Source organism: Ovis aries, chromosome 12, assembly GCF_016772045.2.
Source record: "Ovis aries strain OAR_USU_Benz2616 breed Rambouillet chromosome 12, ARS-UI_Ramb_v3.0, whole genome shotgun sequence".
NCBI lineage: Eukaryota > Metazoa > Chordata > Mammalia > Artiodactyla > Bovidae > Ovis > Ovis aries.
In genome coordinates, this window is record NC_056065.1 from 78244433 (window position 1) to 78532790 (window position 288358).

Below are 288358 nucleotides of genomic sequence, written 5' to 3' on the forward strand. Positions count from 1 at the left end.
CAAACTGTCATCAACCCAAGCCTGCAGTGTTTCCACCGTAAGAAAATGGATTTCCCACGCGGCGCTAGTGGTAAAGAACCCGCCTGCCAATGCAAGAAGATGTAAGAGACGCGGGTTCGATCCCTGGGTTGGGAAGATCCCCTGGAGAAGGGAATGGCGACCCATTGTCAGAAAGTCAAGAGGAACTAGAGAGCTTCTTGATGAGGGTGAAAAAGGAGAGTGGAAAAGCTGGCTTAGAACTCTACATTTTAAAAACCAAGATCATGGCTTCCAGTCCCATCATTTCATGGCAAATAGAAGGGGAAATTTATTTATTATTTTCCTGGGCTCCAAAATCACTGCAGATGGTGACTGCGGCCATGAAATTAAAAGACGCTTGCTCCTCGGAAGGAAAGCTATGACAAACATAGACAGCATATTAAACTAGGGACATCACTTTGCTGACAAAGGTCGGCAGAGCCAAAGCTATGGTTTTTCCAGTAGTCATGTATGGATGTGAGAGTTGGACCATAAAGAAGGCTGAGCAGCAAAGAACGGATGCTTTCCAATTGTGGTGCTGGTGAAGCCTCTTGAGAGTCCCTTGGACAGCAGGGAGATCCAACCAGTCCATCCTAAAGGAGACCAGCCCTGAGTATTCATCGCGGAAGGACTGAGGCTGAAGCTGAAGCTCCAACACTTTGGCACCTGATGCAAACAGTCGACTCATTTGAAAAGACCCTGATGCTGGCAAAGATTGAAGGCAGGAGGAGAAAAGGGCGGCAGAGGATGAGATGGTTAGACAGCATCACCGACTCAAAGAACATAAATTAGCAAACTCCGGGAGACAGTGCAGGACGGGGAAGTCTGGAGTGCTGCAGTCCATGGGGCCTCAAAGAGTCAGACACGACTTACCCACTGAACAACGACAACAGTAGAGATTCCCAAACAAGAACCAAGCAGTGATTCCACCTTCGCTGGATATTAACAAACCTACACCTAACCAAACTGATCTTCCCCCAAACTCCACACCCAACTGGCTCTCCATGTTCCTTAGGGGTAAATGGAATTATACGTGGCAGATAAATTGTTAGCCCTGGGGTATATTCCCTCTAAACCAACTTGCCCTGACATACCAGTTCCTGGTCCTTCCAGAAAATAAGGCACATAAAAATGTTTTTGTACAAGTGAATGCCTTTTGGGTCTAATCTCTCCCGGAGTTCTATAGCATGGAGACAATTACAGCAGAAAAGGACAGGACTGAGAAAGGTGTGTCTATGTAATGAGGATAAACCTCTTTGGTTGACACAAGGCGATTTTTTGCTTAAAAGCTGTTTTAGTGCTGCTGTAAGACACCAGTCCTCTTTTTCTTTTTCAAGCCCATCCCTTCGAAGAAAAGAAAATGCGGTCGGTGATCATTAGCCAGTTTTATTTTATTTACTAAGATAAGATTTACAGCTTTCAAGCACGGCTAAGCGCTTGTGTACAGCCCACAGTTACCTTTGTGACACAGAATATGGTGGCCAAGTTGCTCTGTAAATGCTGGACTCTCCCAGGACAGTGAAAATTCCTGCATACCACTTGCTCCAGTGACCTCAAAGCAATAGTCAAATCACAGCTCATTACTGATTAGAACAGCCATATAACAGAAGGTAATGTGTGGAAAATCAGTTATCACAAGACAACAGAAAAGCAAAGATTATTTTTAAATGGTATTAGGATAACTCGATAACTTTGTGGACAGGAAAAAGGATGCAAGACCATGCTTTACATTGATGCACAAAATCAGAGTCCAAACTAGAGCACATTAAATAGTTTTTAAAACCATTACAATTTAGCAGAAAACCAAGTAGGTCTTTGGAAGAACAATCACATGTTCCTCAGATTTGACACAACTGAAGAAAATCTGAAAGAAAACAGAACTCTATCAAATAAAATAAAATACTTAAAAAATAAAATACTTAAATTTCTATACCGAAAAAAAAGATCAAGATTAGAGGAAAATTAGTATAAACGTCAGATAAGGAGTATCATAAATATCTCATCTTAAAGTTTAAAAATAACAACTCAAAAAGCCAAAAGACAAAAGATGGAAACAGCTAAGTCAACAAAAGAAAATGAAAAGTATAAAATAGCGGCTGTTGGTAGTTAAGGAAATAAAAATAAATACTCACAATGACAGTAAAAATAATGAGCATTTGCTATGTGCTGAGCACTAGACAATTCGGCTATCAAGCCCGAGCCCCTGGCAGTGGAAGCTTGTATTCTTAGCCCTGAACTGTCCGGGAAGCCCAAAAAACACTCTCAGAGTAGGAACACAGAACAACACAGGAAAGTGTTAAAATATAAGGCACCACTCAAAAATAAGTGTTACCTTTAGTCATCATGATTACAATGATCTAAAATGCAAAAACAGAGATGGAAAGGAAAAACAAAAAAGAAGGGACATCTACAGTATTTGAGTGTTCCTAACCGTTCTGAAGGAGATCAGCCCTGGGTGTTCTTTGGAAGGACTGATGCTGAAGCTGAAACTCCAGTACTTTGGCCACCTCATGCGAACAGTTGACTCATTGGAAAAATCTCTGATACTGGGAGGGATTGGGGGCAGGGGGAGAAGGGGAAGACAGAGGATGAGATGGCTGGATGGCATCTCTGACTCGATGGACGTGAGTTTGAGTGAACTCCGGGAGTTGGTGATGGACAGGGAGGCCTGGCATGCTGCGATTGATGGGGTCGCAAAGAGTTGGACACGACTGAGCGACTGAACTGAACTGAACTGAACTGAAGCATCTTAGCTCGGAGAAGGCGACGGCACCCCACTCCAGTATTCTTGCCTGTAAAATCCCATGGACGGAGGAGCCTGGTGGGCTGCAGTCCATGGGGTCGCTAGAGTCGGACACAACTGAGCGACGTCACTTTCACTTTTCACTTTCATGCACTGGAGAAGGAAATGGCAACCCACTCCAGTATTCTTGCCTGGAGAATCCCAGGGATGGGGGAGCCTGGTGGGCTGCCGTCTATGGAGTCACACGTATAGGGACACGACCGAAGCAACTTAGCAGCAGCAGCAGCAAGCATCTTAGGTCAGTTGGTAAAGAAGCCGTCTGCAAAGTAGGAGACCCTGGTTCGATTCCTGGATCAGGAAGATCCCCTGGAGAAGGAATAGGCTACTCACCCAGTATTCTGGCCTGGAGACTGTATAGTCCATGGGGTCGCAAAGAGTCGGACACGACTGAGCAACTTTCACTTTCAAGCGTGTCAAAGTGACTTTTAACAATCTACACTTAGAATCTTTATCCAAATTTTATAAAATAAAAAAATTCTAAAAGTCTTCATAGAAATACAGATAAGTATGAACTTATATCCTAGTCATCCATCTTGTTTCGTTTGAGCCAATGAACTTTAAAACTAATGGGGATGGAGTTGAAAGATCCTTTAAAATGCCTTAGGGTTAGTAACCACTGCGCTGACGCAGGTGCCTGGGGTGACACTGTCACCCATTCTTGCAAGCACAACGGGGCTGCAAAGAACTGGAATATTTTTCTTCCTCTGCTCATTGTGGGGAAGTTTTTTTATTAATTAAGTTGGCATTTATTTTGGGTGTGAAGGCGCTTCATTTCTGCTAAGGGCTTCCTCTCATTGTGGCGGGGGGGCGGGGCTCCTCCTCAGTGTGGTGTGTGGGGCTGTCACAGTGGCTTCTCTTGTTGCGAAGCAAGGACTTGGGCTTCAGAAGTTGTGGCCCCAGGCTCCAGAGCACAGGCTCAGTAGTTGTGGCCCCGGGGCTACAGGCTTAGCTACCTCATGGCACGTGGGATCTTCCTGGACCAGGGATCGAACCTGTGTCCTCTGCACTGACAGATGGATTTTCATCGACTGTACCACCAGGGAAGTCCATGGGGAAATCCTTTTAATTTGCTACAAGGGAAGACAGGCTGTGTCTGAGATCACACACTAGAGAGCCGGCCTCTGAAATCCACTGAGAACAAAAACGGTAGCAACGATACGTGTGTGGGGATGTGCGTTCAGCCGCCCGGCTGTGTCCGACCCAGCAGCAGTATAAGCACCAATATTTTCACTCTCCCAGATGCCGCTGATGAATTTCTAGGACAGAAGCACTCAGCAGTCCAACCAAGACCAGCATGCGTTAGCTCTCCTGGCACTGGAAGAACCGCTCTCATCAGACCTGAGTCCGGTTTTGGATCCTTAATGTGAGCATAATACGCACGTGATCCAATATATTGACCCCTGACACGTGCCAGCGTCCACAGCGCGCTGTCTCGATTCTGAGCCCTTCTTCTGGAATCTTCTTCCATCTTTGTGGTCAGAATTCAGCCATTCCTCTAATGCACGATGTTGGCTATCACAGTGAGTGTGAAAGTGAAAGCAGCCCATCGTTTGACACCTCAGCTCGGCTCCCCCTTGGGGAGGGGGGCGGGCGGGAAGCAGCACAGTCCCCCTGAGCTCCCTGGGAGGCTGAAATCTCTACGCACACTGTCTGTTACTGCAGCCACCAGCCAATAGCAAGAAACTACACCCCGAGGCCTCCGTGGGACAGCCGGTCAACCCAGGAGTTCATCGTGGAGCTGGCGGGCTCTGACCTGCGGAGGTGACCGTCTCGGGCTTTGCAGCCAAAGTCGCTACATCTCCAGGACACTGAGGCCACCTCCACGGATGCGCGTGATCACAGCACTGGGTTTCACTGGACGTGCTGTGTATTTACTGAGCTTAGACTAAAGCAGGAGGAAGAGAGAAATGGAGAGAACTCACCGGCAGGTAAGTCGGAAACGGCCACGTAAGGAATCAACCGGACAGGAGACGTGATCAATTAAGATTAACACCAGTGTGTACTCAGTTGCTTCAGGCGTGTCTGACTCCTTGCGACCCCATGGACGGTAGCCCGCCAGGCTCCTCTGTGCATAGGATTCTCCAGGCAAGCACTGTGGAGTGGGTTGCCGTGCCCTCCTCCAGGGGACCTTCCTGACCCAGGGATTCCCCACATCCCCTGTGGCTCTTGCACAGGCAGGCGGATTCTTTACCACTGAGCCATCAGTAAAGTGAAATATTCATTTCCCATAGGGGCTACAAACTCCTAGATCTCATTCCCTTTCTTCAAAGTCACCAAAGGGATGGGGAAAGGTGGCGCTAGCGGTAAAGACCCTGCCTGCCAGTGCAGGGGACGTAAGAGACTCGGGCTCGATCCCTGGGGCAGGAAGATCCCCTGGAGCAGGGCATGGCAACCGTCTCTAGGGGTGCTTGCCTGCAGCATCCCATGGACAGAGGAGCCTGGCAGGATACCCAGGGGTGCAAAGAGTCGGAGGTGACTGAGGCAACTTAGCACATAAGAAAAGAGGGTTAGCATGTCACGTCCTCTCCTCTGACAACTCTCCAGGATGAGCAAATTCTCAGATCACATCTCAGCCAGAAAAGCCTTCCAGAAACTATAAGCTCCGTTATTAATGACAGCAACAACCACCGCTAGCGAGAGTTCTGATCAGAGTCCCTGTGCTGGGCTCTAAACACACCCATCTTCAGCCGTCTTCAACTCTGCGTGGCATCCCCGTCCTACAGATGAGGAAACAGAAGCTCAAGCATGTTAGGAAATCTGCCCAAAAGCAGGCAGCAGGGAACAGAGTTAGGATTTAAACCCAGATCAGTATGATTCAAAAGCCCATGCTCTTCAGACGGAACTCGGCTCAATGCTGCGTGGCAGCTTGGATGGGAGAGGAGTCTGGGAGAGAATGGACACGCGTGTATGTATGGCGGGGTCCCTGTGCTGCTCACTTGAAACTGTCACATTGTTAACTAGCTTTGAAAGTGAGAGTCGCTCAGTCGTGTCTGACTCTTTGCAACCCCATGGACTATACAGTCCCATGGGATTCTCCAGGCCAGAATACTGGAGTGGGGAGCCTTTCCCGTCTCCATTGGATCTTCCCAACTCAGGGATCGAACCCAGGTCTCCCACACTGCAGGCGGATGCTTTACCAGCTGGGCCACAAAGGAAGCCCTACAAAACAAAAAGTTTTTTTAAATAAAACTCAGATGAGACAAATAAACAGAAAGCTGATAGGTTTAAATCTAACCATATCAATAACAATAATAAATGTGAAGAGTCTAAACACCCCAATTAAAGGGTAGAAAAACAAAACAGAAATCCCTTTCTCGTCCCTCGGTTTAACTCCATAAAGTGAAACATCATAGACATACAGGAATAGCGACTCACATCCATGCAGCTGCTGGAGGGGGTTTGCAAACACAGGAAGGACCACGTCCCCCATTCTCACCACGTGGCTCTGCTTCAGGGAACCTGTGTTCTCCTCCTAAACCCAGACTCCAGCCCTGTGTCCCTCCTCCCCTCTTCTCTCTCCATCACACATATGGGTCTCCCGGGAGCCCCCCCCCCCCCCCCGCCAATAAACCCAAGCTCTTCGATGCAAAAATGGTCACGTCCAGTTCATCTGGCACCCCGACAGCACTAAGCCCCGAGATAGACCCAGTGCACTCACAGAGGCTGCTCAGTCCTCGGCGTGTCCCAGGAAAAGAATCAGACATGAACGGAACCCTTCAAACTCACGACTGTGATCACATATGTCCTTACTTCCCATGCTGGCTTTTATGCCAATGCCTACTGTTTCCAGGGCCTGAGGACAGCGAACATTCATTGAGCACCCACTGTATAACTTGAGAAGCCTGGCACATCATATAATGAATTGCTAAATGAGAGCATATACATCTACTTGTCAAAGCATTGAGGAAGCAGATTAAGCACTTTCATCAAAAGCAGCCTGTATGTTTGTGGATCACAGAACTGACTCTAAAGGAGTTACTCGGGAACTGCTTTGTGACTCTGATGGTGAACTCGGGCTGGAACCAGCGGCGGCTCTTGCTGACTCCTGCACTGTGCTCAGCCCATCACCTGCTCTCGCTGTGCTTCTATCCGAAAATTGGGGCCAGTAGGTTAAAGCAGCCCCGAGATAGACTCTGGAAAATAATTAATCTACTTGAAGGACATAAAAAAAAGGGCTTTTCTAATGTTATAGGGGAACAAAATCCTACACGATGGAGTAAGTCCAATGGATCCTAAGGAGCATGTGCAAATTACATCCCACTGAAAAAGCAAAAACAGAGAAACTCTGGAAGATCCCAAGAGGGGCTCCTGATTCTGATAGCATTTCATGAGCCATCCGTATAAGGTCGGTTTCCCCACCTCAGTGGGATGGTCCTTTTCTCTCACCTGAAACATCAGTCACTAATGGGTTGTATAGTTTTCTGAAATACACCCTTTATTTGGATTGCTGCTCAATTAAAAATAGATGAGAAAATTTATAGAGATAATTATGAATAGGAGAAGGCAAGATTTCAGTGTTTATTTCCATCATTTGAGAAAACAATGTATCCTTTGTAGTGGAACCTGCCGGAGTCTCACCAGGAAAGGCCCTAAAAATAGATGCCTGACATCAAATTGTGCCTTAATGGACACTAAGTATTCACGTGGATTGCCAGGTTTAGCTCAATGAACCTAGACACTGCCACAATTTGTTTTATTCTCAGACAGACCAATTTTAGAATACCTTATGATCTTCAGGGATGCGGGAGTGTCAGCTAAACAGTGTTATCTGATATGGTCAGGTCCAGGCAGGTTACCTGTCCAGTCTAGGGGCATCCTTGCCATCAACTCCCAAGTCCTTAACAACCTAGTTCAACCTGAATCCTTTTCTTTTTTCCTCTGAGCAATCAGTGGAAGCCCATATAATTCTCATCTTATAAAAGAATTCATTTAGAGGTGGTCTGAAAGTTAATGGTTAAACCCATTGTTTGTGGTCCCATGAATATAGGTCACGATAGTAACAAGCCTTTAGACAGAAGGTACATAGAGAGAGAGGAGCAGTTCAGGACCTTATTACAACATGTCTATCAAACCCAGGGGAACAAACAATGTGTCTGATTGATTTTTAAAAAGTCTGGCAGACAGCTCTCATTGTGCCTGTAGCCCCAAACCTTGCCCCAAATTAAAACTGGAAGCTGAAAAAAACACCCAGCCTCACTGACTCAACCACCAGGACTCACTCTCTCGGGGCAAAACCCCTCAGTTCCACTCAAGAGCCTCATCTTTCCTCTCGCAGGTTCAGGTGTGGGTGACCCAGAGATGTCTCCCCATCAGCGACTGTGCCAAGGATGGAGAGATTTCTCGAGAACAAGTCCCACCCACCCTGCTGCTGACCGCAAACAGAGAAGCTCCTTTTCACTTTGCTTATGTCTCTTCCCATCAGTCTCTCCTTATGGTAAACGCCAAATACTAACAGGACGAATGAGTAAATGCAAGAAAGGCCCCTGGAGAATAATTCAGGGACAGGAAGATGACATCTGAGCAGTAGGTCACATCTCGAGTCTCCCAATGCCAGCTAAGCAGAGCTTCTCAAGTCCACAGGTAACATGACGGTGGCTCTGATCACAGTACATTTTTGTCTCCATGTGACCGTGAACTGTCTCCTTGCCCTTCTCATCACGGCCAGCGAGTGTCATTCAAAAGGTGCCCAGTCCTGTGCGTTCAGTGAACAGCTCTGCAGGCTACACTGGCATAAACAGCTGGTTGGGGATTTCAGATTAAAAGTGCAAGGCATGTAGCAGATTGTAAAACAATACTTAGATTCAAACAGATAAAGGAAATGCAGCTGGAAACTGTGGAGGAAATTAAAAGACACAAGGAGGGGCGGCTTTTCCCTGGGTGCAGCAGTTAAGCCTCCAAGGTCCCAACGCAGGGGGCCGGGGCTCCATCCCTGGGTCACAAAGATAGATCTCTCATGCCACAACTAGGATCTCTCATGTTGCAACTAAAGATATCTGAGTGCAGCAACCAAGACCCCACGCAGCCAAATCAATACATAAGGAAACATTGTTCTTAAAAAAGACTACATTTGGGTCCATTCTAACAATCACATTTCAGATTTATAAAACACAGGCAAGTGAAGGATAACAATTGGATGTGGGCATTGTATAAGCTTTCATCAACATTTCCAGTGTCCATACGGTACGAAAGAGGTACCGCATTCACGGTTACTTAACAGGAAGAGTCATCTTTCTGGACTTTCAGAGCCAAGAGAACCAGAAAGCAGATATCTCAGAGTACAGAAGTAGTATATTTGGATATAGCGCTCACATTTTCTTTTTCTCACTGCCTTCCTGACTACATGAAGACAGGAATTAACTAGCTTAGCAAAATACCAAACCAAATTCCACTCCCCTAAGAAACAAAAATGAACAAACAAAACAGGTTGCTTGTTTTATGACAGGAGGTAGGAGAGGACCGACATTCACTGGTGTGAAACAAGGGAGGAGCGTTTACGTGACCGGGCTTTTAAGGTGACACTGCGGCCGACATCACGGCCGGGTTCTCAGGGAGGCGGTCCCCCTGGGAGTCGTGTCTCCCAGGACAGAGGGGGTGCTGGGCAGGGGCCCCCACTGTGGGTCCCCACTTACAGTCCCCGCCCCGCCACTGGCGTGCGTTCTGGCGTGCGCTCTGGTGTTCACTCTGGAGGAAACACTGTTCACGCGTCCCTCCCGGTGCAGAGGGGAGCGAATGGAGCCGAAGGGTAAAACCCTTGGCAGTCTAAAGACACCCTCCAGGCTTCCCAGAACACACCTCAGAAAGAAGCATGATACACACACACACACCCCAAATGGAAAGTCATCCCAAGCAACATCGAGTGAGGTTTACATTCCCTCATCTAAAATAGAAAAGCAATGGTAATAAAGACGCTGTCATGTGTTATCACCTCATCAGTGGAATCTGAAAAATGATACAAACAGACTCACAGACAAATTTATGTTAACAAAACAAATTTATGTTACCCAAGGGGAAAGGGGCAAAGGAGTTTGGAATTAACATATATAGTCCTGGACATATACAGAGGACTATATATAAAAGAGATAACCAACAAGGACCTTCTGTATAGCACAGGGAACTCTACCCGATATCTTGTAATAATCTATAATGGAAAAGAATCTGAAAAAGAAGAGCTATACCTATATATGTATATATAACCCAATCACTTTGCTATATGCTTGAAACTAACACAACACTATAAATTAACTGTATTTCAATTTAAAAGTTAAATAAAATCAAACACTAGCTAGCTGAACATCGAAGAATTGATGCTTTCGAACTGTGGTGCTGGAGAAGACTCTTAAGAGTCCCTTGGACAGCAAGGAGATCAAACCAGTCCTAAAGGAAATCAACCCTGGATATTCATTGGAAGGACTGATGCTGAAGCTGAAGCTCCAATATTTTGGCCACCTGACTTGAAGAACCGACTCACTGGAAAAGACCCTGATGCTGGGAAAGACTGAAGGCAAAAGGAGAAGGGAGCAGCAGAGGATGAGGTGGTTGGATGGCATCACCGACTCAATGGACATGAATCTGCGCAAACTCTGGGAGATAGTGGAAGACAGGCAAGTCTGGAGTGCTGCAGTCTATAGGGTCACAAAGAAAGAGTGGGACCCGACTTAGCAACTGAACAACAAGCTTTCAAAGTGGTAAGATTTTAAACTTCCAAGATAGTGTTTTGGGTTTTTATTTTTTTCTTTTTTTATTTTTTATTTTTTTTAAATTTTAAAATCTTTAATTCTTACATGCATTCCCAAACATGAACCCCCCTCCCACCTCCCTCCCCATAACATCTTTCTGGGTCATCCCCATGCACCAGCCCCAAGCATGCTGCATCCTGCATCAGACATAGACTGGCGATTCAATTCACATGATAGTATACATGTTAGAATGGCATTCTCCCAAATCATCCCACCCTCTCCCTCTCCCTCTGAGTCCAATGTTTTGGGTTTTTAATACACACACATGCACACACATGTCTCTAGCTAAGGAATTATATTTTAAACTAAGCCAAGGAGAATAAAATATTTAATGTAGATTGTAGGCTACAAAATCTGTAAAGAAAATTCCCTAAAGTGATAAAGTGTAACTTCTGTGCTGAATACAGAAAAGTAACTAAACACTGCCCAAAGGCTCTGGAATCATCTCTCTCCCCCCTTTCAGGGTCTGAGACAGATTTGTAACTGTAACCAGTGTGTACAGATGAGGTAACTTAGAACTGAATTAAACAAAAACAAAAACATTATCACAAAAAAATACAAATTGAAGCTCTTGAAATCCAGTTCCCCAGTGTTTGGGTATAACAAAAAATTCTGTTTTCAGATTCACAGGTTTCTTGTGAATTTAATTAAGGTCTTTAGATATTTAAATCAGCATTCAGCAATGGTTTTGAACTCTATCTCTTTTAAGAAACTGCACATTTGAAATGACATGATAAAACATTTAGGAGTTAATGCAGCTCACAGAAAACTTCAAAAGTTATCAACACCATCAGTCTTTGGTATCCCTTAGGACTGAGGCAGATCCTGGCAGTCAGTCAGAACTGTCCAAACTCCTTCTAGAACAATGGCAGTAATCCGGCTGAGGCTTAACAAAGAGCACAAAGTGTTACAGGTTCCTAAGTTGGGCCAGCTTTAGATAATGCTTTCACTGATGTCAAATAAGACAAAACCAGAAATACCTAATTTGCTATCAAACTGTTTGGAAATCTATTCTTTAAAAAATTAATAATAATTACCTAACTTGTTTCACGCACGCAAGGGTTTCTCAATTTTCTGCTTTTTGTTGTCTTTTTCCGGCTGTGTCGAGTCTTAACTGCATCTCGGCACGTGAGAGCTTAGTTCCCTGACTAGGGATGGAACCCCGGTCTCCCGCATTGGAAGGTGGATTCTTAACACACTGGACCACCAGCAAAGGCCCTCCATTTTCCGTGCTTTGCCTTTTGTTTTGAAACTTGAGCAAACCTCCCATGCCTTCATTTGTCAAATAATGAACAGATGGTGCTCTCTATAGAAAATATCACACACATGCATCTGTGTTTTGCAGCTTCACCAAGTTTCCCACAAGCTGAGGCCAGGTGAGCAAAATCAGTGACATACCCTTCCCTTCCCCGGCAATGGAAAAAAAAATCTGCGTGTACACTGCCCCACTTCACCAGACTGATTTCCATATTCCCTTTATGCCATCTTGACTTTGAGATCAGAAGGTCTAGAAAGCAGCTTTCACCAATCACAGTGACAATTCCCAGTATTTGTCCCAAGGAGATATTAAGGGTTTTTCTTGTAATTAATTTACATGTAGGTTTAAGATGAATAAGTGACTGTTAGAATCAATTTCAATCAATAGTCAATAATTTTCTAACTTTAGCCAAAAACACCCACCTTGGAAGATCGGAGTGGTTTGCAAACAATGGGGAGAAAGTAATAGCTGATATCCATTGTTACTACGTGCCGTTTTTTTAAATGTAATTAGCTCATTCAACCCTCACAACAACCTTAGGACATAGGTACAACCCTTCTTTTACAGATGAAGAAATTGAGGCGTCAAGGTGCAGAGGCGCTTGCCCAAGGTCATCCAGCACAGCACACCAATGCCACTGGTCTCGGGCAGCAACTCCGGCACTTCCCTGCCTCCGGGCACACACGCACGCGCACCCTCCGCTCACTCCAAAGGAGCACCCCCTTTCCCATCTGGTACTAGGAATGCAGTCTCCCAGCAGACATGCAGGGGACATCGTGATCTAATAACACGCCAGACACGAGTAAGGAAGGAAACTGAGACGACCCTCAGGTCCGCAGCCCGCTGCTCTGTTGGTCTGCCTTTGTGTGTCCCCCACGAAGCCCAGGACAGCTCTGGGAGGACCTCGCCAGCTCTGGGAGGACCTCACCAGCTCTCAGGACTGCCTACTGACTTGATTTTGATAATCCTGAAGAATGGATGATGGAACTTAGAAACAAAGTCAGCCCAATTGCTGGCACTTTCTGTAGCGGCTGGGCGTCCAGCCAGCCAGTCTAGATAAAGTCCACAGCGTGGACAGAACAACCAGGGGGAGGGGACTGAGACATGAGCACAGGTCAGCTTTCACTATTGTTCTAGTTTCTAGAAATGCTGTCCAGTGATCAGAGCTATGGCTGTCACACTGAAGTAAGTCACTGAGAGAGTTTCTTTCTGTGACTGAGTGAGTGAGCAAGCAAAGAAGAAAAGGGAGAGAGATGGAACATGGGAGAAGAGGAGGAGGAGAGTGTCCACACAGACCTGATACCGCAGAGACCCGACACCCAGCACTGTGAACGTCCACGCAGGTCAACTGGAGGCAAACCCCAACTCTGCAGAAGGTTTCCAGTTTGAGAAAGGAATACAAATTAGCATCCAACAGTAAGGATGCTGTGTTTTTAGGCTGCTTAATTTGATTTACAACTAATTAAAAAAAAAAAAAAAACAGCAGACTGAGCTAGCAAGGTAATGCTCAAAATCCTTCAAGCTAGGCTTCAGCAGTACATGAACCGAGAACTTCCAGAGTTCAAGTTGGATTAAGAAAAGCAGAGGAACCAGATATCAAATTGCCAACATCTGACTAGATCATCGGAGAAGGAAATGGCAACCCACTCCAGGATTCTTGCCTGGAGAATCCCAGGGACAGAGGAGCCTGGTGGGCTACCGTCTATGGGGTCACAAAGGTTCGGACACAGCTGAAGCAACTTAGCAGCAGCAGACTGGATCATAGAAAATTTCCAAAAAAAGAGAATTCCAAAAAAATATCTACTTCTGCCTCATTGACTATGCTAAAGCCTTTGACTGTGTGGATCACACCAACGTATGGAAAATTCTTAAAGAGATGGGAATACCAGACCACCTGACTTGCCTCCTGTGAAACCTGTACGCAGGTGAAGAACCAGCCGTGGAACAATGGACTGATTCCAAACTGGGAAAGGAGTCCATCAGGACTGTATATTGTTACCCTGCTTGTTTTACTTCTATGCAGAGGACATCATGAGAAATGCCAGGCTAGATGAATCACAAGCTGGAATCAAGACTGCCAGGAGAAATATCAGCAAACTCAGATATGGAGATGACACCGCTCTAATGGCAAAAAGTGAAGAGGAGCTGAAGAGCTTCTTAATGAGGGTGAAAGAGGAGAGTAAAAAGGCTGGCTTAAATCTCAGCACTCAAAAAACTAAGATCATGGAATCCGGTCCCATCACTTCACGGCAAACAGATGGGGGGAAAGTGGAAATAGTGACAGATTTAATTTTCTTGGGCTCCAAAATCACTTCAGGCAGTGACTGCAGCCACAAAATTAAAAGATGTTTGCTCCTCGGAAGGAAAGCTATGATGAACTTAGCATATTAAAAAGCAAAGACATCACTTTACTGACAAAGGCTTGCATAGTCAAAGCTATGGTTTCTCCAGTAGTCATGGACGGATGTGAGAGTTGGACCATAAAGAAGGCTGAGCGCTGAAAATTGATGCTTTCAAATTGTGGTGCTGGAGAAGAATCTTGCGAGTCCCTTGGACAGCAAAGAGATCAAACCAATCCATCCTAGAGGAAACCAACCCTGAATATTCATTGGAAGGACTGATGCTGAAGTCAAAGCTCCAGCACTTCCGCCACCTGCTGCACTGCCCCATCAAAACGGACTGACCTGCAGGAGAAACTGGGCGCCCTCAGCTCTAGTCTTGTTTTTTTAAGTTACCTTTTCATTTCTGGCATCTCAACTATGTCTTTCTTGAGGCTCACATGTTTAAAAATATATTCTCAAGTGTTTTGGCCTTTAGTTTTTCAACTGGTTCCTGGGTTCACATTCCTGTTTAAAAATAAAATAGGTTTTGGTTTTGCTATTAATGTCTCCCTTCCAATTGAACCAACATTGTGCTACCCTTCCAGCACTGAGTACAGGAAAATGCCATCTCCTGCCCTGTGTCTGCTCGTTGTCCTCAATTTCCTTGACTTTTCACTGATGACTCATGAGCCATGAGATGACAGCTGTGCCCGTGCAGGCAGGCCAAGCTGCACGGCTGTGGATGGCAAGGGGCACGCCCACAGTGTACCTTCCGCTCGGCCCACATGGAGCAGGCTCTCTCTGGCATTTCTCGGGGGACATGCTGACCTTCCTCATTTGGCTTCTACTAGAGGCCTCTGTCTCCTCTCGGGTCACCGGGGAGCACCATGAGAATGTCAATGACCGTATGCCCAACTATCAGCAGAGTGGGGTATTGAGAGCTGGGCGGGCTGTGTAACTCACCACGGCAACTGACAGGACACACTTGACCTTCCTGGACAAGCACAGAAGCCAGGTCTGGTCCGAGCTCCTTAAAGGATGGGGGAAGGCAGAGTGGCAAGTGTCCAGACTCCAGGACCAGACAAACGGGCCAGTCACAGCCCCATTCCCGAGCTGCCTGACTCCAGGAAAACAATTCAGCTTCAGGAATCTGCACTTCCCCCATTTTCCTTAAGCACAGGGGATTTACAGTGCTCTGTTAGCTTCAGGTGTACAGCATAGGGACTCAGAATATATAGTCTTTTTTTCAGATTCCTTTTCCTTATAGACTATTACAGAATATTTAGTAGACTTCCCTGTGCTAGGCAGTAGGTCCTCGATGATTATCTATTTTATATATAGTTGTGTGTATATGTAAATCCCAAACTTCTAATTTGTCTTTCCCCCACCCTTTCCCACAGACTTAATCATAAATCTGTTTTCTATGTCTGTGGGTTTATGTCTGAATGGCCAACAATAGGAGAATGGTAAGTTACAGAGGAGCCGTCTAAAGGAACAGCAACCAGAAATTCAAAATTATGTTTTAGAAAGAAACATATCGGATGGAAAAATACTGATCATATAATGTAAAGGTCTAAAAGGGCAACTATAAAACAATATATATGACACCAATTTTGTCTGTATTTCAGAACTTAAATACACTGGAAAAAAGACTAGAAGAAAATATTTCAAACCGTAAGATCAGATCCTTGGAAGGAAAGCTATGACAAGCCTAGACAGTGTATTAAAAAGCAGAGATATCACTTTGCTGACAAAGGTCTGTGTAGCCAAAGCTATGGTTTTTCCAGTAGTCATGTATATATGTAAGAGCTGGACCATAAAGAAGGCTGAGTGCTCAAGAACTGAGGCTTTCAAATTGTGGTGCTGGAGAAGATTCTTGAGAGGCCCTTGGACTACAAGGAGATCAAACCAGTCAATCCTAAAGGAGATCAACTCTGAATATTCACTGGGAGGACTGATGCTGAAGCTGAAGCTCCAATACTCTGGCCACCTGATACAAAGAGCCGACTCGTAGGAAAAGACCCTGATGCTGGGAAAGATTGAGGGCAGGAGGAGAAGGGGACTACAGAGGACAAGATGGCATCGCCAACTCAGTGGTCACGAGTTTAAGCAAAACGCCAGGAGATGGTGAAGGACAGGGAAGCCTGGTGTGCTGCAGACCGGGGGGTTGCAAAGAGTGGGACCCGACTGAACAGCGATAACAACGAAAGATCTCAGGATGCCAGGGCTACAGGCGACTCCCTCCATACTTGGCTGCAGTTTCTAAGTTGTCTTAATCTCTTTCTGTACACATATCTACATGTACCTAGATTTTTTTACTTGAATGCATAAGTGTGATCATACGCCCCTACTTTTTCTTCTCTTTGGCTTGGTTCTCCCACTCACGCAATGACCTGGCTTTGCTCGCCTACTATAAATCTTCACGAGACCCCCTCCAAGCTTCCCTGAGAAGGCTCTGTGCAGCTTTTCTTTAATGGCCGCATTATACCCAACGAAGTGGAGATTCTATAATTTATTCAGTTATCCCCCAATCGGTGGTTGGTCTTTCTGCTTGTATATTTCCATGCTCCCAGGACAGACGCTAAACACAGGCCAGGCTCTGCTCGGGTGGAATGGAGTTAGGACCCTGAGCCCTCCACAGCCCCTCAGGAACCCCCCGTTACTCGGCCCACTCTGCAGTGCTCTCAAGGATGCTCCAGCCCCACTTCCAGAATGCTGCCTCTCATCCCTCCCAAGATGCATTAGGGATGCCTGGTACCCCCAGCATCCTAAACTCTGATGACAGCTTTCCTCCTTTCTCTCTTCCACCAGACCGAACTTCACAAGGCCTGCTCTTCATCCCCAGCAACAGTTACAGCCCCCTGCACATTTTAGCGGATGAAGCAGATGGATGGATGGATAAACAAACAGATGAAGATGCGAGTGAACAGACAGAGGCATGAATGTTAGGATGTTTTGAGGAACTACAAGTAGTTCTTTACAGCCAGAGTATAGAATGAACGAGAAGGTGGGGGAGAAGACAGATCAGAGAAGTTAAAAGAGAAAAAGTCAGGGGACGTATATACACCCATGGCTGATTCAGGCTGATGTATGGCAGAACCCAGCACAATATCGTAAAGCAATTTGGTCAGATCCTAAAGGGTCTTGTGTGATAAACAGTATGAATATTTTATTCTAAAGAGTAGGGCAAACCACTGAAGAATTTAAAGCAGCAGAATAATTAATCACTTTAAAAAAAGAAATGTGTTAAGCAGGAGTGTGGGGAAAGGCCTGGAGGAAGCCAGCACAAAGGCTGAGGACCGTCGGGAGAGGACAGAGGAACCGGAGGCGGAGAGGGCGCGCCGGCCACGGGGCTAGACCTGCTGCGCTCCCACTCAGCCGTCCCGCGTCCGCGGAGCCGCGGTCCACGCTGCACCCACGCTGAGGAACCAGTGGGAGAGGGGACACGGAGCCCACCAAGGGTCACACTGGTGGCCAGTGAGGCGCCGGCGCAGACCTCAAGCCCCTCTGGCCCCAGGCCAGTGAGCTGTCTGGGCTGGACGGCGGGAACCAACGCCAAGAGCAGGACCAGAAGACGGGATGCCACTCAGGGATGTCAGGGAACAGAAGGGGCTGAGCTGGGCAACTGAATGGACACAGCGAGTTAATCAGGGGGAGGTTTTTAGAGGGATACTCACATTTCTGATTTAGCAGTTTGGCGGTGTCCTTCATTCAAAAAATTTGGCATTTGAAATGAAAGACGATGAGTTCCATTTGGGACATGCTGAATTGGATCTGCACTTGGGATTTATTGATATTTATGTATATATTTATATTATGTAAGGACACCGTACATTACCAAGTCTATGTTTAAATTTCTGTGCATTTCCCCAGCTTAAATCTTCTAGCCATCAATATTAATAGTGTTAGTGGATATTTATGGAATGACTGTTGTGTGCCAGGCATATAAACCATTTAATTCATAATAATTAGTTTTAGGGTTAAATGATAGCACGTATGTAAAGCACTTCGAGGAGTGCCTGGCTTATTGTATGCGTTCAGCAAACGGACCACTCACACACGAGGACATAAAAGGAAAGAGAAGTTGAGAAAAGTGGCAAAGAATCACATGCTTAGTTACAACTATTCTAAATCACACATACATTCTAATATTAATACAGTTGACTGGAATAAGACTTCAAGATCACAATAATGGCCCAAAAAAGACACTGAATTTAAGCACAGCACAATTAAGTCTGGTGGCATTCTATTGGGTGGTAACAGAAGTTAGTGACAAAGAGAATGAATAATTGAAATCTCACAATTCCAAATTTTTTATTTACCTGAAAAATGAACTCTCTTTTCTCTTGATTATCAGCTAAAGATGGTTTGTGGCTATCTGGGAAATACAAAAGAACCGGAAAGATCTAAAAATACATTCGTATTATTAATGTAATATTAATCAAATAAATAATGGTTGAGGATATAACTTGTTAGATTCATGGAAGTAAAAATAGCAGGTAGGAACTACGCCTCACTCTTTGAAACTCATCTTTGTTGCTCTCTATTTCACACAGTATAAGAAAACCTTTCTAAGTACTGGGTTGACCAAAAAGTTCATTTGGGTTTTTCCATAAACCTTACAGAAAAAACAGAACAAACCTTTTGGCTAACCCAATATCTTCAAATAATCCTTTCTTTTTTGGTTTTATCTTTTCTTTCCCAAAACGTAATGTGCATTTATGCCCTTATTTTATGACTCTCAGTAGATCGATGCTTGATGTTTTGACTAATCACAGATTGCTGTGTGTTCAGAAACCCTCTAAGGATTGCTTACATGGGGGTGTGTGTGCATGCGTGTTCAGTTGCTAAATCATGTCTGACTCTTTGCAACCCCAGGGACTGTAGTCCGCCAGGCTTCTCTGTCGGCGGGATTTTTTTCAAGCAAAAATATTGGAGTGGATTGCCATTGATATTTTAAAATCCTTCCTCATTTACCATTTTTTATTAAATGTTCTCTTATTTCACAAAGGATTGAGAGGGCAAAAAAATAACAGTACAACAGTGTGTATTAGAATAACTTCAACACAATCAAGATGGAGTCGTCTGGCCCTATGGAAGATTTAGCCATGAGAGCATTTCATCCTAGAGGGACACTGACTACCTGAAAGGCCATTTCAAACTCATGCAGTCTGCCACACGATGCCGGGCAACATACAACCTTCAGGCCCATGAATTTAAAATGTCTGAGATCTATCTGCGGCTCCATATCTTTTAGAAAATAATTACTATGTAATTTCTCGAGAAATCACTTTGGACATTCCACATATCCCTCTTTTAAAAATAGTTTAGATAATTTCGTTATTTGCCTGAATGTTTTAAAAGGCCTTGAATGGAAACAAAATGGCACTGAATTTATTTCATTTACTCTAAATAAAGATATGAACCAAAAGTCATCAGAGCCAGATCACAGATTGTGATAAACGTGGGGAACTCAACACAAGCCTACAGAAGAATCAAGTCTGAAAGATTTCAATTGCTGGAAGACTGACTAAGGCTCTGTTTAATTATTAGTGCTATAAAAAGTGAGTAATATTTACCTGGCCATAATAGTACTGTGTAAAAGTAACTTATCTGTCCTGCCAGGTGCCCCATTTCTCACAGTTATTAAAAAGAATGAAAGGAAATCTTTACACAGTCATTACTTCTCCAGATTCGCCACCCCATCATCTTATATGATTGGGGGCTTGCAGGCTGTTAAGGAAGCTGATTTTTTTTTTAAGTGCCAGTGCTAGCCAGGGGCTTAAACGAAATTAGTGACAAGTGGCTTTGTTAGTGAAGGGTACCAGCAAAAGTGCCCCAGTGAGCAATGGGGCGTGTGTGTGTGTGTGTGTGTGTGTGTCTGTGTGTGTGTGTGGTATGTATGACAGTCGTGAAATATCTGCCTGCCAACGCAGGAGATGCAAGAGCTGTGGGCTCGATCCCTGGGTCAGGAAGATCCCCTGGAGAAGGAAATGGCAACCCGCTCCAGGAGTCTTGCCTGGAGAATCCCATGGACGGAGGAGCCTGGCGGGCTACAGTCCATGGGGTTGCAAAGAGTTGGACAGGACAGAGTGTCTGAGCACACACACTCCCCAATAACTGGTACAATCAGTCCCACTGAGTGATGAGTCATTTAGGGTGCTTGATCTTGGTAAATCCAAATATAAACAGACCCACGGGGCTTTCTGCTATGTGCTCACGCTCAGTGCTGACCAGAAACCTGATTTTACAAGACTCTCAGTTCCTCATGGATCTGTCATAATGTCTTGGAAGAGTATATTCAGGAAGTTTACAGCGACTGTGATTCATTAACCCAGCTTCAGCATCGTCATGCAATATGGGTTCAGACGACTTTACTGAATGCCTTCTGGATTTTGGCAAAGATGTCCCGGAGTCATTAGTTATCTGTCAATCATTTACAAATCCTTCCTGAAATCAGTTAGCAAATAATGTTTTATCAGTATAAACAGGGATCCCTGTACATGTGAGTCCCTGCAGGCCTGCTCTCTGCTGGTATCTGATGAGCTTGGTGGGATAGCGAAGGTGATTAAATGCCCACATATGCCCCAAGGAAATGGTTAGACTGTGCCTTGATTGGGAAGAATAATTACTAAAAGCTGAGGTTGTAATTCCTCTTTTGCTTTTCCCCCAGCCTGGTTGGAACCTAAATTGTTCATTAACCATCTCTCAGACTGAGTTCCGTGCACCTGTTATTTGTAGCACATGCGAATGTTATTCCAGCCTTCTTTCACAAAAATATGTTCATTTCTCACAAAGTTCTGAGTGTCTATTTCTAGTCAATTAGCCTCCTAGATAAGCTTCAACAGACCAAGGTAACTCATTAATGCGACATTTCCTCAGCATGCCAGTAAGCTCTACAGGACGTGAATAAGACAGGCAAATGGCAAACTGTATTTTTTAAAGGTTCTAGTGGGAGTTAAGGGAACCCAGTAATACTATCATCTTTCAATATTTTTTTGTATATTTTGTAAATAAGCCTGTCTAATCAGACATATATAACAAACCATGGAATCCAATCTTTTTTATCGTGTTTTTTCCATGTTTTATTAGCTATACACACAAAAGAAGAGGACCAGAGCAAAGAACGTTGCCACGCTATTGAATTACAAACCATGGGAGGTCTTCCATAGGGTGTCAGGTCGAGCCTGTGACTAAGAACGGGAGTCAAGAACAAAACGCAGAAAAGAAACTTGCATATATCTCCCAAAATTCCATTTATGGAAGATGAGTCTCTCACCCAAGACCCCAAGTCACACAGTCCATCGCGGTTTTTAATGACATCAAAATGTGTATTGGAGGGCTTCCCCCTGGTGGTCTAGTGGTTAAGAATTCACCTTGCTATGCAAGGGACATTGTTTCCATCCCTGGTCTGGGAAGATCCCACGTACCGCAAGCAACTGAGCGTACATCACAACTGTGGAACCCAAGCTCCAGACCCACAGCTACGTGCCCACGCGTCAAAACTGCTGAAGCCCACTCGCCTCGAACCCAGACTCTGCCACAAGAGACGCCCCTGCAACGAGAAGCCCGCACACTGTGACTGGCGAAAGCCCAGGCAGCAACGAAGACCCAGCACAGCCAGAAGTTTAACAGGTAAATAATTTTAAAACATGAAGACTTCTGGGCCTTCCCTGGAGGTCCGGTGATTAAGAATCCACCTGCCAAGGCAGGGGACACAGGTTCAATCCCTGACCACCCTACATGCCGCAGGGCAACTAAACCCACCCGCCACAAGCACTCACGTCTGCACACCTAGAGCCCGTGCTCCCCAGCAAGAGAAGCCCTTACGCCGCAAAGAAGTGTGGCCCCTACTCGGTGCAGCTAGAGAAAGGGGGCACAAAAACAAGACCCGGCGCAGCTAGAGACACAAGTAAGCAAAAAATCGTTTTAACTGGTGAAGATTGAAATTTTAAAAAACACAGTATATTACCACAGACTGGATGCAGACGTGCATGTGAGAAGGAAGCTTTCTATTAAGCTAGCCGTTAAAAAGACTTCTGAAAACGCTGCTTTTTAAAGATTCTTTTCCTTTGGAAAATAGCTCTTTTCAGTTCTCAATGTGTTATCATAATACACCTCGATAACAATAAATTAATATACTTATAACTAATAATTTTTACTTTCTCAATTTTAATTCCAAATGCAATAAACACTAATTGATATAACTTACATGAGCAAAAACCTTTTGGAGTCCTAATAATTTTTAAGAGAACAGCTGCTTCTCAGGGTCATACGTCACATCCCTTAATATCTACACAGGTACATTTCTGGCATTGCACCACATTATTGTCTGATTGCTTAAAGAAATAACAACAAAGAACTGACATGGATAATTATAATCACCCAATCCTTTGTAGCTTGAAATATATATTTACTTGTCCAGCTAAAGACTTCACTTCTAGCCTCCCTTGCAGCTAAGTGTGAAAGTGAAAGCCGCTCAGTTGTGTCCGAATTTTTTGTAACCCCATGGACTATACACTCCATGGAATTCTCCAGGCCAGAATGCTGGAGTGGGTAGCCTTTCCCTTCTCCAGGGGATCTTCCCAACCAGGGATAGAAACCAGGTCTCCCACATTGAGGGCAGATTCTTTACCAGCTGAGCCAAAAGGGAAGCCCAAGAATACCGGAGTGGGTAGCCTATCCCTTTTCCAGCAGATCTTCCCAACCTAGGAATCGAACCAGGGTCTCCTGCATTGCAGGCAGATTCTTTACCAACAGAGCTATCAGGGAAGGGGCTAAGTGTGCATATGTGTCAAATTTCTGCCTAGTGAAATATAAGCAAATTGTTTAAGCAGTACTTTCAGGAAATGTACTGAAAAAGGAATCCATGTTTTCTCCCTTCATCCATACTGCTTCCTGGTAGTGATGGCTGGCCTCTAGCAGCTGTTTTGCAACACGAGGACAAGAGCCAGAGGACAGAGAAAGGGAAGGAGTGAGGTCCTGTGTAACTTCACAGGGGCACGGTACCATCCTACCTCTGAAATGCTTTCATAGGAGAAAGATAAATGTCTTATTTAAACCACTGTCTTTCTGGTTTTCTATTATATACAGTCAAATTTAATCCAAAAAAATATAATTTTGATGGGGAAAACGCTGTACATAAACATTCTGGGTTTTCCAATGGAATCTTAGGCAAAAAAAAAAAAAAATTTAAAAAACTGCTCCATTAGCAAAATCAAAACATACAAGAAAATGACTAACTGTTTCACAACATAGGAAAAGACACGCATTGTTCTAAGAACCCAGATTTTATTACTTTGGAAAACAAGAGAGATATTCTACAAGAGCCTAAAACTAACCTTGGTCATTTGAATAATGAGGAGTAACCCTTTTTTTCCCATGGATTCAAGGAAAGAATGATAATTTTTAAATTATGGGAAATGTATTTGCCAGCATTAACCTCAAAGTGTAAAGTGTTACTTTTGGGGGGGCAAAGAAATAGTATGCCCTTTTAATCAGCTGACCAATCTACAAACAAGCTAAGGGTAACTCCTCAGCTAATGAACAGGCAGGATTTAAAAAAAAAAAAAAAAGCTGGTTGACAAAACAAGAAGAGACGAACGGGCGCAGGCTCAGCAAGCCTGCCTGAAGGGCTCCAAAGTGCCAATCATGTCCCCGGTCATCACTGGGAGAATGAATGCCTGCCCACGTTATCATCTAAAATATATTTACAGAGGTCAGAAGAGCTATGTCTGTCCTCCTCTATGCAAAGAAGTGATGACATCCAGGGAGTATGTCACAAGCCTAAGTTTAGTTAGTGGATTTAAGCTGGTTTGCAGTTTTCCCCACTAAGTGTGATCTTCTGACCCCTCAGTTTTACAACCTTCTTCTCTGTGCTGCACACCAACTCTCCGCTTCTGAGTTAATCATTTCTGTGCCATTATCTGCCAAGAGTTCTTATCTCTTTCGCTGTCACTTTATAACAGGGTCCTCTTATCAACCTGCTTGGAGTCACATGATTCGTCCAAGCCTATCAAAAGTTTCCATGCCTCTGATTAGAAACCATCACGAAACTGGATACAAGGTTTACAGCAGATCACTAATGCTGGAAAAAGTACAGAGTCCAGGGAAAGACCTGCTTGTAACTTTCTGGATTCTTGGAGGTTTTGGTTTTTTTTTTTTCCTCTCTTTTTCTTAACTTTCACTCAGGGTTATTGTAGTCTGATGTGTCCTGCCCAAGGCTACAAAATTTGACAAGCGGCACTTCCTTCTTACACTCAATGATATCTGCTCTAAACCAAAGGACTGCCTATAATTTCATTAAGAATGTCTTCTAATTCGGATACTGGGGATTTACAAGAATCTCTAAAGCACGGACTTACACCTATTGGTAAGTAGGAGTTGCTCTATTTATCATCTATTTATTATCCTGCTATGGCACTAATACATGTAATTCAATGCCATTGATGTATTTACTATTATAAGTCACTGCTTTCCCAGTTGTGTTTATTAAAAGCATGTAAGTCCACGTATATATCACACATTGATCTTTCTTGACGTTAAAGAGGTAAATGAATATTTCAAATATTCTTATAGCCTTTGTTTTTGGACGTCATTCTACCAGCCTAAAATAGCCAGAAAACAAAAAGTACCATATATTCCTTTCATCCCTAATATTTTCTGATACTTTTAAATGAGAAATGATAAACTAAAAGTGGAACCCCTTGAAACAGGTTACCCATATGGAGTCATCATCGATCCCACCTTAGCGAACGCTTTCAACTGTCTGTGGAGTTTGCAGCCACACCACAGCGTGTCTCATTCATTGCAGATACTACAGAAAACTTTTGTTTTTCGATCCAAAAGACAAAATCAAAACCCACAATCATACCGTCATTAGTTAAGAAGCTAAGGGTTACAGATTTTCAAAATAACGAGTCTATCTTCTTTTTATAAACAGAATAAGCACACAAAGCTAATTTTCATTTTTTAAAAGTACAAGCAATGCCGAGTCACAGGCGCTAATGTTTCAGCAAGAACACTTTCAATTAACCCTAAACGTAAAGGGTGAAAAAGACAAGACTCCCAGACATCTGTCATTATCGCTCTGTGGGAAACCGTGCCTTTATTCCTCCGCACTGGTTTTTGAAGGCCCTAAGCCCTTTCTGGCAGCACTTTTCTTAGGCTTTGGAATGAACTGGAATGTCCCTGTAATTCGCAAAGGCCTGAGTTCCAGCCCTGCTGAGAAGGAAAACCAAAGTCTGGGATTTTCCTCGTTCTCCCTTCATAACCAGCTGACTCCACTGAACGCAGTGATTGCTTTTTTATGGGTCAACTACACCCTAAAGTATATCAATTGAGGAAACAGCAAAAAAAGAAAAAGGTTCTGTACTTACGAAAAGGAAAACACTGGGAAGGCAGGCAGAGTGCAACAGAATTCAATTGCTCTGCAGATAAAAAGAAAACAGGGGCACAGAAATGAGCTGGTAGAGAACACAGGGGCGATTTCACGGCTTTGCCCGGAGATCAGCCGCCGGGCGCCTGGGCAAAGGGTCCCTGACGGCGGAGGCCTCTGGGGCGAGGGCGCGCCCGAGCGGGGGCGCGGGGACGCGCGGCGAGGCCCCGGAGACGCGGGGGCGCGCGGCGAGGGCGCGCTCGGAGACGCACCCACCTGTGGATGCGAATTCAGGGCGAGGAAATCCGGGGCCGCGCTCGGGGACCCGCACTTGGCGGCGCCAGCCCGGGGTGCATGGACTGGGTGAGGCGGTGGAAGGGACCGCCTTCGCGTTGCCTCGGCTCCCGTCCGGCGCTCAGGTCCGGGAGCGAGGCTGGACCCCCTTCACCTCTGGGGGCCGCAGGGGCCGGAGCGCCGGCGGCCGAGGGGTCGGGGTGGGGGTGGCCGTCTAACCCTGGAGGGACCGCTGGAGGCTGAGCCTCAAGAAGGTCCTGAAGGAAGAACCCAGGAGCCCACCCCGGCCCCCGAAACCTGTGCGGGCACTTTAGGGCGCCAGATCACAGGCCGATCGGAGAACAGTTTTCAGCAAGGAGCCCTCTCCTCGGACCTCACTCGCGGGCACCGCCCGCTCCGGGCCCAGGAATGCTCCCCCCACCCCCCCTTAGCCCCCAGGTGCCCCGGTATGGCAGCCCCGCTGGTGGCTGTGAGACGCCCTCTTTGGAACCCTCTGGTCACATCGGGGAGGCTGCTGGCTCTGAGCATCGTCTGCTCCACAGCGTAGCCTCCCGGGTGCTGGGGTAGGGGGTGTCATTCCCGCGGTGCTGGGGCCCCTTTCTGGGATACTTGGCCAGACGTTTGCTCAGAGGGACAGCACTGCATCAGCCCCTTCAGTGCGTCCCTGAAGGCCACTCGCCTCTAGAATTGGGGGTGGGGGGGGGGGGGCTCTGACCGCCCAGGGCAGGCCCACCGAGAAGAACCCCCCAGCACAGCTCAGAGTGTCTGCAGTCCCCTGGGCTTTGATGGCAAATGGCACTTTGGGACCAGGGCGAGAGGCCCCCCAAACCCAGCCCATTGTATGTACAGAGCAGTCAGGGAATGAATTCTGCCTCAGTTTCTCTGTTCTGCTGGGAATGTGCCTGTTTCTCTAAAAAGCAACCTCTGTGGGTCCAAGCTGGCGTGACAGTGTTATGTATTGGTGGTTCCATGACAACTGCGTGTAGTCTGTGCTCGTATAAAGTGAAAATAAGACGCCGGCGTGGCTTCTGCCCGCCGGCAGGGCTGTCCAAGAGCATGAGGGCAGCAGACCTGGGCTATAACTGGATTGTTCCTTCCAGGGAACTGGTCTCAGGTGCCCTCCAGACTCTCGGTATCTGGCTTAGGTTTTTTACCTTCTCATAAATAGGGTGACATTACAGAGTGCTCTGCAGTAATAGTTTGAGAGAGAGAGAAGAAAGTATTTGTCTATGTCAGCCAAAGAGCCAAATCTGTGTCATAGGAAACGTGTCATCTAAGGGGTTGCAATCCTCCAGCTATGTGCTCAACGTTATGGTTGATTTGTGTTAACTTTATGTAATGCTTCTAATTGAGTGCATTTTCAAAGAATATTTTACAGTCTATATAACGTTGCATATGAGCCACAGTAAGTTCTGTGTAGCTGCTGCTGCTGCTGCTGCTGAGTCGCTTCCGTCGTGTCCAACTCTGCAACCCCATGGGCAGAAGCCCACCAGGCTCCCCTGTCCCTGGGATTCTCCAGGCCAGAACACTGGAGTGGGCTGCCATTTCCTTCTCCAATGCATGAACGTGAAAAGTGAAAGGGAAGTCGCTCCGTCGTGTCCGACTCTTCGCCACCGCATGGACCGCACCACCAGGCTCCCCCGTCCCTGGGGTTCTCCAGGCGAGAGCGCTGAGGGGGCTCCGTCGCCTTCTCCGTCCTTCCCTCTGCCTTCTGTCTTGCAGAGTCCATGTTCAGTTTGATATGTGCCTTTGAAATATTTTACAGACACTTACGTGTGTATTTACACGTGCATTCTGTGTAGTTAGGGTCTATAATAAGGGTTCCCTGGTGGCTCAGATGGTAAAGAATCCACCTGCAATGCAGGAAAGCAAGGTTTGATCCTTGGGTCAGGAAGATTCCCCTGGAGAAAGGAATGGCAGCCCACTCCAATACTCTTGCCTAGAGAATCCCATGAACCAAGGGTCTGGCGAGCTACAGTCCTTGGGGCTGCGAAGAGTCAGACAGGGCTGTGTGGCTGAGCACACAGGGTGCATGAGGCACAGCGAAAGTGCTGCCTGGAGGTTGTGATGTCAGCGCCACTCTCTGGGCCCCTCGGTGCTCTCGGAGACTGACTGTATTCGGGTGATAAGCTTCAGAGCGCTCTGTGCCCTCAAGGGTCTCTGAAGCAGTGTCACACAGTGGGCAGTGAGACAGCCGCTGTGTCGCCCTAACCTCTAGCCGGCTCCATTCGCAGTGCCGCTGAGAACACCATCACCCATGCCCATGCTCTGGTGCTCGAGCTGGGCTCAGGCAGCCAGTTCCGTCTGGGAAGCTGAGCCCCGGAGCCTCCTCTCCTCCCTGGCTCCTGCCCGCCTCCCAAACACTGCTTCTGAGATTCTCTGTACTGGCCTGGATCCACAACTGTGATGGGGCTTAAAGGACCTCTTTAATGAACCAAGAGAGATGTGCAGAGAAAGCGAGAACAGAGGTTTGGTGGTGCTTTTTTCCTTTACTTGACTCTTCCACCCAGACGCCATGTCTAGGGTCATCTTGGCTTTAGCCTTGAACTTGAACTGAGCTAGAGAAGGGCTCTGGGACTGTCTCCCTCCATGGTCCAACCTCCCCAGACAGCTCCTGGCATGCTCTATGCAGGGCAAGAAGCACACATCTCGGCCCCCAGTCCAGAACCTCCCTTTGAGGGTTCATCCTTACTCCTCACCTTGTTGGAACCTCTCTGAGAAATCCACTTGGCTTCAGGGAGCTTCAGGAATTTGGGGGGGGGCACTGTATCCGGGGAGGGCCTAGCAGATAACTGAATATGGATGGTGTGAGTATGAGAGATGGAGCCTGGAAACCCACGAGGACGGAAACTGACCAGACCACTCAGTCAAGGCTGCCTCCTTCTCAGTCTTTTAGAAAGCTCATGTGTGTTTACATGATTCATACGAAAAGATATATTTAACTTTTAAATCTCAAATAAGCAGAATATCTGCAGATAATGCGAGTGAGTCCTGAGGACAGTGTCAAACCCTGCAAGACAGTGCAGTTGGCAAGAACTTTCCACTAGAAGGATCCATTTTTCCTGGTCCTTAGAATGACTGGGCTTCCCAGGTGGCGCTAGAGGTAAAGAGCCAGCCTGCCAAAACAAGAGATTTAAGAGCTGTGGGTTCCATTCCTGGGGCAGGAAGATCCCCTGGAGGAGGGCATGGCAACCCACTCCAGTATTCTTGCCTGGAAGATCTTATGGACAGAGGAGCCTGGCAGACTACTGTCCATAGGGTCCCAAAGAGTCAGACACGACTGAGCGACTTAGCATGCAGAATGGCTAGTGACTCCCTTCCTAGTTGTTTTCCTTACAGAGGATGCTTTGGGAGAAGTTAGGGGGAAAGAGAAAAAGATAAAAAACATATTAATAACAGTGTGGTGGGCTGCTCTCCTGACACAATCGCCTGCATGTAAAATTTATTTTGTTTAAAAAAAGGTTTTCTTTGTGAACCTTACTTTGTTGTTTAGTCACTGACTTGTGGCCGACTCTATGCGACCCCACAGACTGTAGCCCATCAGGCTCCTCTGTCCATGGGATTCTCCAGGCAAGAATACTGGAGTAGGTTGCCATTTCCTCCTCCAGGGGATCTTCCCAACCCAGAGATCAAACCTGGGTCTCCTGCATTGGCAGGCAGATTCTTTACCACTGAGCCAGCAGCGAAGTCCAAGTCTTATTTTACTGATGAAAAAAAAAAAAGGACTTAGAAAGGTCAAGTGATTCACCCAAGGTCACTGGGTTTGCCAGAAGAGTGAGCTGTAAGTGGAGCCCATGGATGGGACTCTGAAAACCATGCATCTTCCTCAAGGTTATACCTTTTCGCCCCTGTTGATATAAAGAAGTAATGATCACAAGCAGTGTTGATCTATTCAGACTTTCTTCCGAAAGGCATTTTGGACTTAAAGACCCTGGTCAATGGCTCTTTGTCTTCCTCCTCCGACTACAGTGCAAATCAGGTTTAGAACCCCCAAGAGTTTGAAAGGGTGGGCTCCGCCAGCGTCTGGAGCCCTGAGGGCAAGGCAGCCGCGGGGAGTGGGAGGTGGTTGGGGGGCGGGGGCAGGGGGGAGGGGCGGTATGGGGCGTGGGGGGCGGGAGGCCCTGCTTGTCTCAGACTCTGGAATTTCCTGAAAGGATCTTTGACGTTGAGCTTGCAGTTCTGTGGCCTCTGGTGACAACTCGTGGGGTTACTGAGCAGATGACCAGGAAATAGAAACTTCACAGCATCCACTAGTTATCACCAGAGGTATGAGGAAGGCAGGGAAATCCCTCCAAATGAGGGCGTTTACAGAGGACTTTTTATTCCTATATGTAATACAGAAAGTCGTTCAGTCGTGTCCGACTCTTTGCGACCCCACAGACTATACAGTCCATGGAATTCTCCAGGCCAGAATACCAGATTGGGTAGCCTTTCCCTTCTCCAGGGGGTCTTCCCAACCCAGGGATCGAACCCAGGTCTCCTGCATTGCAGGTGGATTCTTTATCAGCTGGGCCACAAGGGAAGCCCAACAGATCAACATTTTACTCCTAACAAACAAGCAAATGTCTCCTGGGGAGAGGGGACAGGGAAAGAGTTTAAACACTGCCTCCCCCGCCCTTTTTAAGCACTTTTGACAAAGCCGGGTGTGTCCCCCAGGCCAGGCGCTAACGTGTTTTCACAGTAAATGCTGCTTCTGGCTGTGGGTCTGGGTGTCTGCAGCCTCAGGGTTCCAACGCTCCATCGCCTCCAGTGGTCTCTGGGGGCCTGGAAAGAAAACTGCTTGGAACCCGCCCCCCACCCATCCTGTCCCCGAAGCGACACCCCACAGTGTCCAGACTAGAAACCCAGGGGAAAGTGAAAGGATTCGCCCCAAGGCTCCGTGCAAACTGGCCACCACCTCTTAACTACGAAAGTTGTTTTCCAGTTGGAGGCAGGTTGGAAAAGGACCCTCCGAATCGCGCGATCCGCGACCCCTCGGGGGACCCTAAATTGCCCACGTGGCAAGTCCCAGGGGGACGGTCCCCTGTGAGCCCCGCTTTTCCAAACCCACACTTTCTTTGCTGGGTAAGAGGCACCCACATTGCTTGACAGCCGCAGCTCAGCGGGTCTGGCACACTTAGATCTTAAGAACCCCCGGGGGGCTTCCCTAAGACACAGCCTCTCGGCGGTCCATCCCCGAATGGCCCCAGCCCGGGAAGGGGAAGGGGGGCGGCACATCACCCCTTCTCTCGTGAAGCTTCCAGTCTGGCCAGAGTCAGTGGGACGCCAGTCTAGAGTCATCTAATGCTAGAATCCGAGTTCCTCCTCTGGGGAGCTCTGGGGAGTGGGATCGCCTGGGGAGCAGCTCTCACCCAGGGCTTGGTGGTCTGCTCTGGGCCAGCAACGCCCTCGTGGCTGCCACTCACCATTCTGGTTTGTCCCCAACAACGTGGACCGGGTGGTTCCCAGAGTTGAGTTGCAGCTCACTCATGCTTCCATTTCAATCACAGAGAGGAACAGCGAGATTACACTGGCGGATTCCCAGGTGGCGCTAGTGGTAAAGGGCCACTGCAGGAGACGCTAAGAGAAGCAGGTTCGATCCCTGGGTCGGGAAGATCCCCTGGAGGAGGGCATGGCAACCCACTCCAGTACTCTTGCCAGGAGAATCCCATGGACAGAGGAGACTGGTAGACCCCAGTTCTTAGGGTCGCAAAAAGTCAGGCAGGACTGAAGCTACTGAGCGCACAGATCAGGTTGGACCAGCACCCACCCAAGGTCAGGTCCCAGCCAGCTCCTTTCACAAGACCGGATGTCCCCATTCACCTCGAGGGCCACCAGCTCTACCAAGGTGGGACATGCCTGGATCCCTGGGCTAAGGCAGTTCTCTGCAAAGCAGAAGTTCTGCAAGGAAGCCTTCATGCCAAGGCCAGCAGGTTCTGATACTCCAGGCCAAAGTCTCCCCAACCTCACCTTACCTTTGGGACAAAGATGCGAGTCTGTCTGGGGAGGGCTTGAGAGGCCTTGCTTACCCAGGAATTGTGTCACCTTGCGTTTGCCTCGCTGGGCAAGAGGGGCCGGAGATATACTCAGATGCTCCCACAGTGAGCTGCTCGCATCGCTGTTGGCGGCCACCCCGCCAGGCAGTCTTTCCGGGGTGGACGGTCTAAACTGGCTGCCCTTCTCCCTCCTGGACTGGAGGTTGTTGTCGAGGATGTCGGAAGTAGTTACTTACGCAGGCGTCAGAAAAAGATTAAAAAAAAAAAAAGACACGACTTTTCACCTATTCCAGTTTATTTTCTGAATGCTTCAGCCAATTCCACGCTCTTCGGTAACTTACATGTCCGCAGGAAAACTTCTCTTAAAAAAAAGTGCTTCCAGCGCGGGGGTGGGACGCCTCCAACCCAGCCACCCCACCCTCCAGCTCGGGAGCGCGACTCCAGAGTTATTGCTAAGTTTAATTTTCAGAGGAAAGCAAAAGTGATTTCTGATGGGCTTTTCGAGTGGCAGGGGCCGAGAAATGAAGCAGAGCTCGCGCTTCAGCGGTGTGTTCTGTCTCCCCCCAAAGCTGGCCTAGCCTGGCCGCGGAGACGTTCTGGGGAAAGGGTGGAGGGGTGGGGTGGGAATCTAGATTTCTTCTGAAGAGTAGACACGTGCTCTGAGAAAAGTATTCCGGTTTCTCGAAAGCACCAAAAAGTAGGAATGGAGGAGGCGCTAGACATAGTTTTCAAGGATGCGGATTTGCAAGTTTTTGAGAGGTTGGGATGGGCCGTGGAGTGGGGGGCTTCCCCCACCCAGGCGCGCGAGGACAAGGATCTTCCATGCTGTTCCTCCGGGGACCCGTGTTGTCGAGTCCAAGAAACCAGTCCTGAAAATCTTGACATTTTACGCCTTTGCAGACTGCACGCGGGAAGTGCGCGCGGCGGGCAGGCACGCCTCAGGTCAGGTCAAGGGCAGGCGGTGCCCGGCGCGCCCGGGAACGCGACGCCGAGCTGTGGGCAGGCGGAGGCGGGAGGGCCGGGCAGTAGCCTCCTCGTGGGCCGGGGGCGCGAGACCCCCTCCGCTGCTGCCCGCGGGCGCAGGGGGCGCACGGCCCCATGACGCTGAGCCTGGATAAAATATGCCGGGACTGCGCTTCTCAGGCTCGTCAAGGCTGCGGGAGCTTCCCCGAGCCATCATCTTTCGTAATTGCAACCGTCAATCAAGGCTATAAGACAAAGTCAGAACCGGGAAGGGCGAGCCTGGAGACCGGCCCCGTAGGACGGGAGATAGAGCGTGGGGGACGCGGCGCGAAAGGGGAGCGAAGTTTGCAGGGGAGAGGAGAGCAAGTTGAGTATGTTGGGGGTGGCTGGAGCCGGAGCCGTCTCACTGGGCCTCCGGTCCCCACCAGTTAACTGCCCCGCAGCCGGGGTGGCTTCCTCGGGGCTCTCTACCCGGAGGCCGCAGAGGCGAGACATCCCGCGCCGAGGGTGGGAGGCATCCGCCCGCGGGCCCGGGCTTTGTGATTCCAAGGCGGTGGGTGTATACTTCCGAGAGCGCAGACCACCCCCCTTCCCCGGGCCTGGACAGGTAGACCACCCCGGCCCTGCCCCTCAGCCCCACCTCCCCGCCCTTCCTGGCGTCCGCGCGCCACCCCCAGCCGCCCCCGCCTCAAGCTGCGGCTTCTGCCACCTGGAACCATCTCCAGGTAACCTTCCCGGCACCACGGGCGGGCTGGGCGCCTCCTCCCGGCGCTCTGCCTTCTCCAGGGTGTTCGGGGAGACGCCCAGGCCCATCCCAGGTCACAGGGCGAGCGGGTCCCCGGCTCCGGCGGGGGCCCCTGCCCCGCGGAATTGAAGGGACAAGGACCGGAGGGAGTGTGGGAAGGGGGAGGGGTGCGCCCGGAGCCGGCCTGCCGCCCCTCCCTCGGCGCCTGCTGCCCAGACCCCACGCGGAGCGCCCGGGGGGAAAGATGATCGGCCCTCGGGTCTCTCCCGCGGGAGGTTTCCCGCCTCGTCCACCAAAGGCGGGGTTTCCACGTCCCCGGAGGGATCGGCATAGCTCTGGCCCTCGGGACAGCCTTCTCCCGCCCCGTTCCTGGAACAAGCCCTCGGGCCGGGGGTTCTCGGGAAGGGAAGTTTTCTCCAGGTCTGAGGCCTCCTTCGCATTCGGTGCCCGTTGGGCTCGCAGCCGACCCGGCAGAGCCATGGCCCGGACTCGAGCTTCCAAGCAAGGCGAAACCTTTCCGCTCTTACACGCCTGCGCATTCTTTGAAGAGCAGGTTTTAAAAAACCCTGACCCGGGCCCCTTTTCTCACACGGTCGCCGCTCCTATTTGTGAGACAAATGGGTGGCAGGTGGCTCTCTGTCAACCTCATGCCAGGCCTTTGGGGAGCGATGAGAGGGGAGAGAGTGGCCTCCACACCTGCGTGGCCTCAACAGGCCCTCTCTGGGCTGAAGCTGGGCTCTGACCCTGACCACGACCTCTGCCTGCGGCCAGGTCGGGCACTCCTCAAGTGCGAGCAGAGACGGGCCACACTGCAACCCCCGTCCTGTTAGAGGCTCTGCACCCTTCTCTCAGCCCTCCCAATCTCTTCCTCCCGCTCCAGCAACCGGCGGGCCTCCCCTCCCGCACTGCGGGGAGCACTAGCCACCACCCCCCCCAGCTGCCAGTTTGGTGTTGGTAAGGAGGGTCAAAGTGCCCCCAGACGCTCTCTGCAGTGGGAGGGCTTCGTAATAAACTTATTCTGAAAGTTCATCTGAATCCACACGCAAGGTGCTAGCATTGATTTGAGCCCTTTCCGAGCTTCCTTCACAACGATGCTGAAAACCAGGCAGTACTGAAAATGGACTGACTGACTGTGGCATCGTCACCGAAGTCTGAGCATCAGAAGGGTCACTGCGACCCACTCCCCTTTACCACCTAAGGGGCGGCCTTCTCACCGGATTTAAAGGTTTTCATGAAACCTGCAGATGCTACTAAAACTGAGGTCTGAATAACTTCGGTTCTGAGTACTGTCAGTTCTGAGAGGCAGCAGTGCGTGAATGGCCAGGCCTGGGGATGTGGCGAGCAACCCATTTCATTCAAATGTGTAGACTCTGCGTGGCAGTGACTGGAGTACTTTTCAATTCATCAAATACTGGACTGGCCAGTTTGAATGTGTGATCTCTATGCCATTAACATAGAACAAATTCAGAGCCTTTGAGATTCAAATTCACCCCCTTGTGGGTGGACTCTCAGCAGATACTGAATATGAGGCGTTTCACGTGCAGTCAGGAGGCCGGGGATAGAGTGTTTTCATCTTGTTAAGATGAGATCTGAAAACTTTGAAGATGGGGCTGGGCTGGTGTGGAAGAGCTTGCATAACAGATGGTTCTTTAAAACTTTTTTTCAAGTGCTGGGCCTCTGGGCCTCAAGTGGCCCGTCCCACCCCAGAGACCTGGGGATGGAAGAGGAAGCCGGCGCTGCTCTTTGCGTTCAGTATGGAAACACGGCTCACTAACATTTTAGGAAGTCTGTCGCCAGCCTGATCTGGGGGCTCGAGGAGGCGGGTGGTGTTTATAAGTGAGCGAAGGAGCTGGAGGAGAATGGGGGGCTGGGGAGGGCCGTTCGGATTGCCGGCAATTACGCCAACTCTCGGCGACGCGGCTGTCCCCTCCTGAGCAGGTGGACCGCGCCGCTGGGCCCCTCTGGGGGTGGGGGGCGGGGGGCTGTGGACTAGTTGCCGAGGGCAATGGGGCCCGGAGACCCTGGAGCGCAGACCAGCTCTTTTCTCTCCTGGTTTGTTGAAACGCGTTCAACTCCCCCTCACCTAGCACGCACGGTGGGCGCACCCCCGCGGGCTTCCCCCCTTCGCGCCGACACCTCCAACCAGCTTCTCCTCGGCCGCCGCGCTCAGGCAGAGGTCGCCTCTCAGCCGCTCTAAGACCCGCCGCGCGCGCATCCCCCGCCCGGGGCCGGGCGGTGTGGGAGGGGGCGAGGCGGGGTGAAGAGGTTGGGGCGGCGAGGGGCCGGGAAGCCTGGGCCTCGTCCTCATTGGCTGGCGCCTGGGGTCCGACCCGAGTCCGGAACCCGCGTCCCCATCCCCGGCCCTCACCCTCATCCCGGCCTCCCCCGACCCGGTCCTGCTCCCCTCCCTCTCCCCCACCCCCAGCCTCGCCGCCCCGGGGCTGCAGAGGACCGCTCCCGGACGGGAGTGGACGAGGCGGCGGAGGGAGGCTGGAACTTCCAGCTGCACGCCTGAGAGTGAGCGGGAGGGAGGCACACACGGGCGAGGGGCGGAGGAGAGGAGACGGAGGCCAGAGACCGCGCGAGCCGGAGACCCTGCGGATCCCGAGCGGAGGACAGCGGAGGGCGGGGCGCGGGTCGCCGAGCCGAGCCGTCCGGGAGCCGCGGCGGCAGCAGCAGCAGCAGCTCGGCCGCCGCCTCCGCTGCGCGCCCGGAGCTCGGCCGGACGCGCCCCCGCGCCCCCGGCAGCTGCGCCCTCGCCGAGCCGGGCCCCGGCGCCCGGACTCAGCCTTCGCTCGGTGCCCGCCGCTTCCTTCTCGCGGTTCAGGGGCGGCTGAGGAGCAGCGAGCCTGGACGGGGCTCCGGGGTCCTGACGGCAGCCCCGGAGGCGACGGGGACGCGCTCCAGCGCGCCAGCGAGAGAGCAGCCGGCCGGCCGCCCCCTCCTTCTTCCCGGCGGAGGTGAAGCCGTGCCGCCCGCGTTCAGGTGCAGGGCTTCCGGACGGACACGGACCCCCTGCCCCCGCCCGCGGCCGCCTTGTCATGCTGCCCAAAGTGGAGACGGAAGCCCTGGGACTGGCTCGGTCGCATGGGGACCAGGGGCAGATGCCGGAAAACATGCAAGGTAAGGAGGCGCTCGCGGCGCGCGGCTCCCGCGGCTCCCCCGCCCCCGGCTCGCCCCGCGGGCTGCAGCCGCCGGCCCCGCGCGGGCCCTGGACTGGCCGCCCGGCGCCCGCCGCCGCGGGGCTGCTGGGCTGCGGGGCGGCGCGCGGGCGTCGGGCCCCCTCCCCAGGGGAAGGCATAAAAGTTTATGGTTCTTGAACAATGCGGGGCGGGGATTTTCCGAGCAATGCCTAATTGGCCGCTTCTAATTAAGAAGAGAGGCTTCGAGCTCCGGCGACCGGAGCCGGGGCAGCCTCTGTCTAGAGATCTAATTATTCCGACGATCTTTCTAAGAAATGGAACTTCTCTCGGGAAGCCCGAGCAGGTTCCCGGTCACTCGAGTCGGGGGAACTTGAGCCAGTTCTCTTGAGTGCAGAAGAACCCTCTGCCTGGGAAAGTCAGCTGCAGAAAGCGCAGAACCTCGGCAAGAGCAGGCTTACCGGTGTCAGGACGCCTGGGCACCCTGCAGCCCCGGTGCACCCGGGGAGTCGGCTGGCACTGGAACTTCTTAAAACGGCAGGCAGAACTGGAAAGAACCAGTTGTCTCCAGCCCACTCTCCAGCCGGGCACTGCGGAGTGAGTGCAGGGCTGGGGCGGCGGCTTAGCTTCCAGCCTCTTCGGTCGGATACCTGGGAATCTGGAAGTCCCGTTTGTTTCCCCAGCTTTTGATTGCTGACAACAAGCGCGAGGCGGAATGGCAAATCCTGTAGGCTGTATTTTCGCTTCCAAAGAAGCGATTCTAGACCTTGGCGGTGTTAAGCCCTTCAGAAGTTTATCGCAGTTGCTCGGGGCCAGGGAGGGAACAATGCTAGGAAAAGTCTCCGCTGCCCTTCCATCCTCGCCCCCGCCAGCGCGCAGGATGTGCGGGCCGGCGGGCCTGTGATCCCGAGCGCTTCCTGCCATCCCCTCGAGCGAACTTGAAAGGGCCGAGGACGCGCCGAGAGCAGAGTTCAGGGCTGGCGCCCGCGGCGGTGCAGGAGAGGGGGCGCTGGGCCCGGGGCCTGAGGTCGCCCCGCTGTTTGGAGACGAGGGGGCGGCGGGTGGGCGTGCGTTCCCGCCGGTGGGGTCGGTCAAGGCTAGAGGATTCTGGGGTCTCGCCCAGCCTCCAGGGAGGGCCGTGGAAGTCCCCGGGGACCGAGCCCCCTAGAGTCTAACCTGTAGGCTGGCTGCCCCAGGGAGGACCCGCTTGGCCCAAAGAGGCTTTCCTGCCGGGCACCTGGGATTCCGCGAAGCGGAATTTTTCAGGGGAAGCGGCCCCGGGGCGCCGCATCGGGCCCCTCGGCCGCCACTGCCCAGGACTGTTCCTTGGGCGCCCTCGGAGCCGGCGAGATGCTGGCGTCCAAGGGAAAGTTTCGGCTTCTCCTATCCAGGCGCGATTCTGAGCGCCTCGGGAAAAGAAGCGCTGGGAGAAGTTGGAGCAGGAAGTCGGGTGGGGGCAGACGGGAGGAAGATAGCACTGCGGTATTTTCTTTGTAAAATTCGAGAGGGCCGTTCCTGACCGGACCCAGCCTTCCTGACCGGCCTTCCCTGGTGCCTGGGCCTCTGGGACGTCGCCGGCTCCTTGCTCAGCCCCGGGGTGGAAAGCTGGTGGGAAGCGCCCGGCGTGGCTTCCTCCAGGCGACGCGGCCTGCGGCCCGAGGGGAGCCCCTGGGGACGCGGACCCCACGCCCTGGCCTGGGCTTCGCCGCGGCCCGAACCGTGGCGGGTGTGGGAGAGGTGCAGAAAAGGTTCGGGGAACTCGTCCCCGTGCCTGCGCGGCCTCTGCCATCCCAGGCGCCGGCGTCCCCCTCTGCTTTCTCGGGACCGGGACTTCTTCGGTCGGATGCGTTGGATTCTCCGAAGACTCACTCATTCGAGCTACAGCACGTGGGCGCCTCTGAAAGACGCCCGGGTCTCACACCACGGCGTCGGTCTCCCCACGCGGCCTCGGTCTTGGGATTTTCCAAGAGGGTCCCCAGCCCCGGTCTTTAGGATGTCGGATCCCGAGGTTCGCAGGAGTCCCTTACCTCTCCGCACCTCTCGAGGGCTAAGTGAAGAGTTTACTTTGCTGGGGAAAGGGGGAAGGAGAAAGGCACACACTTGGTCAAGCACACTTTTTCCCTGTCCGAAAACACGCCTGGAGACAACAGTCACGACCTTTCCGGAGGGTAGGAACAAACTTCTGGATTCCTCAGCCTGAGGCAAACCCCCAGGCTCCCCAAACGCGAGCGGGGACCTCCCTTGGCCCCGCCGAGAGGACTGCGCTCTGCGTGTCTATTTCTATTTTTTGGCGCTCAGACGCCTGCCTCGGCTTTTCCCATCTTTTCCTGGGATTCCCCCTTCCCCAAACTCGGGTAACTCATCCCGATCTACGCCCCAGCCCAGGACTCCATGTCTCGAGAGAGGCTGCCGGTAGGGGGGCGTCAGTCGAGAAGCGCGGCTAGGGACCCCCCCCCCGCAAAGGCCCTTTCCAGAGGCCCCCAGAATCCGTAAAGAAAACAGGACTGTATTAAACAAAAAAAAAAATCAGAACTCTTTGGCCAGGAGGCCACAGTGGTGCTGGAGTGTCCTGGCACTTTGGGGATGGGTGGGGGGCCTGTTTCTCCTTTTCCTTTTCGGTAAACAAATCAGAGGAAACTCCTGCCGGCTCTCAATACACCCCCGCCCCCGCCCAGCCCCGCCCCCTGAAAATGCCACTGATTAACTTAAAACAAACTTGACTCGGGCGTTTGTGCGCCTGTGGGTAGCCCAAAGTTGAGCAAGGGGCGAGAGGCAAGTGCGCCCCGGGGTTCGCGGGAGGTGCTCGGAGGCTTCGGGCGGCGGCCGGGCCGCGCGGACCTGCCCTCGGCGTCCACCCCCCGCTCCCCCGCCCCGCGGCCCGAGCTGCGAGGCTCCCCGGGCGTGGACCGAGTCTCCGGGAGGGGCCGGATCAGGTATTACCTGGGTCTCCCGGCCTCCGCCCCTCCTGCACAGTTTCTCTTGGTCTTGGAGCTGCGAAGACGCCTTCCCGGGACTGCGTCCGGAGCTGGACGGTTACCCGATCCCTGCAGGGAGCCGCGCGAAGCTGCCGCCTGATTTCTGTTTAACAGGGGAGCTCGAGGTGTTTATATTTTGCAGTGATGATCGGAAACATGTGAAGTTCATTAAAGGACTTCAATACTTCGCGACGAAACCAAACTCTCGTGTGTGTCTTTTGCTTTCCTTCTCTTTTTCTTTCCCTTTCCGTCCGTGCTCCCTCCCCTTCTTTCTAGTAATTTTTACAGTAGATTTTCAAAAGTGCAGAGATCAAAGCGCAACCAGTCCGTAACTGGGTGTTTGGATTAATCTAACAGCTCTGCACGCTGGGAGCCTCGGGCTGTGGCTGGAACAGTGCTGCTGGCAAAGTGTCCGGGGCTCCCAGTTCCTGGTGGAGGTTCGGCGTTGCTTTCACCCAGACATTCTTAAGGCTCAGTGAACTTTGGGCGAACCCGGTTCCAGTGCGAGGATGACGCTGTGTGCTTCTTTCTCTTCCTTAGGAAAAGGTGACGTTTTGGAACTTATCAGCAAGGCGATTTAAAAGGAATTCTAAGTTCTTCCTTTATGCAGTTCGTGTTTCTTTTCTGGATCTCTTTCTTTGCAGTTAGGAGACTTGTGTTCAACAGGGGTCAACTTAAGAATGTTTAACAAAAGAATTTAGAATTATTTTTAAATTAAAATAATGTAAAGTGCTTACTCATTGATGCCAAAAGAGGTTTTGCTTTGACTGTAAAAATAACTCTCTGCAGTCCACCTGTGAGACATTTTTATTTTCTGTTCTACCTGGTGATGTTTGCCCTCCAGTCACCAAAATGCTTCCTATTGCAGGAAATGGCAGCCCACTCCAGTGTTCTTGCCTAGAGAATCCCAGGGACGGGGGAGGCTGGTGGGCTGCCGTCTATGGGGTCGCAGGGAGTTGGGCGCGACTGAAGTGACTTAGCTTAACTTATTGCAGGATTGAAACCTACCTAGTAAGTTAACTGGGTGTGTGCATCCCTCTTGTTTCAGTGTCCCCGTTTAAAATGGTGAATTACTCCTATGATGAAGACCTGGAAGAGCTCTGTCCCGTGTGCGGAGATAAAGTGTCTGGGTACCACTATGGGCTCCTCACCTGTGAAAGCTGCAAGGTTTGCTCCCACGTTGCTACCTGAGAAATATAATGTTCAAACCCAAAATAAACCACTGGACTGCTTCTTCAAGCTAAATGTAGGCTGTCTTTTTTGGACTCAAAAATGAGAGAGGGAAGGAGTGAGTCTTAGCAAGATGATTCTTAGAAATATGTGTCTGATTTAATCCACAAAGCAAAGAAATTTATGCTGTTTAGAAAACTTTGCCAGTATCATGACTTTAAAATAGTTTATTGTAGGAAAGTGATGTAGCTGTAGAAAGGCTTCTATTTCTAACAGTCCAGAATATTGATTTTGCTTGACTTATATATATTTAAAGCAGCGTTGTTCTTGAGAGCCAACATGACAAAGTATTTCCCAAATACATTTTAACTTCAGTGCTACACAGCCAAACATTTTTTATCCACAGATATAAAAGTCTAAATTCCCAACTGCATGATTTCATCCTGATTTATTCCAAAAATAATTTTTAAGGCTTTCGGAATTTATATCAGAAAGAATAAGAAACCAGATCTTAAGTTTATAATACGAGTAGTTTTAAGTATATGGTGACTTATTTAAATGTGAGAGTTTTTAATATGTGAGATATACTGTATTATTACTAGCAACATCAACTATACAGTAAGGACTTATCTCAGACTTTTTTCATATACTGTCAGTAAATTTAATACTCCTTATTTTTCAACATTTTTAAAAGTAGAAAACTCAGTACGATTACTAAACCACTGCCAAGAAAATCTCCTCTTTTTTTATAACAAAGTAAGATGGTTTCACTTTGTGGTCAGTAGGGCAAACAAAGAATATACCATCCAAGCAGTAACTGTGTTATAAAGCTACGGATTTTATTTCTGATTAATTCTTTTGGGTGAAATGTAAGGAAGGCATACACTCTGCTAAAACCCAGTTCTCTGCTCTACATGCTTCTTTCACCTTTTTCTTTGCAGTTCCCCAACTTGAATGTATTCCAATGGAATTATGAACATTTTCCACATTTTTCCATTTTATTCTTTAAATGCTTTGCTTTTAACTCTTTAGTGCTGACATTTATAAAACATCTGAAGTGTTTTGTTATTTCATTTTTTCTATTGATATTTTATTGTAGTTTGCCACCAAAATTATATCAGACTACTTAAAAATAATTCAGCTCTCTAAAAGTGCCTTGTCTGGAACATGAAGGTTAATAAGAAAAAAAAAATTACTGGTCAGTATAGCATGTATTTTCCTCTGAATGTTGAGATAAGACGGTGTGTAGACAAAGCTCTCCAAGATTTGATGTGATTCTTGTGAAATATAACTCTGATGTCAGAAAAATCTCTACCCTGGTTTTGAAGGGTTGATCTTGTTAAAACGTGGAACAAGCCACAGAACCACATAAGGACTCAAACGGTGCAATGAAAAGATTTACTAGTGATTTCCTTAAAATGAAACAATAGAAGAGACGGGTATTAGCTTTATAAGATATCTTACTGTTTTCTCTTATAGGGCTTTTTTAAGCGAACAGTCCAAAATAATAAAAGGTACACGTGTATAGAAAACCAGAACTGCCAAATTGACAAAACACAGAGAAAGCGTTGTCCTTACTGTCGATTTCAAAAATGTCTCAGTGTTGGAATGAAGCTAGAAGGTAAGTTTTTTCTGAAGACTGCTGCCTGTTTGAATTCTCGAAGGACATGGGATTTAAAACAACATTGTACTTATAACATGGTAACAGTATTTTCCTAGTCTTTTAACACTATTGACAATAATGTCCTTTTATGTTTTGTCAGCAGTATAGTCTGAGTCTCATTTAAAGGCTGGTGAAATCTACTAGGAAAAAAATTTTTAACGGCGATTCGCCTCCCCACCTCATTTTTTAGTTTGAGAAGCAGATGCATTTCATAGGGTAGATGAAAGCAAGACCAATGTGATTCAGCTGAGAACAAGTAACAATAATCTGCCAAAATATTTTTTAAAGTCCTTTAAAGGTTTCAAATCAGGATGCCCTAGTAAAAAAGTTTGATTTTAATCTTTTTAAACAGGTTAACTTGTCTTAATTGTTACTGTTAGTTTCATGATTCCTGAATAAGAGTTAAAACCTTTACTTGTAAAGAGATTTTTCTCATGGAGAGTGTCATTTTTGATTGTGTAGGAAAGCACATTTTTTTAAGAAGATGACTGAGCGTGCAAAATTTAAAAAAAAAAATTTGAGAATCAGGAAACATGAAAACTAATGAAGTGTCATGTCGGTAGCAGTGGTTTGCCGAGAACGAGAGTGTTCCCCCAAAGCCACATTAAGCTTTATGTTGGAAAAGCAGGATCTGTGCTTATGCTGTGCGGACTGGAGGAAGTGAAGTTAATATGTGACGGCTGTAAATAACCTGTAGTTCATGGATGTCACGGTGTCTGGCTGGTTTTCGGTCTCGGACCTATTGGCTTTCCACAGATCACATATACTGTAAATAAAGTAATACGAAGGGATACAGAGCCCGGAGATGTGCCGCACGCTGGGCCCATTCCATTTGATCAGTGAGACACAGACTAGCTGTCTGTGGGGCTTTTCTGTTGCATGGCACTCGGACTTGATGGAAATACTCAACAAATTTCAAATACTCTGCAGAAATTGCTGATAGATTCCTTCCCAATAGAAGTAGCCTCATGGGTTATCCGGGGACTGTGTGTGATGAGATTGAGAAAAGATGTAACTGCTTTTTTCAATACCAGTCACTTTATTATTTTCCAAACAGCAAAACATTGTGGTAGATGCTTACAACAGTATGAGGCTCAGAAGATAAAATGTTAAAAATTAAACATGTGATCGCATATGATGTCGTTGATTAAAAAAAGGGAAAGGCTGCCTTTCTTTACCTTAAAAAGTGTGCTTTCTTAATAGGAAGTCACTTGCGGTGCATGCTCATACTTCGTTCACAGTGAGATGAAACAATCAAATATTCAATAAATGATCGTCCGGATGAAAAACTCTTTATTATCTTGTGTGGTATTCTGGGTGCCTAGCATTCACAATAAATTTTTAATGCTGTACTAATCCTGAGATAAAAAGCTCCAGAACTTAACCTCCAGCAATTTCTCCATGTCACAAGCTGTCAGAGGTCGCTGTGTCTGGTCTAATTGCCATTGGTCACTATGAGCCAGCAGAGACCCACTACGGACACTGCTAGACGGGGCCCCGGACACCACCCAGTATCGTGATGGTGGGCCGTTTTGACAGCTTCGGAAATGCATCTGCTTTAGTTAGGTCCAGTTCTGCTTAATTGAAAACAATAACCGGTGGCTACCTGGTGCGTACCCATCAAGTCTGGGTGAGGATGGTTTCCCAAGAAGAGCGTGTACCTAGCAATTTTTCAGCAAATTAGCCAAAAAGACTTTGAGAGAGGAAGCTGTCCTCAGGAGAAATAGTCACAATTTGATCCAGTAATGGCCCCTTTGATTTGGGGTGGGGGGGTGCACCCTCTGAGCAGTTTGCGTTTCCATAAAGAGAAGCCCAGCCTCACTGGCAGGACAGAATCTGATCCTCGTCCTTAGCAGCACAGAGCATCCCCCATGGGTAGCAAAGACTAAGAGTCTCTCAGCCCACCAAAGGGTTAATGTGTCCCCACATAGCCGAAATATTTTTTTGATGACAAACACACTTGGAGGAAAGAATTCATAAATAAAGAGGACATGGCTTTTTTGGGACTCTTTGAGAGCTATTGTGGTGAAAATAAGCACACACAGACCACTTCTGGTCCATTTTGAGCCTAACTATCCAGAGATCTGGACAGTGCTCAGGATTTACATCTTATTTATACCCTTACTTCCTGTTTTTTTTTTGTTGTTGTTGTTTTTTCGTGCCCACACCAACAGCGGTAAGGGCAGACCGAATGCGCGGAGGAAGGAATAAGTTCGGGCCCATGTACAAGAGGGACAGGGCCCTGAAACAGCAGAAAAAAGCCCTCATCCGGGCCAACGGACTGAAGCTGGAAGCCATGTCTCAGGTGATCCAAGCCATGCCCCCCGAGCTGAGCATCTCCTCTGCGATTCAGAACATCCACTCTGCCTCCAAAGGCCTACCTCTGAACCACGCTGCCTTGCCTCCCACCGACTACGACCGAAGCCCCTTCGTGACCTCCCCCATCAGCATGACCATGCCCCCTCACGGCAGCCTGCCCGGCTACCAGACCTATAGCCACTTTCCCGGCCGCGCCATCAAGTCCGAGTACCCCGACCCCTACACCAGCTCCCCGGAGTCCATCATGGGCTACTCCTACGTGGATAGTTACCAGACCAGCTCCCCGGCCAGCATTCCCCACCTCATCCTGGAACTGCTCAAGTGTGAGCCCGACGAGCCCCAGGTGCAGGCCAAGATCATGGCCTACTTGCAGCAGGAGCAGGCCAACCGCAGCAAGCACGAGCGGCTCAGCACGTTCGGGCTCATGTGCAAGATGGCAGACCAGACGCTCTTCTCCATCGTGGAGTGGGCACGCAGCAGCGTCTTCTTCAGGGAGCTCAAGGTACGTGCTGGCCGCCGGGCGGCCCCGCTTCCCTCCGCGCCGCCGGCCCTGTGCCCGCTGCGCAGGGCCTGGGTGCCGCGCGCGCGTTGTCCCTCCTTGTAAAGCGGTGTTTTAGACCTTGACTTCTGGACTGCCGAGGCTCCCCTCTATGGGCCTGTATTTCCTGCAGCTCTTCGTTTAGGGGCGTGGCATTTAATGTCACACACGGTCAACTTAGTTGGGTTTTTTTTTTCCTGAACAGGAAAAATGCTGTTCCCTTCCCCTTATTATTACCTTATTCTCTCTACCGTGGTTTATGGCTGAAACATTGACGCCGACGTGAAACAGTGAGACAGAACACAGTAGACTTTTGAAGAATTACCAAGTAAGCAGCTCCATTATAATGGTGCCAATTTAGAGGGAAAAAAATGCCAACGTTTGGTTGTGTTTAGACACTAAAGAATCCAAATGGTACCGCTGGTTAAGAGTATCAAGTAGGTATTTACTGCCTGTTTACCTTGACATTAGGTTGGTAAACCTGTTGTTTTCGGAGCAGATTCCAATAGGATGTTTACTGCCTTTGGCTGGGGAATGGGCCCCGTGTGAGTGCTAGCCTGCTGGGCTGGGCCTTGGTTCTCATAATCTGTGTCTGTCGTTGATTTTAATGGATTGGTACATTGTAAACACAGTCCTTGTTTGTACAAGGATCTCTGTTTAACTACATAATTATTTTATTTCCTGAAACTGAAGACTGAATTAATATGGGAAAGTTGTAGCGAAGTTTGGGATCGTGGAGTTACTGCAGGACTACCAGTAGAAGCATTTGGTGGTCAGTGGTTTCATTCTCTGTGTTACAGACAGAACTGAATTCTGGGCTTGGTTTCTAGTCTATCTGTTACAAAATCAATTTCTTCCTGTTGCCGTGGTGGCTTCAGCCTTTGGGAGGAGATTTTAAAATCTCTGCAAGGAGGACAGTACAAAGCAGACTTTTCATTTAAAGGTTCTGTCTAAAGCTGTGTTCGTGTGGATGGGCTGGAGTGTGGAAACCATGTGCAAATGGAAAGCTCGGCTTTCCATGGCCGCCTTCTCTCGGCACCGTGATCTGAAACAGAAGAGTTGTCTGAGTGGGCCCAGGGGAGTCACTGGGCCGCCATCGGGTCCAGCCCTGCTCCTGGAGCGCCTGTCCTGTGTGTGCAGAGGGCCAGTGGTGGGGTTCACACCAGGAGTGAGCAAGGTGCCCTGTTGGCTGCCAGACCAGACCCTCTGTCGTGGAACCACCCTGGGGTCATCAGGTGCTTACCATCAACAACAAGCAGCGCTTTCCTGATGGTGATCTGGGGTTCGCAGCTTTGTCCCTTAAGAGAACAGGTAAGGCATGTTTGGGAATGCATGTAAGAATTAAAGATTTTAAAATTAAAAAAAAAAAAAAGAACAGGTAAGGGATTGGAAAATGAAAACGAAAATGATTGTTCCCGACGCAGCTGACAGGTTAGGAAGCGCAGGAGGACGGAAGCCTCGCCTTCGCAGGGGACCCAGTTGGCGTTAGATCCTTGCTGCTCAGTAACTGTCTGTGTTGGGCAGGTTGTCAGTCTCTGAGCCTCAGTTTTCTAGTCTGTGAAATTACAGGTGTCGTGGTGTGGGGAGGTGGAGGTATGTAGGGAATAACAACACGTCTATTGAGAAATTTCAGGGACTAAACGAGACTGTGTGGGCAAAGCATCTAGTCCTGGGAACCCAGCATACGTTATATACTTAGTAAAGCAGTGCTATTTTAAAATTGTTCTTACTGTTTTATGACAAAATGTGGAGGCTTTACTTAATACTCTTACGTTCAGGAAAAAAAAATGCACTTGTACTCTTTTTAGTTTGACATTGGAAAGCAGAATTACCGTGTGCATGATAGAGAAGTAAAATTCCATAATAGTAATCACTCACTTCCAGTTGAGGACCTCAGACTTGCCAGGTAGTACGTTGGGTGTAAGATGGATACAAGGTTGAATGAGACAAAATATTTGCTGTCAAAGACAATTTCATAAATATCATGACTTAAAAAACAACGCTGAAGTTCGCTTCACAAAATCATGAGGAAAGAAATCATGTGTATTATTTATATGAAAAGAGAGAAAGTTGTGGAGTGAGTATAGAGAACCCCAGGTGGGACTTTAAGAGTGCTGGGAAAACATGCTCTCCAGATTTCTCCTTTCCCTTCCCTGTAGTTAAATTGCGTGAGATTCTTTTCTAGGGCATGAGATTTCATATTTGGTTAAAATATGAACATTTTGGGGAATGGGACATATTAAAGCATTCTGAGTCCTTTCAGTTCAGTTCAGTTCAGTCGCTCAGTCGTGTCCGACTCTTTGCGACCCTATGAATCGCAGCACGCCAGGCCTCCCTGTCCATCACCAACTCCTGGAGTTTACCCAAACTCATGTCCATCTGAGTCCTTTATACTGTTGTTTAAGGCATTTATCAGTCTCCTGTGAGAAAATGCTTTAAAGAAGAGAAGGGAACAGATGTAAATGCTGGCCTGGCTCCTGTAAAAGGTGGGGGTGACCCCAGGAGAGAGAAACAACTAGACCCTCTTCGCTGTTGGCCTTGGACTTATATTTTTGAAAGAGGTATTACCCTTGAAGTATTTTTCAGAGGACTAAAAGTAGAATTCCAGAATAACTTAGGGATTGTTTAAATACAGAATTGAGAGGTGACCATTTGTTTCGGAAGAATTCCTTTTCCTTTGTTTATAAAGTCGCTTTGTGGAAACCAGACCAAGGCGTTTGAAGCCAGCGTGGAGACAATGTGCACTGCCCGCTGTTTCTCCAGGGCAGAGGCTTGCAAACTTTTGAACTAAGGCCCGCAGTGAGAAACATATTCTACATTGGAACCTGGTGTACCAAACACACACACACACACACACACACACGCACACACACCTGCACGCACGCTCAGCTGAGCCAGAGTTCCACGAGACAGGGAACTGCCATGAATGCTGATATTTTCTATTCTGTTTTGCTTTAGTTGAATTTATTTCATGCTTTTAAAATAAAAAAAATTCCTGGTCACAACCCCCTGAGCTGATTTCCTGACCCGCTAAGGAGGCAGGCCCAGCAGTCCAGGAGGGGTTACTCCTGGGCCAGGGGCGTGGTCCACCAGCCCAGGCCGGGAACACCTCCTGCACGAGGCCTCCCCCCACCACCCTCCTCACCCCGGCCTGGCCTCCAGGGCCCCCTGGAAACCTGTAGCCAGATCCCCCGCCTACCTTCCTGCAAACCTTGTGATTTTAAAATAGCGTTTGGGATGATTTAGATGCACGGCCCCTTTTTCGCATTTGTCTTTCTCTTGTTAACTTCACCGTAAGTTACCCATCAGGCGGTGTGCTTATAGAGCAGATTGCTTATAGCACCACACCCCTCGGAAGTTACCCATCAGGCGGTGTGCTTATAGAGCAGATTGCTTATAGCTCCACAACCCCGGAAAAGCGCACACGTTTGCTGCAGGAGAAGTAATAAGATAACCGGGCAAGTTTGCAAACGACCCCTTGCTCACTCTCACAGGACACGTCACACTCTCTGCATGGAGAAGAGGGGAATGCAGGTTTCACTGGTTTACTGTCTAAGGGATCAAAAGGGCCAGAGGAAAGCTGGTGGGTTTTTTAGTTACACGATGCAAAAAAAGAAAAAGAAATGATATTCTGGTTCCCATTCAAAATATTGGAATGGGAAAGAGGAAATTTTAACTCCCATACGTGCATCTTGAAAAACAGTCCATAAACTGCAAAAATAAAAAAATACAATATAGATACCATGCAATTTCAGAGCTAGGTGATGACCGGGGAAAAGAGAGTACACGTAAGTGAGCTGGTTTGTTTCCTATATGAGGGGCAGTTCTGATTTCCGTCCAAAGTCGTGGCATGGGAAAGGTGAACTAGCTGGGGTAGCTGTCCAGCCAGCACTGGTGTGTCCAGCGATCCTCGCGGCCTGAACACCACAGGCTTTCCAGAACGGGAGGAGATGGTGGGGGTCCTTGGATTGTAGCCCCCCCATTTACATGTGGAGAAGCTGAGGCAGGGGGCCTGTGGCCTGTCTGAGATTATACAGCTGTCTACCGCAGGGAAGAACCGGGGGCCTGGCCATTCAGGTTACAAGAAGCTGTGCTGCCCCACAGCCCCGCCCGCCCGCCTGGACACACACACACACTCGCACACACAGACACGTGCACAGGCATGCACGCACACACACACACATGCACACACACGCAAGCCCTGTAACCTTTGACTTCAGAAATCCACACTTTTCCCAAGGAAGCTACGGCAGACCTCCTGGTTATCTGAAGTCCATCACTACTGCCCAATTACTACATCACTGATAATCAGCGAGATGGATTTTCTCTGAGCCCAGACCCGTCCCCGGGAGGGAGGGCGTGACTTTAGAAAGCGGCTACAATTCTCGCAGGCTACGGGGGCCTCAGTGAGTGAAGTGAGTCTTCCCACCAGCACTCCTGAGCCCTGTAGGAGGGTCCAGACCCCTCTGAGTGCCTCCCCTCTGCCCACCGCCCTCGGGAGGACAGGCGGCCACGTGGGGCTCTGCCCTGCTGTAAAGTGGATAAAGGAAGTTACATCCTGGGTCCGGCTGAGTGCCGGGTGCCTCAGCCTGGGCTCCTTTCTGTGTGCTTGTGGAAACAGTCAGGAAGGGAGCTTAGGGTTGTAACCAGGTGGTAGATGGCCCTGAATTACCCCAGCCTGGCAGCATTTCTGGGGTCAAGGCATGCCTTTAGTGTACCTTTGAATCTTTAAGCTACACCTGTCTTACGGTGGCCTCTGTTCTTGACTTTAACTTGTATTTTTGGAAATCAAGAATGAATTCCAGACCCCCCTCTCCCAACGTCCCAGAAAGGGCTGTCGTCGCGAGTCAAGACGATGGTGCTCTTATTTCTTCGCTCGTTTTTCTCTCATCTGTGTCTTGAGTATCTCACAAACAAGAGCAGCGGGCAAGCGATTCCCACTTTGTTGAGCAGCTAATGAGTCTGCAGGTTTGTTTGACCGTCTGATGAGACCAGATGTCTTCCGAGGATTCTGGGACTAGAAGGAGAGGAACTTCCCCTCCGTGAATGATTCTTGTACATGGAGGAATAAAAAAAAGTCTAAATTAATCCTGACTGAAACGCATAACTAGTGTTTCTGTGGAAAATAGGGCTCAGAGGCTCAGGGAGTTTGTGCCAAAGGAATTCAGCCACGCAGAAGCCAGTTTTCTCGAAAGCCAGCCGCCCTTTTTTCTCTGCTCTGGTGCGGATGCTTTTTGAGCAGAGTTTTAATTTATTTATCATTAACACCCTAGATCCCTTTTCCCAAGCCTCAGTTGACTTCTCCCAACCAACACAGGTCTGCAGTTTGCGGTTTGCTGGATCTGCCCCAGTTTGAAGCCGTGTGCTTTAGCGGACTTGCTTAGCCCTTCTTTTCTGTGTGTGTGTGTTTACCTGCCGTATCTGCCATCCTGCTCTCTTTAAGGATCCACCTGCCAATACAGAGACGCAACACAGAAGATTCGAGTTCAGTCCCTGGGTCGGGAAGATTACCTGGAGAAAGAAATGGCAACCCACTCCAGTATTCTAGCCTCGAGATGCCCATGGGCAGAGGAGCCTGGTGGGCTGCAGTCCATGGGGTCACAAAGAGTCAGACACAGCTGAGTGTACACACACCTGCTGCTCCCTGTCGTCGCCTCTGCCTGAGCTTTCAGGATCATCGTCTAGAATTATCGTCTGTCACTTTACTTGCCTGTGTTTTCATTTCTTTGGATGCAAAGTAGTTCCTCCTGGAAGCAGTTGATCAGCATTTAATGTGATTTCCCATAAAGAGGAGAGAAGTATTGCTATTCGAAGGCAAATAAAAACATCTCTGACCATGAAACCTATTTCTCAAAAAGGGATCAGAAGGAAACAAATGGACCTTCGTAGGTTTACAAGGAAACCGGAAAACTGGCTTTTCTTCCACCAGGGGTGGGCATGGAAGTTTTCTGCTGCCTGTGAATTTGGAGGGAAGGCTGGAAGCTGCAGGTCTGACTCTGTGACTCCGGGCTCTTCGGCATCAGACGTCTGCTTCTGTGGCCCCTCCGGGCAGAGCTGGCACAGAGCCTCTGGGCTGGTTGCTGGTGCTGAGATGTGGGTCTTTCTGGCTCTCCACGCTTGTCCAGGCTTGTGTGCTCCTGCACCTGTGTCGCTTACTGACTGAGGGATCTTCCCGTAGCCGTTGAAGTCTTCTTGGTCGCTGCGGGGTGAATCGGCTCTCCCCCATCAATCAATACCTGTTTAAGGTGGAGGTGTTGTTCTTTGGCAGAAATGACCCCCTGACTGAGGAGTACTAGGTCCTCCACTCTCTCGGTTCCTTTTAAAGTATCGTTGTTGTTAAGTCGCTAAGTCAGGTTGGACGCTATTTCAACCCTGTGGACTATAGCCTACCAGGCTCCTTGGTCCGTGGGATTCTCCAGGCAAGAATGTTGGAGTGGGTTGCCATTTCCCCTCCAGCGAATCTTCCCGACCCAGGGATCGAACTTGCGTCTCCTGCACTGCAGTGGATTCTTTACCGTGGAACCACCAGGGAAGCCCTTAGAAGTATCCCGTTTGCTTTACTCAGTGAGGAGGCATCTGCGGGCTGCGGGCTAGGTTAGACTCTGGGTTTCCGTGGGACCAGACGTGGGCAGTTACTGTGCAGTCGGGTGGACGCCAGGGGATGGGCTGGGAGTGGTGAGCGTGGCTTCATGCTGGCTTTGCTTGTTCACATACCCAACGTGCTTCCTGTTCTGTTAATCTGTGTGTTACCTACCGGGATGGTGGGGAGTGTGGGAGAGGCCCGCCACACCAGGGGTGCCGTGTTTAACTGGCTGGCTCGCGGTCAGGCGTCAGGAATGCACGGTGAAGGTGGGTGGAAAACAGACATCTCCCTTGCTCTGCTCACGGTCAGAGGCTGGAGGGAAGACGCCCCTTTGGGTCAGAGGCTGGAGGGAAGACCCCCCTTTGATCGGGTGCTCGCTCTGCCTGCTGTAGGTCTGGATGCCCTCCTCAGGCGCCGGTCCGCTCCACTCTTTCCCTCCTGGGGAGGGAGGGCGGGACAAGGTCGCCTCTTGCCCAGGAGGGGAAGCCCTGGACCCTTGCTGTCACGTAAAGTGGTCATTCCAGAGGACACGCCCGACCATCCCTTCTGGATCCAGAGAGACACAGAGTTAACTGATTAATAAAAGTTTGCTAGCTAGGTTTTTATTTTATAATTTTTTGAAGTTTATTCTGTTCCCGTGTAATTGATGGACAGTGTTGTGTTCATTTCTTCGAACAGCAGGGTGGCTCCGTCACACACGAATCTATTGTTTCTCATGTTCTTTTCTATTTTGGGTGTCACGGGGCAGTGAGTACAGTTCCCTGTCCTGTACAGTAGGGCCCTGTTTGTCCGGCCTGCGTATGACAGTTTGCTCCTGCGAATCCCCACCCCCAGCCCCCGCCCGGGAACCCACGGGTCCGTGCTGTACGTCTGCGAGTTTGCTTCATCCGTGTGAGTGTTAGCCTCCACACCTCCGTGACGTCACGTGGTAAGCTCTAGGTCCTCCGTGCCGCTGCAGATGGCGTGATTTCGTTCTTTTTCGCAGCTGACTGACACCCCACTGTCTGCATGGCCCATGTCTCTGCCCATTCTTCTGTAAATGGGCGTCTAGGTTGTGTCCATGTCTTGGCTGTTTTAAATAGTGCTGCTGTGAATGTAGGGGTACATGCATTTCTTGAATTACAGTTTTGTCTGAACATACGCCCAGGAGTGGGATTGCAGGCAGCTCTGTTTTTAGTGTTTAAAGGAACCTCTATACCGGTCTCCACAGTGGCTGTGCCAGTTTACACTCCCATCAGCGATGATGCAGGAAGGTCCCCTTTTCTGCGCACCCTCTCCAGCGCTGCTTATCTGTAGACTCTCTAAGGACGGCCATTCTGACTGGTGTCAGGTCTTACCTCATTGTAGTTTTGCTAACTAGGTCTTTAAACCACCAAATTGTTTTTTAGTCAAATAATCTCTCACTGGCAAAATTAACCGAGGCACTTCAGCCAGTCTGGGGAGTGGGGTGAGAAGCAGGCATGAGAGAGAAGGAGGAAGAAACACAGCAGCTGGAGGGGTGGGCGGGAAGCTCAGCAGGTAACCTGCCCCCAGGGCTTGGAGTTACGTTAATAGGAGAGAGCTTAGGGAGGACTCAAGGTCAACAGAAAATACTTTGTTTGGACAATAGGTGATAATAGTAGCTGCTACTTACTGAGTTTTTACTGAGTCAGACGATCGTCCATCGCTTTACCAGCATTGTATCTCACTTAATACTCATTACTTTCTGGGCAGTGAGCCTGTTTGCGCCCAGTGTGCAGCTGAGGTTCTGAGACCTAAACACTTCCACTGATTTGCCCCAAGTTACGCAGCTATTAAGTACTAATGATGTCTTTGAAACCAAAAGTGTATATGGCATTCTTTTGTAAACTACGGCCATCTGAGTACCACTTTACAATGGGTCTTAAAGGACCTGTATTCTTCTTCACCTGCAGAGAGCCATTTCTTAAAATGACCCAAGAACATGTAAATTCTTTCTTTTTTTAATTGGTGGTGACCTTGTAGGGCTGGAATACAGAACCGGAGAAAAGGAGGAGTTTGCCATTGGTTGCAGACTCCAAAGCTTCTAAACCTTAATCTGTAAAAGCGTGTGTAACTGGAGGGTCAGCAAGGGGGTGGTGCTCCCCGCTTGGGGACGCTGGGCAGGCTTTCCCACCCCGAAGCCCACCCCAAGTGCCCAGCTCTGGTTCCGACCGCGTGGCCAGTAGAGGCCAGCGTGTCAGCCTGTCTGCTTAGAAGCTGGTCCACACCTGTTTGCTGAGACTCCCTTGGGTCCCTGGTCGGTCCAAGGCCTGCACACGTCTGCCCAGCAGGACACACAGGCTGCTCACAGACCTTACAGAAAGCCCAGAGCGTCTGGTCCTCAGTCTCGGGGAGGGGAGCTCCCCGAGTCTGCAAGCCCCGGGACCCAGTCTGCTGATGATGTCTGCCGTCACACCGAGTGTGGTAGTGGGTGACAATGTCACAAACATGACTCATGTGTGACACTCCTTAACACACTTTTGAAGGACTTTGCCCTCTGAACCTGTGAGGTAAAATAGGGCTTTCTATTTTCCAGGGCAAGTGAAGGATGACTTGCTCTGACTTATTCTCCGCAGCTCGGGAAGTCGATCATACAAATCTCTGCGGGCTCCACATCCATTTGCAGAATGGCCGCATGGAAATTGCACGTTTGTGCTGTTGTTCACGTTAAAGACATTCATCTCTAACCCGAGCATGCCGCCTGCCCTCGAGCACAGCGCGGTCCGCAGCGTCCCTCCGCCAGCCCTCGGTCTTTCTTAAATACCTGATGCTTAACACCTGCTTGCTCTGTGGGGCTGCCTTCGCCATGCACCAGGCGAAGCTTGGGCCTCCTGTGCACGGGGCCCCAGGGTGTCTCTGAGACACTCTGACCTGCTGTATCGTCTTCTTGGTTTTCTCCCCTTTCCTTCGCCTCCGTCTCTCCTTTCTATCTGCCCTGACCCCCTTTCTCTTTGCTCACTCACGTGGCTTCTCCTCCTTCCCCCGGGGTCTCTCAGCTCCCCACAGGCGCCTGCAGTGCTGTGGGTCCTGGGAGCCCGCCCTGTCCGGGGCTGCGTCTGTATTTCCCTGCAGATGGGACTTGGTGGGCCAGGAGGGCCCCCGCACCCTGGAGGTCTGAGGGCAGATGGAGAAGATGAACCCAGGAGTGGGCAGCGCTCGCGGGTAGTGGGTGGAACGTCTGGGTGGCCTTGTCTCCGGGCGAGGGTCTCCACACAGTGGGGTTTCCTGTTGCAGAAGCAAGTCAGCCTCCAGGGCCAGGGCACAAGAGACTGACCGGGGGTGTGGGGACCCCTGTATCGCCCAGCTACACTGGGTAAGCAACACCTCCGCACAGTCCCACAAAGGGCCGGCCGCCCGTGTGTCACTGCCTCCCACTTCCTCCATGGAAATCTTTCTCTTTGTTTTTAAAAAATGTTCACTTGGCTGCGTGGGGTCTTAGCTGCGCCACATGGGAGCTTCTCTGCGGCATGCGGGGCCTTCCTTGCGGTGCACAGATTCTCTAGTTACAGTCCCAGGCTTCGTTGCTCCAAGCCATGTGAGTTTTTAGTCCTCAACCAGGGATCAAACCCATGTGCCCTGCGTTGTCAAGCGATTCTTAACCACCGAACCTCCAGGGAAGCCCCCTGGAAATCAATTTCAAATGCCGTGTTTCCGACCTCCCAGGACCAAGCCTCGGTTATTCGCACCCAGCACCCTTGGAAGGAACAGCCAAACGCTTGGAAGAGAAACTGTACAGATCTGCAGGGAACAGGCCGGTAGGGCCCTGCTGCTCTCCATTTCTCCGTGAGGACTAAAAGAGCGCCGCATTATCCTGGATATTTAGAAATGTCCCCGGGATTACGTAGCATTAAGGATTAACTTTGCAACCAACCGTGATCCAATTTCTGACGCTGTAAGAACGCCTTCTCTTGATGCAGAGGATGGACTAATTGGGCAACAGGTCTGAAGTCTGTCTTTTATTGCACAAGACGAGGGTTGCAGAGGTAGCGGGTAACCCCTTCTGTCATTCATTTGGGGAGCGTGGAGGTAGCTGGCCTTCCATCCGTGCCTCATAGTGTTGCTTTTTAAAGTCTACGCAGCAGGACCACCTCCTGTGAAATGACGATCGCGTTTCTAAATAGCCTGTTTACAGAATACTTTACCTGGGAGAGCAGGATAATTATTTCACTTAAATTAAAAACACATTTTTATGGAGGATGAAACACAGAAGACATCAGGTCTGTTTTGCAGGGATACACTCAAGATGGGGAGGGGCATGGGGGTGGGTCAAGGCAGAGCTGATAACAATTCCTGTCTTCACTTTTAAGCAGTATTAAATTCCTAACTGGTCATCAGAAGATTCCCAGGAGGATGTTTTCAGTGACTTCTTAAGCAGTGGCTCTGATGTGGCTGATACAGCCACTGCTGCTGCTAAGTCACTTCAGTCGTGTGCAACCCCATAGACGGCAGCCCACCGGCCTCCCCTGTCCCTGGGATTCTCCAGGCAAGAACACTGGAGTGGGTTGCCATTTCCTTCTCCAATGCATGAAAGTGAAAAGTGAAAGTGAAGTCGCTCAGTCGTGCCCAACTCTTAGCGACCCCATGGCCCGCAGCCTACCAGGCTCTTCTGTCCGTGGGATTTTCCAGGCAAGAGTAGTGGAGTGGGGTGCCATCACCTTCTCCTGATACAGCCACACTCACATGCATTTGGTAGGAAATAATTTCACGCACATGTGGGTTTCGGGTCCTCCGTGCTTCTCCCGGGCAGATCTTGTGTGTGTGCATCATAAGAGCTTTGAGTGCATATCCTGTTTTCAGACGTGCTCTCTGAAATGTTAGCAGAGTCTAAGAACTGTTGTTTCATTTTGACCAGAGTCTCTTGCCTCTGAACTAACCACAAATCCTTTACCTCACACAACTCAGAACCACCCTTGTGCTTCTTTGATCCCAAAGACACGATGAATAAGAGGCTTCTGCTTATTGCCTAATTTAAAAACTTACTAAATATTACACTTCCCCTTGGAAAATAATGACATAGATTAGTGTTTGTGCAGAAGTGTGGGCAACAGATTCTTCAAAAAGTTCTCCTTTGGGTGATGAAAGCTGTTAGATGATTCTGACTGGCTAATCAAATGTAATTGGAAGCTTGAAGGGCCTCAGATTTCCTTGTACGGTTATCAAAGCGGGAAATGTAACTCTTGGAGCCGATGAAAGGCTTCTCGCACGGTATTCTTTCAATTACAGATCTGACAGAGGGAATGAAGGAACAGGGCTGTTGCTAAAAACCCAGGGCTTGAAATGCCCCTTAGCGTTAATTGCTATATTAGCTAGTTAACACATTATTATACATTTTAATTGATTCTTGCTCCAGTTTCGGAGGAAAAAAAAATTCCGGATCTGTTTGGCAAGCAAATGAAGGAGGGAAGATGCTTGGGCACAAAAATACTGCCATTTATGTAAGGTTCAACTCCTGCCAGATATCTAGCGTGGAAACAATAACCTTCACTTTTGTGGGGTCTCACTTGCTTTAAAAGCATTAATAATTTGCGCTCATGTATTGGGATTTGTGGTTGTGAATGTTTTCAGAGGAGTTTTATTTGACCATAGAGAATTCTTTTTATGGTTTTATCAATGACATGTCACAATCTGGAAAACATAACTTCATTCCAGTCATGGATTTGGTTGGGTCCAGCTGAGGGTTGGGTTTTGAAAAGAGCCAGAACACATTGTGCCTGCCTTTCGTCCACCGGGACGTAGCGGTCTTTCTTCTTTAGGAGTGAATCTCTCTAAGGAAATCCTTCAAGAATCTAATCAATTCAAGAAGGCTTGACTCCCTGCTGCTAAGTCCTTCAGTCGTGTCCGACTCTGTGCGACCCCGTAGACGGCAGCCCACCAGGCTCCGCCGTCCCTGGGATTCTCCAGGCAAGAACACTGGAGTGGGTGGCCATTTCCTTCTCCAATGCATGAAAGTGAAAAGTGAAAGTGAAGTCACTCAGTCGTGCCCAACTCTTAGCAACCCCATGGACTGCAGCCCACCAGGCTTCTCATGAAAATCTCTTCATGAGATTTTCTAGGCAAGAGCACTGGAGTGGGTGCCACTGCCTTCTCCAGCTTGACTCCCTAGCCATTGGTAAAACACTTCTGGTGTAAATGATGGGCTGTGACTTAGGATCAGGGCAGAGCTGAGATTTTATCCATCTGTGTCTTAACTGTTCACGCCCTCGTTCACGCAGCCTTCACTGAGTTCTGACTGTGCATCAATGCCTGTGCTGCAGACAGCACAGGTGGGCTCCCCCCACCCCGACACCAGCCGTGTCCTGGGGGGCGCTTTACTCAATTCAAGTAGGAGCAACACCTGGGCCCCCAGTAGACCCTGCCTCTGGAAACCTGTGCAGCTACGTGTGACGACGCTAGCGCTGATGGTTGAAACGATCCTGAAACTGAGGAGACAATCGAATTCTCACGGACAGCACGCCAACCCCTGAAAAACACGGCAGGGGTTTGTAGTAGCAGTGGTAAATTGCATAAATGAGTACATGCGTGATTTATGCATCTTAAAGAGGGGACTCTCTCTTTTGGATAAATAAAACATAGGTTTAATTCTGTCACTAAAGTGTAAAAATAAATGTTTCATGTAAAAAATGACATGGGACAATTTCATATAACCACAGTTGACAGAGGTAAATATTAGAAGATATTTATTTATTCTTCAGTTCAGTTGTTCAATCTCTCAGTCATGTCCGACTCTTTGCAACCCCGTGAACCGCAGCATGCCAGGCCTCCCTGTGCATCACCAACTCTCGGAGTTTACCCAAACTCATGCCCATTGCATCAGTGATGCCATCCAACCATCTTATCCTCTGTCGTCCCCTTCTCCTCCTGCCCTCAATCTTTGCCAGCATCAGGGTCTTTTCAAATGAGTCAGCTCTTCGCATCAGGTGGCCAAAGTATTGGGGTTTCAGCTTCAACATCAGTCCTTCCAATGAACACCCAGAACTGATCAATCTCCTTTAGGATGGACTGGTTGGGTCTCCTTGCAGTCCAAGGGACTCTCAAGAGTCTTATTTATTCTTAGCTATAAATAATGTGGACGAAGAAAGTAAAGATGAGGAAAATGAAAGTACCATTTATATAATTCAGTTAATTGTGTATGGTCCAGAATTTGAAACAGCCTGTTGATACATTTGGGGCTTCCATTGCGGCTCAGTTTGTGAAGAATCTGCCTGCAATGCAGGGGACCAGGGTTCGATCCCTGGGTCAGGAGGATCCCCTGGAGAATGAAGTGGCAAGCCACTTCCTGTTCTTGCCTGGAGAATCCCATGGACAGAGGAGCCTGGTGGGCTATGTCCATGGGGTCACAAGAGTCAGACATGACTTAGCAACTAAACCACCACCAACCAGTGGTCCATTGGCGGTAGTCCAGCGATGACTAGTACCAAGAGAGGAAGGTTTGCCTAGAATGCAGGGTGAGCCCCGCGTGGAGCTGGGGCAGGGCTGGTCAGGGGAGGGGAGGTCTTGCAGGATGAGGAGGAGATGCCAGCCAGTGAGCAGGTGGCAGTGCGGGGGTCGGGGGGGTGTCTCCAGCAGAGAGGAGCTGGTGTGGAGAGCACAAGGCTTGGGCCCCGTAACCTGGGGGCACCTGCCTCCTTTTGCCGGAAGTGACCGTTGGGGAAGTGACCGGACAGGTAGCGGGGCCACCATGTGGGCTCCTGTGTGTGGATCTTGTCCTAGGCGAAGGGAAGCCGCCAGGGGAGCTTGAGGAGTGACCCAGAGGGACTGGAAGTGTGCACGGTGACCGTTGGGCGTACACGCCGACTGTTTCTTTTTCTGGCGGGCGGAGTTACTTTTCTCGTATGTTTATTATATCTCAAAACCACTATTTTATTTTTCAAGCTTTATTTATTTTAAGCTTTATTTTTAAATTTTTATTTTAATAGTCTTTTATTATTCAAGATTTTTTTTGTTTGTTTCACTTTTTGCATTCAATTTTGGTGTCATTTTCCTTTGTTTTCCCAGTATTTAGCTGAAATGCATTCCAATGACCTCTTTTTATGTATTGCTTAAACGTTGTTGTTGCTGTGAAGAAGGTGTAAGGTCTTTTATATGTACTTTGTTATTTCTGCTATTCTTTCCAACAGGCCTTTTCTTCTAGGTAAATTCCAGTCACTGGTGACATGCATATATTCGAGGTTCTGGTTTTTATTTCATGTGAACCCATGTGACATTTTAAAATTCCTTCCGTGTAACCCGTATTTTGACCAGGAAACTTCTCTTTTTCACCTTACACAGATCTACAGCTGTTTGTTTCATAGTCATTGATTTAATGGCGCCAAATCAGTTTATATTGACAGTGTTGGTGAGAGGGTTCAGCTAGCCCAGTGGACCTAGAGCAGTCACGTACCAGCTTTTTAAATTATTTGTTCAAATCATTCATTCATTCAGCCCATGTTAATTAAATGCCTACTGAGAGGACTTTCCTGGAGATGCAGTGGTTAAGACTTGGTGCCTCCAGTGCAGGGGTATGGATTCAGTTCCTGGTCAGGGAACTAAGATCCCGCATGCCACATGGCGAGGCCAGAAAATAAAGTTACCCACTAAGTGACAAGCCTTATTCTAAACCAGGGGATGCAGTGGTGAACAGGACTAACAAGGATACCGTTTTTATTGATGCCTACTTTGTGGTGGGAGGGAAGCACATGGGAAAAAGTAGACAAGAAGGACAACGTGAGTGGGATAGACGAGGCAGGAACGCATGGGAAGAGAGGGAACACGGGGCATCAGAGGAAGCCAGCGTGAGGAGCGGACGCTTGAGCTGAAACCTAAGCGGCAGGAAAGAACCAGGCTTGCTAAGCTTGGAGACACAGTCCAGACGCAGGGACAGCTAGTGCAGAGGCTCCGGGGTGGAAACTAGCTCAGTATTTTCAAGAAATATCAAGAAAGCCAAAATGCAGAGAGTCAAAGAGTTTGGCAAGGCCCAGCCCACACAGGGCTCGGATTTTGCACGGTTTGGGAGAGGGACTCTTAGGAGGATATTAGACAATGCCGCATCTTCACTGCATTCTCGTTACGGGAAACATCTCTCTGGCCACAGGTGGGAAGTGGTTCAGAAGGAAGCAAGGAGGGACGTAGGAGCCTCAACAGGCCAGTGGCTTAGACCAGGTGTGACGATGGGACTGGAGAAGTGACGGTGTGGATGGACTCTGGACGCAGGTTGAGGTAAAGTGGACGGATTTGCTGGAAGGGGCTTTCGGAGAAAAAGATGAGACGAGCGCAGTTTGGGATTGTGGCTTGAGCCACTGAGAGCCATTGTGGAGAAGGAAGGGGAACTGGCATCTCTGGGAGCAGGGCCTGCAGAGCGCCTGAGATGCTCCTGGCACAGAGAGATACAGATGCCGGGACTGGTCCTTAGATGCTGCCTTGGGGACCCTCCGAGGTTCTGTAGCTACAACATCCCCTGCAGACAAGAAGCCAAGTTCTTCCCAGAGACCCCGATCTTGACGCCCCGTGCAGTCAGCCTCAGTTCCGCAGCAGTCAAGATGCTCTTTGATTTGCAGCTTAGACCCTTCATCCTGCACAAGTGTCACCAGCCTGGCGGTGAGATCAAAACAGGAGGGCACCCCTGGCTTGGTTCTAATCTCTTCCTGAGTCACACCTACATGAGAACTTACCAGTATTCTCTCCTTAAGGGATCCAAACGTATTTCAGTAATTAAGATAGGAGTCTGGTTAAGACCAAACCCCTCTGCCAAGAGAAACTGACCAGGTTGCAGATTGAGTCGGAGTGGCACATTTGATGAATGGCTGAGGCCAACGTGGCTCCCCTTCCGAGAAGGCAGACCATCAGACCTTTTAAATTGTCTAGAAGAATTTGATCCCTGAGTTTGAGTCACCTCCTTGACATGGACCCACCTTTGTTTTCCTCCACAGCCATGTCTTTTTTATGAGGAGAAAATTGCTGGGTATTTTAAATATTCTACTGAAGCTTTGTCTCCAATCCTTTCATTATCTTTGTTGCTTTTCTAAGAACTTTTCACTTTCTTTTCTGTAGTAACAGAGATAATCCAAGCTACAGTCTCTCCAACACTTCTTTCCCCACAGTGCAGACCAGATTTGGATTATAAAACAAATCCAGGGATTTATCTACAAAATTATCAGTTCAGTTCAGTTCAGTCGCTCAGTCGTGTCTGACTCTTTGTGACCCCATGAATCGCAGCACGCCAGGCCTCCCTGTCCATCACCAGCTCCCGGAGTTCACTCAGGTTCAGATGGGCATTAATATTCCAGGGGCTTCCCAGGTGGCTCTAGTGGTGAAGAACCCACCTGCCAAGGCAGGAAATGTAAGTGTGGGTTCAATCCCCGTGTTGGGAAGCTCCCCTGGAGGAGGGCACAGCAACCCACTCCAGTATTCTTGCTTGGAGAATCCCGTGGTCAGAGGAGCCTGGTGGGCTACGGTCTGTAGGCTTGCAGAGAGTCGGACATGAGTATACCTGACATTCCAGGATCATACCTTGCCTGCAGCGATGAGTGTTCCGTGTATTATAATTCTTACATCCCTTGATACTCCGGAAGGACTGCGTGTACCTTGCATACTTTACTTCTTGACATTGAAAAGCATCTTGATATTTATTTTGTCTAGTATCTCTGCAGTTGGGAAGGTTTCTGAAGCTTAAGCTCATTCATTTCAGGAAAGAGCTGATTTCTATTCCGATTAGGAATTTCCTGCATGGGATGTCACTGGGGTAGGAAGAAGGTGGGGATAAAGCTAAAAATCTACACAGTAGTCAAATAGGATTTACGTGTAGACCACCCACGTTGATTCAACTCTGAATATTCATTGGAAGGACTAATGCTGAAGCTCCAATACTGTGGCCACCTGATTCAAAGAGCCGACTCATTGGAAAAGACCCTGATGCTGGGAAAGGTTGAGGGCAGCAGAAGGGGGCAACAGAGGATGAGATGGTTGGATGGCATCACTGACTCGACGGATATGGGTTTGAGCAAACTCAGTGGATATGGGTTTGAGCAAACTCAGTGAAGGACGCGGAAGCCTGGCGTGCTGCCGTCCATGGGGTCACAAAGAGTTGAAGACTGAGGGACTGGACAACAATACGATCCACACTGAATAACACAGATAAGAAGCCCAGACACCGGTACTGAGTTTTCTTCCCAAGAGTGATGCCTCGCCGGGCATGGGAGGACGAGGGTGGTCCCGCCTGTCGATTCAGGTCGTAGCTGCTCTGTCAGCATGAGAGCCTTGCGTGCTCTCCCGCTGGCCCACCTCCTCACTGGACTCACCGGCCAGCCGCTCTCACGCATCTTCCTATTTCCACAGCTTCACTCTCCTTGCCCTAAGGCGTGTCTCACGCACATATCCAACCAATTTAAATAGAAAGGGCCATAAGTTTTATGTCAGTGTTGCTGAAGCATTCGTAAAGAATTCGCGCCCTCCAACAACAGGCATACTGTGTGTCCATGGAGGTGTCATAGTCACCTGCTGAAAAGGGTGAAGAGTTTCCTATGGTGAGTGGTGAAGCAGGATATAAAGGTTTGAAGAGCCTCATACTGTGGAAATTCAATTTTTCTATTCTTAAGAGGAATAGCGCAGTCAACTATTGAAGAGTCATACATTTTCTCTTGGATTTTATCTGCCCAGTCTTTAAAATTTTTTTTTGTTTTTTAAATTGTTTTGTTTCTTGGCCCTGCCATGCAGCTGTGGGTTCCAGTTCCCTAACCAGGGACAGAACCCACTCCCCGTGTTTTGGGATCACAGGCCTTAACCACTGGACTGCCGGGGAAGTCCGTATTTACCCAGAGTCCTAACCAGTGGTCACGTGTGGATGGGAGAGCGGGACTGTGAAGAAGGCTGAGCACCGAAGAACTGATGCTTTTGAACTGTGGTGTTGGAGAAGACTCTTGAGAGTCCCTTGGACTGCAAGGAGATCCACCCAGTCCATCCTAAAGGAGATCAGTCCTGGGTGTTCTTTGGAAGGACTGATGCTAAAGCTGAAACTCCAGTACTTTGGCCACCTCATGCGAAGACTCTGATGCTGGGAGGGATTGGGGGCGGGAGGAGAAGGGGACAAGAGAGGATGAGATGGCTGGATGGCATCACCAACTCGATGGACGTGAGTTTGAGTGAGCTCTGGGAGTTGGTGATGGACAGGGAGGCCTGGTGTGCTGTGATTCATGGGGTCGCAAAGAGTCGGACACGACTGAGCGACGGAACTGAACTGAACACATCCGAGTGCAGAGACTGGAATTCTGCAGGGATTCACCAGGAGGAGCTCGGAGAGAGACTCTCGCTGGGTCGATGCCTGTGTCCGTGAGTGGTTACCTCTCAGCTGGATTCTCATTGGCTTTCAAATGGGATCTTGGAGAACGTTCTGGTGAAGAGTTTACTCTTGAGAGCTTAATGTTCCAAAATAAATTTAAAATGTTTTGAGAAGTTTTTAAAAAGTGAATTTTTCTCACTTCTAATACTGCTTTAAAACACTGAAGTGAACTTCTCGAGTGGCTTTTGTCTGTGAGGTGGTAGGGCTATGTAAGTTGCGCAAAAGAACTTATATGTCCTCACCAAAACAAAAATGAAGAAAGAAACGAGGTGATGGATGCTAATTAGCTAAATGGAGGAATCCTCCCAAAACGTAAGGGGGAGGTTGGGATTGACGTATACACACCCCTGTATATGAAATAGGTAACCTATTGTGCAGCACGGGGACCTCGACCCAACACTCTGGTGATCTGCATAGGAAAAGAATCTAAAGGAAAGCGGAAATATGTACATAATTAACTGAATCACTTGGCTGCAAGCAGAAACCAGCACGGCATTGTAAATCAACTATACTCCAATAAAAAAAAAAACAAACCCAAGATATAGATGTATCAAATCATCGCAATATACACTTCAAGTATCTTAGAGAATTTGGTATGTCAACTAAATCCATTGGTAAAACTGAAATAATTTATTGTACAGGGAACCAAAGAAGTATGTGTTGGTTGGGTGGGTGGGTAACCGGTCCCTTTGCATTTATTTGCTGTGAACTTTTGTTTTGAGGAGTAACTAAGGGAGTGAGGGAAGGGAGTCCAGCAACACTGAGCCAAGTCATATTTTGGAGTGTCTTGTGGACTTTATATCTGAATAAACTACAAGAATGTCTTATTGCTAAAACGATCAATCAGGAGACTTCATGGACTGTTTCTGCATGGTAACATTGGACAGAAAGTCTGATATAGAAATTGAATGTGTCCGTGGGTCTGGATTAGAGCTGATTCAGGTTGCTGACCCTCACTCTGCTGGAACACGCCCTCCCTTGTGACGTATAAACAGAGCGGTGATGATAGTAAATGGGAGAACCCTGGAAGAATTTGTAAGGCAGAGGAGAAACTCGTTGGCATCCTTTTGAAACAAAAGAGTGAGGATGAATTTAGTTTTAAAAATTATTGGAGCATCGTTGATTTGCAGTGTTGAATTTCAAGCGTACAGCAGAGTGAATCGGTTATACATATACATACGTCCACTCTTATCTAGATTCTTTTCCCATATAGGTTATTGCAGAGTATTGAGTAGAGTTCCCTGTGCTATACAGTAGGTTCTTACTAAAATGAGTTTATTATGTGAAATGGTAACAAACTACCTACTTTTCCAGATTCCTGTCCTTTTATGAGTTTTTTTTTTTTTTCTTTTTGAGCTGTTTTCTTCTTTGGTTAGGAACAATTTACCCAGATGGCTACCTGGTGAGAAATTAGACATCAGTCACATCATTTTTAGAACCATTTAGACTAATGTTCTTTGGTTTCTAAATCACATAGAACACTTTCACAGACAGGAGCTTGGATCCACAAAGTAGAATTTTAGCAGTAAGGTTTGCCATGGTTTTGAGCCCTAATGCACCCCACTCCAGCACTCTTGCCTGGAAAATCCCATGGACTGAAGAGCCTGGTGGGCTGCAGTCCGTGGGGTCGCTAAGAGTCGGACGCGACTGAGCGACTTCACTTTCACTTTTCACTTTCATGCATTGGAGAAGGAAATGGCAACCCACTCCAGTGTTCTTGCCTGGAGAATCCCAGGGACGGCGGAGCCTGGTGGGCTGCTGTCTATGGGGTCGCACAGAGTCGGACACGACTGAAGCGACTTAGCAGCAGCAGCAGCAGCACTTTACTTCAGGAGGTGGAAAAAACCACACTATATGAATAATTAGCTTAGGTTCAAAAGCACTTTGCTGCTCGGATATAACATTTTACAAAGGTCTCTGAGATAAGGAGTATCTAATTAGCTTTAACTTTATCAGAGTAAAACACTAGGTAAAAACATGCAGAAAGGGTGCTTGAAACAGCAGGTGTCTGAAATCTGTTGCTCCTTTATATTTGAGTGTTGGGCAGAGCCAGTTGTTAAATTACTCCATATTGAGATTGGTGAGTAAATGTTTACATAATTGCATGCACTTTTCCTGACTCGCTTAGGCTGATCAGTTTGAGAGCAGAGAAGTAAAAAATATATACATTATTGAAAGAGAAAGATCGAGTCCCTTAACCATCTCTGGTCGTTTTACTAAATAGACCATTTTCTTTTTTTTCCCCCTTGTAACATTGCTTCACTTTTAAAAATGACTTCTTTTTTAAGATGATTCTGTTGGTGTGTATTTATTGGCGATTTTATTGTGTATTTTTGGCCGTGCGGGCTTCTCTCGTTCCCGAGCAGCGGCTGTAGGGTGCGTGGGCTCGGGAGTTTGCAGACGCTTTACCGCCGAGCCACCAGGGAATCCCCTAGTTCACCTTTATGTTGAATAAACGATTCTTTCTACTCTGTGGTCCTGTTGCAGTTTTCAAAAGCTTCACACACACGATTTCATGGAATTTCAGAATAACCCTTTATTCTCACCTCTGTATTACCCCCTCTCCCAAACTGGCAGCCACTAGTGTGCTCTCTAGAGCTGCGCTTCTGCCCCTCCTTGTTTAATTTACTGGACTGGTGGATTTTTAGGCTCATACATGTCCTGTCATGCAGTGTTGGTCTTGCTCTGTCTGACCTGTCAGCCTAGTGCTCTCCAAGTCCATCCATGTTGCTACAGATGGCGACATTCTCATTCTTTTTTATGACTGAGCAGTACTCCATTGTGCGTGTGTGGCGTGTGTGCATGCGTGCGTGTGTTATGTGTGTGCGTGTTGTGTGTGCACATGTTGTGTGTGTTGTGCGTGTTATGTGTGTGGTGTGTGTGCATGTGTTGTGTTTGTGTGTGTTGTGTGTGCGTTCGTGTTATCTCTGTTATGTGTGTGCGTGCACATGCGTGTGTTATGTGCATTGTGTGTGCACGTGTTGTGTGTGCACACGTGTTGTGTACACGCATGTTGTATGTGGTGTGTGGGGGTGTGTGGGTGTGTGTGTGCCACATCTTTGTCCATCATCTGTTGATGAACACTGAGGTTGTTTCTGTCTTCGCTGTTGTAAATAATGCTGCTATGAACACTGAGATATATGTATTATTTCAAATTACTGGTGTTTGTTTGTTTGTTTGTTTGTTTTCAGAAATATACCCAGAGTGGGATTTCTGCGTCAGATCATAGTTCTATTTTTAGTTTTTGAGAAATATACTATTTTCAGTTTTTAAAAAAACCACCTTAATTGTCTCCATTCTCATGGATTTAAGACTCTGACGGAAAGCAGATCTGGTATTAAGGAAGACCACAGAAGCTGGTACACTTCTGTGACTCAGCACCTCACCTGCCCCCAGACAGAGCCAGGCACAGGATTTACTGTGACTCAGCACCTCACCTGCCCCTAGACAGAGCCAGGCACAGGATTTACTGTGACTCAGCATCTCGCCTACCCCTAGACAGAGCCAGGCACAGTATTTAGCAGATTTTTTTTTCTGAATGTTTTGAGAGTCGCTCAGTTTAAAAATACATGTACCCAGACTATCCTGACTTTGACTTTGGGATTAAAACAGTCTATGCTGTGTTATAAAGGACCCCATGGACATGGGACGCTGGTTCAGGTTGACAGAATATACCTATATGTTGTCTTAGATATGAGGAAGAAATTGATTCATCTTTCCTATGACTGTCTTTCCAAGGAAATACTCATAAAGGGATAGGCTCTAACTCATCAAAAATCGAGAGAGTGAATGGGAAAAGCATTTCAGAAAGAACGGATAAATGTATATGTATAACTGAGTCACTTTGCTGTATGCCTAAAACCAACATAACACTGTCAATCAACCATGCTCCAATATAAAATGGAAATTTTTTTTAAATCAAGGTAAAGAAATATTAGAAGTAAATCTAACAAAACTGATCTTCCTGATTCTGGGTGCTTTTTATACCAGAAAACCCATAGGGAATCCCTAGATGGGACCATTTATAGGGACTGTATTCCAGCAAGCAGTTTGGGGGCAAGTGGGGGAGAAGATGAGGCATTTTTTAATATTATATTTTTTGTCATACTACATAGTAATCAGATATGTTTTAAAATGATAGTCTGTTTATTACTAAAGTCTTTATGGGTTAGTCATAATAGCAACTTTGTTTCAGTATCAAAAGACAAAGTTTGAATTATTTGAGGATACATGAGCTACCGCATAAAGTGAGGTTCTTGTAATCAAAATGTTTAAAGGTCAAATAATAGCATTTCATATAAAATTTTAAAAGAAAACACACCCCTCCCCCCACCACCATTGAAATCTGTTTTTAGTTAATAGGAAATGGGAGTAAAATATTTTATTGAGCCTAAATATAAGCTTTCATATATTAAAAGAAAAGCTATTTACAGGTGACTTGTTACTAAATACAGTCTTGGAGGGCACTTTTAATTACCAGAAAGGTAAGGTAACAATAAACACAGGAAATATAAATGAATATCGTGCTCGCAGAGCCGTGCTGCTATAAATAACCCCCGTGCTCTGTCACTATTATTAGCATGGATGAACAAAAGAAGATTCCAGAAATAGAAAGGGGAAGAGCTTCTCCAGGAGCCTTGTATTCCACGGAGTAGGAAATATTTCTAGCAAGCTCATGAATTTAGGGGGTTAATTGATTTTTAAAAAGGACATTTCCATGCTGTCTCTTTGCCAAGGAAATTCTTTTTACTGGCATGTTTGTAAAATTGGCAGGCTGATGTTTCCTCCGGGTGACACAAGGTGTGATGAAGAATCTTATCTTGACTTTCTTACTAAAATCGGCGTTGAGGGCTTGCCTTGTTAACTTATTTGGTTGTTCCCACATTATTTCTCTGGGGGATCAGGTGATACGACCAAAGCTGGGAGGGGCTGTTGGGCAGCCCCGGCCAGGGGTGAGGTCTGGGCATCACCTGAGCCACCAGCCCTGAGCTCCGGGTCAGAGCATCTGTGGATGCGTCCCTGTGCCAGTTTGCTGGTTGGTGAACATGGCAAGTGTGTGTCAAGCTCCCAGTCCTCCAGGTGCAACATGAAGCGGTGGGGTTACGGGGTAAATGAGAAAACCCAGTTCCTGCCCACAGACCACGCATGGCTGGGGGGGCCAGACCTGCAGCTGATGAAGAATAAGAATACATCACAGAGATGATCTCTATGCAGGAATGCAGAGCAGGGGCTTCCCTGGTGGTCCAGCAGCCAGCTCTGCACTTCCAGCGCAGGGGAGCACGGGTTCGATCCCTGGCTGGGGAACTAAGATCCCATATGCTATGAAGCCAAGATGGTAATAACAAGCAGAGTAAAAATAAACTTGAATGTTAAAAAAAAAAAAAAGGCAGGGCAGAGCTGTACTCTAAGGGCACTGGGGAAAGCTTTGTAAAAATGGGGCCATCTGAATCAGCTGCATCTCGGAGGCTGCCTCATCTATAAAAGCAGATGAAGGCAGCTGTACTTGCTTATCTGCCAAGGGGCTAGTGAGAAACCAATAGATTATAAAAGTGAGCTGAAACAAGTAAAAGTCAATATAAGCATAGGCTACTCTTACTCCACATGGCACATACAACGAATTTCTAATCTGGCTCACTTTTAATAACAAAGATTCACATGCTTAAATAGTACTTGTCCTCGTGAGCATGGTCAGTCGTGTCTGACTCTTTGCAACCCCATGGGCTGTAGCTCACCAGGCTCCTCTGTCCACGGGATTCTCCAGGCAGGAATACTGGAGAATCCATTTCCTCCTAAAGGGGATCTTCCCAACCCAGGGATCAAGCCCACGTCTCTTTTCGTCTCCAGCATTTGCAGACCCATTCTTTACCAGCATGCCATCTGGGAAGTGCACAAACAGTTCGCTGCCTGCTCGTGTTCTTTTTCTTTTTTGATAACTAATGACGAGTGTAATTATTTGAAAACTGACGATGAAAGTGTAGTTAAGTGACAGAAACATGGATCTCAAGTACTTTTTGGTTCTTGTTTTTGATCAGTATGGTCCAGAATCAAAGGAAGAAATGAGAATTCCTCCAAAATACAGTTATGTTTTCCCGTAAGTAATAATGATAGTAATTACTTCTGAAGTAGTTATATTTGTGGTGATTTTCAGGATGTGGGGTTATGACAGTGTGGTAATTAGTATTAATGTTAGATCACTTTTGAAGAAAAGACGGATTCCTTATGCACAAACTGTGTTTTCAGGTGAAAGAGATCATCTTTCTTAGGCAAATTAAATATCAGATTTGTCTCTGTCCAGCAAATATTTACTTTCTTATCCTCAGTTGGCTAGCTGGCGCTGTGATTTGCTGATTTATTCCACAAGTATGTTTTAAGTGCCTGTTTTGTGCATTGTCAAACTGGGTGAGCAACATCTTATGGAATATGTTCCAATATGTCTTTTTACTTATTTTTTAAAATATATTTATTTGATGTATTTACTTATTTGGCTGCACTAGGTCTTACTTACTGCCTGTGAAATCTAGTTCCCTGACCAGGAATCAATGCCCCCTGCATTGGGAGTGCAGAGTCTTAGCCGCTGGACCACCAGGGATGTCCCGAGCAATATATGTCTTTTTAGAATGAAACGTTTTTTTAAATTAATTTTTAATGGAGTATAGTTGCTTGACAACATTGTGTTACTTTCTGCTGTATAGGAAAATGCATCAGTTATACATCATATACATATATCCCCTCTTTTTTAGATAGAATGAAACACTTAAACATACGTGCAAGTCAGTCATGGATTGCATTTCCCACTCAGCACCTCCATTCATATAAGTGAATCAGTGTTTGACCACAAAAAAAGTGGGAAGCCTCTTTTTATTGCTTTGGGAGTATTCAAATTAATTTGGAGGATGCAAAGGATTTGAGCAGACAGATTACCATTTAAAATTACCGTCATGAATAACTTTGACTTCCTATATTGCGTTTGTTAAAAGTAGACGAGAAGCAGAGAAAAGGGGGAAAACAGGAGGTCTGTGCCCTTGCTCCTTTACTGACAGGCTGGCATAAAGCTTTACCCTGACCGCCCAGGTTCAAGTTCAAAGTCACAGTCCCAATTCTGTGTCCAGGGTCCAGCCCTCCCTGTAGTCCATTCACACTGGCTTCTCTCCCGGAAGCCCTCTGCCTTCCTCCTTTTAGCAGCTCGCACTGAGCTGAGAATTCTCTAGTCGGGAGCCTTCATGAGACCCCTGTTTCCAGGTTTCCAGTAAATGTAAGCATGGTAGTTTGAATTTAGAAAGGAAAAAAAAAAAATCAAAGTGTATATGAAAGCTCTTCTGCTTTCATTTGATCTCTTCTTGTTAAGAAACAATAGTGTTTATTTCTCATGTTTGGCTTAGAATTTCTTTGGTACTCGGTCCTCTCAATTTTTACAAGAAGCAAAGCTCAGTCCCATCTTTAGCAAACAAAATGGTTTTCAGTTGAGGGTGGGTGGGGAAGTTCTATGAAGATTGAGTGGGAACGTCAACCCAAGGACATAATAGACAAGAAACCATTTTTTTCCTCCTTTTCTTCAGAAGTGGTCTTCCGCATGGTTTAATGTGCTAACATAACCCCGGTTCCAATATTTCAAAAGATACAGAACTTCCCAGCATGATGATAAAGTTTTCCTGTGTTCCAATAATAAAACCTCAGCGTACCAGTGACTTCCAGTTCCTTTGTGGCAACTTGTGAAGACCAACCAGGCCCCGTCCTCAGCCTGCAGTATCAGTGTGGGTGTCGGAAACAGATGTTCACGGGACAATGCCATTTGTTGTCACTGTCGATACTATGTGGCAACTCGCCCGAACGAAATTGTTTGTGGAGGGAAAAGAATGTAAGCAGTGATTCATGCCCAGGGTTTTTTTTTTTTTTTTTGGCTGCAGGCTGATCATATTTTTGTTTGTTTTAAATCGCAGACCATTAATGGATTAAAAATTTTAGGGTAACTTATTATTAGAGGATCTTTTCCGTTTTGGGGGTGCAGCATTTCCTTCTAAAAGGAGTGCCTATTTTAGGTGCTTTACTGGAAATATTCAGTGCCTTGCTTTTATCGGAGGAGTCCTGCCTCGTTTCTTATTTTTGTTCATAATTTGGAAGCACAGAGAAGTCAAAATGATCAAACATTAAGTAGAACGTTTATTGCTGATAGGCAGCATTATATGATCTTGGTTTGAACTTTTCATGGTTATTCCAAAGGAGCAGCCATGCTTACCGTAAGAGATAATGGTTTTATCTGTGCAAATTAAATATTAATTTATAAAGAAGCTTAAAATATGCTTACAATGAAATAGGTACTACAAAGCTACTTAAAAATTAGGCCCACTGTGTTCTCTCTCTCTCTCTCTCACACACACACACACACACACACTCACACACATCTTTTTCAGGAAGGAAACCTAACAAGAATTCAAGGCATCATATCCATCATTCTACTGCTGTTTTTATCAAAACAAATTGTAATCCACAAAGGAAAGTCTTTTCATGTTTATTCATAACAGCAGCTGCCTAAGGCCATAATTATAAAATGTTCTATGTTTTTTTAAAAGACATAGGTATCTCTTATAATTAGGTTTCTGCATCACAAAAAAATTATTTCAGGGGACATGAAACAAAATCTGACTTTTAAACAACAGCCAAAGGAAAGAAAGGCTGGGATCACACGTAGAGGAGTCCTAGGCTGATAGCAGGAGTCTGCGGTCTCCTTCCACACACTGCTGTTTTAAGTCGTGGCCTGTGGCGGCCGCATCTCACCCTATGTTGTCTCATCTGTAGGGCGACGAGTCAGGCTGGGTGACCTTTGGGGCCTTTCCAGTTCTCCCAGTTCCAGATTCTTGTTTGATGGTAAAACCAACAGTGGGGCTTCAGTTTCCACTTCTGTCCATCCTTGTTCACCTTCTTTGGATCACAGGCACCTTTGAGCATCTGACGAGGATTATCATGACTCTTCCCAGGAAATTGCATGAACAGGAGTTTGCATGCAGTCTTGGGGCTTCACAGACCCCTTGGAGCCCAGGGAGGGGCCCCAGGTTAAAAATCCTGTGACTGGGTAGCTTCATGTTTTTGTGAAAATTTGATGAGGCATTTGAAAATAGCGCAAAACTTTAGCAGCAGAACTTTAAAAATTATTATTTAGGTTAACTATTTTTATTCTCTAATGTTTCCACATGATAGACTGCACATTGGTGTCAGCCTGCTTGAAGAATGGAAAGTCAGCGTTACTGGGTCAGCTAGAGAGCAGTGTGCATGAGAGACCCTGTGTGTGCACGGCTGGAGGGCAGGGTGTCACACATCCCAGCCAGGGCTCGCTTCAGGGCAGGAAATGAATGAACTGAAAGTGAAAGTGAAGTCGCTCAGTCGTGCCCGACTCTTGGCGACCCCATGGACAGTAGCCTGCACCAAGCTCCTCCATCCACGAGATTTTCAAGGCAAGAGTGGGTTGCCATTTCCTTCTCCAGGGAATCTTCCCGACCCAGGAATCGAACCCGGGTCTCTCACATTGTAGACAGACACTTTACCGCCTGAGCCACCCTGCTTGCATCTCCCATCAGCGAATCGAGACTTCTGTTGTCTTTTTAATTTATGAAGAAATCAAAATTAAATGCTCCTAACAAAGGGCTTTCCGAGTGGTTCAGTGGTAAAGAGTCTGCCTGCAATGCAGGATCCACAGAAGACCTGGGTTCGATCCCTGGGTCGGGAAGATCCCCTGGAGTAAGGGAATGGCAACCCACTCCAGTACTCTTGCCTGGAGAGTCCCATGGACAGAGGAGCCTGGCGGGCTACGGTCCACAGGGTCACAAAGAGTCAGACACGACTGAGCGACTTCACTTGAACCTATGCCCCAAAGAGCCTAGCAGCCTAAGGAGGACCATCTCCAGCCCTGTCCGTTTTCTGTACTCTACGCAGAACATGGAATGGACAGAGTAAGAGCAACTCGTCATACATAAGAACACAGTAGGAATTAATCCTAAAGGAGATTTAAGAATATTTAAACTGCTAATTTCCTTCCAGCGTAGGTCTCTCTATTTTTAAGCCACCCGTGGGTGATTCAACATTTTTCTAAATTCTGATGTCATTTGGAGAAAGCTTTGGACTTTTTTTTAAATTTTCGGTTGCATCATGTGGCCTGTGGGATATTAGTTCCCTGACCAGGGACTGAACCCAGGCCCTCAGCAGTAAAAGTGCAGAGTCCTAACCGCTGGACTGGCGCAGAATTCCTGGACTTTGTAAGGTACTTTCATGTAGGTGATCTTATTTGGTCCTTAGTGAGCTGTCGTTTTTGGGGGGTTGGGGGAGGAAGGAACACAGACATCGCTAAATGTGTGCAGTTCCTTTTAATGAGTCACGTGAGTTTCAAAAAATCTACTCACCTGCTTCTTTCACCCAGCAAATTTATAAGCTTCAGTCAAACTTTGTTTTTATCGTCACAACCGCAGCGTTTAAGTTCTCAAGCGGACACATTCCTCATGGGCTCCCTTTTACATTTTTTGAATTCTATTAACTTCTCTGCGTTCAGGTCAAATTAGATAGATGGATGTTGCCTCCTCTTGGCAGTCCCAGCCGGTCTAAGGCATTCTCCAGAACACAGAAATTCTAGTCCCGATGTTACAGGAAAGCCCCCCGCTCCCCTTGACAGCAGTGATCCCGAGGAGGGCGCCCCGCCCTGCTGTCCATACTCTCTGGACCAGATGTTATTGGCATCAGGGACACGCTGGGGTACGAGATAACCCGCTCCGTCCATGGAGCAGAGTCCTCGGAGCTCCACATCCCGGCTTTGATCTCCGGCGGTATTTTTCTCTGTTATGTCACAGAGGTCACCTGGCTCATGTGTGACAAACTGCTTGCATAAGTCACAGTGCCAGTGGCAGAGATTTGTAACCGTGCGCCTGGTCCATTGCTCTTGAATTATTTCACAGGCCCGCTGCTTTACATTTACACTCTGTCGGAAGATGAACAGGGGAAGGGAGTAAAACCAAGGGCAGGGTCTCATCCTGAAGGACGAGGGGAAACAGGTGGAAGGTTAATGGCCCTGGAGCGATTCCGCCAGCCGCTCAGCCTTGATATATGGGCCTCGGGCCTCAAACGGGCATTGGCTTTCAAAGATATATTATTTCATTTGAGGAGAGACATCCTGGAGTTCCTGCATTTGTCTGCTGATAGATGACCCCCCTGTCCACAATTGGTTATGGCGGCTGAGTTTTCCTTGGGCCCGCTCCCGTACATAAAAATTTTGCTGAGCTCTCCAACCGCTCACGGGCCCGGGGAGCAAGGGTGGGACGCGTGCAAGCCGGCTGCCAGGCTGCGGCTGGAATGCTGCTGCTATTTTAGTAGTTCCTTTTGAACCAGGAGGCAAGTGGGGGGTGAAAGACACCTCTCTTCATTCATGCAGAACTTGATACGGGTGGCCTTGCCCGAAAAAAAGAGCGTGGAAGGGACAGTGCTATCAGGCACGTGTGAGGGTCGTGAGAGACAAGCCTGGAGGAGTTGGGGGCACTGCCCTGGCCGGCCAGTGGTTAGGACGCCTCATATCCCGTGCGGGCAGTGCACGCTCGAGCCCTGGTCGGGGAGCTAAGACGCCACACGCCTCGCGGCCAGACACCCAGAACATGAAAGCCGAAACAATGCTGTAACAAATTCAATAAAGACTTTAAAAACGGTCCACATCAAAAAAAATCTTAAAAAACACAAAAACAGCGAACGCAGGGAGATGCTCTGCCATTAGGATCTCATTAGAGGCCACCAAGAGCTTCGGACTTTCCGTTTTGCCCCCACCCCTAAGCTTTGAATAAAGGGCTCCCTTAGTCTGCTTTATTATTTTGTTCAGAAGATTTGAGTTGCTTTGCGGAAGGGAAAGAACGCAGACCAGTGAAGGATTTGCCCAGTGAGAACTGCCGGACAATGCAACCAAAAAATTTATCTCGTGGCTCAAATGTTTTTTGTGAATTGAACTTGGCCCCAGAGTGATGGAACCAGTGCCTCTTGACCTCTGAGAAGTTGTCCTACAGATTACAGAGCTGCAAAAGTCACTCCTCCTATTTACAGATTGAATGATCATGAAAATATTAGGCATTCTAGTAGGCCTTAATGTGCAGATCTTCTGCAATTAATTATTAACTCTAGTTGTGGGATGTGTCCATACAAAATCTTCAACTTTATAACTCCTGATAACTGTTACACGAGCCTTGTCAGAGAGATAATGGTTGTTTTTATGGCAAGCATTCAGGAAAAATGAGCTCTGTAAATTCACCATCTAAACAAAAGGTGAGTTTTCTTTCCAGTTCTTTTGTGTCCCAGTGCCCTTGTGTTTGGTGAGTATATACAGTGTCAAAATTCCGTTTGTAGACATTTTTATACCAAATACTTTTGTCAAAGGCAAACTCATTATCATCATAGTACATTGGTATTTATAAGAAGTTAATATCGGGCAACCCATCTGATAATATATAAGTGCCAATAGGAATTTAATTTTTACGTGAGGGACCCAGCTGTGCCACAAATTCACATATATTGACAAGGCACCATTTGTCCCAATCCTCATTCAGACACTCTCAAGCCTGGCCCGCAGTGGAAAGATACAGTGTCTGACCATTGGCCCTCTTAGTAATATGCTTAGGTTATTGTTGTGCAGCTTCTAAGTCATGTCTGACTCTTGGCATCCCCTTGGACTGCAGCCCACCAGGCCTCTGTCCATGGGGTTTCCCAAGCAAGAGTACTGGAGTGAGTTGCCATTTACTTCTCCAGGGGATCTTCCCGACCCAGGGATCAAATCAGTATCTCCTGTATGTCCAGGCAGATTCTTTACCACTGAGCCACCTGGAAAATACTGTAGGCTTATAGAGATGTTCTTTTCTTTTCCTCTGGAATATTGTAAAAGTGCAGGTTAGACCAGACTTTAGAGACCCACAGGAAGATGCCCTGGCTATTTTAAGGAAAGCTTTAAAATCAGAACCGCTTATTACAGAGACAGTTGGATGGTGAGTGGCGGCTCCTTGTCCACTTGTTGCTTGGATGGATGAGGTGCCTGTGGGCTTCCCTGCTGACTCTGTGGTAGGGAATCTGTCTGCCGACGCTGGAGACACGGGTTCAATTCCTGGGTCGGGAAGATCCCCTGGAGAAGGAAATGGCAAACCGTTCCAGTATCCTTGCCTGGGAAATCCCATGGACAGAGGAGCCTGGGAGGCTACAGTCCACGGGGATCACAAAGAGTTGGACACAACTTATCGACTAAACAACAACAAACCAGTCCAGGGGACCAGCAGAAGGGCAGGCCCCAAACCCTGCTGGGATGCTTTCTGTCCCAGAATATGCAGTGGTGGCTGCAGACTTTTTGCTCCTGACTTGATCCCCTCCTTTTCACCTTTTGCAGAGTTGGCAACTTTGTTTCAGCCCTCTTCCCCCTTCCTCCTGCTATTTCCCCAGCAGACCCCCATCCTGTAGGTTCTGTCCCTGCCTAAGGCGGAGATCAGATCAAAGGCTCTCACATAATGGGAGCTCACTCTGAATTAGTGAGGAGCCCCCACCCCCTGCATCTGTCGGTCTCCCGCTCAGATGGACTCTTCCAGAAGGCAAGCGAGGAAGCCACATACTTGCAAACAGTCTCTTAATTGCTCATTTGCAGTTGGACAGAACGCTAACTGCAGAAAGACTTCAAAGCCAGTGGAATCTGCATTGAAAACAGGATCTCAATACCCGTAGTCGCTTATTGTTGCAAAATTAGAATAACAAATGTTCCCAGCATGGAGCCAACATAAACTTGCCCGAGTATTATTCAACCTGAGACTGATTCAACTTTTTTTTTCTTCACCGCAATAGAAGTGACACACTTTGCCCTCTGTTTGTTATTCTATACCGTTCATTTTAATGATATATTTAAGTCTCCATCACACTTTGTATTTTTACGTATAATTACCCGTATTAAAAAAACACTCATTAGCGTTCCGTTCCACTGCCTTAATTATGCCCTTAATTAAATCTCGACTAACAGGGGGTCACCGGTGTCAGTGGGATTTGTCACTGTTCGGCGGCAGGTGCCTGTTTGCTGCTATTTTTGGTTTTCCTCTGGTTTGAATGTATTTAAGAGCTTGCTTTTTCCTAAATACCAGAGTCCTCATTGGAGGAAGGAACAGCATATATTTGACAGGCAGCTGGAAAGCTTGTTTGTAGGAGGACGTTTTTGTTATCATTATTCTAAGAATACCCTGGTTTAGGGAAAAGATGCAGAGAACAGAGTTGGGAAACCACAGATGCACTTTTTAAAAGATCAGTATGTTTACATTCTAGAGATCATAATCGTGTATGCAATTCTAAAAATTTCCTTAAAGAACAAAAAATGGTGGTTATGACATCACCGCATTAGATGCTTTGCACCAGGGTCCTTGGTACTAGTTAATTATTTCACTGACATTTGTTGTTATAAAAACATAAAGCAAATTACAAAAATAGGAATCAAGCTGAAACAAAAAAGTGTCTTACATGTTCACATAAAAGTCAATTCATTGCTTGGAAGGACTTTTAATAATTAGACTGCTTATACCATCACGTTTGGTATTAGAATGTTTTAGGCTCATGATTTTAGTGCATTACTTAAGGGAGATATAATTCCCGTGTTTATGTCTATAATAGGCACCTAATGTTGATCTGAGTAATTGATTAGTCCAGTCAGATTTGTATAATTAGTTGTTGTCAGCTTTTCAACATAAGCCCCCAAAACGCTTGCTGTGAATCTACAAAGCTTTTACATTTATTAATCAGGTTTTTCATCTAAAAATGTATGCAAGCTATCTGAAAAGAATCTATATATATTTTTTCTGGAATTAGGATGGCTCTTCTAACATAAGCCCTTAGAGGCTAAACTCAGACTATATGTCTCTTAAGTGTTTCAGTCTAGAAATTCTGATTTTTTGAGTAGCATTTATTTTCATTTAACGGTAAAAAAGTCACAGTTTTTCTACCAGTTAAGATGTTTTTCAGAACTTATGGTGACTTTAAATGAGACGGTGGGTTACAGATGCCAGACTACCGACAACGTAAAACATATACTGTGATCTGACTGTCACTATACTTTGATATTACATGAACAATTTAGATTGGCCTACAAATAGGGTAGGGCAGAGTAAGAAGGACTTTTTAAAGAGATATATACTATAATTCAACTCACTCTATTTCTCAAATCAATTAATTTCATCCTAAAGTATTACTTATAGTTGCCTTTTCTAGGGGCTTCTAGAGTAATGAATATCCTCTTTGTTATCCAAATTGTCAATGCCCATGTCATTTGAGATTTAAATTTTCTTATCAACTTTAAACGTGATTTAAAATCTAAATATGTGCTCATACAGAGTTTCTAAACCATTTCAATGATGAGATGAGATGAATTTTTATGAATTCTGTGGGCTCCTATACAGCCCTGTAATAGACCCTGGAGAATGAAAGCCTGGATCCTGTGTGTAACCAACAGTAGCTACCAAAGCAATGCGAAATACGATTTCCTTACACGTACACAGTTGAGGTCATACGCGTGCGGCTGAATTGCCGTAGAGCTGGTCAGATAATTTTACGACCCCTTCTTTCACTCGGTAAATACTTCTCAAGGGTCAGTTGCATCTAGTTACATCTCAGGACTTAGAGATTCAACATCCCTCCTTTGAGCAGTATATTTTTTATATATTTTAGTGGTAGTGACTCCTTTTTGAGTAATTACACTGACTTAATAAAAGCATTTGTGATTTAGCAAGCCAGCCTAATCAAGGATTAAAGGTCCAAATCACGGAGTATTTCTGCTCCCCCTCTGCTTAAGTTTTCAAGAGACTCTGCAGCTTCCCCATCCTGTGCATACTATGACTTCAAGTACTTTCCCTGGCTATGTTCAAAGATAATTGTAATAGTGTCCCTTTCAACTCTCAGAGTCAAGGTGAAAATAAACAATAATGATTAAGGAGAATAATGATTTTTTTCACAAATTAATAGTAACTTTATTAGATGAATCAAAGAAGGGTGAAACTCATGTAGATAAACAGTGCTTTTAAAGCCTGATTAGAATCTCTAGAAATACTTTTTCCTGTGACAGCTGAATGATACCCATTTGTGGACTTTGACTGGTAACTCTCCAGAGCTGAATAAGTTATGTGGTTTCATTAAAAATGCATCAATCCTTTTGGGATACCTTCTCTAATTCATTGATTCGATAATACAAGCCTAATAAACATTTTTGGCATCACAAAATGAAATATCAAAGTGTACTCTACCTACAGGTACACAGTGTAACAGGAAAGCAAGTATACTCACCAGGAGGATCAGCCTCAGGATAGTGCCAGGCTGGGCAGTGCTAAAATCTGATATTGAAACTGAGCAGGACCCTTGGCCAAAATTCCCCAGTGGCTCAGTGGTAAAGAATCCGCCTGCAGTGCAGGAGACCCGGGTTTGATCCCTGGGTCGGGAAGATCCCCAGGAGGAGGAAATGGCAACCCACTCCAGTATTCTTGCCTGGATAATCCCACGGACAGAGGAGCCTGGCGGGCTACAGTCCAAGGGGTCACAAGAGTTGGACACGACTTAGGACTAAGCCACCACCACAGGGCCTTTCAGGGTACAAAAGCCTTTCTGTGTCCCCTGTTTTGTGTTTGTAGAAAAAGGGGTTATGTCCTCAGCCTTCCCTGACTTCCAAAGAGCAGACTCAAGCAGGTACTAATTAGGGAAGTCAGGAAACACAGCTGACAAAAAGCAGTCAGGGAACAAAGGAAAACGGAGTATGATTAGGATTGCCCACACATCACCCCTTAGGATCACCCACCCATCAGGAGAAAGTCACACACCCTGCAGCCCTCACCCTAAATGCTGACTTTAAAAATTGCTCCCCCAAAACCAGTGGGGAGTTCAGGCCTTTTGAGCACGAGCTGCCCATCCTCCTGACTTGGCGCCCTGTAGTAAACGCTGTGCTTTCCTTCGCCACAACCCGGTGTCAGTAGGTTGGCTTGCTGCGTGGCCAGCAAGGGGATCCAGGGCTCAGGTCGGTAATTCCAGAATTCTATCATCAGGCGTTTTGTAAGCTGTTTTGTTCCAGGTCAGATGACTTGAAGGTAATGGACTGTGGCCCAGGGAGGCTCCAGGGTGAGTTACCACTGATCTGGAAACATCAGTTTCTTCTTTCCTTAACTGATACCTGGAAGTCTGGTGCTGTGTTTGATACAAATTCCTGTGCTTGTTGCTGGGCACTGACTCAACTGTTACTTGCCTCTCATTGCAGTGGCTGCTGCTGCTGCTGCTGTTAAGTCGCTTCAGTCGTGTCCGACTCTATTCGACCCCATAGACGGCAGCCCACCAGGCTCCTTTGCCCCTGGGATTCTTCAGGCAAGAATATTGGCGTGGGTTGCCATTTCTTCCTCCAATGCATAAAAGTGAAAAGTGAAAGTGAAGTCGCTCAGTCATGTCAGACTCTTTGTGACCCCATGGACTGTAGCCTACCAGGCTCCTCTGTCCATGGGATTTTCCAGGCAAGAGTACTGGAGTGAGTTGCCATTGCCTTAGTGGAGGCCTCATCAAATGGCCTCTGTTCCTTGCTTTTGGTTGTTGTTCTGTTTTTAATCTTTTGGACTTGCTGGGTGGTACGTGAGATCTTAGTTCCCTGACCAGGGATGGAACCCACGTCCCCTGCACTGACCACTGGGAAACCCAGTCCTGCGTGGGCTTTGGAGTCAGACTTGCCCCAGATCCTAGGTCTGGCCTTTGTGGTCACATGCTCTCAGGAAAGGAACTTAACTTTAGTGTCCTTGTCTGTGAAAGAGGCATTGTGTACTGTTGATGTGGTAATTTTAAATAAAGTGAGATCATATTTGCACAGCACACTGTGCAAGAACCCGGATGCATGGAGATGGAATGGTCTCCATCCTCAGACGGGAGAGCACATGAGTGAGTGTAAGGTGTGAGGACCAGTGCTATTTGGGAGGTGGGGGGAGAGGACCAGTGCAGTCTGGAGTGGGGGAGAGGAGAGAAGGCTGTTCCGCAGCAAGAACTACATCTCCAGGGCTCTGCAGCAGAGAGATCCCTGGTGTAGTCCGGCAACCAGAAGGCGTGTTTATTTGTATGCATTTCGTATCTCTTCTTTAGTTGCCCAGACCTTTACAAGACAATTCTCTCGCATCTGGATGGCTCTCTCTGCATCTCTTGGGTCTGATGGAAGGCCTGCTGTCTCTGGTCCTCAGAAGGATGGAGGGAGGGGAGGGAAGCTGTGAGGCCATCAGCCTGTCCAGCTCCGCGGTCAAGAGACAAATGCTGGAGGGAGGGAAAAGGCTGGCAGGAGCCAAGGATGACCCACTCCCCTAAGCTGCTCGGTCACTCTGTGCTCCCCCGTACTGTAGCACGTCAGACAGGCTGATTTATGCCGAATAATTATGTCTGTTATTAATGGAGGGGCAGGAGGGCGGGGAGAGAATGAGTTCCGGAAACTTTTTTAGAAATTAAAAAAAAAAACAAAACAAAACCGTTAGATAATTGCTTTACAATATGGCGAGTGCAATAATAGAGGTCCCCCGAGGAGAAGAAAGTCTCAGCACATGTGAGTCCCTTTTTTTCTCTGCAACCCTGACCTGGGTTAAAACCGGGGACAGAGAAGCGAAGGGCAGGCAGGTTGCGGCTTCTGAAGAAGTCCAAGGGCTTGTGCAGGTGAGTTCTTTCTTAGCCCTGGCCTCCCTGCCCTGATTTAGCTACAGGTATTATCCATAGATGCACACACCTGCCCATCCACACACTCACACACTCAGAAGCTCTCTGCCGTGCCTTTAGCTCGGTGCCCCTCTTCCTGCTGTGGAGCCGAGGGTCCCTTCTCAGCTGTCTTTCCGCTGCCCTGTCTCCCACGTTCTCTTACCCTTGTTAGACGTCTCATTGCCCGGCAGTTTTTCCAGCTTTCCCTCCACCAGGTTCCCTCACCCGCCAGGCAGTTGCAAGGCTCCACTTCTCAACAAAGCCCATCTCCCAACCAGCCTCCGTTCCCATCAGGGTCCCCGCATCCTGGGCCCGCCCCGCAGGGAGACACTCACGTGTCTCAGAGCCTCCGGCGCCCTTGGCCGTGTTGCCTCCGGCGCCCTTGGCCGTGTTGCCTCCGGCCTGTGCCTGCTCTCCCTCTTGCGCCCCTGAGGCTCCCCTGCAGCGACTCCTGATGTTCCCTCCCCGGCTCCCCTGCCTTGACCCGCCCCAAAACAGTGTTTTCCTCTCCCTGTCACACTGTGCGACCTTGGAGATGCGGCCCACAGACCTTCTCCCCGAGACTCCTCTGTTTCCGGACACACGGACTCATCACCGACATCAGCGCCCAGAGGCTTCCTGGGGTCACAGCCCCTCCAGCTCGTTTCCTGGGTTGTTTCATCAACGCCGCTCTCAGCTGCCCACGGCGTGTGCAGAACAAGCTACGGCTCCCCAGCAGGCATCTCATCACCCCTGCCTGTTCACGTCCCTCCCCGACTCCAGACACATGGAACTGCTCACACGCAGCCACTGCTGTGCTGGGCCCGCGTGGGCAGCCCTTCACTGCGTTCATCAGAAGCCGCTGCGCTCAACTCCAGACCCAGGAAGCTTCCGCAGTGGCTCGGGGTGGAATTAGCTTCCCCCTGTCCTCTGCAACTGCGGTTTCCCGCTTGTTCTTCTTTCTCAGCTGATCTGTCTGTATATTCCCACACCGCCACCACCAGACTCAAAGCCACTGCGGGGCCCAGTGTAAGTGCAGTCACAGAGATCTCTGAAACTGGGTGCCAGGCTCTGGGGCCCGTGAGGCTCTCCGCTTCTTTCCCCCGGGCGCGCTTACTTGTATGTCTGTCTCTGCGTCTTGTCCGCGCACCCCTGCTTTGTCACTCTGGAGGATCCTCCCACAAACCCGAGCAGAGTTTTGAACTCACTGCGTAGCAAGGTTCATTTGTCAGAAATTCATCCATGTTCATATGAAAATGCCATACTGATTTAAAGCAGGGGTCTCAAACTTTTTTTAAAAAAATGTTTTTTTGGCTGTGACATGCAGTATGTGGGATCGAAGCTCCCTGACCAGGGATTGAATGCAAACCTCTCGCGTTAGAAGCACTGGGTCTTGACCATCGAACACCCCCAGGGAAGTCTGGTCCCAAAGGTCTCCACCGTTTTGATCACAGGACCCTTTGTGCTCTTGAAAATGACCGAGGACTCCAAGACCTTTAGTTCATGTGAGTCTTAACTCTCAATGTTAATGTCTTTGGAGTTAGAACTGAGAAACGGTTAAAGCACAAGAATTCACCAGCCCACATGCCACTTAGCAGGAGAGTGATGTCATCTCATCCTGGGGCCTCAGCACAGTCCTGAGAGGCAGAGGGTCAAAGGGCGAGTCTCATCCGAGCGCAAACAGGAAGACCTTCTGACCGCACTTGTAAGCCGGCGGTTTAGGGTATCCCTCCTGTGGGTATGTCCTCTCTCAAGGGAACTAAAGCATGATGCCAGCTGAATGCACTTCTCAAACCAGAATTTCCGCATCAGCCAGTCAGTGGAGACCCCAGGGAATGAAATCTTCCCAGCTGCAGTGCTTGTGAAGTCGCTGTTGTGGAGTCACAGGGCACGCAGTCCCCTGCTGTGGTCAGCCCCAGCCTCCCCAGCACACGCCCACTCACCTGGACCATGACCCCTGGTGAGGGGCGGCCGGGCACCACGATGCTCCCTTGCTGAGGTCGAGATCCTCTGGGTTTGTGCATCAGCTACAATTTCTGTCTGGTGGCCCCCAGGACAGGGAAGAAAGTGAGCGGAGGGACCCCATCCAGAGGAAAGCTTGGACTTGGTGCTTTGGTTTTCATTTTGGGTTGAACTCTTGGGTGGTGGTAACGACTGATCTGAGGATGCAGGACTGTGCCTGACTTTTGTAGAAAGACGCACCATGGTGTCCTCTAAACATGGCGAGTATTTACTGAGCCCAAGCCTTGCCCGAAATTCTAGGCATGTGCTAGCTTGGTGAACTCCCACCACAAGTTCAGAGTGTCAGCATTTATTAGAATCTGTTGGGAGCTGGGGAGGGGCTAGGGGTAAGTCAGGAGCTTGGGATAAAATACATAGAGTACTTTTGTAAGACGGATCACCAACAAGGACCTATTGTGTAGCACAGGGAACTCTGCTCAATATTCTGTGATAACCCATGTGAGAAAAGAATCTGATAAAGGATGAATATATGTGTGTGTGTGACTGAGTCACCTTGCTGTACGTCTGAAGCTAACACAACATTGTAAATCACCTATACTCCAATAAAATTGTTTAAAAAAGGAATTTGATGGACGCTGGAAGGCTCAGGAAGTTAAGTCTTTGCCCAGCCCTCCTCTGTGGGCCGCTGGTGGAATCTGGCTTTGCATCAGCCCTGACCGACTGCAAAGCTCTCACCCCTTGCCATCGGGTATATTTCCTTATACTGTATTTGTGGGCCCAAAACGTTGGTTTGTGAGTGTGTGTGTGTTAGGCTGTGTGTGCACACGCAGTCACACTTGGAGAGGGGGTTGTCTGTTTCCTGGAAATCTGCAAAACTTTTTATTCAAGAGGTGGTGATTCCATCAGCACTGCCTCAGTCAGCCTGTTAGACGTGCTGCAGAGCCTGGTGAATCAGAGCCTGTGTCTTAAGAGCCCTGCTAACTAGGGGTGCCTTGGCGTTTGAGACACACAGGTGCTGCGTCTCCTGACCTCCAGAATGAGGATGACGTGAGGCCACTAGGGGGGCTTCCTGCTTAGGCATCTAGGAGCTTCAGTGCAAAAATGGAGAAAGGGGTGCTTCTTAGGAGAACATGCTTTGAAAGCATGCATGTACGCTGTCTTGTCCGTAATCTCAGACAACCTGGACGAATTCCTCAAGGCCTAGTCTGTGCAGAGGATGCACCGTAATTTCTCACGGTCATCTTTGAGGTCTGCCTGCAGTGTGCTTGATTAAAAGCCGGCAAAGACGGAAGGGCCCCCTTGAAGAATGTGGTTTGTGGTGGAGTCTAATTTGCACCACCGGGCAAAGGTCATGGAGAGGAGCTCGTTAATGCAGTCGGGCCGGGACGAGATCCATCTCCATACTTCACCGTATTGATCTGGGCTCGTGGGCGTGCCCCTCCTTGAACTGATCAGCTCACGGGTTGTGTGGATGGCCAGCTTTCCGAGCTGAGGATCCTAGCAGGCCAAAAGGTGGATGGGCGAACACCCTCGTTTTTAGGTTTTCCATTGGGTGCCTGGGGACTCGTTTTTTATTTACTCAGAAAAAAAAAAAAAGTAAGAGATGGGTTGCTTTTCTACTGTGAGGAGTTGTTTCTCTCCTGCAGTCTCTCTAAATCACGTGAGCCCAAAGGAGAGATTAGATGCATTTGAATATAGACAGATGGTTTGCTTTCAATCATAATGTGGATGTGAACAAACACAGCTCGTTTCTTCATTAAATGATGCCTGCTCAGCATGGTCATTAGGACCCAGGAGTCACCCCATCGTGTTTCTTTTTGTCAAAAGTCACTGCCACCCCTGTGTTCCTGTCGCCCTCTAATTGCTGGAGCACTGAGGAAGCGCTGGCTCGGTGGATCCAGCTCGTAAAACATTTATGTGACCTTTGTGTACGTCTTCCTGGAAGTAACGGGCCATGGGAATTCTAGAAGTGCAGTAGCAAACATTTCCTTTTTCTTCTGAGTGTAGATTCCAGATTCAAGCTGGACGGGAACACGCTCAGCACTCTGCTAAGCCTCAGCCTTGGTTTCCAAGAGACTCGCCCCGCCCCCAGGCCCCCTTACACCATCCTCGGGGTGACAGCCCCCTGAGAAGTTCCCCGGTCACCCGTGAACCCCTCCTCGCCCCAGCCCAGCGCCGAGCTCAGCAAGCAGCAGTCAGCTTCTCCTAGACTCCATTTTGCTCATTTTCTAGCCAAATTTTGCTTTGGGAAAGAGAGTTAAGCCTATATCTGAGGCAAGTAGACGGGTCAGATTTTTGTAACATGAAAATTACACCTCATTCTTGGCTAGGGATTTCTGAAAGGGACGTCTGTGAAATACCACTTTGAAACGGGTTTTTGTGTTGAAGCTTCTTCACAGGCCAAGTCTCCTGTTCAGGCTTCTGTGAGATTCCCGTCTAAGGCACGTTCCCAACCCCACCTTTGTGAAGGCAGGCGGTCACCAGAAGGAACACTCTGCTCTGTGTTTTAATGTTTTATTTTAATTACTTTACAGCACCGTGTTGGTTTCTGCCATACATCACCACGAATCAGCCACAGGCACCCACAGGTCCCCTCTCTCTTAAACCCCCTTCCCCGTCCCTCCCCTCGAGGGTGGCACACAGCGCTGGCTTCGTGTTCCCTCTGTGCATGTGAGCCAAGTCGCGTCAGTCCTGTCCAGCTCTTTGGGACCCTATGGACTGTAGCCCGCCAGGCCCCTTTACCTGCATCGTACGGCAGGTTCCCACGGGCTCTCTGTTTTACGTATGGTAATGTATAAGTTTCCATTACTGGAGTAAGCACAGGCAGTGTCTCAGATCATCCCAGCTTCTCCTCCCTCTCTGTGTCTGCATCTCCATTGCTGGCCTGTAGAAAGGTTCATCAGTACCAGCTTTCTAGATTCCAGGAGTGCATGCATGCTAAGCCGCTTCAGTTTTGTCCGACTCTGCGACTCTGTGGACTGTCGCCCACCAGGCTCCTCTGCCCATGGGATTCTCCAGGCAAGAATCCTGGAGTGGGTTGCCATGCCGTCCTCCAGGGGATCTTCCCCCCCCAGGGGTGGAATCTGAATCTCTGTGTCTCCTGCACTGGCAGGCGGATTCTTTACTACTGCGTCACCTGGGAAGCCCTCTAGACTCCATAGATACATGCAAATAAGCAGTATTGGTCTTTCTCCTGCTGACTTGCTTCACTTTGTTTATTGGTGTTTGAGCTCCTTCTGAGCAGTTGAAAGAGCGAGGAGACCCCAGGGTGCTCCATCTGATCGTCCCGTCCCTTCTGCAGTTCAGACAGGGCTGAGTCGGGCCCCGGGGAGCTGGGATGGGGATGGGCCTGCCCACCGTGTGGCCTGACTGGGTCCTGTGTCGGTGAAGCTTCTGAGCCCTCTAGCCGAGGAGTGAGTTAGGATTGTTCGGCATCTTCTAGGTTCTGAATCATAGTCAAGGAAAACTTGTTAAATTTTTTTTGCAGGGAAAAGTCCTAATTGGTCATAAAGACATAATGGGAAAAGTCCTGCATGTCACAGCTGGAAGGCCTATGCTTTCTATTAATAACTCGTGAGCAGTGGCCAACATCGCTAAGACAGGCCAGAGGAATGGGAAACGTGTTGTAGGGCCCGCCCTCCTGACACAGGTGCAGAGAGCTCTTGATGCTGCTGCTAAAAATCTCACTTCTGTGAATTTAATTCCAAATACCATCACTGTGCAGCTTCGTAGGATGTCTTCCCCTTTTAACTAAAAAAATGTTCGAAACCAGTGCGGATCCGACATTGGGAAACAGTGTTTAAATGATGCTGATGTCCTTCATGGTTACTCTGGGCCCTTCAGGGGGTTGAGGAGTCCTGGGCCCTCCTCCCCCACCAAGCTGCAGGACGGAGTTTCGTGGTGACTCAGCTTGCCTTCGGGTCCTCTGGGGGCTGAGGCTGGACCACGCAGGGGCTACCGGGCCTTTCAGTGGTGGCCCCGAGGTACTGGGAAGCCGGTGCGTCACTGCAAAGGCGCAGGCTGAGAGGTTGGAGGGAGGTGAGCCCCGGTGCTGCCCCGGGGACACAGCCCGGAAAGGTGGTCCCCACAGACAGCTGGCCGGGGCCACTCACTCTGTCTTGACCCAGGGGACACATCCTCTGAGGTCAGATGGGGGCTGCTAGGGGAAAGGGGTCAAATTAAGTTCTTATTTGCCTGAGTGTCTGAAGAGGAAAACACGGGTAACGGTTGGGTCGCTCCCCCGTGCCCGACTCCTAACCGCAGCGTGCCAGACTCCCCTGTCCACTCGTCTCCTGGAGTTTGCTCCACTTCATGGCCGTTGAGTCGATGATGTCAGACCGTAATTTGTGGATTTTCGAAAACGTGAAGAGAGGACGCTCTTTTTTCCCCTCGGCCCCTTTTTCCTCTTGGGTCTACTTCACCCAGAAGAACCACACCCTTATTTCCACTGGGGGCACAGGACAGACACCCCTTGGGATTAAGGAAATGCCAGGCCTTAGCTCTCCTTCCATTCACGTTACCTTCATAGTCTTCCCATGGAAATAAGAAAGAACTCCTGTCTAGATTTTATGTCCAGATAAAAACTCCAGGCTTCTGTCATTGGGTGACTGTTTTTGTATGTTTCCAAAGGGCTTTTTTTTTTTTCTTAAATCAGCCTTTTTTTACATCTGAAATAGAGAAATTATGTCACCTTTAGTGTATTTCCCTGCAGGAAATAAATTGAGGCAATTTATATTCTAAAAAATAATAAAAACTTTTAGAGAAAAAGACTCGCTTTTAAGTCCTGTGTGAAGAAGGCTCAGTCACAGGGCGCTGTGCTAGGATTCGGAACGCCTGGGTTCCCGTCCCATTTCTGGCCCCCGAGTCAGCTTCTATGAACCGCAGCCCACCTGGACAGAGTTTCCCTGCTCTGTAAAAATGAAGTCTTTGAACTAAAGGGCCCTTTCGGTGCTGGTCAAGTAAGCATTAACTAAGCAAAGCAAAAGTGATTTACCTCAAAATAATCATCCCACACTTCAGGGCTCACCCTTTGACTCCTGGAGTTTTGTTTTGTTTTTAACTGTTTATTTTGTATGGGGGCCTAGCTGATTAACAATGCTGTGTTAGTTTCAGGGGAACAGGGAAGGAACTCAGCCACATCACTACATTTGTATCAATCTCTCCAAAACTCCCCTCCCACCCAGGCTGCCACATGACGCTGAGCAGAATTCCCTGTGCCAGTCAGTAGGACCTCGTTGGTTGTCCATTGTAAATGCAGCAGTGTGTCCATGTCCATCCCAAACTCCCTGAGCTATCCCTACCCCCCACCCCCGCTCCTTCCCTCTGGCAACCATAACTTCATTTAGGTCTGTGAGTCTGTGTGTTCCAAGTAAGTTCCTTTCAGATTCCACGTATAAGGAGTGTCGGGATGTCTCTCCTTCCCTGTCTGACTTGCTTCACTCAGCATGACCATCTCTAGGTCCATCCACGCTGCTGCAAGAGACATTATTTCATCCTTTTTAATTTCTCAGTAGCGTTCAGTGGAACTGAATACTCGCTGCACGTACGCACCATGTCTTCTTTCTCCATCCCTCTGTCGACGGAAGTTTAGGTTTCTTCCGTGTCCAGGCTGTTGTAAACAGTGCTGCAGATAACGCTGGAGTGCATGTACCCTTTTGGACCATGTTTTGCTGTGGAATCATGTCCAGGACTGGGGTGGCAGGACCCTACGGTAGCTCTACTTTTAGTTTTTTGAGGACCCTCCGTACCATTCTCCATAGTGGCTGTACCGATCTACATTCCCACCAGCAGTGTAGGAGGAATCTTAAGAAAGGCTGCAAATGAACTTATCTACAAAACAGAAATAGAGTTACAGACGTAGACTCTTGAGGGCTATCTTTAGTGGGTACCAGCGCTCTGACATATTTCTGGGCGTTTCTGAAGGCACAGGTTCACATACCTCAGCCCTGCCACCTTAAGAGGGGAGCTCAATCATGGGAAGGGAGCAGATCCTCCTGTCTCACTGGGGAACTGGGTGGAGGGATTCTCCCAGCAGCCTTTGTGCCCAGTGAATTCCCATCATGGTCCCCAGGGACCTCTCCTTTGCCTCTGCCTTAATTTCAATTGTATTTTTGGTGAGTGATATTTAGGCCACTTGGGTTCTTTCCTCCTTTCTTTGGCGAAAAGCCTGATTGAAGCAGCCAGCCAAAAAAGGACCCAAGGTCATTTTTTAGCTCTAAGAACTTTTTTTTTTCCCTTCTGACTTTGAAACGCAGTCTACAGAGGGGAAGCTGCATCCCCAGACCTGAAGGGCGTCACAGAGCTTGCATCTTTCTTCTCCACCTGGTGTCCCAAGAACTGCAGCAGGGAGTCCATTTCATGGGGCGCAGGGCAGCCAAAACCTTCCCTCACTTATGCCTAAACCGCTGCTGTCCAGACAGTGAGCCACTGATTCCCCAGGATTCTCGGCTGGTGTCGTTTTTGTCTCTAAGGCGGTGTCTGGGAAATGAAGATTACAATCTTAATCTTGTTGCCCTATCCTGAAAATGACCGTCGAATTCACAGATGCCTTCCGGCCTTTCCAACCAGGCTTACAGGGCTTTGTCCTCATGGCTGGACCATCCGCCTGGTCGGACATGTGAGAAACGTTACCCTAATTGTACAAGAGGAGACTTCTAAACGAGACAGGAAACAGGCAGTGGTCATAAATGAAACAATACCTGCTAGCAGAAAGCACTGGAAAACACTTCACATCAATCTGCTTTAAAAGATTTCTCATTCATCAGCATTTCCCATCACCTGAAACTTTCCCTTCGTACTTCATTTAGCACCTCTTATATTTAGCCTTCCTTTATTTCGCTAGATTGAGATTTACCTACTGTTAGCCTGCAGTGTGCCAGCCGCCCAGCTGGGCACACTTGTGTTTCATCTCATTTAACAAAAACAGTGGCTTGTGAGAACAGTTGAGGTTGAAGGAATCTGAATTCTTTGCCCAAAGTTACATGGTAAGGAACCCAGGAGCAAGGCAGGAACCCAGGATTCTGAGCTTTAAAGCCCAAATGTTCCCTTCACAATGTCACATGGTCCTGAACCAGGCGATAAATGGGCTTCCCTTGTGGCTCAGCTGGTAAGGAATCTGCCTGCATTGTGGGAGACCTGGGTTCCATCCCTGGTTTGGGAAGATCCCCTGGAGATGGGGAAGGCTAACCCACTGCAGTATTCCGGCCTGGAGAATTCCATGGACAAAGTCCATGGGGTTGCAGAGTCGGACACTACTGAGCGACTTTCACTTTGACTTTCCCTCCTTTTCCGGAGTGTCCCAGTTTATCTTTGGAAGTCAAGCCATCAGAAAGTCATGTTCTAGCATCAGATTGACACAGCTCCCCCTTGACGTCGCCAGCAGCTTTACTGGCAGCTTCACTGACTGAAGCCCAGTGCTGTCTGTGGCCGGGATGCTGTCCTTGCCTGGCTTGCACGCCATCGAGAGTCCTCCTGTGAAGACGCACACGAGACTTCTCTCTGGAGCCCAGCACTAGGGAAGCCGTGCCGGGTGGCGTGTGTCCGCAGTCCGAGTCAGGGTGCCGCTCGGGTGACAGGACCCCACTGTGGCCCCTCCCTGCCCGGGACAGCCCTTGTGGTTTGGGGACCGACGCCGTCCTTGGCTTCGACTTCTCCTCCCTCTCTTTTCCCTTAGTCTTCACTTTTTCATTTCTGTCCTCGTCCGTCTTTTACACTTAGAAACTGCTTCAGAAGTCTTTAAGGTTGTTGCGTTTTATTTTTTGTTTATTTTGCTTTATTTTATATTGGGTAGAAGGAATGGCGACCTGCTCCAGGACTCTTGCCTGGAAAATCCCGTGGACAGAGGAGCCTGGCGTGCTGCAGTCCAGGGGGTCGCAAAGAATCAGACGTGACTGAGCACAACAACACAGTTGATTTATAATTTTGTGTTAGTTTCAGGGGTGCCGAAAAATGCGTTCAGTTCAGTTCAGTGGCTCAGTCGTGTCCGACCCTTTGCGACCCCACGGACTGCAGCTCTCCAGGTCTAACTGTCCATCACCAACTCCTGGAGTTCACTCAGACTCTTGTCCGTTGAGTTACCATTCTGTTTGAAAGAAATGGCTAGACTGTATTATGTTGTCTGTTGATGAATAGATCTCAAGTGATATTTCACGCTCACATACATTATGCATCTTTTCCCTCCAAACCTCACATATGTCTCTCACTCACTACCTCGTACGTACACAGATAAAAAGGTGGCACTGAGTATCTGGTGTTAGCACATCTTTCAGTAAAAGAATTTTCCCTGGCAGTCCAGTGGTTAAGACTGCGCCGTCCAGTGCAGCCGCTGTGGGTTCAATCCTGGGTTAGGGTGCTAAGATCGGGCATCCCTTGTGGCCAAAATCAAAGCATAGAACAGAAGAAATATTGTAACAAATTCAATGAAGTCTTTAAAAATGTAATCTTTTAAAAAGATTACAAAGAAAAAAAAAGTATTGACTTCAGCATTCCTGAGAATTAATGTGTACCAGGAACCTGAATACTTTTGATAAACGAAGCAATTTCAGAAGCATCTGCCTTTGAAGTGAATTTTGTTTGTTTGTTTGTTTGGATGGAAAGCGTGCAGCAGAAGTCGCAGGATCCCTCATTTCCAAACCGAGGATTTGCTGAGCCTGTTCTGCTGGCTCACGATGGCTGCAGGCGCCGCCTCTTGGATCCGGGGTTCAGGGTGGTCCCCTTAAGGGTTCTGGAGGCCTCGGGCCCCTGATGCATCTCCTGCCCCTGGATTGAGACGTTCGAGATGTAGATCGAGGGCTGGTCTGCTGAATCTTCTACCTCCTTCCTCTGCTGACAGCTTGCACGTTCGTTTCCCAGCTCTTCCCCCCCAGCGTGTGGAGGTGGCCCATGTCCCCAGAGGTCGAGGCTGCCAGCTGTTGGGCAGCCACTCGACCCCTCAGTTCCTGGATGGCACGGCCAGTGGGCACACTCGTCAGTGGTGCCCATTCCCCAAGCCCTGGTCAGGGAGGTCTGCTTTGGGAGAGATCCTCGGAGGGGAATCTAGGGAATGTGGAAGAGTCTTGTGTCTGAAGGAATAGCCTGACTGCAATAGATTGTTCTAGTGACTGTGTATGTGATGAACTGAGGGCTTCCCAGGTGGCTCAGACAGTAAAGAATCTGTCTGCAATACGGGAGACCCAGGTCTGATCCCTGGGTTGGAAAGATCTGGAGAAGGAAATGGCAGCCCCGTGCCAGGATTCTTGCCTGGAAAATTCCACGAAGAGAAGAGCCTGGCAGGCTGCAGTCCACAGGGCTGCAGAGAGTTGGACAGGACTCACCGACCAACACCTCTCATGTGATGAATTACTTGACAGAGAAGCGCGGGGACTCCCCTGGGTCCTGATTTCCATGCCTTGGTCGGGACCTGCATGGAAGGGACTTGAGGGGAGTGGAAGCGAGAGGCAGATACCCCGCGGTCAAACCCTCCTGCCTCCTGCTTCCCTCTCCGGGAAGAGAGTTTCGATCCCAAGGGGAGAAAAAAAAAATCCTTCGTTGCTTTGCTGGAGAAACGTAGAAAGGGGCAGAAGAGCTGAGGCCCGGGGCTGTGTCGCCAGGTAAGCCCTTGTGCTGTGCGCCCACGGCCGCTCGATCGGCAAGCACACCGGAGAGTGACTTCAGTTGTCCTCCGAGAGAGGAGGAACTTCTGCTCATAAATCTGTTGGGTTTTGCAGCAATTGACAGGGGAGCCTGACTGGCTGTTACTGCTCTTGCGAAACATTGTTGTTAGTGCCTGTTTAATCATTGTTAATGTGAAATCATTTTTTCTTGGACTTTGTAGCAGTTTATTATAGAGGTTGCAGATAACCATCAGTGTTCTTTATAAGGACAGTAAAGGGGTCGAGTAGTTGTGTGTGTGTCTTGCCCAAAGCAGGTTCTCATTAAGAGTTGCTAAGTTGGTGCTGATTTGTTGGGGGGTTGATTTTCCTTTCCCTGCTTCTGAATATTTCTTTATAAATGTCATCATTGTCACGAATGGAAGTCCACCTTCTGCGATTTTTTTCTTTTGTCCAGAAATAATAGCTGGATGTTATTAATAATGATTCTGAAAAATCTTTTTTTTTTAAGATAAGAAGTGGTTTATTATTGACTTAATATATATAATAATTGAAAGTCGCTCAGTCATATCCAACTCTTCGTGACTCCATGGACTATACAGTCCATAGAATTCTCCAGGCCAGAATACTGGAGTGGGTAGCCTTTCCCTTCTCCAGGGGATCTTCCCAACCCAGGGATCAAACCCAGGTCTCCCGCACTGCAGGCGAATTCTTTACCAGCTGAGCCACCAGGGAAGCCCAATATAAATAATAAGTGGTTTATTATTGACTTATATAGCAGAAAATAGGTTAAGACATGTTGCAGTCATCGTAATGAACTTTTTAACTTTTTATTTTGTATTGGCGTTCAGCAGTGTTATGAGAGTTTCAGGTGGACAGCAGAGCAACTCAAGCCCACACACATGTACCCGTTCTTCCCCAGACTCCCCTCCCATCCAGGCTGCCACCTGACACTGGGCAGAGCTCCCTGTGCCCTGCAGGAGGCCCTTGTTGGTTGGTTATCCATTTTAAATATAGCGGTGTATACACGTCATCTTTAGAACCGTCACACTGCTTATTAAATATTTTGTTCCTTAGAATCATCACACTGCTTATTAAATATTTTGTTCCGAGTTGTTTTAATAGAATCTACTGAGAAAACAGAAGGCATACTATTAAATGATCCTACAACATTAAGACCTGCTTAAACACACTGTTCTCCTAAGCTTCCCGAGCCCCTGGGAGTCCCCCCAAGAAAGAAGCAGGGTTGGGTTTGGGGGAGAATGGATACATGTGTGTGCACAGCTGAGCCCCTTCGGAACTCACCTGAAGCTATCACAGTATTGTTAAGCGGCTCTGCCCCAGTACAAAATAAAGAGTTTGAATTAAAAGAGAAAGAAGCAGGGTGAAGCGGCCCCAGCGTCTGGTACACATGGGGCTGTAATAACAGACGGACCCTTCCCATGCTTCTTGCAGTGTGACTTTCTTAAAGGCAGGGTGTGACCTGGTCACCTCCGTTTGTCCCCCAAGTCTCTAGTACGAGGCCTGGTACGCACCAGCTTTAATGATCAGAAATGGGAAGTGGGTTTTCGTCTACTTTCAGTTACCGACCCACGTCAGTTGAACGTTTTCCTAAAAATGCCTTGCTTGAAGCTGCTCCGCAGTGACTCATGACGTCGATTTTCAAATGAAGGCCCCGGGGGGAGGAAGCGTGGACTCACAGTTCCGTGGCCAGACGGTGAGAAGATAAAGGGGGAGGGGGCATCAGAGAGGCTCTGATAAGTTCCGTGTGGGCTTGAGAAAGATCCACACATTTTTCTTCTTCTAATTGTTTGCCAGCCTCACTGCGCTTATGAGAAAGCACAGGTTTCTAATGATTAACCTCCTGCGTTGTGGGGAGGGGTGCGGGCAACCCCGTGAGGCCTGCGCTTGTTCACACGGTCGTCTATAATGTCAGCCTGAGTCGTTGCCCGCGGAGCAGCCAGGCTTCTGAGACAAGCCCTCCCTTTTATTATAGCTGATAGCGCAGGATCGTGTGGAGTGGCATTGCCAGCTAGCAAGAGGCTCTGATGTGTCCTGGAAGTTATAGTCCGTTCGTCCACCCGAAAGCGTTAACAGCGTGAATACCCAGAGAACTGACTCGAAAGGAGGAGATAGTTTTTCTCCTTCCCACCCCACCCCCCCTCCACTGTATCACCTGTAAGCTTGTTTTCTAAAGAGAAGTTATCTTTGGAATTGCCACCATCTCTTATCTGGAGATAAAGAAGGAGTTGGTCGTCGTATTTGCCTTGTCCTTTCATTCAAAGAGCTGCGTACAAACTAGGACACGCAAAGCCCAGGGAAGCTGCATACTCACCAATTTCAAGATAACGTAAAATATCATATAATCAATTATGGAAATGCTGAAATGGGGTGTCAGCCTGGAAAGCCTCCTCAGAGAGCCTTAAAACAAGGGATCAGTTGCCTGAGAGGGGTGTTAAAATTACAATTAGTCAAGAAGTCTTTACTGAGCGCCAGCTGTGGGTCCAGACCCGCCAGCCCGCATGTGGGGTCATCTGAGTGTTCGAGGGCCCTGCCCTCCATGAGCCCCTGAGTAGTGGCTCTGTCTGTTGTCAAGTGCCAGGGACACAGGCCGCAGGCAGGCACTTACGGGAGTGAAAGTACCTCCATCAGTCACGTGTTCCTCCGTTTATCTCACGAGCGTTTCTGCCGAAGCGGCTCAGGGACCCCCAAGAGCTGCTGCTTCCGGGCACCCCCGGCTAAAAAGCAGGGAGACAGGTAAACAGGCACAGCACTTGGTGGAATCAGAAGAAATGACGACATGAACGGCACCAAGTACAAAGCCGAAGATGAGGACCAGCATGAGAGATCAGCGTGCTCAGCTTCACTCGTTGCTGCAGCTCCCAAGCAAGCTGTGCTTAGTTGCTCAGTTGTTCCTGACTCTCTGAGGCCCCAGGGACTGTAGCCCTGCAGGCTCCTCTGTCCACGGGATTTTCCAGGCAAGAATACTGGAGTGGGTTGCCATTTCCTCCTCCAGGTCCGAAGAAGCTGAGGACCCAGGAAATAGATTTCCAAAGCCAGTCTGTCTCCTTCCTGCCTCTGGATGTGGGCAGGGGTGGACGTGAAGACAATCCCACGGCTTCTAGTGCGAGCTGTGCTCAGAGACCTGCCAGGTGGGTTTGCATCAGCTGCTGTCCCAGCCCAACCTGTACTCAGAGCGCCCAAGGTTTCCTGTGAAGCAGGGTCGAGCTTCTGCTCTCACGAGCCCACGCACCAGTGTTGCTGAGCGTTCTCCCTGCAGAGGAGTCATTGCCACAAGTGGGGGCCTGCTTCTGCCTCGTTCACCATTACAGCCCAGACGTGACACTTACTCCCAATCAGCAAGTGGCTCTTCACATCTGTTTATTCAAGGAGTGCAATCCTCTTGGTCAGAGCTGACTCACTAGCTCAGATCATTTCTGATGGAGATGTTTCTGGGTCTGTTTTCCTGATCACAAAGTAGCCTCAATCTCTGCAGCTGCCTTTTTCCTTCTAAACAGGGTCAGTGTGGTCTTCCAGATGGGAGCCTCGTGTTTGACACTGTTTCTTCATTAATGTACTGTCTCACTCTTTATTCACTCCATCCTCGTGACAAGAGCTATCTCGTGTATTTTTAGGTGAGAAGATAAGGGTGAGAGAACTAAGTGGCTTGGCCAAGCCCTTGGAGCTGGAAAGCGCACAGTTGTGCCCGGAATCCTTGATTTAGTCTAAGTTCAGGGCTGGCTTGACCACATTCACCGTTTCCTAGACTCGCGGAAATAGTCAGTTGTTTGGAAGGAATGATGCTAAAGCTGAAGCTCCGGTACTTTGGCCACCTCATGCGAAGAGTTGACTCATTGGAAAAGACTCTGATGCTGGGAGGGATTGGGGGCAGGAGGAGAAGGGGAAGACAGAGGATGAGATGGCTGGATGGCATCACTGACTCGATGGACGTGAGTTTGGGTGAACTCCGGGAGTTGGTGATGGACAGGGAGGCCTGGCGTGCTGCAATTCATGGGGTCGCAAAGAGTCGGACACGACTGAGCGACTGAACTGAACTGAAGCTTATATCATCGGATAAGACCCTACTGCTGGGAAGCTTTGAAGGCAGGAGGAGAAGAGGGCCACAGAGGAGGACGAAATGGTTGGATGGTATCACCAGCTCAATGGACATGAGTTTGCGCAAACTCCGGGAGTTTGTGAAGGACAGGGAGGCCTGGCGTGCTGCAGTCCGTGCGATTGCAAAGAGTCAGACAGGACTTAGAGAGTGAACAACGGCAAGCTCGTATCACTGCTAATGTGTGAGTGAAAACTTCCTAAGAATCCCCAACTATCCAAATCTCATTGAATACGCACTTAAAGATGAGTTTGTTAAACGTGAGTTAAATTAATTTGAAAAAAAAAATGGTTTAGAAAATCCTAGCACTTTTTAAAAAAAATTGAGTGTGGTTGATTTTCAGTGTTGTATTTAGTTCCAGGTGCATAGCAAACTGATGCAGCTGCATACACTGATACATTTTTCCAGATATTTTCCATTATAGGTTGTTAAAGATATTGAATATCGTTCTCTGCGTTGCACAGTAAATCCTTGTTGCTTATTTATTCTATATGTGGTGGTTTAGTTGCTAAGTCGTGTCCGACTCTTGCAACTCCACGGACAGAGGAGCCAGGCAAGAATACTGGAGTGGCTTGTCATTTTCTTCTCCAGGGGTTCTTTCGAACCCGGGTCTCCTGCATTGCAGGCAGATTCTTTACCAACTGAGCTACGAAGGAAGCCCATTCTCTGTGTAGTCGTGTGTAATATTAATCCCAAACTCCTCATTTATTCCTCCACCCCTCCCATTTTAGCTGTTAGACCACATCTGAGTGTCATTGTTATCTATGTAAAAGCATGATGTATCGACATTCAGGCCCAGTCAGATCTTTGGCTGGTCACAGTTGCAAAATGAAGAGAAGCTGTTACAAATAGCCCTGGCAATGGATCCGTGTGCCCTCCACGTCTGACGGTGGGTATGTGACTTGTGCCTGAATAGGTGTGTGAAGAACGCGGTCCCCTGGGAGGGGGTGGCGTCGTGTGACTGCAGCACTCACTGTGACTCAGCCCCCTGCACTTCACCCCCCACTGCTGGCGTGGGAGGGAGGTGCTGTTCTCAGCCCGTGTTTCAGATGCCGAAACTGAAGTGGAGGTAGTTTGTGGGAGGATTGGCCAAATCTTAGAGCAAGTGCAGGTGAGCATCAAGACTGGGCTTGGTGATCGGTCCAGTCAAGGTCTAGCGTGATGTGGACTAGCTGAGACTGAGGACAACGGCCCTGGGCCTCTAAATTCAAAAGTCACTTGAACTGTTGTGCTGATTGCTTTTCATATAAATCCTCACGGTTTGGCAGCTTGCTAGTGTGTATGTGTGTGCTCCGCCACTCACTTGTGGCCGACTCTCTGAGGCCCCAGGGACCGGGGCCCAGCAGGCTCCTCTGTCCATGGAATTCTCCAGGCAAGAATCCTGGAGTGGGTTGCCATTCCCTTCTCTAGGGGATCTTCCCCGCCGAGGGATCAAACCTGCCCTGTAGCAGATTCTTTACCACTGAGCCACCTGGCAATTCCTGACTTGCTAATATCCAAACACTGTTTCAGCTTGGGCCCAGTGTATTAGCCTCTGGACAGGTATACAAGCCTGGGCTATGGGAGTCATTCTTCTTTTCTTTCGTATCTTATTCTTATTTTGGCTGTGGGTCTTCACTGTGATGTGCAGGCTTTCTCCCCGAGGCATACGGATCTTAGTTTCTGGATCAGGGATGGAACCCAACTTGCCTGCATTGGAAGGCAGAGTCTTAACTGCTGGACTGCCAGGGAAGTCCCTATCCGGGGTCATTCTAGTGGGGTCCACTGAGGACTATCTGAGGCGCCTGTCCCTCCCACGAGCAAACGCTAATAGATGTACTCGTGACAAGTAGACCCATCTGATGGAGTACCTTTTCTAGCAGCTCATTGATTACAGATACTTTGCTTAAGTATTTCTCTGTGACCTGAAATGTATTTGTCCAAATGCAAAGAATGACTTTCAGGAGGGAGGGTGTGAATTCATCTGGTGACCGTTGGTGGTTTTCCAGGCTAATATGGTAGGTTCTCTTGTGGGGGAGAAAAAAAAAACATGCAAAATAAAAAATAGTAGTGAGTTACAGAGTCATTTTTTTTCCCATTTCTTTTACAGGTGGATGACCAAATGAAGCTGCTTCAGAACTGCTGGAGTGAGCTCTTAATTCTCGACCACATTTACCGACAAGTGGTTCACGGAAAGGAGGGCTCCATCTTCCTGGTTACTGGGCAACAAGTGAGTGTAGACGCCAGAAGGAAAAAAGACGTGTCTTTTTATTAAGCATGTGCAGGATGGCAGGGATTCAACTAGGTCAGAAGCTCTTTTTCACTTTGAAAGGGGTATATATTGGCTGCATATAATTTAGAGACGCTGACTTGGGGCGCCCTGTTCCTGCTCGGATGGTTACAGTGAAACTTGTCCCAGACCGCCCACCCCTGCCGGCCTGCTGGGGTTGCCAGTGGTGCTTTGAAGGGTGAAAACAATTGCTGAGTCAGGATTAATGGTTGGTACCTTGGGTTTCTTCCCCAAGCTTCTGCATGAATCTATCACACTTGTTTGTTAGCTATTAAAAAAAAACACACACACACTTGGAAATGATGAAATCTTGGTATTTTGGAGTCATGTTGGTGGAAGAGACTGATTCAGATACAGTATGTCGATCATCTGTATCTTTGGCCTGAGGGCAAGCGAGAAAGAAAGGCAGTGTTCATTTTCAAGAGTCGGTCACTGTCCCCCCCCCTCCACCTTTATTTTTTTCTTCTTTTTAATTGGTGTGTAACTGCTTTACACTCCTGTGTTAGCTTCTTCTGTATAGGGAAGTGAGTCCGCTGTGTGTGCGTATCCACCCCCTTTGTAGGTGCCCCCCCACCCCGCCATGGGGCCGGCCCACCCCTCTCGGTCGTCATGGGCGCCGAGCTGAGCCCCCTGAGCTCTGCAGCCGCTTCCCACTAGCCATCTGTTTTGCACAGGTGGGTGTGTGCATGTCAGTCCTACTCGCTCGGTTCGTCCCCCTGTCCCCTAGCCAGTCATTATCGAAAAGGAAGATGGAAACAGGAAGTCGCCGTGAGCTCCTGCTCCTTTATGAATGGGTATTTGTTTGGTCCACAAGTATCCTGCAGGGTCCCTCGGTCACTGTCTTGTGGCTTTGCATATATTAGTGACCAAAACAGCAAAGTACTCAAACGATAAAGGGGCTTAACGCTTTAGCAGGAGGAGCTGACAGTAATCAATAATCCTAATAAATGTGAAAAGTCAAAGTGCTATTGAGTAAAAAGAAAAAAAGGGGACTGCCGTGTAAGGGGATCGGCGTCCTTCCCTGGTGTGCTGCTGTGCGACCCGTGGGTTGCAGTGTTAACAGGACAGGTTGGCTGAGCCTTATTCAGAAGGTGAGATTTGAGCAAAGCCTTGAGGGAAGAAAGACACCTGGCCTTCTGGACACCTGGGAGGAGAGAAAGTCTGCCTAGTGAACCTGATTCCAGGTTTACCGGGTTCTGGCCTGTCCCTCCTGGTTCTTGAACTCCGTTTTCTGTTCTCTGTGGGTTATTGAAATGGATGGGAGGGATGCAGAGACCCGATTAGTCCGGGAGGCTGTTCCAGGCTTATATTGAAGTTGCTGCAGGCCTCAGGACTCAGGCACCGTGATCTTTTACATCCAACCATAAATGTTTATGTGCTGTGAAAGCCCGGCAGTGCATATTTGAAAGTGAAAGGCTGTTTCCACATCATTTGCTGAATTATAGATAAATCACGTGTTCCTAATCAAGTTAAAGGCAAGCACTGTCTCAGAGTTTTTGCAGATCGGATCAGCCACCATCACTGCCTGGCCCCTGCTTCCTGCACGGCTCCTGAGAAAAAGGCTTTCTAGAATCAAGCCTCAGTGGGCTTGACTTCGTGATCTTTTGAATTTCCGTTGAGCATTTCCAGCCTGTGACCCGGGTCTTTGGAAGAAGTGTACCCATTTTCACAGCCTCATCACAGCCTGCCTCCCAGCCCCCTCCCTCCTGGGCCCCACGGGAGCTCCATTAGAAGAACAAGACTCAGCCCACAAATTAATTTGATTTTGTCCTTCCGAGTTCCAGAAATCAAATGGGTTTGTGCCGTTCTTTCTCAGAGCACTTCCATTCCTGCTCTTAGAAATGCTCCTCATTTCACGTTTCATTTTGCGCTAAGTGCTGACCCTGGGTAAAGGCAATTACCATGTAAAAAGTAGAGAAAGTGCCCTCTTCCTCCGATTTTCCAAACCAAGAATGGTCAAGGAGTGGCTGGCGTTTCTCGTGTTCAGGATCAATTATTGCTGCTTCGTGTTTTGCCATCACAAGGGAACTTCTTACTTAACCCTGAAGTTAGCGATTTTAATGCTGTCTTTTCTTCTGGCTTCTCTAAGGGTACACTAAATAACCTTTTTAAGCCAAAAGGAAAAAAGTGATTGTCAGTAACATTAAGCATCGCCAAGTCAATTCTATACATCAGTATTCAGCATCTTGTCACTGTGATAAGAATCCATTTCTTTTCCGTATTTTTAAGCCACATGCACACAAAACATACGGCTGAAAGTGCGTATATGAAATAGCAACCGAGGATTTTGAAGTGGTGCTGCTTTTAGTGTTTACATATTGTTGCTGATGAACAGCCGCTGTAACATTTTCCTGTGGGAAGGGCCTGCTGGCACCTTTTTCATTATCTTCTGTTATTGCGTGTCGTATTAAGAAGACAGGCGTCTTCCAGCATACAAGTCATCAAAAATTTCAGCTATCAGAACGGAAAGCAATTTAGCTAAAACTGTTGCTCCCTTTATGATGAGCGAAATTTATCCAAAGGGGACATCCACTTATAGTATTTCTTCAATATCTCCCTTGAATTTAATGGCACAAAGATTCCGGGTAAGGGAGTAATAAATTAATTTTACTAAGTACATAAAAGACAAGGCCAGCTGCTCCTGCGGTGAGTGCAAACTCCACATTCGACAATGAAAATATAATTATGTTTGTAATAAAATGTAAAGAAGTTGCAGATCTGGGCGCTGTTTCAGGAATAAATCACTGCTCCTCCTTCAGAGCCGTGTGATTTGATAAATTATCCTTGAAGGAGAGGTTATCAGAGCCCCCACTTGATGAGCATATTTGAGCTCGAGCATTAGCCTGTATATAAATATAAAGCGATAAAGTTGCTGGTGTGCCAATTGATTTCCCGAAGTCCACCTCACTACAGAGTCGCGTGAAACCATTTCAGTTCCTTTCTCTTAGAATGTGTTTATGTTTCCAAGTATGAAATTCTGACAGTTGAACTTATTTCAGACCTATCTGATCTATATACACCTCCCAAGTTTTAACTTACCCATCTCTTTAAAAAATGAATTTAGCATCCTTTCAGTTACAATGTACTTCATTTGCAACTATGAAGTTTTAGTTTTGTAACTTTCAGCTCAGTTCAGTCGCTCAGTTGTGTCCGACTCTTTTGCGACCCCATGAACCGCAGCACGCCAGGCCTCCCTGTCCATCACCAACTCCCAGAGTCCACCCAAACCCATGTCCATTGAGTCGGTGATGCCATCCAACCATCTCATCCTCTGTCATCCCCTTCTCCTCCTGCCTTCAATCTTTCCTGGCATGATGAGTCAAATGAGTCAGCTCTTCGCATCAGGTGGCCAAAGTATTGGAGTTTCAGCTTCAGAATCAGTCCTTGCAATGAACACCCAGGAACTGATCTCCTTTGTAAGTTACTGCCTACCTATTAGAACCGCACACACAGCAGAACTGATTTAACCCCATCTTAATAATAAAAAAGAATCATGTGTTCAGTCCCTCGGTCGTGTCTGTGTCTTTACAGCCCTGTGGACTGCAGCCCACCAGCCTCCTCTGTCCATGGATTTCCCAGACAAGACTACTGGAGCGGGCCGCCATTCCCATGTCCAGTAGCAGCGTCTGTGGCCACTTTAGCACACTTGCCAGGTGCAGGGCTGACTAGTGACTTTTTTTACTGTGTTGCGTGCATTCTGGGCTGTAGTGACGATGCTTTCAGCTGGTGATTCCAAGTTGGTAATGTCCCAGCTGTTCTCGTTTCTTAATGGTGGTGGGCGTGGGTGGCCCCTTGCTGCTATCCAGCGGAACGCCTCACTGAGAGGAGGGCGCGAAAGGACGGGGCCTTCCCGAGACTTCCACAGGCCCCGCCCTCCCTGCTGCTCTGCCCCGGGCCCCCCACCTCTGACCCTGGCTACCATTGCCTGCTCTGCTCACTTTGTCCCTGTAGGGTTTATATTCTTCTCATTAGGAGGAGTAGGTGGACCCTGTACAGTCCCCGAGGGATTTGGAGCTGAGCCGCCCCTGTTAAGTAAGAAGAACGTCCTTGGAGTTGGAAGTTCTCCTGTCGGGACCTGGTCCAGTGAAGGGTGGGGCCTCCCTGGGCGTGCCCGGCGGGTGACCCTGCAGTGGTCGTGGCATCCTTCCGCTGGGCCTCTGCCTCCGGCTCAGGCTTCAGGCCGCCTGGGTGCTGGCCCTTCCTTTCACACGGTCCGAGACAGAAGTCACAGGAGCACTTAGAGCAGCTGACGTGTGAATTTAGGGGGAGAGGCGGGCACCTGACCCAGGCGCGGAGGACGGTGTGGTGGGATGCGGGGCCTCCCGAGGACACGCGTTGACTGGGCCTTTTTCACGCACAGTTGACTCTCTGTAAACTGATTGGCACCTTTGGGGGCGGCGTCTTTCCACTGACTCATAATTTTTCCTCTCGAAAAAAGGTTTCTGTGCACCCAGTATTCTCTAGTTAAAGCTGAAAATTCAACTCATCATATTTACACACACACACACACAATCCATTCTGCCTTATTTTTAATTGCAAATTCTCCTCGAGGGACTCGTTCTCCTGCTTAGGAGGCAGCCCTGTGCCTTCTCCTAGAGAAGCAAGCGCAGTCAATTATGGTAATGAAATGTCAATAAATATAAAAATTTAATACAGTCTGCTCCGGGTGAGTGGCAGATGAGGACTTGCCTCCCAGACAAATTTGCTGCTGCTGCAAATATTAAATGCACCTAAAAGAATGTCTGGTTGCCTGAGAGCCCGCCAGTGAAGAAAAGGATGGGGGCGGCAGGTACCAACTGGGCTCTGCCATTATGCCGTAATTGCAGCAGCAAAGCCGGTTCTACCATTGACAGCCACCCCAACATCTTAACTTGCTATTGTAGGTCGAACTTTTGGTGTCCTTGTGAATAGTCTGAGATGGATGCCTCTGCTGCTCCTTTTTTTTTTTTTTCTTTTCTTTTAACAGAGAAGAAAATCAGCCTTTTTTGTTTTCAAATCAAGAAATTATTCTTCTCATAAAGAAGATCGTTGTGTCTTTAGAGAGTGATGTGTTAATAATCGCGTTAGGGTAGCTAGTTGTTGTAGCTTTTTAGGAGGCAGACTCTTTGAGATCCCATGGACTGTAGCCCACCAGGCTCTTCCATCCATGGGATTCTCCAGGCAAGAATACTGGAGTGGGTTGCCATTTCCTCCTCTGGGGGATCTTCCCGACCCAGGAATTGAACCTGTGTTTCCCAAGTCTCCTGCAGTGGCAGGCAGATTCTTTACTGCTGAACCACCCAGGAAGCCCCATGTATGTGTATATATGTGTGTTTATATATGTGTGTAAAGTCTCAATAAGTAGTAAATGTACCAGACTTGCCAGTTCCGCACCTGCAGTTTTTCCTACTAACACGCCGTGGTTCTGTGTTACAGGTAGACTATTCCGTCATAGCCTCGCAGGCGGGGGCCACGCTCAGCAGCCTCATGAGCCATGCACAGGAATTGGTGGCAAAGCTCCGTTCTCTGCAGTTTGATCAACGAGAGTTCGTGTGTCTGAAGTTCTTGGTGCTCTTTAGTTTAGGTAAGGAATCCTTTCCTCATCCAAGTGACTAAATGATCCCAACCTTTGAGTGCCTTGAAGTCCATCCATGGTTTTGTTTTTGCAAAAGAGAAGAACTTTCTTTTCTAATCATGACATCTTCCAGCTTGATCATGTTTTCCTGTGTGGTCCTGGCTGAGTTGTAGCTCCGTAGTGGGTGGACTGGGGCGTGGAGGAGTCATGACTGACGGCCGTAACAAGTGGCTGACCCTGATGGAAAGCTGAGGCAGAGGGCCAGGAAGGACACATGGGGCCACACTGGGGCCGCCTTATCTGCTGTTGATCATTTCTCTGGACCTTTTGCTTCAGCTTGCAAGCTACTGCTGTTTTTGTTCTTATAAAATATGGAGAGTAATAAAAAACTTGATTCTTAAATCTCTATCAGAATTAACTAGAGTATGTGCGTAACCAAACGCACACCGTGCAAGCATAAAAGATGATGGTTGTCAAGGGGAAAGGATGCTTCTTTAGGAAAGCTTTGGAGAAGAAAGATAACTAAGCAAGACAGATTAGCTAAATCAAGGTTCCCAGTGAGTCAGCTGAGAAAAATCACCACTGCTTGGAATAAAAAAAGGATTAAGGAGATGGATTTTTATTGACTTCAAAGGAACAGATTTTTCTGCCTGTCCCATACTTGATTTCTGTATTTTGTTGGCTTAATAAAGCCAACTTAAATAAACTTTTTGCCAAGTGCATTTATTACTTATTGGCAGACAGCTGAGGGAGGCAACTTCCCTTGAATGAAAAAAATGCAGAAATCAGATTTACCAACATATGTTTTTTCTTTAGTCTTCAGTTATAAGATAGTTGTGAATTCATATGCTAAGAAATAAAACAATAAAACGCACTGCAAAGTAAAACAGATGTGTCTACGCTTCAAATTTGGTACTTTCGTTTTAAAATTCTTCTTGACAACACAGCACAACTGTTGCTAATAAAGGCATAGTTTGAAGTAATAGAACCAGAGTTAATTTTTCACATGTAGTCAACATTTAAAAGAAAAGGGACATGTTCATATTTTGGAAAATGTGATAAATATAGCAAAAAGAAATGTTACTGAAAATTTGAAAAGACACCAGAACTTCATAGATGCAGTGTTCAAAGGTTTACATGCCAGCCCTGGGACCTGTGTGGTTTCTATATTAACCACAAGAAATAGGAGAGTTCTGTTCACCCAAGTCTCTGTCTTTTACCCAAGAGCTTTTCTTTTTTTTTAATGGAAAGGAACATGACGCACAGGCCTGCTTGCTGTCATCCCACAAATTATTCTGCTTTATCGCAAGATCTTAGTCTTTTCAACTCATGCATTTGATCAGTAATTAAATGAAAAATGTGGTAATGTGTGTGTAAGAAATCTTACAGCATCTCAGTGATAAAATATTTAAAGAGAGTCATCTCACTTCAATGGTATTTTAAATTAGTTGAAGAACTGCGTGACATTTGAAGATGCGGAGATTAACCGTCAGCCATGTTTCGTTTTCATCGCTTTTATCTTTCCTTCCTTCATCATTTTTTCAAAATTATTATATTCTCTGCCAAATCCTGTGGATGGGCGGTCAGGGGCGTGGGCCGGGGGGCGGGAGGAGCAGTTCTGAAGTGCTTGAAACACTCGAACTTCACAGGTTTTCCTCCTGAACAGTTGAGCTGTGTGTTTACCAGAACCGCACTCTCTGTTTTAGTGAGTATGTTAACCGTTTCAGGATCCTGAGCATCAGGGAATACCCAGTTGAATGTCCCTTAAAACTATGCTTGTTTGTGGCTTAAGGAAGAAAGGAAAGCATGGCTTTCTGGTTAGATGTAAATCAAGTCTGGCCAGGGGTTCATTTTTAAAGAATCACGAGTAGTTTCGGGGCATAAAGTCCAAGTAGTTTCCAGTCTGTGAATGGAAAACTTCAGTCCCCGTAGAAACAATAAATAATCAGTCTTTGGAAGGGATGTGGTAATTCACCATTGGGCACCCACGACAGCCACCAAAGCCTGTTGTACCCAGAATGGGTGTGAAATCAGATCAGGGCCTCCCCCAAAAGCTGACCGTGTGCCCCTGAGTCTGAAACCTGCAGTGTTCCTATCCCAGGCTTGTTCCTGTATTGCTGTGGTCAATATCCCTTGAGATATTCCTATCTCAAGGCTCCAGCCTTGAGCCTCTGGGATCCTGGGGATGGCTGGGGCTTCGTGTGGACTCATCGGTGGTCAGGGGCTGTGTGGACTGAAAGATGAGGTGGGCTTTCCAGGTGGATGTGGTGAGACTAGGTGTGAGCCTCCTAAGACACAGGATGCCACGCCATGCAAAACATGGGAGGCAGGAGGGCAGATGAACTGGGGACCAGCAGGGGATGTGGCCGGAGAGGCAGGCGAGAGGCACTGCCTGAGCTGAGCACTTCCTGTCCCAGCCGTGGGGATGCAGTGGAGACCAAAACTGGGGGCCACAGTCTTCATCCTGCAGAGAGTCCGGATGCTTTTTAAAGGGGTGGAGGCGTGTCACTGAAGGGGATTTGCCCTCCCTGTAGCGGCGTGGAAAGTGGACTAGAAACTGTATTCAGTGGATTTAATGTGCCTTGAAGACAGGAGTGAGGTGGGTGTGGACGTGTCACAGGGCACAGACCTCAGGAAGTGAGGAGGAGAGGAGTGCAGAGGAGAGGCTGGGATGCATCTCGGGGTTCTGGGCTCCTCACACAGAAGAGGAGATTCTACAGGAGCATCCCCTGACTGAGTTCAACCAGTTGTGTCCGAGTCTTTGTGAACCCATGGACTGACCCCATGGAGTCCGCCAAGCTCCTCTGTCCATGGGATTCTCCAGGCAAGAATACTAGAGTAAGTTACCATGCCCTCCTCCAGGAGATCTTCCTGACCCAGGGATCAAAGCTGGGTCTCCTGCATTGCAGGCAGATTCTTTGCCATCTGAGCCACCAGGGAGGCAACTAGGCTTCTCCTAAAAGTTGTCCTATACTGAAGCTGCATCCTGATTTCTTGAAAAACTAATGCCAGAACTAAAGTAAAAGTTGCAGCTTACCCAAATTCTTCCAATCTGCTGCCTGAATTTTTCCCCTTCAGATTGTGTCCATTAGCAGACATCAGTTGATTAAGCTGGTTTAGAAAAAGAAAAAGTGAAAAAATGCCCTGTCTTCCCGAATCTCTCTCTGTGTGATGGAATAGACTCGAGTCCTAGTCCTCAATATTTTTGTTTTTTGTTTGTTTCCTTAAAATCCGGTTACTTACTTATTTTTTCTTTTTCTCACCTAACTATGCTCAGTTGTGTCCAAGTTTTTGCAACCCCACGGACTGTAGTCCCCCCGCCTCCTGTGTCCACGGGATTCTCCAGGCAAGAATACTGGGGTGGGTTTCCACTTCCTCCTCCAGGGCATCTTCCTGACCCAGGGATCAAACCCACATCTCCTGTGGCTCCTGCATTGTCAGGCAGATTCTTTACCACTGAGCCACCTGGGAACCGTTCTCACCTTACTATGAGATAACATAATTTGCATCTGTGGAGACAATTCTTAATTGTCCAGTGCAAACAGATGCCCCAAGAGAGGCCAAAATAAAATGTTTATTTTTAAACACCTTTTAAAGAGGAATCAAGGTTGCTGATGCCATTTGCTGTCAGCCACCAGGACAGAGGTGACTCTCATAGAGGAAGAGGTAGGCATGTGGGGTCATGATCCCAATGCTGTCTTTACCATGTGCCTTCCAAGACCAGTAGACTGGTCCCGTCCACTGCATCACCTGGAAACACGTGCAGAGCTGCGAAGGTCTGAGCTAAGCTGAGAAGGTCACCTGGCCTGTAGCTGCTGCTTCCTGGGTAAGGTCGTTGCACGGTCCAGGCCAGCAGGGACGTGGATGCGGTCTGAGAGCTCAGAGCAGTGTCCCAGCTAAGAGGTCACCCTGGCCAGGATCTTCTCCGCCTCGGGGCTCCGTGCCTGGACTTGCTGAACTCCCATTCGACCCCGGGTGGCAGGAGAAAATAGACACGTACTGCCTCGCGTCTCGCCTGGCGTGCACCCTGGACTGTCGTGAGTCATTCTCTTGTCTGCTCAGTATCCCTGACAGCACTTTTTCATACTCAGCTGAGTGGAAGAGATTGTTTCTTCTCTTTGAGACGATTTCCCCGACCTAAAAAGTTGATTGGGGTTAAAAGTTGTCCTTTATTTTTCTCTATAGCCCAGGTTTCATTGCTTGGTACACAGCAGGGACTTAGGAAATGTCACTGATAAAGTGGACGCATCAACAGAGTTCAGTTCAGTTCAGTCGCTCAGTCATGTCCGACTCTTTGCGACCCCATGAACCACAGCACACCAGGCCTCCCTGTCCATCACCAACTCCCGGAGTCCACTCAAACTCACGTCCATCGAGTCGGTGATGCCATCCAGCCATCTCAGCCTCAGTTGTCCCCTTCTCCTCCTGCCCCCAATCCCTCCCAGCATCAGAGTCTTTTCCAATGAATCAACTCTTCGCATCAGGTGGCCAAAGTACTGGAGTTTCCGCCTCAGCATCAGTCCTTCCAAGGAACACCCAGGGCTGATCTCCTTCAGAAGGGACTGGTTGGATCTCCTTGCAGTCCAAGGGATTCTCAAGAGTCTTCTCCAACACCACAGTTCAAAAGCATCAATTCTTCGGTGCTCAGCTTTCTTCACAGTCCAACTCTCCCATCCATACATGACCACTGGAAAAAACCATAGCCTTGACTAGACAGACCTTTGTTGGCAAAGTAATATCTCTGCTTTTGAATATGCTATCTAGGTTGGTCATAACTTTTCTCCCAAGGAGTAAGCATCTTTTAATTTCATGGCTGCAGTCACCATCTGCAGTGATTTTGGAGCCCAAAAAAATAAAGTCTGACACTGTTTCCACTGTTTCCCCATCTATTTCCTATGAAGTGATGGGACGAGATGCCATGATCTTCGTTTTCTCAATGTTGAGCTTTAAGCCAACTTTTTCACTCTCCTCTTTCACTTTCATCAAGAGGCTTTTTAGCTCCTCTTCACTTTCTGCCATAAGGGTGGTATCATCTGCATATCTGAGGTTATTGATATTTCTCTCGGCAATCTTGGTTCCAGCTTGTGCTTCTTCCAGCCCAGCATTTCTCATGATGTACTGTGCATACTCAGCTTTATTTTATTTTTTTAGAAGCTACTTTTATTAGCTTTTGTTTTCTATTAGAATATAGTTGATTTACAATGTTATGTTAGTTTCAGGTATACAGAGACATGATTCAGTTCGACTTATTCAGTTTTAACCTCAAGGCAAAGCCTTTACCGAAATAGTTTGTGGTCTGTAATAGGAGGTATTCAGTCAGAAAGTTCTGTCTAAGTGCTTAGTCGACTCAGGGGTGCCCAACTCTTTGTGACTCTATGGACTGTAGGCCGCCAGGCTCCTCTGTCCATGGGCTTCTCCAGGCAAGAGTACTGGAGTGGGTTGCCACGCCTTCTTCCAGGGAACCTTCCTGACCCAGGGACTGAACCCACGTCTCCTGCGTTGGCGGGCGGGTTCTTTATCTACCCAAGTGCAGGTTAATTCTCAGAGACTATTTTTTCCAAAGTACTCTATAAACTGCCTCCTCAAAATTGAACTCATTCTTTCTCTCTTCTTTAACTGAAGTGTAGTTGATTCACAGTGTTCCAGGTGCACACCAACGTGATTTAGTTACGAGTCCACGTGCATATATTTTCCCAGATTCTTGTTCAGTACGGCTTGTTCAGTTCAGGTCAGTCGCTCAGTCGTGTCTGACTCTTTGCGACCGCATGAATCACAGCACACCAGGCCTCCCTGTCCCTCACCATCTCCGGAGCTCACTCAGACTCACGTCCATCGAGTCCGTGATGCCCTCCAGCCATCTCATCCTCGGTCGTCCCCTCCTCCTCCTGCCCCCAATCCCTCCCAGCATCAGGGTCTTTTCCAGTATTAACTATAGTTCCCTGTGCTGTGCAGTAGGTCCTTGTTGGTTTCTCTACTTTATACCTGGTTGTGTGTGTGTGTTAATCTCAAGCTCCTCACTTATCCCCTGCACCTTTCCCCTTTGGTAACCATAAGTTTATTTTCTTTGTCTGTGAGTCTGTTTCTGTTTTCTAAGTAAATTCATTTGTATCATTTTTTTCAGATTCCACCTGTAAGTGATATCATGAGCTTCCCTAGTGGCTCAGACAGTAAAGAACCTGCCTGCAGTGCAGGAGACCCAGGTTCAGTCCCCTGGAGAAGGGAATGGCTACCCACTCCAGTGTTCTTGCCTGAAGAATCCCATGGGCAGAGGAGCCTCGCGGGTTACAGTCCATGGGATCTCAAAGAGCTGGACATGACTGAGCAGCTAACACTAACTCACTCTAGGTGATATCATACACTGCTTGTCTTTCTCTGTCTTGACTTACTTCATGCAGTGTGATAACCTCTAGGTCCAACCATGTTGCACGATTACATTATTTTCTATTCCCAGTTTGCATTCTCCCAGGTTATGTGGAGAGCTATTGTTTATAAGCTCTTAGGGAAAGTGAAGTTGTAGTAACATTAGAAAGAATATCAGTGGCTGAAACCAGGTGGTTAACGCATATCTGTTCCAAGCAAGTAAATGCAAGAAGGTAAGCCTTCAGCCCATGTGCACGAACAGTGGCTGAGGACGGCTGTCCGGTCCTTCTCGGGGTGGGCACAGTCGTGTCTCAATCCATCGTGGCAGCTCTTAGCTTCGCTCCAAGCATCCAGGTGTTGACTGGGGTGCTGCTCACGAGTAACAGCGCAGGGAAGAGTCATGCTCTGAGGCCGGACACCCCAGCAGAGCGGGGTGGGTGGGGCCGGGTGACGACTCGACGTGAAATCCCCGGCCTGACAGCCGCCCTCATCCAGCTGCCGCCCGCAGCCCGTCCTGGAGGAGCGCCGAGTGAGCAGAGGCGTTTCCTTCGTCGTCCCCTGGCTCGGCTCCTGCATCCCGTGGGCTCAGCACAACCCCTGCACCTCAGGGCCATCAGGCGCAGTGTCTTAAACGCCAACAACCGTCCAAGCAATTGCTGAGTGTCCAAGAACAAAACAGTGTTAGTGTGGCCTGATCAAGGGTCAGAAGGGGTTTTGACGGTGGCTGGGTAGCGCCTGCAGGTCCGAAAGTCCTTGGAAAATTGCAATTTGAAAAGCAAGATATTTCTAAGGCCGGAGAGAGTGATTTTCTCCTATCTGTGGCTGCCGTAAGCTTTGCAGCCTGACCCAACACCAAGGGCCGGCCGTTGTTCTCGGTGAGGTCAAGGCCGCTGAGCCCCCGGATTAACCAGCTCTCCGGCCCGTGAGAAGGGGACGTGTATCTGGTTTGTGCCAAGCTTTCTCTTGAACATATAGTAGGTTTTTAAGAAATACATATTGCGTGTTTCACAAATGAAAGAATGCTTTTCCATCCAACTTCCGGGTTAAAAAGGGGTGAAACCTGGTGAGGGGAGGGATAAAAGGGAATATTGGCGTTGACTTATACACAGTACTATATGTAGACCAGATGAGTAACGAGGACCTTCTGTGTAGTGCGGGGAGCTACTCAGTACTCTGTAATGGCCTATGTGGGAAAATGGTCTTAAAAAGAGAGGAGATACATCTACGCACACCTCGCCTTTCCAGGTGGTTCAGAGGTCAAGAGCCGCCTGCAATTCAGGAGACTCAGGTTCGATCCCTGGGTCGGGAAGACCCCCTGGAGAAGGAAATGGCAACCCACTCCAGTATTCTTGCCTGGAGAATTCCATGGACAGAGGAGCCTGGCAGGCTACAGACCATGGGGTCACGACCTGGAGACTGACCAGCAGGGCAGCGTATGTGTAACTGGCTCACTGTGCTGAGCACCTGGAACTAACACAACATTATAAATCAATTACACTCCAATAAAAATACAAAATTTTTATATTATTAAAAAATTTTTTTAAGTAATAGAAACTGGAAAAATTAGTTTCAAAAAATGTACAGAGTTTCAAGGCAGGAGGCTAGAAAATAGATCCTCTGGATACATTTTAGAGAATTCGACATCTTTTTATTTTAGAAATTAAGGATATGAGTCTTCGCATTTTGAGTGGAGTTCTTGTTAGGGAAGTAGAGACTAAACGGAATCTTCTCCTTTGGGAATAACATAGTCAATGAAATTAAGGACCGATGCTCAGTATTCAGGTTCTGTTGAAACGGCGGCACTAAGAGGCTCAGTGTCATCGTGAGCCATGGAAGGAGAGGGCAGGAAGGCCTTTCTCCTCTAGTGTTAACCATAAAGTACCCTCAGGACTTCCCTGGTGGTGCAGTGGCTAAGAATCCTCCTTCCAGTGCTGGAGATCTGGGTTTGATCCCCGGCTGGGGAATTGAGATCCCACATGCCGCTGGGCAGCTAAGCCCAAGTGGTACAACTGGAGAAGCTTGCGTGTTGCAGCAGAGACTCAGCAAATTTTAAAAAACGTTGTTAAATGCCTTCAAGTGGGTAAACGTCTTACTGTCCCCCTTTCCTTTCGTGTTTGAAAGAAGACCAGGTAGTCTGCCCCAGCATTGCAGGCTCAGAGCCATGTCTGGAACTGACAGCTCCGAAGCCCAGTCTGGCACAATAGACTCTTCAGGGACCTGTGAGCTCATCAGGCAGTGTTTCTTTAATGCTCCCTGCATCCTAAGGCACCGTCTCTACAGACAGAAAGATGCAGGGAATCAGGACTGTCATCTGAAGAACGTGGGCCAGAGAGCCGACCATACTCTCTTGGGTAAAAGCAGGGAGCTGCTTTACATGAATTTCCCATTGTTATTGACTATACTAAGTAATTGCAAAGCTTTCCACTTCCCTTGGTTTCTAAATGTGAGCGTGTGTGCGCGTGTGTGAGATATTGTATGTCTGTGTGCACTCTGGGTTCAGGATTGCAGCGAGCTTGTGGAAAGCATTTGTGTCATAGCCTTGGTGCCTCCCTCCCATAGAATCCCTCGTCGAAGTTGGTTGCTGCCTCAGCTTTGCCTCTCTTTTGACCGCGAACCCCACCCCTTCGGAAAGCCGCAGGAGTGATCCCAGGCTTTCAGAACTCACGTGTCTGCTTTCTCTCCAGCTGGACTCTGTGATGTTCACAGGAGACGATTAGCCAGAGTAGCCTGATGGTCATCCTCTTGCCCATTGGTCATCAGCATCGAACGCCCTGAACAGAAAAAGAGTGTAGGAGATTCAGGACGTGACGCTCCTTGGTGGGGAGACGAATTAGGACATTCTGTCTTCTGCTTTGCTAAAGGGTCCGCCCTGACTCTTGCAATGTGATGTTGATTTTGCTAATAGTAAATAAAATTGCACTCGGTTTTCTAGCTTGAGAGTGTGGATGGTGAGTTCCGTCTTTTGAGTTAAAGAGAAGTATTTTTGGTCACTGGTTTTCCCAAAGAGCTTATTCTTTGATGGGATGGGTTTTGTCTTGTGTTTGTTTTTTAATCTCGTCCAGTTAATCCTTCTGCTTGGGGCTTTTACATGAGGGTTTATTCTTGTCTCCTTCTCCTGCACGTATCATTTCTCCTCCTGGCATTCAGTGTCAGAACCTGGCCGAGACGCACGGTCAGTGCTCCCCAGGGAGCAGGTGGCAAAGAAGAACGCCAGGAGGGGGCCGAGCCCCGTGCAGTCAGAGCCTCTGTGCAGAGCTCAGAAAGCTGTCCCCAAAGGGGACTCCCGTCACTGTCAGGACCGGATTGTCTATCTGTGTAGATTTCATTTAAAATGAGGATGTCCTAATGGGCCAGGAATTGCAGAGCAACCCTTGCTTTCAGATCCCAGTTAACCAGAGGCCACAGGACTTGCGGGAATAGTCAGCATTGCGTGGTTAAGTGGTACACAGGAAAGGCCCACGTGTCCCCAGCCCGGCGGCCTGAGCGGTTCAGTGCTAACCTCCTTAACCAAGGCCGCTGCTCCTTCACTGGATGGGAAAGACCACTGTGAAGGCATTGCCAAGGGTGGCGTGTGCCCTCCTGTAATAAGAGAAGACCACCCCCCTGCACGCCCGCCTCCTCCCCTCTGCCCTGAGAACAGACCAGGGTGTGAGCTGGTTGCTCAACTGCCTTCCATTCACCAGTTCCAGTCCAGAGGTCACCGAGGCATCAGCGTTCAGTCCCGCCTCCTGCGGGGAGGAGACAGTTTTGCAGGATCCGGTGATGACTGGTGAGTTATGGGATGTCGGGTTGTTCTGGCCTGGGCTGTGCCCCCATGCCCTACTGACCCCGAGCTGGGCAGCCTTGACAGGAGGCACACATATGGACACAGCAGAGGCCCCGTGCTCTGCCCCCCAACTTCTAGATGAGTCTGGAAGTACGGACAGTCACCTTTCAAGGAGGGGTGCCAGGAGAGGAGCTGCCAAAGAAGGAGCTCGTTTTGCCCGCCTTTCCAGCAGAGGCCCAGCAGCTTGCTGGGTTTGAGGGGTTTTGCCTTTGGACTGTGTGCCCCTGTTGAGTTGGGAGGGGCAGTGGAAGGCAGGTGAGACCACAGTTCTAAGCAAAGCCACAGGAGCCCAGGGAAACACAAAACCCCCTTTGCTTTGCTTTTTGGCAACATTAAATCTAATTCACGAAAGTGGGCCCAGACCCAGCAGATTTGATGATGGTGGTTAACGCTACGTTTGCAGCGCCTGAAGCAAAATGAGCTGTGCTCTCTGTCAATCAGACCCTGACACGCGGGCGTAGGGTCAACTGCGGAGCAAACCCACAGCCCACCCAGAGGGTGCTGCTGTGCTCAGCTCACAGCCTCGGTCCAGAAGTGCTGGGAGAGCTTGCGAAGGCTGGAACCCTAGCAGACCTCCGTATTTGCGCATGCCCCTGTGTGTCTGAATATTGATTCAGTTCTGAAAACAGGCACAGCTCTTTGCACGTCATAGAACTACTTACAAGGTATCTGCAAAACAGATGGAACAACAAAAACCAGTTTTCCCGTGATGTGGTCATTGGTTTTCCTGAAGCTGGTCTCAATATTTGCTTTATTGTAGCCTTCCAAACCCTCACCTGTGTGCATGCACGCACACACACACACACACACACACACACACCACACACACACACCACACACACACACACACACACACACACCACACACACACACACACCACACACACATACCACACACACACCACACACACACACACACACACACACACACACACACACACACACACACACACACACACACACACACACACACACACACACACACACACACACACACACACACACACACCACACACACATACCACACACACACACCACACACACACCACACACACACACACCCACCACACACACATACCACACACACACACACACACACACACACACCACACACATACACCACACACACACACACCACACACACACACACACACACACACACACACACACGCCGTCACTGACTGGTGCCTGGTATTCCCCTCACATCGTCCCCCAAGTGCACTGGTTAAATTGTTCCTTGTGAAACATAAGGGAAAGAGGGCTCCCGGCTTCTTCCCACAATTAGCATTCAGTCTTCGTTTTTCCCTTTTCGTGTATGATACTCTAATTTAGAAAAACACTCACCAGACACTATCCAGATCTCCACAGTAATGCCCGGCTGATGGAGATGCAGCGGAAGGTAATGCTGGCAAATAAGCATTTCCTAAAATTTATGTAATCATTTGAAATTCAGAAAGGATTGATTAGCATTCAGGAGATGCCCCCGCTCAATATTTACACCATAGAGATTTGGCAGGAGCAAATAATGGCACATAAAGTTGATGCTTGTCTTAATTAAATGCGGTATAATAGGTGTTGTGTGGATTTTTTTTTTTTCTTTCAGTGAGCAAAGCAGTTTAGCAATGAGCAGATATAATTCATTTTGGAGTTCTAAGTTTGAGCTGAATCGATATGAATTTACAGCCGTGGAAGAAGTGATTATCATTTGTTATCTGCTGGCGCAAGAATATAATTGCCTAACTAGCATTTATTTAGGCATATTTCTGAATAGCTTATGCCTAAAAATATTTATCATTTTTTAGTTGTTCACACCAATATTGTCATTTTGCTAACTACTGCCATTTAGGGAGACGATTTTTCAGAGTGTGATTGGGCTGGCAAACTGGGAGTGAGCAGGGAGGGAAGTGGCGGGGGGCGCGGGGCGTTCTGCCCAGGTATCTCTTGCCTTGGTCCTGCCAGCTGCTCTGTGACGACCCCAGAACCTGCTGTCTTAGTCTGGACTCAGAAGAAGTTAGTTGGTTAATGTGGCCAGTTCAGGTCCACACACTAGTTAACCCCAGACCCCGCGGGGGCATTCTAGAATGGAGCCAGTCTGTCTCTCGTGGCTGAAACACTCGTAAACTGTTTTCCTCTTTGATAAAATCCAGTCTTGAGTTCTGGGTACATTTGGTTTTTGTTGTTGTTCAGTCACTAAGCGATGTCTGACTCTTTGTAACCCCAGGGATTGCAGCACGCCAGGTCCATCACCAAGTTCCCAGAGCTTACTCAAACTCATGTCCATTGAGTCGGTGATGCCATCCAGCCATCTCATCCTCTGTCGTCCCCATCTCCTCCCGCCTTCAATCTTTCCCAGCATCAGGGTCTTTTCCAGTGAGTCAGCTCCTCTCATCAGGTGGCCAAAGTACTGGAGCTTCAGTTTCAGCATCAGTCCTTCCAATGAATATTCAGGACTGATTTCCTTTAGGATGGACTGGTTTGCTTTAGGATATTTGGTTAAGAAAGACCAATTCAAGCCAGGAACCAAGAAGAAATATAAAAGATAAAGGCCTTTCATCATTTTGAAGCGTTAAATGACAAAACAAACCCAGTGCCTGCTACAGGTAAAACCATTGCCCTGGGCACTGGGTCTTTCCACACAGTCTTTCCAAGGAGCAGGAAGCTTCCCCTCGGACACAGAACCCAGGGACGCCATCCCAGAAAAGGCCTTCCCTGGGCCGCATACCCTGATGCTGGGGCTTCCTCCCTGCTTGCTTCCTTCCCGGGCCACATCACAGGCCGCAGGCGTGGCTGGCTCACCAGTGAGAAGGCCTTCGTCAGCCCTCACGTGGCGTGAGTCTGACCACCCGCAGAGGCAGGAGGAGCGGGAAGCCGGGCGTGGGGTCCGGTAGCACCTCTGGAGGGGACCCTGACCCGCACCCTGAGCTGCCTGGACTTTTGGCAGAAACTGTGGGCCTGCCCCCAAAAAAGACACCAAATCCTAGAATTTTACGCATAAAAGACCCTGCACTGAGTCCAAGGCCAAGTCCAGGCACTTCTCCCTGAATAAAGAAATGGGGCCGAACAGGTCAGGTGACCCATGCCCAGTCCCACGGCATCAGTCTGAACTGACGGATTAGACTCTGCACACAGGCCCGAATTTCAGCATGACTGCATTACTGCTTTTGCACGATTTCAAAGTTAGACGGAGCTATTTCTTGGGTATCTTTCTAAGGAAATCTGTCATCATTCTGATTCATAAAAGTAGTTTTCCAGGGAAGTAAGGGGTGCTTATTGCCTTTTACTATACTCCTGGTGGCTTAGGCAATAAAGAGGCTGCCTGCAGTGGAGGAGACCCGAGTTCAATCCCTGGGTTGGGAAGATACCCTGGAGAAGGAAATGTCAACCCATTCCAGTATTCTTGCCTGGGAAATTCCATGGACAGAGGAGCCTGGCAGGCTACAGTCCATAGGGTTGCAAAGAGTCGGACACAGCTGAGCAACTTCAGTTTCCCTTTTCCCCTCTAATACCTGCAGTCATCATGCAGAACTGTTTTTATTTAGAAAGTACTCTTTCTATATAGCATAACATTACAAGTGGTTCAGGAACTGTGGCTGACATGCCCAAGGCCACACAGCTCGGAGTCTGAGAGTCTGTGACCCAAGCCAGGTCTCTAATCCCAGACCTGTAGCCATCCGTCTACACCCACAGGGAAGGTGGTCTTGGATTCTCGGTCTAAAGTAGGAAAGGAGAGAAGGGAGACGTGTTTGTAACCAGTTGCTTACTACCCAGGCAGGGAAGGCTGCAGGCCTGGATCCGCACTCCTAGGCAGCTGAGCTCTCCTGTCTCCCTATCTGTAAAACTGAAATAATAGTGGTCTCCTAAAAGCACTGTTGTGAGGGCTAAATGCAGTCATTATTATGAGGAATTCAGCTCAGCACCTGGCCCAGGGTCCCAGCAAGGTACCAATAATTATTAATATTGTTTAAAGCATCTCTGTTTATATCAGCAGAAGTCATGTAAGTGAAGGTCCCTTATTGGGAAATGCCTCTTTCAAAAATGTAATCTCTGGTGAACAGATTATATGGAAAAAGATATTCCTCGAGGCAGCAGAAACTACTCTATTAATTCAGCACCAGGAGATAGTTTGAAATCTTCCATCTACTGACCCACGGCGCCATGATTACCTTGGGTATTTTGAAATGTGCCAGAGGAAGCAAATTCAAGCCACTTCCCTTCCCTCCGTATACTACAAACCTTCAAATTCCACCGAAGGCACATGAAATAAGCAACCGGTCATCTTCCTAAGCTGCCGGGGCCCCAGTCGTGATGTTCTGACCACGTGGAGTAGCTGGGTCAATACCTGCTCTCTACGAAAATGTTCGCTCCAGGAGATTCAACGTTTCCCTCCAACTGTCTAGGATTACCAATGCTCTGTAGTTAACTTTACCTAAAAAGGTTGTAAGTTCTTTCAGACATATTAATACTTGGTCTCTCACAGCTTCCAATATTCAAAATGGAAGATTTCACTTAAAGAAAGCGATTTCTTTTGGAACAAAAATCCTGGATAACCTTTTCCCTCCAAGGGAGTCGTTGGAATTCACAAACTGAAACCTTTCAGAGACGTTAACTTTGTTCTTTTGTGAACACATTTTAAAATCAGAGGATGCTTTATTAATAACAATTATTAATAGTGATTCTTAGATAGTGAGGGACAGGAAGGCCTGGTGTGCTGCAGTCCATGGGGTCACAGAGTTGGACACGACTGGGTGACTGAACGACGGGAATATTAACAGATTTCCCGCCCCACCCCCACCTTTTTATATTTTTGGCTTCCGACTCAAGGGGCTCAATGGAATAGGACAAATGCATGTTTTAAAGTATTTTCGGTTCGGAGTCCTGGGTTCTAGAAGCAGGTTGGGGTGGGCTTTGGGACGCCCGGGCTGACGCTGGCAGCCTCCCGCACCCTGCGTCTCCCTGGGGCTTCCAGTGTAAACACGGACACCGGGGCCTGCCTCGCGGGTGTGTGCGGTCACCCTTCTCGTCTCAGGTCAAGATCACTGACTCCGAGGACCCCTCCTTGTCTCACAGACCGGCTCACGCTTCCTCCTCTGGACTCCTGTTGCTTCTTTCACAAATCTCCACCAACCTCCGTGTTTCGTCATCGAACTGCGCGTCCTGTGTGCAGCCGCAGGCCTGTCCTTCACTGTGCGTTCCTGGTGCTCAGCGCCGTGCCTGGCAGGTCATTCATATTGAAACCGGTACTTGCTTAGAGAGTGTGCTCAGTGCTTAAGCGTGTAAGCCCTAAGGCTCTCAGCCAGTGCTTGTCATTTAGCATAATGAGGACCCGTTCTAAGTGGACCAGTCAGGAACGTGGAGGATGTCTGGTCTTCTACACCTTTCTTGCAACAAGAATGGATTACCTGCCGGACCTCTTTCTTGGCTAGGAAGTCCCCTCCCCAGCGTCCTGCTCAGGACCGCCACGTGTGGTTTCACCCAGGGCTGCTTTCTCCTGACCCGTTTTAGGAAGGGGATGGCAGATTTTCTCAATGCAAAGTCGAAAGCACTGTTGACATTTCAGGACACTTAGCTTCCACACTGACTAGCTGATTCTGTGCAGATTTCCTTTTTAATGAGAAGGCGCATCTGGTGTCCAAATTCCTACCTTCCAGGTCTTTACTGTGAACAGAATCTTGTGATTTATCAGACATGGTAGCTTGGGTCCTCAGCAGCGTCTCCCTTTCCTGCTGTGGTTAGTTCCAAGCCCAGAGGACTGGGCTCAGTAGAGCAGGAACAGGAAGCAGAGATGAAAAGACAAACGTGTGTGCGCGTTTTAAAGTACGTTGAGAATTACCAAAATGAAAGTTTTTATCATAAACGTCTTTAGTGCATTCCTGATACTCATAGCCTGGAGTTTTAGTAATTATCTGTTTCTTTTAAAATTCAAAAAAAAAAAAAAAGTTACTGTCCTTATTGCTTGCTGCAAAAGAATTATGGGGCAAATTGCATAGCCACATGTTCTGGCTTTGTCCAGAACAACGTATCAAAAAGGATTGGGTCCATGAATATTGTAACAGTATCATTTCTAATTGTAACTTCAGGGAACTTCCTCTCTCAAAGAGGTAGCTGCAGAAACTTAACGCGGAGCTTACAAAAGAATGGAGGCTTTTAGGATTAAAACGCATCTTCATTTACCCTTTTTCTCCATGTTTTCTAGAGTCGCATTTTGATTCTTGTGGCTCTGGAATCCTTCCTAAGTCCAGAGCCTGGATCATCATTTTCACTGATCCATAGATTTCAGTGTTTAATGTACCACAGTCTATTGACTCATTCTCCAGGTAGTGGATGTTTATAACAAACCACGCCGTGCTGTGCTGCTGTGTCTTATCTGACTCTGTGACCCCATGGACTATAGCCTGCCAAGCTCCTCTGCCCATGGAATTCTCCAGGCAAGAATTCTGGAGTGGGTTGCCATTTCCTCCTCCAGGGGATCTTCCTGACCCAGGGAAATCAACTATACCCCAGAATCATATTTTTAAAAATACTGTGAAATCCAAGATACAGGATTACTAGAGATTAATAAGGTTGCTGAACATTAACAGTAAACTTCTTGAGTTGCTAATGTAGTTGTGGAAATACGTCACTGGTTTGTGGAGAATTCTTCAAAGTACACATGAGCTGTCAACAGCCCTCCATGTGTAAACAAGAAAAAAAGAGGAGCTCTGCTTTCTGTCTCGCTGCTCAGTGGCCTGTTGCTCGGAATCACCTGGTGGGGCTACCGCAGGAAGTGTGTGCAGGCAGACGCAGGACAGTGTTCTTGGCTTATTTGCTTTGACTTGATACAGCGGTGATGTTAACAGCCAGTGTGAGTGGCCGTCAGTAGGTACCATGGAGACCTCCCGCCCGCCTTCGCTTCTGGGTACTGGAGTGCAGCTAAGGCAACTTATGATACGTTCAGTGTCTAGTGTTCTACTAGTAGAAAGATCTTCGTGGCTTTTAAATATTAAATAAAATCAAATTAGAACAATGTATTAACAACCGCTGCGTTCAGCTTGCTGGGAGAGGTGCAAAGCCTGCCCTCCTTGTCCGTCCTGAGAATCATGGCTTCTGGGGCACTCAAACCGCCCCAGCTGTTTTCACTACTTCCGAAACTCCATTTAGAAACTGTACACTTACCTACAGTAAGAGCTCCAGGGCTAAATAACACAGCATTTCTTTTAACTTGGTGACAGCAAGTCAGTATACCAGGAGTCATCTCATGCTGAGTAGGTGTCTGATTGGCAGTTTTATCTTTTTCAATGGTTATAAACAAATAGAAGGCTGGTTAATTACTAGTTAATAATCATGTTAGTAAAACAAAAAAATTTTTTTTTCAAGAATTGGGGGAAAAAACAGTACAAGAGAGTGAAAAGAAGCAGGGCAGTCCTAATACAGAAGGTGAACGATGTGATCCAGAGATGCCTGTTCGCCTGAAACTCACTATTAATCAACGAGACTTCAAGAATTACATTCAAAAAACGAAAATAAGATATACATAGACTGTAAATACGAGCAAAAAACAATTTTTGAGAATAAAAACTTCCCTGATAAACTTAAGATGTATTAAAAGCACCATTTCTACGTGAGTGGTTTTCTCTTCCCTTTTATACATTTGCTTAGCTGAATAAGCTAGAAACATGGAATAACAGTTGACCTCCAGCCACGAGGAAGCGTGAAGGGGACCCTGAGGGCGTGTTCTGGCCTCATGCGGGTGCAGAGGAGCCCTCCATCTTTTTGGTCCAGCTCCTGGTTCAGTCCCAGCCTGCTTGCAGACAGTCTGTTATTCAGAAGGGTGACTGTGGCTGATGAGGGGATTGTGGTAGCTGGCGTGTGTGGTCAAGGGTGCTTCCCAGCCCGCATGGCCCCCAGGTGCCTGCACCACTGCCCACCTCAGGGCGGGCCCTCCCTTCGCTGCTCTTGGAATCACATGTCCAGTGGTGCTGAGTCCAAGAGGCTCCTTGTTTCTGATCATGACCACCAAGTCAGCGTCAGCCACAGAGTCACTAGGATTTCCCCACCACCCACAGCTGTGTTTACACGTCCACTCACACCCCCCACCCCTCCGCACACTGCAGGCATGTTGAGGGGATCTGATTCGGGAGGAGGGGCCTTTCTCCCAGGCAGAGGCTGCGGGCTGGGGCTGCTTGTAGCAAGGATGAGCTGCAAACTCAGAAGGCCCCAGATGCCAGCAGTGTGTGCGCCTCCTGGGGCTGGGAGCACACCCACCAGGAGGTGTACCTGCCTGAAGTTCGTGGAACTTCTGATTCCACCCGTGGGCTCCTCTTCATTCCCTAGGACCCATCTAAGTGTTGCTTCTTCCCAGATCCCTGCCTGACTCCCCACGACATTTTTTCTACCAACTTCCGTGTAGTAATTGCAGTTATCTGTCTCAGGGTTTGCCCCACTTGCTGAAGTCGTAACCCCAGTCTTGGCAGATGACGGTGTTCAAGAAGCCTGGAATGGCTGGCCGGCTGGAGGGAGGGAGTGGGGAGGGTAGATGCATGGATGATGCATGGATGGATGGGCAAAACAGTCATCGATTAGCAGGCAGGTCGAGCAATTTGAAGCAGCACTGTCTCACACACACTTTCTAATTCATTCCATCCCCAGAATGACACAAACAGGGACCAAAATCAAATGAAAAACTAAGAACCCTAACCCGTATCTTGTCATGCTTGGTATGTGTTAGTGGGGGAAATATGAAATTGTGCTATCCCTTCACGGAGTTATAGCTAAGCCAGTTGGTCCATTGCTAGGTTTGTTTTTATTGCATCAGTGTGATGGAGAGTCTAAAACGATCCTGGACATTACATTAGTGAGTGTCATTTATATTTCATGCCTCTGTGTTTATAGCAGTAAGACCCTGGCTGATTATCAGCACCACTTAAAAATATGACTCCTTGTTAAATAATTGATACATGTGATGGGGAGAGCTTCAAACAATGCTCAGAGCTCCAATAATTAATGGACTGATTACAAGATGCTTGTAAGATGGCTTAAACACGAAGCGTACGGCATAGGTGTAATTGTTGCCGTGTTAACCCTGTGTGTAAAAAAGTGGGCAGATGTTCAGTGAGGCTGGGGAAGGCTGGGAGACAAAGGGGAAGACAGGTCATGAGACGGCCCGTTGATACCGAGGTCTCGGTGTTATTTTTGAGGGTTACTCTTCTGTGGCCTCGCTGGGTCTTCCCTGCTGTGCACAGGCTTTCTCTGGTTGCAGCGCGAGGCCGCTGCTCTCGAGTTGTGGTGCCTTCTCTTGTGCGGGAGCTCAGGCTCCAGGCGTGTGAGCCTCAGTAATAGTTGTGCACGGCCGTCGTCGCTTACAGGGGATCTTCCCAGACCAGGGATCGAACCCGTGTCCCCTGCATCGGCAGGAGGATTCTTCACGATTGGACCTCCAGGGGTGCTCTTCGTGCTACTGATTTAAGAATTTTTTTTAAGGCTCTGTAAAGGCAGGATACAGGCATTGTTGATGCCCCAGACATTTTTTGAGAATGATTCTAATGAATAATAGCAGCATGCACGAGTGGCAGTTCGCCGTGTACCTTTTTAAGAGGCAGACACCGCCACAGTGCAGGTCCTTCCAGCCCGGGCACCTTTGCAGACCCAGTAACTAGAGCGCTCTCCCTCCAGCGCCTGGGGCCCACGGAGTGAAGGGCTGGCGGGGTGCACTCTGGCCCCTCTCTGTCGTTTGCTGTCCTCGGAAATGACCCGCTCGCGCTGCTTTCTCAGAGTCTGTGGCACTGCAGCCCTTTTCCTTCCCAGACAAGTTCCTTTGGCAGTTGTTGTGAAGCTGGCTTAGTGCTGCGGAATTCTCTCACTTTTGCTTGTCTGTGAAGCTTTTGATTTCTCCGTCAAATGTGAACAAGAGCCTCGCTGGGTGCTCTTGGTTGCAGGCTTTTCCCTCTCCTCACTTGAATATATCGTACCATTCCCTTCTGGCTCGTGGAGTTTCTGCTGAAAAATCAACTGATAACCTTACGGGGATTCCTTTGTATGTTATTCGTTGCTTTTCTCTTGATGCTTTAATAGTTTTTCTTGGTCTTCAATTTTTATGTGTTTGATTCCTATGTGTCTTGACACGTTGCTCCGTGGGTTCCTCCATGGGACGCTCTGCACTTCCTGGACTTGGGTGGCTATTTTCTCTCCCGTGTTAGGGAAGTTCTTTGCTACAATCTCTTCAAACATTTTCTCAGACCCTTTCTCTCTTCTCCTTCTGGGACCCCTATGATGCAAATGTTGGTGCACTTAATGGTGTCCCAGAGGTTATGACGTTTCAGACCGAGGAAGAGAAGGGGGACAGGAAAATGGCCCTCCTGCCAGCCTACCACCCGGCTGAAGTGACCCCACTCACCTGCATCCCACCCTGAGGTGGGGACCTCAGCCCCACGCCCCCGGCCCACCGCCACCCCGAGGGAGAGCGTATTGAGAAGATGAAGCACCTCCTGGTCCTGCGGCAGCTTCGTGGGCGGTCCGTCTGTCAGGACGCATTGGGCGGTCGTAGGACGGTCTTTTTCAGGAAAGCTGTGGGTTCCACGTTCGCAGGGACTATCCATCAATTCCTAAGATTATGGCGTGATTCACTGTCAGAGCATCACGCAGTCTCTGATTTTCTGCCTCTCGTGAAACATTGTGCTTTCCTTTTCTATTGATGTATCAACTATAATAGTTACAAGCAGCTACAGGAAAATCAATAGCGAGCTTTCATTACCGTCTACATCAAGCAAAGAGCCCCAGTGGCAGGAGCGCACCTGGTGAGATCCAGCTCGCCAGAGGGGCACGTGACCATGTTCTGCCAGGCTGAACAGAAGATGGTGGGATTCTGCACACCCACTGTAGGGGGCTTTAGAAATGCTGCTGTATTTGAAAGCGAAGGGTAGAGAGCCTGGGAAAGCCACGCATGGAGAGTGCTGGCGTCTTTAAGTGGACGTAAAGATGTTGCCCCTGTGGGTTCTGTTCTGCAACTGGCCCTTCAGGTCCTCTGGGCCGTGGAAGGATGCTCCAGGTGACCGTGCCCCAGACTGACTCTCGGAGCCGGGAGTGGCCGCTGCTGAGGCGAAAGGTACAAACGCCACACGCCACCCAGCCCAGCAGTGACGCCTCTGCACACCGTGTCCCTGCAAAGCGATGTCGCCAGAGTCCAGTCAGCCCCGGAGGCCGGATGGACGGGTGGATGAGTTGAATAGTCTTTCAGAGCCCAGGTTGGAGGACCGAAAAAAAGAAATAGGATTTTAAAGCAATGAGAGGATCTTGGCTACCAGTCATGCTTGGGGAACAAGCAAGACCTCCGGCATCTCCAGCATTTCGGCGTCAATTTCGGCAACATAAAGAGGCAATTTACAGAGCAGATCCTAACACATCTCAAATCTGAACTGTGTGGAATCATAAGTCCTATTGAATTCCCAGTCTCAAATACATGGACAATGAAATGCTTTATCATTTCTCAGTACTTCCTGACAGTGATGATCTATCCAGTAAGTCCCCCACATGCGAACTTTCAAAGGTGCAAACGTGTGTGCGCATGTTCTGTCACGTCAGTTCGCATATGAGGCACACGTTGTCACGTGCGTGCATCCTTTCGAGTGGCTGTGCGTTTGTGTGCTTTATAGAGTGCGGTAGTACAGTATCTCAATTTCAAGCCCAGCGTGTCCAGAAGCAAGCATAAAAGCAGCAATATGTAGCCAGTCGTGTTAGCCGGACGTGTAGGCTAACTTTGTTGGACTTGGAACAAATTAGGCTTACAAACACGCTCTCAGAACACAACTTGTTTGTATGTAGGGGACCTACTGTATAAAGGTATTTCATAGTTCGATATTAATACTGTGTGCCAACTCCAAACCCCCATTATAAAAATTATCTTTAGAGATAACGTATTTTATCAAGCAGGTAGAAATTCACACGTGGATAATTTTTGAATTTGCCTAAGAGTCTTGAAGAACTGCAAAAATAGTTTTTTGAAATATTAAACAACAAACCAGCAAAAACCCTGAGCAGGGGCCACCTTCCCGAAGCAGCATTTGAAGATGAATATCAACAAGTAGTTTGAGTTCTTGGGGTTGGTTTGTTTGGAAGGAGATGGGGGTGGAGGAAGGACTATTTTGATGATGGATTTTTCAAATATTCTCTTTCATAGTATTCCCAGTTTCTGGCTTTTTTTTCCTTCCATGTTTATCTGCTACTAGATTTTGCGTGAGAATGTTTTAAATTTCCTTTTGACATTCTGACAACAGGACGGACAGGCTCTGTCCTTGTGCAGGACGACCTCGGAGACAGGCGCTCCCCTGCCTGACTGGTCAGGTGGCCGTGCTGTCCATTTTTATTTGCAATGGCCCCAACAGGTAAACCAGCACAGGTAACTCCTACAAAAAAAATCTCTAACTGTATCCCTGCCCTCATTATTTCTTTTCCTATTCTCCCCTTTACTTAACAGGCAGTATTTTTTTAAAAACCTGCTTTAGAGGCACTTGTCCCTTCTATTACTGGAGATCTGAGTCAAATGGAGTATCATTTGGACAGTTTTCAACCGGACATCATTACAGAATCCCCGTGAACTCAGCTAATGCGTACCGATGTCACACCTGTGCTTTTTAATAATACTGTCGTCTGGCGGCCAAAAAACACTCTTTGCACATCCTTTATCTTGCACAGTTAAAAAGCAGTCCTTCCACGACACACCTACCCCGATACCAACCCGCTGGGGCGGCCCGCACAGCTGCTGGAGGCCACAGACAGGGGGCACAGACCCTGGCAGGAAGCCCTGGAGCGGGGTGCAGTGCCAGGAGGGGGCTTCCCAGCCCAGCTTCCTCAGCCCCGTGGGCTCGAGTGAGGGGGGGAACCCAGAAGGACAGCTCACTTTCCGTCGGTCCCCCGCTGCCCCACCAGGGATGCTGCGGGTCAGACATCACCACCCGTGGGGGGCGTTGACTGTTCTAAAAGTAGGCACAGTGAAAGAATACATTTTAAGCAGGAGTTGAAGATGCAGTGAAAATGAGGTGATAATGTATGAGACGATAAACAGGGGAAGAGGGAAGAAAGGAAGGAAGGAAAGAGAAGGGAGGAGAGATCAGTTAGAACGGCACTCGCATGAGCATTAGTCTTCGATCCAGTTGAATTCTTCAGTTGGTGCATTCTTTATCCAGATTAGTTAAGAAAATAACTTGAACATTTGTAATATTTTCACAAGCGTTCTTTCCACTCGCACCCCATCACGAGGTCTTCCCATCGCAGGCTCCCTGCTGGCCCTCCCCTTCCAGCTCCTCGGCATAGAACGCTGGGGTCTGTCTCAACGTCTGGAAGCCGGGCACGTGAGCGTGGTCAGGAGCGCCTGTGCGGGAAGGTTCTAGGACCAGCCTCACAGGGGGCGTTGTTTCCTGAGCTAGGCTCCCCCGCGATGATGCCTGTCCTCACTCTCGACGTGTTTAGGAAGGCACAGGCTTGCACTGCGGCAGAGGCCACGCACGCTCTCTTCACAGCCCTAGTCTGGCCACAGGAGGGGGACCGGCTGGCCTTGCACTGGTTCAGCTGGTCGCAGATGTCGTGGCCTGTGAGTGTCCAGAGCAGTGGGTGACGCCCAAGACGGAGGGAGCCCTCTCCTTTGGTGGTCCCACCACTCGGAGGTGGATCCCTGATCTTTAAAGGGTTATGGGAACCCCAAGCCCACGGTGAGGAAGGGTCTCATCAGAGACAGTGACGGACGCGTGCTCAGGAAGCCGCCTCGTTCCCACACTGATGCCTGGTTTGTGTTGAAGCTGGTCTCACATCTCTACTCTTCCAGCATCTACCTGAACGACTGGAAGCTCTTGCAGAAGTTTAAGAAGATGTTTCCTGTCTCTGCCCCATCCATTCTGCACTTGCCAGCCTCTCAGGGAATCCCCTTTGTAGACACGGCTCTGGGAACATGGATGCTGCAACCCTGGGAGCAAAATTCAACGCCCTTCAGGAGGGTGGGAGGAGCTTCGTCCTGCGCCTCCACTCCCACGGACGAGCGAGGCTCCCAGGAACGGAGGCGAGCGTGAGTCACGGCCCGGAGGGCAGACAGGAGACTAATCCAGAGCCCAGTTCTGCCACCAACGAGCACCAAGTGAAAGAACGCAGACGACAGGCACACCGTCAGCCCACTGGGTCGTCTGAAGCCTTGAATGAGAGAGCGCAAACACAGATAGACACTTAAGAAACTTGCTGACATTGTTAATAGGCCATTCATCATAAATATACAACCTCCACCCCCTTACGAGCTAAAAATGCTCAGATGGCTGTTAAAATGTATTTATTTGCATACATCCAGTGGACTTCTTTCTGCCAGGACTTCTGTTTCAATCGGAGAAATAAGAGCTGGTCTCGATTAGATGGTGAGGGATCTGTTTGCTTTGAAATAGTGAATGTGAACACTTGCTCTGTTCACCTCACGCAATCTGAGGTTTATGCCTTTTTAAAAGAAGCGTTTCTATCCACAAATGTCAAGCATCTGGAGAATTTTTTTTTTTTTTTTTTGAGATGTGCTTGATGCTTTGTAGACGTGTTTCTTTAAAATTTGGGAAATGGAAGCTTCCTTGTTTCTTCACAGTGCTTCAGCCCTTGGTTGCTCAGTCATGTCCAGCTCTTTGAGACCCCGTGGACTGTAGCCCACCAGCATCCTCTGTCCATAGGGATTTTCCAGGCCAGAATACTGGAGTGGGCTGCCATGCCCTTCTCTAGGGGATCTTCCCAACCCAGGAATCAAACCCAGGTCTCCTGCATTGCAGGTGGATTCTTTACTGTCTGAGCCACCAGGAAGCCCAGGAATACTGGAGTGGATTGCCATGCCCTTATCCAGGGGTTTCTTCCTGACTCAGGAATCGAACCAGGGTCTCCTGCATTGCAGGCTGATTCTTTACCAGCTGAGCTGCTAGGGAAGCCCATGTTCCTTCACAGCTGAAGCATAACCACAGCGCATTCACCCTTGAAAGAACATCCCTGATTCCAGAAACACCGTTGCCTTTGGTCGCAGCCAAGTCAACTCCCAGTTTGCTGTTTGTGATCTAATGTCATTGCATGGGAATTTGAAAATTTTTCCGGGTTTTCTGTAATGAAGGACAACACAAAGTCAGCAGATTTCCACAAATCACATCTTAAACAGTTACTTCAGTCCTGCTGCACAAGATGAGACTTGTTGCTAATAGCAGCCACATCTCGGAGAGTGGTCTGGAGCTGCCCTCGAACTTGACGTGGGTCAGGTCCCTGGGCCACCGCCAGGCATGGGGAAGGCGTATCCAGTGCTTTGTCTCACATGCTGGACACCCACTTAAGGTTGGAAGTGCCCGTGAGACACGGCAGTTTCTCACCCCAGGCTCCTCGGGGCCGCGGGAGCAGCCCCCTCGCCTTGCGGGTGAGCGCAGGGCGGAGGTCGGGCAGTGCGGCGTCATCCCCGCTGACCCTGACTCTTAGCAGAGCCGCTGCGGGTGACCCTCGGATCAGGAAGAGCCTTCTCTGCGCTGGAGATGTTTCACAGCAGCAAAGTCATCACTGTGGGTGAAATGACTGAAGGTGCCTTACAGCCTTACAGGGGGTGTCCCGCCTCATGGAATCACCATTGGAATCCATTGCAAAGAAGAAGAATCTGAGCCCTGGTGCCGTTTCCTCGTTCCAAGATCATTTGACCAGTAGGACATTCACAGATTTAAAATCACCCCTTTTCCTTTTTCCCAGCCTTGGAAATGCACAGACCAATTATTCCCCTAAATACGCAAGCATTGGCTATAATGCAGCCTCAGGGGCACCAACGTCTACCGACTGACATCCACGATAGGTGGGGAAAGGTGAGGTGACCACCTCTTCCTCATTCCCTCACTCTGCAGGCTCAGAGTTGAGCACAACATTCCCCAGAACGAATATGGTTAAGTGTAAGGTATTGTATACCAGCGCTATCACTGTCTTAGCAAAATCCAGTCACAGAGAAGGGGGGCAGAGAGCTTCCTTTGCCAATGTTTCAGGCTCTTAAAAGTTCTTTTCTTTCTTTCTTTTTTCTGTTTTTTCACTGGGTCTTCATTGCAGTGCACAGGCTTTCTCTGGTTGCGGAGCACAGGTCCAGAGTCGTGGTGCACAGGTGTAGCTGCCTCGCTGCACGTGGGATCTTAGGTCCCTGACCAGGGATGGAACCCGAGTCCCCTGCATTGGAAGACACACTCTTCACTGGGCCACTAGGAAAGTCCCTGAAAAGTTCGCATCATTAAACAAAAAACAAACTGGTGATGGATTTTCTGTCTTTCACTAACAAATACATATCCCTAAGCAGTTGGGTGAATTATTAATTTATATCCAGACAATTGATGAGTATTTGTCTTCAGTGATCTTGTTAGGTAGTCAGTATCCCTTCCTCCCTGGTTCTCACCCCAAAGACCTCTCTTTTCTTTTTATATCAAATGATTCTGATAAGTATCAGTCAGCTGAATGATTTTTTTCCCCATTCATTCAACCTCTGATCTTATTGAGCAGAATTTTAATAAGCTGAGGAAAATGATGTAATGATAAGTAGCAAGTATATCCAGCTCTTGAAGGATAGTTTTATTTTAATCCTACAAACTAAAGAGAAACCTTGGCCATCTTGCTCAGATGTATATAAATAACAGTTCTCATGTGGACCGAGGGTTGCAAGCATTCTACCGACTGGGATAGTATCTTTTAGTACGAAAACAGAACATGCGAAGTACAAGAAACCTCACTAATTCCCAACAGTTCAACTTCAACAGAAAGCTGAATTCACACGCAGTTAAAGAAATCCTCTGAAATAAGAGAGTCAGCACGGGAGGGTGGGGTGCTGTGAGAAGAGGATTGGAGGCACCAGATGCAGCATTTTAGAAATCCCGGGTTTTCCATCCAGCCCTTGCATTCGCCCTGGTGTCTCAGAAGACGAGTGCTGGGGGTGCCCCAAGTGCCGCGGGGGGAGCTAAAGGGAGCTAGAGGGAAAGCCTGTGGTAAAACGTCAGAGAGCGAAACAAATACTTCATCTTCAGAAACTGGAAAACGTGCTGAGCCGGCATGTCATAAAATGCCTTACAGAAAGCCTTTAACGTTTTAAAACTGGGTTTTAAAGTAGATGACACATTAATAGTAGGTTTGGGGGTTTGTTTTTTCTTTTTTTCGGTCTGCGCTGTGTCTTCCTTGTGGTGCTGGCCTTTCTCTAGTTGCAGAGCCGAGGACCATAGAGCTCACAGGCTTCGTTGGCTCAAGGCATGTGGGATCTTAGTTCCTCGACTGGGGATTGAACCCACAGGCCCTGCATTGCACGGCAGATTCTTAACTGCCCAACCACCAGGGAAGTCCCAATAGTCCTTTTAATTGCTTGAATTTCTGATTCTGCTGCTGGTTTCAGATAGAATTTATTTCTCATGAATTAAGATATTTACACTGTGAAACAGAAAGTAAGTATTAGTCACTCAGTCGTGCCCGACTCTTTGCGACCCCATGGGCTGCAGCCCACCAGGCTCCTCTGTCCATGAGATTTTCCAGGCAAGGATACTGGAGTGGGTTGCCATTTCCTTCTCCAGGGGAACTTCCAAACCCAGGGATCGAACCCGGGTCTTCAGCACTGCAGGCAGATTCTTTACTGACCGAGCTATAAGGGAAGCCCCATGAAACAGAAAGGCACCTTTGAAACTTCTTATCAAAAATAAAGCCCAGATACAGCCTCTGAATGTGCATAGAGCTCAACTTGCTGGGTCTTCATGCGCGAGCCAACCATGAATAGCAGTGGAGGCTCTCGCTCCCTGCGTCTGGCTGCTCGGGAGGCAGGAGTGCTTACCTCGTCACACAGTCTTGTGTTGGCGTAACTGTCGTGGGTTACATCCTTTTGAAATAACGGGTGCTCATTCTTCCAAATGACGTTGTGTGTTCTATTCACGTCTTGGTTTCTGTTGAAATGAGTGAGAGGAGAACTGGTCCCGGGATGTCTGATTCGTTTCCGTCTCGTCCCAGCTGCCACTGGGGACACTGAAGCCGGGCCACAGCTGTCACCCCGAAAGGTGGACCACAGCTGGGCAGCGGATGACACTTGTGTTTCTGACCCCAGGCTGCTCACGGACGTGGTGCCCTGGGAGAGTCCGTGAGGTTCCTGCCCAGGCAGCCAGGGGCCCTGAGGTCTGCGTGATGCAAGTTATACGGAATAAACTGCTTATCTGGGGGAGGATTCTGAACGCTTTTTTCCAACATTTCTACCCACCCTTTAGTTTGCAGTCAGCTCCTTCTCCCCGTGGACCCTCAGCCCTTCGCACCCCTGGCCCCGTCTGCCTCCTCCCGGGCCTGGACGGGGAGCAGGCCGCCCCTGGCCCTGCAACCGCCCTGTGGCCTGTGGACTAACGGCAGTTTAGAGAAAAAGCATTTCTTTCAAATGCTGAATTATGAAGGAGTATTGATTGCACGGTGGAAATATCTGGAAGACTACATCTTTTGTCTTCTGGACCAAGGCTCTAACGTGCACAAAATCTTCAAGTCAATTGCATATTGTGAATATAACATTGTTTACTAAATGTACATTTATATTCTGAAACGTTACCCTCCCCTTTGTTTTTTCTCTTGGAAATAACCTCTTCGAGAGTTCGTAGGCAAGTTCTAAAACACTAACCAGAGCTGAGTAGGTCGGGCTTTTTGCCCCTCACTCTCCCTCCGAATAAGATTTTAATTGGCTAAGCTAATATTGGATCCAAGTTCATAAAAGTTTGAAACCAGATCATTAAATGCAAATATGGTCTTCATCCCAAAGACGATAAGAATGCCTCTAAGCGAATATTTTTAACAAGAACGGTTGGACAGTGCTCTCTTGTAAATTTTATCATACCTGAGGCGGTTTTCTTCATTCGATTAGTTGGAAAGCTGAATTTATCCCCAGGCAAACCAGACAGCAAGCCCAGGCTAAATTCAACAACTGGAGCTTAAATTTGGCTTAATATATCCCCACTTGGATCTGCCTGTTTAATTCTCTTTCATATGATAACGTTGGTTTATTCATAGGCTTGACTTGCCACCTGAACAAACTAAAGACCATAACCTTACTCGAAGAGAGTAAGAAAACTTGGCCAAAACCACAGAAATTCCTGAGTCAAAATCAAAAATGCAAACTTGTGAGTCGAAACCTATTCTGGGACGTGACTACGAGAGTGGGGGAGGAGCTTTTCTCTGAAGGCGGACAGGTTTTCCTGCATGTGGACAGGTTGTCTTCTGAGCAGACAGATGGTCTTTATAACAAGGTAAGGACCGAGGCTGCCAAGGCTGGCTGGCCAGGGCCGCTCCAGCTAGAGGTCGTTCCGGCTTATCGAGGACTGTGCGTGTTTGCCCTAAGGATTAAGTCTGTCTGACACACGGTTTCACTTGAAATTTAGGAGGAGACCGGAAAATCGTTCTGTCCTGTGCCGCTTTCAGTTCTGTTTCCTGGTTCAAACTGCCGCGTTAATCCCCAGTCGGAGATTTTTCTTTTTCTTGCCTTCCATTCTGCATGCGTTTAACTTGATAAAACGTACGACCTGCTTCCATTCTTGGTCTTAAAACCCCTGCAGTATGGGCTTCCTTCCGCGTTTTTATCCCCTAGCATTCTGGAAAACACACTGCAGATGTGTGTAGGGAAGGAAGAATGAATGCCCTCTGTCAGCGGTGGTCTGGGCGTGGCCCACAGTGCCCAGACAGGCTTTTCTCAGCATCCTCAGATGACGTGCCGCTTCATAATACCAGGCAAACCAGATGCTGTTCCTTCTGAAGTCCACTGAGCTCAGTTTCATCGTCCCAGAGCCAAACGATAGAAAGGCATCCTGCTGTTGGATCTGAGGTTGGTCATGGGTTTGGGAGGGTCCGATCAGACGTGTTCAGAGGGCCTTCAGACACAGCAAGGCAAAGAGGGATATGTGCGTTAACGTGAGAATGCCTTCTTCCATTCGCCGAATGTGAAGGGGGCTCCGACTTTGCCCAGGCCCCGTGGCAGGACGGGGGAAGGGTGGCCATTGCCAAGGTTGACATCCTGTCTCCACGACTGACAGGTGACCACATGGCACCCAACACCCCCTGCGATGCGCAAACAGCACAGTCCACAGCGATGGGACTGAAGGGGCCCCCTGGAGGCCAGGCTCTCGGGGCCAAGGCCTGGGGACATTGGCTGGTGATTGGGGAAACCCAGAGGCAGAGAGCAGGCCTGGGTACTCAGGGAATGGAGGGCCGTGTTACCACCCAAGTCTGCGATGCCCACTCGCCATTTGGGCAGGAGGTGCAGAAGCCAGAAGGTCCAGAAGCAGTTGGATCTACAGAGTGAAGTCACGCCCTGGAGCTGTCATCCTGGGCCTTGAGTGCGCGGCGAAGGTGGACCCCGGGCAGAGGAAATAAGTGCCCTGCACACAGAAGGTACAGAGGAGCCCGGGGAAGCTGGCGGGCCTGGCACTGCCGTCAGCACACGCAGCCAGCAGCCGGTTCAGAATCTGTGTCCCTAGAAAGCGCAGTACATAGTGGCGCTGGTGCTTTTTGCTTCTGATCATGAAACCGCTCGACACGAAAGAGAAACACACTCTGGCGTGAATTTGATGTGGAAGCATGGAGAGCGTGTCAGAGGCCAAAAGGGGAAGAAGGAAATACTTTGGTCTAGGGCCACACAGCATTGACTCAAGGAGTGTACTCCGCAGTCATCCCTTCCGCACCGGGGAGGGCGCCCGTGTGCTGGCCCCTGGCCCACGTGCCCCTGCCTTCACAGCGCCCCTCGTGAGGGCGACAGGCAAGCTTAAAGATCAGGTAAACACTTTATAAAGAATTAGACGAGTAACTGTATACTGTGAAGTCGGTCAAGCAGGCGTCAACAAGAAGGTGCAGCGTAAGGATGTGAGCGAAGGGGAGCGCGGAAGGGGTAGCGGTCACCCCTCAGCTGCAGGAATCTGGTCCATGGAAGGAACACACGACTCGGAGGCCTGGAGCGCATCGGGGATGGTCTGGTTCTGCAGGTGGTGGTTCTCAGGGCGTTGTGTTATTGTGTTTAAACATCACACGGACAGTACAGTTTTCAGTGTTTAATTGTGGGGAAATATACAGCACATAAAATTTGCTGTTTTCCATTGAATTACAGTTGTGTTAACAATGCTGTTAAAGTCTCAGTTACGTATGTATTCTTCTATGCCTGTTTTTCATAGTCTTTTCCACTGTGGTTTATCACAGGGCGTTGAGCCCAGCTCCGTGTGCTAGGCAGTGGGGCCTCGCTTACCCACCTGCTAACCCCAAACTCCCGACGCATCTTTTGCCCTTGGCAACCGCATGTCTGTCTACGGAGCATAAACTTCCTCACCTTTGCCCTTCTTAAGTGGGCAGTTCAAGGATGTTAGGTGCATCTACGTCGGTGTCCGTCAGTGTCCCGAACTCCTTCCATTTTGCAGAACTCTGAACCCGTTAGACACCCCCACCTGCTGTCCCCCGGGCCCTGGCAGCCCCCCACACTACCGTCTATGGATCGGATGCCGCGGGCATGCAGGTGAGCGGAGGCCTGCAGCACCTGTCCCTTTGTGACTGGCCTCTCGCACCCGGCGCGGCGTCCTCAAGGTTCCCCCGCGTCGTCCCCTGTGTCAGAATGTCCCTCCTTCCTAAGCGGTCACTGTTTCACTGAATCCACAGACCCTGCTTTTTATTCCTTTACCCATTAACAGGCACTGCGGTTGCTGCATATGGTGCAGAGACACGTGTCACTCCTTGTGTGTTAACAGCGCAAATCCAGCGCCTTCCTTCCAGAGCTTGGCTTCATAGGCACGCAGTTATGGACTCTTAGGGCTGGGGCGATGGGAGATGATCAAGTGCAGCCCTTGCCCTTTGTGGCCCCAAAGAGCGATGCGCCCGTGATCTCACAGTTAGAGACAGGATCGGGACCAGAAGCGTGACGTTTGGTTAGTGTGCTGTGTTCTTTTCCGCTGGGGAAAAAGCTGCTGCCGGTTAGGGGTGACGAACTCTGAACGCAAAGCTGACGCACGCGTGGGCCCCGCAGGTGGCGTTCTTTTTGCAGTGGCGCTTCCTGAGCCTGCGCTTTCGGCAGCTCCGGGAGGCGCCGCGTTAGCAGCTTTTTGTGAAGCATCGTACATGTTTGGGGAAACTGCACTTCAAAGTTAAGAAAAGGGAGTGGCAAGTAAGTCTCTAACTGAAACTTAAGGCTTGGCCGTGTTTTTCTAAATATTATTTGTGAATGAGAATGGGATCTATGTGCAAGGAATCCTCTGCCTTTCATTGATTTTGGAAAACATGAGAGATACTGTTCTGTCCATGAAACAGCCCCAGTGTTAAGGCTGGGGTGGGGTGGTGCGCAGAAAAGCCCTCCAGGAGGGTACCCATGACTCTGGTCTCTGCTCAGTGTCACTGCAGCTGTTTATAACTGTGACCTGGGGCATTATGACGATTAAGGTGTCTAAGAACTGAGCTGAACTGAATACATAAATATGGGCTAGTGTTAAACAGCCCACCTGTCAGTGCAGGAGACGTGAGAGACGCTGGTTGGATCCCTGGGTCCGGAAGATCCCCTGGAGAAGGAAACGGCAACCCACTCCAGGATTCTTGCCTGCAGAATTCCGTGGACAGAGGAGCCTGGCGGGCAGCAGTCCATGGGGTCAACAAAGAGTTGGACATGACTGAAGCAACGTAGCATGCATCAGTATGAGTGTCAGGGGCATGTTACTTCATTCAGATTCTCTGAAAACTGTTCATTCACAGACCCTGAGACCCTTTAGAAGCTGGGCTATTGGACCACCCGGTACGTCCCATTCTGAAACCCCCTTAGGTGGCAAGAACTTGGGGCTCTGTGACACATTCACAGGCTTAAGAGGTCTGTGAAAACATCCTTTGCAGGTTGACTAATGCGGGCTGAATGTTAGCCATTTCCGCATTCTCTGGGTCTGTCCTTAACTTAGAAATCATGGAAAAGCTATTTAATCTTTCCGAGTCTAACTCTCATAACCCATAATGCCTTCTCACGAGAGAATCTTTGGCGAGTTGGTAGTCTTCAGACTCCCAGCCCCGGCCCCTTCTCGTCTCTCTCCACACACTCCCCCGACTCCTGGGGTCTCATCCTCACCTACCACTGATGGCTTCCACATCTGGACACCAGTCCAGCTTCCCTGCTGAGTCTGGACCCCGCCCCCCCCCCGCCTCCAGCTGTTTGCCCTGCATCCCCGGGGACGCCCACCTGCCCCTGAACTCACCACATCCTACGCCTCTTCCTCTCCTCCTGCCGGGGGCAGGGGTGAAGGTGCCCACCACTCTCTCCCTTGACCGACACCCAGACCACCAGCCAGGGCCTCTGCTCTCTCCCACTCCTGATTAAGCCGGGCCGGCAGGCCCTGCAGCGTGACCACCTGGATGGCCTTCGAGTCCATCCCCACCCCTGTGACCACCGAGTTTGGCGCCTATGGTCCTGCACACACCTGCTGTTTCCCACTCGGAGAGCTGACCACGTCCTTCCTTCCTTCCCATCTTGCAGTGCTTCTGTGTGGCTTCCAGAACAAAAGACAGACTCTTGTGTACAGCACCGCCCACCCCAAACTTCGCGGTCCACCCCTGTGTACCCCTCCCGCTGCTGTGCCCACTGCCCGCGCCCCGCAGGCCTTCACAGAAGCTGAGCTGCTCCGGGGACCCATTCCCTGTCTCCGGGGCTCTGTGTGCCGGTCTCTGCTCTCACTTCCCCATGTTGCTCAGCTCACTCTGCTCAGCTCACTCTGCCTCGTTTCTCGAAAGCTCCCAGACGTCACCTCCCCCGAGAACGCTGCTTGGCCCTCGGCCCTGTGTGTGCCCGGGGCACCCGCTGTTTGTCCCTAGCACTTGACCCAGAGTCTGTCTTTTATTCCTATATCTTCATCATCTCACACAGGGCTGAGTGAACGAATGAATTCATAGACGGTGTATACATAAGGTGTGAAGTAGTAAAGCGCGGTAGGGTGCTTTGTCATTTATAAAGCACCAGCTAGTTGTAAAGAGATCCAACCGGTCCATCCTAAAGGAAATCAGTCCCAGATGTTCATTGGAAGGACTGATGCTGAAGCTGCAGTACTTTGGCCACCTGATGGGAAGAGCTGACTCATTTGAAAAGACCCTGTTGCCGGGAAAGATTGAAGGTGGGAGCAGATGGGGACGACAGAGGATGAGAGGGTTGGATGGCATCACGGACGTGATGAACATGAGTTTGAGTAAACTCCGGGAGTTGGTGATGGACAGGGAGGCCTGGCCTGCTGCAGTCCATGGGGTCACAAAGAGTCGGACATAACTGAGGGACTGAACTGAACTGAGCAAGTTGTACGGGCTCATTTTTATGTACAAAAATAATACATATCCTATATGCCCACATTTCTACACTCAGTTCCCACCCAAGACTTGGATTGTTTTGTTCTGTGAAGACGCTGGATTGTCTGTTCTGGCCGCTACCAATAGCTCATGGCTAATATTCATACACATGTGTACACAGACACAGATTCGTATAAAGGGCTTCAGTTCAGTTCAGTCGCTCAGTCGTGTCTGACGCTTTGCAACCCCATGAATCGAACCACGACAGGCCTCCCTGTCCATCACCAACTCCCAGAGTTCACTCAAACTCATGTGCATCAAGTCGGTGATGCCATCCAGCCATCTCATCCTCTGCTGTCCCCTTCTCCTCCTGCCCCCAATCCCTCCCAGCATCAGGGTCTTTTCCAGTGAGTCAGCTCTTCGCATCAGGTGGACAAAGTATTGGAGTTTCAGCCTCAGCATCAGTCCTTCCAGTGAACACCCAGGGCTGGTCTCCTTTAGGATGGACTGGTTGGATCTCCTTGCAGTCCAAGGGACTCTCAAGAGTCTTCTCCAACACCACAGTTCAAAAACATCAATTCTTCGGCACTCAGCTTTCTTCACAGTCCAACTCTCATATCCATACATGACCACAGGAAAAACCATAGCCTTTAGATGGACCTTTGTTGGCAAAATATTATCTCTGCTTTTTAATATGCTGTCTAGGTTGGTCATAACTTTCCTTCCAAGGAGTAAGCGTCTTGTAATTTCATGGCTGCAGTCACCATCTGCAGTGACTTGGGAGCCCCCAAAAATAAAGTCAGCCATTGTTTCCACTGTTTCCCCATCTATTTCCCATGAAGTGATGGGACCAGATGCCATGATCTTCGTTTTCTGAATGTTGAGCTTTAAGCCAACTTTTTCACTCTCCTCTTTCACTTTCATCAAGAGGCTTTTTAGTTCCTCTTCACTTTCTGCCATAAGGGTGGTGTCATCTGCATATCTGAAGTTATTGATATTTCTCCCGGCAATCTTGATTCCAGCTTGTGCTTCTTCCAGCCCAGCATTTCTCATGATGTACCCTGCATAGAAGTTAAATAAGCAGGGTGGCAATATACAGCCTTGACGTACTCCTTTTCCTGTTTGGAACCAGTCTGTTGTTCCATGTCCAGTTCCTGTTGCTTCCTGACCTGCATATAGGTTTCTCAAGAGGCAGGTCAGGTGGTCTGTATTCCCATCTCTTTCAGAATTTTCCACAGTTTATTGTGATCCACATAGTCAAAGGCTTTGGCATAGTCAATAAAGCAGAAATAGATGTTTTTCTGGAACTCTCTTGCTTTTTCCATGATCCAGTGGATGTTGGCGATTTGATCTCTGGTTCCTCTGCCTTTTCTAAAACCAGCTTGAACATCTGGAGGTTCACGGTTCACATATTGCTGAAGCCTGGCTTGGAGAATTTTGAGCATTACTTTCCTAGCGTGTGAGATGAGTGCAATTGTGCATAGTTTGAGCATTCTTTGGCATTGCCTTTCTTTGGGATTGGAATGAGAACTGACCTTTTCCAGTCCTGTGGCCACTGCTGAGTTTTCCAAATGTGCTGGCATATTGAGTGCAGCACTTTCACAGCATCATCTTTCAGGATTTGAAATAGCTCTCAGCTGGAATTCCATCCCCTCCACTAGCTTTGTAAAGGACTTAATAGTAGTTAATTTAAAGTCTTGAGTTTCAGTTTTGCGGGAAACAAGTGTAGACTCTAAATGCAGGCGCCGTCACTGGGAGTGTCCTGTCTGCCCGTCTCCGACCCAACAGCCCTCGCTCTTTATTCAGGCCACTTGCTTCACAGGAAAAGAGCTAGCCTGCTGCTGCTGCTGCTGAGTCGCTTCAGTCGTTTCCGACGCTGTGCGACCCCACAGGCGGCAGCCCACCAGGCTCCCCCGTCCCTGGGATTCTCCAGGCAAGAACACTGGAGTGGGTTGCCATTTCCTTCTCTAGCATGTTGCTCTGCAAAAGTTGCTACCAAATTATTTCTACAAATTATTTAAGGTTAGCCCTTTAAAAATAATTTAAAAATGAATTCCCAAGAGAAAATTCATTTGCTTTCTCCTCTGCTGACGTTATCAGAGGAAAAGGTCTTTGCGGGACAAGTCGAGAGCCAGTTTAGAGGTCGCCCCTCAAAAAGCCTCAAAGGGAAGTATTCTCCAGATGCGAAGTGGTACCTCTTCCCCCCACTTTTGTATCTTTGAAAGGACCGGATGAGACTTCTTTTTTTCCCCCAATGTGCGGAAAGTTAACCAAGATAATTATATTCTCCGGCCGTTTGAGCCCCCCAGTCCCCAGCCCTTGCTCTGCAGAGAACCGGTCTCCCAAAAGAGCGTGCTGTACGGGAGCCGCGCCATGTGGCAGAGACCAGGGCGGCAGAAACCAGCGTCTTCAGCTTCAGGAGGAGGCTGAACGCTGCGTGCGACCGAAAAGCCAGCGGTAATGTATTCAAGGAGACCTAAGGGTTTACTTTCCAATAAGGATGGAGGGGCCCTGGGCCCCCACTGTGAGCTGATCATCAGGCTGCTCCATATAACAAGTCGGTAATTAGTCCCTGAGTGAGTAAAGCAGAACAGAGGATAGGAGATTGATACTTAGAGGAGAAGCTCAAAATGCTTTTTTGCCGGTCATCAAAATTTAAAGGCGGGGGAGAAAGGGTTGGGGGTGCCTCTGCCTGTTTACGTACTGTTTCCGACTCAGAATTTGTAATGATGGGGTTCATTAACTTGCGTTTCTAAATTGTATTAAGATGAAGCTTCCATCAGTTTCAAAGAAACGTGTAGCGTGCCAAATGCAGGAGGCTCGGGGATCGGCGTGACGCCCCAGAAGAGCTGGCGGCAGATTTTGCTCTCCTGTCGATCTCCCCGGCTGGGCCTCCTCAAACCCATATGTGGGCAAGGCTGTTTCATCTGGGAGCTGAAGAGCAAGCCCCAAAAAGCAGATTTCCAAGGACCCCAGAACGTGGCATAATTTGTCCAAACTTTGCTTTCCCATATAATTAGCTATCCGTTCATTCACGAGTTTCCAGCGTCATGGACTCCTGCTAGAGATGAGTTAAGGCCCCCGAGGCATGCCAGCACCCATTCATCACTTGTAGAGTGGGGCTTGATTTGTAAGGCGGCGTCACAGAGAAAATGACTAGCATTTTAAAGGTATTTCATGTTTCGTGTTTTAGGATAGGGCATGAATTAGCCTAAACATGAATTCCGTGAGCACAGTTTAATCTGGTCTCTTCCTAAAAAGTACCCACAGTGGCCTCTGTGGAAGAGAAGACTCCCAGTCTTCGGAGAGGCGGTGGCACTGTGTTTCGGCACTTTTCATCTCTACTTGCTCGCTTTCTTGAATTCGCAGTTTTTGAAGGTTACATTCCATTCGTCGTCACTGTGATGTCCTGGCTGTGCTCCGGTGTTGGAGGGCGTATCTCGCCCCTACCCTCTTCCCTCTCCCCACTGGTAGGCACCAGGCTGTTCCTCGTGTCTGCAAGCCTGTTTCCTTTTGTTGTTATTAAATTCACTAGTTTGCTGCATTTTAGATTCCACAGACAAGTGATATCACACAGTGTGTCTTTCTCTTTATGACTTACTTCACTAAGAATAATGCCCTCCACGTCTATCCGTGTTATTGCAAATGGCAGAATCTCATTCTTTGCTACAGCTGGGGAGTGTTCCATTATTCCGTTCAGTTCAGTCTCTCAGTCGTGTCCAGCTCTTTGCGACTCCATGGACCGCAGCACGCCAGGCCTCTCTGTCCATGAGCAACTCCCAGAGCTTGCTCAAACTCATACCCATCGAGTCAGTGATGCCATCCAACCATCTCATCCTCTGTCATCCCCTTCTCCTTCCTTCAGTCTTTCCAGTATCAGGGTGTTTCCCAATGAGTCAGCTCTTTGCATCAGGTGGCCAAAGTATTGGCGTTTCAACTTCTGCGTCAGTCCTTCCAATGAACACCCAGGACTGATCTCCTTTAGGATAGGCTGGCTGGATATCCTTGCAGTCCAAGGGACTCTCAAGAGTCTTCTCCAACACTACAGTTCAAAAGCATCAATTCTTTGGCACTCAGCTTGCTTTATGGGCCAACTCTCATATCCACACATGACTACTGGAAAAACCATAGCTTTGACTAGATGGACCATTGTTGGCCAAGTCTTCCATTATGCACATATGTATATGTTGTTCAGTCACGCAGCCATGTCCGGCTCTTTGCAACCCCGTGGACCACAGCATACCAGGCTTCCCTGTCCTTCGCCATCTCCCAGAGTTTGCTTGAGCTCATTAGACCTTCTTTACCGTCTGTAGATGGACCCCTAGGTTGCTTCCACATCTCAGTATTGTAAATAGTGCCGCTATGAACATTGGGGTGCGTGTGTCTTTTCCAATTATTGTTTTCATTTTCTTCAAATACGTACCCAGGAGTGGAATTTCTGGGTCATGTGGTAGCTGCATTTTTAGTTTTTTGAGAAACCTCCATCCTGTCCTGTCGGACAGGAAATACGGAGACTCAAGAACAAGGGGCCACATCCCACACCCAGATGAGGGCGTGGGCACGTTCTCCCTAGAGCAAAACTGACCCCCGTTGTCAGAACACGTGAACTCAGCCTTGGTTATTCAGATCATAAAAAGGCTCACCAAGCATTCTTGAGTAGAACACACTAGTACATTTAAACTGTTTCTCTTCAGGGAGAGATTTATGGTATAAGTCGACTTCTGAAAGCCAGTGTCAAGCTAGAAAAAGAAAGGAAACCGACTTAGCAGCTACATAGCGGCTCAAGGGTTTCCCTGGTGGTTCAGTGGTGAAGAATCCGCCTGCTACAGAAGGAGGTGCGGGAGACTCAGGTTCGACCCCTGGATGGGAAGACCCTCTGGAGGAGGAAATGTCAACCCGCTCCAGTATTCTTGCTGGAATAATCCCACGGACAGAGGAGCCTTACGGGCTGCAGTCCATGGGGTCGCAGAGAGCCAGGCAGGAGCGGCATAAAGATACGCAGCAGCTAACGTAATGGGTCATTTTACAATTGAGTGATTTTCGGACAGATACACCTAAATATAAAGCAAACAATTGGAGAAACCTCTGGGGAGGCCTTGACTAAAAGATAACACAGTTCTCATCTCAAGATGCTGGCAGTTTCCATGGGGAAATGGGCGATTAATAAAAGAGGACAAGATGCTGTGAGCGAGACAGAGCTGGGACAGATCGGCCAGAGCTGGGATTAGGAAGCTTCTTGGTCAGTGGATGCGAGGAACTCAGTCAAGATGTTTTTCTTTCTTTCCTTCCTTCCTTTCTTTCTCTCTCTTTCTTTCTTTCACTACATAGCTTTAATATCAGAGTCACTGCCACTGAATTACAAACTGCCTGTATAGACAGAGAAACAAAGTGGGCATTCAGTAAGTAGGTACGTTTGGGACAACCAGCAGCGTAACTTCTGTTACAGTTAATGATAAACACAGTAAACAGGATTTTCCCTCAGAAGGACAGTTGCATGTGGTTTTAAACTTCGGGGAGTTTGGACCAGTATTCTTAGAAATTATCCAGCACATGCTGACCTGAAGACTTTAAATGTTTATCTGTAACAAGAGTAAGTGATTTAACCAGCGCCTACGACCCGTCCTTTGCTTTCTGTTTCTTAGCAGTTCATTGTGTTTGTTTTGCTTTTATTAAGAGAGTGGCGTAATTTATCACAGAAGGCTGAACCTTATTCTCAAAAAATACATTTATCAAAAAAAGGTTTCAAAAACAACTTTCCGAAAAGACTGTTGTTCATTTATCTTGCGTTTTATACTGTGCAAATTCCTGCACCCTCCCTATGAATCTCGGTGACTTTTGTTAGCGTTTCTTGCTGTGACAATATCTGTCATTGTAGCATAAAATAATACTTCGATTTTTTTTCCTATGATTGTGTTAAAATCACTATAACACTGGAACTTGCTTTTCTTTTTTTTTTTTTTCCTTTCAACTTCTTAGTAGTATATAAAAGAGAAAACTAAATTATTCCTTAGGTGTTAGGCTTTAATGTTTTGTTTAGGTTGAGCAGGAGGGTAAAGAGAAGCAGCACTAAGAAACTGGTCAGAATTCAGATGAACGATTTTGGAATCACTGGCTCTCTGCCATGATGCCTTAGGAAGGACCAGTGTCTGTAACCAGGGTGTGCACCTCTGAAATGCAAACAGTGTGGCAGAGAACCAGGCTGACATGAATGTGGATTTTTCTGTCATCTGTCTTGGTACAGCATATTCAAGGGATTTCCAGTTGTTTGCATCTTATAATGTTGAACCAGATATAACTAATAAGTATCTTAATTGAATTCTAAGACACTATGGATGAGATCGATGGAAAACGCATTATTAACTTGTGCCGCCTGCGTAGTGTCTGGTGGACAACACCTTGGAAGGCGAAGCTCCTCATCGGGTAGCAGTTGTCTGTGCATCTCGTTAATGAATGATCGGGTATTTTTGACTCCCCCATTGCACTTTGAAGTAGATGTGATCGTACCAGTGCCCATGCTATTTCGGTACTAATTCCCCATTGTTTTTAATTTGGGGCAGAGATTTGAGGACGGAATTGGGGAAGCATGCTTCATGCAAAGTTACGGCTCAAAATGTAAACACCGAAATCATCCTGGGCACGTTTCAACAGCACATGTGAGGCAGCCTGTTGTCGCAGCACGTAGAGACACCGAAAGGGCCGTGCACGTGTGTACTGACTAAGTGTCACAATGTACGGTGGCAAAAACACGGGACGCAACTTGGTGACTCAGCGGGGTTTGGTGCGTTTAACCTTTCAGCCATAGTATTATTTGGTTTTCTATGGAATCATTCTTATTTATTTTTGTCCAATTAGAAGATAAAGCAGGGAGAGAGGTGCCTGCGTCTGTTTACTTTTTCAGCACGGATGATGTATGTAAACACGCACACGCGTATCTGTAGATTTCTCCCAGAGGCGTCTGTCTACACACCATAAACAAGTTGTACAGTTCCCATAAACAGACTCCAGAAGAGAAATTCCACCATGACCATTTCCCTGCTCAGTGTCTGTGTGTCTGTGCCTGTCAGTCTGTCTTTTAACTCTGTTGCCCTCTTACTCCACATTATGAGGACCTGCAGGGCGAGGATCCTTAGGAATCAGGCCAGGTGGATTGTCTGAATCCATCCCCTCTGTGGGAATGGCTCGTGTCTAGAAGGGGGAAAAAAAGCAATGTATCAACTGCAGAAACCACATTCAGGTTAAAGGGCACCGGCCATCCTGCTTGCACTGTGCCTAAAGGACGAAGCTTTCATCTGATAAAGATCATTAGTCACCGAGACACATATTTTAGAGAGTTCCCAGCAGCGACAGCTCCACTGGCAGTCACTGGAGTGTACCAGATGGTTCATTAGCATGGGCTAGACAAGTCAGAAGCTTTCAGAACCATCCAGGAAATGTCAAACAGAAACAAGAACCCTGTCACTTTTTATTAGAATTAACTACATCATAGCCTGGACACAGATTTCACCTTGGGTCAGAAAAATTAATACAGAGTTGTATGCATTGTGTCATATACTGGGTTAAGATCAGTCTTCCTCAAGGGACTCATTTGGTGGTAATATATTATGACCCTTCTACTTTCGGAATCCTCAAACCTTTTCTTTTGTGAGATATGAAAAGAACTGACCTTGCTCAAAACCCACTGGTGTCTAATTGACTGGAGGCATAGGCAGAATTTCCACAGGACATTCTTCTAAAGCACGTTTGTGACCGTCTCCTCAGGCAGTCTCCGTGAGTGGGGCTGACCGACCGTCCAGCGGTGCGTCGAGTGGGCTTTATGTCAGGAGGAAAATGCAACCCCGAATTGAACACTGCTATAAACAGGAATTAAAACACCATTGAAATATTGTGTGTGTGTTTTTTTTTTTTTTAATCCAGATGTCAAAAACCTGGAGAACTCCCAGCTGGTGGAAGGCGTCCAGGAGCAGGTCAACGCCGCCCTGCTGGACTATACCGTGTGCAACTACCCGCAGCAGGCAGAGAAGTTCGGGCAGCTGCTGCTCCGCCTCCCGGAGATCCGGGCCATCAGCATGCAGGCCGAGGAGTACCTGTACTACAAGCACCTGAACGGGGACGTCCCCTACAACAACCTGCTGATCGAGATGCTGCACGCAAAACGAGCATAGTCCCAGCCGCCACGAGCTCGGCTTCGCAACAGAACAGAGATCGGTGGGGTGGGGGAGGAGAAGAACAGGAAGAAAGGGAAAAAAAAAATACTCTGAACGGCTCCAAGCAACATGAATTGAACACTTGGTTTAAAGATACTGAATTTAATAAGGCATAGTAGCCAGATACTGAATAGCCAATAAATGATGTATCAGGGTGTTTGTATCGCAAACTGTGAATCAAATGCGTCCCATCCCCAAAGCGTCCTGTGCAAAAGACACTGGAGCGGAGTGGACTGAACCCACAGACGGATCCCAACGCCACGTCAGGCTGGGAACGGACAGAAGCTTTCTTGCATATTGAAACTGATCTCCGCTGTGAAGAAATCTAGGAACTGATCTGTGTTCTTCGTTAGGCTTATATGGCAGGGAATTTGAGCTTACAGACTTCCTCCGTGGTAAAGCTGAACTGAAACCATCCTCAAGAATCCTTCAGCTGCACCGATAACAGCCTTCTCTTCCTTCCAAGGACCCGGCACCTTCTGTCCTGTGATCCCGGAGTCTGTACCGAGGACCTGTGCTCAGCCGCACCCCCCAGGAGCTCCGCCGAACCTTGAAAAGCCTATTCTTGACTGTCTGTATCTGAGACCTGCCAACAGCTAATAAGAACAGTCCACTGATACGTGAGCTTGCCATTTTGACTATGTTCTGGTTTGTTTTGTCATGTGTTCATAATGTTTGGGGAAAAAAAAAAAAGCAAGCAGTGTCCCTCTTCTGATCCTATTACAAGCGCTCATTAATATTAAGGGTAGTGACTACAAACTTTTAAAGCTTTAGCTTTAGCATTACTGGATTTCATAAAAAATCCCAGCAGAAAGGCTTATTAGGATACATCAGCCTTTTTAACCATCAAGGTTTGTAGTTCATTAAAAAAATACAATAGGAAACATATTTTGCTGGAATGTCAAACAGTCACCGTTCTGAACAGGAAAACAACACGGAAGCATGTTAAGCTATGCAAGATAAAGGCGGGGGTGAGCAGACACAGTGATGGCCGTGTTGCAGTTGACCATCCCCTGAACGTAGAGAGGAAACGGTGAGCCTGGAAAGAGAGTTCTTCCCCAGTAGGGAAGGGAAGAGAGTGATAGTGACCTTTCTAAGTCGCTACGTAGACCAAAGTCTGCTATAGAACAAATACGGGAGGACAGAGAACTGTGAAACAGTCTCCAGACCACGCTGTCAGTATTATCAACAGGCGATGCCAGAGACACGGAAGTCTTGCCTTACTTCACAATTCTCAAAGGTAGCAGATGTGGATCAACACTTGTTTAAAATAAAGTATTACTACTTTAAAGTCCAATGAAATAGAGTGTTTACATTCCTTAGGGCCTCTGGGGGGAGGGGGGAACTGTGATGTAACGAAAGAGCTGAAGTAGCAATTCCTTACTGTTATTTTTCTGATCGGTAATTATTTTTAACAGTACTTACTTATTGTATGTCGTGAGACACTAAAATCAGAAACGGGGATCTCATTTAGATTTTAATTTTTTTTTTTTTTTTGAGAGTATTGGCGGCACAATCACTTGTAGAAACTGTAAAAAAAAATGAAAGTATCTCCTAGTCCCTTAATTTTTTCATAAATGTTTCTGGCTTTTGAATAGTTTATTTATATTGTATATCATAGGTTCAACTGTAGACAATTATGATGCTAATTTATTGTTCCTTGGTTTCACCTTTGTCTAAAATATAGCCAAGACTGAAGAAACCAAATCTATGTGTTTATTGTAGCATGTCAAGGTAGTGGAACATAGTTCAGAGACAGAGAGGGGTCTTAATGAATTTAAATCATTCACTTGATTAAATGTCTGTAAATCTTCACGGTTCTTACCGTAGTTTATTTAATGTCTATTGTAAATTATGTGACTTGTAGCTTCCTCTGTTTTCTAGTAAATTTAACAAGGGTGGAGTCTTATCTGGTTTTCTTTCTAAGCGTTGTAAGTTGTATACCAAAGATATTAGTTATTACTTCTGTGAGTACAGAGAAGACTATTTTATTATTTTTATTAATCACCTCTAACACACGTCCAAGTGAAGGGTACCCATAGCTAAGCTGGGCGTCCATAGCTCGTCACTCAGAGGACACCTGTGTTGTCTTCACAGATCAAAGGACAACAGGAAGATAGTTGATCACAGTCCATACCCAAAGCAGTAAATAGAGCAGCATCTTTACTCTCTCCAAGTTGGAAGAGAAAAGTGTCAACAGTTTATGAGATGGTTCCATCACTATATGTGGAACATAGGTTGAGACAATTTCTAGGTCTGGGAGATAGTTATTTGGAGGGTCCTTAACATTGCAAAAAGAAAAAGATTTTTTTTCAAAAACAAATACATTGATCCCAAAAGTCCAAGTTTTATTTTAAATGTACAGTATTCCCCACTGACTATTTTATCTAAACAAGGCCACATATTATTGTGTTGTTAACCTAATAAATTACACCATGAGAACAGTTAGAAAGATGGGGAACATAGAGAGTTAAGCCACGCTTATGGTGACATTAAAGACAGAAGCTGATAAACAAGAATGCCACTTGGTCCATGGCGCATGCAGACTTTCTCTAGTGTTTGTCATTAGCTGGGCTGCAACCAGACCTTGGCTTAGCCACTCCCTTATCAGCTGCAGGATTCACTAGTAAAGGCAGACTCGGATAGGAAGGTTTAGGGCTTGGCCGGGTTCACTGTCGTTGGTCTGTGTTTATAAACAGACAGGATATTTATCCTACGGATCTTCTGCTGCCCCCTGGATCTGAATCCACGCGATATCGAGAGTGTGAAGTCAGTTCCTCGCTGACATTACTTAACTGTATCCGTGAAATCAAATTGTCATGTTGGTTCCTGCCAGGAATTTCTCAACAAAATGGAATTTTTTTTTCAGAATTTCAATAAATATTGATATGCCCAGCCTGATCATTTTTAAAAGTTTTTATGGTGTCCTCATTCTACAGGGTTCTAAAGCATCTAAAGTAACTGAGACCCTTGACTGGGAGTGGAGTCAGAAGAATTCCACACGCACAGACACTGTCCTCAGTGGGGAACTGGAAGCATTGAACTCAGCCTGTGCGTCACCTCTCCATACGTAAAATACAGCGTTTTGTATCACTTACTGTTACAGCGGATGGCAGTATCCTACAGGATCTGTCTTTGTAGCCCTCCCTGTGCCCTAGTCATTTTCCCAGGTGTTCGGTCAATTCAGTTGATCCTCGGATTAGCTCCAAAGTCTGGCTCAATGGACACAAGTTTCTGCAAATCCCAGGAGATGGTGAAGAACAGGGAAGCCTGGCATGCGGCAGGCCATGGGGGTCACAAAGAGTCAGACGTGAATGAGCGCCTGGACAGCGATGGACCAGCTTCTCGAGGTAGCATCGTCCTCCTGACAGTTTCTTGCTCAAAGTGATACTTTAGTCAGTGGGAACTGTGGATCCAAGACTCAGAAGCCCTTAAACACAAGACTGTGTTTGTCTCTAGGCCAGGATGACACTTGGGATTTGCTTCAAAAGGAAAAGATATGTTAGACAAAGTCAGGCATCTGGTACTAAGTTGTTGGTACTTGATACAAATTTTATTGATGATATTATCCAGATGGCACAGTGGTAAAAAACCCGCCCGCCAGTGCAGGAGATGCAAGCAGTGAGGGTTTGATCCCTGGGTGGGAAAGATCTGGAGAAGAAAATGGCAACTCACTCCAGTATTCTTGCCTGGAAAATTCCGTGGGCAGAGGAGCCTGGCGGGCTACAGTCCATGGGGTCACAAAGAATTGGATGCCCTTGAGCAGCTACCCACACAAAGGACACCAGAGAACCAGAATGCCATGCCTGAGGTCTAGCTGATCATGGAGCTAAGATTTTTAATCAACTAAACAGTGGCCCACAAAAGACATCTCCCTTGTCAACCTCTTACTCGGATGAACTGACAAAATTCTTGCCATCTTTTTAAAAGGCTACATACATTTTTTTAAAAATTGGTGGAGGGGCCGTTTTTCCAAAAGCCCAGCCCGGCCGCCAGTGAAGGTGATTCTAATAAGCAGAGACCTCACTCCCAGCCCTTGGAATAACTCTCACAAAGTTGCTGAGTCCGTCAGCATGAACCAGCCCTGGGTTGGGTTGGAGTGGGGGGGAGGGGGGGGCGGGAAATGGTTCTTGCCGATGTGCATTTGATTGTTATATTCGATATTCACAGTAACTTTGAAGGGGGTTGTACCTTTAACGAAGTTTGACGTTCGGTTTGAAGCCGCCGCTGATGTATATTTTTATGAGAACCATGTGGAGGGTTTGTTCTCCGCAACGTGGGTCAAAATGCTCCGACACTCAGTGGTCTTGACATTTCCCTGGAATAATAAAGACCAATTTTCCTGCACGCCGAACAGGAAGTGTATAGTTTAGTCACTCAAAATAAATATTCCTGCAAGACTTTAACTGCTGCACACAGGCATTTGTTTTATGTTAAGTGAGGAATTAATAATTCAGTGACTCAGATCAGGCTGTGGTGGTGGTTTTGTTTGCAGGAAAGCTTAGAGCCAGTCTGTGAAACGTCACATGTTTAATTGTTGCTGGAAAGGAGGGAAGAAAGGGGTGTCATCAGACTAATCGCTGAGTATCCCCTGATGTGAGTTTGGCACTAAATGATCAGAAAGCCGAGACTAGAGACTGCAGGCCCTCCTGCCCCCCTCCCGAGCTGAGGGTGGTGTGGGGCGGACCCTGGGCTCCCCGGGAGGTCTGGTGGTCCCCAGACCAGCCTCCCTGGGCCACTGTGTCTAAAATTGTTTTCAGGACCAAGTCAGTGAGAAAGAGCCAAGAGGAGATGGGAGGTGTCCTTGCAAGGACAACTTTTTGAAAAATTCTATAAATTCGTTCAAAACTGCTTCTTTAAGGGAACCCTCCTGCACTGTTGGTGGGACTGTAAATTGGTGCAGCCACTATGGAGAGCAGTATGGCGTTTCCTTTAAAAAGTAAAAATAGAGCTGCCATGTGACCCTGCAAGACCACTCCTGGGCGTATATCCGGAGAAAAACATGATCCGAAAGCGTGTATGTGCCCTAACTGTTCACTGAAGCACTGTTCACGATGGCCAAGACATGGAAGCGACCACTGACAGAGGAATGGGGCGTGAGTATGTGGTACATACATACAAAGGGACATCAGTTCAGTTCAGTCCGTCGCTCAGGCGTGTCCAACTCTTTGAGACCCCATGAACCGCAGCTCGCCAGGCCTCCCTGTCCATCACCAACTCCCAGAGTCCACCCAGACCCATGTCCATTGAGTCAGTGATGCCATCCAGCCATCTCATCCTCTGTTGTTCCCTTTCCCTCCCACCTTCAGTCTTTCCCAGCATCAGGGTCTTTTCAAATGAGTCAGCTCTCCACATCAGGTGGCCAAAGTATTGGAGTTTCAGCTTCAAGATCAGTCCTTCCAATGAAAACCCAGGACCGATCTCCTTTAGGATAGACTGATTGGATCTCCTTGCAGTCCAAGGGACTCTCAAGAGTCTTCTCCAACACCACAGTTCAAAAGCATCAATTCTTCGGCACTCAGCTTTCTTTATAGTCCAACTCTCACATCCATACATGACCACTGGAAAAACCATAGCCTTGACTAGATGGACCTTTGTTGACAAAGTAGTGTCTCTGCTTTTTAATATGCTGTCTGGTTGGTCATAACTTTCCTTCCAAGGAGTAAGCATCTTTTAACTTCATGGCTGTGGTCACCATCTGCAGTGATTTTGGAGCCCAAAAAAATAAAGTCTGACACTGTTTCCCCATCTATTTCCCATGAAGTGATGGGACCGGATGCCATAATCTTCGTTTTCTCAATGTTGAGCTTTAAGCCAACTTTTTCGCTCTCCTCTTTCACTTTCATCAAGAGGCTCTTTAGTTCTTCTTCACTTTCTGCCATAAGGGTGGTATCATCTGCATATCTGAGGTTCTTGATATTTCTCCTGGCAATCTTGATTCCAGCTTCTGCTTTCTCCAGCCCAGCATTTCTCATGATGTACTCTGCATATAAGTTATTACTCAGGCATTAAAAAGAATGAAATAATCCCATTTGCAGCGAAATGGATGGACCTAGAGAGCGTCATACTGAGTGAAGTAAGTCAGGGAAGAAGAAATCCCATATGACATCCCTTACCGTGGAATCTAAAAGGAAATGATGCGAATGAACTTAACTTAAAAGCACAAAGAGACTCACAGACTTTGAGAGTGAACTTATGGTTGCCAGGGGGAAGGATGGGGGGAAAGGACAGTTAGGGAGTTTGGGATGGATATATACACATTGCTCTATTTTTAAAGGGATAACCAACAAGGTCCTTATGGCACAGAGAACTCTGCTCAGTGTTATGTGGAAGCCTGGCTGGGAGGGGCTTAGGGAAGAGTGGATGCATGTATGCGAATGGCAGAGTCCCTTTGCCGTCCGCCTGAAACTATCACAGCACTGTTCATCAGCTTTACCCCAAGGAGAAGAGGGTGTCAGAGGATGAGATGGCTAGGTGGCATCACCGATGTAATGGACACAAATGGGCGAACTTCAGGAGGTGGTGAGGGACAGGGAGGTCTGGCATGCTGCAGTCCATGCGGTCACAAACAGTCAGACACGACTGGGTGGCTGAACACCACCATACGCCAATAGGGCATAAAATGCTTTAAAGCTGCCTCTCTAGCACCTGCCGTCGAGGGGGGTGAGTTGTGGTAGTGGAGGTGTTGGCTCCCCAGTATCCCATCTCTGGGGGCACAGTGGGTCCCGGAGTGACCTGCTGAGGCACGTCCCCTGACCAGGCTCAGAGGAGAGAGAAATGAACTGCTCTTATTTAAGCCACTGTATGATGGGGTCTCTCTGTTTTGAAAGCTTGATATTTCCGCAAATATACAAAAAATGATATTGCCGAATCCTCAAGGCAACCCCATCTTCACAACAAGGAAACCAGCATCTACAGGAGTTAAGTAATTTGCCAAAGTCCCAGCCAGGAGACAGCGGGGCAGGGTGTGCACGGTTCTGATTCCAAGCCCCATGCTTTGGACCCCCTGGAAGCACAGACCTAGGCACCCCAGGACTCGTGTTCATTCCTGACGCTTTTCTTCAGGACTCAAAAGGCGCAATGGTAACGGACACACTTTTTAAAATAGTGGCACCCAAAGCCCAAAAACGTACTTTGTCTCAACAAGAGCAGGAGTGATCAGTTATCAGATATCACTGATATCTAAACACAGGTGCTGACTGACTTAGAGAATGAACTTCATGGTTGCCGGCGGGAAGGATGGGGGAAGGGATAGTTAGGAAGCTTGAGATGGACATGGATGGACACACTGCTTTATTTAGAATGGATAACCAACCAAGTCCTACCACACAGCACGAGGGACTCTGCTCAGTGTCACGTGGCAGCCTGGATGGGAGGGGAGTTTGGGGGAGAATGGACGTGTGTATTAATATACGAGGGCTGAGTCCCTTTGCCGTCCAGCTGAAATGTCACAGCATTGTTAATCAGCTATACTCAAAAAAAAAAAAATAAAAGGTTTAAAATGAATGCGTCAGTAAACCAGGTGTTGACTGCCAAGCGCCTCAGGGACCCCCAAAACCTACAAATTCTTTGAGCCTTACCCACAGGAGAACCAGAGGTGGAAACCTTTATTTGTACACCGTCTCGACAGGAAACATCGCCACCACCACCGTCCACCATTAGTCCTGACCACGTTACAACTTTAAAAGCTCCCATACTGTAGTTCAACGAGTAGTTTGCCTATTTAGTGTCACCACAAAACCATTCGAGAAGCATCCTATCTGCATCCATTGTTCATAACATCCTGTCTGTGGGACTTCCCTGCCGGTCCAGTTGCTGAGACTCTGCACTCCCAGTGTCTGGGGCCAGGTTCGGTCCCCGGTCAGGGAGCTAGAGGGCACATGCCACAGCTACAGAAAAAGAAAAGGCTCCACGGCTGCAGCTGAGTATCCTGCATGCCGCTAAGACCTGACACGCCCAAATAAATAAATATTAAAAATATATATATTCATAGACAGCCTGTCTGGGAATCCAGGGCAATAATGTTCATGAAGAATAAACGTTTGCTGCTATCAATTCAGCTCACTTCCTTCGCCATTAGCCCCCTTACTAGTGTATTCAGTATTTTTTTTTTTAATCTTGTCCCAAGGATTTTCCCCAGAAATAAATCAGGACTGTCAAAATCTCTCTGCCCCCGCGGAGGAGCAGCTTCTATAAATAAGGTGGAAACACGTGTCGCGCTGCCCCTGGTGTGGCCGCAACAGGTTTCATTTCCCCTCTGCTCCTCCGCGGCCTCGTGTTATTCCAGAGTCAAATGTTCCTACAACTATTGTGTGGCCTGGATTGCGGCCAAGCTCCCCAGGCAATGCCCGGCCGGGGCTCACCCAGCCTCCCACCTCCCTTAAAGGAGCAGAAAGCATACGAGTGCCCGTCCCGTGGGAGAAGAGGTCTCCCTTCCACGACTTACTCCCAGTGTCGCTGATGAGAAAAGGATGACGATGGGGAACCGCGACTGTGCCCTGAGCACCGCTCCGTCCAAGCACCTCCCCTGAGTCTCACAGGTGGACTCTGTCACCATCGCATCGCAGACGAGGAACCACGGCTGAATCACGGTAGTTTCCTAAGGTCACACAGCTGGCGGAGCAAGGCCAGGATGCAAACACAGCTCCACTTCTCCACGCAGCCCAGCAGCTCACCCAGATCAGCACAGACCCGCGAGAGCACACGGGGAGACAGGTGCTCAGCTTCTCGCCTGCTTCTTCATCTCATCACCATGCTGCCTAACTCTTGGGGCCAAGGTCCCTTTGCCCAAGTTCAATTGAGATCTAGGTCCATATCAAGAAACAGCAAAACAACACACTCTGGTCACATGATAATTTCATGTCAGTAAAAACAGCCACCTTAACATAACTAAATACAGAAGTAAAACTAGTAAGCCTGGGTGGTAGTAAGCCCCTGCTTTTTTTGCCGCTTTTTTTTCCCTTTGTTTGCTCTTGCTTTATTTCATTTTAATGTATGATTGTTGTTCAGTTGCTCGGTATTGTCCGACTCTTTGTGACCCCGTGGACTGCAGCACGCCAGGCCTCCCTGTCCATCATCAACTCCCGGAGCTTGCTCAAACTCATGTCTGTGGAGTAGGTGATGCCATCCAACCGTCTCAGCTTCTGCCGTCCCCTTCTCCTCCTGCCTTCAATCTTTCCCATCTTCAGAGTCTTTTCTAATGAGTCCACTCTTAGCCTCAAGTGGCCAAAGTATTGAAGTTTCAGCTTCAGCTTCAGTCCTTCCAATGAATATTCAGGACTGATTTCCTTTAGGATGGACTGGTTTGATCTCCTTGCTGTTCAAGGGACTCTCAAAAGTCGTCTTCAGCACCACAGTTTAAAGCATCAGTTCTTCGGTGCTTTATGTAAAGGACCTGAAATGAGGACCTGGGTTATTTTCAACACTAAAATGCAGGCACTTTCTGCAGCCACATTGGTGCCTAGAATTACTGGCCAAAGAGAATCTGGTGGAAGGTGCAGTATTTAGACGCGGACGCTGCTCACAGAGGCCTGAAAGGCTGAGCCCTGGTGACGACTGAGAAGTGGGAACCGGATGGTGTGAGGGAGACACAGACAAGGAACGCGAGAGCCCAGCCGGGACGGGAGGATGGGCCCAGAGTTGCGGGGGGTAAAGCCGGGGTGGGGGGCACCCCACCCTGCAAAAGATAAAGTGTGCAATCTGCGATCCGCCGGGTAACAGTGAGAAGGGTCATTGTTCTAACAGTAAACCTTCACTGCATTACCTCATTCTGTGGACAACCGTGGCCAAATAAGGAGCTGGGGTGTTGGGAGGTGACATGGAATGGTCTCACCGGTGTGTGGTTTGCAGCTCTGCTGAAGCGCCCTCAAAACTTCCTGCTTTTATTTTCCCGTGCAGCAGCAACTGATTCCCTGGTGCAGAGTCAGGAGAAGGGGGTTTCCACCCAGCTCTGATTTATGACCCTCGGAGGTGCCAAGTTCCTGTTTTTCCAGCCCTGCGGGGAACTTTCCCAGATACGATCTGCTGGGCAACAGAGCCCCCAGCAGGTGTCGGCGGGAGGGGGCGGCTGGGGACCGGGGCTGCGAGTGTGTTTATATCGTGAACACGGTGCAGGATCATCCCGGGGGCACAGGGAAACCCCAAGCCTGCTTATTTTGTAATCTGTTCACGAACCACTTACTCTTTTATGGTTAATCCTCTCTGCTTGCTTCTAAGCCCTCCAAGCAGAATCAAGGCCTGGGACCTCCTCCCGTCTCTCACCAGGAATTTCTCAGGGGGTCAGGAGTGGAAAGGAGCTACCATCGTCCCCCAGGTGCCTCCCTGGGGGTCCTGGCTGCCTTCAGCCCTGGTCAGAAGTGTGGACTTGTCGTGGGTGGGTGGGGGAAGTGCAGTGGCTTTGCAAACATGGGGGCTACACGCCTGCCCCTGTATACCTGGGGACACCACAGAGAAAGCATCACGCTCCTGGAGGTGGAGGGGAGGCGGAGAGCAGCAGGCAGGGGGTCCCCGCTGCCCCACCCTGCCTCACCTTCCGCTTTGTCATCAGCTCCCTGTAAATCAGGTTACAGGGATGTGTGCGCCCCACCCTGCCTCGGACTTTGCCCCCAGCTCTCCTGGGTCTTTCTCTGCATCTTGGGGGCACAGTCTCAGACCTGCGCTTTCCTTGGGCAGAGGAAGGCGAACAGGCGGACCATCCACTGGTGATCAGGAGCTCAGGGCAGCAGAGGTCCCGGTCCTGGCCCAGACGGCCTTCCCATCGCCCACCCAACTTCCTGACCGTGCTGTGCTGTCCAAGAAGCCTGCAGAGCAGCAGTCACAAGTCTCCAGTAGGGAGACGAGCCCTCACGTGGGCCTAAAGACTTAGACAGGGAGGTCTAGCAACACCCCCGAGTGTGGCTTTCGAGGGCCAGGCTCTCGGCCAGGGACCTCCACGCCTGTTCACACCCTTGGTGTCTTGTAACTCCATAAGTGAAAATGAAGTCGCTCAGTCCTGTCCGACTCTTTTCGAGTCCGTGGACTGTAACCCAGCAGGCTCCTCCGTCCCTGGGATTCTCCAGGCAAGAATACTGGAGTGGGTTGCTATTTCCTTCTCCAGGGGATCTTCGAACCCGGGTCTCCCGAATTGCAGGCAGATGCTTTACCCTCTGAGCCACTAGGGAAGCCCTTGTAACTCCATACCTACTCATCCATTCAGTCAGTTCAGTCGCTCAGTCATGTCCGACTCTTTGTGACCCCATGAATCAACTCCCGGAGTTCACTCAGACTCACGTTCATCCGAGTCAGTGATGCCATCCAGCCATCTCATCCTTGGTCGTCCCCTTCTCCTCCTGCCCCCAATCCCTCCCAGCATCAGAGTCTTTTCCAGTGAGTCAACTCTTCGCATCAGGTGGCCAAAGTACTGGAGTTTCAGCTTTAGCATCATTCCTTCCTAAGAAATCCCAGGACTGATCTCCTTTAGAATGGACTGGTTGGATCCCCTTGCAGTCCAAGGGACTTTTAACATATGTTTGAACACAAATAGTTTAAAAAGCAGGATTAATGATCATTCACCATGAAAAAGACAGACACATCCTGAAATATAAGAAAACCCTCCTTCTCACCTTTCTTATAACTGCTTTCAAACAGAACCAAAGATTGTGCTTTCACAATTCCTAATTTCTATATCCTTTATCTAGGATAAAGGAAAAAAAACTTAGAAAACAATTCTTTTTTTTTTGTTTTTAAAAATTATTTACTTTTAATTGGAGGATAATTGCTTTACAATTAAGATCTTCACAACCCGGATAATTACAATGGTGTAATCACTCACCTAGAGCCAGACATCCTGGAATGTGAAGTCAAGGGAGCCTTAGAAAGCATCACTACGAACAAAGCTAGTGGAGGTGATGGAATTCCAGTGGAGCTATTCCAAATCCCGAAAGATGATGCTGTGAAAGTGCTGCACTCAATATGCCAGCACATTTGGAAAACTCAGCAGTGGCCACAGGACTGGAAAAGGTCAGTTTTCATTCCAGTCCCAAAGAAAGGCAATGCCAAAGAATGCTCAAACTACCGAACAATTGCACTCATCTCACATGCTAGTAAAGTAATGCTCAAAATTCTCCAGGCCAGGCTTTAGCAATACGTGAACCGTGAACCCCCTGATGTTCAAGCTGGCTTTAGAAAAGGCAGAGGAACCAGAGATCAAATTGCCAACATCCGCTGGATCATTGAAAAAGCAAGAGAGTTCCAGAAAACATCTATTTCTGCTTTATTGACTATGCCAAAGCCTTTGACTGTGTGGATCACAATAAACTGTGGGAAATTCTGAGAGAGATGAGAATACCAGACCACCTGACCTGCCTCTTGAGAAATCTGTATGCAGGTCAGGAAGCAACAGTTAGAATTGGACATGGAACAACAGACTGGTTCCAAATAGGAAAAGGAGTATGTCAAGGCTGCATATTGTCACCCTGCTCATTTAACTTCTATGCAGAGTACATCATGAGAAACGCTGGACTGGAAGAAATGCAAGCTGGAATCAAGATTGCCGGGAGAAATATCAATAACCTCAGATACGAAGATGACACCACCCTTATGGCAGAAAGTGAAGAGGAACTAAAAGCCTCTTGATGAAAGTGAAAGAGGAGAGTGAAAAAGTTGGCTTAAAGCTCAACATTCAGAAAACGAAGATCATGGCATCTGGTCCCATCACTTCATGGGAAATAGATGGGGAAACAGTGGAAACAGTGTCAGACTTTATTTGGGGGGGCTCCAAAATCAGTGCAGATGGTGATTGCAGCCATGAAATTAAAAGACGCTTACTCCTTGGAAGGAAAGTTAGGACCAACCTAGATAGCATATTCAAAAGCAGAGACATTACTTTGCCAACTAAGGTCCGTCTAGTCAAGGCTATGGTTTTTCCTGTGGTCATGTATGGATGTGAGAGCTGGACTGTGAAGAAGGCTGAGCGCCAAAGAATTGATGCTTTTGAACTGTGGTGTTGGAGAAGACTCTTGAGCGTCCCTTGGACTGCAAGGAGATCCAACCAGTCCATTCTGAAGGAGATCAGCCCTGGGATTTCTTTGGAAGGAATGATGCTAAAGCTGAAACTCCAGTACTTTGTCCACCTCATACAAAGAGCTGACTCATTGGAAAAGACTCTGATGCTGGGAGGGACTGGGGGCAGGAGGAGAAGAGGACGACCGAGGATGAGATGGCTGGATGGCATCACTGACTCGATGGACGTGAGTCTGCGTGAACTCCGGGAGTTGGTGATGGACAGGGCGGCCTGGCATGCTGCGATTCATGGGGTCGCAAAGAGTCGGACACGACTGCGCGACTGAGCTGAACTGCACTTAACTGCTTTAAAGTGTTGTGTTGATTTTGGCCTCAACATGAGTGAGTCTTAGGTATGCATACGGCCCCTCCCTCTTGAACCTCTCTCACCTCCCACCCACCCCACCCCTCACAGTCATCACGGAGCAGGGGGTTTGAGCTCCTCGTATACAGCAACTTTCCATTAGCCAGTTATTTTACAGGTTGTAATGGGACAGATTACCTTTTCTTGGACTCCAAAATCAGTGCAGATGGTGACTGCAGCCATGAAATTAAAAGATGCTTGCTCCTTGGAAGAAAAGCTATGGCAAACCTAGACAGCATGTTTAAAAGCAGAGACCATTTTGCCAACAAAGGTCCGTCTACTCAAAGCTATGGTTTTTCCAGTAATCATGTGTGGATGTGAGAGTTGGATTATAAAGAAGGCTGAGCACCGAAGCACTGATGCTTTTGAACTATGGTGCTGGAGAAGCGAGTCCCTTGGACAGCAAGGAGATCAAATCACTCAGTCCTAAAGGAAATCAACCCTGCATATTCAATGGAAGGACTGATGCTGAAGGTCCAATACTTTGGTCACCTGATGTGAACAGCTGACTGAATGGAAGAGACCCTGATGCTGGGAAAGATTGAGGGCAAGAGGAGAAGGGGACAACAGAGGATGAGATGGCTGGATGTCATCACTGACTCAATGGACATGAGTTTGAGCAAGCTCAGGGAGACAGTGAAGGACAGGGAAGCCTGGTGTGCTGCAGTCCTTGGGGTTGCAAAGAGCTGGACACAACTTGACTGCTGAACAGCAGATGTATTTAAGGGGCTTCCCAGCTGGCGCTAGTGGTGAAGAATCTGCCTCCCAATGCAGGAGACGTAAAAGACACGGGTTCCATCCCTGGGTCGGGAAGATCCCCTGGAGGAGGACATGGCAACCCACTCCAGGATTCTTGCCTGGAGAATCCCACGGACAGAGGAGCCTGACGGGCTACAGCCCATAAGGTCGCACAGAGTCAGACACGACTGAAGCGACTCCGCAACAACAGAGCACTTTCTTAGGTGGAAGTATCTTTCATCAGCTGCTGTTCCCAGGTCAGCTCTCAGCCTCTGTGCTGTGTCCGGAAGGAACCCACCCAGGGTGATGCTGTCCCCTGGCCTCATCCAAGCCGCTCTGCCTTTTCATTAGAAATCCACTCCCTTGAGCACGTATTACGAACACTTGACATTTTCCATGACTGCCACAGTCAGCTTCTGAAAACAGGAACATCTTTATTGGTAGGAATACACTAGTTCCCAGCTGCATTTAGCTGAAACCAAAGGTACAATTCCATTGATTTGAACAGTTCCTTACGAATGTACTCAGAGAGAAGGTCAGTAAAACAGGACTGGGAGGTTTTCGCCGGTACCCATTATACTTAGAAGTCGAGAACTTTAAGTATCAGAACAGAATGTTCAGCATTTTCATAATTAGCTCACCATAACCTGGAAATGGAGTGGGGGGATTAAACAGTGCACTCAGAAAACAGAAATAGCACGCTTTGACTCCCGAACTGCAGTTGAGCTGCACACATTGGGCTGAAAAAAAAATTCTGAGACCTTATGTTAAGCATTTTCTATCAATTATAGTATTTAAAATTCAAATATACTCTTTTTTTCTACATTTGATCTCACTTTTTTGCTTTCTAATGTAGATTACTTTGTAACATGCAGTTTAAGCATTACATGGCCAATTATTCCCACTTTGTTCATTCTTTTCCTCAAAATCAAGTCTTTTATTCTAGCAAATGGAAAATTATATCCGTCCCTTTATAACTTAAAGTTATAAGTTCTTTAATTTTAAAAATATAGTCTTAAAAAAGAAGACCTAGATCTATCTAAATTATAAAAATAATAAAAAGTCTCGCTCCTCTGGAAGGGGAAAAAACAAGGAGACATGGTGGAGACAGTGAAGCCTGGGGTCTATGTACTTAGGGTGCTTGGATTAAAGTCTGACAGATGAATTCTCATTTTCATAACCTCAGATATGCAGATGACACCACCCTTATGGCAGAAAGTGAAGAGGAACTAAAAAGCCTCTTGATGAAAGTGAAAGAGGAGAGTAAAAAAGTTGGCCTAAGCTCAACATTCAGAAAACGAAGATCATGGCATCTCGTCCCATCACTCCATGGGAAATAGATGGGGAAACAGTGGAAACAGTGTCAGACTTTATTTTTTGGGGCTCCAAAATCAGTGCAGATGGTGACTGCAGCCATGAAATTAAAAGACGCGTACTCCTTGGAAGAAAAGTTATGACCAACCTAGATAGCATATTCAAAAGCAGAGACAGTACTTTGCCGACTAAGGTCCGTCTAGTCAAGGCTATGGTTTTCCAGTAGTCATGTATGGATGTGAGAGTTGGACTGTGAAGAAGGCTGAGCGCCAAAGAATTGATGCTTTTGAACTGTGGTGTTGGAGAAGACTCTTGAGGGTCCCTTGGACTGCAAGGAGATCCAACCAGTCCATTCTGAAGGAGATCAACCCTGGGATTTCTTTGGAAGCAATGATGCTAAAGCTGAAACTCCAGTACTTTGTCCACCTGATGCGAAGAGTTGACTCATTGGAAAAGACTCTGATGCTGGGAGGGATTGGGGGCAGGAGAAGAAAGGGACGACCGAGGATGAGATGGCTGGATGGCATCACTGACTCAATGAACGCGAGTCTGAGTGAACTCTGGGAGTTGGTGATGGACAGGGAGGCCTGGCGTGCTGCAATTCATGGGGTTGCAAAGAGTCGGACACAACTGAGCGACTGAACTGAATGATAAGCTCAGATTTTAGTAATCATTTAGGGGTCCTTTAAGGAATGTATGGAAGATAAAATTCCGATTTCAAGACTGAAATTAAATGAGGATAATTTTATGACGAATTTGGGATAGCTCTACAAAGATGAGAATATAGTATGTTGTAGACTTCTTTTTTTCCTGTAGCTATTTTATTATATGAAACAATCCATGAAAACCATAAAGACAAGAGTGAGACTATTGATTCCCCTTCTCGATCTGCCCTGCATTGGCGTCGCGTGAGCACTGGAAGCTCTCTGTCCCTGAGCTGCAGCCCCGGCCACGCAGGGAGCTTCGCTGCTGCACTCAGAGCAGTTTACCACTCACGGCAGACACATCCAGCCTGCAGGACCACCGGACGGTGATCAAATATGCCATTCCCCAAAACATGCATGGACAAGCTAGCTCACTGGGCCGAGGTTATAGTCAAAAAAAACTCTTTGGGATGTTCATAGATTAAAATGAGTGCTTTCAAAGTCCAAGAGAGACCTCTCGTTGTCATCAACAGCAGAATAAAAGACCCAGGGTATAGCCCAGATGGCACAAGTTCTGGTTCTGACCCAGTCTCTGATCTTGGACAGTTGAGTTTGCTTCCCTGGACCTCAGTTTGTTTACCTGAAAATGAAAATGCATCCTGGCATCATCTCAAAAGTTACTCTAGCTCTAAAATCCTGGGATTTGATGAATAATAAATCTACAAAGGCCTTACGACGTGACCAGGATTAAATGAACTCTCAAGGGGAAAACAGAGTAGGAAATAATCCAACCATTAGTATCTTGATGATAGTATAAAGAACAGACTCTAAATTCACAGATGTTAAATAGAGAACAGCTAAACATTTATATTAAAAAGACGCTCAACTTCATTTCTCATTTTAAGATGCAAATAAAAACAAGGATACACCCTTTGACTGGTCAGATTAGCTAAGATGAAAATTTAGATTCACTGGGTCAAGAAACTGGGTGTCAAGGGTCACTGGGTGTCAAGAAACTGACACTTCAGATGCTCTCGGTAAGAATGGAAATTGGTACAGACCTCTCAGAGGTCAATTTATTAACATCTACACAAAGTTAAAACGTGTAGACTCCTTGAATAAATCCATTTCTAGGAAATTAGCTTATAGACATACTTGGAAAAGTACTCCATGTGTACAGGGAAAGTTCAGGAAAGAACAGTCACTACTTAGTTCTCAAGGTGAATTTCTCACTGGTGTAAACACAGCCATACAGCCATCCCAGAAACGTGCCTGCAGGGAAACTCCACAGCTCAGTTCAGTTCAGTTGCTCAGTCACGTCCGACTCTTTGCAGCCCCATGGACTGCAGCACGCCAGGCTTCCCTGCCCATCACCAGCTCCCGGAGCCCACTCAAACTCATGTCCATTGAGTGGGTGATGCCATCCAGCCATCTCATCCTCTGTTGTCCCCTTCTCCTCCCACCTTCAATCTTTCCCAGCATCAGGGTCTTTTCCAATGAGTCAGTTCTTCGCATCAGGTGGCCAAAGTATTAGAGTTTCAGCTTCAGCATCCGTCCTTCCATTGAATATTCAGGACTGATTTCCTTTAGGATGGACTGGTTGGATCTCCTTGCAGTCCAAGGGACTCTCAAGAGTCTTCTCCAACACTACAGTTCAAAAGCATCAATTCGTCAGCACTCCACTTTCTTTATAGTCCAACTCTCACATCCATACATGACCACTGGAAAAACCATAGCCTTGACTAGACGGACCTTTGTTGGCAAAGTAACGTCTCTGATTTTGAATATGCTGTCTAGGTTGGTCATAACTTTTCTTCCAAGGAGTAAGCGTCTTTTAATTTCATGGCTGCAATCACCATCTGCAGTGATTTTGGAGCCCAAAACAATTAAGTCTGACACTGTTTCTACTGTTTCCCCATCTATTTGCATGAAGTGATGGGACTGGATGCCATGATCTTAGTTTTCTGAATGGTGAGTTTTAAGCCAACTTTTTCACTCTCCTCTTTCACTTTCTAAGAGGCTCGTTAGTTCTTCACTTTCGGCCATAAGGGTGGCGTCATCTGTGTATCTGAGGTTATTGATATTTCTCCCGGCAGTCTTGATTCCAGCTTGTGCTCCTTCCAGCCCAGCGTTTCTCATGATGCACTCTGCATATAAGGTAAATAAGCAGGGTGACTTCATGGACCCCTGGAAAACGCCCCCAGTTCTCTCCTTCTGGTTCAGGCCTCCCTCATGGCCAGGAGCTCAGGACACACCACTCACTGCACTGATCCACCGAGATCAGGGCCGGCACACTTTCCACTCACTCTGCATCTTCACTGCCACCAGCTCTTCCAAGCGGCCGTAAATCTTGGGGGATTTGGGCCCTGCCAGGGGCCGATCCAGCAGGCAGAGACACCATGTCCCCTGCCACACCTATCACAGACTCAGAGCCCCTGACACGGCCTGCAAGAGAGGGTGACGGTCTCCGAGAAGCCCCTTGCAGCTCAGATCAAAGGGAACAGCGAGAAGGCATTTGTCAGTCCTGAACCCGACAGGCGGGCTATGACCCCGTGGCAGCCGGGGTCTGTGGTAGCGCCCCGACCGTGTCTGGCTGCCAAGGTTACAGGTCCCCTGGGGACCCCAGAGCCTGCAAGCTTCATGTTTCACTTAGATTTTTTGGTCTCGAAAAACTCAAAGGCAGGTGAACAAATGAGGGTACAGGAAAGACCTAGAGGAAAGGTACCCCTGTCACGTTTCACGCAGCTGTTCCTCTGACTGAACGACATCTAACCAAGGCCCCTCCAGGTCCTGGTGGCAGCCCCATGGGTTCTGGTCATATGTGACTAATAATAGCTGGAAAAAACACAGCGAGCCGGGGGGAATGATGACATGCTGGCCCAAAAGGAAGAGCTGTTGCAATGCATCTTTCCTTCTACCTGTTAATTCCAAGTGTATCCCCCCCGCCCTTCTCCTTTGGTAACCATGACTTTGCTTTCTATGTCTGCCGAGAGCCTGCTTCTGTTTTGTAAAGACATCCGTTTGCGTCCCCTTTTTAGATTCCACATGGAGTGATGGCACGTGGTGTTTATCTTTCTCTGTCTGACTTGCTTCACTCAGTATGACCATCTCTAGGTCCATCCCTGTTGCTGCGAATGGCGTCATTTCATTCTTTCTTACGACTGAGGAACATTCCTTTATACGGGTCCCACGACTTCTTAATCCACAGCAATGCATCTTGCTCCTGTTTCAGGCGGTTAAAATGCTCTGCGCGCCCTGACTCACTCCCTGCACTGCCTTGACTCTGCCTCCAGCCCCGCTGTTGTCGATTCTGCCTCCATCCTCCCTGTCCTGCCCCCATCGCTCCTGCACCGTCACCCACCTGAGAACATGGGACCAGGCAGTCCCGGATTCAATCGTGTTATTTTCCTCAAAAGATAATGGATGTGCTCAGTGTAATGGGCAGAGGTGGGGAGAACACAGAAGAACACATGTGCTCATGGTATTGAAATGATTCCTTCTTCGCTGCATTGAGGGCAAGAGCAGAAGGGGGGCAGGCTGAGGATGAGATGGTTGGATGGCATCACCAACTCAATGGAGTTTGCACAAACTCTGAGAGGTGATGCGGAGAAGGCGATGGCACCCCACTCCAGTACTCTTGCCTGGAAAATCCCATGGACGGAGGAGCCTGGTAGGCTGCAGTCCATGGGGTCGCAAAGAGTCAGACATGACTGAGCGACTTCCCTTTCACTTTTCACTTTCATGCATTGGAGAAGGAAATGGCAGCCCACTCCAGTGTTCTTGCCTGGAGAATCCCAGGGACGGGGGAGCCTGGTGGGCTGCCGTCTGTGGGGTCACACAGAGTCGGACACGACTGAAGCGACTTAGCAGCAGCAGCAGCCGAGAGATGGTGAAGGACAGGGAAGCCTGGTGTGCTGCAGTCCAGGGGGTCATAAAGAGTTGGGCACAACTGAATGACGGAACAGCAACAACGCTGGCTGCAGGGAAGAAAATTCTGGAAGGCCCTTAGCCATCCACACTTGGGCTTCTCCTAGCACTCAGGAAATTGCCCCTTCCAGGCAAACCAGCTCCACGACGGCCCCCTAGTCCTGCAGCTCACATGATCCCATCCCTTGGGAAGCCTCCATCTTTTTAATTACTATCCCTATTAGACTGAAAGTATCTTGAAGGCAGAAGTCATTTCATATTCAGCTAGCCTGATGAGAGATAAGATATAAGCATATAAAATAACAGGGAACTAATTAATAACCTCTTGAACTTGTTGATGACTCCTCTTCAGCCTCGGAAGACAGAGCTCAGATTCCATCACCTCCATAAAGCCGCCTGGCCCTTTTGTCCTTCAGGGTCCCATCATCCTTTATTCCTCAGCTGAAAGATGCCATCTGTGGCTACATGGCTGAACCTAGAGATGATCATACTGAGTGAGTCAGAAGGAAGACAAGTGCCAGATGATGTCCCTTGTATACGGAATCTAAAACGGTGATATAGTAATGAACATTTACAAAACAGAAACGGACTCACAGACATAGAACAAAACTTATGGTCACCAGAGGGGAAAGGTGCAGGGGAGGGATAAATTAGGAGCTTGGGATTAACATACACACACTATATACAGAACAGATCACCAACAAGGGCCTGCTGTGCAGCGCAGGGAACTCCACGCAGTATCCGTAATAAGCTGTATGGGAAGAGAATCTGAAAAAGAGTGAATATTGTAAACACATAACTGAGTCACTTTGCTGTGCACTGGAAACTGACTGTACACCAAAATAAAATTAAAATTAAATAAGAACTACCCTAGCGTTTTCACCTATAAGTCAATTTAGCAAACCAACCGTGAAATACAATTGTTTTGCTATTTTTTGTGCTGTTATTTCTATTTTTGACGAGTTAAGGCTTTATCTCTTCAGGCACCATGAAATGTCTTCCCTACCCCAATCTCCCAAGTCCTAAATAGGTCTCTCAACAAACACAAATAATACTTATCAATTTCATTTGCTCACGTGAATTCTAATTGTGTATATTAATATAGTAAGTTCCAGGAGTTGGTGATGAACAGGGAAGCCTGGCGTGCTGCAGTCCATGGGGTCACAAAGCGTCGGACATGACTGGGCAACTGAACTGAATTATAGACAACTAATATTCACTGTTAGTTAAGGCCAGGTAAGTTTTTAAAGCATACTAAAATTTTGTAATCCTGAATTGATATTAAAGCCAAACGCTCTACATTTTCTAACACTAGTGAATGACACATAAAACATGACCGTTTAGGAGTAAATTGGAAATTGGAAGTATAATTCCTGCAAACGTAATTTTAAGGGACACGGCCTCTGATTTGAGTCACTGTTAAACTCTCAGCAGTTACCACTCAGAAGACACCCAACAAATTGGCTTAATTATTTAAGCTATTAATAAAGGGGCAGTCAGAACCTCCCTTGAGCTGAGGGCCCCCTAAATGCTTCCTGGCAGTGCAGCGGTTAAGACTCCACGCTACGAAGGCGGGGGCACAGGTTCATCCCTGGTCCGGAAGCTAAGATCCCACATGCCTCGGGGCAACTGATTCTTGGAGTCACAACTAGAAAGGACACGTGCACCTCAATGAAGACCCTGCAGGATGGGACGAAAGATCCCACAGGCTGCAGGTAGCACCCAGCACAGCCAGAAAAGAGTGCCCGGGAGGTCTGAGGGGAGGCCTTAGAAGCAGCCTCCAGTGCTGGCCCAGGTCGTCAGTGCGTGTAAAAGCCTCGGGCAGCAGGAAGAAGCCCCGCACGGGTCAGGGCTCCAGGGACCCAGGTAAGGAGTTCGATTTTCCTCTAAGTGCAGCGGGGAGCCTCGAAGGGACCCAAGTCGAATGGCTCTGTGATGGGATTCACATGTTTAAATGACGATGCTGGCTACCGTGCGTGGGATGCATTTGTGCTGGAGCCGGTGCGGACGCTAGACCCCAGGGAGGAGGCGGGTCGGCATAGCCAAGTGGGGCTTCGGGCCACCAGCTGAGCTGCCCTCCGGGGGCCACCTGCCTTCAGCCGGGGGGCAGGCACCTGGCAGGACCCTGAGGAGATGCGCCAGAAGCCCAGCACGCTGCCTGAGCCTCCCCAGGTCTGTGCCTTCAAATCCCTCCCCTCGACACCGTTCATCCACAGGTGGAGGCAGGGAAGGTGGAGGGGAAGATGGGAAGACACCTCACTCTCCAGTCCCTCTTCAGGGAGGGAAATATCCTTCCTCGAAATGTGGGGCACGAAATCAGAAGGAACCCCGCCCCCACCAGGCTCAAGAGCTGGGCCGACAGCGCTCCCACCTCAGCCCCGTCACTCCGGGCAGTCACCTCACTCACCTCTCAACCCTGGGCTCCCGATCTCTAGCTCCAGGTGAGTAACATCTGCGCAGGGATGACACGAGGTCACGGCTGGGGCAGGCAAAGCGGAGGCCTGCTCCTCCCCTGCCTCGTGCCCACATGGCCCCGGGCACAGGTTCCATCGCTGTCAGAGCAGCCGCACGCCCACCCTTCACCTACAGCACAGACCACCGAGACACCCCTGAGAAGTTCAGTTGCGTTTTGGTCCAGAACCATTTGCCATTCTCCTGTCCCAAACACACAGGTCCCTGTGTGTTGATCTAACCAATTGGTAGTGTTTTGAGCCGTACATCATGGGGCCAATGGCGCCTTAACCACGAATTACATTAATATATCATCAAAGCTACGGCACTGGTATAATGTATGGCTTCAATACATCACTGGGGTGCCAGGCTGCTAATGATGTATTACTCAAAACCATAGCAACAGCTAGAAAGATCAAGATAAGTTTTGTATTTTTCAAACTTATTCTCAGTAAATGCGATTCTTTTTTCAGTTTCCACAATAAAATACGTGTTCCAAGGATATACGAGGACGCAAGTGCTCCTGATAAGTATCAAGACGCTTCCTGGGTTGTTTACTTTGCGTGTAGTCACTCAGCTGTGTCTGACTCTTTGTGAGCCTATGGACTGGAGCCCGCCAGGCTCCTCTGTCTGTGGGATTCTCCAGGCAAGAATACTAGAGTGGGTTGCCACGGCCTCCTCCAGGGGAGCTTCCCGCCCCAGGAACTGAACCTGCATCTCCCGTGCCTCCTGCATTGCAGCTGGATTCTTAACCCGTTGAGCCATCAGGGAAGCCCCCATTTACTCTATACCTTGCTCCAAAGTTCACTTCGGAGTACCGAAGCCAAGTCTCAGAAAAATTGTTATCACCAGTGAATGTATGGTCCTCTGCATTTTCCAAGGGTCTCCAGCCCAGGGTCACAATTGCAAGTCTGTAGAGCAACCGTTTTGCTGATGAAGTTCAAGCATCTTCTCCCCACACCTTCCCCTAAACTATGTCAGGGCAGAAAGGTCCTTCAGTCAACTCACAGGCAAGCTTGCTTCATTCAGCCTGACACAGCAAATGCCTGAACATCTCTTCTTTCTCCTCCTCCTCGCCTGCAGAGGATGCAGGCGCTGTCCCTGAGAGATTTCCACCGTGTCAGAGGGATTTAAATCTAAACCGCAAACCTCCCACCTGGCAGCCCTGGGCCGTCGCTATTTTTAGCACGACAAGAACTGGCAAAGAAAGGGGATCGTGTAGTTGCACCCACTGCGCCAGTAACTCCATCGCTAACGGGAAGGTCTCCTAATCCAGGCTCTCACTGCAAATCTCAGCTGTCTGACACCAGTTCCATTCGCTCAAGAAGGGTCTGAAGAGCAGAGAGGCACTCGGCGTGTGCACACACACGCTCGCAGAAGCACACAGATGCACACCACATACCCACAAAGCAGCAGAACGAGGCATTAGAGCCAGGGAGCTAAGCCCAAAGCAGGCCTTCTGAAGAGGATGCTGATATTCTACCAACCACGGGCCCTCGGATTTGACTTTTCAGTTTAATTCCTAAGAAACTTCAGGAACTTCCCTGGTGGTCCAGTGGCTGAGATTCCATGATCCCAAGGCAGGAGGCCCGGGTTTGATCCCTGGTCAGGGAACTAGATCCCACAGCCTCAACTAAGAGTTCGCATGCCACAGCTAAACATCCCATGTGCCGAAACTGAGGCCCAGCACAGCCAAATAAGTGTTAAAAAAGAAGAAACTTTCAGAATCAGTGTCACTTAGAGAAGGGAACTGGGTTGTTGGAGAAGACTCCTGAGAGTCCCCGGGGCTGCACGGAGATCCAACCAGTCCAGGAGATCAGTCCTGAATATTCACTGGAAGGACAGTTGCTGGAGCTCCAATACTTTGGCCACCTGATGTGAAGAGCCACTCATTAGAAAAGACCCTAATGCTGGGAAAGACTGAAGGTGGGAGGAGAAGAGGGTGGCAGAGGATGAGATGGTTGGATGGCATCACTGACTCAATGGACATAGTTTGAGCAAACTCCAGGGGTTGGTGATGGACAGGGAGGCCTGGCATGCTGCAGTCCATGGAACCGCAGAGTCAGACACGACTGAGCAACTGAACAACAGGGACAGCTCCTAGGTCTACGCAGAGGTGGGAGCACGTTTCTGAAGTCTCTGAGATAGACGTCTGTGCTCTCGGCACTCGGCATGTCCTGAAACGCAGGGCAGCATCCTGATCCCTAAGCGGGGTGCTCTTGCCATTTTCCCAGGCGGGCGGGAGTCCATCACTCTAGATCCCTCTGAGCCCCTCGGGGCAGGAAAGCCGGCCCTCATTCCAATGTCTGACATCGGAAGTGAATCCTCTCCCCCTCCTCTCTTCATCCGGGCTGAAGGCTGCAGGGAAGCCGGCAGTGTGAGGATGGATTAGGGAGAATTGACGATTCAGCACCTGCGCGTCCTGCCCGGAGCTCGGTGATCACTTTAGTCTCAATCAGCAGATAGAAAACAGAAGCCCCGGAGAAGAGACAGGAAGATTCACGGCAGAAAAGGCAAGAGCGACAAAGATTCTCGACTCCGAAGCAGGGGGGTTGTGATGGGCTTGGGCTGAAAAGACTCTACCAGATGGGCTTATACTTCGTTCTTGAAGGCAGGCAGAGAAAGGGAGCCTGGTTACCTCTGAGCCACAGTTAACCACAGAGCTCTGGGGGGAGGTCCAGAGACTGGAGTCCAGACCCTGGTTTTACAAATGAGGCTCATGAAATGCCGAGGGGCTGTGGGATTCCTGGACCATTCTGGAAGCATTTGCTCATTATTACACTCCGTGGGGCTCAGATAGGAGTGGAAGCTTTTCTCTGTCCAGAATAACCATTTTCCTCATCTTCTGCAATTGGTCTGAGTCCAGCTCCTACTTTAAAAGCCAAGCCCAAGTCTCCTCCTCCAGGAAGCCTTCCTGATTTCCCCCAGCCTGTGTTGCTTCCCCTGGAGGCTGACCGTCTCTGAGCTTTGACAGAGTGCTGCTTTGTATAACTACACACGCTTTCTAAGAGACACTCAGTAAGCTCAACCTCAGCAACTTCAGAAAAAATACCCTTTGAGGACCACGGACCTGCTCCAGGAGCAGGGGTGTGGGGGTGTGGGAGGAGGGTGGGGGCAGAGGAGCAGGCACCTCTTAGAGCAGCTGTGCAACTCAGGGTATTGATAAAGGCGGGAAACAGACGGTGTGATACAATCTCTTGTAAAGACTGAAGACAGTCCTAATGCCGTTCTGTATATTTGCCTGCTTCCTGCCTTATGGTCAGCCTGGCTATGTGCCTTATTTGCAAAGAGGAAGGAAGTTCTGTAGCAAGTCCCTTAATCAGGGTACAAAGTAAAACTTTTGTGCCCCTTTCACCAGTATGCAATAATCACTTCTTTCTAAGCTTTTAAGCTGAATTGGCACTGTATCATTTTTATGCATAGGTAAATATATGAATGGAAAAAGACCCTGATGCTGGGAAAGACTGAAGGCAGGAGGAGAAGGGGACAACAGAGGATGAGATGTTTGGACGGCATCACCAGCTCCTATGGACACGAGTTTTAGCAAACTCCAGTGAAGGACAGGGAAGCCTGGCGTGCTGCAGTCCATAAGATCACAAAGACTGGGACATGACTTAGGGCCTGACCAACAACCAGAAAATATATATAGTTACACAAGCAGAGAGACGTATATGCAATCTGTAGTTTCCTACCATAAAGGATCAAAAGACGCCTGCTCCTTGGAAGGAAACTTATGACCAACCTAGACAGCATATTAAAAAGCAGAGACATTACTTTGCCAACAAAGGTCTGTCTAGTCAAGACTATGGTTTTCCAGTAGTCATGTGTGGATGTGAGAGTTGGACTATAAAGAAAGCTGAGTGCCGAAGAATTGATGCTTTTGAACTGTGGTGTTGGAGAAGACTCTTGAGAATCCCTTGGACTGCAAGGAGATCCAACCAGTCCATTCTAAAAGAGATCAGTCCTGGGTGTTCATTGGAGGGACTGATGCTGAAGCTGAAACTCCAATACTTTGGCCACCTGACGTGGAGGGCTGACTCATTTGAAAAGACCTTGATGCTCGGAAAGATTGGGGGCAGGAGGAGAAGGGAACGACAGAGGATGAGATACTCGATGGCATCACCGACTCTATGGACTTGGGTTTGAGTGGACTCTCGGAGTTGGTGATGGACACGGAGGCCTGGCGTGCTGTGGTACATGGGGTCGCAGAGTTGGACCTGACTGAGCGACTGAACTGAACTGAACCATAAAGAATAGTTTGAAACACACAAATAAACATAACAAAGTCTTGGGGCATTTTTGCCTAGATCCTTCAAAGAAAATTAGAAATTCATGGCTATACCAGAATTCTTATTAAGAAACATATTATTATATGGTTTCTTGAGGAATCTTGTCTTTTTTTTTGGGGGGGGGGGGGTCAGTGCCACACAGGGACTGAACCCACACCCTCAGCAGTGAAAGCCTGCAGTCCTAACCACTGGACCGCCAGGGACTTTCAAGCAGTCTTGTCTTTAACTGTTTCAAGTAAACAAGAGTTGCTCACACTCATCCAAATAAAATGCTTCCTGATTCTTCTAACTGTTCCCCACAAACCATCCAGAGAGAGCCTGGGGCTCCACTGAGTTTTCAAAATATGCGAAAAGGCATGTTATTGCAAAGTAGCGATCTTTGCCCTTAGGAGATGCACCTTGGGAAAGGATCTGCCAGCTACTCCATTAACATAGTGCATGTATTAACAGAAGACCAAATAGCGTGGTTTATCACGTAGGTACAGAGAACAGCGTAGTGGCAACCCGAGGGCTTCCACTGGGGTGGGGGAGAGGAGGCCGGTGCAGGGGATCAACGCTGATGGACGGACGCTCAGCTTCTGGCGGTGAGCGTCTGGTAGTGTCAACAGCACTGGAAGGACACCGTTGCACACAGGAAGCATGCGACGCTACACACAAACGTTCACTAAAAAAAATCCATTGGAAATAAGTACGTGAGTCTGAGGTTCACCGGTGCAGCAAGGCAGCACTGTGAGTCGCTTTCCCTTAAATCGAACTCCATGAACCGCACGAGAACGTCCCTCCTCCTCCCTCGGAGTCTTGGGGCGAGACCCGCAAGCGCAGCACGCCTGGGGCCTCCCGTGGGAGCCCGGACCCGCCGCCCCGCGGACGGTGCGCGGCCCCTCCCTCCCTCCGTCCCGGGCCAGCGAAACACGCGGCGCTTCCGAACCGCCCCGTCGGCCCACGTGACGCCCTCCAGGCCAGCCCCGTCTCCCCAGGAAAGGACGGCCAGGCGTGATGTGTTTCCCCCGGCTCTCCGGCGCTCCCTGACCTTCCTTCCTGCCCGCGCCGCATCCTTTGTTACCAAGATAACTTGTTTATAAAAGGGCTGGGGGTCGGTTACGGAAAACAGGGGCACGCGCGCTGCCTGGGCGTGCCGGGAAAGGGCCTGCCAGGGCGGGGCCGGGCCGGGGGGTGCGCCTTCCTCAACCTGGGCCTCCAGAAGCGTCGGGGGACACGAGCCCTGCCCCAGGGCCAGAGTCTCACTCTGCGAACTGCAGATAGCTCCCTTCTCTCTCCCCTTCGCGATCTGCGTCGTTCACGGCAGTGTATTCTCTTGTTTCTGAAGTTTAAAAGGGCGTTTGTACGCATGCCTGGCACTCATCCTATGTACCAAGCCTTGACTATGAGGAGCAAGTGAAATGAGAAAGACACAGCACACTCCTCAGCTGGGTACATAATTACATGCGAACGGGGTTTCATAACAGAGTTCTCTCTGAAATTTTTGTGTTCTAACAGTTCTATTTTGCCCATGCTAAAGGAAATCAGTCCTGAATAGTCGTTGGAAGGACTGATGCTGAAGCTGAAACTCCAATACTTTGGCTACCTGATGCAAAGAACTGACTCATTTGAAAACACCCTGATGCTGGGAAGGATTGAAGGCGGGAGGAGAAGGGGATGACAGAGGATGAGATGGTTGGATGGCATCACAGACTCGATGGACATGAGTCTGAGCAAGCTCCGGGAGTTGGTGATGGACAGGGAGGCCTGGCCTGCTGCAGTTTACGAGGTTGCAAAGAGTCAGACACGACTGAGGGACTGAACTGGTACTGATACTGAAATTGAATAAAGATCCCATTTTAACCAAAAAGTAAAATGAAAATGCATTTGTGTGTTTGGGTTTAATGCTCATAATACAACAGATATTAACTAGACTTTCTGTGGTGGTCGTTTGCAACATATACAAATAGGGACTCATCACATCCATCTGAAACTGATATGTTGATGATACCTCAATTTTTATTTTCTTGATTTTTTAAAAATTTAAATTTTATTGGCGTGTAGTTGATATACAATGCTGTGTTAGCTTCAGGTGTACAGCAAAGTGATTGTTACATACATACAGATATTCACTCTTTTGTAGAGTCTTCATCACAGAATAGTGATACCTCATTTTTAAAAATGCATTCGTGCACAGCTCTGTCACGTACAATTTGCAAGTCTTGCGAACCCATCCTCTCACCGCCTGCTGTGTCCACACTGCACTGCTGCCTCATCCTCCTGCGACCCCTGACCCCACGTGGGTGAGTCCCTGCACCTGGAACCCCCTTTCCATCCCTTGCCCAGCCAATCACTGCTTGCACCCCACGCCTCGCCGCAGTCTCCCCTTCCCCAGGAAGTCTCCACGACCCCTGGCATGACATTAGGAAAGGAGTGAAGGGGTGACGCTTGGTGCTTGGTGGAGGAGCTGACCTGGGGGCAGGGGAGCCCTCCTCACCGAGAGGCTCCCTTGTCTTACCCGACCACGTGAAGACTGGAGAATTCACCCAGGCTGCTGCACAGAAGCCCCAGCTCCTGAGGAGGCCCGGTGGCTAGAACAGGCGAGGTTCCTGGCAAGAAGAGCAACTGGCAGGAAGTTAAGTTCTTCAAAGACCCAAAAGGATTTGAATCTTACCAGTATGTCTCATGCTGAAGCTGAAGGTCCAATACTTTGGAGTGGATGACTCATTGGAAAGACCCTGATGCTGGGAAGGATTGAAGGCGGGAGGAGAAGGAGACGACAGAGGATGAGATGGTTGGATGGCATCACTGACTCGATGGACATGAGTTTGAGCAAGCTCCGGGAGTTGGTGATGGACGGGGGGGGCCTGGCGTGCTGCAGGCCATGGGGTTGCAAAGAGTTGGGCAGGACTTAGAGACTGAAGAAGCAGATCTCAAATAAACAAACAGGTTCACATATGTACATGCCTAGGCGTTTCCTGGATCTTACAAGGCATAAACGCATCGTGTGGATAAATGTGCTTCCCACTAAGGAGACATGGAGGACCCCAGGAGTATCTGAGGGTTCCAAGACCTGGAGCAGTTCCCAGAGACCCGCTGGCATGAATCCCAGCTCTCCGGACAATCTGTAGTCGTTACAGAACTCAGTCCTTTTGGAGCTCAAGGGCCAACCTGCCTCTTTTCCTTCAAGAGCATCTAATACCCTTGAAAGCTTCAAGGGACAGGAAAATTCAGTCAAACTGAGCCCCAGAACTAGGAGTGGCCCAATTAGCCATCTCCGAATAGGATGAAGGATATTGCATAGGCTGACTCGGGTGTGAATCCAGGCTCCCCCACTTATTAACTGTGTGACAAGGCAAGTTCCTTAACCTCTCTGAGCCACCATTTTCCATCCGTTATAAGATAATGGAATGACACTCTCTCAGGGTAATTGGCAGGTTATATAAACCCCTAAGGAGAGAGTGACGGTTCAGTAATCACTGGCTGTGATCATTAATAAATACAAGCCGTTGTTATGGAGACACAAGTGTTGCAGAGCAGAGGACTGTGACCCAGAATTTCGAGTTACGTGCATCCATTCACAAAAGAGCCACCAGAGGACAGCGCCAAAGCTCAGAGTGCTACCTGCTGGTTCTGTGTCACATGTCCCTTTTTTTAGAGAGCCCTTTGAGATTGGGGGGATATACACTAATATGGCCTGGTATTAACAACATGTCATTGCTTCTCTAAAAGGAATTATACTGCATATCCGCAGGATGGGACTCAGCACTTGGGGCTATAATTAGTCCGTGTCTATTAAATAGCAGTTGCACAACTTCCTAGTAATTTACAGGAATCCTAAATTATAAGGCTGCTTCTTGAAAATGTTTTTGCCTCCATCATCTCACCCTCCCAGTCTCGTTTAGGCTTGGGGCTTTTAAACCAGAAAGAGAACTAGCTGCTTTTAGCATAGCAGAGAACAGGTTCTAAAAGCATCCCTCTATCCTAAATTTCACCAACAAGGGGGAGAAAAGGTTTACGTGACAACTGAGAAAGTAATACGGCAAAGGGACCCACACGAAATTAAGTCTAACAAGCTTATCTTCCCCCCGTATCTCCACAGGAACAGAGTTGGGAGAAATATCGTTCATGTGTATGTGTGATATTCCATGACGTTAAATTGATTACAAACAGATTGACTGGGTAGAGTGTGCTGTGTTGAGCAAGATATTTAGTATATGTGCTGCTGAAGCGAGCACGGAGCAAGAAATCTAAACCAATGGCAGACACCACCCACAGGTCTTTAAAGAGACCATCACTCTGTAGTAATGAGGAAACAGGAGCGCACGGATGGCCCTCATTCCAATGCTAATGCAAGAAAGCGGACTTTAAAAATCTTAAATTAAGATGGATTGTGGATGGGAGACACAGAGTCCTACTTAGGAAGAGAGAGTATCTCACATAAAAGTGATATAAATTTGCATTCATCTAGAAAATTCAAAGTAAATCAATATGGCATAAATCATAGGTGCTGGAAATTGTGGTGCTGGTTTTAAAGGAAGATAATTTACACTGTTCTTTACTCTGGGATTAAACCAACATAACCAGAAAGTACAACCTGGAAATCAAGTCCGTTGCAAAGCATACTGGTGGTGCTATGGAATAGGACCTAAATGAGCCTGAGCGATGTGAGTGACATGCAGGTAACTGGTGGGTAACAGGTGCTCCAGGTGGCCAGTGGCCAGGCCTGAGCCTTGTTCCTGAAGGTCAGTGGGAGGGTGGGAGGGCCTCCTCGTCTCTGTCCCCCATCCACGCTGCTGCCCTGATCCAAGTTTCATTTCCATTTTCTCATCCAATTACAGCTTGCTCAGTTCCTCACTAAAATTTATAGCAAACTTTGCAAAGCTTTTGACCTGTAGCATCTTATTAAACTTTTATGAAAAATCAATGCCGCTCCATCCTACGGAGGGGCTGTTCCTCACGCCGTTGTCAGGGGTGACTGAAGCCTATTTACCCCCGGATCTGACGAGAGAGATTGAAACTGCAAGAAGTCTTCATCTCACAGGCCAGGGGGCCATAAAGAGGAAATTCTCATATTTTTCTGAAATATGGCATTTCAAGAAATGCCACCTTGGGAAAATGAGTCTGAAAAGAAAGCAAAAGCGCGAGTTTTTAATCATTTGTCTTTTTTTATTGTTGTTTTGATCGCATTGTTCTCCCCCAGAAGAGCATCTCTGGGCCCCCGGGCTCCCCTCTGGGTTCCTCATGTGGGACACACCGGACCCTCTGGACAAGGACCCAACCCCACCATCCCCCTGCTCTCCAGCTGTCCCCGTCACACGCACCATCGGTCAGCCGGTCAGAAACCCAACAACCGGCCCGGAACCCTCTTAATGAGTAAACGGTTCTTGATTCTGTACCCTGGCTCCGATTCACTCCCCAGCCTCAGCTTTGTCCTTACGTCCACCACGGCAACCCTCCGCTCCGTCTCCTAGACCCTCACCAATGGCTTCCTAACTCTTCTCTCGGCCGCCCATCTTTATTTTAAATATGAGGCAGTAAGTACTTTTTTAAAGTGCAGTTGATTTTATTTTTCACGTTTGTTTTTATCTATTCGGGGCCGCACCACACTGCATGTGGAATCTTATTTCCCCAGCCAGGTATGGGACTGGTGCCCCTGCGTAGAGTAACCCGCGGAGCCCCCAGGGAAGTCCCTCCGCCTCCCGTCTTGACCACAGACATCCATGATGAAGTCTGACTCCATGGTGGGCTGCCCTTCCCCACATTCTGACCACACGCTCCCCGCCACTGAGTCCTTCGGAGTCCCTATCAGCCGTCTTTAGCACGAGGCCCAGCTACTTGGAGCCGGGAGCCGGGCCCCCTCCACAGGCCCGGGCTTAGCTGCCGTTTCCTGAATGCGCCATATGTACAGGGCCATGGGGCTTGGGTTTTTCCCCCATAAAATGCTTACAAACCTATGTACTCCTGGGCCCCTTATAAAAACGCCTCCCTCTTGAATCTGGAACTCGGGGACTTGAGCGGGGTTTCTGTTGAGACCGAACATGTAACAAATGACAAAAGTCGTGTGTGACTCTTTGCGACCCCATGGCCTATACAGTCCCTGGAACTCTCCAGGCCAGAACACTGGAGTGGGTAGCCATCCCCTTCTCCATGGGATCTTCCCAACCCAGGGATCAAACCCAGGTCTCCCGCATCGCAGGCGGATTCTTGACCAGCTGAGCTATCAGGGAAGCCTTAACAAATGGCCAGAGAGGGTAAGACCCACATCCCAGCCTTCTTTGAGCCATGGTTTCTCTCAACCTTTCTGAGGGAGAAACAGCTGCAGTGAAAAGAAATAGCTGAAAGCCCACCATCAGCTAAATACTCCAGAGCTGACTGAAGGCAAAGGCTTGAAAGAACCCAGAGACTTCATTAGAGGCAGCGGGTTCTCAGTGAGGGGCTGGCTTCCACCCTCAGGAGAGAGGAGAGCCAGGCTGGAAAGACAGACTCTGCAGACAGACCCCGGCGCAAGCCTCCTTGCCACCTCCCAAGCATGCGGCCTTGCCACCTGCTCACCTGAGGAGCCTCAGCCTCCTCACCTGTCAACGGTGATGCTCGTGGGAGTAAGTCACAGGGTCACTGCGAAGGCTTAATGAGACCCTGACCTAGGATCCAGCAGACAGTAAGAACTCAGTCAAGGCCAGGCGTTGTTAACACACCACCTCACAAGCTGTGCTACCAGCCACCGAGATTCTCTGTGCACGATAAAATTCCTTCCTTCTCCGTGAGCTAGTTCCTATATTAATTTTCTCCAGCAGCTCTGCTACGTGCAAGGCAACCTGCTCAACTTGCTCCAGAGTCAAACGGACTTAAGCTGTGTTTCAAGGAAGTCCCTGGCCATCCCGTGGCCAAGACTCTGGGCCTCCACAGCAGGACGCATGGGCCCAACCCCAGGCTGGGGAACTAAGGTCCCACAGGCCCCGAGGCACGGCCAGAAAGTATGCATGTGTGTGTGCGGAGGTGGGGGGTTTCCCAGGGGCGCGGGGGTAAAGAATTCAGCTGCCAGTGCAGAAGCCACAGGAGAGGCAGGTTCTATCCCTGGGTCGGGAAGATCCCCTGGTGGAGCAAGCGGCAACCCACTCCAGGAGTCTTGCCTGGGAAATCCCACGGACAGAGGAGCCCGGCGGGCTACAGTCCATGGGTTGCAGAGTCGGACACAACTGAGCAACAGCGTGCGCAACAACGTGCATGTGTGCGTGTTTCTGTGATTCAGTCATGCATACATGCAAACACACACATGTACACATATGTACAACTGAATCACTTTGCTGTACACACGAAACACTGTAACTATACCCCAAACAAAATGAAGTAACTGGGACAGGATGTGACCCGCCCGGTGCAGCGCTCAGCCACCACACCGCTGTCTTCTCCTGTCACTTGATCACCTAACGTCCCCCAGGCTTCGCGTTTTGCCCAAAGAGCCGTCACGTTCGAGCCCCACCGCCCAGAGGGGCCCCTCCTCCCTGCCCGCCCGCATGCCCCACGGTTAGTTTTCTGGGATTCTGTCGTCGTTTTCCACATGGACCACTTTTAAAGTCTTTGAGTCAATTTGTCACAATACCGCTTCTGATCTATGTTTTGGTTTCTCGGCCACGAGGCACGTGGGATCTCAGCCCCCAACCAGGGGTCAAACCTGCACCCCCGCATCGGAAGGTGACGCCCCGACCCCTGGATCCCCAAAAAGTCCCTGCAGTTCGTTCTGGGCATGGCCCTCTCCCCTCACACTTTGCACAGGCCGTTCCCTCCGCCAGGAACCTTAACGCCAGGCTGAGCACAGTCAGCGGACCTACTCCCCCTCCAGCTCAGCGCAGGTGGGCCATCCCCCCACTCTCCCAGCTCCTAAAGCCAGCCCCTACGTCTTGGTTTCACACTGCAAGATGAATGTCGGTCGCCTCCTTTATTAACACTAGGCTCCCCGGATGGTGACTTACTCCACTGCGACCCTAGCGAACGGCATATAGGAGATCTAAGTAAGTACTTATGGGCTGAATGAATTCATTATACTTGCAGCTGTCCAGAGGACAGGAGCACCTCACGCTGGAAGCAAGATTAGGAGGGCTGGCCATTCTTAAGAACTGACCCATGAATGCGCTCCTGTGTACACGCTCAGCCACTTCAGTCACGTCCAGCACTCTGAGATCCCTTTGTGATCCTATGGACTGTGGTCCGCCAGGCCCCTCTGTCCATGGGATTCTCCAGGCAAGAATCCTGGAGTGGGCTGCTATGCCGTCTTCCAGGGGCTCTTCCCGACCCAAGGATCAAACTCGCGTCTCCTACATCTCCTGCATTCCAGACAGATCCTTTAACGCTGAGCCACCAGGGAAGCCTGGCTTAGGAACACTAGAATACTAAAAGTATTTTACAGCTTCAGACACATTATCATGTTACCAAAACTCTGCTGAAACTGTGAGCATTGAACCAAACAAATCTTATAGCAATCTTTACAACAAACAGTTGAAGAAAGATAAAGTGTAATAATCAAAGAAACAGTATACTCCGGCCTCCAGGCAAAAGGCATTAGAAATTGATTTTTTTTTTTTTTTTCAAGAAAAAAGTCAACAAACATCTTGGCAGTGAAACGGGAAAGTCAAATTTAGTCAAGTTTAGTCAAGACGATATTATCACGGAAAGAAATTGATCCAGCAGGCTCACCTCTTAAAACTATTCAGCTCATCTTGATGTTGTCTCTGAAGGGAATATAATTTTTCTCTGGCTTGAACCTTGATTACCATGGGGAAAGGCTTTAACTGGGATGCTCTTTTGGTGATAGATAAAATGTGTGTGAATGGGTCACAGAACATGAGCAGGATTCTCCAAGGAATTAAGGGGTTAGTCATTCTACGGCCAATGGAATATTTTTATGAAGCTGTGTTTATAAATATGACTGACTGTGGAGTACTTGCTGAGATGCTGGATTTTTACTCTTTTAATCAATTAGCCATATAACACAGAACTATGATGGTTCATGAAAATGTTCTTTAAGGGAAAAAAAAAGGGGAGTGTAGGTAAGCAATATTGTCCAGTAATCTAAAAATAAATCATTCCAAGCTGTAGATAATAGGAAACGGTGGTACAGAAGGACATTTGGGAAAGGACTCTGGGTGTCGAAAGATGAGGGTAAGCAATCTGAGAAAGTAATCAAGTCATACAGCGTTGGAACGAGAAGACCCCCTGCAGATCACAAGACCTTGATTACTAACCTCATCCCCAAGACCCGGTAAAATCAAGTACCAAGTGCAGGAATATTCCAGCTACTAGCATTTCAGTTCTGTAGAATCTTATATCCAGACCTGGGTATATTTCAACCCTAGTCAGATAAATAATTGCTGTATTTTTAATTCTTTGTAAAGCCACTAAGTGTCTGTTTTTTAAAAAAAAATCATATTGGGATAAACTCCCTTGACTGTTTATCACATGTTTACTGGTATCGTACCATATATCAACTATGTTATAGGAAAACCTAGTGTCAGATTAATCCAGTCTTCCCAGCTTTAATCTTGTGCTCTTTTATAAATCAGAGAGCAGTGTGTTGAAAGATTTCTCCATCAATTACTGAAAAAAAATTCTCTTAGTGTAATAATTAAGGCAGAAGCTACAAATAAATATGGCAAATGTTATAGAATCAGAGCATTAATAAGCAACAATCTTCAATCAGAATGGTTTTCAGCTTTTCAAAAAATATATATTATCATTTATTCTACATGTTTTATACTCTTATCCCCCAAATATCTGAGCGAAATTTGATGCCAGGACAGCTTATGGAAGTAAGTGAACAGAGGAAAATGGAAACTGGAATGGCATGTAAGTTCTTTGTTTAAAAATAAGTATTTTTGTTAAGCAACTATCAGTTCAGTTCAGTCTCTCAGTCAGGTCTGACTCTTTGCGACCCCATGACAGGGATCCAGGCCTCTGTGTCCATCACCAACTCCCAGAGTCCACCCAAACCCATGTCCATTGAGTGGGTGATACCATCCAACCATCTCATCCTCTGTCGTCCCCTTCTCTTCCTGCCCTCAATCTTTCCCAGCATCAGGGTCTTTTCAAATGAGTCAGCTCTTCACATCAGGTGGCCAAAGTATTGGAGTTTCAGCTTCAGCATCAGTCCTTCCAATGAACACCCAGGACCAATCTCCTTTAGGATGGACTGATTGGATCTTCTTGCAGTCCAAGAGACTCTCAAGAGTCTTCTCCAACACCACAGTTCAAAAGCATCAATTCTTCGGCACTCAGCTTTCTTTATAGTCCAACTCTCACATCCATACATGACCACTGGAAAAAACCATAGCCTTGACTAGACGGACCTTTGTTGGCAAAGTAACGTCTCTGCTTTTTAATATGCTGTCTAGGTTGGTCACAACTTTCCTTCCAAGGAGTAAGCGTCTTTTAATTTCATGGCTGCAGTCACCATCTGCAGTGATTTTGGAGCCCCCAAAATAAAGTCAGCCACTGTTTCCACTGTTTCCCCATCTATCTGCCATGAAGTGATGGAACTGGATGCCATGATCTTCGTTTTCTGAATGTGGAGCTTTAAGCCAACTTTTTCACTCTCCTCTTTCACTTTCATCAAGAGGATCTTTAGTTCTTCTTCACTTTCTGCCATAAGGGTGGTGTCATCTGCATATCTGAGGTTATTGATATTTCTCCTGGCAATCTTGATTCCAGCTTGGGCTTCCTCCAGCCCAGCGTTTCTCATGATGTTCTCTGCATAGAAGTTAAATAAGCAGGGTGACAATATACAGCCTTGACATACTCCTTTTCCTATTTGGGAACCAGTCTGTTGTTCCATGTCCAGTTCTTACTATAGCTTCCTGACCTGCATACAGGTTTCTCAAGAGGCAGGTCAGGTGGTCTGGTATGCCCATCTCTTTCAGAATTTTCCACAGCCCACACAGTCAAAGGCTTTGGCATAAAGCAGTCAATAAAGCAGAAATAGATGTTTTTCTGGAACTTTTTTCCTTTTTCGATGATCCATCGATCATCGATCTTGCCTTGAGAACCCCATGAACAGTATGAAAAGAAGCAACTATACGCCAATAAAAATTAATTTTGAAGATAATTAATTAATTATCAAAAATAAACTATAAGCAATAAAAAGACAACAGGCACTTTTTAAAGTCAATATATTTTTTAAAATGATATTCATAAATGATTTTTGAAATTAAAAAATGTTTGAAAGGATGGTCTATTGTAGGAGAAGTAAGAAAACAAAAGTAAGGGTTCCTTTCTGTTGAGACAAAATTAAGAAATAAGGTCACCAGAAGATTTGGGGCGGGAAAAATAGACATCTCAGGTGTGTAATTTCTCACTATGTAAGACTAAACTTGGACTGCGTCTAAATTCGAATTTTTTAAAAAGCATTCTATACTATCTAATAAATAGAAGAGAATACAGTGTCGATCTGGCTTTGAAGAAACACATTTTCATTGATTTGTTTACAGGGCCACTGAGAAGTCTCTTCACACTCGAAAAATACCCTTCCTATTGAGTTCATTGAAATTAAAAGACGCTTACTCCTTGGAAGAAAAGTTATGACCAACCTAGATAGCATATTCAAAAGCAGAGACATTACTTTGCCGACTAAGGTCCATCTAGTCAAGGCTATGGTTTTTCCAGCGGTCATGTATGGATGTGAGAGTTGGACTGTGAAGAAGGCTGAGTGCCAAAGAATTGATGCGTTTTGAACTGTGGTGTTGGAGAAGACTCTTGAGAATCCCTTGGACTGCAAGGAGATCCCTTGGACTGCAAGGAGATTCTGAAGGAGATCAGCCCTGGGATTTCTTTGGAAGGAATGACGCTGAAGCTGAAACTCCAGTACTTTGGCCACCTCATGCGAAGAGTTGACTCACTGGAAAAGACTCTGATGCTGGGAGGGATTGGGGGCAGGAGGAGAAGGGGACGACAGAGGATGAGATAGCTGGATGGCATCACGGACTCGATGGACGTGAGTCTGAGTGAACTCCGGGAGATGGTGATGGACAGGGAGGCCTGGCGTGCTTTGATTCATGGGGTCACAAAGAGTCGGACATGATTCAGTGACTGAACTGAATTGAGTTCATTGAAACCTAAAATTCCTAAATCTTATTTTTCCAGCTTAGAATTTTGTCTCATTTTAAAACACAATGCTCCTAGGAAAGGTGACTATGCAACTCTTCAGCAAACTGTCATTTATACCTGATTGTAAGCTAGGTCATCATATCTCTCTGAGTGTTGCTAAGAGACCAGCAGAAATGATGGAGAATCTGGATGCAGAGGAGGAAGACAGAGTCAGTAAAGAGGAGGACCACACAGGCTGAAGTGCAGCTTACTCGATATTTGGCTGAAGCTAAAGAGATCTCTAGATTTGGACCACATTAGTCAAGGCAAACGCTAGAACGTCTTCAAATAACTAGACAGTCTTTAACCGCCGTGCATTGTCAGGCTATAGACCCAAAGGCCTGGAAGGGAATCAACTTGGCCTCCATCTTGGTGGTTTCCTTGGCTGACTCCCTGATCAGGTTTGTTTTGCAAAGGTCACTTAATTAGTACTCTGGGTAACAGTTATAAGTTAACATTATCTTCCCCCAGATAATGATAGCATTTTGCATGTGCTAAGTCAAACAGGAATTAACAAAATTCCGATGGCTTACTTAAATGATAAATAATGAGCCATTTTAAGGAAGCGATCTCCTGGGGTGTGCGGAAAAGCCTGCCGCTCCAGTGGGCTCCCGGACGGAAAAACAGGAAAGGGAGCAGCCCATGCTGGTTCAGGAGAAGAGGCAGCGGGGAGCAGGTCCCCCAGGGTGGGCGCAAGCCCACACCCTGGCTCTGTTACATTTTTCTTTTTTCCTTTTCTGTGCTATCCTTTTTTTTTCTTTAAGATGTCTCACTCTTGAGACATCTATGAAAATACCACACATACCAACAGCCAATAAAATGATCTCCCTAATCCAAATTATAGAGGTGTGAATCACATCTTCACCACTCCCAGGCCGCCTTCCTGAAATAGCATTTGACAAAACTATTATCAGCGCAAAGTTTCAAACGCTTACAAGCTCTGTAAGGAGGACCTCCTCATTTCTGTTTCAGTAGCATCATGATCATGAAATACACCAGTGTAGAGTAACTGTTTAATATATGATTTTATTTATTTATCTTTGGTTGCACTGGGTCTGTCTTCATTGCGGGGCAGGCTTTTCTCTAATTGTGGCAAGTGGGGGCGACTCTCTAGTTGTGATGTACGGGCCTCTCACTGCCATGTCTTCTCTTGCTGGGGAGCACAGGCTTCAGTAGTTGCAGCCTGTGGGCCCAAGAGTTGCTTTTCCTGGGTTCTAGGGCACAGACTCTTGCGGCTCCGCAGTATGTGGGATCCTCCCTGACCAGGAATCAAACCCGTGTCTCCTGCATTGACAGGCGGATTCTTTACCACTGAGCCACGAGGGAAGTCCTAGGCTAACATTTCATGGACAACATCTTTTTCTTGCTCAAACCTGGGAGCTTAAAGCTTTGAATTTCAAGTGATAATATAAAGAAAGCCTATAACCCTATAAAAATATAGGAGATCAAAACCTGTTTCTTATCAAATTTATTGAAATGATCTGCTCCAGCAGGACAGTTGCGAAGATGAGCTTGGTCCCCATCCATAGGGGAGAGCCTGTCTTCACTGTGTTCCTAACAGCCCACATCAATCTTGCTTTGAGGACCTTTACATAGCATCAGTAAAATTCAGTCCTGTGTCATGTTGTACGGCCTCGTTCCCTACCCATCTTGATCTTAAAGGTTATTTCTGGAGAAAATAGGCCAACAAATCATATTTTCTTAAACATTTTACTTTAGTCATTTATGAGCTCACCCATCTTGAAAAATACATCAGAAAACTTGAAGCATGGTGACTCAGAAATGACGCAACAAAAAATGCATGAAATTTAACCCAAATATGACATAAAGTTAAGATTATTTATTTATGTAGAAAACAATGATTTGAATTATTCTGTGAGGCTCTTTTCTGTTCTTGTACTAGTTTGAATGTTAGGGCAAATTAATGTACAATACGCTTCCGTGTCTATTCACTTTACAGGTATGTTATAATGAGAGAAATTGGCAGTGGTGAGCGTGCCCTGTTAAAAACAGGGACAGTTTCTCAGATTCTTCTTCAACAAGAAACAAGCTGGACATCCTTCCCGGGGATAGTGTTGTGAATGCCAGTACACAGCGGAGGCCACACACCTCCCACTACACAGCGGAGGCCACACACCTCCCACTGCAGAGCGGAGGCCACACACCTCCCACTACACAACGGAGGCCACACACCTCCCACTACACAGCGGAGGCCACACACCTCCCACTACACAACGGAGGCCACACACCTCCCACTACACAGCGGAGGCCACACACCTCCCACTACACAGCGGAGGCCACACACCTCCCACTACACAGCGGAGGCCACACACCTCCCACTGCACAGCGGAGACCACACGCCTCCCGCACCGCCAGCGACGCATCACGCCACACACAAGGAAAGAGAAAGAATGCAGGTCGGCCACTCAAGTATATTAATGCCCAGCAGCACAGGGCCTGATAGCAGAGCATCTCGGAGGAAGAAAACAGAAGCATTCACGGCCTAAACATCCCCATTGGGGAGCAAGGAGGCCCAGAGGCCTGCCTGCAGGGCAGGTAGGGACCCACCCATCCACCCAGGCCTACCACCACCACCAGCGGGGAGGGTCCACTGTGTGTTTATTGAGTCTGGGGCCGAGGCTGCGATGGACCATCAATAAAACAGAACTGGGGGCAAGTCACTGAGTGTGCCTGCGGTGACAGCTCTAGCTGACATTATCCTGCCTCCTAAGTTACTGTCTCACTTCGTCTCCACCGGGTGTGGGAACGTCAGCAGCAAGACTCTGTAAGCGGCAGTCCTGGCTGCGGACCTGCGCACCTCGGCGGTGACAGAATATAACGTCCAATCCGTGAAACCCTGGAAGCTGCTGTAAACAGCTTTTAATAGTGAACATTTGTCGGCTTTGTTGAGACCATCTGGATGCCGACTGCCGCTGGGTGACAGTTGATGTCTGTTAAGTGCGAGCAAAGTGCGTCGCCGGCGCTGGGGCCCAAGAGGGAACTCGCAGTGTTTTGTGGAATATTCCCTCAGATCGCCTGCATGCTTCGTGGCTCCGTGCCAGAGACCTCCGGCTTGTTTTTTTTTTTTTAATAATCAAAGGAGAGTTTTGTTTTTGCTGTTTGAAAGGTTAGGAAAAACATGCCAAAGTTCTTGCAGGCAGCGTGGAGAGCTCGGGCACACAGGACCGACTTTCAACGTGGAGGAAAAAAGAAAGGCATCCTGGGAGCAGGCAGGCTCTGCTGGTCTCACGCGCAATGTGCCTGACAAGCCAGCCAGTAAAGCGCCACTGAGAAAACCTCGCCAATGAACGCGGAGCCGCCAGGGGTCTGGAAAGGAGAGAGCATCCCTTAAAAGCTCGCTCTCCTTCCCCTGCACAAGCCGGCTCGAGGTGCATCTGTGCCCAGGGAGGGGCCCCTGCTCACTCAGCGCGGTTCCTCCTGTCGGCCCTGGCGCTGCAGGAGTGGGAAGAGCCGGAGGACTCCCCACGTCACCCAGCCCCAAACAAAATCGCCACAAGCACAGTGGAGACCCGCGGAGCACCAGGCGGGCTCAGAAGTCTCCCCGATCACCCCCAGCCCGACGGCCTCACTGGAGCCCCTGTGAGACGCATCACATGCCCCCCTGTTGCACCCACTGCTGGCATTGCCCTCTCTGCGTGAATCCGGGGGATGCCAGCCCTGGAGCCCCGAGTGCTTAGGATGGAAACACTGCTCCGCTTTTTTTTTTTTTTTTACTATGTCAGTTAAAAAATGGTTTACTAAATGGAATTCTGCATTACTGCACAAGACAGAGAAACTGGATGATGGATATGTAAGACTTGATCTCAGGCTGTTTACGTGGGAAACACACCAATACCATCCTGTGTTTGGAGTGCTGCCAAATCTCACCGGACAGGAGACATGAGGGGCAGAAATTCTACCCATAAGTGAAATCTATGATTTGTGTAACCCTGGATACAAGATTCAGATAACACCTGGTTCTGACAAGGCCTGAAACTGTGGCACTGTCCTTTATATTGGAAGGCCAGATACAGGCCTGGAAAATGCCTGCAGGAACAGAAGAAATACTGAAGACCAGACATACTCATCTGTGAAATGGGTATGCTTATCCTTTCTGAGGATTAAACTGAAAGTCATGCAAAGATGTCGATACAATAGGGGAGATAAATAAATAAATATATGTCTATAAAATTGGGCGGCTTCCCAGGTGCCAGTGTAGGAGACATAAGAGGCTGGGGTTGAATCCCTGGGTCAGGAATGTTCCCTGGAGAAGGAAATGGCAACCCACTCCAGTAGTCTTGCCTGGAGAATCCTATGGACAGAGGAGCCTGGCAGGCTACAATCCATCAGTTCAGTTCAGTTCAGTTCAGTCGCTCAGTCATGTCCGACTCTTTGCAACCCCATGAATCACAGCACACCAGGCCTCCCTGTCCATCGCCATCTCTCGGAGTTCACTCAGACTCGCATCCATCGAGTCAGTGATACCATCCAGCTATCTCATCCTCTGTCATCCCCTTCTTCTCCTGCCCCCAATCCCTCCCAGCATCAGAGTCTTTTCCAATGAGTCAACTCTTCGCATCAGGTGGCCAAAGTACTGGAGTTTCAGCTTTAGCATCATTCCCTCCAAAGAAATCCCAGGGCTGATCTCCTTCAGAATGGACTGGTTGGATCTCCTTGCAGTCCAAGGGACTCTCGAGAGTCTTCCCCAACACCACAGTTCAAAAGCATCAATTCTTCGGTGCTCAGCTTTCTTCACAGTCCAACTCTCACATCCATACATGACCACAGGAAAAACCATAGCCTAGACTAGACAGACCTTAGTCAGCAAAGTAATGTCTCTGCTTTTGAATATACTCTCTAGGTTGGTCATCACTTTTCTTCCAAGGAGTAAGCGTCTTTTAATTTCATGGCTGGAATTACCATCTGCAGTGATTTTGGAGCCCCCCAAAATAAAGTCTGACACTGTTTCTACTGTTTCCCCATCTATTTCCCATGAAGTGATGGGACCAGACGCCATGATCTTAGTTTTCTGAATGTTGAGCTTTAAGCCAACTTTTTCACTCTCCTCTTTCACTTTCATCAAGAGGCTTTGTAGCTCCTCTTCACTTTCTGCCATAAGGGTGGTGTCATCTGCATATCTGAGGTTATTGATATTTCTCCTGGCAATCTTGATTCCAGCTTGTGTTTCTTCCAGTCCAGCGTTTCTCATGATGTACTCTGCATAGAAGTTAAATAAACAGGGTGACAATATACAGCCTTGACACACTCCTTTTCCTATTTGGAACCAGTCTGTTTTTCCATGTCCAGTTCTAACTGTTGCTTCCTGGCCTGCATACAGATTTTTCAAGAGGCAGGTCAGGTGGTCTGGTATTCCCATCTCTTTCAGAATTTCCCACAGTTTATTGTGATCCACACAGTCAAAGGCTTTGGCATAGTCAATAAAGCAGAAATAGATGTTTTTTCTGGAACTCTCTTGCTTTTTCCATGATCCAGTGGATGTTGGCAATTTGATCTCTGGTTCCTATGCCTTTTCTAAAACCAGCTTGAACATCAGGAAGTTCATGGTTCACGTATTGCTGACTGAAGTGACTGAGCATGTATATATATATAATTATGACTGATTCAAGTTGTATTGCAGAACCAACACAAAATTGTAAAGCAATTATCCACCAATAAAAAAATTAATAAAATTTTTAAAAAAGATGTCACATATATACAATATAATGTATTTCAACAAACTTTGGCTGAAAATTATTATTAGAAAATCTATACTGAAAATTTGATTATGCAGAGTTGTTGCATGGGCTCTGGAGGGGCCCAGGTTCAATCCCTGGTTAAGGAGCTAGATCCCACTTGCTGCAACTAAGACCCAGTGCAACCAAATAAAGAAATAAAAATAAATGAATATTTTTAAAATGCCTTGATAAATAGCTATGTCAGTTATCTTTGTGAGGCTGCGCTCTGTGTTCTTTAAAACAATTTATACCAAACATTCTAAGTTACACTTGTGGATTAATTGTGTATCAAGAGCAAATTACATCTTCCAATGGCTCCTAAAAATTGCCTTTATCTCTTAATTCTTTTCCTTATTACGAATTAAATAGGACTTCCCCAGTGGCCTGAGTGCCGCAGCTACTGGGCCTGGGTGCCGCAACTACTGAGCTTGTGTGTGGCGACTCCTGAAGCCCACGTGGCCAGAGCCCGTGCTCCCCAATGAGAGAAGCCCCCGTGATGAGAAGCCAGCACCCGAGCGAAGGGCAGCCTCGGCTCACCACGACCAGAGAAAGCCTGCGCAAAGCGACAAAGTCCCGGCGCAGCCGAAAGTACATCAACAGATAATATTTAAAAACCAAATTAAACAAAGAAACTCTACTCCACAGTTCAAAAGAAACGAGCACAGAGAAACATAGTACATCTGTGAGATAAAATTTATACATGCATCATTGTGTACATTGAAAGTTCCACTCTGAGAATAATTTCCAAAGTGCCTAGACTACTCGCTGGTTCAGGATAGAAGCACAACAAATATTCACTGGCTCAAGGAGGAACTCTTAAAGACCCTGGATACACGATGCTGCAACACAGCCATCCCGACTGCCAGCAAACAGCAAACACGATTATCACAGCAAGCGAGCCCCGGAAGAGACCACACAGCAGCAAAACTGGCAATACTCAGAATTTCGGGAAAGCGTGTGGCTTCTTTTCATCAGAACCTAACTAATTTCCAAAGGATGATGAAGTAGATATTGACTAAACAATGGTTATATCTTTTAATTCATAGTTTTTACTTCCCACAGAATCTTACATTATAGATGATAGATTTCAAAGTACTTTCACACTCATTATCTCATTAGAAATGACCTGTGTTAAAGTTAACACGTTATAAATCAACTGTACTTCAAAAAAGTAAAAATATTTAAAAGAATGACCTGCCTTTATTCCCTTTTCTCTGAAAAAAAAAAAAACCCAAAAAGAACACAATTTAAAGTATGCTGTTTAAAGAATAACTACAGTTGAATCATTAGAATCTTGTTTGATTTTCTATTCATTTTTGCCTCTCTCAAATTAAATCACACCCAAAATAATAAATGTTATGCAACGGGATGGAGTACGCAGCTTCTGCAACAAGTTGTATCATGCAGACGTGATGTCGGAGTCTCTCATTCCACAAGCTCTTCTGAAATCTGACTTTGATGCTCCCCCTTCAAGGGGTAGGGTCTTTGTCCCCTCTCTGTGAACCTCAGTGGACTTTTATGCCTATGTCAGCCAAGAGTTTGGCACAAGCAATGCTGGGACTTCTGAGGCTAGAGGTGTTGTTCTCATTTAGTCCCTCAGTCGTGTCCAGCTCTTTGCGACCCATGGACTGTATCCCGCCAGGCTCCTCTGTCCATGGGCTTCTCCAGGCAAGAATACTGCAGTGGGTAGCCGTTCCCTTCTCCAGAGGATCTTCTCCACTCAGGGACTGAACCCTGGTCTCCAGCACTGCAGGCAGATTCTTTACCATCTGAAACACATGGAAGCCCAACTGCCATGTCAGTTCAGTCCAGTTCAGTTCAGTCGCTCAGTCGTGCCCGACTCTTTGCAACCCCATGAATCGCAGCACACCAGGCCTCCCTGTCCATCACTATCTCCCAGAGTTCACTCAAAGTCACGTCCATCAAGTCAGTGATGCCATCCAGCCATTTGACCCTCTGTCGTCCCCTTTTCCTCCTGCCTCCAATCCCTCCCAGCATCAGAATCTTTTCCAATGAGTCAACTCTTCGCATCAGGTGGACAAAGTACTGGAGTTTCAGCTTTAGCATCATTCCCTCCAAAGAACACCCAGGGCTGACCTCCTTTAGAATGGACTGATTAGATCTCCTTGCAGTCCAAGGGACTCTCAAGAGTCTTCTCCAACACCACAGTTCAAAAGCATCAATTCTTTGGCGCTCAGCCTTCTTCACAGTCCAACTCTCACATCCATACATGACCACTGGAAAAACCATAGCCTTGATTAGATGGACCTTTGTTGGCAAAGTAATATCTCTGCTTTTCAATATGCTATCTAGGTTGGTCATAACTTTTCTTCCAAGGAGTAAGCGTCTTTTAATTTCATGGCTGCAGTCACTATCTGCAGTGATTTTGGAGCCCAAAAAGATAAAGTCTGACACTGTTTCCACTGTTTCCCATCTATTTCCCATGAAGTGATGGGGCTAGATGCCATGATCTTTGTTTTCTGAATGTTGAGCTTTAAGCCAACTTTTTCACTCTCCTCTTTCACTTTCATCAAGAGGCTTTTTAGTTCCTCTTCACTTTCTGCCATAAGGGTGGTGTCATCTGCATATCTGAGGTTATTGATATTTCTCCTGGCAATCTTGATTCCAGCTTGTGCTTCTTCCAGCCCAGTGTTTCTCATGATGTACTCTGCATAGAAGTTAAATAAGCAGGATGACAATATACAGCCTTGACATACTCCTTTTCCTATTTGGAACCAGTCTGTTGTTCCATATCCAGTTCTAACTGTTGCTTCCTGGCCTGCATACAGGTTTCTCAAGAGGCAGGTCAGGTGGTCTGGTATTCCCATCCCTTTCAGAATTTCCCACAGTTTACTGTGATCCACACAGTCAAATGCTTTGGCATAGTCAATAAAGCAGAAATAGATGTTTTTCTGGAACTCTCTTGCTTTTTCCATGATCCAGTGGATGTTGGCAATTTGATCTGCCTTTTCTAAAACCAGCTTGAACATCTAGAAGTTTACGGTTCATGTATTGCTAAAGCCTGGCTTGGAGAATTTTGAGCATTACTTTACTAGCGTGTGCTGCTACTGCTAAGTCACTTCAGTTGTGTCCAACTCTGTGCGACCCCATTGACGGCAGCCCACCAGGCTCCCCCGTCCCTGGGATTCTCCAGGCAAGAACACTGGAGTGGGTTGCCAGTGCCTTCTCCAATGCGTGAAAGTGAAAAGTGAAAGTGAAGTCGCTCAGTCATGTCCGACTCTTTGCGACCCCATGGACTGCAGCCTACCAGGCTCCTCCATCCATGGGATTTTCTAGGCAAGAGTACTAGAGTGGGGTGCCATTGCCTTCTCTGTAGATGAGTGCAATTGTGTGGTAGTTTGAGCATTCTTTGGCATTGCCTTTCTTTGGGATTGGAATGAAAACTGACCTTTTCCAGTCCTGTGACCACTGCTGAGTTTTCCAAATGTGCTGGCAGATTGAGTGCAGCACTTTCACAGCATCATCTAGCTCCCCTGGAATTCCATCACCTCCACTAGCTTTGTTCGTAGTAATGCTTTCTAAGGCCCACTTGACTTCACATTCCAGGATGTCTGGCTTTAGGTGAGTGATCACATCATCATGATTATCTGGATCGTGAAAATCTTTTTTGTACAGTTCTTCTGTGTATTCTTGCCACCTCTTCTTAATATCTTCTGCTTCTGTTAGGTCCAGACCATTTCTGTCCTTCTCGAGCCCATCTTTGCATGAAATGTTCCCTTTGTATCTCTAATTTTCTTGAAGAGATCTCTAGTCTTTCCCATTCTGTTGTTTTCCTCTATCTCTTTGCATTAATTGCTGAGGAAGGCTTTCTTATCTCTTCTTGCTATTCTTTGGAACTCTGCATTCAGATGCTTTTATCTTTCCTTTTCTCCTTTGCTTTTCACTTCGCTTCTTTTCACAGCTATTTGTAAGGCTTCCCCAGACAGCCCTTTTGCTTTTTTGCATTTCTTTTCCATGGGGGTGGTCTTGATCCCTGTCTCCTGTACAATGCCGTGTACCTCCACCTTATTCTCTTGGGACACTTGCTCTTGGAACTCAGCCAGGCTGCCTAGAGGAGGCCCATGAGGGGACACCACAGCCCCGGCCGAGCTCGAAGCTCGCAGCTCGCGCCAACCTGCCAACCACCTGAAGGAGCCGCCTTGACGAGGGAGCTTCAGCCCCCAGCTCAGTGGATGAACTCAGCCCAACACGAGAACACATGAGCATTTCAAATAAACGGTAATAAAGTAAATGATTTATCTGTTTCAGATGACTACGTTTGTATGCAGAAATATACAAGTACACATTCTAACACTAGAATTCAAAGATCCTGCAAAAGCTATTCTATTATTTATAATATTTTGCTTAAGTGGTTAATTGAGTACAGCGACTAGCTGTAGAACTCAGGAATAGTGGGTTACTTCCCAGATGGTCCAGGGGCCAAGACTCTGCACTCCCAATGCAGGGGGCCTGGGTTCAATTCCTGGTGAGGGAACTAGATCCCACATGCTGCAGTTAAGGGTTCCCAGGAGGCAGCTAAAGAACACGCGTGCTGCAACTGAGACTCATCACAGCTGAATAAATAAATACATTTATTCTCTAAAATAGTAGGCTACATTTTAGTACTAAACAAACTACACTGAAGCTTTTATCCGAACTCCCTTTCACCTACAAAACACAAGTGGCCGTGCAGGGCTCACTTACGCTCTCCAGAAGCTGTTTGTGAAACAACAACATAGCTTCAAATTAAGTAGAGCTTATAAATGTTATTATTAAGTCAGCTGAACAACCCATCCAGAAGGGTGCTTCAAAAATTATAAAACCTTTTTGTACAATATAAAGTTTGGTTGTTGATTCAATGAAGGAATATAAATGGAAAAACACTTTGTGAACTATATATAAAACATTTTCCTAAGAGAAGTTGAGATTTTTAGAAAAGCTTATCACTTCAAAATCTAACAGTTGGCTATAGTAAGATATACATGACCAGAACATTGTAAATAATACATTTATAAATTCATTAATCCTTTTAAAAATTCCAGACGAATGAAAAGTTGTGCATTTTTAAACAGCTTCTTTGCCAAGAGGGGATTGGATTAAATGACCTCTCAAAGTTCTTTTCAGGGCCTATGAATCCGAGAGATGCAAGCTGCCTTACTATCCACAGATACCAGATCACAGAGGATTTTGAATTTAATTTCAGTTACTTGGTCGCCGTCGCCGTCGCCGCCGCCATGGCTCAGTACAAGGGTGCCGCCAGCGAGGCGGGCCGCGCCATGCACCTCATGAAGAAGCGGGAGAAGCAGCGCGAGCAGATGGAGCAGATGAAGCAGAGGATTGCTGAGGAGAACATAATGAAGTCCAACATTGACAAGAAGTTCTCTGCACACTACGACGCCGTGGAGGCTGAGCTCAAGTCCAGCACTGTGGGTCTTGTGACCCTTAACGACATGAAGGCCAAGCAGGAGGCGCTGGTGAAGGAGCGGGAGAAGCAACTTGCCAAGAAGGAGCAGTCGAAGGAGCTGCAGCTGAAGCTGGAGAAGCTGCGAGAAAAGGAGCGCAAGAAGGAGGCCAAGCGGAAGATCTCCAGCTTGTCCTTCACCCTGGAGGAAGAAGAGGAGGCAGGCGAGGAGGAGGAGGAGGTGCTGGCCGTGGACGAGGAGGAGCTGGAAAGGGAAGAGATCACCACAAAGAAGAGGAAAATGGGGAAGAACCCAGATGTGGACACAAGCTTCTTACCTGACCGAGACCGGGAGGAGGAGGAGAATCGGCTCCGGGAGGAGCTACGGCAAGAGTGGGAAGCCAAGCAGGAGAAGATTAAGAGTGAGGAGATTGAGATCACCTTCAGTTACTGGGATGGCTCTGGGCACCGGCGCACAGTCAAGATGAAGAAGGGCAACACGATGCAGCAATTCCTGCAGAAGGCACTCGAGATCCTGCGCAAAGATTTCAGCGAACTCAGATCGGCAGGGGTGGAGCAGCTCATGTACATCAAGGAGGACTTAATCATACCCCATCACCACAGCTTCTACGACTTCATCGTCACCAAGGCTAGAGGGAAAAGTGGGCCCCTCTTCAATTTTGATGTTCACGATGATGTGAGGCTGCTCAGTGATGCCACCGTGGAGAAGGATGAGTCGCATGCAGGCAAGGTGGTGCTGCGGAGCTGGTATGAGAAAAACAAGCACATCTTCCCCGCCAGCCGCTGGGAGCCCTACGACCCCGAGAAGAAGTGGGACAAGTACACGATCCGATGACGTAGTGGCAGTGTGGCCCCGGCTCCCTGCGGTCCCCTCCTCTGGTCCCTAGGACTCTGGGCGCCTGGCTCCCTGCTCCTGAGATAGGATCGGACCTGCTCAGCCCCTGCCCTGGCGCTGTTGGTTCCTGCCTGTTTCTTTCATGACACTTGGATCACCCGATGTGTGTTTTGTCTAAAAACTTTTTTTGATCAAGCTAAAATTCACATACAATGAAATTCACCATTGTGACCTCGTGAAAGTACACCACACAGGGATATTGTGTGCATTCACAGTATTGTGAGTCACCCCTGAAGGAGACCCCATGTCCATTAGCAGCCAGCCCCTCACATCCCTAAGTCTATTTCCTGTCTGTTTGGATTTGCTTATTCTGGAAGTTTCGATTAACAGAATTATACAGTATCTCTGCTTTCAAAAAAAAATAAATAAAAAAAATAACTTCAGTTACTTAAGTTCTGTGTGTTTTGCAAAAATAAAGAAGCTCACCTCAAGGCCTATATCAGTGAAGTGATAATTGAATCTTTTTCATAACAAATAGCACAAATGTAAAAATCGTTCATTTTTCAAAAACATGAATATTATTTGCCTCTGATTTTAGTATTTTTAATTTCTAAAATGCAACACTCTTACAATAGCTACAGAAGAAAGTGAGACTATAAATTAATAAAGTCTTCAAAAGAGCTTTGCCTAAATAAGCATATTTCATGCGGGTCCCCAAAACAAGAGGTTAAATGTTTCTCAGAATCACAGCGAAGATGTTTATGGAGGGGATTTTGACCGTGTTCAGTGGAATCAAATTAATATTCATGACTTCATCTGCATAACCACTGGAAGGGCCTTATTTGATTCCTCAGTTTTCTGTATAAATATGTGTTTAAATATTTGCTACCTCAGAAACAAAACCAGCAACTCATTAGACACTGGAAAAATTAAAGCAAAACATAAAAAGCAAATTTTGATCAAACGTAGTGGAAGGAGCAAGCCAGCGATCCCAGAGCATCTGTACGGTAAAATGGAATGCCACCTAGTTTTTTAAAAAGTGAAGATGCTAATTCTGCTGATGAAGACATTGTCTTCCCCTCTCGTGCCCTATTCATTATGCAAGGCTGCAGGATATGAAGTGTGGCTGTGTGATCCGGCCGATCTAATGATCTCCCCCACCTGCTCATCTGGTACAATTTTAATTAACACTCCAAGGAGGTTTGTCAAGAGTAATCAAAAACATTGTCGCTTATAAAGCTGTGGCAAGAAATCAATAGTTTTCATCAGAAAAGGTAAGGTCTGGCATAACTGAACCATTTAATTGCTTCATTCCAATAAACAAAAACTGCACATTTTAATGACTTGATTCGGGAGATCAATATGGAGCCGCAGCTCGCATTGGACAGCAACATGTGGTGGGGCGCCCGCAGCCCTTCGCCTTCCGAAAGCTGCATTTCTCTTTTTTATTTCATCCCCGAGCTGCAATGGGTGGCTGCGCCCACGCGGGGCCGTGATTTATATGCGCTGGGTGACCTCCAGGGCCGTAAGACGGGGACGGGTGACTGGTTCTCAATGGTAAGCTCCTGGCACTTGACAAAGTGCCTGAAGCAGAATGGATTTACTTCTCTTTTCCTCCGTCATCAACAGGCCCTGCCCTGACCCCCGCTCTGACTCCTATAACAAGATCTCCTGTCGCCTCGGGAAAAATTTACTGTCTCCTCTCCTTCTCATTGAGCCCGAGTGAGGGCTGCCGTCACCTTCAGTGAACTGAGTCCACGGGAGATTTAACTAAACGCCAGCCCTAGTTTAAAAACTAAGGCAGTGCATTTCCTGCAAAGCAGGAGGCGTTCAAAGGCATCTGTTTGCCCACGGCATGATTTTCTAACAAGCGAAAACTTTCTTTGGGCTACGTTTAAGGCAAAGCCATGAGTGGGCCCCCAAACTCACTATTTCAATGTGGTGCCCTGAACGTGAAGCTCTCGTTACAACGACACACCTTAAGAACTCTCTGTTCATCATCGTTACCGGAAGAAGACAGATGTCCCCACGGCACTGAAGTCATTTTGAAGGTTACTCGAAAACAGAAATTGTTAACCGTGCAAAAATATTGTATGTGATATGCATAAACGGAGCCCCGTCCAATTCCCCTGCGATAACTACGCAGAGACGCAAGAGGAAATAAAGACATCGGATTAAACATTCGAAGGAGATGTGCTCTAGCAACTTTCTTCACGGCGATATTTTCAAATACCTTGTCAAAAAGGACTTTTCAGCAGCCACTTCAAAAATACCCAGATAATAAGTCTCAGCCTATTTGAACATTCACGAGTGAAATACAAGCATGGAGCATAAACCCACATTTATGAAATGTACCCAATCTTAATAATCAGCTTAAAATACTTAAGCAATCAAAACGGGTATTTGCAAACGCTCCTGTCAACAACATGGGAATTAAAAGACTGAGGTGTGATGGTTTATTCCATCTCACTAAAGCCTTAACGCCAAATTTCCACTCCCTCTTTAATTTTCAATTCTTCCACCCTCCCTGCTTCACAGCTCCTGGCTATTGGCTTTTACAATCTGTCCCCAGAGAGTGAGGAGTTATTACCCCTGTCGATGGAAGAGAAAGGGATGTTATTCCCTTGTCACCCTCTGCGGCTCCAGCAGATTCCGAGCGCTGATGGATAGCCTTCACTGGAGAGAGGCTGCTGAGGCGCTGTGAGTCCTCGGGCCTGTCAGATCCATCCACCTGTGCCCCTGGCATTACTTACTGGAGTCGGAGTGACACTCGGTGTCCCCAGAGATGACCAAAAACCTCCAGGAGCAAGCCCTGCACGGGCCGCCCTGCTGCCCAGGGGTAAACGCCTTGCAGGTGCCCAGGGCGCCTGGCAGAAAGGATGCTACACCTTGGCATCTTTGGCATCATGGTGAACGCCAAGAGTGGATGGGCCAAGCCCTCACAATGGCACCAAGTGTGTCTTTCAAGGCGCTGAGTCTGTATAAACTCACAAGAAAGCTGAGGGAAGCTAAGGGGACACGGCCAACCTCGCCAGACTGCTCGCCAGACTGCTCTCCAGCGTTTGGTTCTTCTTGTCGCTGTGACTTCATCATTCCATCCCGACAGCCAGAGACTGGGACTCTCCACTTAGTTAATAACTTTCAGGACCATATTTCTTTCTCTCAGATTCAAAATAGGAATCACCGCTTCCATTGACTGTCAAAAAGTCATTATTTACAGAATGATTTTTAAAATTTTATTATGAAAAAGATAATAGATTACCTGGCCAGAAAATATCAGCCAGGGGTACCCCATCCCAAGGAAGTGTCAGGCTCTAAATGGCGAGATGTTTCCTGTTTTGTTCTGTTTTTTAATCAAGAGGACAAATCCACACTCTTACATATTTACTTTTCAATAAGTTTAGATCCTTGAAGGGGACAGCATCCCACGGATTCTGTGTCTAACGGCCTCAGCAAGAAGGTGCTGTGCTGGGCTTAGTCGCTCAGTCATGTCCGACTCTGTGCGACCCGCTGGACTGTAGCCCCCCAGGCTCCTCTGTCCATGGAATTCTCCAGGCAAGAATACTGGAGTGGGCTGCCATGCCCTCCTCTGGGGGATCTTCCCAACCCAGGGATCAAACCCAGGTCTTGCACATTGAGGGCAGATCCTTTACTGTCTGAGCCACCAGGGAAGCCCCAGAATTCTGGAGTGGGCAGCCTATCCCTTCTCCAGGAGATCTTCCCGACCCAAGAATCTAGCTGGGGTCTCCTGCATGGCAGGCGGATTCTTTACCAGCTGAGCTTCCAGGGAAGCCCAGCAGGAAGGTAGCTTTGGGACTCGGCAGAAGCCAAGCCACTGTTCCATGCACACGAATTATCTTTCCCCACATGACTCTGGTTTTGTGAGGACCTCCCCTCAGAGTTGCTGTTGTGCTTGGCATTGTACATATTAGCCAGCACATCCCTTGCCTAGACAGAATTCAGCTTCCTCTCTAGCATACACACCCTCAGTTTTCAAGAGAGCTGCATGTTCCCTCTGCTTCCTTGGATCTGGCTTCTAACAGGCAGACTTGGCCCACACCTTCCAGACACATTTGTTGTGGTAGGAGTCCTGTTCCCAGCAGGCGGGGGCACTCATTCTCAGGGGACAGGGGACCAGCATCACCAGCCCCAGGTCTCCTCCATCCTGTCCTGCGTGTCTCTGGCATCCACAGACATCATTAGCTGGTACAGCTTCGAGCCACATCGCCCCCTTGCCGAGGCGCACAGCTGAGCCTGAGTCCACAGTGAACTGCTGCTCTATACTGCGAGAAATTTCCTTGTTAAAAAGAATATTTATTTACTTGAGTGTGTTGGGTCTTAGCTGTGGTGCACGGGCTCAGCTGATCCGAGGAGCATGTGTGATCTCAGTTTCCCAACCAGGGAGCGAACCCAGGTCCCCTGCACTAGAAGGCAGATTCTTAACCACCAGACCACCAGGGAAGTCCCAGAAATTTCTTAGCGAGGCACGTAGAACTTTTATCCTCTTTGTCTCCGGTTTGCCCCGCACATCTATCCTCCCTGCTGTCTTTACCCTGAGGTGAGGGGTCAATAGGCTCTGCAGTCATCGCTCGGGAGGCCTGGAGACCTGCCCTGTGAGTCAGGAGGTCCCCATCCACACGAGGTCAAGGTCAGAGACCCCAGCCTGTGTTTGGACTCCAAGACCCTTTGGTCACAAGACTTACCAGGACCTGATTCCTCCACCTGTACTTTTATTTGTTTATAAATTAGACACAACCAGCGGTCCCAAGGATCCTCAGAACCAAACGTGCTTCGGAATTTTCTGATTTCAGCAAGGTCACAGGGCGCCGGTCATCACACAACATTCCCAGGGCTCCAGGGTGCCCCCTTTCCCACCCGACACGAGGGGGCGTCAGGACTTCTGCAGACACCTGTGCTTATGCTGAGGACGCGGACAACTGTGCTCAGTAAAAGCTGCGAATAGCCACACACCCATTCCAGTCAGCTCAGGCTGAGTCCACAAACGAATTACAAGCTAGCTTGTGCATTTCAGAGCTTTTGGACATCAGGATAAGGGATTGCAAACCTCTACTGCCACACAGTTATGGGGTAAAACTTAGGTCAAAAAGATAGGCTAAAGGGAGATGAGATAAAAACAGAAACGGGAGCGCTCATGTTCCCCTTCAGCAGGCCCACAGTCTTCGTACTCTATCTTGGAAACCGCTGGACACCAGCAAGCTCCAGGAGGGGTGTGCACAGCTGAAAACTGCTCCAGGCAGAAGGACGAGGGGCCACTTAACAGTGCCCCGGTTCTCCCTCCCCCAAGAGGAAATGCAAAACTTCACCTTGGCTACAGTTAAAAGCCAAGGCCCAGGGGCTTCCCTGGTGGTCTAGCGGTTAAGAATCCACCTTCCAATGCAGGGGACGACGGTCCGATCCCTGGTCTAGGAACTAAGATCCCACATGCCACGGGGCAACTAAGCCGTCACGCCACAGCTAGAGAAGCCTGCTCACCGCAACGAAGACCCAGTGCAGTCGAAACAAGCCAGTGTCCATGCCAACCCGCCCAGTCTCTCCCTCCTAAGGACACACAATGCCTGCCTAGGTAGACTTACCGATAACCTGGATGGAGGAGGAGAGGTCGCAACTTGCAGTAAGCAAAAGTCCCTTTGCTAAACTGGCTTGTTTATTAATGACTGGGGAACACACGAACAAGTGTTTGCCTGTGTGTTTACTAGAACTCTTCCAAGGATTAACAACCAATTTTGTTTCTCTAGAACTGACTCAGTCTTACCAGTTCTCACGGTAATATTGGGTTTGCCAAAAAATTCATTTGGGTTTCTCCACTTTGAGGGAAAAACCTGAACCACGTTTTGGGCCAACCCAATATTTTAGTACGGGTCAGTAATCTTATTTCCCACTCTGAGCTCTGCTATCCCCGTCCCCAGGGACCTGGTGAACCAAGGCACAACAAAGGCTGAGGCCCATAGATAAAGGGTAGGTTTTTGCTTGAAAGCTTCAGTGAAGGGCTTTAAAAATTGTAGCATAAAGCCTTTTCCACAAAGAGCTACCGTTCAGCGTAAGCGGCTCTTGCCGCAGGCCTGATGGTCAAGCCCTCGCTTGCTCTTCTCCACATTTTCTTTTCATGGGAAGCACAATACGGAGACCACGTGAGGGGTTGGTGGCATCGGGGAACACCTAGACTGCTCCTAAAGACGGTCACTGTCTTCCCTCTGCACTCTCCCTTGGACTCACGCTTAGTTTGCTTCTACTTAGCCCCCAGAGGCAGTGCTTTTCCCATCACGGGTCAAGGCCCCCGTGGCAGTACTAGGAGCTCAGGCAGAGAGTGGACCCTACCCCCCTTCCTCCACTGCCCCCCACTCCTCCCATCATCTCCCACCGAGGGGCCTGGGTCTGATGGGACAAAAAAGCATCTCTGTCGATTAATGCAGAAAGTTCTAGAAGTTCACGCCAGCTGTGCTCTTATTCACAAGTCCCTCAATTTGACCCTCACAAGTACCAATTAAAGGAATGATATTACAAAGCCGTTTTAGCTCTGGAGTCAGTATTCCACGCCCAGAGGAATTCCATTTGCATATAATTTGTGCTTACCTCATGTCAGCATTTATCAAAATGTCCTGAGCCTCTTTTTCAACAAAGACAGGCTTCTTACACCCAGAGTTGTGAGATTCCCCAAAGAGGGCTGATCGATCTCAGATTCAAGTTCGAAAACTGCCCTAAATACAAACTCTCCTAAATATCCAGGAACACAAAGGTTTAAATTCACCAAAATTTCCCCTGAAAAGAGAAAGACATTCTTTGTCACCTGCACTGTGAAATGTGTTTTGTAGTTTATTATATGTTTGTCTCCCATTCACGTCATAGCTTCAGCCAAAAAAAAAAAATACATATCCCCATTGTGTAAAGACAGTGTCCAATTCAAACTGGACGGTCCAGTAGAACCCTAGCTCAGGACCTCTTCAAAGTATCAGACCAATTCCAGCCATGTTGCCAGGAGGTAATTCTGTACCCCAGTTGACAGACACACAAACGAGGAAGCAGGTCACCTTATCCGCAGTGCTGCTTTTGAGCTCTAGAGCAGCCCTGTCCATAGAAAACACCAGCCACATGCTGAACTTCACATTTTCTTGTAGCCACTTTAAAAAAGGGAAACAGAGACAGAGGAAATTTTACAACTATATTGTTTCATTTAAATGCTATTATTCCGACATGTAATTTACAGAACAAAATTATTAACGAGGTGCTTTATGATCTTTATTTCACAGGAATCTTTGAAACACAACGTATACTTTACAGTCAGAAGGTTTCTCAATTTGAACTATAAATTTTCATCAGATATAATGGATATGTTTAGGTTTTACAAAATTCAAAGTAAAAAATGCAGACTCACGCACTTACGTTGTTCCGAATCATACTGAAAGCTTTCGGATAACTGACTCGAGTCACCACTTCTTCCTATTTTAATTTTACTTTTAATTTGCCACAACTTAAAATTGAGTTTTCCAAGGTGTAGGAACTACTTTGCAAGCACATGGTGGCCTCGTGTGGCCGAGCGGGACTGAACTGGACGCAGCGCCTCCTGAGCAGGCGGCAGGCTGGGGGCAGGAGCAGCCTCACGCTGCACACCCGGGGCCCCGCAGCTGGGCAAGCGGCCAGTCCCTGCGGGCTGTGTCCTCAGCGCTGCAGGGGAGCTCCCTGCTGCCACTCAGGCTGCTGGGGGTGGGAGGGCGGCTCCCGTCCCGCCATCCAGTCCCCTCGCAAGAGCCCGTCTCTCTCAAGCTCTGATCAGGAAGTGCACCCACGATGAGGATCATGGGCCAGAGGAGTGATTACAGGACCCGGACGGCCCCCGGTCGGGGAGGGCGTGAAAGACCAGGGGTGCATCAGAGCCGGCACAGGTGGGGACAGGTGGACAAAGGTGGGACTCAGGGATGCTTAGAGAGCCAGACACAGGGTAGACCTTGCTGCTGCTGCTGTTTGGTCACTAAGCTGTGTCCAACTCTCCTGTGACCCCGTGGACTGCAGCACACCAGGCTCCCACCCCTCTCCTCCACCATCTCCTGGAGTTTTCTCAAACTCATGTTTGAGTCAATGATGCTATACAACCATCTCATCCTCTGTTGTCCCCTTCTCCTCCTGCCCTCGATCTTTCCCAGCATCGGGCTCTTTTCCAATGAGTCGGCTCTTCACATCAGGTAGCCAGAGTATTGAAGCTTCAGCATCAGTCCTTGCAAAGAATATTCAGGGTTTATTTCCATTAGGATTGACTGGTTTGATCTTCCGTCTCTTTATTAGAAGGATAAAAGTCAAGGTCTCCAGCAGATTCTAGCAATTACTCTCAGAAATTCTAATGGTCAAGAAGTTTGATGCCTTTTTAACTGCATCCAACTTTCATGTTAGATGTTCCCACATTTACATCGCAAATTAAAGTCTGAGAATATGTGTATTAAGATCAACAAGTTCACAAAATTGTTTAAAATGTATGTAGGATACATATATATATAATTACGACTGATTCATGTTGATGTATAGCAGAGACCACCGCAACATTGTAAAGCAATTATCCTCCAAAAGAAAAAAAAGTATGTATAAACGGATAAAATAAATACTGTATGGTTCTATTTGTATGAGGTCCCCAGAGTAGGCACATTAATAGACAGGAAATGGAAAGGCGGTTGCCCGGAGCTGGGGGAGGGGGAGAGTTTGAGGGGCGGGGCTTCGGTTTGTGCAGAGGAGCTGGGGGAGGGGGAGAGCTTGAGGGGCGGGGCTTCGGTCGAGGAGGAGGAGAAACTCTGGGGATAGATATGGTGAGGGCTGCACAGGACTAAAAGGGCTGACGGCTGAAAGGACTTATAGCCACTGGACTCAACACCTAAAAAATGGTTAACATGCTAAATCTTCATTCACCACAATAAAAAAAAAGCGAGTGCTTATCGAACCTGCCTCACTACACAAACTGTTCCCTAGAACTGGACTTGCTTGTGCGCAGTCGTGTTCGACTGTTTGTGGTCCGCTAGACCGTAGCCCGTCAGGCTCCTCCGCTCGTGGGATTCTTCAGGGAAGGATACTGGAGCGGGTTGTCACGCCCTCCTCGAGTATCTTCCCTACTCAGGGACTGAACCCGCATCTCCTGCAGTGCTAACCCTAACCCTAACCCTAACCCAAGGAAGCCTGGGAAGCTGGATGATGGCCCACAGAAAACACCCAGGCCCTAATCCGTGGCATGTGAGAATGGTTGTCGGCAAGATGGACTTTGCAGGTGTGATTCAGATAAGGATGCTGAGATGAAGATCCTGGATTAACATAAGGATGCTGGATTGTCTGGGTGCCCCTCAGCTGTGATCACCGCGCCCCTATAGGTGACAGGGAGAAGATCTGACAGAGAAGAAAGTCACGGGAGGAGGAAGGAAGCGGAGCCGGAGGACAGCCGCTCCCTGCCGGCTCCGAAAGTGACAAAGACATCCGGAGCCCCGAGATCCCAGAGTGCCACTCTGGAAGCTGGAGGAGGCAGGGACCTGGGCTCCTCCAAGGGGCCTCGGAAGGACTGCAGCGCTGCTGGCAACCTGACTGTGGTTCCCTGAGCTGACTTCGGACCCTGACCTCCAGAACAGTGAGAGAAGTGTGTGCTACTTGTACGCCCTTAGTTTCTAGTAGTAGTTTGTTACAGCAAGAAGCTAAGACATATATGCTGCTCATGCATTTATATAACAAACATCTTTTCTGCAATACAGTGTTGCTAACTATAGGCTTCCCAGGCGGCTCAGTGGTGCAGAATCCGCCTGCCAACACAGGAGCTGTGGATTCCATCCCGGGATCAGGAAGATGCCCTGGAGAAGGAAATGGCACCCACTCCAGTAGTCTTGCCTGCAGAACCCCATGCACAGAGGCGCCTGGCCGGCTACAGTCCAGGGAGTTGCGGAGTCAGAGCACACACTCATGTCAGTAGCTGTGGTCTCCATACACTACATCCCCAGGAATTATTTACATTATAATTGAAAATTTGAACCTCATATTTTAATAGTAAAACTATATTTTTGATACAAAACATCTTATATATTAGTTACAGTCCCATTTTTCATCTCAGAAAGCTTTGTATTAAAGATGTTATGTTAAATGGTATTGGTATCTCCAAATTATAATCAAATAATTCTCTTTGAAAATTCGAAATATAAAATACTCAGCATAAGCAGAATACCCTTTGACATAAATCAGGCAGTATTTCGGGCGCTCTGTCTCCTAAGGCTAAAGAAATAAAACCAAAAATAAACAAATGGGATCCAATTTAACATATAAGGTTTTGCACAGCAAAATAAATCATCAACAAGATGAAAGCACACCCTAATGCAGGAGAGAATATTTGCAAATTGTATGACTGACAGTTCACAGCAGTGCTGTTCACAATAGCCAAGAGGTGGAAGCAACCCAAATGTCCGTCAACAGGCGAACAAATTAAGAAGACGTGGTATATATACATAGTGGAATGCTACTCAGCCATAAAAAAGTAGGAAATCCAGCCATTTGCGACAATGTGGGAGGACCTAGAGAGTATTATACTTAGTGAAATAAATCATCCAGAGAAAGACAAATACTCTATGTTATCACTTATCTGTGGAATAAAAAAAAAAAAGAAATGAATATGTATAACAAAACAGACACAGAGAACAAACCAGTGGTCACCAGTGGGGAGAGGGAAAGAGGAGGGCCGAGACAGGGGCTGGGGGTCAACAGACACAGAGCACGGAGTGAAGAGTAAATAAGCAGCCCGGACACACTGTACAGCCCAGGGAAATACAGTCACTATTTTCTAATAACTTTAAATGGAATCTATAAAAATATTGAAAAACTATATTATACATCTGAACAAATCTAATATTGTAAATCAACTACACATCAATAAAATAAAAAATAAAATGCTCAGGAAAAACCCACCAGAAGCAAACTATTCCTAACCCATTAATCACCTAAAATAGTCCAGTATATCTCCAAAGGCATTTAAAGTCAAAAATCAGATATCCTTGAAATGCAAGAGGCGAACAGAATATAGGTAAACTCCCTTCAATTTGCATTCATTCCAGGTTTAATACACGCGTAGGTAAGAAGAGCTTCTAAGACTGAGGAGCATTCACTGAGCAGACCCTTAGATCCCAGGAAAGGGCCTAATACCCTCCTAAACCTTGGAAAAGCAGCACGAAATTCACCCCCGGTCACGCCGGAAGCCCGCAGCCCTGAAGGCATCGCCCGGGCTCATTCGGTATTCTCCGTGTGAGCCGCCATCCCCTCCTGGAGATCTAAGAGACAACATTTCCGAAACGGGTAGTTTTCAATCCCCGCACTGTGGACTGTAGGCACTGACATTGTCGGGTTCCTACCATTTCCGGATGAGAAGTGCGGGGGCAGACCCAGAGCATGGCCCGTGCAGCAGGGGCTGGGCCATCGCCTGGGCGCCCCGGCTCACCGGGGCAGGGGGGAGTGGGGGGGTCTCCTCCCCAGCCTCAAGGAGATGTCGCTGAACCAGAAAAGCACTCTCTCCTCGGAGCACTGGGGCTCCACGGGGAAGCCCATCAAGGAGTGGGGTAGCGGGCACCAAGGAGTTACACGTAAAATGTTGTTTTCAGCAGAGAAGCTGAAAAGCAATACCAATGTTCTCCCCAATCATTAAGCTCTGCAGACTTCACCTCCCGACGCAGCTCAACCGTGCGCCCTTCCGCCCACCGCTGCCCGGGTCACCCCGGCCCCTCACTGGGATTCCAGGCCGGGCTGACTGCAGGAGCCCCCAGCCCCTGCTGACGCCTCATCCCCCCCACCCCGGCCCTTCCGACCGTTCACTCACCAGCTGAACTCCCCGGACCGAAGGTAAGCTGGTGGGATCACCCATCTCCGTCCGTCCTACTTGAAGCCCTGTGACGGCTTTTCCTCCTTCTCAGTGTTAATCTTGCCGACTGGGGTTCCTGGCCTTCCCCAATCAGCAGAAACTGAGCAGAGGCCTGGGGCTCAGGCCCACACCATCCACACCATTTAAGGGACAGCGACTGCCAGTCCCCTGACCAAAGCAAGCCACGCGGCCAAGTCCAAAATGAATGAGACAGAGAAGACTATCTGCCGCAGTGGGGGCAACGAATGCTTGCCAACAGCAGCAGACACTCTGAGGCCAGGCTGTGGAGAACCGAGTCTCGGTCACACGCGGCACCGCTGTCACCCAGCTCGAGGGCACGTGCGACCATGAAGCCGCTGGGATCGGAGAAAACAGTGGCCCCAAACACGAGCCCGGGTTCTAAGCCACCAATCAGAGCCGCCGCTGGAAGCGGACTTGCGCCTCTCTGCGGCAGCTCCTCGCGCGCTCCGGGGTGGGTAGCAGCTGGGGTTTACTTAGCGGTGGGTAATGAGCCCTGAGGCAGCCCCTCCCCTCCACGGGGACTAAGAAATGAATTTGCAAGGAGAAGCAGGAGGCAAAGAAGAAGAAATTAAGTATCGTTGAAGCGAGAGGGTTGTGGGTATTTCTCAAGTCATCATGTGCTGAAATTTTCTCTATGATAGCTTCAGAGTCGCTCCAGTCAAATAAAAAAAGGGTATTTGGAGATTCATTTGTTTTTTAAGTTTCGTGAGACCACACAGCAACTGTCCAATCGACGTGGCCACAGTGATTATTTGAAAATGTAGATCTCATCCTGTCCCCTCCCTAGTAAAAACTCTGCAAAGCCTTCCAATTGCCTCTGGTTAAAATCCAGTCTCCTCTCAATGGTGCCCTAGGACCCTTTCACCTCTCCAGCTTCACCCTCCTCCTGGACGCCAGCCACCCTCCTCCTGGACCCCAGCCACCCTCCTCCTGGGCTCCAGCCACCAGGGATGTTTTTGTTTTTAATAAAAAGTCATCAGGACCTCCCTGGTGGTCCCGTGGTGGTGCCAGCTCCCACTGCAGCGGGCTTGGGCTCCATCCCTAGTCGGAGAACTAAGATCCTGGACACCGGACGGTGCGGCCAATTTTTTTTTTTTTTATAAAATTTAAAAAATAAATAAGAATAAGATGTCAAGGTCTCATCGCTAGCCCTCTGCACTTGTTGTTCCCTCCTCCTGAGAAACTCTTCTCCTTCCCTTCTCTGGCTAATTCCTGACCAGTGCTTGGGCTTAAACAGAGAGAAGTCTTCTGGGACCCACTGCCTCTGTGTGCCCCTGGAGCCTCCTGTCACCGGCCATCACTACCGGCATCCCACACCTGTTGCTCTTCTGTCTTCCTCCAGTCCCCTTACACCCACGAAGGCAAGGACCGTGTCTCTGACCCACTCCCCACTAATCACATGTCCTCAGAAGGCTGCTTTCCCCTGTTTACACTGGAATCCTCTGCTGTCTTCATCTCAACAGCTGTTGAATCTAATACTAGAGTTTTCAGCAAAAGAAATTCTGCTGAAATTTTCTGAAAACTATACCAACTCGGTGTGTGGTTGGTAACGAGCACTTTGTCTCCAACTTCTGTGTACCCTTCAAAGTTTGGTTCAGATTTCGCCTCCCAGGCCAGGAAGTCCTCTGTGACACCCCTGCAAGTGAGGCCTGAGGCTCTGGGCTCGTGGCGTAAGAGTGCGCACCTGATCTCAGCACCCACCACGGCGTGCTCTCAAGGTTCTCAGGAAAGATATGCTGATTTCAGGGAAACTGGACACACCTGTGACCTTTACCAGAATCCTTTTGGCCTGTGCTTCTACTGATTGACCGCCGGCTCTTTTCTGAAAGCAGTGTTCAGTTCAGTTCAGTTCAGCTCAGTTGCTCAGTCATGTCCAACTCTTTGCAACCCCATGGACTGCAGCACACCAGGCCTCCCTGTCCATCACCAACTCCCAGAGCTTGCTCAAGCTCATGTCCGTTGAGTCAGTGATGTCATCCAACCATCTCATCCTCTGTTGTCCCCTTCTCTTCCAGCCTTCAATCTTTCTCAGCATCAGGGTCTTTTCCAATGAGTCAGTCCTTCACATCAGGTGGCCAAAGTAATGGAACTTCAGCTTTAGTATCAGTCCTTCCAGTTAATATTCAGACTAATTTCCTTTAGGATGGACTGGTTTGATCTCCTTGCAGTCCAAGGGACTCTCAAGAATCTTCTCCAATACTGCAGTTCAAAAGCATCAATTCTTCGATGCTCATCTTTCTTTATGGTCCAACTCTCACATCCATACATGACTACTGGAAAAACCACAGCTTTGACTAGGTGGACATTTGCTAGCAAAGTAATGTCTCTGCTTTTTCATATGCTGTCTAGGTTGGTCATAGCTTTTCTTCCAAGGAGCAAGTGTCTTTTAATTTCATGGTTGCAGTCACCATCTGCAGTGATTTTGGAGCCCAAGAAAATAAAGTCTGTCACTGTTTCCATTGTTTCCCCATCTATTTGCTGTAAAGCAATGGGAAAGCAATGAGGTTGTCTCGAATCAAGACACGCATGAAATAATGTTCCCATATCTACACACTCTTTATATCAGTAAAATTATAATAATCTTCCATAAATGTATTTTGGCATATACCCTCCCGCCAGAGAATGGCTATTAAGTATTTACCAGCACATCACAGGGTTCCCCAGATGACTCAGTGCTAAAGAGTCTGCCTGCCAATGAAGGAGATGGGGGTTAGATTCCTGGGTCAGGGAGATCCCCTGGAAAAGGAAATGGTGACCCACTCCAGTACTCTTACCTGGGAAATCCTATGGACAATGGAGCTTAGCTGGCTACAGTCCACAGGGCTGTAAAGAGTCAGACAGGACTGAGCGACTGAGCACACGCACGCACACACAGCACACCGCTCCCTGCTGCCCACATGAGCACCCCGCCTTGTGCTGTGCTGAGTCGCTCAGTCATGTCCAGCTCTTTGCGACTCCTTGGACTGTAGCCCACCAGGCTCCTGTGTCCATGGGGATTGGCTTCCTCTTTACGAAACGTGAACTTCTGAGTACTCTTGAGGATAATTTTAGTATGTAGAAAAGAACGCTCAATTGGCTTGAAAATTACTTTTTCTCTAATCAATACTTAATTCTTATTGTTTTCAAATTCAAAAGCCTAGTTTTTCCTTATATTTTAAGAACGACATCATATCTTACTATTATATTTATAAATATTTACAAATATTATTTTACTTATTACAAATATTTACAGATATTCACACCACTTTTAAGGGTATGATTAATATTTCTTGCTTTTCACTGAGGACATTACACTTTTACAAAAATTTAAATTGCATTTATAAATTTAATCTATCATATTTATGTTAAGTATTTCAATTAACTGATAACAAATAAAAAATCTCAGGTACCTAAATAATACTTATAAATCTAGTTCATTTAACTTGCAAGTCTTATAACGATGACATCAGAGACCTTGGTCCCTTGTGTGCTTGTGTCCCTGTGCTGGCCACCGCAAGTACACAAGCGTCACAAGTACAGCGGCACTTCCTGCACACCACACCCCCAGTACCCAGCACTTCCTGCACACCACACCCCCAGTACCCAGCACTTCCTGCACACCACACTTCCAGTACAGCGGCACTTCCTACACACCACACCCCCAGTACCCAGCACTTCCTGCACACCACACCCCCAGTACCCAGCACTTCCTGCACACCACACCCCCAGTACCCAGCACTTCCTGCACACCACACCCCCAGTACCCAGCACTTCCTGCACACCACACCCCCAGTACCCAGCACTTCCTGCACACCACACCTCCAGCACACCGGCAGTTCCTATGTACTGCACCTTAAGTATTCTAACACTCCCTGCATAGCACACCTCCAGCATAGTGACATTTCCCACATACCACACCTCCAGCACACCAGCAACTTCCTGCACACCACACCTCCAGTACAGCGGCACTTCCAATATACCGCACCTCCAGTACGGCAGCATTTCCTGCATACCACACCTCCAGCACACAGGCACTTCCCATGTACCACACCTCCAGTACCCAGCACTTCCTGCACACCATACCTCCAGCACACCGGCATTTCCTGCACACCACACCTCCAGCACACCGGCAGTTCCTATGTACTGCACCTCAAGTATTCTAACACTCCCTGCATAGCACACCTCCAGCATAGTGACATTTCCCACATACCACAGCTCCAGGATACCAGCTGCAAAGAACAGCTAATCCCAGGAAACGCCCCTCCTTGTGTCACCGGCTGTCTGGTACCCACCGCCCAGATAAGCCAAGTGGCCAGCCCTCGGGTCCTGTCCAGTGCTGGATCCCGCGATGCCCAAGCGGCGCGTGAAATACCCGAGGTTAAGTTCAGAGCCTGGAGACACCAGCTCTATCTCCCACCCCTGATTTCATTTGTTACACGATTTTCTTCTGAGTAAAGACCCGGGTGTTGGAGAAGGCTCTATTCCCTTAAACAAACTATTCGACATCCCTGTGAAGTCCTTACAGATAATAAGACAGAAATACTCACACCTTCCATGGAGGAACGCAGGCAACCTTGTCTGCACTCCACACACCCCCAGGGGTCTGGGAGACTGCAGACAGGAGGTGATAACTGAAACAGCGGATGGGCCGCGAAACCTTAAGGCACTCCTCCATAAATATTATTTCTCTCTGCAGGGCTTCTTGAAAGGTATTAATGCTAGTGAGTCTGAGATTATAGTTCCTAATAAAAGAACCTGGAAAGCAATGATTCCAGGTACTCAGTTAAAAGCAAAATAGTTGTCTGATGATGTATGTGTATATTCAACAGGTAAAAGTACTCTGGAAAGTAATTCTGAATAATAAAGCATGCCCTTCTTTCTTTTCTCAGTCATCACAAACACCTACCTATTAATTTCTCTAATCGGCTAAAATAACCACTCAAGCATCACCTTCTATATGATATGACAGGCCACTCAAATGCCACTTCGAAAATTAAATGCACAAGCAGTGATAAGTCACGTGAATTCCTGTACACAGTAAAGTAGTTAACAGATGGCATTTTGCAGGATTCGGCACTTGAAGGGGGCAATGTTTCACCGTGCTGTTTGTAAAGGCGCTGATTTTTAGAAGAAAATTAGTTTCCAGAGATGGACAGTCTGCAAAGACATGCAGATTCATTGCCAAATTCTGGTTCCCCATCGGCACTGAGCAGTTAGCACATCCGTGTCCTTGTGCCAGAAGGCTCCCCACACCCCAGCCCACAAGACACCGACCTCTGTGAGAGACACAGGGGCGCAAAAGGGGATGAGGCTCAGGTGTCACCCAGGAATTCGAGGAAACGTGAAGACCAGCTCCCCGGTGGCTCAGCGGTGAAGAATCTGCCTGCCAATGCAGGAGACATGGGCTCAATCCCTGGTCCCGGAAGGTCCCACAGGCCACAGAGCAACTAACCCCGCACGTGAGGGCTCAGTTCTGTCCAATTCTTTGCGACCCCGTGGACGGTAGCCCGCCAGGTTCCTCCGTCCATGGGATTCTCCAGGCAAGAATACTGGAGTGGGTCGCCATTTCCTCCTCCAGAGGAACCTTCCCGACCCAGAGACTGAACCCGGGTCTCCTGCACACCCTGCACTGGCAGGTGGGTTCTTTCCCACCGCACCACCTGGGAATCCGACTAAACTCACAACTGCTGGGTCTGTGCTCCAGAGCCCGCGCTCGGCAACAGGAGACGCCAGAGCACCGCAGCTCGAGCGTGGCCCTTACTCGCCGCAACTAGAGGAAAACCCGCACAGCAACGAAGACCCAGAACAGCCTAAATGAATACATAAAACTATACATATATGAAAACATGAAGACCACGGCAAGGCATTCACACACCAAGGGCACTCACCCCCAGACTGAGCCCTGCAAGTCCACTCACTTTCTCAAACTATGAGAAACCGGACCTCAACAAAACGGTACCTGCATCTGAGTGGTGAAAAATCCCATCACCTTCACTGTGAACAAAGCCGCTACACCACAGACCTGCACTCCTGTGCTTCAGCAGCCCTGTTTCAACTTCCCTTTAAAGAAAAATGTCTGCTCAATGTTTCCTTTTGTTTTCTTAATTTACATCTGATATTACAAAAAGGGTAACTGAAAGAATAGTTTGTCTTGGAATAAATAAAGTACTCAGGTAAGCCAGCAATGTCTGTGAACTGCATGATCAATTCCGTGATCAGGCAGAGGAGCCCTGCGCGTCCACATTGATCTTAAAACGCAAATCTGGACACAACTAATCTTCACATAAATATAATAGGTAGAGCATTGATTTTTCCCTTGCGATCATACGAAAAATTAACTACAGTGATGGTAGTGAAGCAACATCATGTTATTTGAAGGTAGACTGTGATAAGTTAAAGAAACATACTGTAATCTCTGAAGCAACCACACACACACACACACACACACACACACAAGGGTCTAGCTAAAAGTCAATAGAGGAGATAAAATGAAATCCTGGAAGGCAGGAAAGGAGGAGGAGAGGAACAAAGAATTGTTGGGGCAGATACGAAGCGAAGATGGTAGGCTTGAATCCGATCGTGCTGAGAGCCCAGCACGTCTTATTTAAGACAGACCAATGGTGGGACCTCCCTGCTCCATGCTTCCCATGCAGGGGGAGCGGGCTTGATCCCTACTTGGAGAACTAAAATCCCAAACGCCATGTGGCACAGCCAGAAAATAAACTAGAATTTTTTAAGGATGTTAAACCTATGTCAATATATTTTAATGTGTGTCTGTCTCCATTTCACATGTGCCAAGTGGTCACTGGCCCCACGTGGAAGGAAAAGCTCACTGGACAATTCTCGACTCCAGTTACATCAGCGAAGTCCCCCAGTAGAGACTAATGCGGCGGGCGCAACCGCACTGAGGCTGACGTCGCAGAGGGAGACGTTATGCCCCTATATACTCATTTGCTCCCCACCTAACTGCTCTTGTGAGCCTGAAACACCTACCTGGTGCCCTAAAAAGGCAAGACTGAATAAAGAAAAGGTATGACGTTAGTCACAGAGCTTCCCAGGTGGAGCTAGTGGTAAAGAACCCGCCTGCCAGGGTAGGAGATAGGGTTAGATCCCTGGGTCGGGAAGATCCCCTGGAGAAGGAGAAGGAAATGGCAACCCACTCTGGTATCCTTGCCTGGAAAATTCCACGGACAGAGGAGTCTGGTGGGCTACAGTCCATGGGGCCAAAAAGAGTTGAACACGATTGAAGCGACTTAGCACACCCTCAAGACACTAGTCACACACGCAAGTGCACAGGAGAATCAGTAAGCTAACTTAATCAGCTACTTAATCAGTAACGTTAGAAGGAACGTTGACATGATGTCCACACAGATATTTAAGAATCAATTTCTAGATCTCCTGAACACGATAATACAGCAACATTTTTATAGCAAAGCAGACTGAATTCCCGTGATAAATAATCCCCAGTCCCACACAGGCAGGAGCCTTGACGAATTTCTGCTTTAATAACTAGAGGGTTTAATTACAAAGCTGATGAGTTATGACCCTCGCTCCCGGACTCCCCCATCTCTGCTCCCAACCCCCGGTTCTACCGCCTCATACACAAGTAACTCCCCTGGGACAGCAGAGGTCAGAGACTGTGCCTGGACGTCCTGGAAAGTCACATGATTGCCGAGGGCACGCTTCTTTTCCATTTGCTATGAACATGGGCAGAACCAACTCCCCACCCCAGCAACCGTGAACAAAAGCGATTGCTGGGCTATTCACCTATTACTAGAGTTTGGGGCTAAAACAAATGATTGTTATTACCAGGTTATAAACCCTTAAAAAAAATCCCTAATGGAAATGCTAACAGCTCATTAGCTGTAATGAGGGCCATCCTACAGGACATGTGCCAGCAGACAGACGGCCACTGCGCTAACACAGCCCTTCAGCAACAAGGAGGGCGGGCAGCCAGGACGGTCGGCACTGCCCTGATGTCAGGACCCACCCCTCCTGGTTCCCAGGTCGACCCTGCACCCCCAGCTTATTCATACCACCTCCTTGTAGCCAAAGAGAGGTCAACACACCTGTGGGGCAGCTGATAAAGAGGGGGCTGCAGGGACTTCCCTGGCAACCCAGAGGCTAAGACTCCACGCTTCCACTGCAGGGGACACAGGTTTGATCCCTGGTCCAGGAACTAAGATCCTACAAGCCATACGCTGTGGCCAAAAAAAGAGACAGGACCCCAGCTCTGGGCACCAGCAGGCTTGAGACGTTAGCCTCAGACATCAGACAGCAGGCCGGGCCTGTGATTTCGAACAAGCCACTCACTGTCAAACTATTTCTGGCAACTGTTTACCTTCATGAAAGTACTCATCCCCTGGGGCAGGGCCAGAGCTCAAAGGAGAAGTGTGGTCAGCTGCTAAAAGGATGCGCGCCTAGGACACAAGGGGGAAGAACAGTTAGATGAGTTCTAGGAAATAGTCTCAGGGCCATGAAAGTGATAACGTGTTCTTTCAGAGCATCGATTAATTTTAATTCCGAAAGCTCAAAGCCACTATTTAAGGGAAATAATTGCTAATATTCCCCAAAGAGAGATCCCCTGGAAGGCTGACGAGAGCAAGTGTACCAAGGTTCTAACTGTGCTGGAAAATAAAGATCAGAAAGCAGAGTAAGGCTGGTCTGCGTCCCCTCAGGTTGGTGGTGGGAATCCGCGGGCCAGGAATGGTGGCCACACTGAGTAGGTCTTACCCAGGCCCTTCCTAAATTGTCGTTGCTCCATCTTGGAGGATTTGGCTCACGACAGTCACCCTCAGATTACAGCCACGGTCACCCTCAGGCTCTGACCTCAGTCACCCCTGGATTACGACACGGTCGCCCTCACCTTATGTTCAAGAGAGCAGCAGACACCCAGGCCCAGGGCCTGTCCTCCATATGGAACTCCTGTCACACGCTTCTCACCGACGTCTCCAGGGAAAGCCCCTCATGTGACTTTTCAACCCTAGGCGCAGACCGTGGAGTCCTGAAAAGCCACAGCCCATGGTACGCCATCAACCCACACACGTGCCTGCTCTTTAATCTCTTTAAACTCCGTTTTGATCCTCGACTCACTCCCACTCACCTCCCCCGCACCCACAGCAGCCGCTGAGGGGTTGAATGTGGATTTTTTTCTGGATACTCAGACACTGCTGTTTGGGTTCACACCTTTTTCTTTTTGCTCAGCTGCCTCTGACCCAATATCTCTTGTGCTCATTTGCAAGCCGGTCTGTGCTTGTCTGTTCTCATCGCCTACACACTGTAAGTGAGGGCAGAGGTAGCGACTCTGTGTTCCCAGCGTCCGTCTCACATTTCTTCCCGGTCTTTGGTCATCTTTTTTTCTTATCTCCCTGCACCCCCAGCACGTGACCACTCCTCACAGCACGGGCAAGGTCTGTGTACACAACTCCTCCAGACCACCCACTCCCTTAAATTTATGGATATGTATGGTTTTTCCCGTGGTCATGTATGGATGCGAGAGCTGGACTGTGAAGAAGGCTGAGCGCCGAAGAATTGATGCTTTTGAACTGTGGTGTTGGAGAAGACTCTTGAGAGTCCCTTGGGCTGTAAGGAGATCCAACCAGTCCATTCTGAAGGAGATCAGCCCTGGGATTTCTTTGGCGGGAATGATGCTAAAGCTGAAACTCCAGTGCTTTGGCCACCTCATGCGAAGAGTTGACTCATTGGAAAAGATTCTGGTGCTGGGAGGGATTGGGGGCAGGAGGAGAAGGGGACGACTGAGGATGAGGTGGCCGGGTGGCATCACGGACTCGATGGACGTGAGTCTGAGTGAACTCCAGGAGATGGTGATGGACAGGGAGGCCTGGCGTGCTTTGATTCATGGGGTCGCAAAGAGTCGGACACGACTGAGCGACTGAACTGAACTGAACTGAAAGATGTGCGGTGGCGGTGTTGTTCGTAAAGACGTGTGTGCGTACGACATAGGATCTGGTTCGGTGGAAGTGGGTTCACAAGCCACGTCTCTGCCCCTCACTCTTCTCACGTAGGGTCGCTTCACGGCCACCTTTCTAGGTCAGCAGATGCGTGCCTCGTGCATCGTGTTTACTCGGCGCATAATATTTCCTGGTGCAGATGCCCAGCTGCTCCGTCTGCCCTCCCTTACAGATGGGCAGGGGGCTTGTGCTCAGTGTCTCACCACCACAACCAGAGCTGCAGGAAGTATCTGTGTGCGTGAGCTCACACATGTGGGTCCTGACCCTAGGACCCTGCATGCATTTTCCACTGATTCGATGGTATTCGATTATATACCACCTTCCTCTCCTTACTTTCTCCGCCATGCTCCAGGCCTTGGAGAGCCAGCGACGCGGTAATCACAGGCCTGATCTGTTGATGCTACAGGGCGCCCATTACCCCAGCCGGTTTAACACTGTAGCAACACAAGGCGTGCGGTTCATTCAACAGAACTGCTGCTGAAAAGCTCATGTGCTTAACAGTAGAGCACCAAAAGGAAAAACAGTAATTCTGCCTTTTTTCAAACTCTCAACAAGTTCGATTTTGGAAAACTTCTATGACCCGGGGCACAGAGAGAAGGGGGAGACAGCCAAGGAGGGCTCACACTTGTTGAGAATCTACCGTGTGCCAGCTCTTTAGAAAAATCTTATTTGGTGCACAACACAAGCCCTTAGGGTATTATCTTATCCACTGATCAGATGAGTAAGCTGAGGGCTGGAGGTTCGCCGAAAGTTCTCCTTGAGCTGGGGCGGGGGCGCAAGGGTCCCAAGCCAGGCCCACCTGCTCCTGAGCCTCTGCGCTTCTCGAGCCTCTGCCTGAGCTTCAACCCAGACAAACGTCTCACTTTTCTGAAAAGGATTCATGAGTGTCAGGGGGCGGGGGAGTGAGCAGGCCACAGGAAGCACGAAACGTATCACAAGGGAGGACTTCCCTGGGCTCCAGTGATTACGAACCCACCGGCCAGTGCAGGGGACACGGCTCTATCCCTGGCACGGGAAGACCTCACCTGCCACGGGGCAGCTCCACCCGTGTGTCACAGCGACACAGCCTGTGCTCCGGAGCCCCAGAGCCGCAGCGACCGGAGGCCCCTCACCCGGAGTCGGTGCCCCACAGTGAGAGAAAGCCACCCTCCAAGAAGCCCGCCCACCACCAGGAAGGGCAGCCCCCTCAGCACAAGCTGAGAGCTGCCCACAGCGCAGTGAGGACCCAGCACTGCCCGAAACAAGCAAGCAGATCATCTGTCTTAAAAAGCTGCACAAAGTCGCCAATGGACAGTCTCATCCAAGGACTCTGAGAACACTGGACCACAGATACTCTTCCCGGCAAAAATTACTGGGCTTAAATGAAAGTTCCAAGAAGCTCCGACCAGCCGGGATCCCACAGCCATCCCAGGGCTCGCGTCCAGCACTGGGCTTCCTCTTCCCCAATGCATGGGTGCGATCTGGCCACACGCTGTAGTCAGGGTATGTAAGGACCCCAGAAACCATCACAGCACTGTCAGCAGAAAAGCCCGAAAGGAGCAGATGACATGGTTCAGCACGGATGAGACAGAGAGGAATGTTAAGAGTTTACACAGTTTTCCACCAAAGGCTCCAAAGTCAGAACAGGGGCCGCGTGATTGCTGAGGTTTTTTTTATTTTTTAAAATCTGGCTGTGCCAGGTCTTCGTTGCAACAAGCGGGACCATCACTGCAGCATGTAGGACCTAGTTCCTCCACCAGGGATCGAACGCAGGCCCCCGCATCAGGATGGCGGAGTCTTAACCACTGCACCACCAGGGAAGCCCCTCACTGAGACGAAAGTGAGCCGAGACCCAGCACTTCACAGGGGGCCGTGGGTTCCGTCCACACCACCAATCAGGCAACCGACTGGCTCTGGGTCGTGAGGAGGATGAGGCAGCTGAAGAGAAACCCAGGAGCCCTGAGGGAGACAGGAGCACAGGAAACGCACGCCGTCTGACCCACCTGACAACTGGTGGAGAGCCTCCCGACCTGAAGGGCTCTCGGGCCCCCAGGGAAGAGGCAAGTGAGACGAAAAGCACAGGGCAGGCAGACAGAAGCCAGCTCAAAGCCGGAAGTGGCATGGAGGCGCCTCCCAGGGGGTCCAGTGCTGAAGACCTCACCTTCCAGGGCAGGGGCTGCGGGTTCTGGCCCTGGTCAGGGGACTAAGATCCCACATGCCCATCCAAAACTTAAAACAGACGCACGATTGCAACAAATTCAATGAAGACTTTAAAGGCGGTCTGCATCCAGCGTGTGCATAGACATACACACACAGACGGGATTCTCCCTGCGGAGCCACGAGGGCCTCACAGAAGAGACGGCCTCTGGCCAAGACCTCGAAGGAGGACCAGGACCTAACGGACACCCTGACGTCCGATGTTCATCACCAGGTCACGGGGGCCAGCTGCTTCGTGTGCGGTATGCCATCCACGTGTCAGAACCATGATCGCAGACCTTGTGTGTGTTAAAGGTGTTACAGGGTTAAGAAAACGAGGCTCAGAGAGGTTAGTCAACATGTCCTCAAAGTCACGGGTAAGTAGTAGGACAGAAATGGAATCCAGGTCTTTTTTACTCCAAAAAGTCTAGGTTCCCTCTATTCACCTATGTTCAGCGCTCTTTCAGTATCCCCCTCTCCAAAAACAGGTGGGTAAGGCGAGAGACCCCTGGAGAAGGAAATGGCAGCCCAGTCCAAGATTCTCGCCTGGGAAACCCCATGGACAGAGGAGCCTGGCGGGCTGCAGAGTCGGTCGCAACTGTGGCTGAACACACAAGGGGAGAGGACCCGGAGAAACCGGTTTCAAGAAGCCTTGGAATCGAGACGGTGCCTTTGGATGGCAGCCACTAGGGGGCGGTAGAGAAGAGAAGAGGCTGTGATCTCCGGGAGGGACGGCAGGCTGGCGGTGGGCCCACTGTCTTTAAGGATCATTCTAAGGTTGTTTGACTCTTTCAATTGCGGTGAAATTCACCTAACCTAACATGAACTATTTCCACGTGGCCAGAGCAGGGGCATCTAGGACAGTCACGGGCTAAGCAACCACCCTGCGTCTAGTTCCGCAACATTTCCCTCATCCCCACATAAAACCACACCTTGCTGGACATCCATCTCCTCCCGTCCAGCCCCCGGCTCCCCGCCTGCCTTCTGTCTCTGCCAGGTCTGGACCTTCCCTATGGGGGCCCTCGGTGTCCGGCTCCTCTCACTTGACACAGTGCTCTCGAGGTTCACGTCGTAGCAGGAGTCAGGGCTCCATCCCTTCTCGTGGCCAAAGGATATTCCACCGTGTGGACGCACCACGATTTCTCGAGCCGGTCACTTGCTGATGGACGTTTGGGTGCTTCTACCTTTGGGCTCCTGGGAACAGAGCAGCTGTGAACACTGGAGGAGGTCATAGCAGCTTTTAACTGATCCGTGCTGGAGAAAGACAAGTAAGGGTTAGGAGAGTGAAAGGGACCAAACTGCCTACTAAGTGCCAGCGCCCCCCATCATCGAGACAACCAGGAACGCCCCAAAGTTTCCAAAGCGCCCTCGGCGGGGGCCGCTGCGTCGCCCACTCACTCCCTCTTGCGCAGAAGAGGCGGGCGGAGCACACACTCTGCCCAGAAAGAAATCTAATCAGACTCGCGCCGCACACTGCTCACCAGAATCCACCAATGAAACGTCAGATGTGACCAGAATCCACCAATGAAACGCCAGGTGCGCCTCACACCGCTCACCAGAATCCACCAATGAAACGTCAGATGTGACCAGAATCCACCAATGAAACGCCAGGTGCGCCTCACACCGCTCACCAGAATCCACCAATGAAACGTCAGATGTGGAAATGAAGGCAAATTAAAACAAAACACAAACTTTAAAGGCAAACGTACTTGAAGACTGATCTAATCACAGGTGAGGAATCTTTTCTAAACCTAAACCCTGTGATTTTCCTTAGAAATCACAAAGGAAATTAATTGACTACAAAAACTGTTACATTTTTGGATGGAAGAAAGAAAAGGAGAAAGAAGGGAGGCAAGGAGGGAAAAGGAGGAAGCAGGAAAAAAATTTTCCATAAGCATTAAAGTATCTTATTTTAAAAGAGATTTTACAGATTGATTAAAAAGAAAAAAAGCAAAACCAAGTGAATAACGCCCCTGAACCATACACTCCAAATGGTTAAGATGGCTTAAAAGTTAAAGGAAAAAGAAAACTAAGATGTTAATGACAAGGAAAGATTCCGAAATTAATAATAGAAACTAGAAATTCTAGATGAGACAAAATATAGTTTCATGAACACATTTTTATTTATTTTTTTTTTCCAATGAGTTTAAATGTGTTTTATTTTTAGACAACCTACATGACACGTTTTCTCAAAAACAATGCCTCCGCTCCAAATAAATCAACGTTCAAAACAAATGAAGAGCTCGAGATGACATCAGTCCCATCTGTCTAAGTCCTGGTGTTGTGTGGATGAAAAGCAGTGGCCAGCCAGTTTTGACGACAGGTGATTGATCCAAAGTAACTGCCAACTTTGTTAACATTTTTCCATCTCTAAACCATCCTTAAAGAAAATCATATATGGGGTTACACCATCCTCACGGTAGTCCAGCAGAGCAACCATGCCATCTGGATTCATGTTTTCACCAATAAAGAACTGATAGTTTTTGAAATTAGCAAGGATGTGCTTGATTTGTTCTGCAGCCCCTGTCATAAAAGGTTTTACTCTTTCTGGTCTCTGTTCTTCAAGTTTCCCTTTGATTGACTTCATGTAATCTTTGATGTACTTCTTGTAGGCTTCTTTTGTGAAGCTGGTTTCCTGCAAGTGATGGTTCATGACAATATCGACACCAGTGATTACTGTGCTTTCGGTACCTTCGCCCTCGGGGCCTTCAGCGGAGGCATTTCCACCAATGAGCGAGTCATCGATGTTACCCTCTGTCCTACTGACCATCTTCCCCTCCACCTCCAGACACAGCCCGTCCGCGACCTCCCGGATCTTGTAGATGTCGGAGAACATCTCGTCATGGCTGATGAGGTCCCGGTAGATGATCATGATGGCGACTGGAGGGAGGCGACAGCGGCGCTGGCTTAGCAGGAGCCCGGAGCTCAGAGCGAGCGCAGTGCGGCCAGAGCGGCGCTCGGGGGGAGGGGGGAGCGGGCGGAAAAGCATGAACACATTTTTAATGTTTGAACCTCAACAGTAATTAAAGAAATCCAGAATAAGTTTTCATATGTAACCGGTAAGATTAGCACAAATTTGAATCGGTGGTGCTTAAGCCATGGCTTGCGTCTGCTAAGACAGCAATTCTCAGTGTGGGCGTAAAGCGTACAAGCTCTGCAGCACACACTCTGGTAGCACCTGCAGCGAGACGTCTGCTGCCATGATGAGCCAGTCCTGGAGCCTCCCTCCGTCAGAAGCCCTTCCTTCCCGGGGAGAAGAGCCCAGCCCGCACCGGGAGTCAGCTCTCACATTGGAGGCCCGGGCCCCACCCAGGGCTGAGAGGACCTGGCTGTGCTCTCGCCTCCGCTTGGCTTCATTTACTGGCTCCAGCCCCACAGCAGAGACGGTGCCCCCAGCCCCAGCAACACCATCCTTGGAGCGACAGTCCTGGAGAACAGAGCCCAGATCTTCAACCGGTAGCCATCCCGCCAGAGGGACTCTGGTAGGTCCAGCGTGATCACCTTCTGTGACCTGGAGGGTGGGGTCGCGCTGACTAGCCAGCTCACTCAGAAGATGTGAAGGCTGGAAAACTTAGTTTAACTAGACCACACCAGTATCAGGCTCCCCAGGTGTCCCTGGTGGTAAAGAATTCACCTGCCAACGTAGGAGACGCAAGAAACATGGGTTCGATCCCTGAGTGCGGAAGATCCCCTGGAGGAGGGCATGGCAGGATAATCCCATGGATAAAGGAGCCTGGTGGGCTACTATCCAGGGGTCCCAGAGAGTCAGACACGACTGGAGCGACTTAGCACGCACGCACACAAGAATCACGGGGCTGGGTGTGGGGGGCTCAGAACAAGAGGCAATCGAAAACCACTCTGAGTTGCCCAACAGTGTAAAGGCACGGAGGGCCGCTGAACTGTACAGTTAAATATGGTTAAAGTAATATGGTTTATATTAACGCGACTTTCCCCGCATACAAAAACAATCATTTTTTAAAAAGGACAAAATTCACCTTGCAGAATTTTACTGAATATGTTTAAAATCTTAAAAAACTCAAAATGACTCTTTCTTGGGGTGATGTTATGGATGGCTTTTCTTTTCTTTTCTGTATTTTCATGTATTTTCCACATTTTCTTCAATGAGCATGTATCTTTTTAAAAATCAGGGAACATGTATCTTCCAAAGGGGAACTGAAAACTGTATATCTATGACACATAAATCCTGGGGCCAGGGGCTCTACTTTTAATGAACTAGGCTTTTCCATTCCTTATTCAGGTTTTCTACACTGTGCATGTGGCATTGAAATAGTGTGTTTAAAAAAAAAAAACAAGAAACAGGATTCTTTTAAGGATCTTTTCCTGACGGCAGGGGCTTTACTCTGCTCGTGCGGCGTCTGGCTCGAGTCTTATGATCCAGGATCCAGGGAACTGCTCTCACGGTTTCTTTTATAATTGGAACTCTCACTACCAACGGCACTCCAGGACTGCTTGCTGCGAGTTCAGCAACTAATGACACGCAGTAAGATTGGTGTCATGCAAAATGAGGGGCCCAGCCCAGTCGAACGATAAACGGTTTCCCTATTTACGCAGGTAGAGGGAGGAGCTGAGGCAGCTTGTGAATTTAGCAGTTTTTCCCCTCTCAGATGAAACGGGAGAGCAGGTGACGGAGCCCAGGGCTGAGGGCGCTGGCCCCGCCCGACCCTTCAGGGCCAGCACGCGTGGGGCGGGATCAGACAGAGGCAAGTTCCGGAATATTCCCAATTCAAAGTCCATGGACCAGGCAAGAGACTGTGGAGCCAGAGCCTGACGTGCCAGCGTCCGGCGTGTCGAGCAACGTCCTCCCCGCCCGGGGGATGTCCCGAGACCCCAGGCCCCCGCAGGCGGGCGGCCCACGCCTGGCTCCGTCCTCGCCCCACCGCAGCGCGGAGGCCCCTTCCCACTAACTGCGGCAGTCACAATGCCGCGGTGCAGCCCCTCACAGCCTCGGCGGGGCAGCGGGGCGGAGGGCCGAGCCCCCGAGGCCTGCAGGGTCACCTGCGGGAGCCGGGTCGCTCCGGAGGCAGGGCTCGGGGGCCAGCTGGGGCCGAGTCTGAGCCCGTCAGCCACCCGACCTGCGCGCCGTGTGCACGGGGAGGGCACCTTTGCCCGTCACTCAGAAGCACCCCCTGTGCCGCAGAGCCCTTCCTTGTCCCTTTCCAGGCTTCACACAGAGACCTTAGTCTGCTTTCTATCAAGACCCTTAATCCACCCCCAGCTCCAGCATAGGCTTTATTTATCCACAAAAGGTACATAATGGCTGTTCTTTATCAACGGAACCAAAATCTAGCCCGGGGTTAAGGGGGCTTCCCAGGTGGCGCTCGTGGTAAAGAACCCGCCCCGCCAGCCAATGCAGGAAACAGGAGACGCGAGTTTGACCCCTGGGTGGGGAAGACCCCCTGGAGGAGGGCATGGCGACCCACTCCAGGACTCTTGCCTAGAGAATCCCACGGACAGAGGAGCCCGGAGGGCTACAGTCCATGGGGTCAAGGGTGAGCTGCACAAGACTGAGCGCCTTTCACACACACGGAATCCCGTCAGCCCAGCTTCATCTGACCAGGGACCTCTCCTTCCCACGAGTGCACCACACCGAGCCGTAATTCTCTGTCTAGTGAAAACATCAACCCCTTTTACATATTTATTACAAATAATTTATTCATTATTATAAAATGCTTTTGATCGTTTATTGCTTAGTAATAAACATCAGTTACCAACAATGAGATAAGTATTCTCAAGAAATAGTCAACATACAGATGCAGAAAAAAACAAAAGATACAGACTCAGCATTCCAGTACTTATATATGTGTAAATTATCCAGTGACAATCTAAGATGTTTATAATGATTTTTAATGTTCACAGTCAGGAAGCTTGAGGAGGTACCCAAGCCAATAATTCTCATTCGTACAGATCCTGAAAGCAGGTGCCAGAGCAGCAAGCATAGGAGGGCTCACTCCCCCGGCGTCCTGCCTGTCACGGCGTATGGAAACTGCAGCCGCGGTCACACTGTTTTAAAGCGACAGGTAAAGAGGGGCAGGCAGTGTTGTAATCGCCCCTATGCGTCTGGGAGCTAGCCAGCCTTCGTTTTGTTTCATGAGATCAACATGATCATCTGATTCATGAAACGACTCCTTCCATTCTAAATAAATTAATCTTGGTTATTCCCCTTAATAACATATACTGGTGCACATATAAACCAAGACAGGATTTGCTAAATGATTATTGATAGCTGTGGGCAAAAGAGCCGTACCAGAGGAGGCACGGGCTGTGGCTTCACCTCTATCGCAAGCTCAGGCCGTTTTACTTAATATTCCCGGTCTCTCCACTCCAGCAGCCAGAGAGCCTCAGCTGCAGGCCTGGCTGAGTTAAGTCAGGTACCACTCACTGCATTTCCAGGCAAGTGAGACAAATGAATCCTTTCCATTGAACCACCTTCTCCAAACTCTATTCACACGGATGGCTTCACTGCGTGAGCAGGGCAAGTGTGGCAATCACCCAGGAGGATTCCAGAGTTCTACTCCCCAGAGCAAATGACAACGCAGGGGATCACCTCGCGACCCCGCCAAAACAGAAGCCCCAGATCCCAAGAACCTGCTTGCACGGAGGCCCATAGCAGTTGTCAAATGACCTTCCCGGTCTGCTGTAAAATCCATTCCACAGGAAGACCCTTGTGTGTGCATGCTAAGTCACTTCAGTCGTGCCCAACTCTTTGTGACCTGGCCAGGCTCCTCTGTCCATGGGATTCTCCAGGCAAGACTACTGGAGGGGGTTGCCATGCCCTTCTCCAGGGGGTCTTCCCAACCCAGGGATCGAACAGGCATCTCCTACGTCTCCTGAATTGGCAGGTGAGTTCTTTACCACTTGCTCCACTTGGAAAACCCAGGAAAACACTTAGAAATTGGTAAAAATGTGGCATGCATTTAAAATGTAAATAAATATGATCACCTTCAAATCAATACTAGGAATTTAACAACTAACCACCAAATCAGAATCGTTAGAAGTACAGAAGCTCGCATCTAAACCATTGTGGGGCTTACGTGGAGGACGGAGAAGAGCAACAGATCAGTGGGCCGGGTCCCCCACAGGCCAGGCCAGGGTAGGACCCCGGGAATGTCTTGTTCAGATTACTACCACCAGTACTTACAAGCGGGTAGTGAAGGTGAGAGTCGCGCAGTCGTGTCCCACTCTTCGCGACCCCCTGAACCATACAGTTTATGGAATCCTCCAGGCCAGAATACTGGAGTGGGTAGCCTTTCCCATCTCCAGGGGATCTTCCCAACCCAGGGACTGAACCCAGGTCTCCCACACTGCAGGCGGATTCTTTACCAGCTGAGCCACCAGGGAAGCCCAGGAATACTGGAGCGGGCAGCCTGTGCCTTCTCCAGGGGATCTTCCCGACCCAGGAATTGAACCAGGGTCTCCTGCATTGCAGATGGATTCTTTACCATCCGAGCCACCAGGGAAGCCCACGGGCAGGTAAAGGACCCCCCGTGCCGGGTGAGCTGGAAGACAACTACACCTGCTCACTGTCTAAGACCAGCAATGACTCCTGTTCCCTGACAAATATTATACTGAATCTGGTCACTTTGCCAAGAGGCAGTGGAAGCCTGGACATTCCAGAGCATCTGAGCCATAAAAACACCAACACAACAAATGTGTGCTTATCACCACGTGGTCAGTTACGTATAAATTAAAGTTATTGTGTCCGCAAGAGGCAGGGAGCAAAACTGATAGAAAGCAAGGCTAAAGGGAGCAGGAACCATGAGTGTCCTGCCCTAAAGGGAGAGCTGTGCAGGACGAGAGGTCGCGTCTATACTCCAAATTAGCTGCATATCAACAGTTAAGAAAACCGCAGTTAGTAAAATTAACAAAAGTTGCTTAATATCAACAACTAGCTACAGTTAATATCAGTGATTAAAACGGAGATATCCTACTTCAGACCAGTGTTCACTTAAGTGAAAAAACAGTAGTTTCTGGTACTAAAAAGTTTACTGTTTAATTAAATGAGTTAAGCCAAGTGAAAGTGATTTGTAAGCAGCACAATTGCTTCATAGATAACAGTCAACCCTGACTGCTCATTGGAAGGACTGATGCTGAAGCTGAAGCTCCCATACTTTGGCCATCTGATGTGAAGAGCCCCTGATGCTGGGAAAGATTGAGGGCAGGAGGAGAAGGGGACGACAGAGGATGAGATGGTTGGATGGCATCACCGACTCAATGGACATGAATTTGAGTAAGCTCCGGGAGTTGGTGATAGACAGGGAGGCCTGGCGTGCTGCAGTCCATGGGGTTGCAAAGAGTCGGACATGATTTAGCAACTGAACAACAACATTCTATTTCACAGTCTTCAAAACTGGCAATTCAATTCCTGGTAGAGATTAACTAATGATTTTTCTGACTTGGACTGTGCCAAATTTGCTTCTAAAAAGGCTAAAGAATAAAATTGTGCCCGCAGAACTTTTTCTTCACTGAAACAGCCACCCCCCTCCCCCGACAGCCTCCACCCTGCCATTCAGCTGGCCACTCTTGGCCCCTTGACCTCTGGGAAACCAAGACCCCCCAAGCTGTGTTTCCTACCCAATGTATTTCACCTAATAGATAGCCAATGATTGTTAGATGCACCGTTATCTTTTGGGCCTCAATGGAAAAAAAGTAAAAGGCAAAAAAAAAAAAAAAAAAAAGGCCAAATCTAAGCTTATCACAGTTTCAAAGATGAAGATAGAGACCATGTACATTTCCAAAATCAGCGTGATCAATATGGCCTACCTGAAATGCTAGTCCTCCTGACCCAGCGTCACCACCCGGCCTGAGCCCAAACGCGGCAGGCACCGTCCCTCCCCGCGCCCCTCCTCTGCTGCCCCCAGTCCCTGCCCCACCCCACTGCCAAAGCCGCAGTCTCTCCAGCAAGTCCGACCTTCCAGTACAAACCCCATCTCTCTCGGCTTAAAAGACCTCACTCCGCAGGCAGGGTCTCCAAGGCCCCGAATGCTCTGGCTTCCGTTGGTCCCCAGCCTCACCCCTCAGAGCAGCTTCTCGGTCAACTTCTCGCCCTCATCATGTCCCATCCCACCCTTCTCGGTTCTTCAAATGCTGGGCCATCACCACCTCCAGCTCCCACACAGCCCGCTTCCCCCGGGAGCTCCCTCTCCTGCTTCTCTGCCTTGTCCACTATGCCTGCATTCAAACCCCTCCCCAGCCCTGGCCCCCAGGACATAAAAATGCATTAACTGCAAATGTGATAGAAGGACAACGTTTGCTGACTTTTAAGTTCTAACCATTCAAAAAAAAAAAAAACCTAAAATCTAAGGTACTTTCCTCCTTTGCCAACTCTGGTGATATCTGGTCATTTGTAACAGGACAGGTATTGTCCTGTGTAACCATTTCACATCAGAGAGTCCCCATCTGACCGTAGTGTTTCTAGCTGGTTACTTGGGATTTGCAATGAATCTTCCCACAGGCAGTAAACTCTAAGACAGGGTCTTGGTAATTTTCATACCAGCTGTACTGGTATGCCGGTTGAGCTGCATAAGCTTCATGTGCTATGACATGATGTGAAACACTGCGGATTAAACAGGCTTTATGAGTCTGCTCTGGAACCTGGACACATTTGTTGGAAGAAGGTTTCTATGAGAAAAGAGGTCCAGGGCCCCAGAAGCATGAAAACGGAAAGGTGCCCTCCGGCCTTCCCCTCCAGCCCAGGCCAGCGACCTCAGCCCCGGGCAGGAAGGCAGGCCAAGGCCCCGCGAGGCAGCCCACCCTCACCGCTGGGCCAGGACCCCCACCCCTCGTCCTTCCGCCTCTCACAGTCTCAGCAAAACTCAGCCAAACCGCTCATCAGGCCGCGGAGACACCCCTCTTCCGCGTTCCCTCTGCTCCCGGCCGCCCGAGGCTCCCGCCGGTCCCCGGACCCCCTTCCACGTGCCGCCGCCTTCTCCGGGGGTCCCTGCTGCCCGGGCGGCGCTCCCGTCCACGCCTCAGGAGTCCATGCGGCCAGGCCCTTGCCCGCTCCCCCAGACGGAAGCCCCTGAGAGCCCGCGGCGCCCCGCCTGCAGCGCCGGCCCTCCCTCCTGGAGCGCACACACACACACCATACACATCACAGCGCGCGGTCCACCACGCGCATCAAAGAGCACACGGCGCACACGCACACACACAGCACACACCACACACACACCTCACACACAGCACACACACCACACAGCATACACTCACACACCACACACATCACACACACGAGACACACCACACAACATACACACCACACACATCACACACAGGAGACACACAACATACATACACACCGCACACATCACACACAAGAGACAAACCACACATCATACACGAGACACACACCACACGCATCATACATACCACACAACACACACACACCACACACATCATGCACACGAGACACACAACATACATACACACCACACACATCACACACGAGACACAGCACACAACATACACACACAGCACACACAACACACACATCACACACACCACACAGCATACACTCACACACCACACACATCACACACACGAGACACCACACAGCATACACTCACCACACACATCATACATGAGACACACAAAACACACATCAGACATACCACACAACATACACTCACACCACACACACACACAACACACACCACACAACATAAACTCACACCCCACACACAGTATACATACCGCACAACACACTCACACCACTCACATCACACACACCACACAATCTATATCACACACACGTATCACACACCACACATATCACACACATGAGACACGCACCGCAACATACATACACACACTCACACAACATACAACATACATTCACACAGTGCACACATCACACATACCACACACATACACTCACACACCACACACATCACACACGAGACACCACACAGCATACACACACACCACACACAGCACACACAGCACACAGCATACACTCAGACACCACACACAGTATACATACCACACAACACACTCACATCACTCACATCATACACACCAATCTATATCACACACACGTATCACACACCACACATACCACACACATCACACACACGAGACATCACACAACATACATACCACAAAACATACACTCACACACCACATGCATGATACACACAACATATACAATCTATACCACACACCATACACATGAGACACACACCACATGCACCACACACATCATACACACCACACAACATACACTCACACATCACACACATACACAGCACACAGTATACCACACACCACACAATATACACTCACATATTACACACATCATACGCACCACATATACACATATCACACACACACATCATACACACACACATAGCATGCACACACAACGCGACACACACCACACAGCATACACAAACCACACACATGCCACACCACACACACCTCACCCATCACACACAACACACACCTCAGGGATCACACACACCACACACAACATGTACTCCACACCGCACACCCCACACATACCTCATACATCACAGACCACACCCACCCACACACACACACACCATGCAAACATACACACCACACACATCACACACACATTACACACATCACACACACATCACACACACAACACACACACACACAGCAGCCGGCTGAAGCAGACACTGGCGGAGAGTGAGTGCGGGGGTCAGGGAGGCAGGAACAAGCAGGACAGAGTCGTGGACCCACGAGGAGGCGCGCGGCGGGGCCAACTGGACCGGACGGCAGCTCCCTGCGAACCGCCTGCGTTAACCTCGGGCAGGAGGCGCTGTGCTCCGGAGGGCCCCGGGACCCGCTCCGCTCCCGCGGGGACACCCGGACCCCGACCAGTGACCTTGACCCTCCTCGGCCTCCCACCCCGGGGCGGGTGCAACCTCAGGGGCGCGCTCACCCCAGGAGAGCCGGCCCCGCCCCGCCCCTTAACGCGCCCCGCCCCGGAAGGGCCGGCCCCGCCCCCGAGCGCGCCAGGCCCCGCCCCCAGGAGGGCCGCCCCGCCCCCGAGCGCGCGGCACGGGCCCGGCCGAGCGGCTCTCAGTTCGCGCGCGCGCTCCCAAGCCTCCCCGGCGCCCCGACGGCCCCGGGCCGCAGCGCAGCGCCCGGCCGCCGCCTCCCCGCAGCGACACTTCTTCCCGAGATGGGGGCGGCGGAGGGCGGGCCGAGTCAGGACCGCGGTCTTCGGGGTTCGGCCTTCCTCGCCGCGTCCAGGACCGCCTTCTCACCCACCTGGCAGCCTTGATCAGGACGCCTGCAAAGCGCGGGGGAGCGGGCTCGAGGGGGCAGAGAAGCCCCGTCCGCGCCACTGACCGCCCCTTCCCCTCCCCGGCGCACACACACTGTCCCCAGGAGTGATTCCCGCCGGCTGGGCGGCTCGAGCGGCCGGGGTCCTGGTGCCCGGGGCGCGGGGAGCTCCTGGGCCTGGTTCCTCGACGTCACCCCCGAAACCCGCGCGCCCCCGCCCGCGGCCCCAAACCACCCCCCGGCCCCCCGAGCGCCCTCGGCCCCGCTCCTCAGTCCGCAGCCCCGCGCGGAGCCGGCCGGGAGCGCAGGGCCAGGCCACGCGCGGGGCTTTCCCTGGGGACCGGACGCGGGGCGAGCTGTCGCGAAAGGAAAACCGAAAAGAGCTCAGGCGTCTCCGAGCTTCTCTCGCCGGGAAGAATCACGTTCACACTGCAGAGCCACGAGGAACACAGCTGCTAGGGCAGCGCCGTTTTGAGGGCTACTCTCATCCACACCGTCCGAGAATGATCGTCCTGCTCGGGGCATCTGTTCGGAAGCTTATGCTCGCTCCCGAGGAAGGGCAAGTCGAGAGCCCCTCCTCCGGTGCCAGAGACACCACCTGGCTCCTGGTTCAGAGCAGAGAAAAGGGCGGGAGCGGGTCCCCCAGGGGTTAACCCGCACCTTCCGCACCCGCTGACGCCCCTCGCCCGCGGGGAGTTGAGTTGGAACGTCAGCGTCCTTAGTACTATGACCAGCATCAGTAAGAAGTGGTATTTCGGGCACACTTGGTGTCCGTGGTTTGATGTTTAATCGATGGACTTCCATTATTAACAAGCCCCCACATCCGAGGCCTTCTGGAGACCCCCATTCCTTTCCAGCTGGAGCCGCAGGGCAGGGACCAAGGGGGACGTGGCCTTCCTTCCAACAGTCCGGACTCGCCCAGGCTGCGCGGCGGGCACGTGTAGACCGGCCCTGGTCCCCACGCGCGCCTGCTCCACAGAGATTAACCCACGGCCAGCTTCCATGTGCGCTCCCACGCGCGTGTGAAACCAGCTGGAACGGCCTTTCCAGCAGACCTTTGCCCCTGGAGAAGGGCCATTTCCCTCTAAGTAAGCACCTCTCGGGGATTCCCATTACATAAAACTACTTGACGATGACCTAATTTGTTCATTCAAGAGGATAAATTCCTCCTAGACATACATTATTGTTGTTATGGTTTCCGTTGTTAAATTATACATAAAAGGCCACCAAGCCTGTTTTAGAAATGCAGTGTTTTCAGAACATGAATCTTAATGAGATCCTATTTTAAATGATGCCTGAGAGTGTGCTATATCTTAGATCACTCTTTATACTTTGACCAATTTGTAACCCTAAATGCATTTCCTAAAAATTGTTGTAAAGTACATTTTCTTAGAATACGTTCATTCACTACCTCAAGACAGGCCTGTTTGTTGTTAAGTCGTGTCTGACTCTCTGCGGCCCCGTGGACGGCAGCATGCCAGGCTCCTCTTGCTCTTGCAAAAGGAAATTCAAATATGGAGAGTTACCTCGAATTCATGTCCACTGAGTGGGTGATGCTATCCAACCATCTCATCTTCTGCCGCCCCCCTCTCCTGCCTTTAATCTTTCCCCGCATCAGGGTCTCTTCCAGTGAGCCGGCTCTTTGCATCAGGCAGCCAAAGAGCTAAGAGCCGAGAGCTTCAGCATCAGTCTCCCCAGTGAATATTCAGGGTGGCTGCTCTTTTTGGTCTTAGGTTATTTTGGGGTGAACAAAGGATAGAATGTACAATAAAAAGAGGTTTTCCAAAATGATGCACTCTCTCACACCCATCTCCTGCAAAATAAGCCCCTTTAGGGTCGGTCTTTCCTAGGTCCACTCTTCCTCTGTAAACTTTCCCCACTTCTCTGACAAAGTGTTTTTAAGCCTGAACAAATCCATAAATGTGCATTTCCCAAAGTGTGGTTCTTCCAACACCAGTCTTGCAAGATCACCTGTGGAAAGAAAGTTGGCCAGAGCACCTGGGAAAACCCTGTTCATTCTCCCCTTGGGGTGTTTCCACATCACACCAGGCACTCAGTCAAGACACCTGCAGAGCTCTCCATGGTTCAGCATCTCTCAGATCTGAGTGTGGAAACTGTGTCCAAACAAGGCTCAATAACATGCTGTGGGACTTTCACTTCTAGGATTACGTGTTAGGAATTAGTGATTTAAACCACCTAATGTATGGATGGGTCTTTCAAAGCTGGGATAAGCCAAGCTGCAGCATAAGAATTTTTTTCAGAGAATGAAGAGGAAGCTGACCCTAGTTGCCCTTAGTGAATTTCATAAATCCACTGCATTTAAAAAATGCTTTAAATATTAGGTGAACAATCAACAGATGAATAGATACAGATGTGATATATAGAGATGGATGCACACGTGCACACACATATATACACTGGAATATTACTGAGCCATAAAAAGAGTGAAGCCTTGCCATTTGCAACAACATAGATGGATTGGATCGTATTATGCTCAGCAAAATAAATCAGACAGAGAAAGGCAAATACCATATAATTTCACAGTAGATGTGAAACAAATAAACATAGCAAAACAGAAACAGAGCTATAGACACAAAGAACAAGCAGGTGGCGGTCAGTGTAGAGGGGAGGAAACGGAGGAGAGAGACAGGAGAGGGGGATTAAGAGGTACAGACTTCCAGCTGCAAAATAAATGAGGATGATGTATACAGGGTGGGGAATAGAGTCAATAACTATGTAATATCTTTGTACAGTGACAAGTGTTGACTAGATTCTCACGGTGATCAGTTTCAAATGTATAGAAATATTGAATCACAGTGTTGTGTAACAAGAATTCACATGGTGCTATAGGTCAATTCTACTTCAGAGACAAACACACAAACAACTCATAGCAAAAGAGATCAGGCTTGTGGTTTCCAGAAGCTAGGGGTGGGGAAAGGGGGACTCGATGAAAGTGCTCAAAAGGTACCAACAAGGATCCCCAACAAGGATCTACTGTATGGCACAGGAAACTATACCCAAGCCTTTGTGATAACTATAAAAGAACCTGAAAAAATAGATATGTGTGTGTATATAACTGAGTCACTTTGTTATACACCTAAAACTAACACAGCATTATAAATCAAATATATACTTTTGATTTATACATTACAAATCAAATATACTTCTATAAAAATAAATAAACTTTTAAAAAGTAACACAATCTCTGGAATTCAGAGGAAACAGAACATTCAAAAATGTATCAATTAGGTGGGAGGGGGGTTCATGTTTGGGAACTCATGTACACCCATGGTGGATTCACGTCAATGTATGGCAAAACCAATACAGTATTGTAAAGTAAAATAAAGTAAAAATAAAAATTAAAAAAATAATAAAAATTAAAATTAAAATTAAAAAAATGTATCAATTATTGTGAAAGCAATCTGATTCTATGTAGATCATTTGAAAGCAAAAGGAACGTGAGAGAAAAAAAGGAATAAAAATCTCCTATATTCCTGACCCCCCAAAAGAGGTACGAACCTCCAGCTATAAGATAAATAAGCACTAGGGATGTAATGTGCAATATAATAAAAGTTTTTAGCTCTGCTGTATGTTGTAAACAAAAGCTCCTGAGAGTAAGTCCTAAGAGTTCTCAACACAAGAAAAAATTTTTCTATTTCTTTAATTTTGTGTCTATATGACGTGATGGATGTTCACTAAACTGTGATAATCTTTTCACAGTGTGTCTAAGTCAAATCATTATGCTCTACACCTTAAACTTACATAGTGCGGTATGTCAATTACCTCACAATAAAACTGGGAAAATATATATATATATATTCTGTGTATATATGTATATACACTATATAAATGCATATAAATAGACACTGTGTCAAAACTCTGGAACTACACAGAATAAGAAGTTTCCAGAAATAATCTCTTTTTGCCCGTGGGAGCTACAACCCCAAGTAAGGCAGATACCATCTTTGTTGAGTCAGCCCCCAGCACAGCTGGGGTTTTGGAAACCCCTGCCCTAGATACAGTCTCCTGCTGTGCTCAGGGGAGGGGCCCCCAGTCCAAACCTGCTTTGGTGCTTGAACTCCGCCTTTGTCCCCAGAAAACCATCCTGCCCGCCAACCGGCTCTATGCTCCCAGAGGCCTGCATGGCTGGCAAGTCTTTTCAGCCTCTTCTTTCCCTTACAGCAGAGGGCGAAAAAACACACAGCCACCATCCTTGAGATCAAGAAGGTCAAACTAGCAGCCTGATGGCTGCTCAAACTGTGGCCCATCTGGACCAACTTGGATTCGATAAAACATTCTATGAAAGGAATTCTAGGTGTTTCAAGCGCCTGACGTAACAGGAAGCAAGGAGCAGCCACGTGAGAGGAGTTGTATTGAAATTTCTCCATCAGAGAGTCTTTAGAAAGTGAGAGAGAAGCATTTTTTTAGATCACACTTTTTATTTTGTATTGGAGTATAGCTGATTAACAATGTTGTGACAGTTTCAGGTGGACGGCAAAGGGACTTAAAACACTTAACAAATCGCGTTTAGATAACCCTTCCCACCCAAGGCTCCCACTAGGACCCTTTCTCTGCACGCCTCCCCACACACACATTAAGGCACAACAGGTGACGTGACTATAACTAAGAAATTATGCATTGAATTTGTCTCATGTTCCTCTCAACACTGAGTGGAAAAAAAATAGATGCTCCATAAATACTAATCAATTGGTTAATTAACTGATCAGCTGATGCCCCTTCTAAAGTTATTTATTATCCAAGAGAACCTGGACTTTAACCACTTTGTTCCTGTTTGACCCCCAGGAGATTATTTTCTATTTCAAAGGAGTCTCACAGTTTAAACTGGACTGTGAAAAATGAACCAGAACATGCAGGCAGATACTTCTCAGAATCTATTCCACCCACAAAATTTGCATTACGTCTGATGGTATTTGTCAAACGCCCTCAAGCCCTTCCTATTTATCATCCTCTCCCAGAATAGCTGGAATCCATGCATATTTGCTTTCTGTCCCCTAATAATTATGAATTTTATGGAAACTTCTTAAAGGAATGGAAATGATAGGCAAAAATAGATTCATCTCAGCCCACCAAATGATTGCTTTTAAAGATATAAACAAGCTTAATTTCATCACTAAGAACTACAGGTTATCACATCACATATACCATTAAACAAGTGAGTTTGCCTTGAGAAAGTTCACTGTGCTCAGCTATATGAAACCTAGCATCTGCTTCCTTAAATACTCATATTTGAATTGGCTAGATATGTTTAAAGTAGAAAATGTTATCCAGTGGGGATCTGGTTAAGAATTTGCAAGCAAAGATCCCTGCGTCTCATACTTTCACAGAAAATGAAAGTGATACTTAACTATCAAAATAAAAACCCTCTGAATCTACCTACATGAGGCAACTTCCCCTTTTTCTGTTATTTTTAACCCCCACGAAGTGGAAGAACTGAAAGAGATCTTTCGGTGCTGATGCAAAGAAACTGGTCTTTTTCTGTTCAGAAGTCATTTCTTCAGGCGGTTTATAGCATCTTTGAACAATGATACTTTGTGGTAAAATTAAGTGCTAATCATAACTTGGGAAATTATCATCAGTTTTATAAGTACTTTTGATTCTGCCAATGATTGAGGTCTGTGCATTTCTGGCGTGGTGCTCAACACCCCAAGAAACATTTACCAAATGTTGTCTTTGGATGTTTGTGACCTTTAAAACCCCAGGCTGCCCCTTCAGCCTTGCTCTCCTCCTCCAGGGATGGAGGCCCCATATCCACAGTCTGTGCAAGCGGAGGCGAGGTTACAGACAGGCTCTCCTTTCACAGGGCTTCTCTCCGGGAAAATGGGGCCGCTGCAGGCTGCCGTTTACCCTGCCACCTCTCGGCCTTACCAGAAACGACACCTCCATGCAGAACCGTGTCGCATGCTGCCTCCCCGTGCTATTCATGCTTTTACGTGAGGGGAAGGGAGCTCAGAGACCCTCCTGGAGAGAAAGCTGTGAAAGCCCTGGACCTTCTTTCTGGGGAAAAACGCGTGCACACAAAAATCCTGACCCTGAAGGCCTCCCAAGCTCCCACGCCTGAGTACGCCACACACCCAGCGGCGCAGCCTCAGGTTTTGTGCGATGACCAAAAAAACCTGCAGCGTGGAAGAAAGTGGGTGATCCGGGAGGCTCACTAGAATGCGAGATTCAGAAGGATAATTCTGATTTTCAGTTCAAAATTGGCTGTGTATTGAAAGAATTTTAAACAATAAATAAATAACCTCCATCAACCTTTCCCTGCAGCCGAGAATGTTTGAATTTCAAAGTTAATCAGTGGGAAAGGCTCACTGGGAATTCCAGGTGACATTTCCAACAGAAGCATGATGTTTTGACACCCCAGTGTTGATCTCGGAAGTCGTCCCGGAGCTGACTTTTGGGCAGGTGACAGTCTGGAGCCTGTGGTCTGATCACTGGCTTGGTTCACAGCGATGTCACCTGGTCCTGTGAACACTGTTGCCGCCCAGCCTGCTCTGCTGCCTCTGTGCTGCTCTGAATGGTGTGTGCACGCTAAGCTGTGCAGTGTGTCCCACTCTGCAACCCCATGGACCCTGGCTCACCAGGCTCCTCTGTCCATGGGGCTTCCCAGGCAAGAATACCAGAGTGGGTCCCCATGCCCTCCTCCAGGGGATCTTCCCGACCCAGGGATGGAACCCGCGTCTCCTGCATTGTCAGGCAGTTCTTTACCTCTGAGCCGCCTGGGAAGCCCCTGTTCTGAACATACCCTTTGCTTTCCTGATCTGGAGTCCTCCCCACCGCCCTGCCTCCCATTTCCCACCTAGGGAGGGGGACGCACAGTCATTAGAGCATCTGAGGAGCTGCTGGGACTCATCCAGCTGGTCTTCCTCCCTAATGGGTGATTGGCAGACACCTAAAGAGCTATCGATCCACCCGGCCGGTCCAATGCCCTGGTCTTTCTACCTGTCAGCGTGCCCAAGGTGCTGACCCAGAAACACTTGGAACCCTACACACGTCCCTTCCTCGAGACGAACACTCTCCTCAGGGGGTCTCCTGTGCCCGCTGTAGACTCGGGGAAGAAGTTATGCTTAACATCGCTGGACACAGAACCTGATGGCCCCATCTGCCCGGAGGACAAGAGGCCCTCTCAATCTGCTTTTTGTTCTCATTGAGCTTGAGTTTTATCTTTGCTTTGTTACTCTCATAGCTCTCAGGTAGCGTGTCATTCCAGCAGCATGTAGTATTTTATCCTGAAAAATAATCATCGTTATTTTATGGGTGGGAGAGAGCTTCCCCAACATGCTGTGTGTTGCTACAGCTAAGACTGATTTGACAGACTCTTAGCTGCTGAAGCCATGAGCCTTAATAATGTTGCCTCTAGCCCAAGCTGGGCTGCTTCAGGAGTTTTATTAATGTAATAAAATGTAGCTTTCACAGCTATCTACAGCATGTAACTACAAATGCATATTACTGATATTGTCAGTGTGATGCTTGAGTCTCCTTTTCCGTTAATGGAAACGCTGCATTTTATACATGAGTTATACAAATAATTAACGATGGTGTATACAAGTCTGTCTACAAGTAGATACTTTAGAAGCAATTATACTCACATGAGAGCAATTCTCTCTTGAATAACAGCTTTTGTTCCAAAAGTTGATTTTAAATTCATTTGTTCATAAACATAACATGATCCTCACAAGGAAAAAAGTGAACACAGTCAATTAAAGCTGAGGTGTTTTGTTTGTTTGTTTTCTGGCTGGGCCTGCTGGCGTTCAGGACCTTAGTTCCCCAACCAGGGACTGAACTTGGGGCCCTGCAGTAAGAGCACGGAGTCCGAACCGCTGGACCGCCAGGGAGCTCCCCTAAAGCTCAGTCTCACAAGAGAAGGGTAGACGTGGGACGTGGCATCAGTTCTTGTAAAGTTGTCCCTGTTCATCGTTTTAAGAAATGATGTCCACTTGCACGTTGCCTCTCTTTCCTGGAACTAGACATTCCCGAGGCGGTGCGGCACTCGTAGGTGGTGTAGAGGTTAACTGTGTCGGGATGGCACCCCAGAAGTGAGTCCTGGCACCACAAGGGTGCACAGGTCACAGGGGGCACCCCCGGCCCCTCTGCCCACTCTTGCTGGTGACTCACCCTCGTCACCCATGCCCTGGGAGACCCTCTGGACAGGATCTCAGAGCAGCTTCCCCCGCTCCCCTGATCTCTGCAGTCCATTTTTCTAGGAGGACGGCCTTGCTTCACCAGACTCAGGCCCCCAGTGCCCTGGCCCTTTCCTTGTAATTGATGCTGATTTACAGCACCATGTTACAACGCAGTGCTCAGTTATGCGTTTGAAGGTGTTAGTCACTGGGTCGTGTCCAACTCTTTGCCACCCTATGGACTGTAGCCCGCCATGGGATTCTCCAGGCAAGAATACTGGAGTCGGTTGCCATGCCCTTCTCCAGGGGACCTTCCTGACCCAGGAACTGAACCAGGGTCTCCTGCACTGGAGGCAGATTCTTTACTGTCTGAGCCACCTTGGAAGCCCAGTTATCTGTATACACGAGTTCCAGGCAACAGTCCTGGAGTGGATTGCCATTTCCTTCTCCATACACGGGTCTAGCGTTTTTCAAATTCTTTTCCCATCTATGCTATTACAGAGCATTAAGCAGAGTTCCCGGTGCTATACGGTAGGTCCTTGGTTATCTGTCTCTGCCTATAATATTTAAAACAATGCTAACTCCAGCTTGATTACCACCAAAAAGATCATCTCTCAAACTCAGTGACATCAAGGGTCTAGTCTAGACTTCTTAAACCAGAAACCAGAGTTAACCGGAATAGGAATAAGAATTTTTGGTTTGCAGAAGGTGAAAAAAAAACCAACAACAACTTCTAGAACATGTTTCTTCACAAGAGGGGGACAGGCCTCACCGGGCTCATGAAACCGAAGGGGAAGAAGATGCTGACATCCTGATTTCAGAGCCCTCGAGAGAGGGGAGGCCGTGTGTTCCGGGGCAGTGGCCAGGGGCCAGCCCCAAGCTGGGCTCTCGGTGGGCCCGTACCTCACCGGCTCACCCAGGAGACAGGCGCCGCGGTCTCAGCCCCGCTCCACAGATGAGAGACTCGGGGCCCAGAAGACTCCTGTCTGACGCTGAAGGCGCCGCAGCTACCAGCGCAAGAAGCAGTACGGAGCCCAGGTGGACGTGCACGCGCTGTTGGTAGAGCAGGGCCGGGCTTTGCGAAAGCTGTCCCAGCCACCTGTGCGGAGCCCCTCAGCCCGGAAAGGCGTCCCCGCCGCTCTCCTGCGTGCGCTGCAGCCTCTGTTCACACCCGCGCTTTCCTTCTCTCCCGGCTTCCAGAAGGCTGAAGCCGACCTCCCCTCTGGGTTTGGGTGTCCCGGCCTCGTTCTCTTCTTGGTGACCTCCACCTCCAAGGACACGCTGTGACCAGCTGTGACCTGAGCCCTCCGGGAATCTGAGCACATTCGCCGACCCTTCCCGGGATGCTCAGGGCTCCTCTTGGATTTTGACATTTGACAGAAAATCATGAATAAAACACGCATGTAAACTTGGTCTCCGTCATCAGTGACTATACAGTTATTACTCAAAACCTTCTGCACTCAGGACTCAGCGTGATGACAAACGACGCCAACGTAATGACCTCAGTAATTCACCGTCCTGTTTAAAGGTATTATTTAGCAAAGCCAAGGTTAATGCCATGTCGCAGAATGAATTAACGGGTCCACAAGACTTGGCACCCACCTCAACCCAGCCATGCTGTGTCTCCTACTCATCTCAAATTAAAAAAAAATTTTTTTTCTTTGTAACAGCCTCAATCGCAAAGAGTCGGACACGACTGAGCAACTGAACTGAACTGAACAGCCTCAAAATACATCAGGAGAGATTGTCAGAGCCCTCTTGAAAGCTTTTTTTCAGAACTGTTAGCCAATATCATCTTTTTAAAATATTTTTTTAAGTAATTTATGTCTCTGCGGTGGCACTGGGTAGGCTTTCTCTCGTTGCAGCGAGGGGGGCTGGGTTCCCAACGCGGCAGCTTCTCTCCTCGCCGGACTCTAGGGCGCGGGATCAGTCGCTGTGTGCATAGCTTCAGCTGCCCCGCGACACGTGGGATCCTCCCAGACCAGGGATCAAACCGTGTCCCATACTTTGGCAGGCGGATTCCTATCCACTATACCACCAGCGAAGTGCTGGCCAAAATAATCTTTTACTTTTTAAACTTACTTTCAAAACCCCTGACTAGAATATACTGAAGATTAGGACAGCAGGATTGCTTTTTTCAGAACTAACAGCAGAGTCCCAGGAGAGTCTGGCTAGCATTATTAGCCCGATGCTGCCGTGTGTGGGTAATTCACGTCCATTAGGCGGAAAAGCCAACTTGGATTTTTTTTTTTTTTCCAAAGAAGCCCCAGTTAGGTGGCTCTCAGACACGAGCCTCGCCCTGAAGGAGGGCCTCTGCGCAGAAGAGACGCCAAACGTGCAGAGTCCGCATCCCGGTTCACCCCGAGGAGGCCGGGGGCGCGGCTCGCGCTGCCCCTTCGCGGTAACCGCCCGCGTGGGGAACAAGCGCGCGGGCGCCGCGGGTGTAAGAGCTCAGCTGCTTGCAGAGCCCCGGAGGGGAGGGTCAGTGTCCGTAGCCCGCACCCCCTGCTGACCGCCCGTGCCACGGACCAGCAGCGAGCTCGCCTCAATTAATATATAACCACGGGGCTGAAGGGAACCATTTCACAACCTGCACGTCGCCCGGATTTTCGGATTCCTCCAGGTCAACAGCAATCACCAGCCCGGCTTTCTCCCCACCCAGACATATTTATTCTTCCTCTTCAGATTCAAACCGTTCCCGAAGGCAAACAAAAAATACAGCAAACCCGGCCCGCTTGTCTACAGTATTTACATGCGTTACATACCCTAAAAATATGTAGCTTATTAATGACTGATTTCCCAGCCTCTTCAATAAGCCTTTTTATTATCGTGACACTCCTTCCCTTACGAGTGTCAGACCGTCTCTCCCCGCGCGAGCTCCCTTTCTGGTATTTAACGTAAAGACAGAACAGTATTTATATCCCTCACAATAAGAGAACGGATTGTTTTCAGGTTATACAGCCGCGGTGTGATAAAGAAAGAAGGAACCTTACAAAATGATAAATATTTCCATTAAAAAACTTTAAAACTAAAAGTTCAAAGATATGTTCTCCTCTCTTATTTCTTGTCAAAACATGACTTAAGACCCAAAACTAATCTACTTTCAATTTTATTCCATATTTCAGCGCTGTCATAGGACTCAGCAGAGGGTATTGGAATACGATCATTTTTTATTTTGTTGATGTTACCGACAGCTTTATTTCACAAAGCAATCTTATACTATGTCTACCAGTGGCAGGGCACAGAGGTCAAATAGTCTATCCTTACAGGTAGAGAGCTTATTAAATGGCACGTCTATTAAACCCAATGGACAACATAAAGAAACATTTCTGCAAAATACTTTAAGCATAGTTCAATGAAGATATGGCTCCAAAGGGTAGTAAATAATTTAAACGGAGACCAATAAGGAATTTGTTATATTTTTTACTAGCATCTTCAAAATTATATTTCAAACAAAGTGGTTAGAATAGAGAGAACCACAAAAGCTGCAGTTAACAGCCCGGGTTCAATGGCAAATGTTCCAGAACATGGCTACTTCAAGGCAAATCCCAACATTAATGAATCAACAGTTCCACTGCCAAGTTCATCTTAAGAAATCCAGGCATAAATATTACATAACCATGAGCTGAGATAACTGCTTTTGAAAAGTCATCTTCTGACTGTCATTTTTATTCTTGTTTTGGAAAATAGTTAATTTTTAAATTTAGTGTAAGATAACATTTACTCATGACAAAACTCCGCTTCTAAGAGAAAAAACTGCTGAAGAGTAGCATCAAAATAATGTGGAAAATATTTGCTTAGTTGTTACATATTAAAGCATCACATAACATTTTACATACACATAAAGCAGTGTAGAATACCTGGAAGGAAAACCTAAGCGTGATTACCAAGAATTAGAAAAAAATTTTTTGATACTGCAGGATTTTTTTTTCCCCTGGTATGTCTGGTAACTCTTCAAAAAATTGAATCTTATCATCCTTTAAATCACAGTGTCTCCCCCATGTATTTTATTAGCCACATTTACAAAAAAAGAAAAAAGGAAACCCATGAAAGAGAATGCAATTTCTTATCCTCATATGGAAGCTGTGGGTTTTCTACCAAAATGACAAACCGAATCAGTACCTTTTAATAAGTTTATCATAAGTAAGAGTATTTATAACATAAATAGGAGACAGAGTCTTCATCCTGATGTCGGCTACCTGGTCTCTGACCAGGCAGTTGGGTCTGTGGCCTCTTACCAAGAATATGGACACCTTGATCAAGGATCGTTAACAGACTGGCCTGGTGGGATAATTAATTAGATTGAGAAACACGAAGCCTAGTTGTTAGACTGGACAATTACCTTCTCTCCCAGCATTACTCCAAACGCACCGTCCTTACCTCGGCACCCAGTAAATCATCTACCTAAACGTATTTGCACCCAATCATTTTTTAAAGTCACAATCTTTGTAGTGTCAACTTGTCAAGGGTCAAAGGGAAGAGCAGGCAAGATTCCCAAATCAATCTGCTTGTAGAAACTGTCTCATTTCATTTCAAATTACCTGCTGTGGTTGAAGCCGGCGATGGACAAACCGCCTTCCTCCATAAACCATGACAGGCCCGGTCGAACGTGGCCCATCACTCATCAGGGTTTAGTCAGGCCGCTTCTGTCATTAACTACTTTTAAACGGCTGTGTGGGGTTAAGTGATCTTGCAGGGCAGTCGCAGATATAAATACTGTTTGGACAGTTTAATGTCAAGAGACAATTCCTCTGAGATGAAAACTGTGTAACCCAATGGAACAGTTGTCGATACAAGGATTAAGGTGCCTGTTCTGCTCCTTGGAGCTCTGCCTTGACATGGATTTTGTGCAAGTTGCCCCGGAGGAGACAACGTGGGCCAGCCACCCGACACAGCTCCTAGACAGTGTTCTGAGAAAACCCAAGATGCCTTCAGGCCTTCAGAGGACCACCCTGCGGCAGGCGGCCTTAGCGTGATTGTGTGTGTCCTTGAGAGGCTGAGTGGAAAATGAGGCGCCCGGCTAGTGTGGGCAGACCCCTGCAGGGAGCTCCAGAGCCCCAAGGTCAATTGGAATTTCAAAGGTCTACAGTCGACCGTAAAACCAGGGCGGGCCGTACACCACCCTGTGCACAGAAGAGTCACCAGATGGAAGAAATCAGGCTGAGATGATGACCCTGTCGCCCTTACAGAGGTCTTTCCTGAAGCCAAACGACGATTAATACTCACCCAGCACTTAGCATACACGGGGCAGGCACTGGGTGCTTTGCATGCCTGACCTCATTGAAGTCTCACAACCCGATGAGAAATCTATTTTTAGTTCCACTTTACAGGTGAGAACGCGATGGACCAGAACTGGTAATAATTTGACCCGGTCGCACAGCTGGGTGATGGAGAAGCGAATAAACATTGGGTCTGGCTCCAGAACTAGTTACAGTCCCCTACATGCTAGGCCACTTCTGCTAGACTGATGCCCCCGGCAAGACAGCCCACTTGCTGGATCCACAAAGTATTTATAATGCACGTTGGCTTACTGCCCTGTAGCATGCTTTAGCATTGTGCAGAAACAGTCTGAATCATTGAAAGAAGAGAGCTGTTAGGTTACTCAGCTCCTTAAATCCAACCAGTGTGTAAACAACACGAAGACTTTCCAGGAGGTGTGTGAAAGCCATTTCAAAATCCTCAGTGTCTGTATGTTTTCTTCCCAAAATTGGTCTCACTCAGTAAACATCATGCCCATTCTGGTTTTTTACCCTTGTTCTCCACTGCGGTTCTCCAACCTTACCTCAAGAGGCACCCCTTTCACCCCCAGAGTCTTACCTGGCCCCCAAGGTGAGAATCTCTGTATCACCGAAAACTATCGACCAGGTCCCTGAAGATCCTCCCTGACTCACCCCGTGAAGAGACGCGCTTCACCCAAGAGGTTTCTGTGCTTAAAACGTTGTAATATATTGATGTCATGTGATCGCTTTCTAATACTACCTCATACAGAAGGAAAACGTTAACTTTTAGAACCTTATAGTGTAGGAGTTAAAAACAAATTCAGTTTATGTGTAGAGTTTTGTAGCAGAGAATTGCGTGACAACTAGTAAGGCTTTGGAAAGTAAGGATTGTTCATGAGGCTAAGAATGGAAATACAGTTTCAGGGAGAAAAAGAAACAGCGCCATGGACAATCGTGATGTGCTTTTTGAGTGGAGGCTGCTGAGCATAAACTCGCCATGATGCTCATATTTCTCGCTGCTAAGCTGCTGAGTCACTTCAGTCGTGTCCGACCCTGTGCGACCCCAAAGACGGCAGCCCACCAGGCTCCCCCATCCCTGGGATTCTCCAGGCAGGAACACTGGAGTGGGTTGCCATTTCCTTCTCCAATGTGTGAAAGTGAAGTCGCTCAGTCGTATCCGACTCTTAGCGACCCCATAGACTGCAGCCTACCAGGCTCCTCCGCCTATGGGATTTTCCAGGCAAGAGTGCTGGAGTGGGGTGCCATTGCCTTCTCCATTAATCTTGGGGAGCATTCAAATCAGTTCCTCAAACCTCAGCACTGTCGGGATTCTGCCCTGATAACTCTTTCTTGCACGTTGCATTGTAGCGTGCTGAGCAGCTTGCCTAGTCTACACACACACACAGACACACGTACATGCTTTTTCACACTTGTGTGACACCACAAATGCCTCCAGAAGTTGCCCAGATGCCTCCTGGGAGGATCTTTTTTTAGAGGACCATTTCTCGTTCTGTGTTTTGGCCCCTTGGTCCCAAGGCATGCCGGGCCCTAGCACCCACACCCCCTGCATTGGAAGGCAAAGTCGTCATCACTGAACCACCAGGGAAGTCCTGAGAAGCCTTAGACAAGGAATAGAACACTTCTTATAGATTTTTTTCAATGTTTAATATTTAACTTTATAATGAAAAATGTTAGATATCCACTAGAAATTATGCAAGAGAGAACACAATTTTTTTTAAGAGGCGTGTATGGGCAAACACATTTCAGGAACACTGAGTTCAATAAACACATCAATGGCCAACGTGGGGTGAGCAGAAAGAATGCCCGCCGAGCCTGGGACCCCGGGGACCACACGCAGGGCTTGTCCCTCTCAACCTTAACCGCTAGCTGACCCAGACCCAGGGAATTTAAAGGGTAGCTGGCCCATCGAAAGGCAGGAGCGATGTAATGCTGGAACATGGCAACTTTGAATGCTCAGCAGCTTAAAGACGCCTAACTGGTAATGAATACGCACAATTCCCCGACAATTTCAAAGTGACACTTTTTGAAGAATAAATTGAGACGGTCAAGTTCAGGAGAATATGAAGAATTCCCCAGAAATGTTAGGACCGAAAGGTCGTAGATGACATGGGATTTCTTTTGACCCTGTTGTAGTCCATGTGTCAAATTTAGCCGTGCCTACTGTGAACTTACTGATGCTGGGAAAGACTGAGGGCAGGAGAAGGGGATGACAGATGGTGAGATGGCATCGCTGACTCAATGGACATGAATTTGAACAAGCTCCGGGAGATGGTGAAGGACAGGGAGGCCTGGTGTGCTACAGTTCATGGGGTTGCAAAGAGTCAGACACACGACTGAGCGACTGAACAACAACCCCCAAGAACTTGCAAAATTGTGTCCCTGTGATTATCTGGATCCAAACTCAGGAGTCCGAGGGGCAGAGCCCAGAGGGCCGTGAGTCTGAGCCACACACTAGAAGCCAGGCTGGAGAAGGAACCAAACCACCCACCAGATGTGGCAGGAAAACCACAGCTCCTTAAAAAAAAATTCAATGGAGACCATTCTATTTTTTTATATATTTTTATTTATCTATCCATCCATTTTGTATTAGCTAGGTGGTCACTTAACTACAGCTATTGTACAATACCAGATATTTACAGCAGTGATCCTCAAATATCAAATAAATATCAGAGTGTAAGTACAACCCTCTCCTTGGACATCTTTAAAGATGTTTCTTTCTAAAAAATGACTCAACTAAGTTAAAAAAAAAAAAAGTTGATAATAGCACAGCTAGGAAATGCAGATAGGCAAAACAGAGGAGATAAAATGACCCTGTTCTTCTCACTCAGAGATAACAAAAGCAGAATCTCAGGCGTGTTCTTTTGAGACTCTGTGTTGAAACTGGCAACTTGGGCTCTGTTCCCACTCCTGCTTATTGCTAAAGCTCTCCAGGTGGCCCCTTGGATTTCCATGCGCCTCTGCGGCTATAATGCCCTTTAGACAGGTCGTCTCTACTGACCTTGAGGAACGCATAAGTGAGGAAGTGGAGGCCCAGGAGGCTCAGGGGCTCCAGCCCACACCCAGGATTGTCCTCTGAGCCCCCAGCCTCCAACACCAAGAGCAGCAGCAGACCTGGAAGCGGCCACACATCCACTTCCGGGTGAGCTGCCAACGTGAAGAGCTTCATGCATTCGATCCTAGTTAAGAAGGATCCAAGCAGAAACAGACTCAGAGACGCAGGGAACAGACTTGTGGCTGCCAAGGGAGAGGGCAATGGGAGTGTGGGGCTGGCAGATGCAAAGCACGTGTCACGCACAGAACGATGGCAACGAGGTCCTCCTGTAGAGCACGGGGCTGTATCCAGTGTCCTGGGGTAAACCATGGTGAAAAGAATGCAAACAAGAATGCTATATGTCTATACCCGAGTCACTTTGATGGACAGCAGAATTTAACTTCATATGGAAATCGAGTATATTTCAATTTAAGAAAAAAAGCAAAACATGAATCAGCCAGTCAAGGGTGCATTTGGTACCTGAATCTTTAAAATCAGAGAAAGTCAGGACACCCCTTCCTTGCATGTTCAGAACAATCTTTCTGGAAAGTGCTGCCTGAGCTCTCTCAGGCTGAAGCCTTATTGCTGCATCCGTGAACACAAGGCCGCCCCGGCCATCAGGCCAGGCACAAATGAAGGCTTAGAGACAAGAAACCAAGTACTGACGAGAGGGCTGTGGTACCACGGGAGCCAAACCCTGCAGCGCCCAAAAGTGGAACAGAAGAAGCGGCAGTGAGGCTTCCCAGGTGGCGCTGGTGGTGAAGGATCTGCCTGCAGCGCAGGAGCTGCGGGAGACATGAGTTCAATCCCTGGGTCGGGAAGACCCCTTGGAGGAGGGAATGGTATTCTCGCCCGGAGAATCCCATGGACAGAGGAGCCTGGTGGGCCACCGTCCATGGGGTCACGAAGCGTTGGACACGGCTGAAGCTACTCAGCCTGCAGGGCGAGGCAGACGCCGGCGTTCAGGCCCTCGGCCTGTGTGGCCAGCAGCGTCCTGGGCTCCTGGGACACAACGGTGCAGCTGCCCCAGGACCAGCCAGGCACCTGTGAGCGCAGCCCTCCCGCCCCTCCCTCGCCAACAAGGCAGACCCGTCCTCTCTGGCCCTCGCTTCCTCAAGGACGGAAGGAAAGGAATGTGAGCCCGTCGTACGGAATCGGGGAAGAGAGCTGCACTACCTCACGCATGGGAGAGAAGCACATTTGTCCTTCGTAGAAACTCACCTGGACCGAGAGCGAGTTAGGTCCGAGAGACTGCGCAGTCACGTCACACGCTCCAGGACGTTTAACCCCGTAATTCGTCCTGCAGGGAGGACTCGGAGGCCTGTAAGTGGCCCAGGCACGTCAGTCACTGAGGGTCAGGTCAGATTCTAATCCAGGTGACCTCTCTCCAGAGCTGGGGCTTATGGACCCGCAAAGGACATCTGTTGTTGTGGTTGTTAGTACATTAAATGAACGGTAAATCTCTAGGGATAACAAGCTGCAAAGAGCTGGAGGTACCCACGGATCTTCAAACGAGATGTCATCACTACAAAATCGGTGAGAGCAATTTGGGACGTCCCTGGTGGTCCAGTGGTTAGAACTCTGCGTTTTCACTGCCAACGGCATGGACCCAGCCCCTGGGAGGCGGGGAGGGGATCTAAGATCCCAGGAGCCACAGGGTGCAGGACCCCGCCCCCCCCTCAAAATGGAATGAAACCAAGTCTATGAAACTTCTACAGAAGCAGAATTTTTTACACGGGGTTAGTACCGTAGGTTTTATATAATGGATCAACACAATAGTAGCAATGCTGCTTTTATCACTACTCTGAGTTCAGTGTCTGCAGGCCAGGGTTAGCACCGGTTAGCACTGGCAACCCACTCCAGTGTTCTTGCCTGGAGAATCCCAGGGACGGGGGAGCCTGGGGGCTGCCATCTATGGGGTCGCTCAGAGTCGGAAACGACTGAAGTGACTTAGCAGCAGCAGCCTCAGCATTGCCAGGATGCACGTGATTTAGAGGTGAGGCTGGAAGGCTATTCTCCAGCTCCTCACCCAAGGATCTGGCAGAAGCAGCTTTGAGATGGGAGGCTGGAAAGTCAACGCTGGAGACCCAGAGATGCCCCACCCACCCCTTGCCACCCAGATTCCTCGCCCAGGGCAGCTGAGCCTTCCCAGTTCCCACCTGGCGGCCGTATTGGGAGAGGACGCCCGCTTCGCCGCCCCCTCCCCAGATGTGACCTCTGCCTTCTCACCCCTGTCTTGGGGCCTCCCCTGCTGCTGGCTGCTTCTCCATCCTCCTCTCCCGCCCACAGCGCCCTCTCCAGGCCCCACCACTGCCTCGTACATCTTCAACACACGCTCCTCTTCTCTGAAGACAGGAGGGAGCTGGAACTCTCCTCTCTAGGCTCTACCTTACCCTCCCTGCCTTCCCCCAGGCGCTTGCCCTCTGCCGATGGGCCATCGCTGCACTGTGAGGACACATGAAGACAGCCTTGCAGAAGATAGATCCTCCTCGCCTGGCGGGACGGCCCTGCTGCTTGCTAAGATGTTAAAATACTTGCATGTCAGCTGGTCCATAGTCACAACACTAACTCTCCCTCCCAGAGCCGCTGCCTCTGCATCCTAACCCAGGACCCTGAGACCAGCCGGCGTTTCAGCCACTGCTGCTGGAGTGTGAGCCCTGGGAGGGCTTCCAGAACCTGCTGCCCCTTCCCCAGCCCACAGCCTAATGCCAACTGGTTGGTGCCTCCGCCATATGACTGTTGAGTGCTTTGGATCTTTGCCCTGGGTGACAGCGGACGCCTTGTAGAGAAGCACCTTTGAACTACATCCCCAAACCCAGGGAGCTGGAGAGGCTGGAACCCAGGGAGGAGCTGGGGGTGGGAGCTGCCCCTGCAGGGACGGGCTGGCCCCTCCAGTGAGCTCGCACTGTCCCAGGCAGGCAAACGTCCAGGTCTTCACTATGTCCCCTGGAAGCTGGGACCAGGAAGTCCCCAGCCATCAGTATTATCTGTGATCATGTCTTTTCTCTCCTACCTGCCCTGGGGAACCAGGACATTTAAGCAGTAGCAAACAAACAATGGAAGATGAGCACTAACTCAGATCCGCCCTGGGATTACTCTGCACCCAGCCAAATCAGAGATTAGAGAGCTGCCGTCTGACCCAGAAAGTGGAAAACCAAAGTGGACAGTGACCGTATAATCCATTTATAACTGTCCTCTTAGGAGACGCTGGATTGTGTGAAAGGCTGAATGTTGTAGGAAAAAGCCAACTCTAGCAGGAAGTAAATGAATCTAAGTGGTGTGTGTTTGCTTGTTTATTTAGCAAACTGTGCTGAGTGCATTTGGGTGCCATAGAAACTTCTTAGATGTTTAACATTCTGTCTAGAAATATAACCGTTCTCTAACACATCCCATAATTTATTTTGGAATATCAATTGTGTGGTAAATGTTTAAGAGGGGCATTTAAAAGGCAAGAGAGGAACTCTGCTGCTGGTCCAGTGGCTGAGACTCTGTACTCCCAAAGCAGGGGGCCTGGGTTCGATCCCTGGCCAGGGAACTAGATTCCACAGGCCGCAACTAAGATCTGGTGCAGCCAAAGACACAAAATGACCATTTCTTTTAAAAGGCAAGAGAAGAGACAGTTTAGCACTTTCTCAATAAGTTAGACACGGGACTACTGCTGTGTTGCTGTTGAGTCGCACAGTCGTATCTCTTTGCAACCCCATGGACTGTAGCCTGCCATTCCCCGCTGTCCATAGAATTTTCCAGGCAAGAGTACGGGAGTTCGCTGCCATTTCCTTCTCCAGGGGACCTTCCTGACCCAGGGATCGAACCAGTGTCTCCCGCATTGCAGGCTACCATATAGCCCAGCTATTCCACGTTTAGCTGTACACCAGAAAGAATTAAAAACAGGTTTTCAAATAAAAACTTGCACATAGATGTTCACAGCAGCATTATTTACAACAGACCAAAGGTGGAAATAACCCCGACGTCCAGTGACAGATGAATGGGTGAATGAAACGTGGTCCATCCGCACAATGGAGCGCAGCCCAGAGAAGGCACTCGATCCTGACGCACGCCACAGCAGAGAGGAGCACCAGAAACACACTCCGCGCAGGAAGAGCCCATCAAAAGGCCACACGCTGGAGAAGGAAATGGCAATCCACTCCAGCACCATTGCCTGGAAAATCCCATGGACAGAGGAGCCTGGTAGGCTACAGTCTATGGGGTCGCAAAGAGTCGGACACGACTGAGCGACTTCATTCATTCATTCATTCATGACTACAGTTGAGAGCTGAAGCCATAAGTCTAAATGGGATTTCCAAAAATGAGACCATAAAGAAACAAAATTAGAGGTAGACCATGAACCAGTTTCATAATCAGAAGAGAAAAGAAACAAGGAAGAACATTTAAAAAAAAAAAAAAAAAAGGCCACACGCTGTGCGATTCTGCTGCGTGAAGTGGCCCTGCAGAGACGGCAGGGACCCCGGCAGGGAGAGAAGCGGCTGCACTTCTCCACGGCGGCGGGTCTGCTGCATGGGTCGGGCGATGCTCAGGAACCGGACCGTGGTGATGGGCTTGACACTGGGAACCCCAAATGCTGACCTGGACACTTGGACATGGTTAAACCGGTGAATTCTGTCCTATACACTGTATCACAGTTTTTAAAAAGGCGGGGGTTAAGAGGAGACCACAGGGTGTGGGGTCCTGGACACCTGGTCCGGTGCCCACAGCTCTTGAGAGCGTCCGCGCCAGCCTAGCCTCCCCTCCCCTCCGCGCAGCCCCCTCCCCCGCCGTCCCCCAAAGCAGCAGCTTCTTGCTCCCACAAAGAGCAGAGCTTCCTCCCAGCCGGCCTTGTTTGTTTGTCTGATTGTGTTTTGAATCTTCAATATTTAACTTCTTCAATCACACTCCGAAGACTTTAGTGAAGTATTTATTTTTCTGATGCTTTACTAAGGACAGACTATTTCTTCCTTTTACAAATAAGGCACGGCTTGAGCAAACCAGAAACAGCCAGCTCTGTTTGTGAGTGCGAGCCTGGTCAGGAGGGCCAAGCCAGGGAAGCTCCGGGTTGGAAACTGTTTGTTGGCCCCGGGCTATGACCTTAAGGCTGGCAGGCTGACCAGCTCTCAGAACACGGGCTCGAGGAGTGAGAAGGATGGTTTCTGTACCTCGAACCCGTCACCAAAACCAACACAGAGTTCTCCTCCTCTTCATGTCCGGGCGTCTGCACACGGGCGTGCAGAAAATACGAACATCACCACATTGTTCACCACCAGGAATAGAAGCAGCTCATTTTTTGTCTGCGGAAAATATGGAAAATTCTCCCACATACACTCAAGCTCACACATAAAAAGGAAAAAAAAAAAAAAAAAAACAAGATACAATTTTAGATTTCCTATAGATTTCTGAGTCAAAAACAACATCTAAAGTTGCTATTTTAAAACCAAATTAGAGAAATTTTTATGACAGGAAACCTTCCTAACAATGACACCTTATTTCCTGAAAACGACAAGTAAACTCCGCATATTCCCATGCGGAGTGAGCCAGGGCCCAGGGGCCGCAGTCCCGCGTCAGAGTCGCGCGAGTGTGTGCTTACGCCCATCACTGGAGATGGGGCATGGTTTGTATTCCGGGGTCCTGATGTTTGGAACGCTTTGTTAAAGGAGTGGACAAACTAAAATGCAGAAAACGTTCACACTTGAGAAAGGTTTACATGAGGCAGTTATTTATTTATTTGTGGCTGGGCTGGGTCTTCCTTGAGGCTCCAGGCTCCGTAGCTAGGGCTCCAGGGCTCAGCTGCGCCTCCGAATGTGGGATCCTAGTTCCCTGACCAGGGGTTGAACCCGTGTCCCCTACGTGGGAGGGCGAGTCTTAACCACTGGACCACAGGGAAGCCCCCAGTTTACTTCTGCTGTAACTAAAAACCCTCAGGAAATGCCAAGCTAATTTTGTGCTATTAATATCACGTCTAATGATTAATTTCTACAAAACTTCCCTAACAAGGGTTTATAGATTCAGGAAACCTGGAGTTACGCTCGTCCCCTTCCAGCCTAGAGGCAGCGGTGAATTGACTTGAGCCACAGACCTCCCTGTAGTCACTGGACTGCTTGGACCTCTTTTTTGTTTTTCCCTTTTGAAGACTATAATTTTACTGAAGCTTCAACAACAAAGTATTTTTTAAAAATGTGTAAATGTGTCTAGCTGAGTCACTTAGCTGTGCAGTGGCAATTAACATCGTAAATCAACTATACTTCAATAAAAAAATAAACTTTAAAGATCATTTTGTTTTAGTAATTCCCCTCCACATACACTGGAGCACAAGGGAACTTCCGTTCTCCTGGAATTCCCTAGAGCCTGTGCCTATTATTCCGTGCTTGTTTTTTAGCTGAAGTACAGCTGATCTGCAGTGCTTCAGGTATCAGTCAGTTCAGGCTCTCAGTCGTGGTCGACGTTTTGTGACCCCATGGACTGCAGCACGCCAGGCCTCCTTGTTCATCACCAGCTCTCAGAGTTTACTCAGACTCATGTCCGTTGAGTCGGTGATGCCATCCAACCGTCTCATCCTCTGTCGTCCCCTTCACCTCCTGCCTTCAATCTTTCCCAGCATCAGAGTCTTTTTAAATGAGTTAGTTCTTTGCATCAGGTGGCCAAATTATTGGAGTTTGAGATTCAGAATCAGTCCTTCCAATGAATATTCAGGACTGATTTCCTTTAGGATTGACTGCTTTAATCTTGCTGCCCAAGGGACTCTCAAGAGTCTTCTCCAACACCGCAGTTCAAAAGCATCAGTTTTTCAGCTCTCAGCTTTCTTTACAGTCCAACTCTCACATCCATACATGACTACTGGAAAAACCATGGCTTTGACTAGATGGACCTTTGTCGACAAAGTAATGTCTCTGCTTTTTAACATGCTGTCTAGGTTGGTCATAGCTTTTCTTCCAAGGAGCAAGTGTCTTAATTTCATGGCTGCAGTCACCATCTGCAGTGATTTTGGAGCCCCCAAAACTAAAGTCTCTCATTGTTTCCACTGTTTCCCCATCTATTTGCCATGACGTGATGGGACCAGATGCCTTGATCTTCGTTTTCTGAATGGTGAGTTTTAAGCCAACTTTTTCACTCTCCTCTTTCACTTTTGTCGAGAGGTTCTTTAGCTCTTCACTTTCTGCGATAAATGTGGTGTCATCTGCATATCTGAGGTTACCGATATTTCTCCCAGCAATTTTGATTCCAGTTTGTGCCTCACCCAGCCCAGCGTTTCTCATGATGTCCTCTGCATAGAAGTTAAACAAGCAGGGTGACAACACGCTTCAGTTAGTGCAGAGCAATTCAATCACACACGCATAACATGTGCATGGGCTTCCCAGGCGGCTCGGTGGTAAAGAATCCGCCTGCAATGCAGGAGACACAGGTTCGGTCCCCGGGTCAGGAAGATCCCGCTGAAGAGGAAATGGCACCCACTCCAGCTTTCTTGCCTGGAGAACCCCGTGAACACAGGAGCCTGGTGGGCTGCAGTCACGGGGCCGCAAAGAGTCAGACACCACTGAGCGACTAAGCAGCAACAAAATATGTGTTTTTTTCCAGCAGCATATTTTTTTTCTGATTTTTTTCGTATAAGTTATTACAAGATACTGACTATAATGTGTGTGTTCTCAGTCACTCAGTTATGTCCAGCTCTTTTGACCCCGTGGACTGTAATCCACCAGGCTCCTCTGTAATGGGATTTCCATGGACAAGAATTCTTTCCAGGCAAGAATACTAGAGTGGATTGCCATTTCTTAGTTCCTTGAGCTAAACAGTGGGTCCTTGTTTATCTATTTTTTATTTAGTGGTATGGCTCTGTTAATCCCAAGTTCCCAAGGTAGGTCTCCTCCATGTCTGGGACTTGAAATGCAGCGAGCGTGGGCCCGGGCAGCCTTGCCCAGGGGCACCTGTCCTGTGCCTGCGGCAGGCAGGGCCATGCTGAGTCAGGTCACCAGCGCGCACAGCCTCCCGCTCCAGGCCCGAGGGCCTGGGAGGCTCCGTCAAGAATCCTGCCTGGCCGCCACATTCCCGTCCTTATCTGACCGCTCCACCTTTTCTGGGAACCTGAGTGACATTCCACGGACGCCTCGGGCACTGCCAGGTAGCCTGTCCTGCTGAAGGCCCGGCTGCTGGTATTCTGAACAACCGGGGTCCCAGGGAGATGCCGCCTGGGCTGGGGAGATGCTTTAATCTTGCCAAGGTGTGGCAACCCCAGACGACGAAAGCACTTCTCTCCATCCCTCCATCCTTCCTTCAGTGTCTGGCCTGTTAGGTCTTTCAAGTCCCTTCGGTGGAAGGTGGTCAGCCCGAGACCGATTTTCTCCTCGGCCTGTACCTGGGGGTGATCCTGATGCTGGGAAAGACTGAGGGCAGGAGGTGAAGGGGGCGGCAGAGGATGAGATGGTTGGATGGCATCACCAACTCAATGGACATGAGTCTGAGTAAACTCCAGGAGTTGGTGATGGATAGGGAGGCCTGGTGTGCTGCAGTCCATGGGGTCGCAGGGAGTCGGACACGACTGAGCGGCTGAACAACAGCAACAATGTACCCGAGGATGTGAGCAAAGGCGCCTTTACAGAGAAAGGGGCCACAGCTCCTACCGGCAAGTCCTTCTGGTCACAGAGTGCGCCTAGTGCTGGGCCTGTCCCCACGGAAACCTGGCTCGGGACCGAGCTGCTTGTCTTCAAGTTCCAGGCTCCATGCTCCACAGCCCTGTTCCCTCGGGCCAATTCCTTCACCTACCTGAGCCTCAGTCTTTTCATCTGCAAAATAGGAGAACAATAATACCTCCCACTTGATGGGTTTCCCTGGTGGCTTAGATGGTAAAGCATCTGCCTGCAGTGCAGGAGACCTGGCTTCAATCCCAGGGTTGGAAAGATCCCCTGGAGAAGGAAATGGCACCTACTCCAGTACTCTTGCCTGGAAAATCCCATGGACGGAGGAGCCTGGTAGGCTACAGTCCACGGGGTTGCAGAGAGTTGGACACGACTGAGCGACTTCACTGTCTTTTCTTCCCATTTAGAGAAAAGACTTGAACAAAAAGATTAAAACCGGCCGTGCCTGCGGCATGCTGAGGGCGCTTGTCCTGGGCGCGGCTGGCGGCTCTCCTTGCTCTGAGCTCCTCTGCAGCTAGAGCAGTTTTAACAGCTGGGACAGGGGCAGGAAGTGGAACCCATGGCGGAAGAGGAAAGGGGGCCTCTGGGGTGTCTCAGACGCGTTTACAGGCCCAGGTGGAGGAGGCAGAGGCAAGGCGGAGATCAGAGCTTCTGAGCCCCGCAAGTGCCAGGCGAGCGCAAGCTGGAAAGGAGTGGGAGCCCCTCCTGGAGGGAGCCGACGCGGCCCACGGCAAGGCGTCCATCCCAAGGGAGCACACGGTTTCCTCCACCGATTTCTTTAGCTTCGTTCATTCTTTCCGCTTTGGCAACGCTGAGCCTCCGTTGCGGCACACGGCCTTTCTCCAGTTGCTGCTTAGGGGCTTATCTGACCCGCGGCATGTGGGCTCTCAGGTCCACACCCAGGGAGGGAACCCAAGTCCCCTGCGTTGGAAGGCGATTTCTTACCTGCTAGACCACCAGGGAAGTCCTGCCCCTGGTTGCTTCCTATTGACAGCCGCCACACACCCCTTGCCGGAGAGGAATTAACACAGATTCAGCCCCTTGCCCCAAGGGCTCCGGACACCCCTCTACTGACTTAGGGAGACACCCGGGGCTGAGCCCCTTGACCTCACTAAATATTTCCTGAACACATAACTGTTTGGGCAAAGTGGAGTCAAACACACATGTGAAAACCTGAGGACCAGGAAGTAGAGACCAGTCTGTATTCCAGCAGTTCCAGCTCATCCTTGAGGTCGGGGAGGACAAATGTTTGCTGTCAGAGCCAGAGTGAACAGTCAGGACCGGGCCATCCAGATGGGCTCTCCTACAATGAGCCGAGGCTACAGCCTCACAGGAAAGCAGCCGAGACAATGCGTACACGTGTGTGTGCCTGTTCTTTGCATGTACACATGTGCGTGGCTGTCCTTCACATGTGCACACGTGTGCCTGTCCTTCGCGTGTGCATGTGCGTGCCCATCCTTCCCATGTGCATGTATGTGGCTGTCCTTCATGCACGCCTTCCTTCATAGGTACACTTGTGTGTGCCTGTCCTTCACGTGTACATGTCTGTGTGCCTGTCCTCCAGTAAAATTGTGTCTGGACACAGACATGGGAAGTCTGTATCATTCGCACATGTCATGAACTCTTCTTCTTTTAATTTTTTCCAACAAATTTGAAAACTGTAAACACCACCCTGAGTTCGAAAGCTCCATAAGAACAGGGGGTGCGGTGGCTCAGCCCCTGCTTGAGGAAGCACCTGCTCTTGAGTCGGTGGGGGGCTCAGGGGGCCATGGCGGCCACACTGTCTCCCCCTGCCAAGGACATCCTTCAGGGATTCAGGGCCCACCTGAATAATCTCATCTCAAGATCCTTAATTGTATCAGCAAAGACTCCCTTTTCCAAATAAAAGATAACAGTCACAGGTGAAGATAATTCCTGAACTATCTTTGCCTGAATGCACAGTCACTGGCTGCCAACAAACAAACGTAGATCGACTGGAAAACCGCCTCGGGAGCAACTGACTCGGGCAAAGATCAGCCTGCAGGCTAAAGCTAAGGGGTAAAAGTTTCCTGGAAGAAAGGACGTTCACACAGACTCTACGAATCACCCAACAGACTCAGTTCAGTTCAGTCGCATCCAACTCTCTGCGACCCCATGAATCGCAGCACGCCAGGCCTCCCTGTCCATCACCAACTCCCAGAGTTCACTCAGACTCATGTCCATCGTGTCGGTGATGCCATCCAGCCATCTCATCCTCTGTCATCCCCTTCTCCTCCTGCCCCCAATCCCTCCCAGCCTCAGACTACTTCTTAGTTAAAAAGGAGACGGATGACTTGGCAGGGAAGGAGTCTGCCAGGTGGTCAGATCTTGTTATTGTTGTCCGGTCGCTAAAGTCCTGTCCAACTCTTTGCAACCCCATATTCTGCAGCACCCAGGCTCCTCTGTCCTCCACTATGCCCTAGAGACAGTGCTCAGATTCATGTCCATTGAGTCAGTGATGTTGTCTAACCATCTTATTCTCTGCCACCCTCTTCTTTTGCCTTCAGTCTTTCCAGCATCAAGGTCTTTTCCTGAGTCGGCTCTTCGCATCAGGTGGCCAAAATATTGGAGCTTCAGCTTCAGCATCAGTCCTTCCAATGAGTATCAGGACTGATTTCTTTTAGGAGTGACTGGTTGGATCTTCTTGCAGTTCAAGAGACTTTCAAGAGTCTTCTTCAGCACCACAGTTCAAAAGCATCAGCCTTTAGCACTTAGCCTTCTTTCTGGTCCAACTCTCACAACTGCATGTGACTACTGAAAAAAACATAGCTTTGACTATACAGACCTTTGTTGGCAAAGTGTTGTCTCTGCTTTCTAATACGCTGTCTAGGTTAGTCACAGCTTCTCTTCCAAGGAGCAAGCATCTTTTAATTTCATGGCTGCAGTCAGCATCTGCAGTGATTTCAGAGCCCAAGAAAATTAGACCTGTCACTGCTTCCACTTTTCCTCCTCCTATCTGCCATGAGGTGATGGGACCGGATGCCACGGTCTTAGTCTTTTTAATGTTGAGTTTCCAGTCACCTTGCGCGCTGTCCTCTTTCAGCCTCGCCAGAGGCTCTCTAGTTCCTCCTACCCTGGCGTCCATCCAATGGGACGCTCTGACAGGACCCGCCTCGCCTGAGTAAGACACCAGCTGTCCCTCCGACTCTGCCCAGGAGGACACGGCCACAGCCAGATCAAGGCACATTCTGCAGAATAACTGATCTGGACTTTTCAAAAATGTCAATAATGCCAAAAATGTTAACCACTGGTCAGTCCAGATAAAAAGAATGCAGGTATTCATTGTATTATTCATTCAACTTTTCTCTAGGCTTGAAATTTCTCAAAACAACAAGTGAGGTACAACTGAAATGAATACAACGTTCCGTGTTAATTATAGCTCAACAAAACTTGGTGGAGAATAATGAAGGATATCATAAGATAAAATGATTCCAGGGCCATGTTTAAAAATCAGAAACGAACTAAAAAAAGAATCTTTCAAAACCCTTTGAATGATGGAAGCCTGGCTTGCCAAAGCTTCACATAATAAAAACTAAAGAAAGGGACATCCCAGGTGGTCCAGTGGTAAGATTCTGTGATACCAGCGCAAGGGGCATGGGTTCAGTCCCTGGTCAGGGAACCAGATCCTGCATGCTGCTACTAAGACCCAGCGTAACCAAATGATATTTTAAAAGAGAAAGAAAACACCTAGGTCCAAATGAGAGAAGGAAGGGAGGAGGGAAGGGATTTTTAAAAACCTGAGGCTCAGCTGCAGAGCCTGCACAATTTCCTGAGCAGGGGTTTCTGGGAAGGTTGCCCGTCCCTCCATCCCAGCTCTGACTGAGCACCGGAGGTTGGGGGGGGTGGGGGGACGGGGTGGGGCGGGTCTGGGCCCCATCCGTCCGTGTGTCGCAGCGGCTGCTGAGGCTGCTGCGTCAGACGGAGTCGGGTGGCTGGACCCTGGCATGCAAGAGCAATAAACACCGCCCACCTGACTCCTTATTTCCGCCACTGTTTTGTAACCCAAGTCCAGCCTGCTTATCTGTAAAATCATCATGTTAGGCAGCTTGAACTGTGACCTGACCACTGAAACGCAAACAACTTCAGAAAAATGAAGTTATTCTAGTCGCTAGATGTTTTCCTTGGAAACAACAACAAAGCACGGAGATACGGAGAGGCTTCGTGCCTGAGAGATTCTTAAAATGCAAACCAAACCTCTGTAGCTTTTCATCCACCCCAGGCACTGGCCCCAAAATATTAGACTTTGGTTATCATCTTTAATTAATTCAATTCTACACCGAATTCGGTATTCTTCAGTAACTCCCCTTTCCAAAGCTGCATCTGAGGTAGTGATGCATTTTATTAGGAGCTCTGCAATAGCTGAGCTCTACATAACACGAATGTCAAAGATCCAAAAATAAAATGACCTGGAAAGAGAAGGTCAGTTTTTCCTACAAAAGCTTCAACTTTATCTGGGAAATAAATATAATGGGTGTACACGTGTTTGTGTAGCCAAAAATTTATCCAAAAATCCAGATTTTCGTTAAGTGCCTAATAGCGATCAGACACTGCAGAACTCCATTTCCCGTGAGGTAGTTTGTAAAAGTGACCAAAATATCTCTTTCCTGCATCCATTTTCTTACAGTCATAGCGAGGTCCTTCCCCTCAAAAGTCAGTTTCCCCATGCCTTGCATATCCGTCCCAGGCCTTGTGACACAAATGAGATGCAAGTCGTGACTTTAACCCCGCCTCCTCCCATGTGTGGGGGGTGCTCTCTCGCTGCACCTGGGGGCCCAGCACCCCTGAGTGAACGAGCCGAGCCAGCCAGGTGGAGCACAGAATCCAGCCACCCTCCAGGCACCGCAGCAGGGCCCCCTGGGTGTGTGGCCACCATCTAGCCCACCGCTGACTCTAGACACACCACCCGCCCAGGAGAAATCCCTGGAGCTGCCACAGCTGAACTCTCTGACCGCAGAATCACAAGCTAGAGACTTGGTTGTTTGAAGCCACTAAATCTGGCAAGAGCTGGAGGGACTGTGGTCCTACCAAGAAGCCATTTGATTAAAACGGGACAACGTTTCACAATTCAGAACGCTACTTCGGGCTTCCCTGTGGCTCAGACGGTAAAGAATCCGCCTGCTATGCGGGAGACCCGGGTTCGATCCCTGGGTTGGGAAGATGCCTGGAGGAGGGAATGGCAGCCCACTCCAGTATTCTTGCCTGGAGAATCCCATGCACAGAGGAGCCTGGCAGGGTACAGTCCTTGGGGTCGCAGACAGTCAGACAGGACTGAGCGACTGACACGTTGAAACAGACTGTAATTCACACACTTGACACGGTTCATTCTTATAACATCAGAGATGCAGGCTCACGTCCACTTGCTCCAGATGGCGGCGTGACGAGCAGAACTGCGGTGCTGCTAAGCCCACCGAAGCTCAGGGACAACCCTGCGGTTTACTCAGCTAGCATTTCTGCAGCATCTGTTGAGTCCACAGGAGCCTGGAAGTGATCAAAGGAGTCAGGCTCTACCCTCAAATCCCTACTCGAGGAAACGGGGAAGCACAGTCGGAATCTGAGCATCGCTGGGGGTGCGGGAGGAGAGGGGAAGAGATGGGACTAAGACCTCCGGGCCCTGAGGCCCGGGAGTCAGCCTGGAAAGTGGGGAGGGGGTTTACAGGGCAGAGAAGCAAAGGACAGACCTAGCTGGGACCCTTTTCTTTACAACTTCAAGTCCTTCGTGGCACTGGAACCCAGGATGCAAGTAGAGAAAGCAGCAGGGTGAGCAGAGCCGAGGGGCGGAGGGGAGGCGAAGGGCATCACAGCACACAAACGCATCACCCTGAGACACTGCCCTGGGCCTCCCCTGGTGGTTCAGCCGCTGAGAGTCTGCCTGCCAGTGCAGGGGACACAGGTTCGATCCCTGGTCCAGGAAGATTCCACATGCCAAGGGGCAATTAAGCCCGTGCTCCTCTACAAGAGAAATCACTGCACCCAGCCCACACACCACAGTAAAGGGCGGCCCCACAACTAGACAAGCCTCTGCACAGAGATGAGGACCCACCACAGCTGCAAACAACTCTTTTTTAAAAAATGCTGCATTGCGTTCTCAAGGTAAAGGGGAGCCACTGACCGTCGCTGAGGCAGGGAGAAGACAGGACAGGTTCTGGGGGGAGAATGCTGAGTGGATGCTCAGCGGGAGGCAGGGGACCGGCCTCGTGGAGCTGCGGCTGCACGGACAGACCAGCGGGGAGGCCTCCACCGAGGGGGCCTCCTCGAGGCTGGAGGATGGAGACCAACCCCAAACCCAGGCACGCCGTGGGCAGGGGGGTCAGGAGGGGAGAGACGCCATCAGGGTGACCCGTGGGCTCAGCGATGTCAGGGGGCAGGCTGGGGGTCGCCGCTGACAGGTGAGGGTGGGATTCAGGCTGAGCTGGGTATCCATGGAAACCCCAGGTAGAAAGGGATGTGCTGCCGCCCCGGAGCTGGGCGGAGGGAAGCCGCAGACCTGGGGACACGCACCCAGTGACGTGCCCTCGGGAGAGCAGCTTCCGCCCTGAGCACCCACGTCTGTGCAGGGGACAGAAGAACCCTTATGCAACGAGGGTGTGGTGAAAATTACGTGTGATATTGTTCAACACGGTGCTGGGTTCACGACAGGCGCTTGACACAGGCTGCCTTATCATCAAGGGAGACAAGGAAGAGAGCAGGTCAGAGTGCAGGGCCAGGAGAGGTGGCGGGCAGGAGCTCCAGCGTTTGAGAAACAGGCTAAGGAGCAGACACAGGACACTTAGGGGGAAACAGCAAGGAAGTCAAATCAGCAGAAGGGAATCCAACAGCAGGCAGCCAGGCCTCTGTTCAGTCCCTGGTCGGGGAACCAAGATTCCAGACGCAGCGCATCTCGGCCAGAAGACGGAAAAAATAAAACTATCAACTGGGTTAAAGCGTCTGCCTGCAGTGCAGGAGACCTGGGTTCGATCCCTGGGTCAGGAAGATCCCCGGAAAAGGAAATGGCAACCCACTCCAGTATTCTTGCCTGGAGAATCCCATGGACGGAGGAGCCTGGAGGGCTACAGTCCACAGGGTCGCAAAGAGTCGGACACGACTGAGCGACTTCACTTTCACTTTCATCAGCTACTAATAGAGATCAGATTGTCACCACGTTTAATTTCTGACAATACATATGCATTATTCGCCTATATACACCCCCAAACCCCACATTAAAAAATGATGATAAAATAGAAGGAGTCACAGAATATTTCATCAGGGGATGGTGGGGAGCAGCGCTTTCCTTGGTTCTAGTATCACTTGCGATAGGACCCCTCACGATTCTTCTGTTAGGTAGGTGGAACAGGGAAACGGAGTGCAAAGTGGCGGTGGCTAAAAAACAAGGAAGGTCAAAGGGAGGTCCGAGGGCCAGAGTGAAGACTCCAGGCAGAAGAACAGCACTCCTGGCTGAGCCCAGTCTGCACAGGGCAGGCCCAGGGGTTTAGGGTTAGGGTTAAGGAGGAGCCAAAGCGCTCGCTCTCGCTCTCCCGCGTGCATGCGCGCTCTCGCTCGCTCGCTCTCTTTCTCTCCTGCGTGCGTGTGCTCTCTCTCTCTCTTCCTCTCTCTCTCCCGCGTGCATGCGCTCTTCCTCTCTCTCTCTCCCACATGCATTCGCTCTTTCTCTCTCTCTCTCTCTCCCGCGTGCATGCGCGCGCTCTCTCTCTCTCTCTTTCTCTCCCGCGTGCGTGTGCTCTCTCTCTTTCTCTCTCTCTCCCGCGTGCATGCGCTCTTCCTCTCTCTCTCCCGCGTGCATGCGCTCTCTCTCTCTCTCTCCCGCGTGCGTGTGCTCTCTCTCTCTCTTTCTCTCCCTCATGCGTGTGCTCTCTCTCTCTCTTCCTCTTTCTCTCTCTCCCACATGCATTCGCTCGCTCTCTCTCTCTCTCTCTCTCTCTCCCGCGTGCATGCGCTCTCTCTCTCTCTTTCTCTCCCGCATAAGTATGCTCTCTCTCTTTCTCTCTCTCTCCCGCGTGCATGCGCTCTCTCTCTTCCTCTCTCTCTCTCTCTCTCTCTCCCGCGTGCGTGTGCTCTTTCCCTCTCTCTCCCCCTCTCCCATGCGCTCCTCCACTCTCTTCCCTTCAAATCTTTGGGTTGGCATGCCCTCACGCTTTGAGGATGGATTCTCCTGCTATCTTCTAAATGAAATAGAGCTGTAACACTGATTTGCCTAAGAGCTATAACACGGTTTGTCCAAGACCCGAGAGCTGTGACGCGCCGCGGACTTTAATGTCCGTCACTCCAAATCTTTGTTGTGACGAGACAAAGAACCGAGGAACATACACCCACGTGACACTTCTATGGGGCTTCCCAGGTGGCGCCAGCAGTTAAGAAGCCGCCTGTAATGCAGGAGACCCAGGTTCTGTCCCTGGGTGGGAAGATCCCTGGAGAAGGGAATGGCAATCCACTCCAGTATTGTCCCCTGGAGAATCCCACGGACAGAGGAGCCTGGCGGGATACAGTCCACAGGGTCACAGAGAGTCAGACACACCGAGTGCCTAACACGTTCGCTTTCACTTTTCTGGGGCTGTTTCCAGCGAGTCCATAATCTTTCTCCATCCAGGCCGGGCTCCACTCTGCCCTCTCAGGCTCTTCTCTCTGCCTGGAGCACCGCCTCCCAGAGACTAACACCCACCCTGCCCGGGGCACTGGCTGGGGTGGGGTGCTAGTCCTCTCTGATGGATAGGCCTATCAAGATACCGCCGACCGCACCACCCCCACCCGGCCCCGTCTCTGACCTTTCTCCTCAGTGACTCTGAAGGCACGGCCACTTCATCCAGTGCCCGAAACACTCAGCCTGAGGTCATTCTTACGGACCAGCTGCGGGGAGTCTCTGAACTCTGGAATCACTGCAGAACGGTGTGTGCGCACAGCTGTCGCTTTCTGGGAAAGAGGACCCAGGACTTCACCAGGTCCTCAAACCTCCCGGGACCCGGGAGGGGTCAGAACACCACTGGATCCTCATTCGGTCCACATGCCCCACCCACACCAGGGTCACCGCCAGGACTGACCCAGCCCAGCGACCCCAGTGACTGAGTTCCACACAGCCCCAGGCCCCCGTGCCCCTGGTCCACACGGCCCCGGGCCCGCATCCTCCACCACACAGCACTCGGCCCACGTGCCCCCCCACATGGCACCAGGCCTACATCCCCCTGGTCCACACAGCACTGGGCCCGCGTCCCCCTGGTCCACAGGGCACTGGGCTGTGAACCCTTGGTGAATGTTGGCCCAGACCCAGTGGAAAGAGGACAGTGTTGGGAAGAAAACCTTGGCTCCTCAGGTTTAAAGATCCTGTCACAGCCCACGTAAGAACAGAAGTGAAAGTGAAATCATCGCATTTTCTCCTAAATGGGAGCCAGGCGGGGGCGCGGCCGCGGGCAGCCACATCTGTCTTGAGTAACCATCCTCACAGCTCGCTGCACCCCGCTTCCTCTCTGTGCAAGGCGGGACGTGGTGCTTGCCTGGTGGCGTCTGAAGGAGGAGGCTGGGACGACCCAGAGGCTGCCGGCCGTGCTCCGTCGCGCAGCGTCCTCCCCAGTCCTCCCACCACAGAGCCTGTGGGCGCAGACACAGGTGCTTATGTCCGAGTCCTGGGGGGCTGCCGTCCTGCAGGTCTAAAACATTCCAAACGTGTTCAAATTTGACAATGCTGGTAAGAGAAGTCGGGGCCGGAATGCACTCTGACCACACGTCTTAACCCACATTCCCATTTGATAAGCATTAGGAACTTCATTCCCTTTATAAATTTTGTTATGAAAATAAAGGTTTGGGTTTTTCCCCTTTTTAAAGCACCCGACTCAGGACTTCCCTGGTGGTCTCGCTTCCGCTGCAGAGGACTCAGGTTCCATTCCTGGTTGGGGAACTAAGAACCAAGATCCCACATGCCTCGTGGCACAGCCAAACGTAAATAAGTACATGATTCTACAGTAAATACAACTCAACAGGAAGAAGGGAGGAAATAGTGACTATAAGAGCCCTGCTGAATCTCAAGCGTACTGCCCTGGAAGAAGCCAGGCCAGGAGAGGACTGGGCCTGCGGGTCTCCCCGAGGGCCAGGGGTGGGCAGGAGCTGGGGATGGAGGCGCGAGGAGCTGCAGGACCCTCTGCGGGGGGTGATATGGAGACACTCCTTACCGTGACTCTGATGCTTTCACGGGGTGTGTGTGTGTGTTTGTGTGTGTGTGTGTGCACACGCATACTCGCGTGCTCAGTCGCTTCGTCGTGTCCGACTCTGCAACCCCATGGACTGTAGCCCACCAGGCCCCTCTGCCCATGGGATTCTCCAGGCAAGAATGCTGGAGTGGGTTTCCATGCCCTCCTCCAGGGGCCCTTCTCAATCCAGGGATCAAATCCCAGTGTCCCACGTTGCAGGCAGATTCTTTACCATCTGAGCCAGCAAGGTGGCTACAAATGTCAAAACTTGGCACATATGTACATTGACTGTATGTGAATCACACACTGATGATGCCACTTTGAAAAATTCTATTATGTCACTGAATTCCTTCAAGAAAAGTGAGCATTGCCCACCCTGTCCGCCTCTAAAGGCGAACTCACTGGCCCCCCCAGCTGTCTGTGAGTCAGTCTGGAGCCCCCAGGACGCAGCCCAGCCAGCGCTTGGCCTCGGCGCTCACCCTCCCCCAGGGTCCCGCACAGACTCACCCCGCGCCCCTGCCTCTCTCCCCCTCCTCAGTCCTGCGGGTGCAGCTCTGGGGTCTCCAGAGGGGCCCCTCCCCAGGTGCCCAGGGCCCCAGGGTATCTTTCTCACCTCCTCTCACCGCTTCGTGCTGACTATCTGTTCAGGCTTCTGGTTCAGCTCCCATCACCCCCCCTCACCCCAGACTATACCTAAAGGGGTTCTTAACCTGTTTGGTGCCTTGGTTTCCTTTGGCAGCTGTGTGAAACCTCCCCACAATCAGGCAAAATACATAGACATATGCAGAAAGCTAGTTATAGAGTTAGAAATTATGAATTAGAAAGCTCATTAGAGTTGTGGTGCTGGAGAAGACTCTTCAGAATCTCTTGGAGATCCAACCAGTCCATCCCAAAGGAAATCCTTCCTGGGTATTCGTCGGAAGGACTGATGCTGAAGCTGAAGCTCCAGTCCTTTGGCCATGTGATACAAAGACCTGACTCATTTGAAAAGACTCTGATGCTGGGAAAGACTGAAGGCAGGAGGAGAAGGGGACAACAGAGGATGAGATGGTTGGATGGCATCACTGACTCAATGGATGTCAGTTTGAGCAAACTCTGGGAGCTGGTGATGGACAGGGAGGCCTGGCATGCTGCAGTCCATGGGGTTGCAAAGAGTCAGGCATGACTTAGCGACGAAACAACAATTATGAAATAGTTAAATAGTAAAATATACATTTGATGTACACAGTAAAATGGGTGTCTAGGTCAGGTAGCTGCCATTATTTCAAAGTAGTGCTACAAAGGCACTGTATTTCAAGAGAGCTACCAACAGCTGTGATGCGCCCAACAGTCACAGGGACAGCTCTGCCCTGGGCTTCTGTCACTGCTCATCTCTGAAGGAAACGCTACATTGCAGTTGGAGGTTACTGAAAATGTACCCTTCTTTTCCATCCATGTTCACAAAGCCCCTGACTTCCACCCAAGGACAAGGATCCGTGGCCGCCCGGGTAAGAACTGCTATTCAGGCCATGCGCAATTCATCTTTGTGTTCTCAAAGCTCCTAGCACACAAGAGGAGCGTAATATCCAGACACCAAACACTGTAAAAACAATGACAACACTAAGTATGAATTCAAAAACAAAGATTAATAATTTCTCCTGCTCTAAACTGTTGCAATTACTATTAGGGTGCTCACAGCCAAGTGTAGCCTGGGAAACTGTTCACTGACGGCCATGGGGCTTCAGATACATCTACCTGGGACCATGTTATTCCCTGGCCTCCTTGTAAGAGTCTCTGGTTCTCTCAGCATTAACATAAAAGCATGGAAAGAGTACTGAGAAGGTTCAGGGGACGTGGGGGTTGGGCGGGGGTAGTCAGCTCCCTTGCCATGACCTTGCCACGTGCCATGTGACCTTCAATGGCCATGAAGGTCCAGACGCACAACCACAAGAACTTGCCTTCACTCAGGCTTTTTTTCCACCTGTTGCCACGGAGACTAAAGCAAGATGCTTCATCCCAACTGCACCTCTCGCTTCCTGTGTCTAAACACCTCTTTTCCTCTCTCTTGCTGGTGCAGTTATTATTAAGAACATTTTCCACGAGCATAAGCATGCTGGAATGGGGTGCTCGCGGAGCACCGAGGGGGCAGCCCGGTCCCCGGTGAGTGTTCACAGGATCCCTGGTCACGGGGCTGTGATTCCTGCCCCCAGAGGGTCAGGGCGACATAGGGGTGTAGCCAGGCTTGGAGGAGTCAGCTCCACCCTCCGACCCACCCACTTCCTCTAGCTCTGGAGGTGGATCAGCATCTAACGTCCAGCATCTTTCAAATTAACTGAGGTGAATAAACCCGAGCATCCCTTTCCTCTCCTACCCAAGACACTGGGAGTCAGTCTTACCCTCAACCAAGTTCAAGACTGCTGCCAGGTGAGGCATGCACCCACCCCCTCCCCTGATGCTGTCATAGCCTAGACGCCCTGGACGTCGCTGGTGGGCCGCGGGGAGACAGGCGGACTCCCTAGGGCCACGGCGTCCTGGCTGCTGGGGGTCCTGGGGTCACGGGAGGCTCCCCTCACCCCGGCTCCACTGAGGACGCCTGGCGCCCTGCAGGGAAGGGTGTCTGTCCCCCACCCTCAGTCTTGGTCACCAGCCTCTCACCTTCATCCACAAACACGCTCATGGAGATTGCGTCCGCAGAGTAGCAACTACCTTTACCCCACTCCTGCCCAAAGTTACCACATTTCCGCCCCGCTGTCTGTTCCAGCTTCCGAGGCCGGTGTCTTCACTTCCTCCTCCCTGTCACCCCCTCCTCTGACCTCCCAGAACTCTGCTTCCAGCCACCAACTCTGCACGGGGCCGCAACAAGGTCATTAAAATGCATGGAACCAAGTCGAGGACCTCATCATTGCCTCCATCATGGTCCCGAAAGACGGCTCTGCGTCCTCAGAGGGCAAAGCCGCAGGGGACGCCAGCCACTCCCTGCACCTGGAAGCAGTCCCCACACCCTCCATTCCTCGCTCTGAGTCTGCTGCTCGTGGGGCTTTTGAGATCTTAGTCCCCCGACCAGGGAGAGGACCCGGGCTCCAGCGGTGAAAGCGATGAGTCCGAGCCACTGATTCCCAAGGCTGCTGTTTCTAATCCTCCTTCCTCAGCTTCTGGGCTCCCCCAACCTAAGCACTGCCTTTAGGAGATCAAATTCACTGGGCTTCAAACTCTTCTCCTCATGAATATCCTAAAATGAAAACTGCATGCCCCTAGGCAATATTCAATTTGACATCCACATTTTTTAACCCAAGTTTAAATGGCTGCAAAGCAACTCATTAACAGTGTTGTCAGTGCACAAATCTTCTTTAATAAAGCCAGAAATGGCACATCATTCTTTTTCTCTTTCTTTTTCCATTCCACTTACCCCCCAGATTTAACTGCTTTATTGACGTATAACTCGCATATCCTGCCATTCATCCATTTGCGGTGTACAGATTTTGTGGTTTTTAACACAGTCACAGATTTGTGCAACTATCAACACCATCAATTTTCTTTATTTTGCTTATTTTTCGGCCAGGCCACACAGCTGGCAGGATCTTAGCTCCCCAAGCAGGGACAGACCCAGGGGGCTGAGTCCTAACCACTGGACCATCAGGGAATTCCCGCCCACAATACCCCCCTCCCCGACCCTTTTTTCCCTCTTTTCTTACCGCCCCCCACACCCAGTTTTAAAACACTCTCATCTCCTTAAAAGAAACCCATCACCATTGGCAATCACCCCCCATCCCCCACGCCTGTACTGCAGCCCAGAGCCACCGGCAATCTGTCTGTAGGTTCACTTCCTCGGGACTCGTCAAGCGCAGGCCATCACGCAGCATGTGGTCTTCTGTGAGGGGCTTCTTTCAGGTAGCTTCGCGTTTCCATGATCCAGGCTCTCTCCTTCCTACTGTCCAAAGCTGCTCCCTGGACGGATGGACCACACTCCGTTCGGTCGCTCCTCACTGGTGGACCGCTGGCTTGTTCCTACGTGTGGGCTGGCTTGAACACTGCTGCTGTAGACATTCACGAACAAGCTTTTATGTTGCTCACCGATATTAAGCCAAATTTACCTTTATGCTTCAAAGTCTTTTACTGACAACTTTTCCGTGTAAGTCATCCACAAGCTACGTACATAATTCAAAACTAAAGTTTTCAAAGTTGCTGTGACCATAATTCAAGCACGCAAAAAAACTTCTGGATTGAGAAGCAGTAAATCCTGAAAGATGATGCTGTGAAAGTGCTGCACTCAATCTGCCAGCAAAACTGGAAAACCCAGCAGCGGCCACAGGACTGGAAAAGGTCAGTTTTCATTCCAATTCCAAAGAAAGGCAATGCCAAAGAATGCTCAAACTATCGAACAATTGCACTCATCTCACATGCTACTAAAGTAATGCTCAAAATTCTCCAAGCCAGGCTTCAGCAGTATGTGAACCGTGAACTTCCTGATGTTCAAGCTGGTTTTAGAAAAGGCAGAGGAACCAGAGATCCAGTTGCCAACATCTGCCGGATCATGGAAAAAGCAAGAGAGTTCCAGAAAAAACATCTATTTCTGCTTTATTGACTATGCCAAAGCCTTTGACTGTGTGGATCACAATAAACTGTGGGAAATTCTGAAAGAGATGGGAATACAGACCACCTGACCTGCCTCTTGAGAAATCTGTATGCAGGTCAGGAAGCAGCAGTTAGAACTGGACATGGAACAACAGACTGGTTCCAAATAGGAAAAGGAGTGTGTCAAGGCTGTATATTGTCACCCTGCTTATTTAACTTCTATGCAGAGTCCATCATGAGAAATGCTGGACTGGAAGAAACACAAGCTAGAATCAAGATTGCCGAGAGAAATATCAATAACCTCAGATATACAGATGATACCACCCTTATGGCAGAAAGTGAAGAAGAACTCAAAAGCCTCTTGATGAAAGTGAAAGAGGAGAGGGAAAAAGTTGGCCTAAAGCTCAACATTCAGAAAACGAAGATCATGGCATCCGGTCCCATCACTTCATGGGAAATAGATGGGGAAACAGTGGAAACAGTGTCAGACTTTACCTTTTTGGGCTCCCAAATCACTGCAGATGGTGACTGCAGCCATGAAATTAAAAGACGCTTACTCCTTGGAAGAAAAGTGATGACCAACCTAGATAGCATATTCAAAAGCAGAGACATTACTTTGCCGACTAAGGTCCGTCTAGTCAAGGCTATGGTTTTTCCTGTGGTCATGTATGGATGTGAGAGTTGGACTGTGAAGAAGGCTGAGCACCGAAGAATTGATGCTTTTGAACTGTGGTGTTGGAGAAGACTCTTGAGAGTCCCTTGGACTGCAAGGAGATCCAACCAGTCCATTCTGAAGGAGATCAGCCCTGGGATTTCTTTGGAAGGAATGATGCTAAAGCTGAAACTCCAGTACTTTGGCCACCTGATGCGAAGAGTTGACTCATTGGAAAAGACCCTGATGCTGGGAGGGATTGGGGGCAGGAGGAGAAGGGGACGACAGAGGATGAGATGGCTGGATGGCACCACCACGGACTCAATGGACGTGAGTCTGAGTGAACTCCGGGAGTTGGTGATGGACAAGGAGGCCTGGCGTGCTGCGATTCATGGGGTCGCAAAGAGTCAGACACGACTGAGCGACTGAACTGAACTGAAATCCCAATTATTAACAGTACAGAGTTAGTCGAAGCATCAGAAGCATATCATAAACTTTGACAATGATTCAACATAAAAGATAAAATCTTAATGAAAATACATCCCTTAACAAGATGAACTGGATTTATATCCCAATGGTTAGCACATGGGTCTGTGGACGCCTCATTATTACAATGAAACATTTTGGCGTAACTTGGCATCACCGCTTTTTTTTTTTTGGTCATGCTCCATACGAGGCACGTGGGATCTGAGTCCAGGGATCAAACCTGTGCCCCCTGCAGTGGAAAGTCTGAGTGCTAATCTCCAGACCAACAGGGAAGTCTCTGCTTTTCTTTTTATAGACACAGTCCCTGAGGAACTCTTCTCACGTAAGTGAAGAAATACAAGCTTTCTGCTCAGAGCAACATTACTCAAATCTTTGAAATCTGTGCAAATCACAGCCCCAGGATCACTTTGGCCTCTCATCAAAAACCACATTTCGGTCCCCCAGCGAGGTGGAAGCAAACATCTCGAACTGCCTGATGGTGTGGGGGAGCATCCCGGGGCCCTCGAGCACCACCCCAGCCCCCTGCATCTCCCTCTGTCTGGAGCCCAGGGGTGGGGACACACGCCCCGGAACACAGCAGGGCAGGAGACGCGCCTTTCTCCTGCTATGTGGGAGGGGGAAGCGCTTGTTCTCAGAAAGGGGTGTCATCACCCAGACCGCAGGCTCCTTCTTCTCCCCAGCCTGGTTCCCCACTCTATGCCTTTCTCCGGCCGCCACATGGCTGGTAAGCCCGCAGTCTCCAGGGGAAGGCCTCGAGCCCTTGGCCTCTGACTATCTGAGCGCGGCCGAGAAGGACCTGACCCAGGAGAAGGCAGGCTGGTGGTTAAGAGGATGGACCTGGGGACGGGGCCGCCTGGGTCACCGGCAGTTGCAGGAAGATAACCTGCAGTGGCCTCTGACCTCTCTGAGCCAGTTTCCTCACCTGCAGATAAGGACACTCCCTTTCCTACAGGGCAGGTATCAGGATGAAGGGATTGAAGGTGTGTCACGTGCTGGGGCCTCCTGGTGGTCCAGTGGTTAAGGCTGCGGGCTCCCAGGGCAGGGCGCCCAGGTTGGGGAGCTAAGATTCCACAGGCCGCAAGCAAGATCCAGCACAGCCAAAGAAGCAAAAAGCCAGAGGGCCGTGTCACTCTCTCAGCACAGGGCCAGGCACTCAGCACGCGGGGGAGAGGCCTCGGACCCCAACTGACTGACTGAACTGAACTGACGCTGAAAATCTGCAAGTGTGTCACCAGACACACCCCTTTTCCCACCTGGGCACCCAGCGGATGGGACTCAACGTGGACAAAGATGCCGCCTTGGTCTCCCCTCAGCTCGGTTCCATCTGCCTTTCCTCCCCGATCCCATGTGTTGGCAAACTCCTTCCACCAAGGATTCATGCCGAACACATCCGTGCCTCGTCCTTGAGAGATCCCACTGAGACCACCTTCAAAATGTGCCCAGGATCTGATCCCACTCACTGCCTCTGTGAGCAGCGGTCAATGCTCTCCTCCCGTCTGCTGTCTGGATCAAGGCTGCGGCCCCTCACTGGCCTCCCTGCCTCAGACCTGCCTCCGGGAGTCTGATCTCAACTCGGCCATCGGAGCGATCTTCTTAAGACCTCAGTCACAGCACCTCCTCAGCTCAACACGCAGCAGTGACCCTGTAGTCCTCTCCTAGTAAAGCCCAAGGTCCGTCAGATCTTAGCGTCCCTCTCTGTGCTCCAGCCACACTGAGTTCCTTGTTCATCTTAAGTCTTGCCTGCAGGCAACTTCCTGTCTCACCTCAGCTATTTCCTCTGCCTAAAACCGCTCCCTTTGAGACCCCCCAACAGGGTTAACGCACTCACCGACCTCAGATCTTTGCTCAAAGCCCATCTTCGAGATGGCACCCCACTCCAGTAATCTTGCCTGAAAAACCCCAAGGACAGAGGAGCCTGGTGGGCTGCCGTCTCTGGGGTCGCTAAGAGTCAGACACGACTGAACAACTTCACTTTCACTTTTCACTTTCATGCATTGGAGAAGGACATGGCAACCCACTCCAGCGTTCTTGCCTGGAGAATCCCAGGGATGGAATCCCATAGACGGGCTGCTGTCTATGGGGTTGCACAGAGTTGGACACGACTGAAGTGACAGCAGCTTAGACAGCACGCCGCCCGCCCCGAGGGCACCCTTCTGCTCCAAGGGACTCTGGGATGCTGTGCTTCGGACCAGTCACGCCTGGGCTTCTGAGGATGTGAGGAGGGAAGGTCCCCCTTGCTGCGTGTCTCCTCTGGCCACACTGGGACCTGTGAAGAAACCGTCCAACTTAACGACGATCAAAGCAACTGTCCCCGCTCGCCAGGCTCATGACAGTTGAGACAGAGCCGCACCCGCCTGCAGCCCGCTTGCACCTGGTCTTCAGGTCCGGCCAACTGCTGGAGCCCCGTGCCCTCATCCTGCAAACACGTGCCCTGTTCCCACCTCCAGTTCTACAGAGTCGAGTGAAAGGCAGGTAGCTGAGGGGCGTAATTTGTCCTTTTAATGCCAAGTCACCATATTATGGCCATCAATCTAGGCTGGGAAAACACACAACCGATACTGAATACGGTTCACGTTTTCACACAACAGCCTCAAGTACAGAGCGCACCAAGTTAGACTCTTTCTCGGAGCCCGTCTGGCCGCCCAGCTTCTCTGCCCTTTCCCCCGAAACCACTCACTGAGGGAAACACGCACTCCAAGCCGCTGACAACGTTCCAGCCCGTGAGTCATCACAAAGACCTTCCCTGCTCTCTGCAGGGACACCAGGGTGTAGGGTCCTGCCTGGGGGCTGACTCACTCAGCCATGGCAAGGAGGGTGGTGGGGACGGTGTAGCCTCTGAGATTCCATACACTCAGCCTGAAGGTATTTAAAATACAAGTCACAGGACTTCCCTGGTGGTCGAGTGGTCAAGACTCTGCCTGCCATTGCGGGGGACACAGGTTCCATCCCTGGCCTTGGAACTTGGATCGCACATGCTTTGGGACGACTAACCCATGGGCCACAACCGCTAAGCCCAAGCTTTCGAGGCCACGTGCTGGAACGACTGAAGCCCACGCTCCTAAAGCCTGCGCTCGGCAACAAGAGACGCCATTGCCACGGGAAGCCCGAGCTCCACGCCGGGAGCAGCCCCTGCTCGCCGTGACTGGAGAAAACCTACGCACAGCAGCAGAGACCCAGCACAGCCATCAGTCAGTCATTAAAAAAAAAACGCAGCTTGTTTCTCTGAAGATGGCTGAGGCCGGCCTGGAGAAGGCGATGGAGGCTCCTGGCACCGTGGCGGGTGTGGGCAGCACTCACGCGGGGCAGCGGCCAGTGCTCCATCCCAGATGGGTCCAGGGGCGCCGTGCCCAAGGCTCGGCCACAGAGGGCCCAGAAGCGGCCCCCCACTCGGGACGCGAACCTGCTGGAGGCCAAGCACGGTAACTGGCCCGTGGTAAATTCCCACCTTGTGAAATGACCCCAGGATGTTTGTTAACACTGGTAAACAGACATTTCTGACTTCCTGGAGTGTTTGCATCCTCTCTAGTCCCAGATACTGACTTTAGAGGAACCACTTTTAAAGGATAAAAATAAAGCAGCAGTTCTCAGTACAAATTACTCTGACTTTCATCTTCATCTGTAGCCTGCGTCCCCATCTAGAGTTCTATAAACTTTCTGACTCGAAGGAAACTCTAGCTTCCTGTCGCTTCCTCTAGTAACAGTCACAGCCAGACCTCCTCAGGGTCTATTCAACTCCGCAATCAAAATAGGAAAACAGACTTCCAGAAAGTTCAGCTGAAGGTGGACATCACCTCTCAAGATCTGGTTCATTACTGTATGTGGTTTGTTTCCCAGTTATTAGCTCTTTCCAAGAAAACCGATACAAGAAACATAATTAGGCAAAACCTCAGAATAATGGTCTGAATTAAGTTTCTCTTTTTTCTAAACCATGCGAGACCAGGGCTTTTCCATTTACGTTCATTTTCACTTTCTAAGAATGGGAAGAAACATTTACAAAATCTCACCAACATATGAGCATCAGAAAAAGGACTTATCAGACCATAAGAAACCTCCAGGGACTTCCTTGGTGGTGCAGTGGCTGAGACTCCAAACTACCAGCGCAAGGGGCCTGGCTTGGATCCCTGGTCAGGGAAAGACCCTCCACGCCACAGCTAAGACCAAAGACCCAGGGCAGCCAAACAAACAAGTGAAAAGAAATCTCCAGAAATAAGTTCTAAAACTAATACTAAGTTACTCTGCATCAACGCACGAGCATCTTCCAGTCTTATCCATATTTAAACTAACAGCAGACCAGCTCGCAGTTCGATTTTTCTGCTGTACTTTTCCCGGGCGCAGAATGGGTTGACCCAGCAAACACCAGGTGACTCAGCATATTGAAACTGCAGACCTCAGGCTTACAGGGTGGATTTCTTCCTCTCCTCTAGAAGATACTGCTGAGACGATATCAGGATGGGATTTTTTTTTTTAAATTCAAGGTTTAAAAGGTCAACGAATCTAAACATATGCCTCTCTAGCAAAAATAATAACAGACAAATATAGAACAGAGAAAAGAGAAATAAGATTCTCATAAAAACAATTCTAATCTGATTGCTAAAAAGACTGCTGGACTTAAGGGCATTAGCATCTAAATTACCCCAGTAGGATGCGGGGGAAATACCCCACTGGTGCTAAAAAGACAGGGAAGCCGGTGAGGTTTGCACCTCTCCTCCTCCCATTGTTCAAGCAGAGCCAGGTTTTTTCCACTGGCAGATAAACAGACCACAGTGAGGGAGAAAGCAGGCCCGGAGAAGGCCGGGTTCCCACTGGCAGATAAACAGACCTCAGTGAGGGTGAAAGCAGGCCTGGAGAACGCAAATCCGTGACAAAACGGCAAGTAAGCCAGTTTCTTCTTTTATGTACAGAAGCTGTGAAGCTGAGAATTTTGAGCTTTTCTGCTGGCGTATGTGCTGGCGGTTCCCAAACCCAGCAGACTACGAAACCACAAGGGAGGTTCTTAAATGCAGATTGTGGCTCCCCTTCCGGCCCCTATTCTGATTCAGTAAGTGTGGGATGGGGCCTCGGAATCTAAAATGCTCCCCCAGTGATCCCGACACCCACTGGGCGCAGGATCAGACGGAGCTTGTAAAATACACAGGTGCAGCAAAACACGCTGTGCGCATCACGCGTCCCCAGCCCCTCTGTGACCTGTGTGAGAAAACGCAGAGAACTTTAAAATGTAGTTGGATGCATCTTCTTAGGGGAAAGCTGCTATAAACATTAGTGACATACTTAACTGTCCTAACTTCTAAAATTCCCAGTGAAATTCTAACTTTATGCAGTTATTTTAGGATGTGACCTTGCCTCCCAGTTCCTGTTTAGAATGATTAGCTACACATATCTTTGTATGCAACAGAGACTTCCCAGCCAGGGCCTGGGCTGGCTAATTTCCTTCCATTCCCTCCTATAATCTCAGCCACCCCTGGAGGTGGTTACAAGCAGCCCCATTTCACAGATGAGGAAGTGGAGGCTCAGAGAAGCTGACTGTTCTGGCGATAGAGCCAAGATTCCCACTGATGGCTTTTACTGGTCTGCGGGTGGGGAGGTTGGCTGTTTGGAGGAATCTACCCCTGAGGTCTTGGACTCTCCAACCTGGCATCATTTTCACACGTTCTGGAAACACTGGCTGTGCTGGGGCATTGGGTCAGCCTCTGGGCGGATCCAGGGAAGGCCAACAGCTCCCTGCCCAGGAAGGGCCCTCACAGGGACGTGAGGGCCAAAAGGGAAGGGTCTCAGGAGGTCCTCGGGGTCTTGGTCCAATCCTCTGTCTCCGGGAGCACACTCGGCGCTGTGGGAGCTGCCCTTCTGAGATTCAGAAGCACAGGGTGCCTAGGCGGGAGGAGCCACAGGGGCCTCTTTGAAAGGCTTCGCAGAGGATGTGGCTTGTGAGCTGAAGGATGACAAGGTGTCACTCGGCGAGGAGGAGGAAGGGTGTTCTGGGCCCCGAGCGGCACGTGCCGAGCCCGCCTCGTGCCCTGGTCTAGCTGCCGGCAGGAGAGGGGACAGGGCAGGAGAGAGGGACTTGATGCCACGTGGGGTGAGGTTGGCACTGAAAGAGCCAGCAGAGGCTCCTGAGGCAGAGTCGCATTCCAGAAAGATGCGACGCCCGTCACAGGGTGGGCGTGGGCTGCGTGGCAAGCGCAGGGTCTGTGGGCAGCTGGGAGGCTGCTGCACCCACCAGGGCCGGGCCAGCCCGCCGTGACCCTGAGGCTGGGGCAGGGGCCTTGCGCGCCAGACCCCCACGTGGAGCTGGGCACCCCTGCTGGCTGATGGGCTGAGCGCGGTGAGGGAGGTGCCGAGCCTAGGTCTTCTCCCAGGCCTCTCCGCGGCGGGGAGGCCCACGTGGTCAGCCGGGGGGGACACAGAGCAAGGGGCCAGCCTGAACAAGAAGGCAGGGGGGCCTTCACTTTGAACAGGGTGATCTCGGGCTTGGGGTGCGGCGGGGTTTTGTTCTATTTGTGGTTGGTTGGGAATACAGACGGAGCAAGGGGCAGGGGCAGGAGACCAGGTCGTGGGTCACTCAGGGTCATCGCTGAAGCTGCGGGAGTGGAGTTTCAGGGACCAGGGGTCCCAAGGGCAGGCTGCTGGGGACCAAAGCAGCAGGCAGAGAGCCGCTCGGCAGGACGTCCCTGGTGGTCCAGGGGTTAGGACTCTGCCTTCCAATGCAGGGGGCGCAGGTTTGATTCTTGGTCGGGAAATTAAGATCCCACGTGCTTTGAGGCCAAAAACCCCAAACAAAATAGACACGATGTTATAACCAATTCAATAAAGACTTTTTTAAAAATAGTCAACATCAAAACAAAAAAATCTTAAAAAAAAAAGAGAGAGAGAAAGCCACTCAACAAACAGGCAGCAGGGGCCAGCTACACGAGACAGCCTGCCCTGAAGCCCAGGAAGCGAAGGCAGAGACAAGTCCCAGGTTCGGGGGCCAGGAGTGGGGGACACTCCTGCACCGGGTGGGGTCTGGACAGGCCAGCTGAGACCTGAGATGCAGAAACATCACCTGAGCGCTGCCCAAATTCAGGCTCCTTCCACGCCTGCTAAGGATGGAACGTATCATCCCATTCAATCCTTAGAACCACCCAAGGAACGTCGATACCATAGTATCCCTGCCTCAAGAATAAGGAAACCGAACCCCGTCTCCAGACGTGGTGAGGAGCCTGCCCACGCTGCAGTGAGCTGGCTCGGAAAGAACACCCTGACCCTGGCAGGGGCGCCCCAGACCAAGCCGCTGCTCAGCACCAGCTCCTGTACAAAGTGCTACTCGCCGTCTGACAAACGCTCAAAGGAGACGAGAGGTAAAGAAGGAAGGGTGATCAAGACTGTAGCTCAGTGCTTACGCGAGGCTGTGTCTAGAAATAGCAGCGGTGGGTTGGTGTTTATTCTATTATTATTTAAAGCAGGCGGCCTCACAGAGGTGTGGTCAGTAGCCCCAAATTTAAACGCTCTTGCTCGCCCACTTGACTGCTGCAACCTGGGGACAAATAAGGACCTCTATGAAGCTCAGGATTTTCATCTGTAAAAGAACTCTAACACACAACTCAAAGATGATCCTGAAGGTACCTGACTCACAGCAAAACACTTTCCACTTTCCCTACGCGGTGGTACCTCCACAGCTGGCAATGCCAGAGGAAGTTCCCCACTGCAGATAACACACCATCCCTTCAGGAGAACAAGCTGAAGCCCAGAGTGGGTGCAGCATTAACAAGATGGTTTACAACTATCACGTATTAATAACCGATTGCTATTCTGAGAAAAGAAGCCAGGTGGGGTGAAAAGCGTCCCGTTGAGATCTGCAACTGTGACTAACACTCACTAAGGAAAATGAGATTTCTTTCATTTGAAAGTTAGCTTGGACACAGTGAAGGAATGTTGGTTTTACTGAGATGTGGCTCATTCCAAAGTGACGCTGCGAGAAGGGACAGGACCCCTCTGCCCTGCACCTTTTCTCCCGCTCTCTCCTCATTCCAGAAGCAGAAGACAGCCCCTTAGGAGGAAAAAAGCACAACGGCAAAAGGAAAGCCAACTAGCTCTTGGGACGAATGGTCACCAAGATCCCAAAGCGCTCTGCAACATGCCATGAGGGGCGCCACCCTGGGCTGTGGACATGCAGACATCGGGAAAGAGCCTCTGAGCAGGTAGGCTCGGGGACAGCTGTGCAGAGAGGGCACGATCCCAGCTCTAAAGGGCACTGCTCCCCCTCACGTCTGCCAGCCTCCTGGCCCACCTGCCACAGAGCCCTGAGGGCAACCTGGGGCTTGGGGGCACCTGGGCAGGCTCGGCAGAACCCCGGCCTGTGAGTAAGCCTCACGCCACATCTCAGGAGGAACAGTGTCCCTGGGCACCCGGATGGGCATGCCCAAGGCCCCGGACACGCCCTATGCAGCGCACGCACACACGCACACACACGCACAGAGTCACGGCGACTTTCTTCCGTTGTGCTTGCTTCACGGCGCTGACAATTGTGAAAGGCCATCTTGTCCGTGTTTTCACTCGTTTCCTTTCTGCCCCTCCTCCTCCACCCCCTACACCAGCAGAGCCTAGATGTTGTCTTTCGTGTTCGTCCTCATGCCCCCGGCACCTGGCAGGAAGCAAGGGACTCAATAAATATTTATTGAATCAATAAAGAAAGTCAGAAGAGCAGGATCAAGTTGCAGAGGCAGAAAGGAAAAGCTGGGATTGGGAAGGTGGTGACTTGTCTGGCGCAGCTGCCCAGGGGCCTGCAGGGCAGCACATGGAAGTGAAACTGGAAAACCCAAGTGGAAACCACGTCCCCCCGCAGTCAGCAACAAGGAAGAAACCTGCTAGGGAGGTAACGCGACAACACGGTCCTCCTGTTTGCAGGGATTCCCAGGCGATTCGGCGCGAAAGACTCCGCCTGCAGTGCAGAAGACACGGGTTCCATCCCTGGGTCAGGAAGATGCCCTGGAGATGGAAATGGCAACCCACTCCAGTTTGCTTGCCTGGGAAAGCCCATGGACAGAGAGGCCTCAAAGGCTACAGCCCACGGGGTCAAGCAACTGAACAAGAGGAGAGCAGAGCTTGAATGCTATCGTCACACACAAGAAAAAAACTTTCCTTTACTGAATAAAAAGAAGTTGACCGGTGTCGGAGAATATTTGGGGAAACAGTTGAAAATAAATTTGGTAGTATCTCTTAAAAGTGAAACTGGGCATGTTCACCACGCAGCCATTCTGCTTCTAGACATCTGCCTTAGAAAACATGTCCTATGTCCAGCTTAGGGAAAAGTAATCCAAGCGTCACCTCTATTAGTGAAAATTTTTTATTAATCTGTATATCCACTAGTGGACTAATAAATAAAATGTGGTGTTATTCATACCATGATGTGATGGGATGAATGGCAATATTAATAAAAAATAGGTGTTTGTGTGTATTTATATATCATATATACCTTGTGGCTCAGATGGTAAAGAATCAGCCTGCAATGCAGGAGACCTGGGTTCAATCCCCGGGTTGGGAAGATCCCCTGGAGAAGGGCATGGCTACTCATTCCAGTATCCTAGTCTGGAGGATCCCATGGACAGAGGAGCCTGACAGGCTAGAGTCCACGAGGTCGCAAAGAGTCAGACACGACTGAAGTGACTTAGCAGCAGCAGCAGCAGCAGCAGCAGGGGTAAATTTCAAAACCACTGTTCAGTGAACATAAGCAAATCAAGGAACAATGGGCATGTATGGGTCCATATGTGCATATACATATATGCACTCATAAAACAATACATACATACATAAAACGGTGCTGCATACTAATTGTGAGCACGTGTAAATGTATGTAAAATGTCTTAAAGGCACAAATCAAACTGGACACGGACTCTGCAAGACAGAAGGCAGAAGAAGGACAGGAAAGGCAGCGGCGCCCACTCCAGTCCTCTCGCCTGGAAAACCCCCGGGACGGGGGAGCCCGGGAGGCCGCAGCCCACGGGGCCACTGAGGGTCGGACACGACTGAGCAACTTCACTTACACTTTTCACTCTCATGCATTGGAGAAGGCACCGGCACCCACTCCAGTCCTCTCGCCTGGAAAACCCCATGGATGGAGGAGCCCGGGAGGCCGCAGTCCACAGGGCCACTGAGGGTCGGACACGACTGAGCGACTTCACTTACACTTTTCACTCTCATGCATTGGAGAAGGCAATGGCACCCCACTCCAGTGTCCTTGCCTGGAGAATCCCAGGGACGGGGGAGCCTGGTGGGCTGTCTATGGGGTCGCACAGAGTTGGACACAACTGAAGTGACTTAGCAGCTAAAGGAAGGAGTGGAATTCATATTCAAAGGGAACTTGACCTTGTCTTCAACAGTTCACTCATTCAAGGAACTGAAACAGATACGGTGGGGATGGCAGTGCTCGTGTTGGTACTTCAGCTGTGTCTGACTGTGACCCCAGGGACTGTAGGCTCTTTGGTCAATGGGATTCTCCAGGCAAGAGTGCTGGAGCGGGTTGCCATTTCCTTCTCCAGGGGATCTTCCCAACACAGGGACTGAAGCAGGTGGGTTCTTTACCATTGAGCCACCAGGGAAGCCAACAGAAATAGTTATAATATTTATATTGTTGCAATATTGAAAAGAGCTGTTAGTTACAGATGATGGGAACACAGTACTTTTTACTGGGAGTCAGAAGAGAGCTGCTAGACACAGATGGAAACCTAAGAGGCTCTCAGGACAGGCGGGACTAGGAGAAAGAAGGCCAAAAGACCGAGCGCCGAGCTGAGCTCCCTGTGCCACACGGCAGCTCCCCACTAGCTGTCAGTCGTACGCATGGTCGTGCAGCACGGAAATGCTGCTTTCTCGACTGGTCCCACCTCATCCCCGCCCCGACGTGTCCACACGCTCGTCTGCGTCTCTGCCTCTATTCCTGGTGCTCTGCGATGACCGGGAGGGGTGGCGTAGGTTGTGGGGGTTGGGGGAAGGCTCGAGAGAGACGGGATATACGTAGACTTGGAGCTTATTCATGTTGAAACTAACACAACACTGTAAAGTGATTATCCTCCAATTTAAAAATACTTCAATTTTAAAAACAAAAAAAATTAAATTATACTTTTTTTTTTAATTGACAAGAGGCTGGCTGTACCATTAAAAGAACTAAAAGGCATTCAGCTCCATATTAGAAAGGCTTGCCATATAAATGAGACATCCAGGTGACGTCCAACAAGAAGTCAGAATTTAAAAATCCAACCTGCACTGAACAGTAATCCCAAGAAAGTGAGGGATAAAATGGCTGCCTC

At 48.8% G+C, this 288358-nt stretch overlaps 3 protein-coding genes across 10 annotated transcripts; 2 read left to right on the plus strand and 1 right to left on the minus strand.

Annotated features, from left to right (window-relative positions):
• Nucleotides 1-24199: 24199 nt before the first annotated feature.
• On the plus strand, nucleotides 24200-151918 carry NR5A2 (nuclear receptor subfamily 5 group A member 2). Of its 8 annotated transcripts, XM_027975556.3 has the most exons (8): nucleotides 24200-24508; nucleotides 36476-36613; nucleotides 40654-40772; nucleotides 42255-42396; nucleotides 44613-45259; nucleotides 100634-100753; nucleotides 106229-106376; nucleotides 148728-151918. In XM_027975556.3, exons 1-8 carry the CDS (start codon nucleotides 24445-24447, stop codon nucleotides 148973-148975), a joined length of 1626 nt encoding a protein of 541 aa, XP_027831357.1. In that variant the 5' UTR covers nucleotides 24200-24444; the 3' UTR covers nucleotides 148976-151918.
• Nucleotides 151919-198840: 46922 nt separating this feature from the next.
• Nucleotides 198841-200290, plus strand: LOC121816068 (protein FAM50A). Its single transcript, XM_042229314.2, has one exon. It carries the CDS (start codon nucleotides 198866-198868, stop codon nucleotides 199886-199888), a length of 1023 nt encoding a protein of 340 aa, XP_042085248.1. The 5' UTR covers nucleotides 198841-198865; the 3' UTR covers nucleotides 199889-200290.
• A 25750-nt stretch (nucleotides 200291-226040) lies between these two features.
• Nucleotides 226041-226877, minus strand: LOC100135455 (tumor protein, translationally-controlled 1). The gene is given in 1 exon segment (NM_001280680.1): nucleotides 226041-226877. A coding segment is annotated over 1 exon segment (519 nt). The 5' UTR covers nucleotides 226779-226877; the 3' UTR covers nucleotides 226041-226259.
• Between the last annotated feature and the right edge of the window lie 61481 nt (nucleotides 226878-288358).

What these genes read in the sequence shown, in the direction of transcription:
- NR5A2 (XM_027975556.3), top strand. Translation starts at nt 24,445, where the DNA reads ATGTCTTCTAATTCGGATACTGGGGATTTACAAGAATCTCTAAAGCAC. An exon ending in TCACCTGTGAAAGCTGCAAG is followed by an intron (nt 40,773 to 42,254) that starts GTTTGCTCCCAC and finishes TTTCTCTTATAG; the next exon opens with GGCTTTTTTAAGCGAACAGT. An exon ending in TCCTGGTTACTGGGCAACAA is followed by an intron (nt 100,754 to 106,228) that starts GTGAGTGTAGAC and finishes TCTGTGTTACAG; the next exon opens with GTAGACTATTCCGTCATAGC.
- LOC121816068 (XM_042229314.2), top strand. Translation starts at nt 198,866, where the DNA reads ATGGCTCAGTACAAGGGTGCCGCCAGCGAGGCGGGCCGCGCCATGCAC.